This window comes from Lonchura striata, chromosome 1, assembly GCF_050655825.1.
Source record: "Lonchura striata isolate lonStrDom1 chromosome 1, ASM5065582v1, whole genome shotgun sequence".
In the NCBI taxonomy this organism is placed as follows: Eukaryota; Metazoa; Chordata; class Aves; order Passeriformes; family Estrildidae; genus Lonchura; species Lonchura striata.
The window spans coordinates 66,066,667-66,355,024 of NC_140703.1; the positions used below are offsets into that span (position 1 = coordinate 66,066,667).

The following is a 288,358-nucleotide window of genomic DNA, read 5'->3' on the forward strand; positions in this document are numbered from 1 at the left end:
TGAGAATATGTGGTGGCTTAACCCTGGCTGGATACCAGGTGCCCACCAAAACTGCTCAGTCATTCTCCTGCTGAGCTGGGCAGGGGAAAGAAAATATAAAAAAAAAGGTTGAGATAAAGACAATTATGTTACCAATACCAAGAACTATTGCAAGCAAAAAAGACTCAGCCTGGGGAAATTAGTTCAGTTTATTGCCAATTAAATCTGCATAGGACAATGAGAAATAGAACCAAATCTTACAACAACTTCCCCTCACCTCTCCTTTCTTCCTGGGTTAATTTCCCTCCTGAACTCTATGCCTTCTTCCCCCCAGCAGTGCAGGAAGACAGGGAATAGGCGTTGCAGACAGTTCATCACACATCTCAGTGGGCTGCAGGGGAATAGCTGCTCTGCTGTGGACATCTGTGGGCTACAGGGCCACAGCTGCCTCACCATGGTCTTCATCATGGGTCTCAGGAGAATCTCTTCTCTGGCACCTGGACCACCTTCCTCCCCTCCTTCTCCATTGACCTTGGTGTCTACAGGGCTGTTTCTCTCACATATTATCACTTGTCTCTCCAGACGAAGTTGCTGTGGATTTTTTTCCTTTCTTAACTTTGTTATTCCGGAGGCACTATCTGATGGCCTTGGCCAGCAGTGGGTCCCTCTTGGAGCCAGCTGGCATCGGCTCTGCTGGACATGGGGAAGCGCCTGGCAGCTTCTCAAGCTGCCACCTGTGCAGCACCCCCCAACAAAACCTTGCCACACAGACCCAATGCAGAGATAAGATACTGGTATCTCAGGAGCTGTGTTCAGTGCTTGAGAGTCTTCTTGGAGTTTGTGGTGTTTTCCTGGGAAAACAAAAAGAATGTGTCTGTGGTCATCCCTTGCAGTTTTCCTTACTCTCTGTGTTTGGATTAAGAGTGTCTTGTCCTCTGACACACTCAGTTTTGTGCACACAGTAAAGTTGTCTGTGGACTGGGTCTGCAACACTAAGAAATGACCTTTCCTCAGAAGTTCCCAGTTACTGGGAAAAGCACAACACTTGCAAAGTGTTACATTTGACAGTTATGGAAATTTTCCCCCTGTTTCTTTTAAAGATAGCAAATTTGCTGACTTTCTCAGGCACACTGCTAAGGGCATTTATGTAAGAGGGTTTTCAGAGGAGGCAGAGACATGCATTCCAGCTGACAGTGGAGGTAGATAGTTGGCTGAGCTGCTGAGGTTTAACTTGACAGTATTTTTTTGCATAATTTATTATAGCAGTTCCACAGGTCCTTGGGAACTGATCTTGATTATTTTAGATTTAAATAAATAAATGATGGGTCGTGGGACAAACTGGCACTCCATTCCAGGAGATGAACCTGAGACACATCAAAGGAAGGCTCCCAGTGCCAGAATCAACTGCAGTTTTACAACTATGCTAAGCTATGCAATTATCTTAAACCACAATGATCCTGTTGGATTTGCAGGCGTAAATTTAGCATCAATCTCCTTATACAAAACAAATAAACAAAATCAGCACTGCATTTTCATGTTAACACAGCACAGCACAGTGCCAGAATGAATTATCTTCTACGTTCAGAAGCACTGCTGCTGTGCTGATTGCCTTACAGATAAATTAAAATGTGTAACTCTTTGTCTGAGAACCTTATGACTACAGAGCACAGCAATGACCTGTAGAGATTGTGACCAGTAAGGTAACTGGGTAGAAGCTATGATTATATAAAGCAGTGCTGGTTAAGTCAGCATTTTACCCTGCTGGCGTGTGCAGTCCTGCTGCTTTCAGTCATTGTTGGCTCCATTGGTCTATCCATCCTCTCACCTCTTGGGAAAAAGAACTGCAAGAGTTAACCCTAAGACAGATAAAATATGATTATGGCACAAAAGTATCCCCAGGGCTAGAAGACAGGACACACCACCACCAAGAGATTTGGGTGGTTAAAGTACTGTGAGTGAGAAAACAACTCAAGGTGCAACACTCCTGTTAAATCAATGGGGAGAGACAGCGGCATCAATGCAACAGAGATGAACTATGGCAAGTCAGTAAGCAAGCAAATAAATAAATAAATACATAAATAACCATTACACATCAGTTCTTGTCATGATCATTATCAGAAAGAACAGAACTTCTCTGGAGCTTTTTTCTCAGTCAGCTGGGCTGGAATCCAGCAGGAGAACAAACTCAGATGCAGGTTTCATTTAAAAGACAATTTATTTATTAGCCAGGCAGAAAATCCCATTAAAAAGAAAGGAATTCCTATGTTTGTGATGCGATATTAATTTTCAAATATTCTGCCAAAAACTTTGGCTATTTTGCATAAGATGGAACCGTAATTCTGGATGGGACCTTGAGTGGGAAGTGAGGCATGAGCTGAATTTCCTGGGAGAAGTCCCAGGAGGCAGTTTGACTTGAGACACTTAAGATCCCTTCTCCTTTTCTGCCAGATTGATATTGATATTGATATTGATAATCTGGATTAAAGATTAAGATATTTGATGGGAATGTTTGCTCCCTGGCAGGGACAGAGTGTGTGCAATGTTGAATTTGACTCATGTCATTCCTTTTCTGCTCATTTGGTAATAATGTTTTGGCAGAATAAAGTGCTGACTCCTGGTATGTTAGTACAGCTAAACAAATGTGGAGCCAGGGGAAGGGCTGAACACTGGTCTCCAACTCTTCTCTGCTGAATCTGTAGTTTGCTCAAGGATTGACCAGACCACTCCAATGAATGTTTACTAAAAGAAAGCCCAGAAGTGCTTCTGGGGAGAGTCTTATCTCAGCAACTCTTGCCAGAAGGCACCATGAGTGACCTTGACCCTCCATCATTGGTGTATGTCCTCGCGCCACACACTGATGTGAATAAAACATCCACTGACAGGTTCTTGAAGTTCAGAGTTGCAGAGAAAATCCTAGATTATTTCAGAAAAAGAAAACAAGGTGGAGTTCCCCAGCCCTCTAAATCATAATTATGTTGCTGAAGGGGCACCAACAGAGTGCCAGAGAGAGGATGGGGTGGAAGTGCTACAAGAGAAACATTTCCTGGCCTGTGTGGATGTGAGACTGTCCATGTCATTCAAGGGTAGGGACCAAACCCTCTTTTTTGGTATTTTTGATAGAGTGGACATAGTCTTTACTATCCAGCCTTTCAACCCGAGATACTGGAGTTCAGGCCCTCCTCCAGGAAAAGAGCTAATATTTTTTTTTTTTCCCATGGACAGCATTAGGCATGTGTAAATCAGGGCTATGGTCAGAAGCTCCACATCTCAGGTCAGTGTGCAGGTGGGTTTTGCAAGAAAAACTGCTATTATATCTATTGGATCCTTGCCTTCACAATGTGGTGGATGAGAGATCTTACCTGGAAACTCTCCCACAGAGAAGATTTCTATATTGTGACATGTAATATTCACCTGAGCTGAAGAAGGGGTCAGTTTTGCAATGTTAATGGATCAAAACATTTTCAATTTGAGCTCCATGCATGGTGCTGCAGCATGGCAGAACCCCTAAAAATGTGTACCTACACAAGCTGTTAGGATCTCCAGTTAAAATTTGTTCCTTCCTTTGCTCCAGGCATGCTGTCAGTTACTGCATCTCAGCTGCTGGCTGGAAAATTCTAGCCAAAGGGAATCTTCTATAAATTGCTGAATTCAATCATAAAGCACTCATATGACCATTTCACAAGATATTTCAACTGGATCAAACCTAGCAAGAATAGTCACGTAGAGAAGATGAGGCTTTAACTCTGCACTGCCATGACCTTTTACTGATGGGAAAGTGCCCAGAAGGATTTTCTTGGGAATTGATTTTCCTCTTTAATGTTACTAAGAAGAAATGTTGATAAGAGAAATTAACCTAGGTATCTCTAAATAAAAATGGCATGCCTCTGCTGTGGTTGACTTGCAGGAAAATGGGTTCAAATCCCTTTCTAGGTCTAAGGACTAAAAAAGAAGTACAGCATGCAAATTAATTATTATAATCCATCATTTTCACTGAAACAAAGCAGAACAACAAACAATTATAATAGTAAACTGAATCATAAAATGGCAATATGCCAAGGCGTATATCAGCTGAGTCTTCTTACTTGTCTGTTGGCAAAATAAAGAGGATTAGGGGAATGACTCATCTGTTGATTGGAAAATCTACTTTAAACTTGCAAGGAAATTCAAACAACAACATTTAATAAGCAATAACTCGCTGAGCAAAAAGCTTCTGTTCACTTACAGCTGTATTCCCCAGCTAATAGACTGTGAATGCTTTGGAGCAGCAGAACCATCCCAGCTCTGATCTCTGTCCCCCATCACCAGTTTGTATCCTCCTGTGTTTGCTCTGGTCCTAGTGAGTGGGGTCACATTAGCAACAACAAAATATGCAATCTATTTGCACAGGGGAAAATCTTGCTTTTGCTGCAGCTGTCAGTGACAATTTCATTCCTGGTTGCAGTGCAGTCAGTGTTTTAACCTTTCCTACAAGTTTTATCTCCTCCTATATAAAATCTGAGTTCCTCCTACACCAAACTAAGATTCATAACACAACTGGAGTTGTGAGTTTAAAACTATTTGTGGCCACCGAAGTGATGCCTGAGCTGTTGTAAAAGGGAAAAAGCACGCTGTTCAAGCTCGGGCTTCAAAGCCCCCTCATCCCCCGTTATCAGAGCAGCCAGCAGCTCCCTGCCCCGAGGGCACTGCTGGGGGTTCCAAACGGTGCAGCAGTTCTGGGCAAAGTCACCAGTGCTGGGGAGGTCCTGGCAAACTGCCCGTCCCTCATCTTATCTGCAGCCCGGGCTCATTCGGCCCCAGCTGCTGCTTTGTCGTCATCTCACAAAAGCCCAGTGTCAGCAGACACCTCACGCTTCGCTCTGCTCAGCAGCCTGGTGAGGATCTAGGTAACAGGCTTGTGTAAGTGCTATGTGGCTGTGCCTCCACTATGCATAACTGCCTTGTGTTGGTGTTTGGCAAGTGCCATCTGGTTTTCATTTTCTTTCACAGTGTAATTCATCACCTCCACCCCCACAGATTCACAGTGGAACTGCCTTTCTGCTTTCAAGACAATTTAAGCTGAGTTTGTTTTGATTTACTTTAGCTAAAACCCAGCAGACACTACCATCAAATCATTCTCCTTTAAATTAAGTTATTTGATTTGCAAATTTTAGCAAGATAGGGCTACTCATAAAATCTTAAGTGATAAAGTAATAAGATGCTAGGAACACAGAAGGACCAATCATACCACAACTCTGCTCACCATAATCTAGGAAAATATTCTGGAGAAGCATTTTAAGCATATTAAAACCCATCAAGATATATAAGCAGTAAGAATAATAGTAATGAGAAGAGGTGTAGAGATGAAAACACCTATTGCAACTCAATACAGGAAATAGTTTAATAGTCCTTGTGGTAACTCAAATTACTATTTCTTTTAGAAAGATTGAAAGCATCTTCAGTTAAAAACTAATTTTTGAATCTTACACTTTGAGAGGGGAGACTGGCTTGTTCTACTTGTGGATCTGTGCACAGGCAAGGTCAGCTAAATAAAATTTAAAGCTAAGAAGGAGTAAAAGAGCTGATTACAGAAGTAAGAAAAACAAGTAACTGATAAAACAAGAAGAGTGTTTCATTGTGCATTCTTGAGGCTTCTGGTGAACAGTTTTCTCCCCTCCATTTAGACACCTACACTGTAAACACCATCGGACACAGCTATAAGGAAAACTGTAAAGGGAGAATAAGATCCAAAGCAGCAGCCCACCTCTGGTGACACAGATTATTTTTCTTTCTCAGTAACACTGAAAGTCCACTTCACACTGTAATTTTACATTCTCCTCAGCTATGTCTTAGGGATCACTGTGTCAAGGTATTGTCAATTACAAACAGGTTTACCAAGTTAAAGGCACATTGTCAGAAAACAATACTGTATTTGCACATATGCACATTTAATATCTTGTTAAATCTAATAACTCAAGCAAGCAAAAGCCTAGGAAGTGTCAGAGTTAATGCCACTGTACAGAAATCTGCCCTTTCCCCACATGCATCATGGCTACAATCTTTAATGACATGATCTCCAATTTATTTTCTCCCCAGGGGCTCCTGTCTCATTTAGTGTCCTCTCCTGGGTGGTCCTCCTCCAGCTTCCTGCTCCTTGGACATATCCAGGCCCACTACACAGCCATACCTCCACATATTTTCCACAGCAATAACAAGTGGAAATATTTCATGCAAAGGACATGACCTTTGCTTAATTTAAAGCCATATTTAGTAGGAAGGCATTAGAGTTTCTTCCTGCTTTAAAACACTTCTAAGTAAGTGGAAAACAATATGCTTTCTTAGGAGTCACTGGTTTAAGCCGAATCCATTGCATGGGTGACTTCAGCCTGAATAGTTTAACTTCAGCAGTCAAAAGTAAACAAAACCACTGTCTAATAAACGTGAATGTTGGAAGGTTTTAGCTGGGTGACATGACTTGCTTTATCAGTAATTCAGCTTGTATTTTGATAAGCCCACTGCAGTCCTGGGAGTTTCCTCAAGTGCCTTGTTGAAGAAGAGGAACAGGACACCAGCGGTTGGGGTCTGAGACTGGGCTCCAAGTAAAACATCTGCAGAAAAAATGGGAGGAGAAGTGTCCAGGGCTGGTTCTGTTCTCTCTTCCCTTCTATCCCCTCAGGGTGGTCTGTGAGTGAGAGTGTTCCTGCAAAGCACCCCTTGATGGGCACCTGGAGACCTCTCCAGGCTGGAGGAGGAGTGGTCAGCTTCCCTTTTTGTTTCATTCTCTTTCTTTGTGGAGCAAGCAAGAAAGCAAAAAATAAGGTACCAAAACAAGGCCTCAGGTTTGCTTTCACTCACTTAAAAAACTAAGGCCAGGCAATTAAACCAACTGCATCAGCTAAAATAATCTTATCCCAGAAAAAGGAATGAAGCAACCCAATCCCATTTGTCCCACAGTTTCTGGGTTGCCAGTACGCATCAATTTTACCATTCATTCCTCCCCCAGTGCATCTGATTATCTGTATAAAAGGCTAATAAATTCTCTGCTGAATTTATAAAAGCAGCAGTATTTGCATTTTGAACACCCAGCTGCACAGGATTCAGCCCATTTAATTATTTAGCTTAAGAAGATGCACCCGGTTTTGTCACTCATCCTCAGTGAGGAGGCATGGGCTAGTGAGGGATAGGCAGTGGGGTTATCAGTCACTTGGCCTGCTGGTGTTTATTTAAATGTTACCAATTGCCACTCCTGATTTGCAGTCTAATTTATACTTCAGAATTTGAGACTGCTATCCTAGGAATAGCTCTAGCCTGGTGCTAGCTCTTTAAATGTGTGCACCAGGAACCACACTCAGTTTGACTAGGCTTCCATAAATCTTTGCCTAACTAAAAGGATACATTTCCAGCCTGTGTCATTGACTTGTACTTCCATGAAATGCCACTGTGTTCCACTAATTTTTGAATGTTTTGTTTACTTGGATTTACCTCTAGCCATATTGCAGTGAAAAAGAAATTCTTCCATGGGCTAAGAGGTATGTTTATAACAAAACTTTTTAGAAGGTGCTCATAATTTCCTCTCTATTAATTTTCCTACTACTTCATTTTCTGCAGTGTTCTTATGTCAAGCCCTCTTGGCAACATGTAGGTTTTTCTCTCATGTATTGTGTGGTGCCAAGTGCTGTTTTTTTTCTTTTGAAATTACACAGTGTTTGAGATTTTTAAATCAAACTGCAAATGTTTCTTCTCTCATAAAGATTTTGGGTCAAGCAGCTATTATTCCTTTCTTATCCTAGTTAAATTTCTCCCAAACAGAAGAGTGAAAACTAAGGATGTAATAAGATCTATTCAAACTCATACACTGTAATTATTGCAGTGAGTTAGGTTGGTACAACAGCATTCCTTGAGACACTTGAGTTGGTCTAATGGATCCTTTCACACCAAACCAGACTTCCTTTTGAAAGGATGGAAGTTTCAGATTGTCTTACTGAATTATATATTGCTTTTCTTTAACACCAGCCCATTTCCTTAGGGAAGGCCTCCAGGGCAAGGGGTGTCTCTGTACAGAGCAAGCACAGCAGGGAGCTACTGCTGATGCTGGGTGGCTTAGGCAGTTTCATTACAGAAGCATTTGCTACCACTCTCCTCTCCCAGCATGCCTTGGACCCAGACTAGATCAATAAAAATTAAATTAAAATAAAATACATATGTATGGATGTTAGATTATGTATACTGCATCTGCTGCACACCTCTCATGATGTATTATCTGTATACCTGAGTGTGTGAGTGTTTGTGTTAAGGATACATACAGTATGCAATCCATACAATCTGAAATTTGTTACAGCATCTTTAGCAGGTTGAAATTTGCTGGGAAAAGTTATATCCTTTATTATTCCAAGTGAGAAAGTTGATAAAAAAAAAGAAAGTTACATAAGGCCTCGCATACCCAAAGGCTTTTAAACTGTCACAAATGTGCTAACAAGAGATAATATTTCTCCTTGCAAAAGTTGTGTCTGCAGATCATTATAGGTTTTACATTGGGAGTGGTGATTTCTTCCTGTGTTGGAGAATGAAGGTGCTGCTCAGAGAGCAGCCATGGTGACTGAAGAGTCTTCTGGTTCATGTGGAACAGGAAGGGCACAGGGAGAAGCAGATGGGACACACCAGATCTTGCATAACTGCTCTACAGAGCTGCATGGGTTTTACAGCACCTGGCAACTTTCTGGTGGACTACTGGTGGACAGTTCTGCTTTAGAGGTGGCCTCTCCTAGAGTGCCAGCAAATATTCCTTTTTAGGTAAGCTGTGCCTTTCTTTGCAATGCTTGGTTTAAAAAAAGACTTTTCTAACATAAGCCCCTCCAGTGCCGTTAGAGCTTCCTGGTGTGCAATCGCTTCTCCTCTCTTGTGCATTGCTGGGGAGTTGTGTCCAGGGAAGAAGACTTGTGCACTGCCAAAATCTGTGTGAGGATGGAGAAATTGAGAGAAGCTAAGTAGATGGTGGGAGCTGTTCGTGGCAGCTCTTTGCAGCTGGGTGAGCTTTGGAAGTAGATCTTCATGGGTTAAACCATCAGACTTAACTGTAAAGAAAATAGCAAATTGGCTCCACTAATATTAACAGTTTAATTCATAAAAGACATTTGGTAAATATTTTTTGTGGCCTATATTTCCTCCTGACTCAACTGTCTATGAGAAAGAAGGACATCTATGACAAGGAGATTGGGCAAAATGAAAATGAGGAACTGTCTGCTGTACCATGCATCCCTGTTAGAACACTGGCAAGCATTTTCAAATCAATCAAAAGGTACCACCTCTAAAGTTATCCCAAATATTTTTACCTCCTCCATCTCATTCAAACATTTTACCTCCTTAATCTGATTCAAACTTTCTGTTTTCATCTGGTAGCATCATCCATCACAAAGCCCTGTTAAGGCAACAGCTTGGAGGCAAATCATGGCAATCCTTAGTTATAATTAAATCTCCTCCTAAATAGCAATTTTCTAGTTTTCATTACTAAAAGCTCTGAAATTAGACTGGGCATTAAGGAAGATGGGGCAAGTTTTATTACAGAGCCAGTGTGGAATCTGCTAGGGAGAATCCCTCTCCTCTCTTTCCCCCTGACATCCAGGTCTCCTCCTTAATCAATTAAAGACTTTTTTCCACTGTAATATTTATACACATGTTGAAGCACATGCCTCTAGTAGGATTAGTTTCTCTTTTACAGCATCCCTGTAGAGACAATGATGGGTATTTGCTTGCAAACCAGTCACCCACTGCCATGAACATTGCAGTTGGAAGCCTCACTTGGGAGCCAAGAGTCATCTTCTGCCTGCTTATTCCAGCTATACCAATGCACATGAGAAAAACCAGCACAACCATCAGCATTGTGTCTTGGCTGGAAATCATTAAAACATTTAAAGAGCACCTTCATTTGAATTCAAATAATTTTCAAGGGCTCCAATCTTTGAACAAAAATTAGCTTGTACTACCTTGTGTTTGTGTTAGACCATAGGAGATGATGTGTTACCAAAAATTTAATTTTTGTTTTATATTTTAGTACCTGATGCTGAGAGTATAATGCTTTTTTGTCTATGGGACGATGGACAGGTGGCACAGGCAGCCAGAGCATGTCCCTTGGGAGGAGCATCAAAGGTGATCAGACAGGAATGAGGGAAACTGATCCCTTTGCAGAAACTTTTGATTTTCTGTAAGACCAAGTAACTGACTTTGTGACTCTATGTCCTATTCATTAAGTACCTTCACCACTAAAAGCTTAGATGTTTGAAAATTCTTATCTTCCTTTCAAGCTAACCTCTTCTGCATGATAGACACCACGTCTCTGCCCAATCCTCCACCTCACCGTGGCATGCCAGCCGTCTGTACATCCTCACTGATCAGAGCCAAAGCAGTTCACAGCAGCAGCTATAGGGGAAAGGCATGTTCATGCAGAGGCCTTCTGGGATGAAATGCTGATGGTACCCACACAGCAGCTGCATACAGCCAAGGATTTTTAACAGACTTCACTTCCCCTGCTCTACTATTTCTATTTCTATTTCTGCTTTAGCTTTTCTGGGATTAGAAGGGGGAAGAAGAGGCAGAATTGCCTGTACAGTTTCAAATGAGCATGCACTAGGAATTTACAACACTGCATTGCAAAGCTTTCTGTTTGATCAGCTGGTACTTTCCTAGTACTGTTCATTATTCTCTTTGTTTCCTGACTGCTGCTGAGCTTGAAAGCTGATATTTTCATAGAATCATCTTTTATGAGCTGGAATAATATCCTGAATGGGACTGTATATTAAAGCTATTACAGTGTATAAAATTTGACTTCTTTTTGCTAATTGTACCTGATTTTATATTTATCAGTGTTATATTTCTTTTGCGATTTTATTGCCCATTCAATCTCACGATATTGTGCAACTCTTTGCAGCTTTTGTCTTTACTCTCAAGCCTGAGTTGCTTAGTATTGTTAGTAAATTCTGCCCCTGACTCTCCAAATTAATTCCCAGAACACTTATCAATAGATTGACCATGATAGAACCAGTTTTTAACTTAATTTATAATATTTTAATCTTCCACAATTAGCCCTTTTTGTTTCATTTCACACAACTGGACGCTTAGCATAAGACATGGCTAAAAGCCGTTTTAAGATTTAAGAAAACTTTATTAGCCAGATCATCCTGACATACATGCTTAGATTCTTCCAAAGACTTGTTGTAGATTTCATGGTTGTATATCCAATACATTACTCTTTCATTATGGTTTATGTCAGTTGGCAAGGTACAGTCATCATTTCTTTTGAACCTCTACAGAAATCTCACACAAAGGTGTGGTGAGGGTTTTTTGTCTGTTTGTGTGTGTGTGGGGGGTTTCTTTCTTTGAACCATATTTGTCATTTTTTTCTCTCCTGTGATACTAATGCAGTTTTAAGTACAAGTTAGTAGTTCAGAAATCTCCTGAAAATACTTAATGGCTGTAATGAACTGACCACCTTGTAGTAATTTATCAGATTGTTTCAATTTGACATTTACTGACACTTAAATTCAGCTAGATCTTCTGATTAAGACTCTGTCAAAAATGTTAACAGCATGAAAATTTTGCTAAGCACTTCAACAGCAAAGAGTGATTAAAAACTTTGTATGCATTCTGGTCTATTCTTACACCTTTACACCTTGACCCTATAGTCACCCACTGTAGCACAGTAAACATTCTTCTGCATTTGTTTGTTTTTATTAAAATCTGCTATGAAAACATTTTGAAATTGAAGTCTTATCAGTTTTCCATTGCAAGACAAGTGTTCTGATCTATATAGTTTAGATAAGGAGCAGAGGAAGAGATGACTCAGTCATCATGATTACATGGGTGATAAGAATAAAAAATCGCCATATTAAATCTCTAAGCTACCTAAAAATGGAACACAGGGTGTTGAAGACAAATTAATCCAGACTAAATATAAAGCCTCCACTTCATTATGTTTATTGACTGCTAGGAAGAATTTAAGCATACAAACAAAAGAGATTAAAGAGATTTCTCAACTCTTAATTTGTTTGTAAGAGATCCCTCTACAGCTGAGACTGAATTACCAGGCTTATTCCTGTTGTAACTGGGCAGTATTTTTCACCTCTGTTTTGCAGTTCCATTTACACAATTACATGTGGTTTCCTCACACTTGAAACGTGATACTATGATAAAGAATGTCTATTCAATATCTCATTTGTATCAGTGTTACTTTGGCTTTAATGCAGTAACAAATCATCCTGTGTGCATCAATTCATATACTCCTACTTTAAAATTTCATATAAGCAACATGAATTTAATGTTTTATGACCACTGAAAGACAGAATGGTTCAAATATATTGAATCATTTACCTGAAGAAAAGTCTGTGTTCTAACCTTTTTATGGCAGCTACTGGGAAATACAATTTTTGCAGATGCAATCTCCCAAAGGAGTAGAATAAAATAGTAATACAAAACCAGAGCAAGATTTTTTTAAATAAAGGCTGAGAAAGGAGGGGTAGAATAAAATTGGTGAATGAGATGAAGTAAATTTAGCTCTAATCTCACTCAGGGTCACCTCTGCAGGGAAACATACTGGCATTGCTCTCTTGGTATAATTATTCTGCTACAGTTATAATGTTATAAATTACTATGTTTCCAAAGCAACGTATCAATATTAATTCAATTGAAACCAAGGATGTAAGGACTGCAGGGATCAATTCACAATATCCAGCTGTCTCTGGACACTGAATTACTGATTTTTTTTCCCCTAGGAAAACCATAGAAATAAAAGATGGACATAAATCCAGTAATAATAGGGCAAAATAACTATGATTCTATGATCAGCTTATGCTTAAAGCAGTCTATTTTGAAAAGAGAGAGGAAGTCTGGAGGAATTAATTATCTTTGTTGACTGACTGAAAACATTCAGGAAGCACCAGCTGTTAGGTGGTCCTCACACGGAGTCCCCCAAGCATCAGCAGGGGTTTGGTGCCCTCTTATGTTTGGTACAGGCAATTTGAGTGACTGCAAACAGACTGCTGGCTGATGGATGGCTTGAGAAGTCTTCTCCGGATAGAAATTGCTAAGAAAGCAAGTGCTAACCGAGATAAGTGACTACTGAATGCTTCAAAAAGGTTAATAGCCACTGTAAGGCAGAGAACTTAGCCACAGAGGCACTGAACTCCCAGCAACGAACAGACCTATGAACATACCCTTGTACCCTCCCCTTCAGCTTTCATTGAGGTGCTCAGCCTCGCTGACCTTATCTTACATAGCACAAACCTGACTCAGGCTTTTTCTGTTTTGGCAAAATATTGTTAAATAATTTCTCATTTTGAGAACACACACACACAAAAAAAAGACTGTTAAGCATCACAAAACAATAATGAATAACGGGGCACTCTCCCAGGCTCCCCAATCAGGTTGCGGATGCCCCATCTCTGGAAGTGCTCAAAGTGCGGTTGGATGACCTGAGCAACCTGATCTAGTGCAAAGTTCCCTGCCCATGGCAGAGGGCTTGGAACCAGATGGTCTTGAAGGTCTTTTCCAGCCCAAACCATTCTGTGATTCTGTGAAGAGAGAGCACTATGTGATCTGGTCTTTACCTCCTGGAAACACATCCAGTTAAACAACCTGGGTACTTACTCAAAGAAAAGGATCAAAAAAAAAAAAAAAAAGGCCTGCAAAATTGGAGACATTAAAATAGATGGTATTTTTATCTCCATATGTTGAATAGTCCAGTGATTACTGTTCACACCTAAAAGCTGGTGTTGATTACCTAAATTAGATTTCTGGACAGTTTTAGCAATTACCTTCAGTTTCTCTCTTATCTAGTTAACACTGCAGTATGTTACATTTTTTTCTTGTGCAAGTATTTCTAATCCATAGAGAGTCCTTCTTGGCCTTCTAAAAACTAGACAGACTGCTCAGTAGATCTTCTCTGAAAATAAAACCTGATTTGGTATAAGACTTGTTTAGTTAGTTTCTTTTTAATTTCCTGATTAGCATCATAAGGGTATAGAGTTTAAATGTTTTTGGTTTTTTTTTTTAACTTGACACTTATGTAGCTCATCATTCCATTTTACTAATTACTCAGAGGGAAACATATGAGGGATTTTTATGTCTCTGTGTTGATACATAAATTAGAATACAAAAGAGATTGGCCATAGAAATAGTGATATATAAAGATAAAATGGAATTATAGATTACATTTAAATGTTGGTATCAGAAATTATTAAATACCTTATTTAAGTGATGAAGGCCCTGTATTTAGAAGCATAATCCATTACCATGTATTTATATTAGTACAGAAATAAAGCACCCAAGAGTTTAATAATGCGAAATTCTCAATTTATTTTATCAAATTCTCCTGCTGAAATTTCCTTCAGAAATTGGTTTCAAGGCAACACATAAGAAAACATTCAGAGAATTAGCAAGTTAGTGCACAAAATAATTTTCTCAGTCTAGTCATAGACACAGATAAAGTCTAAGCAGCTCATAATTATTAATAATAAGCATCCCTTGTCCCTTGTTATCACAGATACCCAAATGCCTAGTTGTAAGGCACATTTTGGCACCTTGGCCTATTTCAGTAAAGCCACACAAAACTGGATGGGTGCTCCCCATTTCTTGGAGCCAAAAGTTCATGAGAAAGATCTGATCCATGCAGCAAACAGAAACTTGTACAAGTAAGTTATTTGTCAACATCCAAAAGTGCATTACCTTGCTTTACTGAACACAAAAACATGTTCCCAGAGAGCTTGGAGTTCTATTTTCAAATGGATGTGACAAAGGAAAAATAAATAAGGGGAGGATGTAGTGAAGAAAGATGGGTATGCCTGGATCCGCTACACACAAAGATATGCTCAAATATAATGACTTTATAGTAAAATTTCATAAAATAAACACACTTGTGTAGTAGACAAGAAATAGCAAAATTGCATGCAGAGCAGAGATCCCTGAGCTAGTCAAAAAATAGTTAGAAAAGCCACACAAGACACTGTGTGGACATATTCACATAGGTCTAGAGGAAGTACTGCTACTTTTTCAGCAAATAAATATTGTTTACTAGCTCCCATTCAAGACCACATGAGTGATGGACTGTATTAGCTAGTGTATAACCTTGAAGTTCTGCTTCTAAGGCTTGACTGAGGGCAGCCCCAGGTGGGATCTGGTCTTATTGTTGTAGATGTAGCCAACAAAAAAGCTTTCACATTTAGTGCATTAATCACAAATAGTGCTGAAATCAGGCAGTCAGGCTCCATAGCTGAGTTACTTTTCAGAGAAAGTATGAATCTGACTTTTCTGAACAGCTTTTCCATCTGCATACTCACAAGTTTGTGATCATAAGTTGAAACCTACCAAATTAAGTAGCATTTGCTTTTGACAACATTCACTAAAGTAGGTGAATCCCATTCGGTACAATTTCCCATCAGTACAATTCTGTTTCCACTATTCCCTTTCAAAGAAAGTAGGAAAAAAATGACCTCTCTTAGCTGGTAATTAGCATTAAAATAATCTACACAGTAAAATAAATGTGTGGAAACAGCAAAAATCCTCTCATATGTTTTCAAGAGCTAGAAAATACAGAATGTGGACCCACAGTTTTACCATGGTAATCAGTTATCCATGGTCTTATTTCTGCCATGTCATCTGCCCCATCCCATTTCTTCCATACCTGGCTCCCTCTATACTATAAAGTGAACTTAAAATCTTGTAGTAACATGTAAAGAAAGCAGAATCCCTTTATTCTGGGAATGGAGAGGCAGGATTTTTTAGGACAAAGCTTAGAGACATCTGCTATAATATAGTGTAAGAAACTTAACTCTACACATTAATGAAGTTGATGAAATCTGAGTTCTGGAAATAAATTAGAACAGATGCTTTGCTGTTAAATTACAGGGCTTCAATTAACTCAGAAGAAAATCATATGTCTCCCAGTCCCTACTGCTGATTAAGACTTTTCTAGCAAATTGCAATTTGTTTTTCTTGAGGAACTTACATGACTTGAACCTCAATATGTTCCACTATGAAATCTTATGGAACTGAAAACTCATGCTGATATAAATCAAATAAGGTTAAGAACTAATTTAGTTAAGAATCAGTTATTGGCTGCTGTGCAGATATTTTTAATTTAAAGTGTCTAATATCAATTTAGCTCAAGCTTATTACAGACTTTTTGGCTTTAGCTAGAGCTGAAAACAGATTTCAATACTTATGTCATTAAACACCTAAGGCAGATGCCAGTACTGACACCAATATCCAGCAGCATCTAATTTAACATTGTGACACATCCTTATATTCTCTGTTGGACAGTATCAGCACGACCATTCAGAAATCAAAGTGAGAAAACATTGAAATGAAGTGCTCTTCTCCCAGGAAATAATTTATAAAACTTCTTTCAGACATTTCTGACCATTTGGCAACACACAGGCTAAGCAGAGCCATTGACCCCATGCATTTAAGATGAACAGTTGTGTTTGTAAACTTTTATATAATAAAATTAAAATGCTTATCATTTTACAATCGCAACAAAAGTAATATCATATCATTACCTAAAGGAGTAAGAGTTCAAGACCAAGTATTTCTCCAGAACTCCAGAACAGCTAGGACAGAGTCTTAGCTCTAGAGTTCTGGGAGCACTTGTGCAGTTCTGTCTAAGGAAACACAAGCTATAAAGAATTCAAGGAAATGTGGTCATAGGTCTTAAATGTCACACAGCTTGTGCCATGGCAGTTGTGGGAAATCATCAGCTTAAGGGTACGTATTTTTGTACTTGCTGGGCTCCAATCTCTGCAACATAAACTGCTCCACTCCTCATGTCTACATCCACAAGATGTGGTTTGGTTTCATCAGCCAGCTGGACACTGTGGACTATGGCACAGTCCCCAATGGAGCCAACTGGAGGTGCTGCCAAGATTGCCAACCGGTTGATATTCAGCTGAGCTACAATCAGGTATTTGTAATCAGCAGTAAACCTGTGAAAGATAAAACATATTTTTGAACTACGAACTCCATATGGCATCTCATTTATCACAAACAAAACGTCCTTAACAATCACCGTTTTGAAGGCTATGACCAATAGTATGCAATGTAACATTGGAAATTAAGTTGTAAGCCTTGTTCTTCATATGGCTGCTCATTGAGACATATTATGCTACAGAAAACTCATTCAAGAAAATCTTTCTTCTTGTAAAAGCTGCAACAGTAAGGTTAATAACATAATGACTTTAAAGTGAAGCTCCCAATACTGCACTCAAATCCACAGGGCTTGCTATAAAGCCAGGATTTTCCTGCCAAGATGCAACTGTGTAGATATTTGCAAATGTTAGGACACCTAGCACCTTATTTCACTGGTTAACTACTTGTCATCAGGCATTAAATATCAACATTTTAATGCACCAGTAAGAGTACACCTTATTTACATAATTGTGTGCTGCTATAACTGTTCAACATTACCTGACAGAATAAGGTCCATCTTCTGAAAAACAGCTGCTCCAAGACCCAAGCCACTCTCCCGTGACTTTATCAAAAACTTGGATTCTCTTGTTGTCTCTATCTGCAACCCATACCTATTAAAAAGAAAAGTCATGGCTGTCAATAAATAGAACAAATTAAATGCATTTGTTTCTTATGAGAGCAAAGTTCCGTGTAGTAAAAACGGAAGAATGTACCCTGGAAGAATGTATACCCTCCCATCCAAAACTAAATCAATAGGTACGACTGCCAGATATAAACCAAAACTGACCTACTGTTAACATACACAAATTATTTTATACTACTTTAACAGAGAAATCAGTGCCTTCTCTTCTTTTTTTGTGGCTATATGATATATTTGGTAGGATTTTTATCTCCACAATGAGGACATATTTCCACCTATTAAATTCTGAAGATCTGTCTAAAGTTCTGTCACCTGCATTTTTTTCCAATGGTAGTCTCATTTCATGATCATGCTCCTGATATGCCTAATACTACTACAAATATTTAGCCATTTAAACACTTAGAGTATATTTAGCTGTTTTTGTCTAACCAGCTTTGTCTCTGTCCCATCCTGTGTTAACTGGGTTCACAAACATTGCAAGCTAGTAATACCACTAGACAGTTCCAGTAAAGGCATTTTCGTAGAATAATCTTTGAAGTTTTAGCTGTTGACAAGTCATCAGCCTGGTAAACTTCATGATTTTTCTGGGGTATTACCAAAAAGGGAGCAATAAACATAACCTTAGATCTTTCATCAGTTTTTAAATGAAACACTACTACAGGATTCTCTTAAATTTCTTCTGAATTAACAATTAATTCTCAACCTAAACTGATGATCAACTCTATGTTGGTAGTTAGATCATGGCTCATCCCAGTCACTGTCTTAAAATTAATAAACTCACAGTTACCCTGAAGCATAAAGTGACCGTGTTCCACCTGTTTTTACTCCCACTCTGCCAGTTTTGGCAGAGAATTGATTTTTATATACGCTTCTTATTCTGATTCAGACACCATCAGCAGAATTAGCTTCAAACAGTGGTGTTTTAGTGAAGCAATCTTATTTTCCCTGGAACAGATTAAGAAGCAACAGCATAACTCCCCTCTAGGACCAGAAGACCAAAAGCCAGACTGGCAATTAACACCTGGCAGAAGCAGACTCTTGGAATGCCTTGAGCTGCATGTAAGAGGGAGTAATGTCCACAACCTAGCTAGAGCCTCACTATCATCTAAAGCTTATTTGCAATTTCCAAATATGAAATTAAAGCCCCCCTGAAGTGTAGTGACTGAGGGCAATGGACCACTACTTTGTCATCTAGCAGGATCAATTTTAATAAACACACTTGAGTATTTATATGGTTCTTCTGTGAACAACTTTTAGAATCAACTACACAGCCAGCCAGCAAGAGAGACAAAGTAACCAAAAAAAAACCCCAAAAAGAGCAGAAACGATGTTTCCAGCTCTTATCATTCATCCCACACATTCACAGCCCAGTTTTCTGGGTTTTACATCAAAGCACAGATATTTATGGCTGGACTTGATCCATTGGTATGCACTTTCCCATGGGAGAAAAGCGGTTATCAAGGTCAGGATGGCCCAAGCAGGCCGCTGCTTCTACATGAAGAAACAGAAGTGGTTTTATTTATTATAGAACATGCGTCTCCTGTAGTTTCACAATGGCACCTTGCTGTTGCATGGACATTGACAGTGTAAGTGGTCAGGATCCTGGTGTTAACCTTGGAGTCAGCTGCTTCCATAGAACCTGCACTGTGAAACTTCAGTTCAGGACTATCACACCAAAAAATGTAACCCCATAACGTGACACAGATCACAACAGTTTAAACAAAAAAGAAATACATTTTGTTTTGTTCAAATACGTAGAAACAAGTCTGTTGAAAGATGAAATAAAAAAAAATTCCTCAATTCTTTACCCGTCCAAAAGCATCCAGCGTTACACTGTGAGGAATCCTGAACTGACCAATGCCACTCCCATTTGTTCCAGTCAGCCATAGCTCTTTGTAGTCTGAACAGTGAGCACCATGAAAAATAAAAGTAAAAAAATTACAGTGAGAAAACAACAAACAAACCAGCTTTTAAGTCAATCTCTTGTAAAGTTACTTTGGGTAATTTGTAAAAGGTGAGATTTCTAAACTGTTTAAAAACAGTGCTCCCAATACATAAATCTGAGAGAAAACAAGACTACTACAGTGACTACTGGATTGTTACTAGCAGTTTCATGATTATGATTACAAAAATGTAGCCAGTAATAGACAAGAGCCATAATCTGAGGTACTGTTAAACACTGAATTTAAAAAAATACAAAAACAAAGAAAAAGAAGTTGGTTGATTATGCTATTAATTTATTTCCTAAATTCACTTTTAACACTTGTTATCTGGAAGTTTTCACTTTTAACAATTTACCATTTTGCAAACTAGGTATTAGGGAAGTGTCTGCTTTATGACAGCAAAATGAAGAAACAGTAGCTCCTCCATTTATTCCAATTGTGGACATGTGCAGACTCTTTAGTCACTGCCCTAACTGAGGACTATGAGTGAGCTAATTAGAATCACAGAACAATTTAAGCATAAAAGTCCTCCAGACACTGCTTAGTCCAACCTGCTCCTCAAAGCAGGAATAGCCCTGATAAAAAGTCCAACTCTTAAATAAGATCAAGTTGCCCATAACTCATCAGCTTTTGAGCATTTACAGGAATGGAGAGTGAAAACCATCTTTGGACCACCCTGTCATTCATTGTCTGACCACCTTTACTCTGAATGTTTTCTAACAAAAATCAAACTGAAATTCACCCCTCTTGAATCTTTTGCTCTGTGTTCCTCATTCTTTACTGGATATCTCAAAAAAATATGTGTCTCTGTCTTCCCTATAGCCTTCTTTTACTGGCTTAAGACAGCAATAAGAATCCTTCTTAGCTAGCTTTCTTGGAGACTGAATGTCCTGGGGTAGCCAGGACATTGAACAAAGTCCCTCTCAGCCTCTTCTAATGAATTACTAGATTTCTCCTGAAGTAATGAGCAGTAAAACAGGTTCTGACTCAATAAGGTCTTCCAACTAAAGTTAAATGACAGTTCTACCTAGTACTCATTTAAAAGTATTCCCAGTCCATGTTATTTAAAATCCAGTTTTCAGTGGTCAACTACTGCAAGAGTTCCTTCTTCCATACCATTTGTTAGTTTGAGCAATCTGTTGTTCATTCCTCCGTCTCCATCAACAACATAGATTTCTCCAGTTTCCTCCACAAAGATATCTGCTGGTTGATCAAATTGCAGGGGAATCAAACTTGAACCAGCATTACCAGGTGTGCCCAAGACCTGCATAAGTTTACCCAGAGGGCTATACTGTTTCACTGTGTGTCCATATTTCCCTGAATCAAGGAAAAAAGAAAGTGCAACAACATCTTAACACAACAAAATGTAAGTATTAAAACTGACTGCAAAGATTGAAAATCTGATGCTCAAAAGTAAGTGATATTAATATATCTAACAGACTAAAATTCTATAATGAGATGACGACAGTGGGTTAGTAAATCCACAGGCTGTAACACTATTCATGCCCTGTATTAGGATCACTAAACCTGGGTCTAGCAAGGCTAAACTTATGTGTGTCAGGCTTTTTTCCCTGATGCTTCTGGGGGTGGTAGGGAGGAGTGCTGACCAAGCTCAGCAGCTGTAAGCAGATACATGGCACAACTCATGAAACTTCACACTATTTTGTGCAGCACCTGAGAAGTTTGTTCATAGCACATAAAGCACAAATCTATCTCAGAATTGCTTGAGAGACTTAAATAAGTGAGTTGTTTAAAGCAATATTACATTTTCTTCCCCACTGAATATTTCTTATATCATCACGATGCATACCTGTTCCAACATCTGTGATCCATACTGAACTTCCTATTGCAGTATTCCATACAAAGATACCATGAGGCATTTCAACTGTATCATTCCAGGAATGAAGAAAATAGCCTTCTTCTGAGAATACAAGTACCTTTGGCACATTGTCTCCCCGCTGAAAAGGTAAAAATAAAATAAAATAGGTAAAAAAGGTAAAAAAATTAAAAAAGGTAAAAAAATAAAACCTATTAAGTAAGTAATCTCATAGTTTAAAATTCCCCTTTGTGAAGTTTTTGCAATGTTTCATGAATTGAAAGAATCTCCTGACACGATTGTCTGCTGAAACTCTTTTTCCAGCTAGAAAAGGAAAAAGAGATATGGGTCTGAATTTAGTATGAAAAAAATTCCAGTCAGTCTAGACTTTCACCTTACATCACATAGAGTTCAGCTTTCAGAGCAGCCAAGTGCCTGCAGCTATCCTGGTCTTCAGCTTGAATTGTGATTTTGTGTTCCTGCTGAAAAGTGTGCCCAATGTAATGGGCATGAGAAATTGCAACAGTGCTTATTAGCTGCATGGCACCCATGTACTCATACTGTGCTTTACAAGAAATTTCCACCACATCCCATGGAGAGAATGTCTTATCCATGGCCTAGAGATAAATCACAGATGGACCTGAGTAGAGGAAATAATTTAACTTCAATTACTCTAACTGGTTGAAAGAGTTGTGTGGTTTTGATTTCATGGAACAAGGCCTCAAAGAATGGAAGATTCAGTTTCCCCAGAATCACACTTTATCTTACAGCTGAGGGAACAAGCTGCTGTAACTCAGTTAAGTTGGACCATGCATTCATATCACAGAAATGTAATGCTTTAAAAAAAACCCACAAACAAATGTTGTGCCAGAACTGCTTTCAAAAGTAGATAAAGTAGAGACATCCCTGTTTATATTTTCTCTCATTTCAATACAATCATTATTCTAAATGTGTAAATATATGTAAATAAGCATACACATACATATCCTAATCTTAAGCAGATGCTTTAAAGGCAAAAAACCCACAAAAACAACACAGAGATAAAAACAATATTCCCACTCACTTGTCCTACATAGACCAGACCATGGAGAGAGTCAACAGCAACACAAAATGTTTGGCCAGTGAAGTGTTCTGGAGTTTTAGGCCAGCCTATGTCTAGCTTGTACATCTGTTGCTCTCCCTTCCAAGGAGAGAAGCACTCTGCTTTTAAAACCTGAGAATACAAAATAAATATATAGTAGTTAAATTCCATGAAACAGCAGCTGAACTGTGTGCTGAAGCATCATAAATTCATGTATTCAATTTAAATTAAGACAGATAAATAGAAGCAGGCTTAGCCAGGGGTTTGGACTGCAAGTGGGAAAGCTTTAACAATCTGAAAATAAGCTAATCAAGTCCTTTGGATTTGGGAACTCTGGAATTAGAAGGCAAAACACATACCATGAAATTTCTTACACTAGAGCTGCTGTTAATATCTGTAAATCACTGTCCAGAATGAGGAAAATAATACAGAAGGTTCCAAATAGGCCAGATTCAGTAGCCACTTCAAGATGTGAAAATAAGAAAAAAAAAAAACACAGGTCAGGAGTGAAAACTCCACCTTGGAAATGAAGAAGTGTACAATGCCAGGAACAGTCAGACTCGGGTCAATGTATACATTTTAAAGGATAACAGAAAAAAAAAATATTCCACGTTCTTGTTCTATTTTTTCCAGCAGAAGAGGGGAAGCTAAGCATGGAAACAGAGCACTCAGCACAGAGCTACGCAGTAACGCGGCCCAGGGCCATCTGATACTTCCGTTCCTCGCCCTGCCTGGACCGGGGGACGCACTGATGAAACAGTGCGGACAGACAGGCTGGGCCATCCGAAGGGAAACCACGCGCAATCAAGCAAGGAGAACACCTGTCAGTATCAAGCGGGAAGTCAGTCACCCCTAAACTCCCTTTTCCTCGCTGGGGCGCAGCACGCCGCCTGGAACCCCTGGAAGGGGCTGCCCCGCGCAGGCACTGCCTCGGCGGGGCTGCGAAGCCGCCCGGTGCCGCAGTGCCCGCCCGGAACCGAGAGCGAGCAGGTCCCGCCCCGCCGCCCCCCTCCGCTGTTCACCCGAACCGGAGGCCCTGGCACGAACCCCCGGGCGGCCGCCGCGCACCTGGGAGCCGCCGAGCAGCGCCAGCACGGCTAGCAGCGTCCCGGCCATGGCAGCGCCGGCCCCGCGGCCGCCGCCTCCTCCCGGGGCCGGGCGGGTTGCCACGGCAGCACGTGTCCGCGGCCCCTCCCACACGGCCGCTGCTCCCCGCGCCGTGCCGGGCCCGAGCCCGGGGGCGGCGGCGCGGCGGCGGCGCGGGCCGGGCGCGGCCGCGCCCCGGGGCAGCGCTCAGCGCCCCGGCGCGCCACCGGGAGCCGGGCGAGCGCCGAGTCCGCCCCGCGCTCCCGCCGCTCCCGCGCAGGCATCGCTACCGTCGCCCGGCGTGGAAAAGGGCCTTCGCTCCGCGCTGTGATGCCATAAGGACACGACGGCAGGGAGGCGGGACCGGCGGAGGGAGTGCGCTGTCTGTGGGCTCACGCCGCTCCCGGCCGCCGTCCTCACCTGGCCCGCCCGCCCTGGGGGCCGCCCGCGTCCGCCCCGGCTCTGCCCGCCGCGATCGCCGGGCGGCGGCGCCGCGAACGATGCTCTGCGGGGGCGCCCCGGGCCGCGCTGCCGCGTGCTGAGCGGGGCGGCCGCCCTTCCCTTCTTCCCTTCGCTTCCCCTCCTTTCCCTTCCCTTCCTGCGGCCCCCGCGCCCGCCGGAGCGCCCGCGGGACGCGCGGGGAGCGGGCGCACCGGGCGGCTCCCGCAGCGCGCCTTTGTCTCCGGGTCCGCCACCGCAGAGGCGGCAGCGCTCCATCCTCGGGGCCGAGGACAGCCCCGGCCTCCTTCCGTGCCCGGCATTTTTTATTTATTTATTTTTTAAAGTATTTTTCTTCCTGTATGCCCAAAGACATATAGGATTTATTTTGTTTTTTATCACTAGTATTATTTCATCCACGTTTAAGTGTCGGCAATAATCAGAATGGATAAGAAATCATTTGAAACCGTGCTGGATGAAATTAGGAAGGTAAATTCTCGTTGTGTGTGTTGGTTTAATCGTTTGGTGATGGACTATAGGACAAGGAGTGATGGCTACAAATTGAAAGGAGGGGGATATTTAGCTTACATATTAACAAGAAATTCTTAATTGTGGAGGTGGTGAGGCAGTGGAACAGGTTCCAGGGCTGCCCCAATCCTGGCAGTGTTCAAGGCCAGGTTAGATAAGGCCTTGGGCAGCCTGGTGTAGTGGGAGGTGTCCCTGCTTATAGCAGGGGTGATTGGATCTGGATGGTCTTGAGCCCTCATTGGAAATAAGCACCTGGATAAAGTTACTGCAGCATTTTCACTTCAAGGAGGATGAGGAAGAAAACCAAGCATGTCTTATTTGAGGGGAAGGGCTGCGTTTGCTTGGCCTGTGTGGAGACAGTGAAGTAACCACCTTTTATCCACTGGTTTAGGAGGTACAGTGCACAAATAGGACGTGAGAACACTGATTTCTGAGCTTCACTCTGTTGTCCTTGTTGAAAGTCATGTCTCCCGCAGCTTGGGAGTGACTGCACACCTTTCTCTGGGATGTCAGTCCTGCGTTTTGATGTGTGCTCGGAGCTTCTTTAACTCTTGTTTATAAACTCTCCGAACAAAATACTGCAAGTTGCTGGGAGAAGAGGTACAAACCTGGGCTTCCCCGTGTCTGGCAGGGCTCTGGTTTCTCTCTGCACGGGGTCCTGCTTTTAACAGGAAAGCGCGAGGTTAGTGGTTGGCACACTTCCCTGAATGGTAGAAGGAGAAAAGGAGAGAAAAAATAAATCAGGACCTTGGAGATTAACGTTTCTAGTTTTGCCTGGGAAGCAGAAACCTGTGATGTATTTTGTTGCAGTTAAGATGTAACTTAATGATGTATTTTGTTGCAGAGGTTTTTTAAGTGTCACAGTATAACAGTTTACCTGTCAAAGCTATCTTGGTGTGACACTGAAGGGCTTGTTTCAGATGAGATTTCCTTGTGGCACAACAGCAGTCCATAGCATTTTTGCATTAAACAAGTTGTGTTGGTTTGTCTGGGAGATGTAGATTTCCTTTATTTGGACTCAGAGTTGAGTTTCAGTTCAGTTTCCCTTCGGCATGAGGCAATGATGGCTGCAATTTCAGTATTATTATTTTGCAACGTATTGAGGTATAAAACCCTATTGAGGTTTAAAACTGTTCAATGGAAGCCCCAGGGGTGTTTTTATTATTACAACTGCAATTTTTGCATAAGGTCATGGTCATAAGTTCTCTTTCATAAAACAGCTGACAACATGACAGTCTAAGATATTTCACAGTGTGGACTTCCCTCCCAACTTAAGAATTTGTGTGGAAAATATTGGGGCCACAGGAAAAAATCAAGGAACAACTAGCACATGAATGCTTTCTCTGATGATTGATGGTGGGAGGGAGTAATGTTTCAATTATATTACTGCAGTGCAGTCCTTCAGAAAATGCTCTGTGATTACTAAAGACTTCAGACAAAAGGGTTTAGGCATGTGATTGTAGGCAATTATGTTTCCTCTATGCTATCTGCTTGTATTCCTGTATTCCAACTTGCTGTTGATCTAAGGATCAGTGCTGTGCTCTGTTAATAATAGTTGTGCTGTTGTGATGTAACATTCATCGTCCAAATGCTGGTTTAGTGTCTTTGCTGCTATGTTTTTATTTAAGCTTCATTTCTAGCTCTGTGGTAGAACCACCTTTATTATGTGATTTACAAGTTTGTTGTGTTGGCATGTTCCATTTTCAGTCCTAGAGTTAGCAGGAACAATTATTTAAATGTCTTAATGTGTAGTTTACTTCTGTTTTCCCCTGTATAAATGTACAAGTACTAGCAAGATATACTTTGGGGGTTTTGTTTATTTGTTTCTTCTATAAATATGCAAAGCAGTGCTTTGTGTTTGTACTCTTTTTACAAAGTCATTCAGTTGTTGATTTAAGAAGGTAAAGTAACATTTGTTTCAGTAAAAAAATACATACCCGGCTTTTTTCCAAAACACATGAAGAGTAGGAAGGAATAGAAGAAAAAAATGAGCATGAAGACAAATTCTTTCTCTTCTGTGACTTTAGCGTGTCTGGTAGTCTTTGTCTCTTAATGAGGTACAGGAAGGAAGAGGGTTGCCTCAAATAGTATCCAGGTGGATTTCTGGGCACCTAGGCTGCAGTGATGGAGACCTTCGTGTCTGTCTGGAGGGTCAGGAAGAAAAAAGCAAGGGGTAGGGGTTGTTTCTAGGGCTGTTAGGAGGAAAATGGGAGTGGGTGTGTGAGTAAAGCTAAAGGTGGTTTGAGAATACCCGAGCTCTAGCATTAGACAGGGGACTTGGAAACTATGGAAGAAAGGTGTTTTCACCGGCTTGGGGCAGGAATTCAGCTGTTAGCTTGTACCTGTCATGGAGGGCTGGGTATAGGGGAGGGGCTATTAGACAGCTCATGTGGTTATCAATACAACTGCCTTGCCACAAAGTCAAAAGGCTAGTGTTGCATTAAAGTACTGTGTTTTGTTTGATTGGTATGACTGCATGTTAAAATTTGCAACACATAACGATAATGATAAGACAGTATCCATCTCTGGACCAAGTTTTGTTGTGTATTTAATTCTGTCTGTATAGACTCATTATCCAATTTCTTCATAAATTCACCAAAGTAAAATTCTTTGTCAGTTAGTTTACAGGGGCCATGCAAAGCGATTGCTTGAATAATCAACTGTATTATCTTGTTTAAGTTGATGTAAATCATTGGAGCAAAAAGAAGAGTCATGATGTTCTCTCATCACAGTTATAAGCAACAACAAAAAAGCAAAATCAAGTAAATAAAAAAATGAGTATTTTTTAACAGAAGAATTAAATCACATCTTCCTGCTTTTCACTGTTCTCAGTTACCTAAGAAGTACATTGTTACTTCAAAATGCTGCAGTGTAATTAATGCAAATGTCACTTTGTAGGGGCAGATTTTAGAATAATATATTAGCAGATGGTTGTGCTATAATTATAATTTTTGAGTCACTAATTATGCATCCTTTTTTTTTCTATATCTTTTAGGCTGTATTGACTGAGTACAAATTAAAAGCTATTGAATATGTTCATGGATACTTTTCCAGTGAACAGGTAAAGTCAACACTGTTATGAGTTTAATGGGAGCTATTGTTTTTGTATATTCAGTAATACAAACTGATTGTCTCCAATCATACTGAGGCTGATCATATTAGGTTTTCATATTTATTGAGGAGATTTAATTCCTTGTTATTATATCAGCATGGCACTATTAAGAAGAGTTCCAAGTTGTTTTGTCATCAAAATCACTGCATTTTCATTCCTTTTGTGTCTGGAAAGCTGTATAAATTTGTTGTAATGCAGTTTAGAATAATTTTGTGTATATTGTCTAAATAGGGATCATGTATAGCATAATAATATGTAGATTTTCTTCTTCCTCTTTCTTTACCTGCTAGCTTTTTTTGGTGTATGTTTGGGATCCTGGTAGTTGATAAGCTTTTTCAGAGATACTTGATTTTTTGTTGTTTTACTTACTAATACAGTGGTCTTGTTATTCATATATGCAAATATATGTCAAAAAGTAAGTATTTAAAACATTTCCATGGAAATTCTTTATCTCATGACAGAATTTTTAGCTGCCTACTTAGAAATAAAAAGACGGTTAGATGCTGGTAGGCACTGGCAATCAGACATCACAGACAGATGTTTTTTAGCAGTATACCAGTGTGCTACAGAAGTGGGAAGGTCATATTGATGTTATTAACATGCATTTTTAATATATCTGAAAGATTAATGGAAGGTCTTACTGTTGCAGGTTGTTGAATTACTGAGATACTTCTCTTGGGCAGAACCACAGCTTAAGGCAATAAAGGCTTTACAACATGTAAGTTCTTGTGACGTGATCTCGTAGAATAAATTTGCTCTCTTACTGTCATTTTAATTTTATGACACCTACTTTCCAACTCATGAGTAAATATATCCTTCAAAATCTCCAAAGTTTCTTCTTCATCTCCTTCAGTGGTACCAAGCTATGAAATTTCATACTTCTAATTGGGGTATCTTTTCTGACTAAAGTGACTTTAACTTTCCTGTGTATGGAAAGATGTAACCCTTTCTAACTCTTTTTAATTCTCCTGATTTCTTTGCTTTTGGTGAGTGCTTTTTGGAGGTGCTTGTTCATAATTTAGCATATAGTCTCCTTCCCAATGGGAGGGAGAGGCTATTAAAAGTTTACTGGAATGCACCATATGAAGCTGTTACTGAATTATATTCTGAGTTTAAAATAGTTGTGCTGCTTTATTTTATACACACTTTTTTCTTTCTTTCTTGTCAGAAAATAGTGGCAGTTCCAGCATCAAAAATGGTTAATATTCTCAACTGCTTCACCTTCAGTAAAGATAAACTTATTGCCCTTGAAATCTTAGCTTCGTAAGTATCTCTTCTGCTTTGTTCCTTAACTTGTATTGGTTTAGCTCATGTTTAAGGATATAAAACTTTAGATCTCCTAGAAGGAAGCACTGTGCTTGGTTAAGGTAAAGCAGAAATCCATTACTGATGGGGCTGTTTAAAAGACTAATTAGACACAGATGTTTTAGAAGTAGACATAAGGCTGAGAGAATTGGGTTTGTTTGGCCTGGGATGAGTTGGGGTGCTCTAATCGCAGCCTTCTGGTACCTGAAGGAGCCTGCAAGAGAACTGAAGTGTAGTTACAGGACAAGGGGAATGGCTTCACACTGAAAGAGACTAGGTTTAAAGTGGATATTAGGAAAAAATTGTTTGCTGTGAGGATGGTGAGGCATTGGCACAGGTTGCCCAGAGAAGTTTCTATCCCTGGAAATCTTCAAGGCCAGGCTGGATGGGTCTCTGAGCAACCTAGTCTAATAAAAGGTGCCTCTGCTCACCTGAAGGGGCTTTGGAGCTAGATGATATTTAAGGTCCTTCCAACCAATGATTCTACAATTGTGGAAAATTCCATAGTTCATTTGAGTCTTGTGCTTGCTGCTATGTGAACTTCTGCCTTCTAAGACTGGCATGTTGGTGATGCTTTTACTGTGGTCTTCAAATGTTGTAGAGAACAAAGAGTGTCTTAAGCTTATTTCTCTGCTCACTGAAATCTGGAAGACTTGAGACCAGGAAATTCTGGGAATTTAGCCTTTTTTGCAAAGTCCTCTAAATATATATGTAGAAATGAAGTAAGTAAATGGATCTCTTAAACTAATTACAGAGAAAATTGGGGTTTTCCTAGTGAACAGAGCTGCTTCAAAGGATCCATTACACATATTTAAAATGGAACTCTTCTGCTTGGTTCAGGGGATTTGTTTTATAAAGTATTGTTCTTTTTTGGGTTGTTTAGGGTTTTTTTGCTTTATGCATATCTGTCTTCCATGTGAATGCTGTGTTAGTGTTTGCTTAAACTTTCTGGGACATATAATTTCATGGTACAAATATCCATAAAACAGTTCAGACTGCAGATACAGACATGATTTTGCTTTAGGAGTTGAGCTTAAGGAAGGCCACGTCGGTGCGCCTAGTCTATTTCAGACCAAAACAAAACAGGGTAGCCAAAGGAAAGTTACTGGCACACAAGGCTAACCTGTTGCCTTCTCATAATGAGACTGGAGTTCTTGGAATCTTCATTTGCTACACTTCAGCTGATGTTGGGGAAAAGCACAATAACTAATAACTTCATTGGCTGTCAGATTTCTACAATACTAGAACAAAGTAAGGGAGTCATGATTACAAATCCTATCCCAAATCTATGTGCTGCTTACTTCATTAATCAGGAATAGTGAACAAAGCTGAAAGATCATTCACATTTTAATACTGTTCTTTGAGGTGTTTTTCATATCTTCATTCAATGTTTTGCTGGATTTAATTTCTGTCTAACATTCTCCTTTGAGGAGTCCTCCTTTATGATGCTATATTGTATTTCCAGTAGTTTAGGTGACACAGGTAATATTAGATAAGAAGTGCTAGTAAAAAATTGGTCAGAATTTTGAGTAAGGTGGGTAGAAGCGGGCATTGGTCTCCTTGTAGTCACATATCTTGTTCTCTGTGCTGTGTCTAGTGTTGTTTGGGGAAGAAGAGAGAGGAGGAGTGCCTTTTGGATAAATATGAAGGCTTTCACTAGTTCTGCAGAACTTAATTTACTTTAGAATTAAAAAGATAATTTAATTGAAAACTTGTTTTTCTACCAGACTAGCAAGAAGCAGTGGCAAATTAAGTAGCTGCTGGTTTTCTGCTGTGCTACGAATTGTGTGTTAGTAGTAATTAAAGCTTTCTAGTGAAGTGTTGATGCCTTAAGTGTCAAGACATCACTGTTGTGATGCAAAATTCATTTGTTCTACATATTTACTCTTGCAATAAACTTTAGCTGTCATCATCCATTGTTCCGTACTGATATTTAGTTCTAATAGTTTTACTTACAGGTATGAAGTCCATATTTAAGCCTAGGATTTTTACTTTAATAATAATAGTAATACTATGATCTGAACTAATTACAGTTTTTTAATGTGCTTTTGGGTAGTGGCTAAGTGTGGGTCACTTTTCAGTGGTGCATTATTGAAGCAGTGTGACTCCCCCCCCCCCCCCCCCGCATGGGGAATAACGTGCTCTGATTCTATGTTGTAGAAAGCTGAATAAATCGCTTTTATTAAGCTAAATTATATTAGAACTATATCATACTAAAAAGATACTTAAGAAAAACATGTGACTGTCTCCAGACAGTCACAACACAGCTTTGACTTAATTGGTTAATCAATCTGAACAACTTTCATTGGTGTCCAATTAAAAAAAATCACTCTTCGGCAACCAATCTTTATAGCACATTCTACATGTGCTGAACAACAGGAGCAGCAAATAGAGATAAGAATTGTTTTATTCTTTCTCTGAACTTTCTTGCTGTGTCTTACAGCTTCCCAGGAAAAGTCCTGGGAGAGAGAATCATGTCTCTCTGTTTCAAGAATGTGAATACTAGGGTGCATTGTTTCAGCTTATGCAAATGGGATGGCAGTAATTGTCTGTCAATGTCTTTACAGCAACATTGTTGATGCTCAGAATTATCGCCTGATTGAAGATCTGTTCAGAATTAATATGTCAGAGAAGAAAAGATGCAGAAGAATTCTCGAACAGGTAATCGAGATAAGCTAATTTATGCCCTTGTTTCTGTTAGAATTGTGTTTGTATCCTTGTGGTCATTGTAGGGCCAGGGCTTAGCATGAGAACTTCTGGGAGCTACTAGTGTGAGACAAGCTGAAACAAGCAACTGCAAAAAGATAAGAGTATGTGCAACAAAAGGAGAAGTTTTTGTCTGGCATTAGGAACACATGGAAAAAGTGACACGGAATTTCAACCAATGCTGGAGGAAACAGTTTATGTTTTGTTTTAGAGAACATCAAGTTCTTAAGCCCAAGTTCAGCCTAAGCAGAGGGGGACTTTGACAGAAGTTTACACTATTTGGATTATTTGGATAAGACTTGAGACACAGACTTCAGCTGTTTTGTGTAGGTTGATTCATGCAGTCTAAATGTTATAAAACAGTAACTAGTTTCTTTAGATCATTGAATTTGATAGCAAATAATGTTCTTTCTTGATTATTTTGCAGGCTTCGAAAACAGGTTGTAAAGCTCCTCATGCTATGATATCATCCTGTGGCATGATTCCTGGCAATCCTTATCCCAAGGGCAAACCAAGCCGTATAAATGGAATTTTTCCAGTAAGCATGATCCTATACTTTTGCTTTTCACAAATGAACCTTGATTTTAAGATTCATTGTAGCATAACCAAACCCAGAATTCACATATAGGGAAGGAGGAGTGGAATCAAAACCAAAGTGTATTTGTTGGGTTGGTTGGTTTGTTTGTTTTACCCCATTCAAAATTTATAGGGAACTTGCATTATTTTTATTTGCCCATTCTTTCTCTGCTGCTTCAGGTAAAGATTACCTGAACAATGTCATAAATAAGACATTGTTCAAATCAGGAAAACATTGTAAACTCCAGCAGTATTTGGCAGAATCAGGAGAGGTGTCAAGAGGCTTGCTGGTAAGTTGATAAAGTGACCTAATATGGTTGCTACAGTACTACTGCTAATCTTAGTGTGTCTCTTAAGCATGTCAAGCATTTCCTGTGAACACTTAAGAGACAGAAAAATCAACTGAAATTAATGTTAGCATATCCACAAGTCAAAATGCAGAATTCCATCATCAACACGCGCTATTTAAAATTACTCTCTTTACAAAACCTCAGTGTTACAAACCAAGCTATTGGAATGCTCTTACTCATTTCTTTACAAGCCTAAAACAGTTAGTTGGGTTAGTTTTTTTCCTGACAAACATGGTTACTTTTGGAATTTTCAAGAACTCAAATGTGGTTCAGTAAAAAAAAAAAAAAGGCAGAAATTGTACAGCAAGATTTGCTTCTAAATTAATGCTTAGTTTACTTTTCTTTTGTTTCAGGGAACCCCTATCAAAAAGGACACAGAAGAATGTACTAATGAAGGAAAGGGAATAGCAGCTCGTATACTTGGACCATCCAAACCGGTATGTCTAAAAATTAATAAATAAATGAAACTTTAAAAATCCCCAAAACAATTATCAGCCAATTCAACAAGGCTTTGTGATAAAATACTGTTATGTTGCAAGAAGACTATAGAGCAGCAATTTAATTGAAGCTGTACTTTTGTAATGAATATGACCTATTATTTTTTATTTAATTTGAAAATGAGCTCTGGTTTTTCTGTAGAGAGGGAGAATTCTCTACTGGATACAGCATACGTGCTTTTGAAGACAGAATTTAAATTACAGTAGCAGAAGAGAAAACTAAAAGCATTTTTGGTAATCCATCATGAGCTGCTCTCTGAGGATTTCTCACATGAACACAGAAAATGTCTCTGTCTTTGAAACTTGAATTACAGCAGTGTCTTAGAAAGAGGTTCTTGTTTTTTAACCCAGCTGATCTGTATTTCACAATTTTTGAGCATATGGGACAAACTTTCAGTGAACCTGTTACTACTTTGAAATGTTGTCCAAATGTTTTACTATCACTTCTATTATTAGATATTTCCCACAAAGCTGTATTATTTTAAAAACATAGTTACCTTCAGAAATATTTGCTAAACCTCTAAAATGAGAAGTCAGTCCAAGACTGCAGAGTATGAGAACTGCAAGGCAGAAAGGAGCTCCCTTTCCCACTTGTGTGCAGTTTTTTATTAAAATCTAAAAGTATACTAGTGATGTTTGTTTCACTCTTTTCAGAAAGAGTGAAATACTTACAGTCACTCTGGATATTATGAAAAAAAATTAATATCACCTATATTTATAGTAAAGAATGCCTGTCTGTAGTAGTATCTGAATGTTAGCTTTCTGTCTGAGAAACATTAGGTAATGCTTTCACTATTGCTTTTTCCATTTGTTTTTTTGTTTATGTAGGCTCCATCAACGTACAATCCACACAAACCTGTTCCATACCCCATCCCACCATGTCGGCCACATGCAACTATTGCACCAAGTAAGGTTTCTATGTGTTATAGCTTGATCCTATTGTTCATGCATTGCCTTTTAAGTAATGTGTCAAGTGTTGGTTTCTCTGACCATGGTCATATTTGAAATTGGCTTCTGCTTCCTGAGCATGCTCTAGGTACTGGTTTCTACCTTTTCTTTCATGACAGCAGAATTGATAAAAAGAGGAATATATTGACTTCTTTTTCCAGCAGCCATAAGAAAAATTCACAATCCTGTTCTGATGACAAAATATTTAATTTATTAGAGGCATTGTGCATATTAGACAAGACAACAAGGGCTTTGGCTTTGTTGTAACATTTGGCCAAGGCTTATGCTTTGGCTTGACAAATCTGACTTGTTGCTGTAGAACCCCTCTTGGGATATGGTCAGCCACAGCCCTGAATTGGGTGGAACTATGTAGGAACTTGCTAAAGGGCTGTAATCTTGTTTCTCACTTGCCTTCAGCTTTACCTTCTGGCCATCACAATGGAGAGTAAACAGTTTCCTAAGTAGATTTCAGCCTCAGAAGGGAAATACTCACTGCTTTTTCCTGCCATTGCTCTATTTCTAGCCTAGTGCCTTAAGTAAGATTGAGCCTTTATTCATAAGCTCCTCTCTTTGCTCTGTTGCATCAATTGTTAGACTCAAGACATTTTTGGAAGGGGGCAAGGCAATTGCCCTTTTCTTTGGAAGAAAGCTTAGAATACTTTAAGTAGTCATATTCAGGTCTGGCAGGCAGCTGAAAGCCTCTTCTAATACTGAAATTCTGTACTGCAGAAGAAGGAGTGCTCTGGTTAGGACTCTTGCTTTTCACTGATGTTGGGGATTTCAGGGAGTTGATAAGAAAGTGAAGCAGAACTCCTAGCAAGCAAGCTGAAGGTTGTGAGTCATCTAATCAACTTGATGTCTTAAAGTCTTTTTATAACCATTTTAGAAAAATTGGCATTACTAGTGCCTAAACTAAGACTGATTATTTATGCCCAGGAAATGACTTGTTCCCAAGAAGCTGTACAGAAAATTTGCAGACTAACTCAAATTTATATTGAATAAATCCTATCCAAAGTATCTTAAAGCACAACATTTGGCCTGTGGCAGGATAGAAATATTAGTACAGTTTTAGGATATGAAAGAGCTTTTGAGGCAGGGCCTTACTAGGCTGCAACATGTTTTTAAAGAAAGCTCTTGTGACAACAGAATTCAAAACTGGTGAAATTATATGTGTGTGTATGTATTTGGTGAGATTGCAGATGCTGACCTGGAACTATTGAATGTGATTGTTTTGAGTCAGTGGTAATGAATTGTGTTCTGCCTCTTGAACATTTCCTTCCTGAGTAATGCAGTGATTGTTAGTTGCTTTTTTGATTTTCAGGCAAGAGTTGTTGTGCACAAAATCTTAACATCAGGTGGAATTACTATGAAAGTATGAAATGAGAAAGGACTTTTATATGACAAATTAGTGCACTTTCAGTATTGTTCAAATGCTACCTTTTCCTGTGAAGCCCAAGTTCTTATGCTCTTAAACTATTAATTCAGGGCCACTCTGAAATGTGTTTGTGTTCCTGCAATTTAAATTCACGTGTTTTATCAGAACTGTATACCACAGCAATACAACAGTTTCAGTTGCTCCAAAAAATAACAGAGGAAAAATGTATATTTAGTATATTGATTACAGTAAGAATTTTATATTAAAATACTTTGCTAACCCACTTGAATTTCTTAACATTTAAAGAAATATTGAAGAATACTAAATTAAGTATTTGAGAAGGATTGTTTTTTCTCTGAATTTTCTGGCTAGTGTTAAAGGATCATGGTTACGGATATGTGTTTGGCTCCTTTGTCTGGCTTTTATGCTGAAGAAGGAGTTGCAACAGCCTTTAAATTAAGAATAGGAAAGGAACCAGTGATGCTGCAGACATTGTATCACTCCTCCCCTCTGAGTTTTTTCAGGCAAAATGGAACTGAAAGGAATTGAAACCTGACTTTTTCAGGCTCTCTTAAGATAATTGCCCATAGTACAATTTGGATCACAGCGCATGCCTTTCAGGCAGATGTGCAAAAGCCAACATCCAGCCTGGGTAGTTAACTGTCTAGCTCTTTGATGAAGCAATGTCTTACAGTCTTGAAAATATTTTTTAAAAAGTGAAGATGCTTACTGGTTTATCTAGATGCAGGTTCTTCTGACTACAGGGATGTGTATTGCCTTTGTTATTTTAGGTGCTTACAACAATGCTGGCTTAGTTCCAATGGCCAATGTCATAGCTCCAGGCTTACCAGCTCCTCCACCATACACTGCTAATCAAGTGGTATCAGGTAAAGCATGCATATCTTTAAAAATATTCATGTTGCTTTTCCTGGTTCATTGCTGGGAGTGGGATCATTCACTGCTGGAGTTTCATTTGCCTTTCAATAACAAACTGCTGTTCTCTGTTTAGAAAATGAGGACCTTTCCAGCCAGGCAAAACCTTCCCAAAATCAAGGTAAATTGCAAATCCACAGGGGATTTTTGTGTGTATTGTATCTTTGTTATATGTTCAGAAAATGTTAACTTGTTTAGTGGGATCTTCATAAGCTTTTAAGTATGCAGTCACTAAATATTTGGAATAGAATCTCTTGATAGTGTAGAAAAAAAAGTCATTAGACATTTGTACTTAAAAGCATTGAAACATTAAGATTCATTCTTTTGTGTTAGCTTATCAAAGTTTTTTATATTCATCATTATATAAGTATGTGAGAAATGGTGCTAAAAACTAAATCAAAATACCCTTTGCAATGTCATGCATTTAAATACTTGAGTAAATCTTTGCAATTTTTGAAATCCTTTGCAATGTCATGCATTTAAATACTTGAGTAAATCTTTGCAATTTTTGAAACTCTGGACATCTATTGGAAAACTCATTGACATTTTAGTCTTGTAAATGAGTTACAATAAAAAGGTAGGAATACAGGAGAGATTTAGAGATTTTTGAATGTCTTATCCCAGAGTGTTTGATCCAGCTATGTCTACCTACACTTTTGTCTTACTCTGTAAGATCCTGTTCTTTTTATCAAGACAGCTGTGCACTTTTTATTGTTTTTATTTGTGTGATGCTTTGTGCACTTAGTACAAAGCATAATAATAAAGCCCATTAGGAATTACTTATAAAAAGGCTTTGATAACACATTATGAGATTTTACAAATACAAACTAAGAATTTACTGACCATTGAGTCAGGCATATTAACAAATACTGCAAGTAGATAAAATGACTGTGATAAGTTTAGCTACTGTAAATATTCCTAGGGACCCAAAAAAAATTATGTTTTGTCTTTCCTTCTCTATGTCCAGGGATGGTTCTACAGAAGTGTTTTGAAGAATCACTTCATTCTTGTATACCCCTCTCTAAGTGTGCATGTATTTTTACAAAGTTAGTTCACACAGCTAAATGAATACAGTGTAAGGAATGAAATATTCTCTTAGGAAGAAAATTCAGCTCTGAGTTCTAGTACAGCTGTATTTCATTCATGATTATCTTAGCTGTCAGGATTAAATAACTGTGATCTTTAGGAGTGTCTTCAGCTTGGAAATAGCATGAGAAAAGAACAATCCAGAGCTGGGCAATCTGGGGTTTTTTTTGAAAACAGTATGTCAGAAAAATAGTTTTTTGGCAGATTTACTTGTTTTTGATTTTCAACATACATAAAATAGGAGTTTGTCATATCAACTTAGGTCCAAGATTTTAAATAATAATTTTCTGGATTTGTGTGTAGAATTGTGGGTAGAAATCAGGCAAGAGAGACATGTAGGCTGCTAGAGTTATGGGTGGTGAGTTTGACTGGTTGGATGAGTGTCTTGCTTACATTTGAACAGATTATTCCAAAAGTAAAATAAAGCACAAGGGTTGTTTGAGAGGAATGATTTATTAACATATTCACGTTCCACAGGAAACTAGAGGCAGGCATATCGAAACTCTTGACATGCCAATATTCATAAATGCAGCTCCTTTCCATTAACCTTCACCTCCCCATTGACAATGTGCCTGTTTTCCTGCAGCCTGACTGATGTTACTAACTTACTTTGTAGGATTGACACAAGCTGATGCTTTTAGTGGCAGGTGCTTGCCTTTATTACAGATACCTGACTAAAGATTCCTAAAAATACTTGTTGAGAAAGTCAAGTGCCAATGTTAGTCTAATACTGTAGTGTAATACATGAATTTCAAAGTGTACCTTCTTAGAATCAAAATCTGAAGGAAGCACAGTGAAGAGAATGACCTGATTTTGAAGGAAAGAAAACTACAGCACCTGAAATCAGCTTTCTTCAGTTGTTGACTAAACTTCTCTGAAATCATGATACATTGAATTAACTGGTTCTGAAGGAAATTCTGACCTTCAGTGAGAGTGGATGCAGAGGAGCCCAGGTGATCTGATGCTGATGGAATATTAGATCTGGTTTGGGTACTGCCAAATGTTAGGGACCAGAGGGAGGGTGTTTACCTGTGTCACTTAGATGTTCTTACAGAGTGCATTTGAGTTTCTAACTGTTTTGCATGAGATCATGGAGAGGTAGCAGGTGTCACAGAGTGTTTTTAAAAAGGAGTGTTAGCCCACATAGTGTATAATTTGTGTGATGTGTTTGTGTGTACCTTTTTGTTTGTTTTCATAGGCTCTGCTGTTCATTGTTTATATGTAGACATTGTGTTAGCTATTGCCTGTGTATCATATTTTGAAATGCTGTATAAAATGTTTTTGTGCTGATTTCAAAAATTTCTGACAGTTTCAAGTATTCTTACTGGTCTTGTTTCTTTGCAGCTTTTTCTGCACAAGCGAATCAGCTCTTTACTCCTCATGGTTCTAATCCTTCAACACCTGCTGCTACTCCAGTCCCTACCCCATCACCTGTCAAGGCAATAGGCCATCCATTAGCACCTGCAACTCCACTCATCTCTGGGATGAACATGTCTACCCCTGTCCTTCCTGTTTTCCCAGGACAGGTCTCCTCTTCCATCCATACATCTCAGCCATCTACCCCAACCCCTACTGTCATCAAATCCCTTTCATTGCCTGGTGTTCCCGTCACATCTGTTCACAGTGCAACCTCTACCCCTATCCCCTCAGTTTTTTCCGGGCTGGCTTCTATCCCTGCTATGCCAGCTCCACAAGGTTCTTCCACTCCATGTGCTACACCTGCACCCCCTGAAGCTTTTGCATCTGCTGCTACACCATTTGCTGGCCTCCCGTTCTCTGCAACCTCTTCAATTGCTTCTGCTAATAATCCTGCTCCGTTGTCATCAGTCTTTGCTGGCCTCCCTTTGTCCTTGCCACCCAATGCCCAAGGGATTTCTAGTCCTGTTCCATCTACAATTGCTAATTCTCCTGCCACTACCATTCCTGGCTCACTGAGCTTGCCTAACCCAATTTTGTCTGTCTTAAAGGGATTTCTGACATCAAATGACACTTCATTAATCAATTCATCTGCTTTACCTTCTGCTGTGACAAGTGAGCTTGCTTCTTTATCTGCTCTTTCTAATCAAAACTCTGACCCTCCCACTTCTTCTGTCAACAAATGTTACACTCCATCTGTCACCCCCAACACACAGCGTTCGTCCACACCTGGGCTGGCTATTTTTCCAGGTCTCCCATCCCCATCTGTAGCCAATTCTAGTTCCACTCCTCCCACATTGCCTGCACAGTCACCTTTAACCACTTCACCATCAATTATGCCAGTCAACTGTGGCTCATCAGTCTCCCTCTTGCATGGCACAAGTCCTACTAACCCTGAACAGCAGCTCTCATCAGCCCCAGCTGCCACAAATATCCCAGTTCTGGTCAAAACAGAGCCCATGAGTCCTACCCTGTCGGCCTTCAAAGGTCCTTCTCATTCAGCCAGCCCTTCTCATGGCACTCTAGGACTGTCAGGGCTCGGGCGTGCGTACACTTCGGCAGCTTCCGTGCCCGTCAGCTTACCCAGTTCTCTGAATCCAGCGCTGTCAGGGCTCTCCTCTCTGAGTGCTCCTCTGAACAACTCCAGTTCTCTGGCTTCCATTTCCCTCACCCCACATGGCTCCTCTGCTCCCATTGCCCCTGTGTTCAATGGACTTCCTCCTTTCACGTCTCTAACCAGTAACTTTGCTTTTACTGGTAACCCAGCACTGACCCCTCCCGTCACTCTGCCAGGGTCTCTGTTGGCCACTCCGGCTACGAGCGCTTCAGCCGTGTCCGCCCCCCATGTGAGTTCCACTGCTGCCGTGCTCTCAGGACTCGCCGCCTCCGCAACAGTCTCTGCTCCACCCTTCTCGCTTAACTTGTCCAGTGCTGTCCCTTCCCTTTTTTCTGTCACCCAGGGACCTCTGGGATCATCAAACCCATCCTTCCCTGGTTTTCCTGTCTCTAACACACCCTCTGTCACTCCTGCTCTCCCTTCTTTCCCTGGCCTCCAGGCATCTTCTGCAGTAGCAGCAGTTGCACCATTGCCGGCAGCTGCCACAGCCCCATCTCCAGCTCCGGTCCTGCCAGGGTTTGCCTCGGCCTTTAGCTCAAACTTCAACTCTGCACTTGTGGCACAGGCTGGGTATGTTACTGTTTTTGGAGGAGGTCAGAACTATTTCTTTTTCTCTTGAGAAAAACACTGGTTTTATTTTAGGTGTGTAGACAATATTTTCACTCATACTTACTAATTGCAGATAGTTTTTAAAGTTAGTTCACTACTAGATTTCCACTTGTCTCTAGAAGCTAATAGGGTAGTGACTAAATAGGCTGACCTCAATAGTCTCTGTTACGACAGTCTTATCCAGTGAGCTACTCAATGGTTTTGTTTCCCAGATAACGATACTTGGCACCTCCTAGGCTTTTACAAGAATGGATTCCATGTGGGCATCCATTAACACACACAGGTAATAGCAGACAATATCTTAGATATTTTAAGGAAGTAGTCAGCATAAATTCTCGTCTCTAAAGTTTTTTTTGTCTGCGAACTGTCAACACAGTTGAGGTACAAAACATTTTGAGTCCCCTTAGGTGTATTCCAGACAATCTTGGTTTGTGTATATATGAATAATCTTTAGGTGGATAAAGACTGGACTTCAGTTTAGAAATTCTGGTCTTTATGAGATTTAGAAAAATAACTGCTTTTGTAATTTATGTAGACATAAGCTTATAGAGAGGGAAACAGAATAAAACATGGTGCAGATGTTCCTAATAATAGCCTCATTTTGAAATTCTTTCAGCTTGACTTCTGGACTGCAGACACCAGGAAATGCAGTTTTTCCTGGTCTTTTATCTCTCCCTGGTATCCCTGGCTTTCCCCAAAGTGCCGCACAATCTTCCTTACAGGAATTGCAGCACAGTGCAGCTGCACAGTCAGCACTACTACAGGTAATGTGTCTATTTGTTAATAGTGTTCTGCTTCCAGTGTTCTCTTGAGCACGTACTTGCCTGTTAACTCCTTGGGATTAGTTTAAGTCAGTAAATGATTCAAACCCTAAATGTGTGAGAACTGATTACAAGGATGATGATAAAAAACAACTTGTGCTAACTTCTTACACAAGGCCAGTGTACAGTGCTTCATAAATGAGATTAAAACCTTATCTAAAACTCTGTAAAATGGGGAGAAGTAGAAGAAAAGATAATGAAAATTAATTTTTTGCTGTGTTTGTGTTAAATCTAATGAGCTGACCATACCATTCCAAAATTTGTGCTCAGTTCCAGTCTGACATTTGAATAACTTAGAGATTTCTGTGGACTGTGTGTTGTGAGTTATGTGCCTCTGCACATGTAATCAGATTGTCTTGAATGTGTGTCTGTTGTGGTTATGCCTTTCCCTTGATAGTTTCTACAAATAGAATTGTAATATATGCTTGAAGTAGTTTTGGGTAATGTGTGATTTCATCATCTCTTGTCCGTGAAACAGTTTATTTCACCCATCAACCTACATAAGTTAACTGAAACAATCATCAGACTTGTAGTTATATGTTTAGCTTGTCTTTTAAAAGCTTGTCTTGTTAAAAACAGCCTCTGTGCAGGTTTTTGTAAGAAATTTGATCTTCTGTACATGGTCCTAAAAGAGAGAACTGAGTGTCTTTGACTAAATGCTTTCTCTCTTCTGTGACACATCAGTTGTTGAAATGGAGCATGTGTCTAAGTACTGTTGAGAGTGCAGCGTATTGTCAGACACCTTCTGAATATCAGGGGATCGGAAGAAGCAAGTTACTTCATCTAGGCTGTGCTTTTGCAGCTCAGGTTGTTCTGTAGAAATGTATGCAGATTGCGTTGAGAACATAATTGTTGTTATTTATAAGATCCAGTCACTAAAATTAACACTTATTTACCTGAGCAATGAAGAGAAGGAAAGTTCAGAGTCACTAAAGTAATACAGCTCCTGATTGAGATGTGCCTTCCAAATCAACTGGTGCTTACTCCACTGGAAAGTAAATGCCATTAACACTGCTCTATTTTCCCCCTTAATCCAACTGCTTTTTTCATTCTCTGGTATTTCAGAGCAATAGTTGCACTACAGATTAACATCTTTGTATAGATGCCTTGCTCATCTGTATTCTTTGCACACTTCAGATTATAATCCATTTGTTTTGGCTTGAGCAGAACTGGTATTGTGGCTGAAATTTTGCTTAATTTAGATTTTTGTTTCCTTGTTTTTATCAGTGCTGTTTCCTAACTTCTTATCTTCCTTAAAGGCGCATTCTGCTTCTGCTCTGGAGAACTATACAGCTCAGCCTGAAGGTTTTGCTAACTATCCATCAACACCAGGAACACCATTTTCATTGCAGACAAGTCTGCCCCAGAGTGGATGGCAGTAAATACCAGGCATTTCTAAAGACTGCAGTGTTTGCTTGACAGAGCCTGATCCTATTCATTTTGGAGGCTGTCTCTGCGATAGTGGGAACATGGTCTGAGCTGGGGAAAGAAAGGGAAAACTTGAGGGTAAAATGTTTCCAGGAGGCTGTATCAGATATCAAACTTAATTTATGAATTGCATTCATTATGATTCAGGGTGTGATCCTGTGAATTCCTGAGTATCATTTACTCTTCTTTAATTTTAAGAGTTAAATGTTTGGTGTCTTACAGGATCAGAAACATTCAAACGGATGTTTGTGTAAATAGGGCAATTGACTGTCAAGCTGAGTAGGGAGACCAAGTATATTTAATAGTGTGAGTAAGCACCTATCCTTCTGCTATGTATTGTATGGTATATGTGGTTAATATAGACTGAGATCTGGACTGAAACTAGACAATTAAAGCTGTAGATGACCTTTTGTCTAGAAGCACACTTCTTGTGTGTGTACAAATCAAGGTCAGTTTATGGTTTCTAAGATGTTTTCTTCCTATGTATGAGGATCTCCTGTTAGCATCAGCAGTATGTTAAGGGGAGGGTTGGTCAGAGGTGTGGGGGTTTTTCTTATGCTTCGAAATACTGTCATGGGCTTGCTGCTGAATTGAGTACTCCTTTGTCTGAACAGGAAAGTTAGGAAATTATGCTGTACTGTATTTGGATAGAAGTGGATTATGTTTTACTGGAGTATGGTTTAGCTAGCTGAGAATATGTCTTTCCAAAGTACATAAAAACATTTTAACTTGCCTCTAAAATAATGTTCTATAGTCCTCTCCTTTCCCCCAGCACCTCTCTGAATGAAATAATTGTACTGCGGATAGGCTGCCTATCTGGCACTTTTTGACTGCAGGCTTATGTGAATGTTTACAGACATGGGGCAAGTTCTTCTCTCCCTTATATTCACATACAAACTGGTTCTCTATATGCTTTTCAGCTATAAACTACAATTTGATGGTGCTTATCTTATTTTGTGAATATAAGTGGGAGCAGAATTTGGACCATGGATTTTTTTCGTATTTTTCCTTGGAAAACATACATAATTTTAAAGGTATATAGCTAAATTAACTGTTACAATGCAGTATATAGAAAGGTCTTGCTTTGTTAGTTAAATTGAGTTGTGCACTCTTCTAATAATGTCAGTATCTGTGGCAATGTGTAACACATCATTGAGTATCTTCTATTTAAGGAATGCTCTTGATCACAGCCTAGAGACAATAGAGGTGAATGATATTCAATCATGTGAATAAATTAAAATGTAGAGATACTACACTGTAGAAATGTTCTGCACCTAGAGTTTTACTTTTTTAAAGATTGATTCTGCTGGGAGATGTTGCTAATGTATTTTCTTTCAAGATGTGAACAAACTTTTTTAGAACATTAATGGAAATTGCTGTATTGGTTTTTAACATAATTTTTTAAAATAAAAAGTTTACAGTCATGGCAAAAAGGCTTTGCTGACTATTTGCATATTTACCTAAAATATGAATGAATAAACTTGTTTTTACTAAGATACTTCTACTGCTTGATCTTGCTTATGCTCTTTCTTTTTGATGCAGAAGTCTGTCCAAAATTATAGAATTGTCTTCCTACAGAGTGACATTAGAATTATGCTATTTAATTTTTAGATGAAAAACTTAAATTCTTTGATATTTTAATAATCAAACTTACATATTGTTAAATCTAAAAAAAAAAAAAATTGTGTTCTTACATCTTTTTATTTTGTGAAACCTGTTAAATTCTTATGGTTCTTCACTCTGAACTGCTCTTAAAATTGATATCTCTGATATTGATATCTTGACTTAAGAAATCTATGGAAGACATCTCTACCATCTTGCATTTTAATCTGCTTGTCCTTCTTTCCATAACTTTTTCTTTGTAGATTTGCAGATGAGAATATAAAGATAGAGGTATCTTATCAAGAGCAAATTGGCTTTTCTCCTCTGGATGCAAATGTAAACCAGTTCCAAGTCAGTAAACGTCTTGTAACCTTACTGAGGTGCTGAGTCTGACATCCTGTTTTAATCCTAGTTTCCTCATCAAGCAAATTTTGAACTAATTCATGTCACCCTGTAGTCAAAAGCAAGTAATAATGTGTTGTCAAAAAATAAGCACTTTGTGCCTTTGTTTCTAAAATATCTGTTGAATGGTCATGGGGTATGGGGATGGTGTCTGAGCACTGGACAACTCAGAGATGCTGAAGAGATTCAAGCCTTGTTTTTCCAAATGAAAACAGGTGAGAAGTAGTGAAATCCCGTTTTAAATGCTCTTCTCCTGAAGCAGTGTAGTTACTGGGTGTTGTCCATCCACTTTACCAGAGAAGAGTGTTTGATGCTCCCATCAGTTTTAGGCAAGTTAATAGGTTAAGAAGGGCTTAGTTGTAAAGTTCTTATATCTGGAATGGGCTCTGGTCCTTACTGGATCTTACTGAATCATACTGAGCTGGATTTTGTAAAGGAACTCTCCAGAGGTTAGGGTTAAAATTCAATTTTTAAAATATTTCTCCTGATGTAAAATTGTTTTTTATTAATTTTTTTCCTCCTCAGGAATAAAGTCCGTGTTCTGCATTGCAGCAAACTGCTGTGACCCAGCATTGGAATTTCTGAAGAGAGTGATTTGTCCTAAGCTCTTTCATGCTTACTTGAGCACCATTTTTAGACAGCCAAGGAAATGTCTGCTCCTGAGGCAAACCACCTTAAACTGAGCCTGTGCCGGGAAAGGGCTCTTGCAGTATGACTTTAATTTCTGGACTAATTGATTTTTTTCACTGTTTAAGTTGCCTATTACTGCTCTATTTTGTGTGTACCGAGGGCCTGCATAGATACAGTGTGGTGAAGTGTTCCTTAAAATAAAACCTTTTTTGCAACAATTAAGAACATACCAGGACTGTGTTTGCAAACAAGTTTCAATGTTTCTTGCAAGTGCTTTAATTGTGGCTGCAGTGAATAGGAAAGAAACAGTAATTTTCTGTCCTTTTCCTCTGGTTTGCAAATGAGTGTTGGTAGTTTGCCTGGCTCTGAAGGGAAACCTGCCGTAGTATGAATGTTCTGACTTCCTTGCAATTTGCCTTCCTTTCTGTATTAGAGGAGCAATACCTTTTTCTCTCATATTTACTCTGGTGGCCAAAGGGGGGCCTTCTGTCATCTCCAGACCTTCAGCTGTTGAAAGCTGATATGTTTCCATGAGGAGGAGCAGCAATATGGGAATGTTCCTACAAGCAAAAGGACAGTACTGTAAATCTGCTCTGTCCTGTCCTGTCTCCTTAATTTTGACCTCGGGAAAGGGAATGCCAGGCCTGAAGCAAGTAGGCAGAACCTGGGGCCAGGAAAAGATTAAGCTGAGAAATGTATAGGGACTGGCCAAAGCCCAGTGCATGGAAAAGAAAGTAGTATGGGCCTAAAGAGGTCAGAAAAAGGCAAATTTATACATACAACTGTTTGCAAATCTCATGTGGGGACTGCCAGATAATTCTTTTTTGCATCTTGGGATTTGTGCTGTTTACAAATGGCTGTGGATTAATTCTCTACAACTGGATGATGAGGTAAGTGGGAGAAAGTAGACATTGTAGAGACACTGTAAAGGACTGATGCCACTTGTAAATGTAGCAGTTGGTGCAGAGGAAGGTTGGAGAATGATGTGCTTACAGGTAAGCACCTGATCATGCCTGAGCCCTCATTGGGCTTTTGGAATGGAAGTTGAAGGCTTTAGCTATATCACAGATATAAAACTCTGCAGAAATAGCTGAACTGTGAGCAGCCCGATCCAGTCGTGTGATGTGGCTTCTAAGTCAGTAAGTTCTGCTGAAGCAGCTTTGAGCTCAGTCTTTGTGGCTGTGCTCTCTGTCACAGCAGTGCACCAGGCTGTTCAGCACCAGTGAACTTGCAGCTTGTAAACTGCTTTGTGTCAGAGCTCTCATGTGTTTTAATCTCTGAGTGGTCTGTAGTAATCTGGGACACGAGTTATCCACGTGCCCCAGTATAGCCCCAAGAAGAAAGTGTTAAGATTGCCCTGACTTTGATTTCAAAATTTTGAAAAGAGAAAAAAAGTGTAGCTTATGTTAAAATGAAACAAAACTAATATTGTGATGTTCCTGAACACAAACACAGAACACCATCTGTTTTACTCACCTCTATTTATAGTCACCTCAGGGAGCTGTCAATAAACAGGGCGCAGTTATATCTGTTAACTTTTAATATGGGCTGCTCATTTATCTGATGGTATAAACAGCTGTTTAAATTGTGGCATTCAAATGGTTCAGAATTAAGGTATTTTCAATAACTTTAATTTTGCTCTAAAATAAAAAAAAAGTATTGGCATGGTTTTGCATATTATATTTTTGCTTCTGAAATAATTTCTCTTGTCGCTGTTCACACATGCTACCCTGCTAGTAAGCATCTGTTCTGAAGAGGTGTGATCATACAGCTCAAATGTTTAGAAGTCAAATAATGCTGAAAATGCTACAAATGGCCTAAAATGAATGTCATCACATTTTTTGGAACATATTGCAACAAGCATGTCAATCCCAAGGTAACAAATCCCATTAAATTAACAGGAATTAGCAGACAACCTTCCACAAAATTCAGGTCCAAGCAGGAATGGATCCTGCATCCTACATCCAAGTAGGATATATCTTCAGGCATTTTCTTGGCAAATTTTGACTGAAAAATTTAATCTGAAGGATTGGTTGTTGAGCAATCCTGTTCTGATCAAATTTTGGTTCTGTATGGCCTCAGCCCCATGGCAGAAAAATTATTCTGTTTGTGGAGCTGGCACTTGCAGAATAGCTCAAGAAGACACAACATCTTGCTCTCTATTCCCAGTGTCAGGTACAATAAACATAGTAAGTAGTAGAGGAATTGCATTTTTATTGTATTAGCCACACACACATGCACAAGAGGATACCCCAATCAGTGAAACAGCAATGGAAGCAGCCCTGCAATGTTTCAGGTGCCACTGGGATGCACAGGATTTGCAGGAAGAATTCTGGCAGAAGGTACGCTGCAGTCCCAGAGAGATGTGGGGGTCAGAACCATTGTTCAGACAAGGCACAGGCTGTCAGAGGTGCTCAGGAAGTCCTGCAGGTGAGCACAGCTCTGCCGGCGCAGAGTGCTGCGGCACTCACTGTCCTCTGGAATTTTCTCCACCCAGGCTTGTGCATCAAGTAAGTATTGCATCCTGAGTGAAAATGGGACAGGTAAAGGTCAGTCATTATTCCTGACATGGAGCAATGGGAAAGTGTAATCCCTTAGCATCCCTACACAGAGGCATCTCTGAAATCAAGAGGTATACCAGCCAAGAAACTTGCCTTCACCAGCAGGTTAACTGAGCTTTCAGCAAAGTCTGGGATGTGTCAGTGTCAAGCTGGGACAGACCTGGCTGTACTTGTGTTTTGAATGTGTCAGGTAAGCCTGGGCTAAGTTTCCAGAATGACACAAAAGGCCCAAGTGCACACCAGTGGGACAGTGAAGGGAAGTTTAGTTTAAACAGAGTATACCAATGGTAAGTCATGTAACTTCCAGTATTTCGTGTTAACTGGAGAAGATGTTGGAGATTAAACCTCTACTGGGACACTCCAGTCCCTATCAGGCTTCTTCTGAAGAAGGCCACTGACCTAAGCACTCACTTTGATGTCATATAGAGATGGGAATGAGACTTTTTAAGGTTTTAGGGAGTGGTGCTAACAGCTTGATGAAGATCTCCTCCGTAGAAGCTTTCAGAGGCATTACCTTTGTCCAGTTCTGTGCAGGGAAATGAAACATTCAGGATGTCTTCCTCCCTGAATATTTGATAGTGTCATACTAAACTCCCACTCAGATAAATTCCCTTTTTTTCATTAAAGTGTGACAGTGAGAAATTAGAAGAATATTCTACATGCATATATGGTATAGCAGCAACCTTGGGAGCTGCTCTTAGTCATGGTCCCACACAAGTCTTCTGCAAACACAGGAGGTGTTTAAGACATCTGCAGTAGATGGACTGGGTAGATTTTCCCATTCTCCTTTTCTAGCTGTGAGTTTTTAACTCGGGAACCAGGGCCAGATTTGATTCTGAGAAGTCTGGGAACCATAGATCCATGACCCAATAGCTTTGGGTGGTTCACGTCCTCCCCATAGCTCCACTTTTGCCTAAGGAGTGGAACACTTTGCATTTTATTAAATCCAGCAAAATCATCCCCTGAGAAATTTGGTGCTGCCTTTACCTTCTGAAGGTATTCTAACAGATTGAGTATCCTTTGGGCTTATGGTTCATGATAGCAACTGCTGCTGCCCAGAGACCATTTTGCACTTACTTGTTGTTGCAATCCACTGTTTGTCCATCTCTTCCCATGAGCAGGTAGCGTTTGCCAGGGACAATGTTTAAATTGCACATGGAGCGTGATAGGAACTGTCGGTGCTCGCCCACTTGGATGCTTTCATCTGCAGCTGTGGGACAAGAAGAGAAAACCCCGTAAACATTTCTAAGAGACAGCTGTAGCCCACAGGACACAAGCCCCTGTGCTCATTTGCCCCACTGCTAAGCCAAGGTAATATTTCACTTGGAAATTGGTGCTTGACATGTGAATAAATGGTCCTGCTATGGTAGGATACATTTCCCTTAGTGTGACTTGACAAAAAGTAAGTCATTTTGCCTTAGCTGGTTGTCTTGGTGTTTGCAGTAATTATTGAGGGAGATGTTTTCCTATAGAGCTGAAGACCTTTCAGGCCTTATGGAGTTTCCTTAAATCTCAGAGTCTGAAAGAAAAGCCAAGGAAAATAGAAAACATGCTGTCTTCCATTACAGAATGCTCAGGTTCAGGGTGGTCTTAAAAGCTAACAAACTAAACTCAAACATTTTGAGGCTCAACAATGCAGCAGACAGTATTAAAATCTCACTCTCCTTAGTACATCTGACCTAAACTTTGCTAATGCAGCCTTTATGCTCTTCCCTCTGAATCTGATACACAGGACAATCTCCTGGTGATCTCCATGTTAAAGTAACTTAGAAGATTCTAGTCTGGATTCTAGCCCAGAAGTTTATTAATTCAGAATTGCACTGCCCACTACAGAAGTGGGCATCCAAGGCCCATGAGGTGGCTGTTCAGATACTGGAATGACATGAGAAGATGCTTATTCATCTGACTAATCTCAGGTCATGAAGACACTGTGCTTTTTAACTAGAACAACAGTTTTCAAAGTCCATTTAGAAAAAAAAAAGTAAATAATAGCAATATTCTAATTTCTTACTATCTTTCTAACTACAATTTGAAATTTCCTGTAAAAATTCAGTATTAAACCAGTTTAAATTACATGTAAATTACACCATGGTCTTTTCACCAGTTAACAGATTCTTGTGCATCATCTGCTCTAATACAGAGTATTATATTACAAGCATGGAAAGACTAGTCACCAAAATCCTAAAAGTAGAACAAAGCTGGAATATTCTAACATTTATTAGATTTTGGAGAATTTGGCAGAGACTGCTAATCTGTAAAACCTAACTTTAGGAACCTTATCTACCACCTAGGTAAAATTTGCATCAGTTATATATGTTACTTGTACAGCTACATTTTTAGAGAGAATATAAGTCCTGTAGGTTTTCTTATATAACCCAAGAACTTTTTGCTGTTCTTATGCTACACGGTGTCCTGAATTTTCATTTTGTTCATGGAATGCAGAGATGGGTCAGAATAACTTGAGAAAATGATGATGTTATGCCTCATTTGTCTTAAATTACCAAGGCGTTTCTTGGTTCATATGCTTCACAAATGTCCTAATATAATTCAGACAGTGGGATCATAAGCATTTGAGTCATTGCCTTGAGTGGCTATTATGTAATTTTCAATTTTAAATCTCCAATTAAAAAGAAAGTTGAAATTTAATGTTTCAAAGCATCCAAGTGGAATTTAAGGAAAACAGTTACTTCAAGTTTTAGAATATGTAATGGGAAATAATGTTCAAAAAGGGGGTGGGGAGGGGAAAAAGAGGGAAAAAAAAAAAATCTGTGCTACTTTGCATGGGCTATACTGTTCCCCTAAAGGAAGTCCCTGGAGGGCTCATAGGACAGCATAAATGTTAGCCACCCCAAACATATACACTAATTCTCTCAATAACCAAAGTAATCTGAGAAGCACACACCTGCAATAGTCTCTTTTGCTGACTCCCAAACACAAATAAGTGTTTCCATCTGTGTTCTGAATCAACCCTTTACTTCAAAGATTGTTAAGGAAGTAATGATGGGGTCCAGAGAATGAGATCTTACCCTACTAATTCTCATCTAAACTTGGTGATGGCAACAGAGGCCAACATCACTCAAAGGAGCCACAGAGAATACAAGAGACAATAACACTAGTTCAGTCACATGCAGATTTGGGTGAAACACCTAGGTTCTTCTTCATCCTCATATGTTTTCATGCCTCCTGCCAGCCTTTCCCAAGCCTGCCAAAACCTTCCTGATGCTCAGAAGCTGCTCTGACAGCACAAACCAAAAAGAATTATCAAGTATGTGGGAATAGAAGACATCCTTTCCCTTCACATTCAAAGGATGTTCCTCTCAGCTACCAAAACCCAAAATCTTTCTATTGCTTTCCTGCAAGTTGTGAGTACAAATACATTTGGATCCAGAGCCCTAAAGCCATTAAATCCTGTAGGCATTCTCAAGAGATTAATAAAATTTTCCATTGGGATACCATAATCTCCTACAGTCAGTATTTTGACCACTAAATACATTATCATTTCCCTCCATATGGAAAGCCCTGGGTATGTCAGGTGCTCTCTCTCTCAACTCAGGAAGCATGGACCTTATTTTACTGAACATTGGACACAGGTCACAAGTTGTGTGCCCTTAAGTACTATGTGACATTGCCAGGCCCCTGGGCAATGACTAATGGAGTGAGTTAATTATTCTGTTCCAGAGAAGGAAGATTTCAAAACTTTTGAAGTTCCTTTTTAAAGGCAATCTCTGGCTGCTAAACTCAAAACTGGTGACCACATGATACCACGGCAGCTGAACTCTGGAGTGTCATCTGACATCTTCCCCAGAAATTATTCTGAGGAGTATCAGTGCTCTCTGATGCTGCTGATTAAGTTCACATGGGGGCAGCTGGGATAGCAGGCCTGCAAAAGGACATTGTCTATGAGCTGTGCAAACCTTTACATTGCACCTAACAACAAAGAAGCCTTTCTATTTCTTTAGCACAGTTATTAAATTGAAGTTGCAGAAGTTTTCCTGTCTTCATTGACCTCAGGCAAGTCACTGTGGACAACTCTTGGCCCGTTTCACAAGAGTTGCAATTGCTCAATAATTAGTTGAGTAATAAGCACTTCAAATCATCATTTAGTATCAGAACAGAGGTCAGTGGATATGTCCACATGAGAAAAAATAAAGATCTATCAACAGTCTATAAAATTAAATAGTTGATGCAGAAGACATCACACTATGCATGTGTTTGCATAGGTTTATCTTAGGCTAGCTCCAGTTTGTAACCATGGACTCAATGAGTCTGGGATGTGTCTTCTGCTTTATTTTCATCTGAAATGATTGAAGCTCGTGTGCTCTGGGATTGCACAATGTAACCCAAAACAACTACCCCGGGGCTTAACTGAACGGCGAGGCAGCTGCACCAAACAAGACTTGCAATAAATAAGCCTTCTTAAAAAACCCACTGCAGAAAGGTATCTGACCCTACTTTTCCATGGCAGAAGATGTCTGCATGGCTCATGCTAGCTAACCTAATTTTTCTACAGGTGAGTGAAAGGAGTAAAACATTTTGATACTTACATGCTTTAAGGATTTTGTGGATTTTGGCCTCATAGTAATCAAAAACATTCTTCTTTGTACCGTTGAGGATCTCCACCTCATATACTGCAACAGACAACAACTCTGTGATGTCAGATGGCAACATGAAATTGCATCCAAAGACTGAATAACAGGTGTGCTTCTATCAACAGAGGTGAGGGTACTATCTACTCACAAATCATGGAATTATTAATTAAGAGACTCTAGATTTGTATTCCTTTCTTTGTATTTTTTCAAGGAAGCTCCTCTGTGGTTAGGTTTTCATTCTTTCCTGTCCTTCTGTTAACATCTAACTTACCAATGGTGCACAACCAATTTTCCCTCAGTAGTTTATCCAGCTTTGTATCCAAAGAAGAGGCCAAAAAGGCAAATTAAAAAAAGGAAAAATACTCATCTAGCTCTGCAGAAGGTACTACTGAACTATGGCATGCCATGGAAATCCTATTATTTATTTACATCTGGTAACATGAGGGATGTAGTAGATTATGGTACTGCATCATGCGTTTTTCCCTAAACCCTGTAACATAATGTCCACCTCTCCTTCCCCCAGCATCCTGCTACATCTTTCCAAGGCCTGTAACTTCCCACTTCACTGCCCTGATTACTACAACTGCACATGCCTTTGTTTATTTCTCCTCGGCCTCTTAGCCACATACAGAAACCCTACTCAATTCAGGAGAGGTCTGGGCACATAAAACTACAAGTTTATACTTATTAAAAGGAATGATGATCAAATCAGCAGTTGTTTTTCATGCCTTACCATAATCTGCAGTAGGCTGGTAGCAGACAAAACTAACACGTGTGGTATGTGTTAATGATTTACTGAAAGTTGATTTTTGTCTTGGGCAAGGACCTGGAGGGAAGAAAATAAGTGATACACCCCTATAGGCATAGATACATAGACAGATGTAGTTTGCACATCCATATTCACACAACAATATAACAGAGAATAAAATGGCAGAACAATTTCCTTAGTGGTGTGATAGAGGATTTTTATGTACACACGCACATGTGTATATATATTGCATTTAGCTATCAAAAAAAATCAATTTGATACTGAAAATCTTAGAGGATGAATGTGTTCTGTATTAGACATTAGGATAATTCTAATGGTCTTCTGGGCTTAACAATTCCCATGTAAATTGTTCCTAGAAGTAACTATCTTCTTTCAGACCAGCTTATGCAGTCATTCCTTACCTTCTGCACACTGGCAGACGTTGGCGTGGCACAGCTTTGAAAGCATAGCACTGTGCTTGGGAGCGCTGTAGAACACACTGCACCTCCTGTCTGTGGACAAGGAACAAAGCAGTTTGTATGGGAGAGCTCAGGTGGGAAAGCCTGTACAGTACAGCACAAATTACATTTGCAGCCCAGCAAAACCCTGGTCCAGAGAAAGCAGAGCACTGAGGGATCAGATGCACATCAACAGTTCCCAAATACCAACAGCTTAGGCACCTGGCGTACAGTGTTGCCTTACAACAACAGCTTCAGGTTATTTTACTTTAGTTTGGATAATTTTTGTTTGGGATTTTTGTGTTTGGTTTTTTTTTTTTTTTTTTGGGGGGGGGCGTTATTTGTGTTTTTTTTTTTTAAGTTTTACTCTTCCCTCCCTGCATTCCCCACAACTTTTTTTTTTTTTTTGGCTCCTTCTGAAAATCATCTATTTTATAAGCCTCTTTAGACCATAGAATGACAGTGAACATTGCACTGTTTCAGAAGAAGAAGATAGGATCAACCAATAGTTAGTGGTTTAAACCCAGTGTAAACTGTCTTGGATCCCTCCGTTAAGGCAAAGTAGAGATTTGACCTAGTTTTCAAATATTGTTTGCATAATTTTGGCAAATGGGGATAATTTGCATTTAACCTTTCTTTGAATGAGGAACAAGATTGCTTTCCCTGGCAAGCACACTACAAAAGTCAAACCTCTAAGATTGCCTATCTTAGATGGATAAAGACACAGCCTGTCAAAACAAAACATGAATGAAATATGCTTAAAAGCACCATGAGAAACAGGAACTCAGTAAATATTATTTAAAAATCCATGAGTGTAAAATTTCATATTTTCAGTCCATTTGGAATACTGGATCATTCCTGAGAAGATCTCTGTTTAGATAATCTGAAGTAACTGGAAGACAGTTATGTGAAACTTCTATTTTTACACTCAACAAAATTACATGGTTTCACACACTACATCAAAATCGACTTTCTATAGACCGGAGGGTTTTTTTGAGAATTTCTCTTTCAAGCAGTTATGTATCATTTATCTGTGTCCTTACCAGGGTTGTAAAAATCATAGAGGACAGCATTTGCTGGCTGAACCAAGCCCATGGGATTGATTTGCTTTGCCCCAAATGATATACAATCTGGGTCGGGTCCATTTGGGAGCTGGAGGAAAAAGGAAGAACAGATTTGATGAGAAAACCATCTCTCTCTCCTCAGTCAATTCCTCAATGTTTGTGCCTGTGCTAGTTGTTGAACTCTTGTTTTGATGGCATAGCTGGATTAATACTGATATCTGCTTTGGCTGTAGAGGTGAAGCAATTCAATGGATGTAGGGTGAAGTCATTATCCAAAATACTGGGAAATATACACAGAGACTAGCGGTCCTGATGCTTACATTTGTTAATCACTATCTGGATCTTGGTCTTGACATGCAAGATGTCCATGTGGAATTTACAGGACCACCAGTTAACACTTTTGTTATCATGTATCAAAAACATCCCTTCTGACTAGGGATGGAGGGGATTTCTCCCTTTTTTGGGCCAAAGGCCATATCTTGAATATTAACTACATATCCTTAGACATAGAAAGGTAAAAGATGAAAGTGTGTGTTTCCCTTCTTCCCTTCCTCTGTTCTTTCCACTGAGCTGTTCAATAATAATAAATGACAAAAATTTGAGAAAGGTAACAGAGAGTGAAAAATACAATTATTAGGTTTTTTAAAAATCTATATGCTATCTGAAATGCCAGTGATTAGAAAATCATTGGGTTTGCTTACCTCACCAAAGTAGAGCAAAACCTTCCCTTCCTTGTACTCAAAGTGCTGAATGTACCTGTCTGAAGCTGTCACCAACTGCAGGAAAACAAAGGAACAAAAAAATCAGGGCAAACCACTAGCAGAACAAGAATATCTTTGCTGCCACCCTCCATCTGCTAGTTTGCTTTGTTCAACCCTCTTTCTTCCTCCCTTAAGGAGACAGTCCCTGAAAGATGAAACTGAGCGAACCTGACTCAACCAAGCTGGCTCCAGAACCTCGAACTCTGTAGCCACATTTTCAGAGCACTGTACCCCATCTCCTTGTCACAGTGTCCTGCCACCAAGCACCACTGAAAGACTGCTTGCCTTCTGTTCCGCAAGCACAGGATACACTGTCACGTCATGTCACAGGACAGCAGGATATGGTAAGGAGAGGCATATTACTGACCTACTGAGCCTTTCCCTAATTTCTGTTACAAGGAACTAAGAAATCTGAACTCTTCACCACAAGCTTTGTATTTCTTGTATATATTCAGCAAATATTTTTATTAGAATGAGAATAGTGAAAATCTACCTATCTATCTACTTATCTACCTACCTATCAAAAATCTCTTTTCCCATGTCTCTTCTGTAGATTTTTGGAAATATTTTGAAAGAAAAATTTTCTAAAGCCTCTATAAAAGTTTTCATAGAAAAGTATGTTTCTAACCTGTTCGAGTTCCTTTGTGTCAGGCTCCAACCCACTCAGCAGAGTGAGATCAACCAGGGACATCTTTGGTACTTTGGGACCTGTGGACCTTCATAAGGGAGATGGTCAGCAGTGAACATCTGAACTGAACAGCCAGATTGCTTTGAAGAGTCTGGTTTTCCAGACTTGCTAAAGGTGAAGCAAAACTTTCCACTCCATTTAACTTTCCTAAGTGGATTTTAATTTGAAAATTATCTGACTAATTCATGAAGAGACACGAGGTAAAATTAGTAATCTAAACTAGTCAAATAGTTACCCAAAACCCAGGTGCCTTGCCTGAGATTTTCCTATAGGCTTTCCTTGGAGCTGATAGGCAGAAGAAAAATCACAGTTCCTCACACCTTAAAAGCATTGTTAAAGCTAGGGAGGTAAACAACACTGACAAAATATCTGTTCTCTATTACTTACAAAGTGGAGATAGGAAATTAATTTATCCACATTTTTCATGGACTAAGTCAAATTTACATGATGTTTGCTGTCTGAGGCAAAAATCCTCATTGCTGTAATTATCCATAAATATATATATATTATTTCCAATATTTTGGCTTCCACCATCTCAAAATCAAAATCTTGGTCTTGACATGCAAGATGTCCATGTGGAATTCACAGGACCACCAGTTAACACTTGTTATCATGTATCAAAAGCATCCCTCCTGACTAGGGATGGAGAGGATTTCTCTTTGGCCAAAGGCCATATCTTGAATATTAACTACATCTCCTTAGAAATAGAAAGGTAGAAGATGAAAGTGTGTGTTTCCCTTATTCCCTTCCTCTGTTCTTTCCACTGAGCTGTTCAATAATAATAAATGACAAAAATTAGAGAAAGGTAACAGAGAGTGAAAAATGCAATGATTAGATTTTTAAAAAGACCATATGCTATCTGGTAGCATATAGATGAGGTAATGGTGTCATGGCTGGAAAATGAAATTGTTCTGCACTCACATGGGGTGCCTTGACATGAAGTATTTTACATACACTTAGTATGTAAAATATTCCATCCTTTAAAGGATGCACCACAGTGTAGGAAAGAAGAATGGTGATGTAATTAACGGCTTCAGTTTTTCCTCACATGTTTTAACCACAAAGAATTTAACATTATTGTCTAAGCCTTAGCCTAGCACTCAACAGAACAGTGATTCAGAACAGTGGATCTGGTAGGAAATGTTACATAGCAATTAATGGGGAAGATGATGCTTTGGCCAGTACACAATTCACTGAATATGTGCTTAATGAGGGAGAGTGAACATTGGGAATTAGGGTAACTTCAGTCCTCCCCTGCCATTGTTTATGCCACTGTTTAAAAAAGGAGATAAAACCAGTGTCTTCAAGGCTTTTACAAAAGTCAATGGAAAACCAAAATTCTACTGGGGAGCAAAACCTGCTTCTTCCATCCTACTCATCTCTAGAAGGGGAACCCAGGATAGCCAGAAATTTGTGCTTCTGAGACTAATGCCAGACTGTAAATGGGAGCAAGGACAGGTGTTTCTGTGTTATGCTGCATAGGAGGGTTTCTTGTTTCCTACTTCTGCACTTGCCATCTTCTTGTCACATCAGAATATTCCATCTCCTCTCCTAGATAGTATTAGTCATCCTTTCTTTTTTTATGAGGCCAGAGTGTGACCACAAAGAAAATAACAGCATCCCTCCAGAAAGTGATGGAACTCTGTAAATGTGCTACTATTACATTCTAGCTGTATTTACCTGTTTTGATAAAATATTGGTTTCAAATTTTTAGTCTGCCAAGTGCTTTAGAGTCTCCCCAGAATTTGATGGAGAAGAATCAGCAGTGGACATTTGAAGTCTAGATAAACCATGTAAACAAATCTCGTCCATTGTTTGGAAACCTTTTCTCCTGCTATGGGAGAGAGGACACACAGTGTACGCAGACTCACAGAAGATGGCTAGGTTGGATGTTGTGTTACTGGATATGAAGAGGGTGACAAAGGAGAATTACAAGCAAATGAAGAGCTGATCTTGCAGAACTACCTGACACAGATTTTGTATTGCAAGGATTCTGTTTTGCTGGGAGTCGTCAGGTCCCTTTTTCTTCTGCTGTGAATATCAAACCAATCCATTTTAGACAGTATCTCAAATGTGCTGTTTTCTCCTGTAGTCAAGTCCTCATAATCATCTTCTTCATCAGAGTATTCAGCTTCTAGAGGTGAGAGACATGGTCAGCCATGCACAGATTTGCCTGCAGTTTGGCTCCTTTTGGTATAAATACCCGTGGGCAGTCATGCCATCACTGTGAGTTTTATAACAGTTCACTGTACACTGCCTCAGTGTTTCCAAGTCATTCAGAGTTAGAATTCTAGGGACAACTATAGTAAGAGTAACTAACAAACCTAGCTAAGAATGGGGTTTAGGCTATGCATAAATATTTAAAGGACAATCCCTCCCTCCAAAAGGTAACACTTCAAACAGAAAAAAAACAATGCAGACACAGGCAGAGATGATGATGACTTCAGGAGATGCAAAACACATTCTTGCTCATATGAAAGAACTATGACAGATCTGCCTCAAAGTATTTTAAGCACACGTGGTAGATCCCTTTTTAGCCAGGAACTGAACACGGCTTTCCCCTCTGTGAAGGGAGTTCACCTCCCCTTTCTCAAGAAGAGTTTCTAATGGTATCTGTGTAACTGTCAAGTACTGCTGCACCTACAGTCACTCAGATGGTTGTTATACTATTTAAGAATAAGATTAATAAGCTAAATGAAACAATGACTGGGTAGAGTTCAGGGACTTACTTCTCCTTTTCCTTTTTCCATTCATTTGTTCCCACTCTCCAAGGCTGGAAAACTATGAAGTATCATTAACAGCTGGTCAAACATATTACCTTTGAGACCCAGACCCTGCCCTTTTCACTCACCAGAGTACTTCAGGCTCCCTTCCACTTCCACTGTCAAAATCAAATCATTGCAGATGTTGTTCTTCATCTCTGGTGACCAGTACATTTTTAATATCTAAGATGAACACACAAACAGCAAGCCACTAAAAATATAATTTAAATTACAAGGAATTTACCCATTCAGGACTCCAACATGTGGTGATGAGACATAGGAGTGTGGAGAGAAAGACTAATCCCCCCATGGCACAGACTGGTCACAGAGGACTGTCACAGATATAAGCAGGTCCCACATGCAATTCACAAATGGTGTGGGATTCCTTTGAGACTCTTCATTCCCAAACAAAAGAGGTCTTTCAAACTCCAGCCACCTCTATCACCCTTGACATTTTATAAATTTAATAAAGTTAAAGACAGGAAAAATTTTCAGTCCATAAAGGCAGGATTTAGGCCCCAAATTTTAGAATTTTGGAGGCAAATCAAAGGTTGAGGCCATGTCAAGAAAGCTTTCATTTTGGTTTCAAAAAGAGATTAAAGAAGTCCAGCTGGACTCTAGATTTTGAATCTACAACTTACACTCATCGTCCCATTTCCTTTGCCGTTCACAGACACTTCAAGTTTTCTCCCAAGTTCAAACTGCAAACCAAGGGAAAAGAAAAGGTATTTAGTTTGTGCTCAGCATTTGGTCTATTGTTTTCCTGACATCTTGACAGTCTTCTATGCCTTTACCCCCCAAGCCTGGGTAGGGAAAACTATGGAAGGAATTATGAGACTTCATGTCTCAAGATTTTAAATGTACTGAGCTAATGAATCTTACTCTGCTGTTTTAGGGCCCAGTAGATGTATTTTACCAACTTCAGCCCCTCCTTTGTATCCTGGATCTCATATTTTCACAGTTCCAGGCACAGAGAAGATCAGAATATTCTCCTTCCTCCTTATTCCCTAGAAGAACTTAGGTTCCTGGCTGCTCTTTACTTTTGGGAGAGATTCATGCCACCAAAGTCCTCAGAGGCAGGAAAGCACCTGCTAAGCACCTGCTGGGTTTGGGTTTTTTTGACTTTAAAGATATTCTGTTGTTTTACAGATCAAATTATTTAAAGGTATAATAAATCAGCTACATCATGGTAGCTTAAAATGACAAAACCTATGGCAGAGGATTTGATTTCTCCTTCTTGGGGGGAAAAAATACTTTGAAACAACCAACAGTTGTATACCTCTAGCTGCTTCTGAAATCCTTCATGGGCATCAGTCAGAACAATGCTGTAGTAATTTTGTCTTCCAGGTGTTCCCAGTCTGACAGTCAGGTCGGTGGAAGCAGCCTCCAGTGTCTGTATGCTGTATGCTGACAGAGCTTCTAAGGCCACCACCGTGTCCTAGGTAAGGAAGAAAAGCAAAAAACCTAGCAATTATGCCAGGCAATTTCAACAACATGAGATGACATTATCAGTCACCTTCAATTCAGTTTTATTCTTTTTTCTTCTTTGAAGTTCTCCTGTATTTGTCTGTCTGAATAGTCTCTTGCACAGACTATTCATTTAATTTCTCAGCTTCTTCTTATAGCACTAAAATTGTAAACACATTGGAGTCCTGACCTTAGATTATCCTATTCTTCATAAGGAAAAGGAATTTTCTTTGCTGGCTTTTAACTATTGTATTTTGGCCCATTGCTAATCAACAATCCAAAATCTTTACTGCTTCATACACTTCAACTTTCATACAACTTTCAACTTCATAAAGAATTTGAAAATTAACTGTTAACTTTCAAATCTAAATGAAAAGTTTTTAGGGGGCTTTTACTTCCTTCCCTCCCCTTAAGATCCCCCTGAACTGATGGTCAGGCACCTGTGTGGAGCAGTACCCTCCGCCGTAGTTCCTTCTCTCTGTCAGCCACGTGGCAATAGGCCTTGCATATTCCATGTCTCCCAGGAGCAGGGTTTGAAGCAGGGCATAGGCAGTGCTTTCCACTGAGACTGCGTCGTTGCCATTTCCCCAGTAGCGCTGCTGCTTTGCTGCAAGAATAACTCAGTCCTGAATCCCCCTTGGCAGAGGCTTTTGCCAAAATCACTATTCTACACAGTGAATACTTCATGTCATGGCATTGTGGAACCACAAGACACTGATGCTGTTGTGCGAGCAACAAATCAGTCAGGGAGAAAAGATAATGGAAAAGGAAACCCACGATTTTTGATTTTGATTTCTCCAACCCATGGGTCTGATGATCCCACTGTACAGCAATGTCCATCTGTTGGAGTGGTAGCATTGTGTCTGGTGGCCCCTCAGACATAATAGTCTCAATTATGGCCACAAACCCAGCCTTGATTAAGGAGAAGCATATTCCCTATGCTTAAACTGGGGCTGTTGAACTGTACTGTATTTACCAAATGCATTGGAAGGAATAACCAGGACAGCGGTGCAGCCACACAGCTGACTGACTCAGCAGTCACCCCTGCCACACCCTGACTGTGGGGGTCAGTGGGAACATCCACGGGGAGCTGGGATAAAGCACTCAGAACTGGTGGAGGGCTTTGAAAGCAAGGGAGTGGAAGAGACACCTTCCCTCTTAACCAGAAATCCTGTCTGGACTACTCCTGTATGCTGCTATTTTTTCATATGAGGTTTCTTCTTCCTCATTTGGGTTGGACTCTTTTTTTTCTTCCCAAGGGAAGGAGAAAACATAAATTAATATTTACTGTAGTTTTGATCCAGTTTCAAAATCAGAGAAGGTTATGATCAAGGCTTCACTAGCTGTCACTTTATAGTAATATTAATTATTAAATTTATAATATTAATTATTATTAAAATCACACATTAAAATGTCAAATATTAAAATATTTAATTATACCATTTAAAGAATTAAATAAATTACCTATATACATACACAGTTGTATAAAATTAATTTTTCTTCATTTGCTTCAATTTGCTTTGTTCATGTAAGTGTGCTCAGAGCGTTTCCTTTAGGAAAAGTGCTTTTTAAAGGGATTTTTAAGAATGGTTACCAGTACCTTCATCAAAAGAAGAACAGTCCCTTAATTTTTCCTTAACAAACTGAGCTTCTTCACTATCAGACTGCACAAGTGTCAGAGCATAAGCAGTGATGACTATAGAATAGCAGTCAGTATTTCTTGAAAATTGATTTTTCATGTAAGCCACTGCTCCTGTAATTACTCGTGCCTGTGAAAACAGAATGGATCAATTTGTAAAGATCACTGAGATCTGCTAACTGTTACTTCTGGCACTAGCAAACTAGTACTTGGAAATTAGAATACTTCCCTGTAGTAATTTTTAGGACAATTATAACAATATTTTCATAGAAATTAAAGCCATTGATGATGGAGCGTGACACTCAAAACACCTTGTTGTATAATAGGCCATGGTATCTTTTCCTATCCACCACAGATGTAAGCAGATTTTAAACCCCATTTGCAACTCTCCAAGAGATGGCAGCGTGGATATGCCATTGTGCAATAGACTGCAGACTTAAAGAGCCAGGCTTCCTACCACATCAGGCGATGGGTACACACGTAGGGTCTGTTGCAATGCTATGGTTACAAAGGCTGTCATAGCCAAATCGTCTTCTGCTGACTTAATGCCACCCTGAAAGATTAAATATGAAAGGGAAAAGTTAAATGTGCATGCATACGTTTATGATTAAATCTAGAAAATGACTTTCCATAAAGTCAAGGATTTTCTCTGCAAACCCTCTGATCATGTACCATGTAGCTGGTGCCTTAAATTTTTCTCAATATGTGTCCATCTAAAGTATATCTTCTATGGTGGCAGCATTAAAGGTTGCATTGAACAGTGTAAGAGGTCAGGAACCCACCACGTGAAACCAGCTGATAGTCAAATATTTAGTTATTTATTTTACAGCTAAAAATCTCTATTTCTCATTGAAACATTCATAGTTTCAATTTTCAGTCACTAGGAGGGTGGGGTTGTTTTCATTTCTGCACTACTCTCTACACATTAGAGAGCCCTCTACCTTGCAGACAGAACTCTCCTGTAAAGGTATTTATACACCAATACTGCATCATTTCTTATCTCTCTTCTTGACAAAGTAAGCACTGTGGTCTCATTATCTCTTTTCCCCTGAAAGCTCTTGAAGCAGATGTAAAATAGGAGATTATCTCAGCTTGAACACAGGTCAAAAAACCCAAAACCCTTTGACCAGTCCTTGAGCTACTTGTTTCTTTTTCCCCAATAGTGTTACATCAACTGAAACTAGCTTTGGGAGTGAAAGTCTCACTAGTTATTTGACAGAGATCATTAAAAATATTAATATATGTTTTTTCATATATACATGGTTGCTTCATTACATTTTCAATTAATTTTGGAAGATGCACATTACTTTCCTAGACTAAAATCATGGACAGTATAATAATTTTGTGTTTCTGGACAGTTATAGAGATTATGTAGACCAAGATATGCAATTGGAAATTCTGATTAAGTGTAAACATTTTCTTTTTTCACCATGGGCATGGTGAAATACTGAAACAGATTACCCAGACAGACTGGGATGTATTTGAGACAGCTGGACATGGCCCTGTACAATCTGATCTAACTAGAACTGTTTTGAGCAGGATTTGGACTAGATGAGCTCTGGATGCTCCTTCAAAACGAAGCTACAATTCTACACTCTATTGCCTTCAGCAATAAAAGGCTTACATTTTTACCAAACATATGACCCCCCCCCCCCAAAATAATTTTTAAGTGCTCTAGAGGCATAGCTGAGAAAAGTATCTGAGACTGTATAAAAAGATAAAGTGGTGAAGTGCTAGCTATGCATCTGACATAACATCTTTACAAAATAATTTTACATTACAGATTTTGTGCTTACATTACAGATTTATTCTCTTCAGATACATTTCTTGTTAGCCAACAATTTGCAGCGTTCCTTCCAATCCCTAATAGCCCTAAATGCACAACAAATTATTCTAACTATGGATGACCTACCTGCATTTTCCTGTCCATTACAGGGTGGTGGTCATGGAACGACCCATCTGCCTGCTGTTGATTAACCAAGTAGGAAATCGAGTTGCTTATGTGGCTGTCTTGGATACTGATGTATTCTCTGCTCCTTGTGAGCACTTTAACAATGAATGCAGTTAACCTGCACAAAATAAAATTTTCCAAACTTGTGCTGAGAGATATTTATAGAAGACAATATTGATAGGAAAAAAACATACTAATTTTATGCACAAACTCATATTCTGCACAGTGCACTCCCTGGAACCTAGCGAGTTATTTTTCAACATCAGCTTGAATATTTCTACTCTGTGGCAAATGCAAAATAATCAGTAGTTCAGTATAAATCTCTTTCACCAAGGACTTAACACAGTCAGAGAATTTGGTGGCTGATTATTCATGACAAATGTACATAGGCAACCAGCAGATTTTCAAAATCCATCACCAAATAAGAACTTCTGATACATCAAATGATTAAATAGAGGTAAATGGAAAAAAAATCCCAACCAAATAAACAAAAATAAAAGCCCAAAAACAAAACCCCAGAAAAGAAAATCACTTACCATACACTACTGGGAGTTGTTCTAAATGCTCCATAGGACCCATCCTCCTTCTGAAACTCAAGCACTCTAGTGTAACCTGCATGAACAGGACAGCACATAACTGTTCAAAGAACATCCATATTTATTGGGCATTTTCCTACATCACTTGTATTATAATGGACATGTTTTGTATTGACTGGTGGAAGAGTTCATGGAGGTGTTCAGTGGGGCATTAAGGAGGAAAGGACTGGGTCAGCAGACTTTGACACAGAAAAATCACTAGGCTTAGAAGGTCCTCTGTCTTGTTTGACTTAATTGAGCCAAGAAAATAACCTGAAAGTTGCAGATGCCTACACATACAAAACATTGTATGTGTAGTGAGTATTGGCAAATTATTTCCCATTATTGACAACTTTTCAAGCTGTTGATTTTACAGTGCATTGAATCAAAAAATAAACAAAACATCATCTGTTGGGTCAGACACAGTCTTAGAAAAATCATGACTTGTTGCTTCTGATCTTGACTGCTATTATTTTGACAAAGTCTGTATCGTAGCTACACAATTAATTTTTTACACTGATGAATTTCAATTAAGAATTAATAAAAGCATAATGTAGGCACTAAAGGATGCTGACAATACTAAATATTTATTAGCAGGATCTCATGTCACTTTAGGCTTGATAAGTAGTCAAAGATCAAAGTCAAAGATGCAGCAACTGCTAGCATGCTTTTAATTTATAATTTAATTTTTAAATTTATACACCCATTTTTTTCATTGATGAAATGTGTTTAATATATCTGAAGATCACAATGACAAGTGCATTTTACTGCTTTATGCCATAAGCACACCACTAGAAAGATCAGCTGTGCTTGCTCCAATACTGACAATTCCCTGTGTTAATTCCTGCGAGATGGAACATTTCCACATATTGTGGTCCTGGCTTTGCTGTACATTTAGTACCAGCTTTGGATCACATCTTGGAGTGGAATTTTCCAGAAGCAGACTTGCAGGTGTCCTCTCCCGAATGAAAGTCCCTCCCTGGCTTGGCCCAAGGCTGCTGAAGTCGTTCTAGCTTATGCAATGATGAATACAGGAGAGGGCAAGGGAAGGTGTTAACATCATGATTAGCGCTGGGAATTTACTTTGTCATACTCCTCTTGACAGCCATAGACAGAGATGTCTACATCTCAGCTGGCTATCCTAAGCAGTTTCTGTGAAGCATTAGGGAGAAATAAGCATTTTTAGGATGTGATTTATCTTGGGTGATTTTAAACATTTGGAGGCAAAGAACAACTGACCTGTGCTATCCATTTAGTCTGAAAAGAATTTTCATTGATCAGCTCAGATTTTACTTTCTACTTCTAAATTAGGCAAGAGAGAATGGACTGTCAATGTCAATACCATCCAGTGCCAGATGCTGGTAATTAGTGTCCTAAGCCCTCCTCGTGTGTTCTGTCCCTCACGTTTCATATCTGTCCTGCAGACTGTCAAGGGCATTTCTGTGAAGCTGTGGTAAGACAGTGGGCACTCCTTCAGGAGGCAGCTGCAGCCAGTGCACAGTGCAAATGGACAACAAGGATCCCTTCCTTTGGCTTGTGGATGGTTTGCCTTGTTTTGTTTTTTCTGCTCACCTTTTTCAATCATACTGATGGCTTCCTGCTTGCGCTCGGGGTTGAAGTTCACCCACTGCTCGCTGGCATCCAGGTACTCAATGGCGTAGACTGCAGGGGCCATTTTCACCATCGTTTGCTCTGCACAGCCTACGGGCAGCTGAATCAGCTTCTCAACTCCACTGAGACTCAGACAGTTTTCAACAGACTGATCCATAATGCTCCCTGTTGTAAAAAATACAAGCTGTAGTGTGTCTCTTATTTAAAACTGTAAATATGAAGAAAGTGATCCTAACTATAGGCTGATATTCCAGCATGGCCTGGTACTCCTCACTGCTCAACACTGTTCTTAGCTACCTGAGACTTCATAAAGCTCTTTGAAGAAGGGCAAGGATGAGGTGCCAGGCCGCAAGAAAGGTGGAGAAAGGAGGCTGGAACAGTGAAGGATTATGAAGGAGAAAGAGTCCTCAGGCTACTGGAGGCAGGGAGGAAATGGAAGGGAGAAAGACTGGTCTCTCGGGTTGAGGCTGGAAAAGTCTTGTCAAACCAGCCCTGACTCTCCCACGGAGGAATAAAAAGATTGTGCATTAATCATGTCAAACATTTTATGTGGTTTTATTTCTCTCTGTATATTTTCATAACTTTACAAATTCAATGACCCCTTTATTTTAGAACATGTATTTGAAAGTGAAGCCAATGCCCTTTGTGTCACAAATGCATTATTTTACATTTCTGAGGGGTGGAGGGAGAAGTATTTTTCACTAATAAGAGTAGTTGTTAATGGATGTTTTAAAATATGTATGCATGAAGATATATATATATATATATACATATATATGCACAACTATATTTGATTAAATGAGTATATGAACATATCTCCTCTTCAGAAGTACAGAACTCTTCAGAATCTATACATCAGAGTATGGCATCGTTATTTCTGGAATCCGAAGATTTCTACAGCCCTGCATGAAGTTATCAGAGAAGATGAACACTTCCCTTCACATCTGGCTTTCCCATAATGTTCGTCTGAGCACAGTGAGGAAGGATGGATCTCATAAATCTATTACACTCACTACAAGTAAAGAAGGAGTAATTAGGAAGAGGTACTGCCTAAATCCTAGGGATGTTTTGTTTTATTACCTGGCCATGTAGCACAGACCATTTGAGTCATAACAAAAAAAAAAAAACAAAACAAAAAAACCCCCCCAAAAAACCATAAAAAAAAAAACCAAACCAGGAGAGAATGGAGACTTTCCATGCAGGAATGGGCAGCTCAGAGGGGCCTGTCCCTTGCCACCTATGGAGAAGTTGTTGACAAAAAAATTACATTTACCTTTCAGGCTAACTAACACGTGGCTATCAGAACCCGGTACCATATTAGATGGTCTGTTCAGGTCAACTGTATGGGACTTCACTGTAAATAAATAAATAAATAGATAATAGATATTTACATCCAGACTTTAAAAAAACAAACAACATACTGTAATTTTAGAAAAAATATACTTATCTTTCTTGTAGTGATTTAATTTTCAATCTTTAGCAATATTTTACACTTGTAAAAAAGCCTTGTTTTTAATACCTTTTAAGACACATTAATGAATTAAATAGATACCCAGTTAATCTATAAAGAATGATACCTTGAAAAACAAAAGTAAAATAAATCAATTCTAAAAATTCATAATTCTTTTTTTTTTTTCCTTTCACAAATCTTTTGCTATATATTGGATGGAGAGACTTCTGACAAGTTCTGGTTCACTAAAGGAACATCTGTTCATTAAGGAGTATTTTGCTGCACCCATAATTCACTCTTCATTCTTACTCCAAACCTCATCCATATCTAACCCTTTTGGGTAACTTACAGTCACTGTTAATGCAAATGGTCTCTTCTTCTCTCTGTAAAACACCTTCAGTCTGCACAGTTAAAGAAAGAAAAGTTAAAAGGTTTGCAAGCACTCACAACTGAAATTAAGCTGCAAGAAACCTGTGAGCTCCACCTAAGGCTGGGCCAGCAGGTGGCACAAATAAGTGATTTTGAAGGGTGATTTCTCTCTAAGTAAAATTCAACTTTCAAATCAGAGTTTCAGTTTCTCAACTGAAATCCTGATAAACTTTGCTGAATTTTTTGTGTTACTATTGAAACATTTCCTTGGATGATATTCCTTTGACCAAAACCTACTTCCAAAAATTAAACTTCAAAGTTTATTCTTAGCTTCGTGACCTATCAAGTCAAGTTCACAGAGGGTCTCATTTTTGTAAACCTCTCACATATGAAATCCATGAAATTCTGAGTACATCTTGGGTGTAAGACTTAAACATGTTTTTCTTCTGATTCCTCACACCCCTCTTCCCACAGTTTCCATTTTAATAAAGCTATTTTTATAGCTACTTCTAGTGTTTTGGTATAACACTGAACTTTGAGACTGTGTCTATATCGACAAGAGTTATAGCCTTTAACAACAGCAGGTTCCCAGCATCCTGTGCCTTATTCTTACCTACGTGGTAATACCTGACATCAGGAATGCAAGGATTCATATTTTGCACTTTTTGTGTGGATGGAAAAATGCCCTCCCTGGATGACTTAGGTATTGTAATGAGTCTGTGTTGGCACTTGAGAAGTAATTTTTTCTAAAAGGCTCCTCCTTTTTATAAATTTGAAAGAGAGATAAGGTATTAAATAATCAATACAGCATCTCTGTTAACATGTTTTGCATATGTTTTTACCTATGCAATTGTTAAGAGTGAAGATTGGTCCATTGACCAGAAGGAATAAAATAGGGTTTAACTTTATTATTACCAGCAGAGAGCATTTCCTTCTTAAAAGTTTGCTAGATGGACATCTTCAACCTTGGCTTCACAAGGAAAAAATAATTTTCATACATGTTAATGAAGGAGGGAGAAGTTAAGGATTCTGAGACAGGCACCTGCTGAAGAATTTGTTGCTGTGTCATGGATAAAGGATATTCATTGCCATAGAGAACAAACCTTTCCATATACAATACACACAGAGACTTAATTTTTGTCCATCAGTCCTTGATGAAAAATGGATTTCCTGAATTGCTTCCAGCTTTATGTTTGTACCATTCCGCTCCCTCCACAAGAATTCCACACATAGTGAATGTTGCATTTGAGGACAATTTGTGAAGCGCCTACCCTCAATTAGCTATACATACCACAACATTGAGATTCTTCCTAATGCTATCACTGTGCCCAGAATCCTGGTCGAAAGCAATAATGGTGATTGGGATTTCTCCCACAGTCAGAGGGACGACTGAGAAGAAGGCTGGTGTTGCTGAGTTCCCCTTAGCCAGCAGTGGCAGCTGCACAGCCTTCGCTGTCGTCTCTGCGGTGCACAGTCCCTTCACTGTCTCCATCTTCACTATCACCTGTGGGGACAAGACAATGCCCAAGAGCAGTCCTGGTCCAGCAATGCACTGGAAAATACCTCTGGATGCCCCTTCCAATGTAAATTATTCTGTGGCACCGTGGTCTGTTAATATTCAGCTATATTGATTAGGGCTCTGAAGGTAAATCAGCTAACATTTCTTCTTTACACTGAACTTGAAACCAACTTTTGGCCTTTCCCTGAACCACAGTGAAGTAAGAAGGACAGTGCATTTTTATACATCCCAGCTCTACACAATTCAATGCAGTTCAGAGGATGCTAGTTGAACAGCTGTGTGGGAGATGGGAAGAAGTGAAAAAAGAGTACCAGCCTTAGGATGATGGAGGCCCTAAGCCCAGTGACAACAGTGGCCATATGCAGCACTGCATAGGAATTAGAGAAAAAGTGGCCCTGTGTTGTATGCCCAATGAGTTTTGTAGCTAACATTGGATGGTGGGCTTATACTTATTTACCTCTCTATCTTTTGTACCTTGTGAAGTGTCAGTGTCAGCACTGGATATTGTCCAGATCAGAAGGCAGAAAAAAGGGAACACATTGCTTCAATGAAGGGGAAGAAGTACCCAAAGACAAAGGATATGACTATGAAAAATGGTGAATGAAATCTGCAATCTGCTTTATGTGGTAAGCTTGATTACCAAGTTGAACTGGATCCTTGGGGAAGCTTTCAAGATAAGAGCATTATGTCTGGGCTGTAGGGGGACACTGAAGGATGGCCAGGTCATTCCCATTAAATTATTACAAAACTATAGATCTAGCTAGCTAGGCATGCAAGGTACCAGTTAGCATGCAAGGTAGCAGCTGTTGATAACACTACCTGGAGATCGTTGGGCAGGTAGTTGTAAACCACTGCTTTTATTTCCAGTTGCTCGTGTCGTCTGACTGAGTACGGTAATCTCAGGGACACAAAAAAGTCTTTGAAAACTGCAAAGGTGTGGGGATCAGCCACACAGAACCCTGGGGTGAGAGAAAGAAAAATAGCTAGAATTGAGAATTACACACTTAACATCAGCTGATAGGAAGTTAAATGTCTAATCAAAACTCAGTGCCTGGGCTGCCCTTAGGTCATGAGCAGGTGAAGAAAACAGACATACTCAGAACTCATTTAAACTCATCTGCACTACAGACTTATCTCCAGTTTGCCTCCTGGAGTCACTTCCATGGTTTCTGATAGCTAAAACTTGGCAGAAGTGTTTGTATGTTTTGTGAGTGAAATGTGGCCCAGTTTTCCTCCCCTTTCAGAGGGGAGCAGGCAGTACAATGTAGACCCTTGGTCCATCCTGCATAGTTCTCATCAGCTCCTGAGAGGTCCCAGAGGCAGCACCTGGGAACCTGGGCTCTCTGGTGTCCAGTCCTTGCTGGTCCTTTGCTGGTTTCCTGGTGTTCTTTTCTGCCATAGAGGCCACAGATGTTCATGCTTTGATGGTCAGAACCTGGTCCCAGAATTATTCAAAGAAAAGTGGTGTTACTGCTGCTACCTCTCATGTGGCTTCCTGGCCATGTGGAAGATAAAATGAGGTGGTTTAAAGAGTGGAAAGAATAAATGACAGCTTTTTGATTGTATGACCCATCATCCTTGAGACTCTACTTCATGTTGCTTTTATATATACCTCAACTTCTAGCTGGGCTTTAACATGGCATAAAAGAGAGAAGTAGCTATTATGATCAAAGCACTGTGTTTTTCTCACAGAATCACCGAATGACTAGGTTGGAAGAGACCTTCAAGATGATCAAGTAAAACAGGAGAGACTGTTTTATTCTGTCAACATAATGTTGTATCTCTGTTTTAAAAAATATGCATCTTCTATTCATCTATTCAAAGAAACAAACAAAAAATACTCAATACTTATACCTTTTTCAGGAGATATACTTATTGCCTGAACTTCCCAGGTAGTTATAGAGTCAGGAGCGAAATTTTTTACACTAAAAACACAAAATAAAATGTATTAGAAGGCATGTATGAAATGTAGACATTGTCATTTGATGAAGTTTGACTATTTAAAGAGAAAAACATATTCCCTCAGTTGTGGAGACAAAGTACTTGCAATATTCTGAAGTCCTCTGCATCAGATACTACATAAAGCTGATATTTATAGACATTTGAGAATACAAATTTAAACATATTCAGCTAGTCAGGCAACACAGTACCTGTGCTTTCCAGGGCCTTCCACTTCTTCAAAACTCCACCACCAGCTCTCAGGAAAATAACTGCGCAAGCTGACAGAGGTTTCATCAAACAATTCTTCATGTTCACTGTATTCTGCAATTCAAGAATGAAATTTCTGTTTGGAAGTCTTCAGCTGCTGACTTACAAGTTGACTGTCTACAAGACAGTGTAAGAGCACAAAAAATGCTCTGAATGAAAAGATTTAATCTGGGTTTCATCTTGTACATTAAAGAAAAATGTTGAAAAAAGAGAAGAAATGACCATAGCTTTTCCCTGACAAAGAGATAGTTCCTCTTTCCAACTTCAATAACTATGCACTACCAAATAGAGATCAGTACTCAAATAGTAAGGCTAGCAAAGATGTTCGCAGTGTCTTATACTTGTGATAGACAGGGGAAATCTCTGAGAAATGGTAGCAGAAATTACACTCAAAATGAGATCATTTTAGATGCAAAGTAATTTTTTTTTTGGTAATATAATAGCAAGTACCACTAATTAAAGGGGCTTAAATCTGAGACAACCACCCCCTTTCCCCACTCTGCTGTCTGTGGCCTTCTGGGGTGTGGGCAGGGGCCATCAGTTCCTCTGTAAGACTGGAGGGGCCAGTAATGGCTGAAGTGATTCCTGCCTTTTCTCACCCCAAGAAATTATCCCGTCCCACTCCCACCTCCCCAGTGTACAGGTGTGAAAATGCAATGCTGTGTGGCTGCTGCACTGTACCAGGGCTCTCTGAAATGCTGATATGAAAACTTCCTCCCCAGCCCCACAGCACTAAAATGCCCCATGACCCTCCCCAGCCACCACAAGAAGGGTGAAAGTGGCAGAGCTGTATGCCACTGCTCTTTACGTCGTGCCAAGCCCACTCTGTTCCTCTGCTTCCTGAGGGCTGTGGCTTTCTCACAGCAGTCCTTGAAGGCATTTCTGCATTCCTGGGAGCCAGACACCTTTGCCAGCCTTCTTGCACAAGAAAGCCTCATGGGATTTAATTTCATTCCATCTTGGCAGCATTTCAGTAGAGCAGTGTTTTGGTATCTCCCGGCTGCAATAGAATGAAAGCCCAGAATTAGTGCTGTGTAAGTAGAAATCAGTGTAAAGGTATTCAGTGTGCTCATTCCTGTCATTCTTTGCCATTAACATCAGTTTCTATTGCAAAGCCAGGCTTCAGCCTGGGAGCTTGAAAACAGTCCATCCTAAAAACAGTCCACAAACACAGGAGGAAATCATAGGCTCTATGGCATCCTAGACATTCTGTTCTAAACCTTCTCTTCCCAGTCAGACTGAATTAAAATTTGAATCCTCTTTGCAGGCTGGAATTCTTAATAGAAATAGCAATATCAGTGTTCTCTTTCTTAAATAGAGTCTGATTTCAAAAGAAAGGGAGAATCCAACTCCAAGCCTTCATGCCTTCTGGCATAAAAGGAGAAAAAAATAATTTGCACAAATTGACATTTTATACCAAATGCTATACTAATTCTTCTCTTAATTGACACACAAAGTACCAAAGTTGGCACAGCTTCAAAGCAGAATGTCAAGGAGAAAAAAGGGATTTATAAAACATCTTCTAACCAGACCAATGATTTTGAAAACCTCAAAGTCGTGACTGGTGACATGACACGTTATCTACTAGTAGTACTTTGCATTTGGGATCATAAAGTAGTGAATTATTTTCCATTTATAGGCATTATTTAGTTTTGTTTTTTGACCTGTGCTGATGAATGAAGCATCAAGCAGCATAGTACACACATTTGTGCTAGGTTATGTCACGTAATGCAAGAACTGGAACAAAGAATATCTTGGAATCCTTCACTATGTCATCACTTCTTGCCTCCTAGATCCCAGACACATCCCTTTTCCTCCCCTGCTAAGATTTTCTGGCCACCCAGAGGAGCAGACATACCGATTCCTGACATTTTTTTCTGAAAATTCAAAGATCTCTTCTGCCTTCTGGTGCCCTGGTGGCATTTGTATCCTGGGAAGGCAAAACAGAAGTGCTTGGTCACAATGATATGACAGGAACAGCCTGGTTATTCACATAATTCATGAAGACCTGTCTTTGGACCCATCTCATTGGCAGAAGACCCACAATTTTAGGGAAAGTCCCACACATCTTCCAGGTTAGCCAATTGCTGCCTGCCCCAGCTGAGGTGGTCAGCAAAAGACCTGCACCCACCCTCTGAGATATCTGAGCTGTCAGCATCTGGTGGAAGAGCAGAAGAAGAATAATACAAAGGCAAAGGCGATTTTTCAGCATAAGAGTAAAAATGTTTCTGATTTTTTAAGCAGTCTCCTCAGATCTATAGTGGTCTTACACAAATTTCTAAAGGGCAGACTGCACTTACCTTCCCGAATGCTGGATTGAATTGTGTCTGATATAAAAGCCAGACCAACATCAGTAAAAACTTGAATGCTATTTCTGCCACCACCCGCAGAACAGCCAAGATCATAAGAATTCATAGCATTAAATACCTGCCAAATAAAATAGGACAGGTACATAGTACATGCTTGTAAAATGTTTATATATATATCAGAAAAAAAATCTTGTAGCCTTTGATTTGCAAAAACAAGAAAAACTGGTGGTTTTTCTGCTTCCAAGCTGCATTTGAAAGCAGATTAAAGCTGAGGGATGTTTTAGTTAGGGAGCACTTTCAAGCCATGCTTTTTTAAGTTTAAAAACTTGTCTGCCATAAGATGGAAATCCCCATCTTAAATACACCACTCATCTTAATCATACAATTAATCTAAAATAATCCTAATGCAAAAGAAAAAACATTTTCAAGTTTAGCAAAGCATTGTCTAAACAATTAATAGCCATTAATTCTATTTTGATCCTCTCCTTAGTCATGGAAAAATTTGCTTGACTAGTAGATGTGATATTTTCTTATGAATATCTTACCTTTTTGGCCGTAAGCTTATTTTTCTTATTCAGAATAAAAACTGCCTTATCAACCACAGCTAGAGCAACTTTTCCTGCATGGTCCATTTCAATCTGTAAATTGACCTGGTCTGTTGGTTCATACGTGTCTTGTTCTGTTCTCACTTTAATCTAAATAGAAAAGATTGAAAGAAAAGTATCATATTTGTTAATAAAAAGTGAAGACTCTTTGGGCCAGGAATACTGCCAGCTGTGACTGTCAGCAGTCAGAGGCTGGGAGATGGTTCTGTTTTGTGGAGTTTCTTCCTGTAATCCTGTGTTTTGGAACATTTAGGTGTAGACATTTCATGCTGCAGGAAATCATGGGGAGCTGAAAGATGTGTCTTGCAGGACACTGGATGTTGGCTTTCAGTGACATTTAAGCACTAAGGGAAATTTAAAGTTTGTGTTAGGGATTTGTGGAACTGAGGTCTTCAATATATTTTTGTTATTTTCCAGTGGGGAAAAAAAAATATCATGAAAGACATGGTACAATGTCTTTGTTATTACATGGTAATGTACAAAATTATCCAACTTAAACCAGTCTGTAATAGTATTTCCTGCTTTCTATCACACACTTGAAATTTTTAGCATAACTGAGCAAACACAGATCTGGTTCTGATGTAAACACTTCTATGAGTTAAAGAAGAAGTAGCCATGGCGATAAGGAAATAATATGAATTATTACTAGAAATGCCTGTGAACATTATTGAATTTTGCCCTTGTATAAATGAAGGATTGGTTTGTATGTTGGTGATGGATGATTTTTTTTCTCGAAGACCTTTTTTCCCCTCAATGGAATATCATATTCTTTTTCCAAACCAAACATTTTCAGTGGAAAAATCATTTTAGACAGATGACAATTTTCATCAATTGAGTTTTCCTGCTATTGGGAGAAATTCCTGTGTCTTAATTTTTTTTTCATTTTACTTTATGGTCCCAGAATGAGGAAGAAGAAGAGGAGAAGGAAGATCAAAGAAAGGCTTAGAGGGCCTCCCATTTTGTCCACACTTCATTTTCTAATGTAAACTGTTATTTTTTAAAAGCTTTTAAAGTGTTACTCAAACTCAGAAAATTACTTTTATCAGAAATTAAAAAGCTTGAAAAATTAGTTCAAATTCATAATTTTTCCCAATAAATGCTTTCACTTTCTTTTTTTGTGACACACATCATTATAAAAAGAGAAAGTTACAAAAAGATTCTTCCCCCTCAACAATTCTATCAGTGTTTTCTTGTCAATTTCTAAAATATAGACACTCACAGGGGGTGATTTCTCTCTAAGAAACTGTATTTTTCATCTCTTTGAGGCACAGCCTGGGAGCCTTTCTAAGCTATGCCTTTTGGCACGACTCCTGATGACTGCTTTTCAATAAAAATGACATGTCTCACTTCATAATCCCAGGCCTGCACTTGCTCTGCCAGTACCCCATTTATAAAGGATTTTGGAATGCAACAACAGAGGCCACAAGCTCTGAAAGCACCTTTCCTTCGCAGACATCCGTGACGTCCACCCACACAGAATCAGCGATGATCTCTTGCTGGCCCTTGTGCTCAATGAAGTAGTAGGCTAAAAACCGAAAGGCAGGCACCATCTTCTCAGTGATTTTAAGGTTTATTACTTTGTTTGAGGATGGGACCCTTCCCAGAAGCTCAGCTTGTCCCTTTGCCACAACCTGCAAGGCAGAAACAAAGAGAAATCAAATACTGTGACTATGCTCCAGAAAGGGCATTATGTTGCATAATTTTACTGGTTTTTTTTTTTCCCCTGAGGCAATTTCTGTTTAAAATATATTCTCTTATTCTCTTCCAATGGCACTAACTGTTTTGATTACCAAGCTGTATACCAGTAGCCTGGAGATGTGCACACTGTGATGGTGGATCTGTGGTGGTCTTGTGGCCCAGGTTTGAACACAAATCTTGCACCCTCCACTCAGTCTTACAGCTTGAGAAGGGGTACCCAGATAGTAGACTGAATTTTGTTTCCTGCAATGACTGGTGATCACATCCAGGAAGATACCAGCATTATTTAATCTGTAATCAGTACTGCATCTGTCAGATGGTGTGAAAGAAAGTACCACAGACTGGTCCTTAACTGATTTCAGCCCATCCTTCACTATTAAACTCCTTCCTTCCTACATTATGTTAACTATATTCATGGGTGGTCAGAGGGATGAAAAACAGGCACAGTGGCAGGCGTGAGAGTGCTCTTCCCTGAACAAAATATGTGAAACTTTCCTAAATATACAGGGTTTCAGGAAGAAACAAAGGCATGCTACAGCCTGCCCTGAAATCCTCACTGTCTTTGTTAAGATGACCAAAGCTGGGGAGAGGCCCTCACTGCTGAGTTCCAGCAGTGTCTGCCACCATCCCTCCCACATATCCTGCCTGTCCAGCACTACACCTTCCCAAAGACTGGCAGCACCCATTCCAGCCCTGTGATACATCATCCATTGAAAACAAACCCCCAAACCTAAACTTAACTCCTAGGGATACAATTATTCCAATGTATCAGAGTCCTTTTAAGAATAAATGGGAATTGATATCTTGGCACTTATCATCCTGAGCGATTTAGGCTGCCAAGGGAAATTCAGACAAAGAGAGCAAGAAGAGGATTAAAAACATTTCACATTCAACAGATCCACTCCTGGAATCTACCCATGAACACATTTGTCTCATTCAGAAAAATAAATACTATGCATTTTACATGCCCCAAAAATAAGTGCAAATGTATAAAAATTAGCAGAAACATAGAAATAATTTATGAAAAGAACCTATGCAGATCACTAGTCCAGCTGCTTGCTCTAAGATGAGACATCATGAGGCTAAGATTAGGTGAGACTTGTGAGGGTTTCTTTTATTGAGTGTTGAATTTTTCTAAGGCTGGAATATCTCTCAGCTCTCTGGGGAATATCTTCTAATATTGCACTCATTACTAGTGAACATATTTTTCCAAATTTAATCTTCCAGGCCATAATTTTTTACCTTGGTCCCTTGTTAGATTGTGTGGCACCACCTAGGACATCTTGTCTCCACCATGCCTTAATTCCTCTTCAAGTAATTTTAGGTTGCTATTAACTCACTTTTAGGCACTTCACCAAACTGAACAAGCCCAGTTCCCTCAGCCTGTCTTGGCGAGTCAGAACACCAATCCTCCCATTTGCCCTTTGTTGGACCCCCTCAGTTTTCCCTTGCATCAATAACTAGGTAAACATTCCAGATTGCATAATTTCTGAGAGAAATTACTGATATGATGCTATTCTGTTTACCATATAGTAGAAATAGCCAATGTTTCCACTGCCAGGCTGATGAATATCATTCAAGGTGATGGGTAAGGTATCTCCAGGTGCCACAACAGTGTGAGGGATGCTGATGCTGAGGTAGTTTGGAGAAGCAGACTGGTATCTTTCAGCTCTGATACTGGCTTCAGGTGTTTCTAACCTTTCTTTGCCCTCTTCAGCCTTTACCTATCAGGGAAGAAAAGGACAGAGTGAGTAAAGTGTCTCACAGGAGACAGTGCATAGTGTCACCAATAATCATATTGTGCCAGGTTATTTGGAAAATGCTGTGAAGTGAGAGGAATAATTGATGGGACCTCATTAACAGAATGTGGCATCAAACCCCAGGATTTTAGTTACTTTATTCTCTTACCCCATTTCGCCTCTTGCTTTATTTGCATTTGGTATTCTCACCCTTGGATCTTTCTAAAGAAGAATCAATGGGTCAAAATCACAAAGTGATTTTGTACTCAGGCAAATTTTCTTCCCCCCATTTTATATTGTGCACATAATTGAACCCTGTGAGTAGGCAGATGTAGTTGGCTCTCTTCATTGCTCAGGAACTTTTCCTTCACTTTCTTCTCATAATTTTAAATCACTTTGTCCTTACAGTCCCATTTATGTCCTTCATTCCAGGCAAATGCATATCCAAAACACAAAAATGCAGCGCTATAACCAATGCATGTACTCCCAAGGCTCTGATGTGCAGGAGTGTCCTTCACTTGAGACATCCCTCAGGCCCCTGCTCTGTCTAGCAAATCTTACACAATCTGGACAAGAATCTGCAGGTGGTGTAAGAAATCAAGTTCCACCCTCTGTGCTAATTCGATGAAACATGAGCATCCTCACAGTTGTTTATAATTGTCTTATGAGCAATTCTCAGTGGGATATTTTTAAACATGCATGCTTGCATTTTCTTTACCTTTATTTCAAGTATTTGAGCATCTCTGGGGGTGTCAAAAGTAATGGAGACCAGACCTTCACTATTACAGAAGGCAGTCTTCTTCACTGGGGGTTTTCCAGGCAAGGTAACAGTGGCAGTGACAAATACGGAGGCAGCAGGAGCACCATCAACCAAAGTGGCAGATGCCTATTGAAACAAACAAAAAAACCAACCAAACAAACAAAAAAGTTCTGTTATTTAAAGGAAAATTTATATTTTAAAAATGCCCACAAGCAAGAAGCAATTGGCATCTATTTGGTCTAAGCAGATCCCAGAGATATTTGTCATTAACTATTACACGGTAAATTTCTGACTTAAACTCTTTGTAGAAAACTCTAGAAAATCAAAGGTGTGACGTTTCAAGCTGCATAAACTTAAATGCATTTTTTTAAAAAAGGCTATACACTGTCTTACTTTTCAGAATTTTAATTTGATGTGGGATTAATTTGTTACAATATTCTTGTTTCAGTCTTTTGATATGGAAGTGAGGAAGAGATTGTTAAGTTTTATAAAACCCTGTAGTGTGACAATGCATGTTGACTTCTAGAATAGAAAACCAGCATTTTCTGGCTGTTCAGGCTCTGAGCATACAGGTATGAGACAAACCAGACACACAAACAGTAGCTATGTGTTGGACCTATTCTTGAAGGTCTCTGTCCTACAGAGCTCACAGTGGATCAGATGAAGAAAGAGTGCAGATATAAATGCATTGCTGTGGAGGCAGACAGATGCAGTCAGAGCATTACATACCACAACAGAGAAGGGGGCTCCGGGCACAAAATACTTTTTGGTGTTAGACAGATCAAGAGCATAAGGAGATCTCACAAACTTCACACTGCTGAGTTCTTCTTCCCTCATCTCACCACCTGTTAATATCAAACAGTATGGACTTGCATACCTTGGATATCTAATTTTCTAAAATATTTTGTTTTCATTTTCAACTAATGGCAAGAGTTAAGGTTACCTAATGTCATCTTCTGCAACTTGGGGCTTGAGCAGCTGCTTTCCATCTAGGATTCTTCTAGTTAATTCCCTACAGCATGAGCAAGCTTTACAGCAAAGATGGATCCAGTAAGACCAGATTCCCCACATAAAAGATGACACCAGAGAAAGATCAATTTGAATCTTCCAGACTGCATCAGCTAAGCCATATTGTACTCACTTGCAGTTTCTACAGTGGTTACAGCGACATATAAATGAAACCCTTCCAGAGTGGAAATACTCTTTCTCAGTTTCTCTTCCAAAAGTGGTGTATTTAAAGTAACTCTTCCTTTTCCATTTTGGATCTAAAACAAAAGTGGGAGGAAAAAAAAAAAATGAAAGAAAGCTCTCTTTAGCTTACTGGTTTGTTGCCATTGTAGCCATTAGAAATAGTGTTGTTTATATCACAACTACAGTATTATGGACTTGTAAGTTTCCAGAACTTCTGATAATATTCAACTTAGGTAGGATAAATCAGAGTATTTCCATTGAAAACTTACTGATAGCTGTTGCTCCAGGCCTGGAATAAATATTTTGTTCTCATTTTCGTCGATTATGCCAAATCGCACATATGCAGCACCTTGAATCTCTTTCCCATAAGAATGTCTTTTGAAGGAAGAAAAGTGAGGAGAGTGATCATTATTTTAACAAAAATCAAGCATAAAGCAGACTTAATCATTTTATGCTGAAAAAATATTGGAATATTTGTAGGCATCCCATTTGTAAATAATAGCTTTAAGAAAAAATTTAGTCCTACTCTCTCATAACTCAAACCTGAAAACTTTTACTGGTCTTTGTGCCAGCTGGTGATTTCAAATGCAAAGATATTTAAAGCATAGGTCACATTGACAGAATCACATGGGGAGAGATCATCTGATAAAATTGCACTAAATTTAATTTTTCTCTTTTTTTTTTTACAAATTTATGAGAACTTAAGTTGCACAGAGAAGTCTTACACCACTCATACAATTTCACTTGGATGAACAGCTAATTCCTTTGTATGAGGCACCTCAAGAGCAGAGCATAGAAAATAAAGGATCAGAGAATAATTTCAGGGACTAATATGAAATACTTGGTACCTCTGAAGACATAGAGCAGGAAGACCCTACCTGCTGATATTTTAACTCCTGCATTGGGTAGAGTGGACATCCTCTGCCTTACATCACTCCTACAGATTTAGTCAGTATGGCATAAAAGTCCTCTTGCAAATGAAATATTTGCCAGATCAGCATCTGGCCAGAACACGCCTGAACATTTAATGAAGGTCATGGGGAGAAAGGACAGGGCATGTTGTAGCACCTGGCTTTGGTACTCGAGAAAGCCCTGGCAGATGGCATCTTCCAGCAGCACAGTGTGCAATGTGCTACATGAGACCCGTCATGGCCATGGTGCTGTCTTTTGCTTGTGGAAATCCTGCTTCACTTCTCTCCTGTAATGGCTTATTTTTGTTTAAACAAGCCTCTTTCAAATAGACCCGATCAGCAGCACTGATCTATACCAGCTGCTGGAGAGGCAGCTCTTATGAAGACTGCATTAAATGCCAGAGCTAATAAATGGGAAGCAATAGTCAATTATACAAAGTAATGTCATTACATGCATGGCCTGTTCAGAGAAATAAGTTCAGTCATCAGGAATTCCATATGATGATTTTGATGAAAGTCATGCAGGCCTGTGTAGAACCACTAGGAGCTTTTCCAAAAAGGAAAGGAATGGTATCCAGTTACTGAACATCAATTTTTCTTCTTAAATAATTATGAGACTAATGAGGAGTCAAATATATATGAAGTTCATAAATTCAAAATAGAGTGCTGCAATAGCACAGAGAAAAAATTAGAAAAAAATTAAAATACTAAAGCCAGTGATTTGAAATCACTTCATATCACAACATCAAGTTATCATGATTAAAGCTAGTAATTATTCAATAGAACCAAATAAAAATTTAAGGTAATCAAGAGGAGATAAGAAGAGTTGAGTTTGTTCAGGCTAGCACAAGGAGGTGGATACAGGCTCTGTCTGCTCTCTCAAGGTGTGCTGGGGAATGGAAGGACCAGCACAGACAAGGACAGCAGGCCTAACAGCCCTCACTCCTCTGAAACTGAATAGATTTCTCCCAACTATGAAAAAAGACCAGCTGCTTCCACCTGCCTGTTCTCATTTCATAACACTTATTCCTTTTTAGAAAAAGAAAAAAAGCCAAAGGTATCAAGTTCTAATTTAGTCATTCTCCTAAGGAGCAGTTTCTTAGTATTTCCACTCTTATGAAACCTGAAAATTCAACAGCCAAAAAATTATTTTTACTAAAAAATATTTTGATTGATTCAATTTTCATTGTCTACCTTCCTAAATTTCTCTGTGTTTCATATCATTCTAATTTGGTATGGGACTAGGTGCAATTAATCTTCCCTTGAGCCCTGCCCCATGGTCTGACCTGTCTGAGAGCTCTGTAGCTATGGAACATCCAGACCAGTGCACTGCTGCTCAGCAATAGGCATGTGATGTTGTAGTGATGGTCATGGAAACTCCTCTGATTATTTGTATTTATCTGCCTGGAAGCCTTTCTTCATAAATCATTACTCTCAAACAAGCACTAACTTATTATTTACAGACTTCATTGTGCTTTGAGAAAATTCTATACCCAAACCTGAATCCAGCTCTACTTGAATGTTACATAGCACAGTGGAGGCTTTAGAATATTTCTAAATGTTTAAACTAAAAATATACAAAAACACAGGTGATCAGCCTGGAACCTTGTTTAGCAACACAGAGGAGAATCCTAAATAGCCACCTTTGATAGTAAACTGAAATATTCAGAAAATCTTGTTCCAGCTTGATCACCATGACCTGGACCCAGGCAGCACTTGGCACTGATGTCTCAAGTCAGTGGGGGAAACAGAGAGTATACAAGATTAGTCAGATCCAAGGCAAGCCAGAAGCTAGTTAAGTGTTAATGAGAAGAAAAAGGAAGAAGTCACAAAACTCATAATTGCTTATCTGCTTCTTAACCAGCCTAGCCCTGAGCACACCTACTTTGCCTCGATATCAAACACAAAGCTGTCATTCCAGATGTGGTAATATGGATGAAGTGGGATGAGTTTGACTTCAAAACTTGGAAGCTCTGCATAAAAAAAAGAAGACAAAAGGTCATGACATGTCAGTTTCAAACATACCTTAAACTCCTGTTGTGGCAACACACACTGAGACAATCTAGCTTTACTGAGGGGATGCTTTAGTTTGAATTAGCAGTGCTCTTCTGAAGCAAATCTGGTCATTTTCCCTTCTTCGTCTTTGCTTCACATAGTGGAGCAGTCTTCAAGCACACAAAATGTATTTATTTACAGTGAAAATACAATGAGTGACTGCTCATGGGCACGAAGTGCCCTGGAGTAGGAGAAAGCTGAAATAAACCCACCCTGAAATGGGTAGAGTGTGGATATGAGATCCTCAGTATCAGCAGTGTCACTCTGAATTTGCTCCTACAAAGCCAACCTGTTTGCTCCTGCAGGTATATCAGAGTGATTTGCTCCTGCTTGCAGCTGTTTGGGGAGGAGGCAGTAATTGTCACAATTCTGCTACCTTCACTAGCTAAGGCAAAATCAGTTTTGCTAAACTGAGATTTTAATACAATCTCAAGGTTTCCTTTTGTCTTTGAAGGAGAAAAAACCCAAAACAATTAAACAACAAACACACATTAATTTTACAAGAAAGTATACTTTCAGTATAAATCAATCAGACCACTTCTTATCCCAAATTGTTACATTTTTGCATTTTTACTTTATCCAAAGGGCCCTTATTTTCCATAAAAAAGGTTATTTGAGGATAGGAATAACTTGCATAAACTTCCAGATTGAATTTGATTGAGACAAAATGGGCAGCTTTATTTTCTTTTTTTTCCATCTCAGTCTTCACTGCAAACTTTAGCCAAAATTGCAATGACTTAAAAATGGAGCTCATCTAATTTATTTTTTTCTGCAGTAGGCAAGCCCTTACAATGTTTTGTGACAAAATGTTAAAAAAGTGTTTAAAATGTTACCAAATCTATATAAAACCAGAGGTGCTTATTTTTTAAAATATAAGTGGAAGACACACAATCCCAGAGATAGAGATAGCAATGATGCATTGAAATACCATGAAAGTTGTCCTTAGTGCCTAACTACAGCCAGATTTAACAACTGCAGTATATTTTTAGCACATTGTGATAGCTCTGTATATTTATAATGCAAATGTTATAATATCTCACCGTATCTTTTAACTTCAAATTCAGTGGAAACATTAGACATTTCATGTTGATGAAACCAGGCTTTGATTTTCCAAATTCCAGGCCTAAAGTTCAGATTCAGAAGAAAATAGTTAATTACAATTCCTCAGATATTTTATGATGCCAACATATAAATTATCACTGAATTATAATATTTTCCTTGCTTTGATCTCATCCCTAGCTGATTAATTAATGGATTTCTTTTTACTGGGAGAAGCCAGCAACATATTTCCAAATGTCTTAGGAAACACTCAAAACAAGTATGAGGAAATGCAAGATAACATATTTGCAAACCACTACCTTTGAAAAGTCCACAGAAACAGAGAACTCATAAAATATTTCCTATAGATTATCTTCACTGAGATATCAAAATCAACCTAGCATGCCAGAAGACCCTGAATATTAAGAAAAAGCTTGACTGAAATCAGAGATAATAAATGACACTTTGCAGACTAGCCCTTGTAGAACTGCTCTCTTGAATGCAGCCATATATTTGAGCAGATATTTGAGCAGTTTGTTTAATTGTTCTTTACCAGGATGCATGTTGCTAATTGCAGCATATTGACAGTAAATTCTGGACTCATCTCTCCAAGGTAATAGGATATTTAAAGGTAAAAGGATACTGATCATAGGCTCCATATGTCCCCCATGGTGAAAGAAAGAAAATTTTGAAAGTTAATTCAAGAAATTCAACAGCTGAAAATCTTAATCTACAGATTTTGATGCAGAAGGCAGAGCAGTAACATACTCAGCAATGTCAGGTATATCGAAGTGTTCACCAAACACTGTGTTTATTTTCCGGTCTGACTTTTTAACCACCATTCCCTTGGAATTCTGTTGAGACAGAAGAAGCAAACATGAAATTATGCACCAGGTGTCAAACATTTACATTCAAAATCTCAAGGTCATATCCTAGTCTTGTGGAAGAGAAAATGCTTGACTTACTTTCCTACTTTATTATTCACATGTCACATATCTCCATGTTTCTGATACGGGCCAAAAATAACAACAGATATCTCACTATGTGCAAATACAGATTTCTGGAGAGGAGTCTCAGTTATTGTTGTGTTCTTGGATGTTTTGTACAAGTTTTCCATAACTCCCATGCTGAAGAAGCACTCATCAAAAGTGTTTTTGAATACTTACTAGCACAGCAACTGTAACCGTGTCATCTGTCGGCCTCATTGCGTTGTCCAGAATGAAGATCCTGTATCTGACTGTATAACAGAAGAATAAATATGTTCACAAATTATTTCTGGCCTTTCTATATTCATATAATTGCAATCTGTAAAATGAGCCACCGAATTTAAAAGAAAACACTTTCTTTTAGTGAAAAGAAGTCTGAGAAATTTCAAAAATAATTTTCCATAGCCTTTGCATGTTACATGACAGGATAAAATTTTGAAGCAAATTCTGAAAATTGCTCTGGGAACTTCACTTGCTTTTGTGTTCCTTCTGCAGTTGAGGCCTGAAACCAAACTCAAAACCCCTTTTTACTTCCCACTTTTGTTAATTAAATTGGTTAGTAACAAAGCAGTAGTACTCATAAAGAGCAAAGGTAACTTATTGCTGTTGTTACAAGCAGAAGCAGTAGGAATTCAGTTTTTGGCAGTTTCTCATTATTTTTTTTCAAAAGGAAAGTCAGCATTAATCTTTTTGAACAAAAAGGAGCAGAATTTGTCTGTCTCCCTTAAAAGTGACTGTCTCTGGAAGCATTTCCACAGGGATTGCTGCAATGTGCAGAGCAGACCCTGCAGAAGCCCTGGCTGCCAGAACAACTGGCTCGTTATTACCTTTTCTAATCCTGCCCTTGTAACATCCATATTGAACACCTGAAGAGAAGCATTTGTATTTTAACCTTGGGAACTTGGTGTGTATATGGGCTTATCTGTCTGGATAAAAATGTAGCCTTTCTTGGAGGACAGGAGGATGCGGGTGCTCTTGGCAGTCATATGAAGCTCCTTGCTCTCAGTGACCAGTAGAACATATGGCAGATTACTCTTCTTGAACAGGCTCTGCTGCAGACTCCCTGGCTTGACCTGAAGATAATAAAAGGGAAAACCCCACAGAGTCAGAGATGAGCCTGGTAACTTTGGGACCACATAGCTGAGGTCCCACTACAGGTGAAGTGCTTAAATAATCTTATTAGCATCATTCAACATAAGATTCACAATTATGTCTTTCTTACTGGGTGTTAAATAATTCTTAGTGGGTGAATATTTCTTTTAAAGTAGAAATACTCTCTAATCCTCCATTTTCCACCACAGAAAACCACTTTGTTCTGTCTAGTGTCAAAAACTCCAGGTGGGAGACTTCAGTCTACATGCCTGTATCCTGTAACCCCTAGTTATGCTAAAATCTTGGTTATGAGATTGCTGCTTTGCTTCATGCAGTTTAATGTGTTGCTTCTAAACATCACCCTTGAGAGGAACCTGATTTGAAAGCTCAGGTGTTAGCTTTGGGAGTAACCAACCAGAGCCAAACTGAATATTGCTGCATGCTTTTTTCCCCAGCCAAATAGCCCTAACTAGTGATACTGAAATTACTCCTGCCAGACTTCAAAGAATGGTGCCAGGAGTAAATGATGCAACATGGGATGTAAAGAATTAATCAACTTAAAAATCTGAAGAAAGAACACAGGCTTTGGTCTGAGAGACTACATATTTTTAAAGGTTTCTCCTGCATTGTAAAATGCCAGTAGTAACCAAAAGGCCTGCATGCAGTCATACTTTAAGTGAGGCAGAAAACCCAACAGTGAGAAAACAAATAATAGAGTTTAAATTAAATTTACCATCATGTGACAAAATCTGGAGGTATATGGGCACAAAAGAATATTTACAATCACCACTGAAGTTACCCTAGGCGTTTTTTTATTAGCTGGTTGGGTGAATAGGGTGTTGCTGTCACTGGAATTGGTTTTGTCAGTGTCTCTCAAGATCAGTGTTGTCACAGTTCCAGACTATTCCAAGTAGAGATTATGTGCTTTTTATCACCAAATAATAAAAAAAAAAAAATCAGTGTGATGTCAGACTCACCATTATTTTTTTGGTCTCTTGGTAGCCATTATTTTGATTAAGGTTAAAGTAGATCCTCTCTGATACGAGCCGATTTTTCGTCTCATCTTTGAAGTATGCAGTAACTTGCACAGGGCTCTGTGCTCCATGGACTTGAACTGTTATCGTCTCATGTGTGCCCAAATGCACCACATTTGGGGCAGTAATAAGAAATCTAAAACAATAGATAAACAGATTGTCTAGTAAGTTCAATGCATGTCCAAACACTATGAATTTTAAAGACAAAACAGACTCTCACAAAATAGCTGAACATGGAACTTGTGGAGATCACCTAATCCATCACCCTTGTTAGTCAGAGTAAAGGTTAAAAGAAAATAATTTTCTCTGACTGATCTCCAGATTCTGAACATTTCCATTTAAGTCCTGTAAAACATCAATCACTATACATAGATGAGAAAAAGCCTGCAATATGTCCCAGAGACTACCAGTGCAATTTATAACTTGGTGAAACTCAGAGAAAGCACTGTAAACTCAGATTTCTGAAACAGAACGAGGCCATGCATTGAAAGACAATGAATACATAAATACATAAATACATAAATACAGAATTAATGCTACAGTTATGTATCTTCATGTACTAGCACCCACATGCCAGCTTATGCTTTGATGTGTCAGGAGGTATAGATTTCCTGTATAACCATATGTGTGGGGTTACAAGTAGCTGATCTTCCTTGCAATATCACTATGAAATATTGGAAATGAGAGATCACAGAAGTTAAGACCACATCCCTGGGAAGGGCTGAATTGGAGGCTAAATTGGTTGGAATTTTTTCCTCTATTATTTTCTTTCATTCTTAACCTACTCTGGTGCCTCTTAGTAATTGATTTAATGACCTTTAAAATGTAGATCATCCTTGCTCTCATTTTTTTCAGGTCTATTTTACACAAAACAATTTTACAAAAATCAGAGAACTGTGTGAAGAGCCAAGTCCTGTCTCTTCACCTGAGATGTCTTATAGACAAATAACAATTCTGAGCTCAAGACAGGTGCTTTGGAAAATTATTATTCTTCAGAAGATTTCTAAAATGAAAGGTGCATGATTTTCTATTATCAGAATGGGTTTGCTGAACTACCTTTTTTATTTTTCAAAAAAAAACCCTCTTATTTATTAAATGCATAAAATTAAAAGTGAGGTATAGAAATCAGGGAATAACGCTGTTATTTAATTTCATTCATTTGGCATCTGTTTGCTCTAGCAAGGCCTGGCTTATATGTGAATCTCCACTGAAACAGAGGATCAATATAGAATACTGAAGGTTTCCCAGAAGTTAAACCTTTGCTTTCTGCAATGTATAAATCAATTACAGATTTTTTTCCCCCAAGTCTTTTCAATCCATAAATGTCACAAACAAGAAATGAGCAAACAGCAATAAGAGAATGAACAACATGCTTTAGTAGTACATTTTTAATTATTGGTTCCTGAGAAAAGATTTCTTCCTTAAAAGGGTAGATTTTAGATTTAAACTTTTCACTTCTTACCTATTTAAGGTTACAAAAACTTTCAGTGGTCCAAGAACCTGGCTTTTTTGATTCTCTTTTGGGAGAGAGAGACTATTTCTTACCTTCACTTTCAAGGGATTTATTAGGATTGAAGAATTTGTAATAAAATATACTTACGATGGTGTTTGCTGTGTATTGGATAGCAGCAAACAGAAGCTCGTCAACAATACCAGCCTTTCCATTGAAAAACTCTACAACATCTGCAAAACAGAAGCAACAAAGAGCCACCATAAATCTAGGTGCTGACTGTAGGAAATGGGCTGACAGCACATTGCAGCAAATGATGTTGCCTATCTTGGTTATTTATTAATAACTTGCAAAACTACGCAAGCAATAATGATGGACATGCTGGTGGTGCACACCAGTAATACCCTAGGGAGTAATGTTATGGACTAAATCACAATTTCATATTTTTATGCTCATTCATTCTCTTCCCAGCTTCAATGTTTTCACATGATAGCAACTAAAAGTCAAGTGCAGAGAGAAGTCTTCACAAATAATGCAAAGGCATCCCAAAATCAAACAAGACACAGTGGCTTTGAGTGGCTGTAGAGTATTTCTAAATGAGGACAATGCAGGTGACAGGTTCTTTCTCTATGCCTTTATTTAACCCAGGCATCTCTGTGGCCCAGCAAAGGTGAAAGTTCCTTCTGGTTTAGACAGTACCAAAGGAACTATGCTGGAAATCTTCCTGTACAAATCAGTCTCAGTCTATGGTGCTTGAAGGCATTCATCTGCTTTAACTTCATTGAAAATGAAATTGATGCCTTTATCTGAGCCGCTTAACCCAATTTTCCTTTGTGCCCAGGACACTGGGCTTTTCCAGAGAGTAATTAGCCTCATCTTACCATAAACATATAAGATGAATCATCAGCTGAAGGCATTCCCAACTGCATGAAACACATATTAAAAAGTAGGATACTGATAAACAGGTGGAAAAAAAAGCCCGTCTGAAGAATAACTGCACGAGAAACAGTTTTGATCAAAGGTAAATGAAAGAACTGAAACCATCATCAGGTCTCATTTTTGCCAACTTTTACTGGATTGTTATCTCCCAAACACAGTTTTGTTGACCCATGAAAATGGAAACATGCCCATCTGATTTACAGGCAAGTCAAATCCCAGAAATGATCACATGGCTCTGGTGATGAACTGCCCTTTAATACATCACAGCTAAGTCTGTGTCTTTAATTATTAGCAATGGATGCCTTAAATCAGCACTCCCTTATTTGCAAGGTGAATTCATGCTCACAGCAAAGGTTCATTGCCCACAGCCATGGGACCTTCCCCTCACCCCACAAGTTGCCTAAGTGACATCTCCTGCCCTGCTTGTCAAGACAAGGAGGTAAGGAAAGAGAAGAAGCTGACTACAAACCAGTTCACTATTTTACACTTAGTGTGCTACAAGTGTGGTAACTCCCTCTGAGACAAAATGAGACAGAAAGTACTCTCTGTCCACTGGTGGTCACAGAAAGGCTGGGCAGTGGTAGTTGGCTTCAAACTCACATCAGGAAAAGCAACATTTTGCCTGCTCTCTGCAGTTATGCACTCACATTTTTTTCCAGAATGCCAGAATAATTTTCATCAGGGTTTCTGGCTTCCCAAATCCAAGAGAGATGATAGGAATAGAGATTTCCACCATAAAGCTGGTCTGTGTTCAAGGCAAAGACATGTGGAAGAAAAAGCCCTTTTGGGAACTGGGCTTGTGCTCTCCCTAGGGAGCAGAAGAGTCTTGTTAAACCTGCAGCTGGTAAAATAAGGATTCTCACTTCTGCAGAGATAATAGGGAGAGTTAATTAAGAGCAGCAGTGGCTGTGGAGCATGCTAAGGCTCCTGCCTTCTTCAGAGGCTGTTCTGCTGCTCCATCTTGCACTGCTGCCATCCAGGGTTGGAGTTGATGCAATCACTGAGCGATCCTAGTCACTAAAACAGGACAAGAAACAACTGTGAGTGAGTCCTTTTCTTTTATCCAGACAAAGAACAAGAAAAGAAACATCTGCAAGGTCAGTGCCCATTCCTTCAGAAAGACATAAGGGAGTTCTCCCAGCTGAAAACCAACAATTTCCAGGAGACAGCAACAAAACCAGCAGGGATTTCCTGAAGTCACAGGAGAGGCAGCTCTGCACACCAAAATCTTGCTCTGTGCCCATATTTATCAGAAGGGAGGAGACGGGATTCCCATTTTACAGTCTGGCTTGTTTGTCAGGGACTGAAGTCTGTTTGCACAGCTATACAAACAGCCATGCATGAACTCACAGCTAGGCATTTTCAGATTGCTTTTCCTCAGAAAAGCTATTATTTTGCTTTCACTTGTCTTTAATAGGATTTGTACACTTTTGCTTCCCTAAATTAAGTATGAATAAATATATGTGAATACACAACAGCTGTCCATAGCAATATGCTCTGTAACTATTTCATACCTGAATTTAAGGGGTATTCTGACTCTCAATACAACTATTTTTTGTCACCAAAATGTAAACCAGTGACTTCAATTAAATAGAATTTTTTCTCACTCTATCTCACAAACACAAAAGAGCAAGCTTATGAATAACCACTTGTATAATGAGAATTAAAATTCCTTATGATTAATTGTTCTGTCTCTAGGTTTGTATAAATTAATAATTGGTTTTCTAGTATCAAAAATTCTTCACACTGTGATTTGTAGTATAGTGTAAAACATTCCAGTCCAAAGCCACACCAAAATGTAACAAAATGAAACTAAATAAAACAATCTTGGTTGAGGGTCTCCAGCACATGCATGAGAGAGAGAACACAGAAAAATCCCTCTAAAGAAACTTATCTGCCTATACTTTTTCTAAAGGCAAAGTCCTTTCCTGTTTACTCATCAGCCACATTTCACCTATTGATCCTTCAGCTGGCCCACAGTCCAGTAAGGGCCGTGGAAAGCACAGCCTGGGATTGATGTGTGTGCAAACCCTGAACCTGGGGAGACAGAATTCATTTGGAGTATATGCTTTCTCTCCTTTCAGTACTTTTGTTTGAACTTGGTGGGATTTCACAGTGTTTTGAGCACCAGCAGCACTTTTTGTTCTTTGGCATGAAGAGCTTCCCAAAGCCTTTTTTCCCCTTAATCAGCCTAAATACTAATGAGACCAAACTCTCCTTTCACTTTCGTCCTGCACTCTTTCACCTCTGCCTGGCAGAGGGGTACAAAGGGCAGCTTCACAAAACCCATTTCACGAATGAGCACCGCAGTGACATCCTCTCTACTGAGTTACAGGGACTTGTGACAAACACAAAAGGCAATATTTCACTTCTGACATTTCAGAAAATTAGATTTTGAAATCCTTTTTTCAACAGCAGACCATGAAGTGTGGGTCTAATTGGAAAAGTTCCTCTTAACAGCAGGATATCTTCTCTTTAGTGTCAATACGAATTGGAATTGTAAATTAAAATCATACTTTTCTTCTTACCATAATTGAGGTAATGAAATGAAAAGGCTGTAGCTGCTTTTGCCATTAAAAATTCTTTAAAAGTTCTGTATTTAGTGCTTCTAAGTGTATCTACTGAAAAAAAAAATAATATATTTAGAGGAGGAAAACCAGAATTTCCCTCCCATTTTCTGCTCTCAGTGAGGAGTCTGCATTTCTGGGGGATTAAGCCTTAGTTTTTTCTCATGGGTTTCTTCCTCCCTTCTCTCTCATTCTCTAAATTCTGTGATTTTCTGAATGTTGTGTTGAAAAAATAAAAATAAGGATTTTTGAAAAAAACACACAAAACCAGCACTGCTTATGTAAAATTCTTATCTTGCAAAAGTGATCTATGAGGGATTATTTTAGTTCAATCAATAATTGTGTAATACCACTGACATAATATTTCACCATATTGTAATAATACATCCTGTTTTCCTGGTCAACCATGTTTTTCAGAATCTCAGTGCTTTTGGCACCTTTAAGAAGACATTGAACTGGTCAGGAGGAGAGGAGGTACCTGAGCATGCAAGTGACACTCTCACCCCAGGTGAAAGCACAGAGCTGCTGAAAATGAGGAATAAAATAACTTGGCCTAAATAATACAGAATATTTGGAGTACTGCCCTTATATTCAAATATCCTGATACTTTGCCTAGAGGCTTGTTCTCAAATCCATTCTTTGTGGTTTTCTTTTTTTTTCCCTTTCAATTTCATGATAAACCCCAAAGTAACCCCAAAGTAACCCCAATTCTTCCTTGTTACCCACTGTAACAAATACAAATTACATAGAAAAATTAATGTATTTTAAGTAATTTGATTTTTCCCAGATTCTTAATTCCTCTGGACTGTAACGAGCACAATTATCTCTCTAAGGAATTCTTTTCTTCTCCTTTTCAAGGGAGCAAAAGGTAAGAATAAGTCTAAAGAAGCAAAAGGTATCTTGAGCATATCAGTGGAAAAAGCTAAAATTTTAAGTAGCTGAGAAGAGTAAAAATAAAGGTTATATATCCAGTTTTGCGGACTCAGAGGGATATTGTGAAATTAAGTAAAGCAGTCTTTTGCAGGAAAATTTTAGAGCAGTAATTTATAACTGACCCTTGTTCCTAGGATTTCCTAACTTGATGCATGGAGACACTCTAAGATTTCAGACAATTGCACAATTTTACTGAAAAACAGTTTACAGGCACAGCAAAGGAGAAAATAAATCCCACAGCATGTACAACCACAGCTAGCCTTGTGCTTACCTGCCACTGGCAGCCTACCCAGTTCTGATCTGCAAATTTAATCTAAAACATCCTCTTCACCCAGTAACTCAGAGGAACACGGGACACCAGAAAGGAGAAAGCATCTCCTCCCCCAAGATGGGAGAAGGCTCAGCTCCCACTTCCATCAACTCAAGAAAGTTTAAGTCAGCTCCACTGGCAAATGGGAAGCTGCCCTTGCTTTTTTTTATCCCTTGGTTTTAATGTTCAAGGCTGAAATACAAAGACAAAGGAGGAAAGGGGACAGAATAGAATATAAGGGTCAGGAGAGTTTTGTGTTCATTGTAAAGGAGAAGCTGCTCAGTGACAGTGCTCAGTGCAGCACCTCCCCATGTGGCAGGCCTGGCATCTGATATCCTGGTGGAGAGGGGAAAAGTCTGGATGACTTTGTAGCAGCTCAGTGGGACAGTTGTTCAGGTAAAGTATGTTGATCTCCTCTTTCTGAGAAATTTAGCCATGGAGCTCTGGCTCTTTGTGACACTCAGCTTTTTAGGTAGCTCTTTGGATGAACAATGTGCCTTTTTCTCCTGTGAGGCACAGGTACTGTACCCAGCCTGGATGCAGCAATCATAGGAGGAATCTTCCCTCACAAACCCAGGTTTACAGAAAACTACCTCCAGCAAAATAATGCAAAAGAAGTCAGCTTTGCTGCCCTCTGAGTGGCTTAGATGCAGAGAGCAATATTGATGCCTTCAAAAGAAGACTGACTGGATGTCCCCAAAGCCCTGATGATGGTACTTGGATCAGACACCCTGCCCAGATTATACAGTTGATATTATATTGTACCTACAGAAAGAAAGGTGATGCTATAAAAAATGTGAACAAATATTTTCATGCATTTAGTCAACACATGTTGGAAGGCACGTGGATCTGCTCTTGCTAATATGTGACTACCTTTCTCACTACTTTGTGCTGGTTTTGGCTGGGATAGAGTTCATTTTTTCAGAGTAGTTAGTGTGGGGCTGTGTTTTGGACTTGACCTGAAAGCAGTGGTGATAATGTGGATGTTTTCACTACTGCTGAGCACTGCTGACACAGAGCCAAGGCCTTTTCTGGTTCTCACCCACAGCAGGCTGTGGGTGCACCATGAGCTGCAAGGAGTCAAAGCCAGGACAGCTGACTCCAACTGATCAGAGGGATTTTCCAGACCATACCATATGGTGTCATGCCCAGCATATAAACCTGAAGGAAGAAGGGAGTAAGCCAGGGATAATTTGAATGATGACCTTTGTGTTCCCACTGTCCCATTTTTACTCTTACAGTTCTCTCCCTATCCTGATGCAAGGGCAATAAGTGAGCAGTTATCTGGTGCTTAGTAGTTGCATGGGGTTAAATCACACATATATATTTTTATGACCTGGGATACATTTCCAGGCTGTTCATCCTTGATTTTTTCCTGACCTCTGAATGAGGAAGATGAATTTTCAGTCACACCAGGATGTGGTCTAAAAACGCATCTGCACCATTCTGCTTCAGGTTGTGGTCCCAGCAGGATCCTGCTGCTGCCTCTGGCAGCAGTGCAGCCTGCAGCCCTGCTGTAAAAGCAAGGCTGGGGCTGTACCTCTGCTCTCCCCTCTTCAGGGAGTGGGACAGAGAGGTTTGGCAGCTGGTACCATCCACATCTGGGCATCTCTCTTAGCTTTCCTTCTTCTCCCTGCATTGGGTGTGACTGTGGGGTCTGCCTCTGGATCAGTGAAGAAATAAAGGACAGATTTGAAAGAGCCAGGGCCTGTGGTGCTCTATTACTCAGGCAGAAGCCCAGATCTGTGATGCAGTTCCCTGTCTGTTTATGCTGTTCCTGGGCTTGGACACCATCTAGCCCTGCACTGGAGCCCACTGGCTTCTGCCACCTAAATGGGGAAGCTGGTTCCTCCCCAAGGTTGCACACAGCTTGGGGCTGCCAAGGCTGGCCCTTACCAAGCAGCTCAGCCTCAGGCATTGTTCTGCCTTCCAGGCTTTTCTCATTCCTTGCTGCCAGCAGTGATGCCTTCTTCACTAATTCCCTCTTATTTTCTGGAGCCCTCCTCTTGATACTAGCTGTACTTTGTTGATGAAAATGTGTCTCGAAGAACTGTTTTTCAGCTTTGGATCTTGGGAGAACCAAGATAGGATGGGTGCCCTTGGAATGTGTTTTGTCTTTCTGCCTAGGGAAAGGGCATGGAAAACTACTGGGAAAACTAGCCACTAATATAATAAGCTATAAATATACATGTAAAAAATTACAAAGAATACACAAAAGAAAAAGGCAAAAATCAGCATGGCCTCACCACCAGCAGTTTCTTTATATCTGAGGTGGCCTCCTATTTCACAGGCTTTTACACTTCTGCCTGAGCAGTGATAAATAAATAAAGACAAGTCAGCAGAGATCGTTAAGCATTACAACATAATGTAATGGAACTCTAAATTTCCAAACAGCTCCCTCTTCTTTGATGACTTCTGTAGAGCTTCTTGGATTCAGTAAGTATGCTGCAGATGTACATTTAGGCAGCAAGCCCAGCTCCAGTGGCTGTGGAGAAGAGCATTAACTTGTACATTATTCTATAAATATCTGTCATAAGTTTGCTGCATTCTCTGCTGAGGGATCAAAAAGTGTTGACTCACAATGGTAGCTTTAATGCCTCTGACCTGGCTCACATGTGGAATGTCAATATACTTTAGGACATGGAATCTTATTGCCACCATCTGCACTGCCTGTAGCATTTATGTACTGCTGTTACTGTAGCCTGAAGCAGCAAGAAGGAAGATTTGTAACAAGAGATTAAAAAAATAGAATTTTTTCCCTCTATCCTGTGGTTATAGAAGTGTATTCCACACCTGTGATTATTCTCTATGTGATTATTTTGAAATAGCAGCTTGTATGGATAGGAACATAAAGTACTCTGCAGAATATTCCCATCTCAGTTACACACCATGAAAGATCATTTGTGCCTTTAAAAATATTAGCTGTGACAGCATCATGCACAGCTTTCACATCTGTCATTTCCCCCCATCATCTCGCTTCCAGAGTCTTGCTGTGCCTGTTTGCGAAGCATCCCTGACGCCAGAGATGGATGGGATGGCTCGGGGAGCTGGAGGGGAGCCTGCGCACGTGTGCGGAGTCCTGGTGCCATCCAGTGGCAGCTGTGCCCTGCACCACGGAGCAGCTTTCCTGAAGGACCGTGCAGCTGCCAGCCCTGCTTCCCGAGACCCCAGGTCTCCACCTCCCAGACTGCTACCTGGAGTAACTGGGGGTCAGCTCTGCATTCCCACATCCTCCCGTGGTTCTCCTCAGGGTGCTCGTACACGAGCTGTGGATCCGAGCCCTGTGACAGTCAACACAGCTACGTGGGTTTTAAAAAAGCAATTTGAATTACTGAAAGGAGGGTTTCCACCCTGGTTTGTTCCAAGGAGTGCTTAACCACTTGTATGTAAAAAAAAAAAAAAAAAAAAAAAAAAAAAAGATAAAATAGAATAACAGTCTCCAAACAAGTCCCAGGGAACCTAATGGCAGGTCAGAATCAAGCGTTATCTTTTGAGACACCTCTGGTGGGACTCACTTTGGAGTACTGAGTGTTGCTCATCTCTTGGCATCACAACCTTTACTCACCTGTCTCCAAAACCATCTTGTCTAGATACAAGTGAAGGTTTTTATCTAGCTTTGCAAAATGATCATTTTGCAAAGAAATGAAGCAGCAAAAGCAGTGCTGTTCAAATCAAATTTTCAGGGTAAGTTTTTATAATGTCAGTGCTCTCAGTTGGCAGCACAGTTGAGGGCCAGTCATGAACACCTTGCTCTGCCCAGGTGCATCAGCCTCATGGCATTAGACGGTGCAAGGCAACATGAAAAGGTGTGTGCTGACCACCACAGTTTACTGCCAAGTACAGGGCTTATCTCATTTGAATCCTTTCTGGGGTAATCACTCAGAAGTTTGACCCCACTGCATGCCTTATGGAGTTTCTGATTTACTGCAACACACTCTTCCCACTCCCTGAGAGTCAAGAGCTTATCTGGGAAAACAGATGCCTTGAAAAAGTGTGGCCCCTATTTTCTGTTCCAACTAAATTCCACTTATAACTAGAAGGGAGGATAAAATATTACTTTAAACCATCTTTAAGATGCCCCTATTTCACAGCAGGCAGAGGACTAACTTCACTTCTAATAGGAATAAAAGTGCCTTAAGATATTGTGATAAAAGACCATCTGTTTAGGAATGCTAACACCTTTCTGGCAAAAAGGAATAGGCAGTGCGGGTCTTTGGCTTCTCTGTCATAACATATATCTCTGAGGTTAAGAAAACAGAAAAAAAATCTTTCTGAGGAGATTTATTTTACTTCTTATTCCTCCTTACAGTCTGCAGATAGCCCTTCTGATGTGGGAGCTACAGTAGAAGTAAAGACTCTGTTAATTATATTTACCATGCTCTTAAAGAATAAATAACCCTATCTGTAACTGAGATTTCTAGAATTGCCCTCTCTAAGTAGTCAGGCAGGATCCACTACATGGAGCAGTGCAACACCACATAAAAGCAAGATAATAGGTATAAGGTAGATACAGAAGAATGCAACTATGCACTTAGGAAAACAGTCCTCATACAAATTCAGATAACGCAAAAGACATTCCTCCCTTTCCTGCAGCCTTGGGAGAGGTATTCTGACTACCTCCCCATCTGCCTGCAAAGGTGGCCCACAAACACCATTTATGTATCTGTGTGCATTCCCCTGCCCTCACCCACAGGGGCTACTCTTCACCTCTGCCACCTAAACCAGAATTATCTCCTGCTTTCCCACTACAGAGTCCAGAGTGAAAACAATCTAGGACCTCAGAACACAGCCCTAGCTGCTTAGAAAGAAGCATTCTCCTAAGTGATTAGAGAAAAGAAAATAAAGCATTTCTCATACCTTGGAATCTGGAGAGTCAGCTTGACCTTGCCAAAGTCCAAGTGTATGTTTAGTTATGGAGACTCCTTAAATGGCAATAGAAGAAACATGGGCAGAAAAATCTGTGCAGAGGAATAATCTGCTCATACCCATAATGCTGAGATGTATTTGAAATAAAAGATGACTAAATGAACGGGATAAACTTGTGGAAGAGTTGTGGCACAAGAAGTTCTCTTGTGGTGTTTTTTGTTGGGGTTTTTTAAGGTTTTTTATGGGAAAAGGAATAATCAGCCATACAAAAATTTATGTTGAAAGCCAAGAACAACAAAAGCAGATCTGTGGGGCTGGAGCTGTGTTTCCACCCTCCCACGCCACTGTTTTTTTGTTATGCTGTGCAAATGAGGGTACCCAGGGTGCCCTAGCAGTAGCTCTTCAGCATTCCTGCATCAGTGAAATGAGAGAAGGGAGATTTTCCCAGAGCAGCTCTGAAGGGAAATATGTACATGTGGGTGTATACATGCATGTAAAGGAGGAACAATTAAGAATTTTAAAAAGCAGGTAGAGATCTTCATTCATTGCAGTCATTAAAGAGACCAGATAAAGGCTTACCTTCCTCATCCCCCTTTACTTTTCAGTGACAGCAGTCAGAATTGGCCTAATTTCTGGTTTCCTTGAAAACCCTTTGGTGAGCACATTTATTGTAACAGCTGGGATGCAAACCTTGTAACTAAATAAAAGCCTGTGAGTAAAGTTATTTAATTAGTTCAGAGGAATTTCAGATATATGTGCATATGTAGGTTTACATGAATGTGCATGTGCCTGCCTGTATCTGTGAACAGATGTGCACATGTTTTACACAGGTTTCCAGGGGTCATGAATTTTTTTTGGGCTGTGCAATAGCTGAAAACAACAGAAGGTGGCATGTTTTCAACATTTTTGTCCAGCAAGTAAGTGCAGTAAAGGAAATGAAAGAAGGAGCTACAGTAAAGGGGAAAAGGATACAGGAGAAAGAAGACAGCTAAACCCAGACCAAACCAAATTTGATAATTCTCTGCTGTTAATGATTGTATGGATACTGAAGGCTATTTCTGTTCCTCATTTTAGTAGTGGGATTCACTGGTATCATAAGGGCTGATTTTACTAGACATTGAAAAATGCCTGGTCAGTTCACTGCTGTAATATTTTTATAAAAATTGCAAAATGCAGATGTGCAATTTTTTTCTGGGTTGTTCTTTTATTTTTTGGTTTTTGTTTGGCTTTTTTTTTTCTTTTTTGTGATAAAATACACCACTTAATCAAGAACCATATGAGGAAGATAAAAGTAGCCCTGACAGTTTCCCTTTAAAGTGCAGATACATGGGAGATAGTACCAAGAAAAAACAAGAATTAATTTACATTTGCCAAAAAGTTATGTAGCAAAAACCCAAAAGGAATAAATTAGAAATTACATAGTTTTGTGTTCTCAGGTCATTACATTTTTTTTTCTAAATATTTAATCAGGCTTTGTGCAACTCTTACCACCAGCAGGTGCCTTTTAGTCTGCAGGGGCACCCTCTTGGCCTGCCTGCTTTTTGTTTAAAGCATAGATTTAACTATCTTTTCTGACTCGCCACTCTGTGAGAAGCAACAAGTTCCCCACGCCCTGAGTGTCAGCAGCAGAAAAAGCCCCATTTACAGCCAGTACTGGGGACTCACCAGGTAGGAAGCTCCTCTTCTTGAGCTCTCTTCACTTTCTTCCACGACTAATTGCCACAGCTTGTTTAAGGAGAATCACACTGCTCCAGAGGGGTGGTGAGGGCTGCTCTGACCAAAATGACCTCTCCTGCCCCAGCCGGGGGTGCCAGGAGCCACCACGGAGCCAAGGCTCACATCCCGTGGGAATAAAGCGGCGCTTTTGTTGCCCCTTTGAGAATCTTGGACAGCGTCTGACAGCAGACAGCCCTCCTTTGTTTAGCAGCCAAGCGCCCTCATTCCCTGGGTAGTTCATTTGCTTTTAACTTCATACCTTTACCAGATGAAAAAGACTCCCTTAGAATGTCTGGGGAGCAGGGAGAGAGGTCTCAGGTGGCCCGGAGGCTGGCAGCATCCCCTGCCACGGGCCGCTGGAAACACACGCTCAGTGAGGGAGCCTGCTGAATTCTCCCTCTCTGGGAGCACCTCCCGGCCACTCTGCTAATGAGGGACCAAAAGCAGCTCACAGCAGTGGCAGAAGGGGAGCCCAGAGCCCACAGCTCAGCAGAGGGGCACAAGGAGAAGCTGCTGCCACACCTTATAGGTTGCCTGCCCCATACTGAAGGTTCTTGGCATGTGGAAATTCTGGTGCTGCAGCATCTTGACATGAAATAAATAGAGAAAGCATGGACTTTGGAAAAATTCTGTTGTTTAACTTCTGCTTTTCTCAGTACATTTACTTGTTGATCTCCAAACATGAGGTATTTTGAAGGAATGGTTGTGTTTGTCCTTGGCATCCTGCAGCAGACATGGACTCAGAAGCTCAATAGCTGGGGTATAGACTGCAGCTGTTGGTCCCAGTTACAACTGCTGGTCTCCATCAGGGAGACAGTCCAGAATGCCACCTGTTTGCTTATTTTGGACTCCAGGAGAGTGTATCAAATCAGTCTCTCTGACCCCAAGGCTCTGGGTGGTGCATGCCAGGTTTTGACTGTGTGTTAGGCTGCTGTGATTCCTTACAGGCAAATACACCCTGAATTCTGCTTCCCACCTTGTAACACTTCATCCTTGTGATCTTACCTGAGAAATTACATATAAATAAAAATTTTTGTATTATATAATACAAAAATAGATATACTTACAAAATATCTACATTTTACATCTATCAATATATATTACATACTATAAAAACGCACAGATACTACTCTATGTTGTACAGGTATGCTTAAAACACATGATAAAATCTATATAAAATTTACATATTAATAAAAACATATTGTATGCCTGTGTGTGTTTGTGTGCATATGAACAGACATTGCAGTCATGTTTTGAAAACAAATATATTCCCAGAGAATAGAACTCCCCAGCACTTCTTGAGAAGACTGAAGAAATGCATATTACCACAGCTGACAGTCCCAGATGTGAACTACAGGAAATGCCAAAAGGCTGCAAGAATTTTTTCTAATTGTTTGCCTCACATTTACCATTCAAAGTGATGTTACGGATGACAAATGCAGTTCCTGAGGAAACCAAAGTTTCCTAGGGGTGAACTATTTCCCTGGCACCTTCAGTTTGAGAGCCAAATAGGAAAGGAAAATCCAAGTAGCAGTGTACCAAGTCAAATAGCTTGGACAGAAGCTCTTATGGGGGTCCTGTTCTGAGGGTAGGGTTGCAGGGTAGAAAAATCACCACAGCTGAGGAAAGAATAATAAATGAGTGCCCTAGTTGTTGCAGGAGGTGTGCACACAAACATTTGCAGTCTAATTTCTGATAACAGAATGGAAACTTCTCAGAAAATGTGTCTAAATACCCAACTAGTGCAGGAAAAAGTCCTCTGCTAGAGAAAGCAGGTGTTGAAATGCTCACATGCAGCCTGGCTACAAACAAGCAAGAAGTTGGTTCTGCCTCCAATACTCAACTTTTTTTCAGGTGCCAGCCAGGTTAATAACAATTAAGTTAGTGACAAAACAGCTTCAGGCATGCACCCCTCTGGGTTACTTCCTGCTGCTGGGTTAGGTCTCTGTGCACAGCATCCTGTGTTGAGAATCACTGCTGAAAAATCAAGCTTTTCCCATAACCAAGCACAGCATGTAGACTCTTAATCAGCAGTAAGAATTGCACTTCTCTGTCACACTTGTGTTCAGAAAATCTTAGGTGACTGTGACCAGCATGATACTGTTTGTGAAGGAGCTTTTTTTGGACCTTGCTACTAAAGTTCACCTGAGTTAGGATCTGAGAAGAGTTTAGGTGAACATGCTCTGCTAAGCCTTTTGCTACTGATGTCCTGGAAGATGTGACAAACATGAGCACATCTCCCGTGCAGCATGGTAAAGTTGTGTTTGACATTACAATCTGTGATGGAAGATTCTCCTGGGGTGCAAAGGAGCCCTCAGAGTCCCTGTGCTGTACTGCCCACTCTGATGCATTAGTGTTGCCTGGGATATTAAGGGCACCTTAATCATGTGGTACCTTTGCTAAATCCTGAGCAGATGAAAGATGCTGAGTGTGTGATGCAGGTGCTGATGTCCATAAAGCCATTACAAGTCTCTCCAGCTCTCTGAGAGTGGATCCAAATATTTCCTTTCCTCCTGCTGGGAGAGAGTGTTTCAAAATCCTGACCACAGGAGGCCAGGAATCCCGTCTGCAGAAGACTGCAGAAGGCACACCACTGATGAAGTGGTCTGTGCCACAGCTGTGTCATGAGATGTGGGCATTGGATGACACCTATGAAGCCAACCTCCTGATATAGCAACATAATTTTGTCCCCAAAGACAGAAGCTTTTTTTTTTATTCTGATCAATTAGCCAGATCAACCTCCTACCTTGGTTTCACAGGTTTGACAATACTGGGGACCAGTCCCTGATGAGCATAGTACAGCTTGCTGCACTGAAATCCAGGTATCTTGCAAAGAAATGGAAGCAGAGCCCAGCCACATTCCCATGAGCTATTACTTTTAAAGAATTAGGTATTTATTTTCTTACCACAATCATTCTGGTGCCATTAGAAACATAAGAAAAAAATCCATCAGTGAAAGAGACACTTGAGAGCCCAAGAAATATTATTTTAACCTTTTGGTACAAACAGCAGAGAATAAATGGAGCATGTTTATAAGGTAAATAAAATCATCAACAGTATATTTTACCTTCACCCCCAAGTTCCTCACTCCAGATGCTTTACCTCATTCTGCCCAGATCATATGCATTCACAGGATATGCACCAGGAAAAGGCTATTGGATCCTGCTGCCATTTCAAGCAGTCCTCAGCAGGAGGCTTAGGCAGATGTCAGGTGCAGGTAAATCATCTGTTAGAGGCCCAGGGTGCTGAAAAATAAAAACTTTCATTCCTATCTTATTCCAAGAAAAACACAATCAGTAAGGCACATTATGGTATTTGTATTTCAAATTACCAGTTCCAAGTCTGGGGCTGGTGGCCCTTTGTACAACTGTTAGGGCCTTAGAGTGGCTCTTCTGGGTTGGTTCGTCTGCCTCTGGCAGTGCCCAGGAGTGGAGTTGTAGGGAACAGAAAGGAAAGAGAAGATGAATAGCTTGATCCTTCTCCTGAATCCTACTGGCTTTTCCTAGTCCAGTTCCAAACCAGCTGTTGATATGAAACAGCTGATTGCAATTGACTTGTCTTCCATGAATTGCCCTTCTTCTTTTTTTTTTTTTCCTGGGATGGGAGGAGGAGGGAATGACAGTAGGAGGAAAATAGAAAGCAATACATTATGAAAAAGCAGGTACAACACACACTTACCCAGACTGCCTCATCTTGCCTTCCATGCTGAGTAAGAAGTTTTGCTAGAAAAGTGGTCAAAAACACACTCAAGATGACAATTATTCCACGTGATCTTCTGTTTGCACTGGTTTAACCTGAGCAGTTTTGCTTGGACAGCTACAGATTTATGCTCTACACGTAAACTTACACTCAGGAAAACTTTCATCATGAAACTGCAGGTAACGGGGTAAGAGGAATCCAGCACATGCTGGGGTATTGGCCAGGAAACAAAACAAGATGTATTATTTAAGAATCTTCCAGTGGCCTGCTTCAGTTTCAGTGGAAATCAGTGGTAACTTACCAAAGCAAAGTGATGCAAGGTAAATTCTGAACTAATTACCTCTTGAGATAATAAATTCCGCCCCCCCCCCCCCCCCCAACTCAAACAGGCAACCTTGAGAGTAATTTACTGAGCAGCTTTCAAAGCTAAAGCACTCCATGGGATGAGTTGAATTCCTTCAGGGCAAGAGCTAAGTCATTCTTTCAAAAGACAGCGAGGATACACTAAAAAAACCCCTGACTCGTAAAGATGCTGAAATGGGACTATGCTTGGGCTTTGAAACAAAAGTCATCCAGGACCTGCTGAGAGATGCTTGAACACCTCAGGAGTACCAAAATTCTTCCACTAAGTGCCCATATGAGTGTGATCATGGATGTGTGTGGACATGACTTTGTTGCTGTGGATGATCTTGGGAGTGGGAAATTAATGTCCTTTGATTTATGGATAATGCCATACTTCTGGGACCAGACTCTTTATTCATTTACACATATGTAACTATTTATATTGGAGCAGGACAGAAACTCTTTTAGTCTGATTATCCCTGGCAGAAGCCACAACCCAGAGCTCACAGGTATCACACAGGGCTTATCAGCTCAGACTAAGTAACTGCTGAGCATGATCCACATAAGCAAGTTCAGGCAGCAGAAGGGAATTCATGTAGCAAACCAGGAATCACTGACTGCAGACTTGTCCTTCCTTATTGCAAGGTAAATTGGTAAATATATTGTGTCACTCATGTAACTAGCCATGAAATATGGCCTTTCTGACAGTAAAGGAGGTAACTGATTGCTTAAATTCACACAGAAGTCAGAGGTCAGCGCTTACAAAAAAATTTGATGACCTGGCACAAGAGGCAACACTGGCCTTACAGGAACAAGGGATCTGCTCCCTGCAGAGTTGCTTTCTCTTGTCAGTGAGATGAGTAAAATTAAGCCTGCATGCAGGAACACGGCAATCCAGCCTACAAAGGACTTGCAGGTATCTAGAGATTTCTGATGGTCTGGAATTGAAAGAGAAATCCCTCTCTGAGCCATGAGTGCAACCACAAAGATTAAATAACAATACCCATGCTGAACCCTTCAGGACCAGAAAACAATCAGTTGAGGAACAAAGCAGTAAGATTTACTGCAAACACAGGAAATTTGTGTTCCACTGATCTGACAATTTAAGGTTTTTGTAACACTGCATTACTGATCTCTCTCCAGAGCATGATAATTATATACAAACTTTAGATCAGTAAACAAACAAAAGTAGTTTTATTTTTTCCTGATACAAATTCCAAATATTACAGCCATAGACATCAGCAAAAAGTTGTTCCAAATAAATATGACAGCTTGATAACAAATTTAAACACAGTAATTATTGTATAAATGATTAAACAAATGATATTATTACTAGCAGAATAAGTATCTCCAGGGAAAAGAGGATTGAATACATAATCTGGAAATAGATTAAATATATATATATATAAAATATACTCAGTTTATTGCCTGGATAGATAAATATTAAAATATTTGTGCACATCACTGGGAACGAGGAACTTATTCAGGTTAGTATAAACAAGACCACTTGTTAAGTAAAAGGAAAAATGCTAATAAGCTTCCAAAACATCTTGCTGAAATCTGAAACCTTGAAGCCATAGTAAAAAAAAAAAAAAAAAAAAAAAGGAAAGAAGCATGCTGTTACAAATGTATTTATTGTTCACTGAATTGTAAAAAATCCAATTTCTTAAGAATGGGACAAATCCAGCATGCCTTACAGAAAACACTGGGATTTTTTTTTTCCGAGGAGAGGACTTTGGTATCTGACTCATGAATCTTACTCATGCTTGTCCAACTTTTTAGTGTTTGCTTTGTCCTTTTCTTTGTTATCACAATTTTGCACTATAATTTTATATATTGTTACAAAAACGTAGTCTGATTATCCCCATAAACCTAAATATTTCACAAAGTTTTAATCAGACACTGTTCAAAGCAGTGATCAAGTTGTTTACTGGGCTAAATATTTGGCTTGTAGAATACATGGGTTTTGACATGATTTTATAAAATCAAGTAATAATTAAAAAAAGATTTTGCCTGCAAGCACCTTTAATGATATTTTGGTCTGGTAAAATATAAAAGCAGAAAAATAGCTTTATTGATAAACACCTAATTTCTGTATTTTATATATATATTTTTAAAAAGGTCATCTCTGCTTATACAAAACAGGCATTTCATAAATATTAAACTGTTCTATTATTTACATGTGTCCCATTCTACTGTCGAATCAACTGCTATTATCCAAACATGCAGGTTCTAGGAGAGAAATTCTGCTTTTAGTGATGCCACACATAGGCACAAAGGCAAGTTTGATGTTAGTGTACATTTGCAACTTAGTGGTGAACTTACAAAATATAAAAGGTATCTGTGGGTTAAGCCTTTGATCAATCTTGCACACATAATACATGGATCACAAAACCAGAAACTTCATTACAAGAGCAAATTGATGTGAGGTGACTGGGGGAAAGGTCTAAAGCACTGGACATGGCTTATGGATAATTGTTTCAGGCTAGAACTTGGATTAATTAAAATAAAAGATGACTGCAAGAGTTTAGTAATGGAGTTCGACCCTTTGGGTGCTGCAAACATCCTTCAATTAAGCTGTCTAATCACCATTTTCAGAAAATGTAGAAAAAGTGGGACAGATTCTGACCTGACTCATTTTGTGAAAAGCTTATGAAATCCTATTAAATGAGTGAAGTCATAAGAACACAAATCCAGAGCAAGAGATACCAGCACGAGTCTCTCTGTGGGCATATTCACACAGCACCATGAATCACAGCACAGATATTCCTAGGCCAGTATAGCTCCATGTTCCCGAGTCTTTATGGCTCACAGGAAAACTGTGCAGAATTACTAGGTCAGGTCTATCTGTGCTGACTGACCCCCACAACTAGGCTGGGAAGCCTTCTGGATGAATTTTTTTTAAGTTCAGAGGCAGCATTCTGTGTTTACGAGCTGCTTTCAAATTGCATCCTGCTCTGCTTACTGATCTCTGCAACGTGACCCCTGGAACACCAAATGCCAAGTGTATTGGGGACTGCCTCTACCCACCACAAGATGGTGGTGGTGGAAGGGACAAGACATTTTAGCATAATCTCAACATCCTAATTCAGATTTTATGTCGTTCAACTCTATTAAGAACTCCACTGCCTCTAGTGCTGTTTGACAATCTCATGGATGGTGGGATCAAGTGCAAAGGCAGCAAGATGACACCCGGCTGTGGTGTGCTGTGGCTGACATGCTGGAGGGAAGGGATTCCATCTGGGAACCTCGGCAGGCTTGAAAAGTGGGCCTGAGCAAACCTGAAGAAGTTCAACAAGGCCAAGGGCAAGGTCCTGCACCTGGGTCAGGGTAATCCCAAGCAAAAATAAAGGCTGAGCAGAGAATGGATTAGGAGCAGCCCTGCTGAGAAAGACTTGGGAGTCTGGTGGATGAGAGGCTGGACATAACACAGCAATGTGCACTCCCAGACCCAAAAGCCAAACATATCCTGAGCTGCATCTAAAGCAGCAGAGCCAACAGGGTGAGGGTGAGGGAGGAGATTCTACCCCTCTACTCTGCTCTTGTGAGACCCACCTGGAGTGCTGCATCCAGCTCTGGGGCCTCCAGCATCGGAAGGACATGGACATGATGGAGCGAGTCAAAGGAGTGCCACAAAGATGATCAGAAGTTTGTGGCACCTCCCTTATGAAGACAAGTTGAGAGAGTTGGAGTTGTTTAGTCTGGCCAATAGAAGGCTCTGGGGAAACTGAAAGGGGCTTACAAGAGAGCTGTGAAGGGACTTTTCCCAAGGGATGTAGCAATGGGACAAGAAGTAATGACTTACCCTGAAAAGAGGGTTGGTTTACCAATTAGGAGGAAATTTACTATGAAGGTGTTGAGACACTGGCACAGGTTGCCCAGGGAAGTTCTGGATGCCTCATGCCTGGAAGTATTCAAGGTAAGATTGGGTGGGGCTTTGAGTTATCTGGTGTGGTGGAAGGTGTCCCTGCCCATGACTGTGGGGTTGGACCTAGATGATCTTGAAGGTCCCTTCTGACCCAGGCCAATCTACAATTGTATGACTTAAAGGATTTGTTACATAAAATGCTAGTGTGAGAAAAAGGGCAGTTTCCTGAAGGTTACATAGCTTTCACAGCCAAGGATTTGACAGGGACAGAACAGGTCATGTCTGGATAAAAACTGACACAGGACACTGCTGATCCAAACTTGTCATGTTACCTAAAGCAAGAATGTCGAGAGAAAATTAGAATTACTCTTGCAGAAGTAGTCACTTGTTAAAAATGCCCAACAATGACCCAGCATGTTTGTCAAAATGTGCTATGATTATACAGCAATAAATACTACATGATTCAATCAAAGGTTAATTTTTTATTCTCTTTTTGTTATTTAGTATGACAACTAACTATGCTGGATTCAATATCATGATTCCTAGGCTCAGTTCAGCAGAACCTTGTCCTCTGTATTTTGAATCTAACTATTGTACTAATGCTTGCATTTCTCAGCAGTTGACATGCACTAAGAAATAAAATTTACCTTACAACATTTCCATGATCCATTATAAACTTAAGAGGACATAAGCATCTAGTTTCAGTGAAAACCAAAATTTTTTTCTGGATTTGTTGCATTCTTCGGCTTTATTTATATAAATAAAAAAAAAAATTCTCAGATTAAATAGATTAATAGGAATTTGCAGGAAAGAGTATGTATTGGATCCTGTGACATGCAAATGTTTATAATGATATGCTGTATAATCTAGCTGTCTTTGGAAAAAGTTCAGTTACATATAAGCAAAAAAAAAAAATACTGGTACAGATCAAGAGAAGTCAAAATCTTACAGGATGGAAGATCCATGCCTAAGGCATTCCATCACCTTTCAAACTATTTGAAGACATTGAGTTCTTTGTGAGAAATAGTACAAAATTTTACAGAAGAGTGTGAAGATCCCTCCTCTCAAGTATTATGTGTTTCTGAAGAGATCTCCTCTCTTATTGCAGACAGGATATATAGCACCTTTGTTCAGCTTCTTTTATTCTTTTGAAATGTCAAAAAATACAAACCCACAACAATAATCCCTCCCTTACAATGCAGTCCCTTGAATTGCTGCTTAAAATTAGTGCATGGTATAGGGACATCAGCATTTCCTTTCGTGCAAAGTGGGAGGTTTTGTTCAGCTTCTTCTGTTGTTCATAATGGTAGTAGGAGCTCAGGGTAACAAATTTCAAGTACACCTAGAAACACATGAACTCCTCATGAGTCACCATTATCTGCTGCTAAAAATGTGCAGTTCAAGAGCTTTTATGAGGCACTCTGGACACTGTGGCTTGAATACTGTGGTCTTGGAATCAAACCTCTGAACTGTCATTGCTGTAATTATGTGGTAGCATCATGGGTTCATTGCTGCCTGATTCATTTGTACTTTCCTTCTTGTCAGAATTTCGTTTCCATTTTAGCAGCAAAATGATAATTGCAATTAAGCAGATGGCAAAGAAAACGACAGCAGCTCCACCAATGATTGTGACTATGCTGATTCCTGCATTTTGGTTATTCAGTTCCCTGGGGAGAACACCATTGAGTGCAACCTCCCTTTGAGGCACCTGTTTCCTGCTGGTGCGATCCAGGGCTATGTGCTGTATATTCGTTCCTCGGTTGCTCTCCACTCCAATGTCTCTTGCAAGTTCTGGGGCCTGCTCAGTTCCCCTTTTCTGCCTTCTCCATGGGGATGCTCCTGGGCTCCCAGCACTGAGGAGCGAGTGGTACTGGTGCTCCACGCTTCTTTTACCGATGCCACGGTTAACGTTCTCCTTGGAACGCACGGTGTAGATTGTATGGACATACCACTCCCTACCCAAAGACACCTGGAAAGAAACATTTTTTGCATTTAAACACACAGACACTAAATATGGGCAACGCTAAATGCAGAGAAAAATCAGTCCCTGTTCTGAACTGAATGCCTGGACAAGCAATTTCAAAATCATGCACAGATGCCTCCTGACTTTGTGCCAATGTGCACCAGAAGAGTTGTATTTTCTGCTAAAATTTTCAGAGGGTTTAGTCTCCATACATCAGACTCTGTGGCTACTAAGTGCAGATGAAGAAGGCTATGGCCTTGACATGGTTTTGGTGCTATTAGTACCAGAAGCCATACAAAGTATCTTTAGCTGTGGATGGGCCACAGAAAAGGACCTTCCAAGCCCAACTTACCAAGTGATTAGGCCCTGGCTGTAATTCCATCTAAACATAAGAAAGAAATTTTTTACTGCAAGGATGGTTGAACATTGGAACAGGGAGCCTGTGGAGTGTCCTTCCACAGAGATGTTCAAAAGATAATTGGTCATGGTCTGGTGCAACCCATTCTAGGTGACCCTGCTTTGAGCAGGGTGTTGGAACAGTCAATTTCCACAGGTCCCTGAAAATTTCATCCACCCTGGGTTGTGTGGGTCCCTGTAATCTGTGTGAGATGATACTACCTTCCTTCAATTTATCTCATCTTTCCTGGATACATACCAGGTTTGGCTTCCACAAGGTCCAGTAGGCTTGTCTGAGTATTGTCTTAAAACTACCGCCGATTAATTTGAATGGCTGCAGCCCAGTTTTCTTATTTTGAAAAATAACACATTTTCTATTTTACTCTTACCTTTCCAAGTATTTTTCAGGATATACTTTTTTATTCTCAGTTTTTGGACAGGAAGAGGACCAAAAATCATGGCATTATTATCTATGGAAATGGATTTTTCACATGAAAAATGAGACTCCATTTTGCTGGGAGCTGATTTGAAACTCTTTTTATACTTTAAAATAGGCCTTTTGTTAAATACTCTACTGCTTACAATGGGATCTTTAATACTGAAGTGTCCAGGAGTAGAATCAAAGTCTCCTTCATATTTTTCCTACTAATTTATACACTTGAGTTGTGCATGCAGTTTTGCAAATACTAGAGACAAATAGTGAAGATAGAACTTTTTGGCTGGGTTATACAGATCAAAGGGCTGAATGCACACAGCTGATGGATTATATATAATTAAGAAGTAGTTGTATCCTTTAGCTGTCAATTCTCAGTGAAGATTTTCAGTGCTTCACATTGTGCAAGTATGCAAAGAAAGAATTGTACAGAAAATGCCGAGTATCAACTTGATTTTGATGAAGCATACTATAAATGCTTATGATTTTAAATTTTTTGTCTTTGAGAAGTGAGATGGGAAACAATAAAACAATGCTGTGCAACAAGAATCTTATTAACTTTTTAAAAGAAATGTACAAGAAAAATTTGCATAACTTCTGCTTAGCCTGTGGAATTATAGAAGAGAAAAGCAAGAGTATCCCAACAGAAACATTTTAATAAGTGGTCCAGATTTTATATCTATAAGTTTCTAAGCATCTATAATTGTGTTTTATTGTCACTGGAATCTGAAAGATTAAATCTTTCTGATTCCAGTGACAATGAAAGAATAAATCTTTCTGTTGGTTTCAATTTGAATTATAGTTAACAACAATACTTGTGCAAGTGTTTCTTCCTTGGTTCAGTACTCTTGCTACTAAGCTACAGAAATCATACCTGAAACAAAGGAGTTGAGTCTACTTTGAATCCATCAGAGCCTGGCTGTTTAACTAATGGAATTGCTTCGGGATCGTCTATTGCAAGTTTTGCATTAAAAAGTACATTTCCAAAGCTTGTGGCTTGTGTCTCTGGCTGAGCTTTGTCCTGCACGGAGAGAAAAAAAAAAATTGCAAAACAGATTTATTTATTTGAGGAAAAACAGTTTTAGTATTTACTTGCAATGTAAAAATTGTGTAGTTTAAACATGCTGTTTTATGCAGTCTAGGGAAATACTAAAGAGAAATACATGAAAAGCAGTTGTGGTCCCATCTGACTTGCACTAACTTCTGTTTAATCTCTTGCCTTTCTGGAATAAAAGGGGAAAACACTAGTGAACAACCATAGCTACACTTCTTAAATAAAAGAGATACATAAATGTGGTCTCAAATTAAAGTAAGAAGTCTATTTCCCAGTTTAAATAAGTTACATTTCATTTCATTAAGAGACAGTAACATAAATTTGTTTACCTTATTATATAATCATCTTACTTAAAGTTAACTCTAAAAGTTCGGCATCAGGTCTGTAGTTACCTGGGGTTAGTCTATAGTTAGTTTCAGGAAGGAAATTAGATCATCCACGCCAACTTTAGAGGTATTTCTCTTTCCCTATGGACTACAGAGGCAACCTGGATGACTAACTTTGCAGTATACACTAGATTTTGGGTGGCTAAACATGAAACAAATTGCAATCTTTCTCTTGCATGTCTTCTGAAATTCTCTCTGTGGTCTGTGGATACGGGCAATGCAGAGAAAAAGCCTATCTTGAGATTCTAACTTAGGTCAAACTCTTACTGAAGGTAGTTCCCAGAAAGACAAAGAATAGAAGCAGGAGGGAAAAGGCAAGATAATGCCTCCATCATTTCATGTTAATCTGGAGCTTAAGTAAATATTTGGTGCTGTTGAGAACATTTTAAAGAACAGCTGGGTTTCAGATAGAAGACAAGTTAGAAAAAAAAAATTAAAATACATATCTATGCATCCTCCCAGAATTAGAGCACTTACCACAATCTTAAACCTGTACAGAAGGGATGGAGAATCAGCAAGGCACCCATATTCAGTGTTGGATGGATTATATTTGGGTACATATCCATCAGCTCCTGTGCACAGGAAGACCTTCTCGATGCTACAGTAGAAGGAGTCACCCAAATTCTGCACTGGATCCACCATCACTCGACCGTATATGACATCCCCTGTAAACAGGGCACATAGTTCACATCTGTTTAGACAGAACATTTAGCACAGCTCTGAGGCTGAGCTAACAAAGCCTTGTCAAGAAGCTTAGTGCAACAAGCACAAAACCCTTACTCCTGTCTTGTTTTGACAGAAACAGGATCCTGATAGTGTGAAACACAAATTAAACGTGCATGATCTATGCACAATTATACCTTCTGAGAAAGTAACATCACTTTCTTGCCCAAAGCCCATCGAGCCATCAGAGAGCCACAGAGCCTTTTTGGAGAGCAGGAACATCTGGGTGTTCAAGCTGAACTCAGCAGCCACTGGGTCACTGACCTAAAATCACAAAAGCATAAGGCTCTTCAACAAGACTTTTTAATGAAAAAAGCATAGCATGATTTTAAACTCCTTAACTGTTAAAACAAAGCATGATCTTCTCCCACGGTACATTACTTACCAGCTCTGCCCACCTATATGCAATAGTACAGTTTAATCAAAAGATCTCCTGGTACTAGACATATATTGCTATGTGTTTTATATGCAAACAACCTTTGGATTATCTGCCTCTGTGATATTTGATAGTATTCTAAGTTTGTTTCTTCCAGCCACATTTTTCCCAATCCCAGCTAAGGAGGTGTCAAGGGCAACTTATGTGTGGGGGTAATATGAGTAAAATTTTTCCCTCAAAAACTAGTCTCTGACTTATCACAGCCTGTTTTCTCTATCCCATTTTCATTCTTACACACAAGTCCCACTTCTGCTTCTGATCCTCTGTCAATATTTGAAAGCACACATTGCTGGAGATTTATTTTCAAGTATCAGTTTTTCTAATGTGCTGCAGGATATATCAGATCATGCATGTGAAAATGCACCAAACCATTTGAACATCTTTTATGCTACTATTTATCTTTTTATGGTAATATTTCTCTTTATATATTTGGCACACTTACCTATGGTCCTTCCTTGATTACATGAAAAGTACAAAATTAATCAATACTACCAGAATAAGTTTTTCATGGGACCATAAAACAAGAAAGAAGGCAAACTATAAAGTGACATGGCATAATAAAAGGGAAATTATACCATGAATAGAAGAACTGGGGGGGCCTAAAGTTCAAAAAGATGCAAGTACCTGAGGAAATAAAGTAGAAGATACATATATCCGGAAAAAAAAAAAAAAGAAAATAGGAAAAATAACAAGAGGACACTAAAATAATAAAAAAAGATAAATATATATGTATATTTATGTATATATATGTATAAGTGTGTGGACAGGAAGGAAAAAAAACAACAAAGAAAACATTCTTTCTGGCTCATGGACAAGGGTCCATTTCACAATAGAATCCCAAAACTATCAAAACAACAGGGTCTGGCAAGAAGAATGTACAGCTCAAACCTTTTTATAAATGGAGTGCTACTCTTCAGAAAAAGGAGCCCTACCATCATAGCCTTTGCAAAGAAAAAAAAAACAAAAAGTAAAAAATTCCATTCCCTTTGAAAGCTTCTTTCTAAATGCCAGGAAAACAGGCCATTGGGTTATAGTTCCACAAATACTTGATGAGCACAACTCTTTTCCAGTTGTGTTGTTTATACAGTAGTTTAAGTGTAATTACTGTCACGGGCATTTTATATAAGAATTCTTGAAAACCAGTCTGTGAGGATCTCCTGGGTGAAAAGAATAGCTGTCACTTTATTCAGCCTATTTGACATGTTCATCAACTCTGCATATGGATGATGTGGGGACACTGCAGATCATCTATGGGATTAAAGCCCATGTTATACTTGGTACCTCAAGGAACAGAGCACTCTTGAGATTGGTCCATCTCACGGCAACAAGTATCCTGAATATGGAAGGGCTTCTGTCAGGAAACAGTCATACACATTGAAAGAAAGGAGATGCTGAGAGGATTGGGATAAACCAAATCTTGGAGGTTGAATATTGTTCTTTTTCAGGGAATCCTAGAGTAAGCTGGTGTTAATACAACCCTCACTAGAATTCCAGGCCACCTGCTTCACTCCTCAGGGGTCATGAAGAGAGGAAAAAGGAGATATGCAGGTGATACATGTTAGAAAAGAAAAAAATGTTCAACTAGTGGAGAAACATAAAATATATTTTCTTCTTGATTCTTAATATGATTCCTCATTTGTGACCACTGAAAACAATTGTGAAGGAAATTAGAAGAAAAAGTTTCCAAGGAAATGAAAAGCTTCATATTAAAAAGCCGAAGAAGGTAATTCAGTATGGAGATAGAGCATTAAGAATTGGGGAACACCACTCTTGTCCCGCCTCATCATTTTATTATTAAATTTTGCAGTCAAAAGTAATTTTAGTCCAGTTGTGACACATACACTCAGTGATTTCATGGAGTCACAGAGCACATTTAAAGATCATCACTCAACCTCTCTGCCATGGGCATGGACACTTTCCACTAGACCAGGTTGCTCAGAGCCCCATCCAGCCTGGTCTTGAATACAGTCAGGGATGGGACATCCACAGCTTCTCTGGGTAACCTTTGACAGTGCCTCACTGCCATCTTTGTAAAAAGTGTCTTATTTTCATCCAATCTAAACATACCCTCTTTCAGTTTCCCCTTATCCTGTCACTGCATCCCTTGGTAAAAAGTCTTTCTTATAAGCCCTGTTTATATGTTGGAAGGCCACAATAAGGTTTCCTTAGCTCTTTCTCTTCTTCAGGCTGAACAACCCCAAATCAGCCTTTCTTCACAGGGGAGGTGTAGCAGCCCTTTGACCATTTTTCTGGTCCTCCTCTGACCCCTCTAACAGGTCCATGTCTTTCTAGCACTGGGCACCAGAGGACTGGATGCAGTGGGCCTGTGCAAGGTATCAGGTGTTCCCTAGTATATGGGCTAGCATCCTTCAGTCTGATCCTTCAGTATTTTTTTCTTATTTGTAAAAGAGTGGATACCAATGCTCATTCAGTTTTACAGGATGACTAAAAAATCTTAGAGGTTAAATGATCAATACTGCCTACTGAATTTGTGCTATTGTACTGCTGCTTTTTTGGGACTTACTTTGGGACATGTGTTTCAGTCTGTGATCAGATGGAAAAATTATCACAGGCCACATAAAACCCAAGCCCCTTTTACTATGAGTATCTCAAGAAAAAGAGCTGGTCTTGGTTTGAAAATTGTTGGTGATGGGAGTTTAGCTGGCCACCATCTGTGATGTTGTTGCAACTTTACACCTTATGCATATTTTGAATTGATGTACATAAAACTTCCATATACTGTTTTATCTTATATAATAACCCTGACACTGTCCATTTATTTATGCCAAGGCAGTTCTAATTCTTAGCCATAGCTTTTACTTGTAGGCTACTTCCAGGTAAGAGTTAGGTCTCTTCCTAGGGTACTTTGCCTATTTTGTAATGATTTTTGCACATCTTTTGACCTTTCTTTGAAATATCAATATCTTGTTTATACTATGATCAGGAACAAGTTGTGGTTTAGCACTGCTATGGATTGCTTTAGAGTCCCTAGAAGTAGATTAGAAGTGCCAAACAAAGGCTGAAGTGCTGAACTAGTATAAGTTCCCCTCACCCATTCCATTCAAACTTCTCCAAAATGTTGAAATGTGGTTAACTCTGAGAAGGCAGGTTTCACATCAGATCATGTATCATCTCTCTTCTTTGCCAGGACTTAATGCCCTTTCAGGAATCATCTGTTCTCCCACAGGTGGCACAAAGCCAAATGAAAGCATAAAGACTGCATACATTCCCTTGTGTACTCTGGCTAAGTCAACAGAAAAGTGATTGTGTACCCCTGACTGATATGGATTTATTCTGTAAGATGATTTAATAGCATAATCTATACTATTAATGAGCATGAAACCACAGCCACACTGTTCCAGTATTAGCTGTATTGGCTCCAAATAACAGAAATTATATAATTTCCTCCTTACACATTCCAAGGTCACAGTAGCCCTTTTGATAACCTGGAAAGCTGGCAGTTTATGTTCTCTTAACTATACAACATGACCCCCAGTTGTTTTTTTTTTTTTTTTAACCAATGTTTTCTACAGCAGAATCCATTTCTCCATATTTTTTTTCCCAGCTACAGAGCTTTACAGCTGGGCTTTGTGAAAGGTATGCTGTTTGCCTGTTACCATATGTTTCCATATGATCCATATGGACCATATTGGAACAGATTTGTTTTGGTCACTTTTGTGAGTTTTAAAGATAATCATTTTACCAGTGTTGCCTATCTACACTTCTCTCTACAGTCAGTGAGAGAAGTTATATCTTAGGACTGAATTGATCTTCCTCTGGAGATTCCACTTTCAATACCAGAGACCTAACCCTGATTTTGTATCAGATAAAAACCTTCTGAAAATAGTTTTATATTTTCCTAATTATCTGATAAAACTATTTGCTACCAAAGGTAACAGACAAAAAAAGAATTCCCAAATGTTACTATTGCATCACAGTAACTTTCCCCTAAACCAGTGGTTATTTAGCAGGAGAGGAGTATGTGCTCTCCCACCAATTTAGGAATGCCTTGTTTATTAGCAAGAAATTCAGTTTCTAGTACTATCATTACAAGACCAACAAATGGGAATCAAATTAGAAGGGAAACATGACGAAGATGTGATTGGAACGCTACCTGCTGGAATCGGATGTCCAGATCAAAAGTGATGGGCTCTCTAGGATTGCAGATCACTGGCAGGCTGTACTCCTGATGTGGGGCAGTGGTGCAGGCTATCAGCTTCACTGTGTACATTCCTGAATAGTCTCGAACCTGGGCACAGAGAGAGAGGGAGCTGTACCACCAACACCCCAGCTAACAGGGCAGTGGAGGACTTAGCGAGGGTGAGGTTTTACCGCGAAGTCTGAAAGGAAGCTCCACTGCTGGACTGGCAGGTTGTAGGTTGGCTCACTTCGGATGAGGCTGAGGCTAAAAGTGAGGCCTGGGTGGTCAGCTGACATAACCATGGAAGTTAGAGATGAAGCTAAAAGCATGCCAAAGAGACAGATTTGTCACCTTTAGTGTTTCATTGCAAACTCTCAGAGCCTGAAAAACATTCTCAATGACTCATAAACCATAATGCCATAGCTGATGTTAATACCTTCACAGGGCACTGGGTTTTATTAACTGAAACTAAAATAAATTACAGTCAGCTCAGCTGAGCCTCCTTGATTCTTGTTTAAGTGTCTGTTCAGCAGCTGATTTTGTACACAACGAGAATTGAAGAATAAATTTAAGAGACAGTCAAAACAGTGAGAGTGGAATGGCAGAGATCTATAATCCCTTCTATTTTAAACTTGTCTCTGCCTATAGGCAAAGCTAAACACACCAGAGGACAGCTGAGAAAAAGTAGAAGCACCATGAAGCAGTTTTATGGGTTAAAAACACCTGAGTTAAACAAGAAGAGATTTCCTATTTTTTTTTCTCTTCTCACTGTTGTTCAGCAGATTTAATTTAGTTAGATATTCTTTTCCATGGCTGGCATTCATGCTCAGATTTATGTCTATAGACTGCATCTTACACCTGTAATTACTCTGAATAAAGGCAGTGGGGTTTAAACAGATTAAATTGCAGGAACAGGTCCTCAGCAATGATTAATTGCATGTCAGTAAGAGTGCTCTATTAACAGAATGATACAACACTCACACAAGTCTTTTTCTTGCTCCCTGAAAAAGGACTAAATATCCTTGAAAAGCTTCAAGTTAGAAAAGAAATTTTTAAATTTTAAGTTCCTAGGGAAATGTAAGTAAATAGTAATTGTAACTATCAGGTTAAAAACATATATCTATAGTTTCCTAATGGACACAATGGCCTAGATCTTCATCTTTCATGAATCAAGCTCTTGATCCAGTGGAAATATTTGCCTTCCATCAGATTAATATATATTTCAAAGTATATTTCAACAAGTTTGACAATTGAATACAGTCATCAATGAAAAGTAAGAAATATCAAGCAGAGGAAAAATCTGTATCTGAAGAGCATAGTATCTAAAAAGCAAAAAAAATTGCTATCAGAAGCAGAAATAGAAAAAAAAAAAGATTAGTATCAAATTTGGGAAAGGTGTCTTTATTTCTGAAGTGCTGCTAAAGGGTAGGTTACACTTACCAGGATGGGACATAACAAACAGACCATGAAACCGGGCTTCAGTCTTGAAGTTGACAACCAAGCGTCCCTCTTCACTGATGCGCATGCTGGTCGGGAACAGGGAACCTGCCAGCAAAAACCAATTAACAAGTGGGTTCCACTTGCAGGTGACAAAGAAATCACACTCCTGTGAAACGCCAGACCTACTCTTTTATCTACCCTTGCCATGTGTTTGGGCAGGCCTGTGGGTACTTTTTGGGTTGACTCCAGATTCTTCTCAAACAAGAAGTTATGCAGTGAGACCTTGAGATTTTAGGATGTGATGCAGCTTCCAAAGCATATAGGGAATTTCCCTGCAAAGCCATGATATTACATGTAACTACAGACTCACACAGCTGCTCTAGCAGGCTGAGGAAAATCCACACAGCAGTTTGTGCTTGGGTTCAGGCAGCATGGTCAGCTGCCAGGGGGATCTGCAGTATGAAGACTTTTATTTTTACCAAATATTGAAGCTGACTCCTACCAATGAAAGCTGCTTCAGAGATGCCCTTTATCAGTGCCTCTGTGCCTACTGTGCCCAGGCAGCAGCCATCAGCATCAGTTGGAGCAGCTGGTTGTGACTTCCACATAAATCTGCTCTAGGGTGCTGCAATCTGTGAAACTCCTTCTGAAAGGTTTTGCATTGCTGGCAATTTTTGGCATGAATTTGGCACAAAACACAGGCCTTACGTATTCTAATTTCAGATCACAATGCAGAAGTGGTTTACTTCTGTAGCTTGTAGCCAAGATCCTTTATCTCTGCAGTTTGGCAAAACTTTAGAGTTCAGGCATTTCCTCCAGCGCTCCCTTACAAACAGCCAGTGATGTTTCACCATTCTGCTTGCCAGGGAAAAGAAGGAAACAGGAATGTTCTCTCATGAATGTGCTGGAAATCTAACACACTAGTGTGAATGTATACCACCTGTACACAATCATCTGTACCAATCATATTTCTTGGTACAATAGAAATAACTATATATTCATGTATGAATTTGGGCTTTAGAAGACCTTGACTGCTTTGTAGTGTCACTTAGAATTTTTGTAGCACAATTATATGAATTGAGAGGTATGGAAAGAAACTAGAAACTAGTTAACCTCTCCTTGCTCAGAAAAATAACTGGTGAAAAAATACTGCCCAAGTAACACTGGGATATGTTGAGGGCTGTTTTGTACTGGTTGTTTTCAAAGGAAACTGAAGATGTTCAGCACCTCCAAAGATGTGGCCATTAGCTTCTTAAACAGAGAAATGAAAAAATTAAAGATGGGAAATGGTGGCATAGATGCACAACATAACTGCTGAGACAGAGGATTAGATTTGGTTGTTATTTGGTGACTGGCACATCACATGACCTGTGACATGTGGCTTATTCTTTAGGCATGGCCTTACATGTGCTTCATTCGTCATGCACTGCAGATTCCCCTTGCTGCTCCTCATTTCCTGCGCTTAACATAAGGACAGAAATGGAATAGCAATGATTTCTGTAGTTCATATACAGAGTTAGCAGAAGCAAAAAGTGATTTTAGGTTCCCAGGAGTCCTGAAATTGTGTACGTACATAATTACAGCTGGTACCTGTATTTTACTTAGGTTGAGAGAGATGGGAAACACCTGAAATGTAATGCTGGGAAATATTAAGTAAATTTGCATAAAAAGGACAATGCAGCACACAGGTCTAACTATATATTTTAATCTTGCACATACATCTGTATGTTACTGTTTGTAAAAAGTATACTAACTTTTTTAAAGATAAATTCTGCAGTGATAGATTTTTACTTGTTGACCAGCTATACTCATATTGTAGAATGTTTCAGAATTTACTACTCTCACACAGAGGAAAGGTCCCCATTATATAGTTCTGTTTCTTTTGAATGCTTCATAACATTTTCAAAATATCAAAAGTTTCTGAAACTGGACATTCATAGTGAGAAAAAAATGGTAGCACAGAAAAGCTTCTATTATTTTTATTAAAGTGCAAACATCTAGTGTGCTAACAGAATTTGTTTACATTATGTACTCTGAAGTTCTGAGTAGATATAAACGTTTTATATTTTGTACGTGTTTTTCAATTACAACAATACAATTGTCTTTCTTTTCAGTAAAAGAGCTGATGTCAACTTTACATGATTTTCATAAACACTCCATCAGACACCTGAGAGTGCTAGGAAATGACAGATTGCAATTGATAATAAATGAAAATATTAAATTTGTTTTTAGTATTGAAATTATTGAAAAAAAACATCCTACTGTGTGCAAACTACACTCCTAGTAACAAAGCATGAGTTCTATGGCAAGAAACACAACACCCACCTTGGAGCTCTGCTTCAGGTGGGCTGCCGATCCCATCCTTCCACAGGATGGCAGTGTCATACACAAAAGTCAGCCGCAGCTCTGACTGCAGGTCGAAATGCTGCCAGCCCCCGACACCCACTGGAGAGTGGAAAACATAAGAGACGTACAAAGGGACCCTCAGCGTGACGTAGGACTGCACTAGGTTGAGAACCTACAAGAAGCAGAATTGTACAGTAGGGTTAGTGATCATGAAGGGCAGCATTGCACAGGCAAGCCAAATGCAGGAGAAAGGGAAGACAGAACTTGAAATAAATACTGTGACTAAAATTCTCTCTTTTTGTAAGTTACGTATGGAGTGCAAAGCCATGTTTCAGTGATTTCCAACCGAGTTGAAATCCCTTCAAGTTTCATCTTTGTACTTCAAGCTGATAAATCATAACCCACTGAATTTTGTCTTATCATTTTTATTAGGGTTTTTTTATTACATAAACAACACAACTACAAATTTAGGCTTTTGAAATTTTTCAAATATGCTTTTGCATTTGCTCTATGGTTATGCCTTAACCGACTCTTGCTTACATTCTTTTTACTATCAACTAAGAAACTCTTCTGGAAGATGCTGAAATTGCTCAGATGTCATAGCACAACTGAGTCCTTGGACTTTACTTAGTAATTTCTAGAACTCTTTCTTCATTTGTGCATGGATAATAGCTAACATGCTGCATGCAAACACAGAAATCATACTGTTCTTCACTGTCTGGTAGAGCTAAAAATAATATGCAAGCTGACATGGATTTAAAAATAGAGCCTTTATACATTGTACCAAACAACTACACTGTAATTATGAAATAATTATTTATATATATATTTTGTGAAAAAAGACAAGAAGAACAGTGTCAGTAAACTGTCACCTCTTAAGATAGCTCTTACACAATACACAATCTAAGCCTGTCTGAAGAGACTTTGTGTTTATGTTTGGTTACAAATACTTTGTCGCTTGCATATCTCTGAATGAAATGTGGAATCCAGATCCTTTTAGATCATTCTGGATTTTCTTAGAAATACACCGGAGGAAAAACATTGAGATCGTCTCCCAGTGGGAAACTTTTCAGAGTCATAAAAGCTGTTGAATTCTGATTTATTTCCAACAGAAATTCCATATATAAATTTGCACATCTGAATACTTCCCTGATTACCTCATATCCTTCCAAAGAGAGTTTTGCACTGTCAAAAATCCCCAGCATTCAATGAAGTTTACAAGGAAGCTGGGTTCAACCAGCAGCAAGTCAAGGGGCTGTATGACCATTACCTTACAGCTGCTTTACACTTTGAAATGCCTGACAGAACCTTTACTAATATAATGTACCCACAAATTTACTGCTTGCACTCATTAAATATTATGACCTAATTAAGGACTCCATTAAGGCAAATATTCATAGTTGCCACAACTCACTTCCACATGTGAATTTCCTTGATCTGCATTCAGTGCTAATAAAATGTTTTTGACTAATATTGTTTGAATCATTCCATAATATGTGCTAACATTTACACATCAGTCATTTGGAAACACATAGTATCACAGAATCAAAGAATTTTAGGGGTGGAAGGAATTTCAGGAGATTATGCAGTCCAGCCCATCTGCCACTTAGAGTCACCTAGAGCAGGTTACACAGGAACATGTCCAGGTGGCTTTTGAATGTCTCCAGAAAGGGAGACTCCATGATCTCACTGGGCAGCCTGATCCAGTGCTCTGCCACCCTCTTCTCTTTCCCAGGCTGTGGTGGAACGTTTTTTCATTTAGTTTATGGCCATTGCTCCTTGTCCCGTCACTGGGCACCACTGAAAAGAGTCTGGCACCAATGAAAAATAAAACACTAACACAGGCTGGTAGACAAGATGCTACAGTTGTTGATTATATTAAAGCTTTGTTTGTTTTACATATACAAAATCAAGAACTTCTATTTGGAAAAGCAAAAAAAGTTCTCTCTGTATACTGTATGACCAATTAAAGTTAGACAAAAATATTATTATTTAGTACCATTTAAGTTGCAAATTTATCTTTGGGATACCTGCATGAGTATCTGAGCAATTATTTTGGACACAGATTCACTAAATTGTTCCAACATTATATTCTCACCTCCATTAAAAAAAAATAGCAATGATGCAGCTCTCAAATGTCTTATGGTTTGCTTTTGTTTCAGAGGTAATCACAAATATCTATCATTTCCTGGACTAGTATCAAGAACTGAATTAATACATTTGATTGGATAAAAAATTGTATTACTATTGTAAGGTCAACCCAGACAAACTGTGTTGGCTTTTCTCTCTGTCTTTTTGCTCTCCATCTGCATGATGTACAGTAAGAATTAGACACTGAAGTCAGAGATCTGAAATTTAGTTTGCTTATAGTGAAGATATAAAAGTATGTGGAACAGGATTTAATATATGCCCATCATTTTCTTAAATAGAAGCATACATAATGCTTAATGATAAAGTAGAGGACTGGAATATCAAAGTGAGGAATTAATGACCTCGAGGATTAGAATAATAGCAGTGAAATGAAATCTTATAGCTTAAAGTATAAGGTAATAGAAACCAGTCACAGGGATTTCTGTAGAAATGAAAGACATTCATTAGACACAATAGAGGGGAAAGAAATTTTGTTATGTGAGTTGATCACATCATAACTATGACCTTCCTACCCTCTCCATGTGCTATGATCCCAAGATAAACTGAGGAATGGGGTGGAAATTAGAAGCATGCATGCCATTATACAGAGCACTAGTGAGAGCTTATCTGGAACAGCTTTGATCATCCATGCTTGAAAAAGTCTAATTTGCATTGTAGACTTCAGAAAAAGAAATCAACATAATCAGAGGAATGGCAAAACTATCTGATGAGAAGAGTCTAAAACAGCAGTGCTTTTGAGCCCGGTACAACAAAGGCTGAGAGGGAGAGTAAGAATGCTGTCTATATACTTCAGGACACTAAGTGCAGAGAAGGGCCACTGATGATGAAAGATAGTGCTGACACGGGAACAAATGGGCATAAGATGGCCATGACAAACACAGCCTAGAAACCAGAAGAGTTTCCAGCCCTCAGTGTGGTGGCACTCCATAAGAATAGTGAGGCCATGAAATCCTGTAAGGTTTTGGATTAAGTTTACTAGTGTTGGAACAACATTATATAGACTTAAGGCAGATGCCTGGATAGAGTGATCCACAGAACTCCTTCTAGCTCAGTATCTTATGACACATCAAGCCAAAAAAAAAAACTCTCATTACAAAGCTTTTCTTGGCTCTTCGCGTGTACTTTACATAAAGCAATCTCCTAATGAGGTTTGTAACCCACATTTTAGCGTTTTCTTGCCTTCATTTGATGAGAACATAGTGTTAGAGACATCAGCTTATTTGCACTGGTCAAAATCTAGTAGCAGAATCCCTTCTGGGGCAAGTCTGCCAGGAACACTGCTCCTTTGACATTACCGCTGCTCTGGGGAGAAATCTCTCCACTTCTAGGACTGTAGAATTTAAAAGGTTCTTACCTTTTAATAAAGCCTGCAAGAGGTGTTTGGGCAACAGAGCTGCTTGCATCAGCCTGGGAATTTATTTGTGTACTCATGTGCTTCCATCAGTACTGCTGCCCTTACCTCTGATTCATGGCATGGGTGGGGGAGGAAGAACTTCTTGCCAAAAGCTCATTGAATTTTTATGCACACAAACCCTTCCACAGGCACTCATGGATCTGCAGGTCTGCAGGCAAACCTACAACACTGATAGTCAGAGAATAAATAATTCTCTCTAACAGTAAATGAAAACTTTTAAGAGTTTCTCATTCCTACAAGGGGGAATCTACTTTTCTGTAGGCAGAAGAGAAAAATCTCAGGACATGGTATGTGAAAGGATCTTTTTGATACAGTAAAAATAAAATAAAGAGGAAGTCAGCTGCAGAGGAAAGCAGTGTCAAAATCAGCAGGCACTGCCCCACCCCCCAAATGAATCGATGGAATGTGTTACACAGATGGAGGAGTTTGACTTCTCCAGCCCTCCTAATAATGCAGTTAGACAAACATAAGAAAACATTCTTTCCATTGAGTTATCTTTCTTTCCCAGCACTTTGTGCAAAGACTATTGGGAGTAGCCAGCTGTTCATTTTATATCTCATGGTGACACTGATGAAACCAAAAGGGTGACTTAGAGCTGCGTAAGTGTAGGATCAGCTTAACTGCTGTGGAGAGACAGGACAGGTGCATTATGTATCCATGCATCCTATGCACGGGAGATTTTACCAGTTACAATGACAAAATTATATTCAGTAATATTGATTTTAAACAATAATAAGTGCGTATGAATTTTAGTCTTCTGATACCAGGAGAGAAATACAGACTACAGCTACATCCCAGATGAACTGGGGAAATTGTGTCTCATACTCCATGACAATGCCAGGTCTGGAGAAGCTGAGAAGACAGAAGACAAAAATTGTTCCAAGGAGGGAACAGACTCTTATAGATAATAACTTGAAAAAATTTAGATAAAAAAATCACCAAACAGTGCACCTCAAAATGTATGTGTGAGAGAGAAGAACATGATTTATCCATTGATCTAAGAAATAGAGCTTCATACTATTTTTTTTTTTTGGTGAGGTAAATTATCACAGGTCATAAGGTCTGGTTTAGAATACTGAAAATTCCCATTTAAGACTTAGAAAGTATTAATGGGAGCTTCTATATGTGTTTTTCTTTTCTTCCCTTTTCAGATGCAATATGTCAAACTTCATTAGGAAAAATACACAATTATTTTGAGAATCTGTCACATAACAATTCAGAATATTTACAATGAAAAAAAATTTTCAATAAAGGGTTTGTGCATGGACTCTGTTCTACATTTATAGCATGTTTTATTTTGCTGGCTTACATTTCCAGAGGGCAGAGCTTGTCAGTGTATGTGTATATGTGTACATTGATAGTACTGATTAACTTAGACATTAGAAATAACATAAGTTTGTGTTTTATTCTGTGGATCTCAATGAAACAGGCATTACATGAAAATAGTATTTTTATTCTTCAAATTACTCTAGGTCTCATTTTCTATTGCATTTACTTGTGATGTCTGTGAATTTGAGTCACGCAAATTTAACAATGTTATCAATTACTGTTTACACAATGTCAGTATGGCAAAACTAAGATTTGGCCCTAAGAAGACACTCAGACAGGTAGGTCACAGGTGAAATGCAAAGCAGGCTTGTTTAAATAAGTCTGAATGGAGAAGAGAATGCAATACAGCCTTGAAATGCCAGTCTCTTGAAAAATGTAACCTCTGACTTTGTTACACAGCTGGTGCATTCACTTTATAGTTTTTTTTTTCTTTACAACTTACTAAATACCTGTTTGCATTTGCAGCTAGAGAAAAAATGTCTTTTAGTGAGGTTCCATGTCAAGGGAACATGAGTTGCAGAGTTTTCTTAAATTTGACTGGGATCACTAAAGTGAATATAAAAATCTGAAAACGGACATTTCTGTTTGTTTGAATTTTACAACATCTAGTGAGATTTTCAGAATAGGTGAGTTTTCATCTTAAAGTATGGTTTTGGTAAAACTAGTTCCAATAAAGCTGGAAATATACTGTTTCTGTGTAATAAAATCCCTCTGCAGGCTGCCTCATATAAGGTGCAGTAGTACATTAGTGATTTTAAAACCTGTTTGCAGACAGGATTTGGAAATGCTCAGTGCCATAACATGTGTAGCATAAATGTGACCTGAACATATTGGAAGAAAGATATTTTCAGTTTGGGCCAAAAATAACTGATTTTTGAAGAGAAAAAAGTGAACTGTTCAGCTATATTCAATTACCATAGTTTCAAGATATAAAGCTATACATTCAAGTATTTTACTACATGTTCTTCACCTTCTTGTTCCTAAAAAAGACTTGATTAATGAGCTGTCATTAATAAAATTAGTTTGAATGGTAATTTCCTTGCTTCCCTATTTCAAGTCTGGCAATGGACTGAAACTATGAGAAGAAACATCCATATATAAATACTTGGCCAGAACCACACAGAAGGCTCCAGATGCCAAACTGCCTGGCTACAGCAAACAGTTATAACAGTAGGAAAATGGATCAAATGATACTTCACACTCCATGAAATAAGTGTAGGCCGTACTTCAATGTACACCTCATTAAAGTACAGTCACTTGCTTGATTTTCACTGTCTCATTTTTTCACTTCCTTTCCTGAATATCTGTCATTGTTTTAGAACCTGTGTTGGGAGAATGTGAGATGTCTGTAGTAATTGACTCTCACAATGTCCCCATGAAGTAAAGCCCAACCCTTGTTAGCTACTTGAAAATACTGGAACACAGTTCTCATATAGGTGAGTTCTCCTTTTTTAAGGCCTATATATATCCAAAGGTAGACATTGAGTTTTAGACTGTGACTGCAGGTTGTCCTAAAGAAAACTGCTAATCATCAAAGCTGACCTTAACTTTGACAAGACAGAACTCTAATGCAAATCAATTAGATCAATTTAAAAAGGAGACCATCATTAATTTAAAGTAGAAGTTCTTTAAACTGCATATCTAAGTCCATGTTTAGATACATAAATGCCCAGGTTTTCAGTTTTGGGCAGACCCCAGGAACAAACTGTCATGCTGTACACTGAAAGGAGTGCTGCTGCATCTAGCTCACACAGGGTTTGCTCATGCACAGAATAATTGAGAAAAAGAGCGGGTCACAATCAGAAGGCCTCAAAGGGAAAAAAAAAAAAAAAAGAAAACTAAGACCTTCTCTGTATGTATTATGACAGTTCATGAGTTCATGGGAACTGGCCAAGACAGCTGCAGCCTTCAGCAAATACTAGGAGCTGTGCCAGAAAAACTGCACCAGCTGCAGGTCTCCTACCTCACTTCTTGATTACTAAAGTTCATCTTCTTACCCTAACATACCAGGAGCTCCCATGAAGTGAAGGTCCACATCATTTAAGATATTGCCAGTTCTTAGTGTGAAATCTCTCTGTCTCAATCAACATGGCTGTCTTTGTTTGACCATACAAGTACTGGAGAACTAGAATCAAGAAACAAAATTTTGAGCCTGAAGTTCTAGCCAAAGTATCTGGTAAATTCAAGTTATTAAATTTGCAGCAGTAGCGGGATACGGTAAGAGTGTTATTGTTATTTATCTGTTCTGTCTGTATAATAGAATTTAGGCTTCCTTTGTCTGCTAAAAAATTGGTGAAAACCATAGCTGCCAGCTTTCTGCTCACAGAAGAGGATTATTAATTGTTCACTGAAGGAGAAAAAAACAACAATGGTGACAACCACAGAGATAGGGCACTGACTGCCTCCCCTCTCAGCTGGAGGGGTCATGTGAAGATAAAGACCAAACCTGGAGAAGAATTAAATGGAGGTGGGGAAAACAGGGAGGGCAGTTGAGTGCATACTGGCTGCGGGGAAATGCTTCACTGCTAGAAGTAATTCAGCTTGATATTTCACTTAACATACTGTAGCCTTTTTTCCATAACCTAGAAGGCACTAAAGGATGACTTCATCTGCAGTTTCATGGCTCTTTCTGCTTTTAAATGAGAGAACTTACATAAAGTACATAATAGTTCTGAAGTCTCAGGAAAGTACAACTCACTTCTCTGGCCACACTGCTACTTATGCATGTCCTCCAAAACTGAATACACGGGTTCTTCCAATTTACTAAAATATTGGAATGGTACTTATTTCCTCCTCTGTTTATGTGAACATAGACATAAATAGGTTTTATTTAGATACATATTTGTCTAAAGCAGATATTCAACCTTTTGTCTAAAGGACACAGAAGTATTTAAAATGGATTCATACTATGTCTTCCTTTTCACTGAGGGAGAAGTGGCTTTCATAGTTACAGATGCTTCAAGTTGTGTGTGCTTATGGTTGCTTTGTATGGAAAATAAGAATTTGCAGTTGCATATTGCCTGGGCATAAGGAGATAGTCAAAGGAATGATGAGTCGAAGAAATGAAATAATTCTAAGAACAGTGAAGACTAGTGTAATTTTTATCTTGTGGGAATGTGTAAGGTTTACATCCCACACTTGGATGCCTTTCGCCCTGGCAGCTTCATAGATCCCGTGGAATGCACCTGTAGGAGGATCTGCTTTCAGCAGAGGCCAAGCCTAAGCACAGCATGGACAATGAGCTTCCAGCATGGAAGGAAACCTTGAAATGGTCTCTGTAACAGACAAGGAACTAGAACTGATGACAAAACAGTGAGATGACATATCCATCAAGGCCTTTGTATATGAGACAGGCAGAAGCTCCATTTTATTCTCGTCTTCTGATTTAGAGTATATAATCTCTAGTTAAGAGGGGCACAATGTTAGGAAGTTAATCAACTGCTAAAGAGATCCTGGTGCAATTTCTTGTCCAGCAAACTGACTGTATGATTACTGTGAACACCCATGGAATAAGGTGAACTTTAGACATGTAATTATAACAAAATCAAAACAATAACAAAAAAATCAGTTTATCTGATTAGGTATGTGCTTTAGTAGTAAATTAGCTCTGTTAAGATATGAATAGTAAATTAGCTCTGTTAATATATAAGCTCATGCTTATATATTTCTGTGGGCAATGACACATTTTCCACATCTGCTTTATGCCACTTGGGACTAAAAGAATAAGAATTTGTGCAAATAAGTAAGTCTACTGAGGTCTAATAGAAGATGGATCCCTGGCAAAATGTAAAAAGAGCAGAGAAATTATCTCAATTTTACAAAGCAGGCTCATTCTTTTCATAGTGATTCAACAAGGATGCTAGTGTATCAGGACAGTGAGTTAGCTGTGGATAGACTTCTGTGATATGAGTCCTTCTTCCAGCCTATAGGATTATTCCGCAAATATATTTTTCTGCACTTAAACTTCATAGTTACAGCCACTGTACTCCAGAGACTGAGTGGGATCAGACAGGTTTATATAGTAATCATACAGGGAAGACCCAGGGATTAATTTCACTGTCACTACTCCAGAAGAAATCCTGCACCCTTTTCTTTCCACATTATCATGGATTTCTAGAAATAATTTTCCAAAGTACACCTGAAGTTCTTTCTAATCTCTTGCTTTTAGCCCCCCGACCAGTTTCACAGCTCTATTCTTCAACCACTCCATATTGGCAGCTTTTTTTACTCCTGAACTAGTAATTTTCTGCTGGGTAATGTGAGAGCACCCTGCTGTCTGCATTGATGGGTAGTCTTACCCAATGAACAAGAGATCAGCAAAGCAAAGCTGCTGGTAGGACACTGCAGTCCTTTGCTGTCAGCAAGAAGTCTCTCCACAATGTTTTAAAACTGGTTTTCAAGATATAGCACAATGAATATTAAATATACCAGTGCTATCTATGTGCTAAAAGCAATTCTTCAAAAAGCTTTTATTTTAAGAAAAGACTAAATTGACTCACTATACAGTAAAAGAGGGATTGATTTGCCCAAAAATACCCCAGAACTGTACTGGGTGAAAATCAAAACAAATTTCATTCAGAACAAATGATTCTCTAATTTCTACTAGCACAGATGTATTATAGGGGAAATCTTTTATTACAAGAATACAGTACAAAATCAAGTTCCATACCTGTCCATCTGTGCCAATGGTGCCTCCACAATCTGTGAGGAGCTCGGACATGTCATAGTAGCTAATGAACTCCCACAAGCAGGCTTCCAGGTTCAGGTTGCGGTAGAAGCGCAAGGTGTTGAAGCCTCTAATTGTTGGGCTGTACTGATAGGGAATGGTTTCTCCAATCACATCTGGATTCTTGGTAGCGTCAGTTAAAAAACCATGGTGGGTCTTTACTTCAGTGTAATCCAACAGGTTGGAGCACTTATGGTTTCCAACTCTAGTTCCATCGTGGCTAAGTGTCAGCTCAAAGTTGGAGAGCTCTCTTGTAGAAATAACAGGCAGCATGCCTAAAAACATTAATTTATAGCACTATCACTACATGTCAGTTGTCAGACCTCCTTAATTTAGCCAGATTTTGTCAAACACTAAGCATGTTATGCAGTGCAGTATTTTGTACTTAACACCAATTACTGTACTTTAGAATTCAAAAGAAGTTGATATGGTAAGTATGTATGAGAATTTTACCCACGATACCTGTCTGCATACTATGGAAAGACAAATATTTCTAAACATAATAATATTTAAAAATATTAGTATACAAACATATTATTAAATAAAAAAATACTGTGACTAGTAATTACACTGTATATTTCTATGCACTTCAAGGGAGTTTTACAAAGCTTAGGTCTAGTCCAATCCATGTAAATTTTGCAGTTAATCTGAAAATGCTATTTTTCATATTGGAGACTATATATCAATACAGTATCTTATAGATCTTGTTGCAAACTGCACTTATTAATTCATAATTCATCATTTTTCTTTGTTCCTACTGTTAAAAGATTATGTTATTAACTTGTCTATTTAAAATAACCTGACCAACAAAGTAGCTCAAATAACAGCATATTGTATAAGTTCTCCTAACTTGGCTGATTTTCTCATACCATCAATATGTGGCATTGTGACTGTCAGTTTGATGAGGTTGGCATAGTCAGGATCTTCTGGGCCAGTGTAGCGCAGTTTGGCAGAGAATGGCTCTGCTCCAACTACTCCTGATATACGGGGCTGACAAAGACCTAATGGAAAAAAGAGAAAGCAACCTTACTTTATGTCCATAGGAAACAATCTATACTTTTCTTTCCACTATTTAAGATGTACTTTTCTTCCATGGTACAGGTATCCAAAACAATGAGAATTTTTTTCAATGGCAGGTAAATACTTTGAAAAGTATTTTCCAGAGGTTTCAACAGGAATTTATGTAAAAGGGGATTCAAACATAAATGATTTTTTTGATCAACTGGATCACATTTTCAGAACAAGGTGATGATATTGCATCAGTGTCTTTTCAGTTGCATGTGTTAACCTTACTTGCAAAGCCGGTGCCAAGTGCCATACTTTATTACAGAGGTCTTCAGAGGCATATTTTTTAATTCCTCCCACCATTCTAAGTTTTATGGAAGATACCTGACCAGTGCTCAGCTAATTTTGGCAATGGATTGGAGTATGCAGTGATATGTCCTCACAGATACTCGTGAGTCTCCTGATCCACCAGTAACAAAAATGTAGTTAGAAAGATTGTGCCACAGGATATGCAGAAGTATTCTGCTTAGAATAGAGCCAGCTCCAAAGCTGGATCTAGTTGCTTAAGGCCTTGTTAATTGAATTTCTCCAAGAAAGGAAAATGTGTAACTTATTTTGGTAATCCTTTCCAGTGTAAGTTCCATGTGTTCCAGTATTAGTCCAAGTTTGGAGGACCAGAGAATTAGGTTTGTAATCATATGATTTGAGAGATATGCAACTATGCAACAACTCCTTGTTGCATAGTTCAATGCAGTAGTGTCTGCATTCTGGTCAGTTTGTCATGTGATGGCCAAAGGATCACAACGTTCTCTAAGTAAGAAACAAGCAGATGTAGAAAGTCAAAACAGTTCTCTTGGCTCATTTCAGTGGGATTTCAAGAAAAGAGGAGGCAGGGCCTTCTTCTTGGAGAGCTTATTGGGTCTGGAGGAGCCAATCTTGCTCAACATTTCCAAGTAGGAAACTTCTGTCAGGATGAAACAAAATTTCTTTTCTGTACATTACAGCTTTTTGGTTTGGCGGTTTTGTTGGCGGTTTTATTTTCTTTCCTCAAATGCAAATAACGTTAAAGAGATTAAATATTTTTTTTTTTTTGCACAATCTGATTTCCTTTTGAGAGCTCAGTCTGTGCATTGGAGGTCAGGCATCTTCAAAGTGGAAAATATTCAGGATTTTTGTAGGTTGCTTTGATCATTGCACTTCTTTCCTTCTACATCACAAGTTAGCTCAGGTACTGAAAGTAATTTATGCATGACAACTCAGTCCTGAGCCTCACCTAATCAGCTCTGCTAATTTGTCAAGTGTAATCCAAATAATGCATTATTACAACAATAAAGGCAGTCTGTTTCATATAACAAGAAGGATGAATAACTATGAATGCCTTGACCAGGGAAAAATTCTGTCCAGGCCCTGTTATTGGGCCTAGTTGCTTTAGTCTTTAGTCAAGGAAGAAATCAATTTTCAGGTGTGCATTGAGGCCTGAATGCCAAATGAAGTTTTTCTTCTGGCTAGGCTTTGATATGCCACTCCCATGTGGATTCTCCAGTGTCTAATAGGAGCTGAGACTGTACTGCATCATTACTGTGTTTAATTCAAAAGTCAACAGAAACCAGGTTTCACTAATTCCATTGCCTGTTATATACTGTTCTCATGAACATACAAATTTGCTATGTGGATTATTATTTAAAGACGTGGAGAATTAGGAGAGAAGAAAAACTTTTTCTTTATACAATGGTTTGCTGTGTCAAGACAGTTTTTGCACCACCTCTGCCAACAGCAGAAGAAAAACTGACATGGTAATGTTAAAACACCTGATCATGAAACCAGCTTTTGTTAGGACTGAATTTGGGATCTGAAAGAGACCTGTGAATCTTGCAGTAGGTGATGATGTCTTACCTTCTGATGTGCTTATAGTGACAATAGGGCTCATAAGCTCAAGACCCTCATTCCCATCTGAATTCACAGCCCGAGCTGCACACTGGACACGAGAACCAGCTTGAAAGTAAATGGAGTCGAGTGTAATCATCTTAGAGGAAGTGAAGAAGGTGTCAAAGTCAACCTCCTTCATGGGGCTGGTCACACCGTCGGGGCCAGTGGGGGCACTCACAAGCCACCGGTACTGTGTCAGAGTATTATTGATGTTCTCACTGGCACATATAGAACCAGTCTTGTCAAAGTCTTCGTACTTAGGATTACAAGCCTGCAGAAAAAGGCAGATGTGTTAGGAATTTATTTGCTTCACAGCAAAGGAATTTTAAGTCATCAAGAGTCACGAAACTCAACAACATGGAACTTATAATCCCTCTAAATCTCATAAGAAATCACCTTATTTTGACAGTGATATATTTAGCATTGCTAGGGTAGATTAAAAGGTGTATCTAAGTATGCTTACTGAAATAAAATATATTATTTTAAATTGATTTATAGGTGAAAATGTGGCATAGTTATGAAGACACAAACTACACTCCTATATACTACTTTTAATTTTAATTTCTCCCTTTGATCTAATTCTGCAAATACACTTTGCATTTAAAGATTTATCTTCTTTGATTCTTTTTTTAATTTAGAAGAACCATTCAACTTGTGACATTCCTATGCAAAAGGAATGTGTGAAAAACAAACTGAAGATGGACAAAACATTCTTCAAGGTATATGAATATTTATGTAAACTTTTCAGTTGCAAAACTACTAGTGAAAAAATGAAAGAAGCCTGTACTCCTTCAGCACTCATTTTACAGTCCATGGCACTCATTGAAAACAATGGCTCATCTGTTATCTCCAGTGATATTAACTCTACAAATAAAGGCAGGATAATGGAGGAAATACTAAAGTCATGCAATCACAGATACAGTGTGAGTATCAATATCAAACTCTTCTTAGTCAGGAACAAGGGAAACATTTTTCTTTCTATGCTTTTTCTCCTCCTGAAAATGAATTTATTATCCAGACAAATTAGATTAGCTCTAAGGATAATTCTAGCTTGAACTAATATGTGTGACTAATATGTGTGACTCATCACCATATGGATTGATGCTGGGTGTGTAAAATCCACTAAACAAAATCAATATACTGATTTTGTTCCGTTTTTGCACAGAGATACTCACTGTGATACAGATGACAGGATAGCCAGCAATGGGACTGGCTCTGTCTTTGGCTTTAGAAGTATCATCATATATCAATAGAGATGCAACTTGAGGGACAGAGGGAAAGGTGACATCTGCCATGCTGTTCATTTCTTCGATGTAAACAATAGCCTTGACTGTCTGACAGTGGAAAAGATAGAAACAGTTCTCTGTCAAAATTTAAATAAACAAGGTGGACCTCAACCAGAGTGTATCAAGCCTTCGAAACATTGTTCCAAAAGAAGTTCTAAAACCTCAATTGGATGAGCTATTGAGAAAGGGTTGAGGCACTGAAAGTACACTGCAGAGTGCAAAAGGAAAGAGGTAAAATGATTTTTTTCTTTTCAAAACAGTGAAGATCCCAGACCTTTAAATTTGTCTCCCAGATTTTTTGTTATCACTTCAGTATTCTGGTAGAACCCCCTGTGTGCAGTGTATGCTTTAATGCCTGATGGAAATGGGGTGTTTGTCATCAGCAAAGGCTATGTCTCTTCTGTCTGGCTTCTGGAGTCAGTCTACATATTGTGTGACACTCATAAAACAGATGGGGATTTTATGCCATTTTATGCTAAATCAGAGGATTATACTGTTTGAATTAAAAGCATGCAAGATACAATGCTAAATAACAAGCATGTTATTTAATCTTACACAATAAGAATTATGCTAACATGGTTTTGACAGCAGCAGTCATATTTCACCTGAAATTATTCAACATAGAGGTTTTTACAACATAGAGGTTTTATTTCCAGAGAGTGTTTCCAAGAGGACAGCAGTTTATAAGACTGATTATATGAGAAGAATATGTCTGGAGTGATACCCTGAACACTCAGTCTTTCATTGACTCTGTGGCCCCATCAACATCATTGCCTTGATAATAAATTGTTTTGTTTAGGTGTTACTGTGACAGCTGGGGTGGCCATTTTGTCTTTTACTATACAAGCCAAGGTGTGAATAAATCTTAAAAGAAGAGTAAAATGATAAGCCAGAAAGTAAGACGTCAGTTTAGCAGATTTTGTTGTTCAGGACTTTGCATGAACTTGTTACCTGTATTTCTGCAACCATGTTCTCATCAGGCTTCAGGTGGACAGTGAAGGCTTCTCTCATCTCCCTTACTCCATCAAAGAGAACTTCAATCTCCACAAAGTGCTGTGTTTCACCCTCCTTGAACTCAATTTCTGAAAACATAAGACAATTAATAATAAATCTGTTGATCATAACAACCTGTGACTCTAGGCCCAGTAATTAGAGATGGCAGTTAATACTCACTTTTCAAATTACAGATGTTTGCAAATTTAGTTAAACTTATTTGATGCTACAAATAATAATAATGAATAGCAGTGGACACATGTAGAAATCACTGAAAATAAGACATAAATGAAGAGATGTGTGAAGATCAAAATTTAGTCTAATGGAACCTAATGTTTTGAAAATTATCTGTGACTAATTACACAAATGTTGGTAACATTATGTGAATGACCAAAAGACTGAAAAAGTCTAAATAAATAGTATCCAACAAAATGCAATAAATACAATGATAAATAGCAAAAATAAGGAACAAAGCGGCAGCTACACCAAAGTATTGTATTTTGAAAGTCATTGTCTCTGAAAAAACTTTGTAAATTATGGTGATAAAAAGTTCAATCTTAGCTAATTGTATTTGGTTTGCACGGCAAGGCTTTGGTAGTGGAGAGCCATAGGGGTGGATATCCTCCATATCTGACAATTCCAGCTGGCTCCAAGAGGGACCCACTGCTGTTCAAGGCTGAGCCCAGCAGTGGCAGTGGTAGTGCCTCTGGGATAACAGATTAAAGAAGGGAAAAGACTGTTGAACCACATAGATGGGAAAGAGGAGTGAGAATATGTGAGAAATCACTCTGCAGGCACCAAGCTCAGTGGGGAAGGAGGGTCAGGAGGTGTTCCAGAAGCCAGATTCCCCTGCAGGCTCTGGCGCAGACCCTGGTGATGCAGGATGTGGCCCTGCAGCCCAGGGAGGTCCATGGTGGAGCAAAGATCCATCTGCAGCCCATGGAGAACCCATGATCAAGCAGGTGGATGCCCAAAGGAGGCTGTGACCTCAGGGGAAGCCTGCAGGATCCTCCTGGCAGGATCTGTGGCCCCATGGAAAGAAGAGCCCACAGTGGAGCAGGTCTGCTGACAGGACTTGTGACTTCATGAGGACCCACATTGGAGCAGTTAATGAAGAAATGCAGACCATGGGAAGGACCCATAGTGCAGTTTTAGAACTGTTTCCTGTGGGTGGGGCCTCATGCTGGAGTAGGGAAGAGTGTGAGGAGGAAGAAGCATCAGAAATAATGTGTGATAAAGAGATTGCAACTCCCATTCCCTCGAGCCAGTCAGAGCTAAGGAATGTGGGATTGAAGCTACCCCAAGAAGAAGGGAGGAGTGGGAGGAATGTCTTATTTCTCCTCATTGTGCTCTAGTTTGATTGGTAAAAAAAAATAAAACTATTTTTCCCAAGCTGAGTCTGTTTTCCCTGTGCTGATAATTGGTGAGTGATGCCTCCCTCTTCTTATCTAGATCCACGAGCCTTCTGTCATATTTTCTCCTCTTTAGCTGAGGAGGGGGAGTCATAGAGCAGCTTTGGTGGGCACTTACTGTCCAGCCAAGATCCACCCACCACACTGAAAGAGTTAGGGAGTACTATGATTCTTGACTGTGTTAACTACTAAATAAATAAAAAGTACAGAAAGTATTTAACATTTGTGTCTGGAAAGGGTATGGGTGACAATAACCAAAATAGTAAGCGCATTTCTAATACTTTTTTTTTTTTTAAAGAATGTCAAATTCACTTTGAAGATGTACAGAAATAACCAACAGAAGCTTAGGACCAGAAGAACTTGCAGAGAGAGTGATGGTCTCATTGGTATATGGAAACATCACCATAATCAAAATATACCAGGTGATAAAGACCTCTGCACTTTAAAGGGTCAGGCACAAAAAACAGTAGTGCATTAAAGCTGAATTGTATATGGGAAATAAGGGACAGTTAGGTGATACAGACTGATCAGTGAAGTAAAATGCTATGAAACGCTCTTCCTCTCCAAAGTCTTCAAACCAGGACCAGATGCCCTTTCTAAAGGACATGCTTTCTCCAGCCAAAGTTATTTGGATCAATACAGAATAATTACAGAATAATAAATACAGGAATTATTTGGGAAAACTGGGAGAATATTGGAATCCACAGTGAATCTGACTATGTGACTAATGATCCTTCCAATCCCAAGTGTAATTATGCCAGGAAAATACACTTTGTGGTACTAAACATATGAACTCTCATCTGAGAGTTAAGAATTTTACTGATTTTCAGTTTGCCACACTTCCTTCAAAAAACTCAATTAAGGATGTGGGTTTTGTACCTATGACTGAATATGCAGGTTCCCTAAACCCACAAGTATTCTGAAACCTGTGGAGAAATTCTGCACATTACAGACCTTTCTCAAAGGCTTGGGGGCAGAGGCTGAGAGCCTCTTGTTCTGCAGTAGCACATTTCTCCTGAAAACTTTGCTGCCATGTGCTGTTTGTGCACAGCAGGGAGAATGTAAGCAAGAAAATGCCTACAGGTAATGTGCACAGGATAAGTATCAGCTGACACTAAAAGTTCCTGTGGTTTTCAGGGGGAAAGGGCAAAACTCTAAAATGCAGGAGCAAAGTGACTGGAATTAGCAAGCTCTGGGTTGATGATTTTCTTGTGGCTAACAAATTGCCTCTTCAGATATCACTAGTGGCAAATGCCACTCCTATGGAATTTGAAGATACAGTGTAATGCTGTTGCTGGATGTTCAAAGGTAAGTCATATATTCCAGCTGGACTGGATGCCAAAATAGTTTATCCAAAACTATGAAAACACTCCAGCAATGAATGATTAATCTTAAAACACAGAGTACTATCATGTAGTATCATAAACTTTAAAAGAAAAAAAAATCATAATGCTACAAACTCCATTAGTCATTGTCTAAAGCACGTAGGTGGGCTATTAATGGAAAGAAGTTTATCAGCTAAGAAATTTCTCATTCTGTTGCACAACTTCTCTCGTCATTTATTGGTAGCGTGGAGCAGCAGGCAGTGAATTCAGAAATACAGAAGGAAAGCTTTATTATTACAGAACATAGAAAACTAAAAAGAAATATACATTAATTCCTACATACAGCAAATCCCATTATCTTAATGAATTGCTCAAGAAACAACCACACAATCATATCCTATAAGCAGATGTTTCTTCAGAGTAATATTATTACACTCTGCAAATATAACTAAGGTTTAAGTCACACATCTTCCACAATTTCTTGGGCTACAGACGTTTTCAAAGGAGTCCCAATCCTTTTGTAAATATCTTCACTGATAATTAGTATAATAACAGGAACCGACTGTTGTATACCACAGGGGATTTGTCCACACTGAATTTGAATAGGAAAATGCATTTTGGGATGTGGTTTCAAAGAAAGTTATTTCATTTTTCAAAAATTATGTTACAGTCATGAATGAAAACAAATAGTTGGATGTGATAAGTATGATCCTACCTTCTGATATGGGGTGATAGTCTTCTCCAGAAGTAGCAGATCCATCCCTTGTATGAACTCTAACAACAGAAACTTTGGAAGTGTCTCCCAGACGAAGCACTGGTATTTTCACAATTGCTACTTGCCTTGTGTCCTTTGGTTCACTCACACTAAATTTGGTCTCACCAAACTTAATGATAGCCTCTGTCATTAGAAGAAAAAAAAATGGTTTTAGAGCATGCAAATGGGCTTCCAAAAGCCAGTAACAACAAGCTATTCTCTTACTGTCTGCGTCATCCCGAATCTTTATCAGCGTCTCATTTTGTTCTCCAACAGAGGCACCAAAGGAAGAATCACTTCTTGGAGTGCCAAGAACCAGGCGTAGCTCTTCTTCCTCCTCGTGGAAAGTATCATCCGTAAGCACCAGCGTGCAAGGCTTCTCAGTTTCCCCTGCAATCATTCTGAAGGTAGTTATCAGGCAGAACTTAGGTGTTCTTTGCTCTAATACAGTACTTCTTTCCAAGCCCAGGGCACCTGACTCGCACTGGCCAAGGCATCCACTTGACACCATACAAGTTAATGAGCAATGACAGCAGCGAAAGCAGAATTAGCAATCATTACCTTTCTATGGAAACTCATTAAAGTGGAATCCCCCCTTGTGGGACTTCTGTAAGGTAAGTTTCTATTTGGTATATCCACTTTACATGTATTAGTCCTTTTGTTTTACCTAAGAAGAAAATGCTTCCCAGTGACCTCTTGTAAAGAGTGCGCTTAAAAAAGTAAATACTTGCACAAGGAAACAGAATAATAAAACCTTTCTAATGTTAATACTAATTACTAATTACCATTACTAATACTAATTGCAATTTTGTCCTGAATTTCTGTATTTTAATTATCTTTTGATTGGACAGCCTCCAACTGTGTGGACCTTCACTTAAATTATTCTGTTTGACTTTAGTCTTTAACTCCCACTGATTCCAAGTGACATTGAATATTGCCATAAAAAAGCTTTGAAGTATCAAACCTCTCAATTTTGCACTCACAAATTATTGTGCCCTGACTTACTAGATGTTCAGAAACTTGAACATCTTTTCTTATGTCTTTTACACAAGCAGCAAGACCTATGAAGGGTGTTCAGTGTCTGTCAGCCAGCATGACTATGTGGGCTCTTCCTCATGGGACTGACTCCTATGCCCCAGACAAAAGGAACAGCACAACAGGAGAGAGATTAGGTCAATTTACTGTATTTTTTCATCATTACACATGCAGGTAAGATCAAGGCTCTTCAAGATGAAGAACCAGAGCAGGATGCTGACTGTGTTAGTTTTCTGAGTTTGCCTTTTCCCCTAACTATAGAAAATGAGAAAATTAATTGTCCCTTAGAAGGAGAAAATATGCAAAATACTCATCCTGCATATTGTTACATGGAAAATGTGAAAACTGGAATGAAACTGCTGCATATTAAACATGCCTAAGAAGCTTATGGAGTCAAAATATAATTCTAGTGGACCTCTTTGTTATTTGTCTTTGCAGAGAAATGGTAGGGCAACACTCAAAAACAGAGAAAAGTCACTTCCTAAAGTGGCCCAGATCCATTAATTCTTACTAGCTGGACTCTTTCCTGGTTGCACAGAAGGAATAGCAAAGGTGTAGAGTACAGGACAGCACTAAAAGCTGAGGCTAGTCCTAAATAAAGAAAGACTGATAAACTCACTTTTTCAAGAGAACTTTGATACATGTCTACAGAAATACATGTCTACAGAAATACAAAGGTTGTAATTTCTGCGATAAGGATATATCAAGGATATCATGCTGATGACAGAACTTAAGACTTTTAAAAAGTTTCATATGTGTGTAAACTTCAAAGGCTACAACACCAAACTGCCTTCTGCACATGTAGAAAGAATTAGGCAATATTCTTTCAACATAGTAACATTTGATTTATTTGCATTTCATCTCTGATGTGGGATATTAAGTACCTGATATTCGTGGGCGGTCTTAGGAAAGCCTTGGTGGGAGAAAAAAAATTCAAACAGGAATTAGGAAGCTATATACCTGTTGAAAGATCTGTTACTCATTTCAGTGCATGTCAAATGTATTTACCAGAAATCTGGTTAACAAAGAGCAGAATTTCTGAAGTTTCCTTTCTGACAGCAGATCTGTGCTTCTCCTGTGTTATGCCAAACTTTTTAGCATATACTCTTTTGGTTCTTATTGATTATCCTTCTAAGTTAGAAGTGAAGGAAATAGAGGCAACATCATCCCATTGTGTATGAAAGAAAAACCAAACCTTTGTTTTCCAGAGTGATCCTTTTGGCACTACCCTATGAGAAGACAAAATTGAAGCACAACAAAACAAAACAAACAAAGCAAAGGAAAGCAAAGCAAAAGAAAAGAAAACATAGTAGAAGAGAAAAACAAAGCAAAAGAAAACATAAAGGCTTCTAAAATAACATCAAGAACTTACCAGGAAGGAATGTGATGATGGAACTGTCAGTGTTAGGACGTTCTTCGAAGTCCATCATAACCTGAGCTGAACCTTGCCTTGTATAGCATCTCACAGTGGATGTGTATCGGATATCCCCACTCCTATATATCATGGCAGAAACCTGCCCATCATTTTCATTGGCTACATACACAGATTCTTTAAACTGCATCTTTGACACTGGGCAGAAAAACATAGAAAGCACATGTAAAGTATAACTGCAGAAGTTATCATATCTTCCCTCCACCATTTCACATTTACTTACACCACACTGCACTAGATATAGAACACAAGCAGCCAGACAGGAAATGACTAATCTCCAAATGATGAAAAATAATAATAAAAAAAAAATTACTCACAATCAGACACTGAGTCATTAATGACGATGGTGGTCTTGCTGGGTTCTCCAAGAGCAGCATTCGTGGGCATCCTTAGCACAAGCTCAAACTTCTCTGTTCCTTCTAACACTGGCTGTCCAAGATCATCCAGAATTATCACACGAAAAGTCTGCATATTGACTCCAGGTGAAAAATCCAAATTACGACTAATGCCTACATAATCTATTCCAGCTACCAATAGAAAAGAGATAAAAATATCATTGCATATAATTAGAAATAAAAATATCCATCATAAGGCAGTTAGTTGTAGGTAAATATTTTTCATTTATAACTTCAGTATTTGCCAAATGCTGGCATTCATGTAAAGCAAAAATATCTTTTAGTATTTAAGTTGGACTACACAATAAAATAATTCAATATTCATTAATTTTTTGTTTAATGATGATTTGAGTCACAAAATGAGACTGATTCTCTTCTGTTCTAAACCAACAGTTATTCCAGAAAAACATATGAAATTTGCTTGAAGTGAGAAATGAAAGCAAGCAAAAAGCTTTGAGAGAGACTCTGGAGATGAAACAAAGTGTTTTGGAAAGAAATTTTTTATTTTTTTGTAACAAAGATGGAAGTTTTAAGATTAATATAAAAAGGAAAGGAGACAAGGCCAGTGAGCTGACCAGGGGAAGAACTGCTGTTGAGAGGAGTTGTGTAAAACAGAATGAATAGAAAACAAATAAATCAAATTCTGCTCAGGACATATTGGGTGAGGTCTGCCACCTTACTCTCAAAGGAACATTGATCTAGGTTTGTTTTCTTTTAAGCAAATCAAACAAATCCTGTCAATAAGAAGGCAGCAAACAAAACAATATACTGACTAAAAATTACACTGTCTTGGAACCAAGGCATTAAATGTATCCAGGACTTTAGGGAAGGACTCAATTTTAACATTAGTTTTTGGGACAATAAAAAGCAGAGCTCTTGAAACAAAGCTTTGGGAAAAACACTTAAACTGAAATGGAAATCAAGTTTGGAATTCTGTGAATTTGACAAAATTTGGCCGGATTAAAAGCCATCATCACATGGGCACTTGCCTAAAAGCTCGACTGCTATACTTCCCTAGAGCTAAGCCTCTAAGGCAGGACTCCAGGACTGACAGCTCAGAGAAGCAGATCCACTGCTGCACTGTGTAAGGCAAGGAGCCAGGTTCATGGTTTTACAGGCAGCCAGCCATGTCAGAACTTTCATGCTGTGACCAACAGACTAGAGAGCTCAAGAGCTGAGCCATTCCCAGCTTTTAATCCTAGAGGTCTTGGCACATTGAATGAAGATCCTTAATCTAAGGAAGGATTTTTTTAAACCAGAAATAAAATAACTTAAATATTCAAGATTTGGTAAAGATATCAGATCATAAAAGCAAGTTCAGAACTGAAGCAATCACATATTTTTTCAGACTTAATAATTTTATTTTTCATAAGAAAGATGCATCTGTGTTATGTATATTGTGTTGTGCATATACCATACATATATAGTATGTTTAGATATTCCTGAAATAACAGTAGTTACACTCAGGATAAGCATCTAAGGCAGATAATTTTTATGCTGCCTCTATGTGAATATCCTAGTTTAAACATTATGACACGTTTTATGAAAATAATAGAGTGTGCTAACACTTGATTCTGCAGACAAAGGCTCTGTCAATGTATCCAAGAACCACACAGCTGAAGCAATTGTGTTCCTGAATAGGTTACTAGGTAATAATTTCTCATTGCCTACAGCAAAAATGAGAGAAGCAAACTCAGCACACTGCCAGCGATCATAACCATGCCCAGAGTATGCTCTTGAGGCAGCAATCAGCTGCCTTGTAGCAGTCTTTATCCGAGGATTTAAAGGCATTTCTCTTTGTGCTATACTTCATAGCAGCTCTTACTCCTGTTTCTCTGAAATTCTGTAACCACTTAATTTGTTGTAAGAAGAAGAGATCTGCTAAGAGCAAGACTCGTCCAATTTTCATTTTATGTGGTGGAAACTGTACCAAGACCCAGTGAACCAGCAGGTGTGAAACGGAGCAGCAGGTGCCAGCAGCGTGCAGCAGCAGGAGCAGCAGTGTGAACCAGAGCGAAGCGATAACTCACCCTCTGCACTTGCTGGCTCTGACTTGCGGGACCTCACCGTAACAGAGGCGGCTTTGGACAGATCGGTTCCAGTCCTCCAGACACGGACCTCAATGTAGCCAGCACTCTCATCAACATAGTACTCATCATTTCCAAAGTAGAATGCTGGTTCTGGTGAAAGAGGGATAATGTCCATAAATGCTTCTTTACCTTACACTGAAGTTAACAAGAGACCATAAAATCCACACTGAACAGTGGAGAGCACTTTGCTCATCTCAGTAAGTGAAATAAAGCTTCTTTTTTCAAGGCTTAGAATTCTTCTAGCCATTTTTTGGCTTCTTTTCAAGTATTGGTTTGTACGGTTTTAGATAGCAATTGTTATATCATCACTGTGCTCTTTTTCTTGCCTCCTACATTTTCAACTTTTTGTGTTAGCATACATGAATCTGTGTACAAAACCAAATGTGGTATCTCACTAAACTTGTTTTAGTTGAGTCCTGTGCACAAGCCAGAAAATTCCTTGCATTTTTCACTTTGGTGAAAACATATGAAGCTACTCTTGGTAACATTTTCCAGCTAACTAAAGGCTCAAATACTTAATTTCAGTTCTCCCACACCTAGCATTTAAAACAAAATCAATCTTATTTCATGTAAACTGAAATGTGAACAGTCTTTATCTTAATACTACTAAAGTTCCACAGTTCATAAGAAAGAAGAGCAAAAAGCAAAGGAGATTAAGAGCTATTTCACTTAACAGACATGTTGTTTAGCTTCATTTTTAACTCCCTCTTCCAGTTTTCCTACCCACAGTAATTTCACAAAGTAAAGAGCCTTAAAAACATATCCCAGCTTCATCCTGCATGTATATCATCCCCCATTTTTCTATCCTTTCCATTTGTGTTTCAAACATGCAAGATTAATCATGCACAGCCAGTGCCTCAGCTTTCCCACTGCACAGCAGAAATCCCAGCTACCTCCCCCAAGCACAGAAAGACCTACCCAAGTTCTCCTTGCACTTCATCACAAGTTTCTTATCCTGTCTTGTGAGAATTTATTAGCCTCATGAGGCTACAGTATCACAAATGCATTTGAAATACCATGCACCATACAGCCAATGTAAATCCAGTCAGCAAAGATCACAGCAATTGCTCAGTGCTCTATGAGCAGCAAAAAAAGAACTCCTTTAATATTCCTCATCAATGAAAAACTGCAGCTGCCTCCCTACTTATCTGCAAAAAGTGAAATCATGCAACAAATTAATGGAACTGAATGTATTTACTGAAAAATAGTGCAGATTCATAGACCTGTTTGAGCATTATCAAAGTCATCAGCCTTTGCAGAATGAAAGACAAACCTGGAAGAAGTCTAACTTTAGAAGATGAAAATTTTGGTTCCATTTTTTTTTTTAATTCAAGAGCATGTGTATTTAACGGTGTGTGTATTTGTGTGAACAGACAGACACACACTGATTTTAATTTATTTGCCCATAAAGGCTGGCTTGTCAGTAGGTGTTTTTACACTTGGAACATCTGAAACATTTTTAATGGCTGAACAGGATACATTCTTTGTACCTTTTGTGTAACTACTATTAACTTTGATGAGAGTTCTTATTACAGGATACTGAAGCACTGGATATTAGAGCTGTCATTTCAGACATAGAATGTTCTAAATTCTTTAAGACAATAAAAATACAGAATGCCTACTAAGACCAAATGGTTATTAACGTGCCAATAATTAGATAAAGGCAGTTAAAAAATTATCAATTATAATACAAGTAATTTCTTAAACAGGTAAGCTTAGTGTTCAGCACACTTTCCCAAGCCTAATCTTGTTCTTATGTCCCAGTGGTTCCGGAACTTGATCTGGACTTGGCTACACTTCATTTTTAGCACTTTAGCAAGAGGTACTCACATGGAGCCTGCTTGCTCTCAGTTTGCAAGGACAAAGATAGGCCATTGCAGGTTTCCCAGCACAATGAGCATACAGGAGGACAGGACGCACTGCAATCTGAAAAATCTGAGGAGGTGTGGAAACATTCCCTTCTACTTACTGGCTGCTCAGGGAACTTAGATGATCTGCCTTAAACTAGATGGAAGGCATAAAATAAAATATTGTTTATTTCTTACAGAATTATCCTAACACTTGCTTTACTGCTGCTGAAGAAAAATCCTTGCATACTATTCATTCCTGTAGTCACAGTCAAACAAAAAAATAACGAAACTTTCAGCTAGTTTGCCTTATATTTCAGAGCGAGTTTTTCACACTTTTTGAGGTTTGTATGTTCAATGAAAGACACATTCTGCATGGTTACCCATCCTAGGAAACAAATCCTTACAAATGTTTTCTAAATTCATTTCCTGTAAGCTGTGTTAGTAGCTCCCCAGGGGAAGGAGCAAAGCCAAGCTCCTAACAGGGAAAGCATTGTCTATCTCAGGTCATGTCTGGAAAACACTCTGCTCAATGACTTCAGGCTCACTTACAGCAGACCTTTAATCTAGTAATCACTCTGAAGAGAGACTACTGCAAATTTAATGGCTCCTCTTAGAGAAGTAAGAGGTAGTTTTCCAAAGGTTTTTTTTTGTTCAGACCCACAGATTTTGCTGGCATGAAGTTACAATAATCAGAGGAGAAAGGTTAGGAGCTTTAGTCCCAGGTTTCTTGGCACAGAAACACAAACTTTGTCCTTGTACTTAGAGAGCCAGAGGCATATCTCAACTACAGCTCTAGTCATTCATCAAGCAGGAAAACAAACACACTTCTCATGTTAGGAACACGTCTAACTTTGAAGGTACATCATCAAATCAGTGCACAAAAATAGCACTGATAGCACAAAAATGTTTATTTCCAAAGAGGCTTTACCTTTTAAAATTATATCCTTATAAACTGCTTTAGGGAGATATTGCAAAAGAGTAGGTTGTTTATAAAAAACACTGTTGGCAGTATATTTAGGACAAACACAAAAGAACAGACTCTTTTCTGCTGACACCTTGATAAGGCTTAAAACTAAAGTGGATTTCATTGATACATGCTGCCAGTGATGCACACACACATGCACATATATATATATATATATATATATATTCTTAGGAGGAAAGGAACAATAGAAGAAAACAGACATGGCATTCCAACCTATTCAGATATTGGAACCAGGAGAAGCAGTCTTTACAAATGAACTTATGGCTCATCTTCTCTAGGGTTAAGACTATTTATTCTTAAAAGCTTTTGCCTTCCTTCTTTCCATGAACAGTACAAACAAGGCTATGATGTGAACATTATGAGTTGCTGAGCTAGCAGAAGTCTGTTGTGGTAATGCAGAAGGTGCAAACTTTCTTTTGAAGCCTACAAGCCTGTTCTGGTACAGTCTGGACATGCTAGGGCCGTGCTGAATCTGAAGTAAGGAACCCTGATGGCTGGCACAGCTAATTAACTTGGACACAAAACCAGACAAACATGGCTAGATTTGGCTGGACCTGACCTGGCTCATACTCAGGCAACACATAACATCCCTACACAATGGCTACTTGCATTTCAGGATCAAAGCTGGCATTAAAGGACTGATGTGATGAGTCTGTAACATAACAGATTCCAGTGTTCCAAACATGAAGTGTGTGAGCTGTAGGTAGACCACTTAAGAGTGAGAGTTCATTAAATGTAAGAAGGCATGAGCATTTACTGTTTAATAGCAGTAAAGGTCACCTTCTGAAATCTCTCTCATATATCCATCTTAATAACAACAAAAGAAAAGCCCAGAGAAACCATCACATTACAAAAACTTTATATTAAGACAATATCAAAGAGGACTTTAAAATCTGCACCATTCTGCAGCTATTTACACACACTTGAAACTAGGCAAGCAAATGAGCTTGTATTCAGCACAATGAATTAAATTTGCCAAGTCATTTATTTTCACTGAATGCTGTAGAAGCAGGGGTCAAGATTACAGTCAAAGCTCAGTTCTGTAGCAGGTACCTGTTGTGCAAATGCCAATAACTTTTTATTTGATGTGGTCAAAACAGATTACTTTTCAAATTCATATGCTGCAATCTTAACAGCTTTCCTCTTCTTAGTAGTGTTGTCATAACTTTTGCAACCAAAAAGTAAATTCCCCTCAGAATCAAAATTGCTAGTTTCAGCCAAATTGCCACAGACATCATCTTAAGCAAATGTCTGCTTTTCCATTTGTCTCAACAGACCATTTCTGCCTATTGACTTAAAAAAGGTTTTTAAAACAATCCTGCAAACCCTGCAACAGGTAATAGGACAGATTTAAATTAATGCAATCTTTACTAAATACACTTTGTTTTTCTAAGAGAATTGCTGTTTCTTTTTTAATCCACAATGGCAATGCCATACATTGATTACACTGGCTCATCCCTTAATTACTCTAATTTTTTTATGCAGCTTAACCTAGTAATTTCAGTAGAATAACATGGTGCGAGGTAATAACTGCTATGAACAACATTATATATGATTCACATTTAATTAATTTATGATAGACACTAATTTAACATAACACTTTACATTTTAACTCACCCTTTATGTTAAAGTGCATCCATGCTTCAATTTCTCTAGACACACTACCATCACAAGCAGCACTTGCCTGGCAGGCTTGGAGTCTATATCTAAACTGTCTGCTACATCAATAAACAAAACTCAAATATGAGTGAAGTAGCATGTTAAAGGAAGCAGATTATAGCTCCAGCTGCAAGAATGAAGATGGCAGTGAGATGGCTACAGTGACTCCCCATCTCTGGTCACCTGCACCTTCCTTCTTGACAGCCTGCAGGATTCTTTGTAGCCTGGAGAAAAGAGCTAATTCTGATTTTGCTTAATGTCAGGCTACTGATCATAAACGGTATAGTAACAACTTGGTGAGCTACAGAGTATACCTGAACAATGGAGAATAAAGACATTAGAGTGCATGAGGACAAGCTGTAGCTCAAGTCATTGAGGATGTGTGTCTCTAAAGTAAAAATGAATTTTTCAATTAGCTAATTATTATGTACAAGATAGTAATGAACAGTCTTAAGTTATTTCTCAGCTACAAACAGCATGTTAGTAGAAAGGCTAATGTGTGCTGCTCACACTAAGTGATCTTCCCTTGAAGCGATTAATTTATTTTTGTTAGCTTGCTAAGAAACATTGCTACCTTTCTGAAACACCAAATTCATATCAGTGAACTAACATATACATGAAAATATTTATTAGTAGAGTAGTATTTCTATGATTCTTCCACACCCTTCAGGATATAACACAGACCTTCATATCACTGGAACTACTACACATGTTGAAGGAGTTTTTCCTATGTTCAGTCTGAGGACAGGGCCCAAAGATTTTTCTTGCTGTAAGTACATCAAGCTCCAATCACTTACCTTAACCATTCCATAATGCAAATAATTGCTTCATTTACCAATGGAAATAAAAATATAAAGACTAAGAGATGAAGAAACAGATACTGGAATCTGGGGGAACACCCAACCATGATTACATTGCCTGCAGCAACCATCTGAATTTCACATACCTTTTTTCTACTGGCTATACCTCCCACAGAGCATGAAACCAACTTAGAATCTTCTACATGCTCTATTTTTAAATCAAATTAGATTACTTTTATATAAAAAGCCTGGAAAATTGGATTGGTAACAAATCCTCAAATCCTCTGATGAAACAGAGGCAGACAGATAAATGGGAAGGCTTGGCAGTAGCATTTAAATATACCACACAAAAGGTTTTTCACACACAAGGTTTTTCACAAAGAGGTCAAGCTTGAAGGTACTTACAGTCAGTGATACATTGGGTAAAAAATGAGGGCTACAAACCAAAATGGCATGAGAAGTTCAGCAGTTTAGAAATCAGGCTAGATAAAAGTATAGTATGCAGCCATTTCTGGCTGATTCAACCTTAAATTTTGCACTTTTACTATTCAGTCACAACGATGGTTGCGTTGAGTTTGCTTAGCCAGTGGAAACAATTTCTTATAGGCTTTTCTGCTCACATACAATCAGGACATATTTAGCTCACCAAGGCTGTAGAAGGAAAGTATGTAAGGTATCCCTTTGCCAGAGCTACTGGTGAGGATGGGACTTGGCAGAGAAGACAGAGCAGAAGTGAAAATAGAGCAACAGCCAGACTTATCAGGCCACAAAAGCAGAACTCTAACAAAAGAAAATATGCTCTGCTGTATGTTAAAACTTCTTGTGTTCTGTCTCTTGGACTTTTGATCCCATCTGTGTGAGAGAGATGAGTGTCCTGATAGTGAAGAGAGATAGTAACTGTTAATCTTTTGAAGACTTGCACGTTCAAAAGGAGACTCGATGGCATTAAAGCCTAATGGGCTACCATAATTACAGTGTTCAGTATCTTTTGGGTCTTCAAAGACTATGAGCAAAGTCTCAATATAAGGAGATTCAGAGTAAGGAAGATGATTGAAGAAGGCTTAGGAAAACTGAATGCAACAAGGCATCCTACTCAAATTCATGATCCAAATCTTAAATATGCAGAGCACGCACTCAGTCACTAAATTCACTCCCTACAACCATATCCAACCATGAACAGATGATCAATTTGAATGGCATTTGCTAGGCATTCATTCATTTCTGAACAGTGTATAATAAATGCAAGATCTACAGTACAAAGACCAATGCCATCAAAAATACAATACGCTACAGCAAGACACAAGGAAGAAAGCAGTTCAATGTACTCTTGAGTGAACTGTCAAACCAATAATGCATTAGGCTCTGGGATGCAATACCAGTTCACACAAGAATACCACTTCATTAAACTCATTCTAAGTTTAACAGAAGGCATAATTTTTTCTACAGTTCATGAAAACTTGTGCCTTCTGCTTATTGGCTATTTTATGTTCTTTGAGTATAAAACTAAAAGTTTTCTGCATTTCAACACTCTCCTCAAAATATTACTGCAATTTACTTACAAGTGTAATACTGCATGTGTAAGCAACACATTTAAAAACATACAGCAGTGAAAACTGAAGAGCTTTGTGCTCCACCAGCTGCATTCCGTACGGTAAAATAGCCATCTGAAATAGATGTGACAAAGTACTGCCTGGAGATCATGTGCTGTCCTCCTCACCTATCAAAGAAGCCCAGATCACAAGGTTGGACTGTATTTCTAGTTACTAAGCAGATGAATAAAAATGAGATTAATCCAACAGTAGTTCACACACACACATATATACACACACACTCATAAAATGTGACACACCTATATTATAAACTGTAAGCAACAAATAATGCTAAGAAAGCAAATCATAAATGTGCCTGGTTACTCTATAGAATGTCCTACTGCAAGGTATGACATTAATTTATTTTTGTGATAGGCAGCAAACAGGCAATTTCTGAAATCTTTAAGGCTATCATCATGGATTGAACATTTTTCACTCTGTTGAACTGGTGATAATAAGAAGCTATTAGTAAAGAAAACTGGGAGTATAACTTGTCATAAGCTGGCTGCCATCCACTTTTTCCCTTGATTAGTTGCCAACCTGGCCACCTGCCACAGGCTGGGGAAAGGGGAGGGGTCATATAGAGATTTTACTTAATGGGAGGACAAAAGAAGTTAAAAGCTACACAGAAGTGCCAGAGGCATCAGACTCACAAGCATTGTAAAAACATAAAAGGGAGAAAGTAATCAGAGATGGATGTGCACAGGAAAAAAGAACTAGTTCACTATTTTAGGCATCTCCAGAGAGTGGTGATGGATAGTTGGCCAAATCATGATTCTAGTCTGTAACATAACAGTGGGCCTGCTCTTCCTGTAGCGTTCAGACTGTAATTAAAATTGGACAAATGCACTAGCTGATGTTAACTAACAAGATTAATCAACCACATGTTCAGTTTAAGATCTGACAGATCTACTGGCAAAGAGAAAAAAACACATTTGACTTGCCTGCCTTGGAGACCAATGGAAATAAGGAGATTCCAACTTGCCTTGTGAAATAAGGATGTTCTTCTGATAAACAATGTTAACTGATAACAATTTTAATAAGACAGATTATCATGAGCTTTAAATTTGGCTCAGTTTACACATGGAGAGTTAGTTCATAGTGCCTGCTTGCTAGAAGCCAATGCAAAGTATATATTTATAGTGTAACATTGCAGAGCTGACTTTCTAGGCTATTGATAGTAAATATTAATATGTACTTTACTACTCCAAGGAAGCTGGAAAAGTGTTAGTGGGTACCAATTGCCAGAATGTGGGCTAAAGATATTCAAAATTTAATTAAGTGTAAGGAAAGTGACAGCAAGTGTTTGAAAGAAATCTCCAGAAGACTAAATAATTAATGTGTTTTGTTTGACCTCTAACATTCCCTTTCTACATTAGGATCCCATAATCCAGTTTACTCATCTGTAAAATATTCCCAGCCAGTGCTATCCTCTATCATGTGGATGGCATGAGTGATTGGCTCTGTTGATCAGGTGTAAAGATAATGGTCACCAAATCTCCAACATAAACCTGAGTCCTTTGCTTTCCCAGCCTTGGTGTAGAAATGTCAAGAAGTTTGAGCATCTTCTTGCCCATCTAATGTGAATGAAGCGGAAGAAATGTATTTAATGTACTTCCTGCTGTGAACAGCATGAGTCTTCAACAATTCCACTAGGGCAGGAAGACTGTTTGTCAGCTTGGCTGTAAGGCTGCGTGCTCTCACGGCAACACTAAATACAGTAGCATGGAATTAAAATCACATGGGGAGACAGCCACTAACAAAAAATGTGCAGCACACAAAATAACTGTAAGTATTTTCCCCTTAGGTGCAAACTTCCAGCTCTGCATTCACCACACCTCTTCTCTTCAGGTTTCCAAACATGACTACAAAATGAGTTTTAAATTTGTCCACAGTAAAAAACCAAGTAAGTAAAAGAGTTTAAATTAGCAGAGCAGTCAAAATATCGGGACTATGAAGAAGCAGAGCTTTTATTCAAACCTTGTTAAAGCATTTTGTATCAGACTTGTGGCATACAAGACAGTAACAGCTACTGCAAGAACCAAATTACAAGCTCTTCATTCCCAGATGAATACTAACAAAATACTTAGATCTCATTTTTTCTCTCTCTCTATGAAATTATTTCAGAGTCACCGCTTCAGCTGGAAAAACACAGAGCACTTCCAGGCTGATCTAGCTTAGTTGCTAAGTGCCTGAAGATTAAGGCATTTCCATAGAAGAGTAGGGTCTGAGTGTTTTCATGAGCCTTAGACTAAATTCCAGGATTCCCCTATCCAAGGGAAATGAAAAGTGCACATTAGCCTCATCTTCCTTTCCCTAGATGCATAATATTTATCTATTATGTAAAGTGCGGCTTTCAAATGACTTTTATGCTGAACTCTGTGGTCTCTGTGCAGTATAGGTATGTCCTTCACGCCCAGTAGTGCTTACAACATTGTATTTACAAATTAAATTTCTATGGTAGGGTTTATATCTACTGTAATAAATCAAGATGCACCAGGTATCCTTGATGATTGAACTCAACAATTTAGATACTTGACCTAGGATGGGATATTTCCTGGGAGTAGATCTCTCTTTTCAATAACTATATAAGAATCCTGTAATAGCCTATTTGAATCAGAAGTCTAAAATTATAGAGGCTGATACCAAGTGAGATTAGTGCCACCCTAGAAGTGGATGATTTACATAAGTCTTTTCCCTATGCATGCTTTTCTTCCATGGTTTACAGTTAACAACTATCACATCACATCTGACTCCAACAAACTATGTTTTTACTTTTTAGTGCCTTTACTGTAGTGGCATGTGTAACTTCTAATCCACGGTTTCTATATGAAGTTTTTTCTGCTACTAACTTCACTAACTTAATTTTTTTTTCTTTTATTCTAATTTTAGTACCTATGTGGAAAAGTCCCTTCCAAATTAGGAGATGTCCCAATAGCAGCACCAATCTGAAAATCACCATTCACAATATATAAATATACCACTGCATGTTCTACATACTACAATTTTTATTTTCCAGATTTTGCTTTGGCAGCACAGCACAACAGCATAATCCCCAATTAAACGTTTCAGTTGCCCAGAATTTAGTGAATACACTGCAGTTCACTAGAGCATGCCTCTTACTTTTTTTATAGTCAGGATTATATACCAACTATGGTATTTTACTTAGACCCTAAGGGCATTCTCTAAAAATAAAAGACTTGCATGTTAGGTGCTGATGGTTAGCCTTTCTAGAAATAAAGAAGACTTGGATGAAATAAAGGACTTGGATGGTAGGTGCTGAATGTGTTTCCTAATTAACCCACACTGAATAGCAGAGGAGATAAGGCAGTGTTGCTAGTGCTGACTTGAGTTGCATAGGAAAGATCTCATATAGTATTATTAAACTTTGACCTTTGCTATTTCTGTTGTTTGGCCTGAAGAACTCAATGCATAATGTTAATCCAGTCACAGTTCTTGTAGATGTCACCTAATGACACACTGTGACATTTGTCCAAAGAAATTCTGTTAAGTAGAAGATGAATTTAAACAAACAATGAGAAATATGTATCAGCAGATGTGAATTTGAGACTAAAGTGGACAACAGAATTACAGCATTACTACAGCTGACAGGCTATTACAAAGTAAGCTTCTACCAACCTCTATCTTAGACATCTTCTGAATTAAATCTTACTGATAAAAGCTAAAGAAAAAAAAAAATTAACATACTATGCTGGTATAACTTAGTAAAATTAATTTTAAAATCCTCTGCTTATTTATGTAGAATTCAATCATGACTGCCAGGGTGCTAAATTGCACACACCTTACATTAATATGTGCTTGTATATATATAGATATATCTGTATGTGTGTGTGAATAAATAAAAAAATACACAAGGTGTAAGCTATAATTGTCTACTCTGTAGTCTGCACTCTGCTTTTTATAGGTAAGGCAATGCAACAGATGTCAGATGAAACAATTACAGACTATTAATGCTTTATATCTTTATGCAAACTAAAAAGAATGTGGTTGGAAATTTTACTGGTAAGTGAATTGTTTTTGCATGTGCTGGAATTCTTTGTTAGAATTCTTTCACTGTGAGAAGGAGTTCTGCCACATAATTTCAAATACCACATATGCAACATTTTGGGTGCAAAAAGAAAAGTGAATGTTTGCAAAAAAGTGTTCCAAATCTGTCCTTCAAAGACCCCTTATCTTTCAATATCCCAAATATTCTTTACTCTTACCTACAAACATAGATATTTCAGTTGCTAGATAATGAAAATATTCTATTCTAATTTCCCAAATACTTCCCCAGCTTTTTCAATAAATCCCATAAGATTATTCTTTGCTAAATTAATTTGTATAGAAAAGTCTGTAGCTCTGAGGCAGCTTGTGCTCATAAATGCAGAAACTTAAACCGAACAGTGTACACAAACTAAATTACTTCTCCTGCTTTCTAATGGCAGTGTTAAAGGAGATTTCTCATTAACTTCCTTAATATTTTGTGTGCACTTCATAAAATATTAAGTTTTGTACTCTTGTGATTGGGAGTCACTGAGATTCCCACTGAAGTTAGATGGTCTAATTTCAGCTTGTCTCTGATATTAACTAATGTCTTGGAGAATCATTCTCTCCATCCCAAACTCTCCCTATGTATATTTAAGCAGTCAGAACACTTTCAATTTTTTGAGTAATCAGCTTCTCCATGAATACATATTTTTAATAGCTACTCGCTACTCTGTGATGTACAAACTTTAAAGTTCACGAAATCATCAAAAATATTCATACAAATCAAACTGTTGTAGAAGCTCCTAAATTAATAAATTTGTGTTTCCTATAATAGCAGAGTCAGATGAAGAATTCTATTTTGGCTTGCATTCAATATATGCTCTCCTACTTTACAAGACTTGTTTTTTCAACCTGTTGTAGTCATTAATGCTATATCCAAATGCTCCACAGAGAAAACAAAGTCACCTGTGTCACAGGATTACAGGTGAGAAATTTCAGGCAGGTTGAGTATTTATGAGGCAATTAGATGAGTGCAGACTTCCTGCCTTGAAGAGCTGCCTTTTGTATCCTTACCTAGAGAGAAATCACTGTGCTGATAATAATGGTCTGTTTTGGTATCAGACATTCAAAGAGTACTGTACTATGTAATTGCTCCCTTTAGTCTTTAGGAAATATGATGGTGTCACAATAGATGGTTTATGGCCTTACAGAGAGGACTCAAAAGCTTATCAATAGTCTTATCTCAGAATTTACAGTTGAGATGTCAGTCTCCAAACTCCACACATAAATGGGGCAATTGTACCAGGAAGCTTTCATGCTATTTCTCCTAGAAAAAGAGCTGTCACTCCAATGCTGAAGCATTAAAGGAGAGGCTTGAGGCAGCAATAATACATGTATTTTTGAAAGCAGTTGGTGATACAGTCGATGATTCTACTCTTAGTCACACCCTTTGTTCTAATCACCACCAGAAGTGTATCTTTCAAAGCAATATCTTAAAGCTATTAACCAGTTGAACAAATGACATAATCTTGGCAGTGTTTCCCTACAGAGGCAATTTCTAAAGCAACCTTACTCTTATCTGAATATTTGCTTTATTAAAAAGACAAAGAGAGCAAAAATGGACACTTACACAGAAATTCAAATGCAGCATCAAATCAGAAATATAGCTTTCCTCTTGGGAGCTGCTAGATGGCTTCTGCCCCATCAGGGCCTCCAATAGGGCCCTTGCAGCATAATTGAATGAGCCCAAAGCCTTTGCAGACACAGCCTCAGAATCACAGAAACTAGGCTGCCCATGCAAGGTGACATCTTGGATTACATCTGTTAATGTGACAGAATAGAAAGGTGCAGCTCCTTGCTCTGAGTCCCTGCTCATGTGATTTTGTCAAACAATAAAATAGCAATACTAAATACTTTCAAAAATCTGCATAGCTTTCCAATAATATTTTCTAATCTCAAGATGGAAGCAGCATGTGTTTTTACCAGCAGGAAGAAAAACAAAACCCACATGCTGATTGGATGTGATGTTCTTTGTAGTGTCTGTTCTGCATTGGGGGTATCACTTCAATTATATGATATCTTACCATCATCCTTGTCAGGTACAATGGTAATGCGAGTGCTTGGGAATTCTGCACCAATTCTTCCACCCATGGGCATGCTCAGCAAAACATCAAAGGTCTCAGCCTCTTCATACAAGGAATCATCTATGATGACGATCCGACACGTTTTTTCTCGCTCGTCTTTGTCAAAACGTAGAATGCTGTTGTGATCCTCTGGCCTGGATATGTAGTCAGAGTAGGAAAGTACAGAGGTTGGGGCAGTGCCAGATGCTGTTCCTGTGGCATAAAAGGAAAACAGTCACTATACATACTATGGTTACAATGATCTCCTCACAGAGGTGGAATTTTATTTTCATTATCTTTGAATTTCTGTTTACTTTTTGGTGATAAGCTGTAAACAAGGTCAGAGGTCCACGGACTCATTTCTGAGGTCTCTACTATTTCTGTATATGAAACAATGGATGAGTGTGGTTCTTCAAATCATTTGCACCTTTCCAGTCAGAAAGAATATTGCCTATCACAAGAGGCAGACTGACAAAATAGCCCCTGTGAGGATTACCAGTTAATTACCTTATTATATTTTACCCATATTGAAGATACCAGTGGACTTGAACAGACAGAATGTCATGAAAACAATTTATTTGGATTCCAGATCACTTTACACAAAATATTGCTTCAGCTCTCCAGATAAAAAATAAAAATGAAACCACGGGTGTAGAAACCCCATGCCCTGCACATGTACTATTAGTAAGAGAATGAAAATCAGAGGAAGGACAAGTGTGACAATTAAACAATATTATTTTGCATAATCTTTTTCAAGATACAATCACTGCAGTGCTTTCAGTTCTCATCACTTTCAGATATAAGGGGTTGCATATAAAAATCTCGCAGAAATATAAAGGACACAGATCCTCTTCAATTCTCCATGATGATTTTTAAACTGTGTTCAATAATCCTCTTAGACAGATTGCAGAGATGAATACATTTCCAGTTGAGACTTAAGATATTTAGATGAAAAAGTAATTAGCAGAGTTATAAACAATTTTATTATAAAATAGACGGAATAAATATTTTTAAATTTCTTTCTCTTTTCCACTCTTGCCATTTTTTTTTTTTTATTCTATAGTTGGTTCTACTACCTTGTTGTGTGTAGCAGATGACCATCAGTTCCTGACTCACATCTCCACTTCTTCTGACTGGAATAAATAATTCACCAACATCTTCTTCAATAGTATAGGTGGACTGAGGAATAAAGACTGTTGATTCTGCAAAGAAAAGAACCTCATAAAGTCATCTGTACATTAGCTGAGAGCATTTTTGAATATTCTAAAGTGCAACAAATAACTTGCATTTATTGGCAATGTCGCTAAACTGTCGGTAAAATTTGAAGGGTAAGAGAAGTAGAGTTCCTTAGTACTTCAGAAATGGAAAAGAAAATAAGATCATTAGGTCTGAATTTGCAAGCCCTTATTAAGTGGTCTCTAATGTGACAAATTTGTTTATCTAGGGTTAATGGTGCAAAACACTGTTTGGAGAATTTGTCCACAAAGTCTATGTTTTTATTAATTCCATGGTATTTAGTTATTAACTGTTAACTACAGAAGTATCAATAGCATAGCTCACACACAGGATGTGGTTTGCCAAGATCATTCTTTAACCTGCTGCATCAAGATAACCAGAAAAATAATTTGGCATTGAGGAGCAAGGTTGAGCTTTGACATCTTACTCTGACTTGGACATTTGATTTGAGTTGGTTACATGCCTACACTACTTTTTTACTAGAAGAAGACCCAGCCAATACAGTCAGTGAAGTCTGAGGAGCAATCTCACTCTAAAATGTATCATACAAAGGGATATCAGATCTTTTTTCAGGGGAAAAACCCACTAAGTTGAATTCTGAACTCCTTCATTATTTTATGCTCATATAATCAGATTGCTGGGTTTTATGCTGTTACTGAGATTCAGGATCAATTTCGTTCTTGTTCTCTCAAAAACTCAAGAACAAAAGGTGGCTACACACACAATTACAAGGCACCTTTACAGTTTCATTAGTGTGACTACAACCCAAACAGAATATAATTCTGCATAATATCAAATTAAGTGATATCAGCTGACTGCACAAAGTAAATTTTTCATCATTTCAGAGTACTTTGGCAAACAATGTTCTGAAAATTGTCAGGTAACTTCTTTGAAAACATGTTCCAGGTTTTAGTTCTCCAATACTTTTAGCATGACTTGAGGTTAAAAGCCTGCCTTAAAAATGCTGTAATTCAGGTTTGATAAGACCAAGACTACTCACTATTCTAGAAAGACAAAAATTCAACATGAAAAATATCAAATCCCTACTTTTTTGTTTTACAGTAAAGCAAAAGGCACCACTAAAAAAAACCCAAGTGATTTCATTCCTTCTATTTCTCCCTTTAGAATTTAATTGGCAAAATAAAAAACTCTAAGCTTCCAAAACATGCAGGAATCTGATTTATTTGGTTGCCTCTCTCTATCATAATTATTCAACTAGGAGTAAAATGACACTATAAAAGTTTAACAGACCTTATAAACAACATAAACGCTTGGAGGAGAATGAGCTACAGCATCACAGCTAGTTTAAGAAAAATATATCCCTATGCAATCTATATTTCCAAAGAAACATTAACTAAGGTCCCATACCCCAAGAGGCTGATACAGCTTCCTGAACAAACTCACAGTCTTGATCATAAAGCTACACAATTCAAATCAATGATTTTTTCACTGGAAGAAGAATAAAACTCTTGTTGGTTCTTATTCAGTGAGCTTGGTAAACCCTGAGCTTCAAAATGCTGTTAGGAAATACAGCTCTTTCCTCAAAGTTCTCTCTCTAGTTTTCTTCTAGGTAGTCCTTGATTTGTAGTTATGCATTTGATTTGCCCTCTGCAACTTCTCTTTATATATAATGATACAATTTCTCTGGGACTGAAAAAATTTTATTTTTATGTAAGAAATACAAAATACTGTTGTTGGCATAAAGAAGACTCAGTCAATTACTTTAACTGTGCTAACTGATCATAGAAAAGATAAAGAGATTTAATACATTTTCAAGTTATTTCTGTGTCTCATATATGCTGCTTTTCAAGTTAAACACTATTTTTCTCAGTGATTAAAAATGGATGTGAGATAAGCTCTGGTTTAACTTGCATTTGTAACTAGGAACTAAGATACTTCTGATAATTTCCACACCCAACACTCTTCAAATGTTAATTAGGGAAGACCATATAATTCAAGTTGTTACAGTTGTCCAGTACTTAAAAGATTTCTTAAGGACAGATTGCTTACAGCCCATGGGTTCAAGTTTCTGGATGCAGCTGAAAAGATGCAAAGCAACCAGAGCATGCTCTACTTCTTTTTAAATATCTTTTAAAATCTGCTTATTTCTTAATTTATATTTAACCATAATTTTATTTGTTCTTGACACAGCGTGTGCTACACTTGGTCTAATGAGCTTTACAATTACTGAGCTTTTCAGGTTCATATCAAGGCCTAACTGATACAAGTAGTTTGCTCCAAGACTAAATTTGTTGTTATCAACCAGCCTAGACTTTCTTGTACCATCCTCTCCAACATGAATTACCATGGCACAGTAAATCAAGTCAGCCTCCAGCCAACTCTTCAGACACATTCAGTCTGCAAACACATTTAAGCCCCTAGAAATAACATATAATAAAAAATCGCGGGTATTTCATAAAAAAACATGCTATCTGAGTAAACCCTTCAACAAGAACTTAAAGTGATAGAGGATAAATGGCCACCTGATGCCCAAGCCAGTCTTCAGAAATATTTTGAGGACAGTAAACCTTTAGTAGCCACTGTTACTCACAGCATTTGCCCTCCAGTTTATCTTTTGGTATATGCACATATTAGCAGTACTGTTCTAGAAATGTTCTCACCATCTCCTGGGTCAATAATTTCCACTGTGGATGCAGCAGGAAATTCCAGAATTGCCATGACGGGCTCGGAAAGAACAATTTGAAAGGACTCAGAATGTTCATGTTCACCATCGCTCAAAATCCGAACTCGCCATGTAGCTAAGGTTTGACCAGGATTAAACTGTACTTGCTTCTGGGCTTTTCCTCTGAAGTCTTTATCTTTCTTGGCAGTACCATCTTTGGTGCTAATACCTGTTAAAATCAGAAATTCAGGTCATTATAAACATCACTGGTAATTTTTCTCCCATTGTGTCACATTTAAAAGACATGTAGAAAAATATACTTTCCACTACCTGAGAACTTTCAAACTAAATCCATTACTCTTGACCAATTTTATATTGGGTGTCACGTATAGAGGTTGAAAAACTTTACATTTTCTGAAGTTATATCAAATTTCCATTTCCCCATAATTCAATTATGGATTTCCAAAAAGGACAGCCTTTTCTCTCCATTTTTAGCCCTCTAGGTTCTCTTCTTTTCCAGAAAATCTAAAAAGCATCCTGCCAGAAAGCCTAGAAAATATTTATTTTTCTTAGAAAAAATAAAAACATCCCTGGAAAGTTCAGACTTTTAAGGGAAAGCTAAGGAAAACACAGACACAAAGGAAAATATACTGTATAAAAATGAAAGAAGGTGCAAAACCTGAACCATTGCCCTCATTGTCATTGCAATAAGAATTTTTAAAAATTATGATCCTCTTATTTCCGTGTTTGCATAATGACAATCATTAGGTTAAAGTGAAGTTGAAGTGCAAATCCATGGGAAAAAATCCAAACAAGTCAATCCAGAGAGATGGCACAGGCCTTCCAGCCTCAGATTCAGAATGCTCTGAAACAGGTTTTCACAGGCATTTCACTCCCACTTTAAGGCTGTCTGAAAGACCTTCATGGAAATTAGACAGTATTTTAGAACTGTCTCCAACTCATGCGTTTGGCCTTGTTTAAATCCCACAGTTCAGCTGAAATCTTAAAGGCTTTTCTCAGGTTTTCAGAAAAAAAAAACAACCTTAAAACTTATTCCTTCTCTGTTTTTTCTAGCTGCATTATTTAATGCATTGAAACATATGACCTTTCCCTACAAACCTTGCCTTTCTTTCTGCAGGCTTGTGACTTGTCCTAAGTCATAGCCAAATTTATATAACCTATAAGCCTTCAGCCACTTTGGCACTGCATACTGACCAGAAAGGCCAGTAAGCATCTTGACCAATATGTTTTATACTCTTTCCAATTCTGTAACTCCATTTGCTGGATTAAGGGAGTTGGAGGCACGTTACTCAAACTGGTTTTGCTGATTTTTCTGTCAGCTCAATACTGAAATTGACCTTAAATCCATAGGTAGAAAATTTTGTAAACAATCTATCTGAAGGATCAAAAGTCATATCAGCATTTGTTATTCAGAACCAGTAATTAACTTAAACCAAACATTCTTAACTATGTATTTATCTCTTTAAAATAAATATATTAATAAAGTTGGTTCACTGTTCAAACCTGAGTCTTTTAAGTAAGAGCCTATTGGTTAAGGTCTATATACCCTAAATCTCACGTTAAAATAGGTGTCCCTACTGCATCTCATTACCGGAAACTCAGATTTTTAATAAGAAAAAGCCCTAAACAGAAACTTGCCAGGTAAATGCTTACATATGTCTGCAAAAACAGCTTTAAATTGAGTGTTTTCTCTAAGCAGTATAAGCTTATTATAAGTTTCAGTGTGAAATTGTACAAGGATAATGTTCCCTGGTGCAAATGCATCAGAGGAGGAAACAGATCCAGAAGCTAGAAACAGGTGTGAGGTTGCAGGATGTGATAACACAACCTTTTTTTCACCTTTTCACTCCCCAGACACTGCAAACAGTTTTCAACACCTCCTGTATCAGCCTCAGTTGGCTGCCAACATTGAGTGAAGAAAATGAGCCTAATGCTTGTAGCTGCTGGTCAGACCTGCTTACAGCAGTCTTCCTGGAAAATGATACATGTTTATTGTTGTTATTTCAATTGATACAACTCTATTTTTTTATCATTATCTATTTTTTCATCATATTTCTGGACAGGAACTGCATTCTGTGAAACAAATAAACAGTGGTATCAATCAAATCAAAGAAAGAAAGACTATGTCTTCAGTTGTTTATTCAGAAATTAATTGACAGAAGACAAACACAAGAGGAAAAGTTTCATTTTTTAACTAAAGAAATTATATACATAGCATATAAAAGATACACTTGTTAATAAATAAACGTATTCCTTGGAATATAGTTTTCTCATTGTGAAACAGCAGCCATAGGATATAGTTGCACTGATACAGTACATCAACTGCCTGGGCAGTGATTTATAGAAGCGACTGATAAGGTTAGAATTGAACTTACTTATAAAAGACGTTTCTCCCAGGTAACCTCTCCGTTTAAGAACAACGTCAAGATACTTGGTGTCTTCATTTACTAAGTAATACTCCTTTTCTAAGGAGATCCATGCCCAGTTTAGGCGAAAATGTTGATTCTTCAGTTTATTGCCTCCTGCAAAACAAAATTAAAAATATATAATTATAGCATTTCATTTTTGTTAAAGATTACTTTGTCTTTGGAGGTTCATGCAAGCTTGTATCCTGGGTAAGACATGTATCTATCTGGACATGACAATCCAAAGGTTTTAAGGATTTAAAACTTAGAAATTACAAGTAAGGAACTTAACCATAACACATTTGATACACATAGGAGTAAATTTTTTCTTAAATGCATACAAATATAGTACACTAATTTTCTTATTTCTCAAGAAAAAAGCATCAGGCATTAATTAAAATGTGTTTGGGGGTGCCTGTATATCATCCTAATGGATGTGCTTTTTATTACTCTAGACTTCTGTAAGTTCTATAGAATAAAATTAGCTGCTCAGCTCACTGATGGCAGATGCTCACTCAGCAACTGTCTTCTGGGAATGCTGGCCTGTGTGGGAGACTGTAGTCTGATTTCCTTCCCACAAGGTGCTGCTACAGAACAAGGTTTGCTCAGGTACCAACTGTCTTGAATATGAAAGAAATTTCTTTTAGAAATTAGCACTTCTGTACCCAAGCTGGTGAAAAAAGTGAACAGCAGAGAGACATATCTAAGCATTTAAATTAATTCATGGCTTAATTACTGGAGGAAGAGACAAATGAAGGTTGGTTTACCCCTTCCAGTTTCTTCCATGAGGCAGCCACTCAACATGCTTTCACTATGCTTCAAAGATAAGCCTCTATGTTTCTTTATTGACTTGCCTACTAGAAAAACCAGGAACTAAAGTTGTGCAATCTCACATGGAGGCAAAGGTACTGTGTAAATGAAAGGAGGGAAATGATTACTGGAGTATCTCCCTGCACTCCTCACCCTGTTGCTCCTTTCTGCTCTTTTGATTTCTATTGTTTCTGACAAAGGGGAAGGCTACAAACACACATACCAGAAACTAATGAGCACCAGAGAGAACCAGCAGCTATAGAGTTACAGCAGTAACTACAACACCACTTACACTAGGTTAGCTGTATGTTATGTTTTCCCATTAGTTTATGGGGACAAATGTAACAGAATACTTCTTTTTCTCTAATCCAGTGAGAAAAGTAATTTCTGTGCCACCCTTGAACACACTGCCCAATTTGACCATAATTTAAGAGAAGGCTAAAAGTTTCTGACAAATAAAAAGGATGGAAATTTACTGTCTTTTAGAGGAGAGAGAACCTATTTGTACCACTATTGAGAAGAAATACTGCTGCATGAGCTTACTACAAATGAGAATGTCAGGTATTTGAAACTGCCAAGGTAAAGGAAAATTTTCTAGCAGAGTTTGCATCCTTTAAAACAAAAGATACTCTAACCAGAGGATAGAAAACAAAAGAAAACCTGGCATAAATTGTTCTCTTATCCAAAAAACTCAAGGTTAAATGTGCTGTGGACAAAGGCACACAATCTACATCTTATACAGGTCCCTTATGAATGAAATTTAGGAAGAAAAAAAGCATAAGACAGGCAATAAAAATACTTATTATTATCTTCATTCCACTTATTTCTTGCTTTCAGCTGTTTTTTTCTAATTTTTAATAGAATGAAAAAACCCCAACAACCAAACAAAAAAGTATATTTCTTAAGGGGGTTACAGCAAGCCTCCATTTTTACAGAACTACTTCTGTCCCTGAAATATATAATGTTCACCTTTTAGAATGCGCAATACCAAACCCATCAGCTTTAAAAAATAATATAGGTATATTAACAAAATAATATAGGAAAAACTTTGTGTTTTCACTTTGTGCTTTTTTATGTCCAGAAGACATGTTTTCTGATTTATACAAGCCATTTCACAGACCACTGTCCCACAGAATAAAACTGCTGTCCTTCTTATTATTAGCTAGTACTACTTCTACTACTATTATTATTATTATTATTATTACTACAGACCTCTAACAAAACAGAGCAGGAAGCATATGAAATAATTTACTTAATTTCAGGTATTTATTTTGGGGCTAGGAATCCTAAACTGTCTTTATACCCAAACCCAGGAAAGAGGCATTTTGTAAAGCTATGACTTAATTTAGGCATTTATTTTTTAATAATATTAGCTTTGCCTTGAAATATGCAAAAATATTTGCATTTTTCTTCAGCAGCGTATAAAAACTCTTGTGACCCTTTGCATTGTAGACACTTTCATTACAGCCATTTAATGCTGGGTAAGGTGAATTCCCCCCTGCCTAATCTGGATGAAACAGCTACAACGTAATAGAGCCAAGCACCACACAAACACAACACCTGTGAAGAATATCAAGAGTACAGCTTTCAGAAAACAGCACATGCCACTTTCATTTGGTTCACTATTAAAATAAGTACGTGCCCTACAATAATATTCCTATCAGCAGGTGGATTGTGCACTGCTCACAAGCACTGCCCTTGGGCACAGTCAGACATTTAGGTGCTGGGCAAATCATCAAGCTACTGTGCCCCAGTGACAGTTTTGCTTTTATTCCTCTTCCAGACAAGTGCTGGCAGTACAAATACATCGGATGTCCAGAGAGGGAAGCCATTACTTTTAAGACTACAGAAAAGGAAGGAGCGCAGTGTTAGAACAAGGTAAATCCAAAGGAACTTTGCATCAATGAAACGTGGTTGGTAAGATGCTGCTAAAGTGAGGCATGAAAACTCATCTCCAAAATTTTGCCAGAGAACAGAGGGCAGCAGTGGCAAATCAGAAGATGCTAGATGGGAGGTGGAGCAGTGAGATATTAATGAGAAATGACATGCCAAGAGTTGTGAGACATTTAGAAACTTTGTAAGGAGCTGAAGGTTAGGATCTAAAATGAGTCACAAAGTGACTTTATGACTGAGGCCTTAAGGACAAAACCCTCTGAAAAGGTTTGCCTGTACATGACAAGTCAAAGATAGATATAATTTGGAATTGGTCTTTATAGAAATCCTGTCAATAAATTGTTTGCCTGTCAGAAAACAGTGGCGTATTATTTTTGCACAGATCATCAAACAAGAAATGCCTAAAAAGATCAAGTGATCTGGAAAAACCAGATTCAGTTACACAACATGAATAAAAGAGGAGGGGGAGGAGGACTTGGTCAGTCAACTGTTTCAAAGAAAAATATTTAAATTAATATTCCCATTCAAGCATTCATCTTTCCAGCCATACTGTTCAGGTATCTTAAAAATATAATCCTCCATGAAAAAAAACAGATTAGATTGTCAGAATTTTTTATCATGGTGCAAAGAGCTCAGAGAAGGAAAGAATCTGTCCCAATTTTCTCCATAGATCACAGAGCTATGTAAAGACAGTGTAAAAAATAATTCTAACATTAAATTGTGTACCTTGAGCACTGTTGACCTGGCGGGCCAAAAAAATGGCCATTCTGTAAGGAAAGCCTCATTGTAATTTTTCTGTCCCTAGGAGAGTCTCCAGACCCTAATTCATAAATAAAAGCATATAAATGCAGCTCAGTATTCACTTATTGACATAACAGAAATTGATGCAGCTTGATGCAGATATTGACTTCCCTGCTGAGTGGCATAAATCAGAGATTAATCAGCAAGAGTGCCTACCCTGCATAACCACAGCCACACACACATTGTGTGCACAAGATATGTCTGTACAAACACAGTTATCTGGGACCTGTAGAGCTCCAAGGTACAATGTATCTGCTCTCTTTAGTCATTAGCTAAGGTTGCTTAATGGGGGAAAAAAACCCAACCTATAAATTCCTCCAGGACAAAGAACATATATCAAAAAGAAGAGAGTGGAAAAAAGCAACCAGTAAATAAAGCACTAAGAAAAAATAATTTCTTCAAAGCTTTTTCTACTGGTCTTTTCTCCTTCCTCTTCTTATTTTGCTTTCTAAACAGTCTGCAAAAGGATGTTACTAAGGAGAATCAAAACAGCTGTGACGTATTAACAGTTTTCCTACAGTTCAGGAATCACTGTACAGCAGTGCAATACTTGTTGACTTGTTTACGTGTCCACCTGTCTGTTGCACACAGAGGGAAGAACAGGAAATCATCCATTTTGAGACATCTATTCCATTTTTTAATCTTTGATTGCCTCTTTTGTAGCAAGGCAAGTCAGTTAACATACACTGTTGGGATAAAGTCCCATCAACAGGTTTATTAGAAGCAAAATCTGGTACAAAATGCAGAAATTTTAGTTCTCAGCATCGTGATTCCCCATTTAGCCATGAAGCTTCTGTGAACCTCAGCACTCTCCACTTCCCCACGCTATTTCCCTAGTCATTCATGTGAAGTATAAACCTATTTTTACCAGAATACAGGAGAAACATATAAATCCTAGGTGATTCTGCTAGTCAGAATAAATACATAGACCCAGTTCAATGCACATAGTTTCAACAACTCTGATTTGCCATACTGTGTAATGGTCCCAGTACATTTTAGCTTCAGGTTAAAAAGTCAAAGGCCTTAAGCAGCTATTTTTTTCTGCCTAACTATTCCCTCGCTCTCATCCCCACCACTGCCCCCAGCAATAAAGCGGACAATAAATGTTCTGCTCTCAATGCATTGAGGCAGCACATCATTGAACTAGACCTGAAAATGTTCCTTCCAACCCAAACTAATCTGATTCTATGATCAAATGCTATTTCCTCTGCTATCAGAAAGGGTATATACTGTAAAACTGCCTTAATTTCATATGGAAATTGCAGAAGTTAAATGCCTAAGTTAACCCAGCACACCACATGTGCCACTAGAAAGTTTTGAACCGACTTTAACAATGCATAAGATAACCTAATGATATTACCCGATTAGAAAAGCTTTAAAATGCTTCATGGTTTTAAGTGTCTTTCAAGTATATTGAAATAAATCCCAATTACTAAAACAACGTGCTGGGCTGTGCCCTCTCCTGTACTGCATCTGCCACTGTAACTCAATATATTTGCAGAACAGCCAAAACGAACCCCCTAAACCTCTCCCAAGTGATTAGGGTCTAAAACAATGCTTTCTCTGAAAGTCTCATGAGAAAACACACACTTCCCAGCATTATGGACTTAGCTTGCCTGGAGTATAATTGCTGGTATCCAATGAACTGCAGACAGTTTCCATCTTTCAGTACTTTCTGTAACTCTTTTTCATTTTATGTCTACCCCCAAGAAACAAGTTGGAAGGGCCACATTTGACGGGGTTCAGAACAAGCAAATGCCTAAAGCCATGTAACAGAAGAATTATCTGAAGAATACCATGTAGTTTCTTACAAAAGGAATGAGGAAGTGAGAGACAAGGCATGAATGTCAAGGTCATCTAGTGTGTATTAAATTTGGATCCTCATAAAAGTCAACTAAGTGTCACTAAGAATGTCTCCAAGGGTAGTCTGGAGATTCACACTGGGTTAATTCAAGGAATTCCCAATTCAAGTCTATGTCCTGTCTGCAGGAGATTAACTGGGTTCTGATTAAGAGATTAACTTGATTTTTCATTGACAAAAACTGTGCAAGCAAATATGCACTGTCTCTCAGCCAATTAGTCTCATAGCTTTAAATTAATTTAATTAAAAATCAGCTCTGTAGAAATTCACTGAGAGCCAGGATACTGTCACTCTATTGGCTGCACCAAGAGACAATTTTGAAAGGAAAGAACAGAGTGGATAAAGAGCAACCCAATCTAAATCACCAAAAAATATGCTGGAGCACTGTATGTCTTTGAAAGCCTTTATGCATATTAAGTTCTTAGTCTGTAATTGATTTCTAGGGAACCCAAAAGGTACACTTGCTGGTTTTGGATTCTGTGCTGTAAGCGAGGGACTAGCTCTGCAGGATGACCACTGCTTCTGAGCAGAAACATAATCAATTGGCTCCGGTTCCACAAAAGGTGAAGACAAGAGATCTGCCTTAGAGATCTACAAGAGATCTTTCCTAGACATAGGATTCGTATCATCTAATGTTATCCTATAAAGGATGTATTTTTAATTAAACCTAGCTATCTAGCCACAAGGAAATGAAAGAACTAGGCACATCTTATATGAACAACTGGATCACCTTCTGGAAAGATTTGACCCACTCCACTGAATGTAATGGGAATGTGTTCAACTCACCAGTCTATATAGCTAACTAAACCCAGTTAAGTCGTCTTGACAAAGGAGAATCCTGAGAAAACTCAAAGACACAACTGGTTATGAACTGTTATATGGTAAACTTGTAAATTTAAATACTCTAAAAGTAATCTTTGGAATATTTAAACATGACAACAACAAAAAAGTTATTTGGTTTAGAAGAACAGTTCTGCTACTATAAAGTTATTTCCATGCTGTCATTAAACTAATTAGTATTTTGTGTAGTCACTAACTTTGCATGAGAAATTAATTTAAATTGCTTTGTGAGTATTAAACAGAGAAAACCCAAACATACCACTCAATCTGTCATGTCTATCATTAAACAATGCCCACATTACCTAAAGCACAATACCTTTTTTCTAAAGATGCACACCCTGCACCTCCCTCTGAAGGAAAAAAACCACCACCTGGATTAGTTAAGTCTTCATACATGCACGGCCTGCAGCAACAAGTAAATTTATTAGATCTCTGACAACACATTCTTAAAATAAACTTAATAGTTTTCAGTCTCTGCTTACTAATTTGTTTTGTGGCGCCAGACAACTTCTCCCAAGAGGCTCCAACTGAATTGAAGCAAGGTTCATTTCTTTGGCTCACAGAATAACGGGTTTAGCTCAACCATCTTAGTTACTATCACATAGGGGACCTGTTTTCTGGTTTATACCTTTAAAGTACACATATATTGTACCATAGGAAAACTACTCTCATTTAAAACCTACTCAGACAAAGTGTTAAATTTGAGGGTCATGGCACATCCTAAGCCCCAGTCAGTTTATGAGTAATAACAGAAAATGTACTGCAACCTCACAAATGCAAGACATTACAATAGAACAGGAATCAGGAGAAATATAATTACAATCAAAATATTATCTCACTTGTTATTGTACTATTTTAAGAAATTCTGGAAAAAGAATAGACCAATTTCCCTTTCATTAGACTACATTTTCATTTAGAACCCAATACTGCAAACTCTTACATAGGTGCCTAATATTCCAATGCTTGCAAAATCATTATTATGCTTAAAACCAGGGTGCATGAGTGGTATAATCTGAAACTGAGATCTCTAATTTTTCCCAATGAATTTTAAATTGGTTTTTTTTGTCAAATTGACAGATTACCCTTGAAGAAGTAATTGAACTTTTCAACTTTTTTTTTTTTTTCTAGCTGTTGAACACTGTCTTGGTAGAAAAATTCCCCTCCAGATTGCAATCCAAACTCATAAATCTCAAATTTTACAGACTTAAGAGGAAAATGTATGCAAGAGGAATTAAAGATGTTGTTATTATTTGCAAAACTTACTCTAAACAAGTTGGAATAATGTTTCCATTTTATCAACTGGACTTCCTATAACACTGAGCATTACACAAAAAGCATTCTTTTAACTCTGTGTCAAAGTGATTGAACTGCTTTTTGTTATTAAGAATTTACTTCCAGAGACTTGAATTGTGGTTCCTTTTCTGTTCTGGCAATACAACAAATAAAATGCCTGACTGACTGGAGGAGAAAAAGTGTCAGACAGGTTCATTTAACATTTATTTTTAATTCATTTCAGAGTAATTGTACCAGGTAATCTCAAATATTTAACTTTTAATATTATTTGAGAAGAGAAACTCCTTTGTGGTTCCTTTCATCCTTTTTAAGCTATGTCAAACCTATAACCTTTTGCAAGTGATTTAGTCCTGCTCAGCAAGGGCAGATTAAAAAAACCAGAAAAAATAAAAATTGTTGATATAAACAAGAACAGAAAAGGTTTCCTTTTGAAGTCGCTAACTTTGACTTGAGACAAACCTTGCAGAGTAGCCAAAGATATTAGTTCTGCAGAGGAAATAAATATTTTTGCAATAAGGTGTTATTTTTTTATATCATGACAAATTTTTTTGTGTTATTTGAAGTCTATCCTAAGGGGCAGAACTGTATATTCCTATGGCAGCAATTATAATATATTCCTGTATTATTTTATCTGAAATTCCTATGTTGTAGTCACAACATATATTGGAAGAATGAAAAAAAAAACAAACTGGAAGAAGTGAAAGACTCCTTAAAAGATTCAAGCCAAGATGTCAGAAATCTCTTTAAATATTAAAAATTAGTGCACAAAAGTACTTCAGAAGTGAAAAATAGAGTTCAAAGCACAGAATAATATGAGCAGTGTGGGTTTTCCAAGAGAGAAGCTCAACAGACATAAATCAGAAGTGACTGTGAAATTATGAAAACTCAATCTTGATAGTATGTTGCTTCCAACACAACATTTCTTTCTCCTTCTTCTCTTCAGTTATACTTTGCGATAAGTAGCACCTAAATTAAATCAGCAGTAGAAAAAAACCTGCATATTTACAATCAAATTTGGTTTTATCATACAACAGATTTTAACAACTTATTTACGTATGGTTCACATTTTATTGGGCTTGAAAACAGATTATGGTTTTAGCTATTTATGTTGAGTTGGCATTCCTCAAGCTTCTGAAAAAATTTTGATGCAGATTTCCACCACTGCTCTCCCACATGCATTGGGAAATTAAAATCCTTCAGCCTTTTCCCAAGGGTCAGGGAGCTTTTCTCACGTCAAGTCTGGCTCCCACCAAATCTGTTGGCTATTGCATAGAGGCAGGTGAAGGCCTGGGTATCTCTGGTTTCAAGTTTACATTTTTTGCCTTAGAGTTCATACAGAAACGTGCAGAGGTGCGATTGCAGCAGTTTGAACTTGCCAGCCAGCAGAAATGTTTATCACTTTTAAAGAAAGCTGTCTCCCACCCTTTCTTGAAAGTGAGTGCATAGCACTCACCTGTTGGGACGTGACCTCAGCCTCCCACATATCACCTGCTGTAGCTGCTGAGGTTGCTGAGACACAAACCAGGGCAGTTCCCCGGGCTGCAGCACCATGGGGGGCGCTTGGGAAGTCACTGGGAAAACTCTTGCCTGCAGCAATCTGAACAAAGCTGATGACACAGTGCTGAGCTGTCATCACCTACCTCCTCCTTTTGGCTGGGGGTGTTAAACTTGTTATTTTAAACTGATTTCATGGCTGTTCAAAATATTCATTTTCTTTCCCCCCTTAAATGTGACAGTGCCCTCACTACTCGTTTGTATTTCTGGTTCTTGTAGGATGCAACAACATGCTAGTGACCAAGGAAGCCCATTCCAGGAATGCCAAAGAAATCGCATGGACCATAGGGCCATGAAGAATAGAGGATACAGCAGAGGCTGGAGAACAGGACAGAGGTGAGAAAATGACAAAGCTCACTGGTGAGATTAATAGGACATCTCAGATGGAATCAGCCTGGGCAGTCCTCCAGCTGCATAAGTATAGATGGCTACAGAAACCCTTCTAGTCACTGATTGCCACAGAGATACCTGTGAAAGCCTCTCCCCTGGATATCTTTTGAGAATATTTCTTTCTCTTCTTACCCTAATTTTAGAAGAAAATGGATGTCTTAATTAGCAGTCTTGATTAATGAGAGGAACATGAGAAGCATATAAGAGGTGCATAGATTACAGGATTTTTTCTGTGTTCTATAGGATCAAACAGGTGTGGATATGAATTAAGTTAACAGCAGAAAATGAGATGGCAAAGGTATTAATCGTCATACAGACAACTGTGCAATATATGAAATGTCACTGATTGCTTGTCCTGTGCTTGACACCTCTGGAAAGATGCACATTTCAGCTCATCTGTGAAAACTGAGTGACCACTTGGTCAGCTTGAAAGAAATACACTGCTGATCCTCCTGTGCAAAACAATCTATGCCACACATTCTAAAGAAAAATATGAGGAAGATCTGAAAAGTAACGTGATCCATAATAAAGTTTCAATCATTCTAACATATGCATATGTAACTTTACTCATGCCCACACCCTTGCTAGATCAGATCCTTGACTGGTTTCTCTGTGTCAGAGAAACTTTCCTGCTTTAACTCTATAGGTCAGTCCTGTCTTGTCACTTAGAAGGGTGAGCTTTAGCCTTAAGCTTTCCAAAGAAGTACCTGCTACATTGCCTATTTAAAAAAATCACTTGTTTACCTGGGTCACTTTCTCATTCTTTTTCAAAGAGGGCAAATATTACTAATTTATTTATAAGGTTGCATTGGATGTGGCTGAGATGGAGTTCATTTCCCCACAGCAGCCCTCACAGTGGTGTGCTTTGCACTGGTCTTGATAACCAGTGTTTTTGGTTACTGCTGAGCAGTGCTGGCACAGCAGAGCTGTCTCTCCAACTTTTCACCACCCTTCACTAGGTTGGGGATGGCAAGATCTTGGTAGGGTTCACAAATAGGACAGCTAATCCAAACTGACCAAAGGGATATTCTCACTTGCCTTTATCTCCACCTCCTACAGTAGAACACTCCAAAAATTTTTGAACAGATGAAACTAGACATTTTTTTACTAAATTGAACAGAATGTTTAAAATCAGATGAACTTTAAGGTCCTTTCAAACCCAAAACCATTCCATGAGTCTAAAAGTGGGTGCTTTAGTTCAAAAGACGTCTCACAATAAGTTGTTTTTGTACATTTTAACTCAAATATCTCAAGATAACATATTGAGACCTTGAGCCATCTTTGTCCAAACATATTTCTAATCCTTTGGACATGATTCCTATCTCATGTTAATAAATCAATATATCTTTTAGAGTTCTTAGCTGCTGAGACACAAGCAATACCTCTGTTCTTCACATACTCCCTGAGTAAGTTCTTGAGAGGATAATACCGTCTAATATAACCATGGGAAAGCACTTTCTTTTCACTGTCTAGTTAATGAGCAACTTCCAGGATAAGTTTGATAAAGGTCCTTATGTTAAAGAACATTGGAGTGAAAAGTGAGAAGAAATGTGTGTGTACTGTCTCAAAAACTACTTGTTCAATGCAGACACATTTGCTCTAGTATGTGCTTACATTAAGAGCCCTAGGTTGTAGTTCTTTTATTGAACAGGTATTTCAAACTACAGTCACCAAGATACCTTAAAATGCTTCTGCTCATGAACATGGGGGGCAAGACACAGTATGTGCATCCTGTTAGAGCGACACAAGCAAGCTTTAGTTTAGTAGGTACCTCTTCATGGCACAAAGGAGAGTGCCACATGACTCAGCCCTGCCAGAGGCAAAGCTTTACCAGATGGATGCTCTGCTGAGCCTCCTCAACCCTGCTGATTCATTAGATAGTTCATTAAACTCTGTCTTGAGTAGCTCACTAAAGGACTATGTTGCTCCACAGACAGAAAAGGTTTAGATTTGGCTAGAAGAAAATAAATTAGGGTATTTTCAATCTTGGGTTCTCTCAGTGCTTTTTGACAGTGCATTCTACAGGTTGTTGGGCACATTTGTCTCTCTCTTTCCTACTCACGTGTGGCCACAGAAACCATTTGTTCCCTAGTCTCTCATCACATGCCCTTCTTGGGGTAATTACATTAGCTGCTTACATAGACATATAATACAGGCCAAATCTTCCAACCTTTTTTCTTACACTTTCCTTTAACATTACTCAACTACAGATGTGCCAGCCGTATATGTTAGACAAATTTCACAGCCCGTTTTCACACCAGCGTCCTCAAAGGGCACTGCTTTCTCTGAGTCACATTTTGATAAGCAGAACACTTATTTAAATCTACTGGAGAACAGGCTGGCAAAATTAATTGCATGAAAGTGGGCCTGGAATTTCATTCAGACTATGGTTAAACATTTTCTTCCTAAGAGATCTTGAGAATGAGATTTGGACAGTACATTCTATGGGAAAGCTATAACCTTTTAGGTTAACTCTTTGCTCCCTTAGAAAGCATGCAACAAGATCTGAATAAAAAAAATGTTATGCAGAAGTGCATAGAAGCTTGAAATAAAAGCATACTTATGATTTGTACTACATATAAGTATACTTATTCACATATATATATAATGATGAAAATATTCCAGAATAACAGTTGAAATTTGAGCATATCCCATTATGGCTATACTCTATTTCAACTATAGAGTAAATATGCATTCTCTTCTTATATCATGCAGTATTGAGTGAAGCTGGCTTTGTAATATCTAAATTTCCGCTCACACCAAATCAAATTTTATGATTAAATATGCACTGTCACTTAGTGTTTCTGCACACCCACTGGTTGCAAAATTTAAAAAAAAAATTAAAATAAAAACAAACACCCCACCAAATCCATATTATTACAAATAGAGCAAAAGTTACTGTGAATTGTTCCTGTAATTTCCTGAATGCTCTCTGCAATATAGTACTTAATATTTTGTACAATTTTTTGTCTATGGTTGACACACAAGTGAACTCCTATAAATATATATAAAGTCAGCAGTAAGTATTGTGTGGAATTATGTAAAATGTTTCAAAGAATAATGATGGAAAGAAAACTCAGTCTGATATGATTGCTGCAGATCTGCTTGAGGCAGGAAGGCTCTGCAGGGGGATTTAGCCAGGCTGAATCAATGCGCTGAGGCCAACTGTGTGAGATTCAACAAGGCCAAGTTCCAGGTCTTGCACTTGGGTCACAACAGCCCCATGTAGCACTGCAGGCTGGGGGCAGAGTAGCTAGAAAGTGACACAGCAAAAAAAGGACCTGGGGGTGCTGGTCAACAGCAGGTGAACATGAGCCAGCATGTGCCCAGGTAGCCAAGAAGGCCAATGGCATCCTGGCCTGTAGCAGGAATGGTGTGGCCAGCAGGACCAGGGCAAGGATTGTGCCCCTGCAATTGGCACTGCTGAGGCCACACCTCAAATCCCATGTCAAGTTCTGGGCCACTCACTACAGGAGAGACATTGAGGTGCTGGGGCATGTCCAGAGAAGGGCAATAGAGCTGGGGAAGGAGCTAGAGAATAAATCATATAAGGAGTGGTTGAGGGAGCTGGGGATGTTTAGGCTGAAAAAGAGGAGGCTCAGGGGTGACTTTATCACTCTAAAACTGCTTGAAAGGAGGTTGCAGCAAGGCGGGGGTTGGTCTCTTCTTTCAAGCAGTAGTGAGAGGACAAGAGGAAATGACTGTACCAAGGGAGGTTCAGGTATGACAACAGTAAAATTTTTTTTCAATGGAAGAGTGATCAGGTATAGGTTGCCTGAGGTGCTGATGGAGTCACCATCCCTAGAAGTGTTCAAGAAATGACTGAACATGGAACTTAGTTGACATGATGATGTTTAATCAAAAGTTGGATTCTATAATCTTGGAAGTCTTTTCCAACCTTAATGATTCTGTGATTTTACAGTTCTATATTTGAGTCAATACATAAAATGTTCTGACACTTAGTAGTCAAGAAATCGGCATTATCTGGTCAGTAATGGAACAGCTAAAGCTTTCATTACTTTCCTATGAAAACTAAATAGTGTGTCAAGAAAATAGCTTAGAGTGCTTTATACCTTTCTTTATACATTTCAACAAGGTATAAATCTCTTGAATGTAGTAAGTATTTATATGTCCTAACCTATGCCAGAATATTATTATTAATATGGGAAAAGAAAAATTATAAACATGCATATTTAGAGAATATAACTTTTACAATTCCCTCCATTCCTAACATTTCAGCACTATTCTGCAAATGCCAGCAGTGAACTCAAGGTCAGCATTCATTTCTATGGTTTAAAGCTGCCCAATAGCCAGTGTGAAGTGCAATCATAACCAAACAATGCAATATGAATACTAATTTATAAGTTAACATGAGTTAACAGCATGAGTTAACATCAAAGTATTTGTGTGGTAATTTGTGTGGAATATAGAGAACATAATTAATGCTAAGGAATTTTATACCTGATATGCTCAAATGATTGACATCACATTTTTCGACCATGAAGATTTACATTTTTCATATAAGTTTTGGGATGAATCTGAATTTCTTCCCAGCAGCTATGTATCCTATATTTTAAGAGATCATGTGCATTTCAACTGATGAACTTAAGCCAGATTTAACATAGTTAGATTAATAAAGAAAATTGATATGCACTACTTCTATGAAATATTCTTTAATATGTTCCTACATTGCAAGTCTCTTTCTCTTTCTCTCTGTATATATATTAATCAATATAATTATATATGTATACATAATTTCCTGTAGATACATAATTTCCTGTAGATACACACACACAGACCTATGTAAGAGTGAACTCAGTTAAACTTCCTTGAGTACAGTGCCTTCACTTTGTGTTCAAAATCAGTCTCATTCTGCAGCTCTGTTGAAGCAAATGAAGCAACTCATTAGCAGCTCATTAAACTCTTGACTTGGGACACAGTTTTTGTGCTTCTATGTCATCACAGAATCCCTAATAGTTGCTTACTAGTGATATACACTTCGTATCACCAACATAAATGGGAATAAATGTGATCACAGCACCATATCCACCATTTTTTTAAACTTGAATTTATGCACAGGGATTTCTCTTTCATCTTACAGAGAATTCAAGTCTTCATTAAGGGCTGGAAGAACCCGTGTAACAGGGTGAGGATTCATTCTTTTTGGCTGTTTAAAATAAATCAGTAACATGGATAATAATATTACTATTATGGATACTAATAGTATTTTGCTGGATGAAGTGAAATAAAACATCCTGCAGATCTCCAGAGTAATTTTCTATGCATTAATAGTTCCATTCTACCTGACTTATACTCCAATCCTTGTAAAAAACAATTCCAAGAACAATTCTTTATGAACCTAGTCCATGACTACAGCAGTCTCCCACAGCACATGTAAGAGAAATCAGTTCATACATTTTCCCATGACACATAACTAAAACTTCACATTCTAAGTGTAAACCAAAATTTAGCAGTGTGTTCTGAAGGGAAAAATTCCTTCTGGAAAACAGCACAGTAATGTTAGGCATTCTCTCCTAGCTTTAATACTGCAGTTTAAGTTGGTATAACTCACTGACCTTTTTTCTCGCATTAGTCAAATTTTGGTCCTGTAGTCCATCGAGCCTTTGGCCTGAACATTACAGTGGCTGTGGACACTGCTGGTTCCACTGAGCCTGACTCACTAGAAATATCCCAGTGAGTAAAGACACTGTAAAGAGCAATGTTCTGGGAAAAAAACCAAAACAAAACAAAAAAAAAAACCAAAACAAAACAAAAAAACCCCACAAACAAACCAAAACTATCCTGAGCAGTAGACCTGTTTGTTGGTTCTAGTAACTTCAGTTCCCTCACTGTTCCTTCCAGCAGCAGCTAGAAGACTTCACCCACTTTCTCTCCAGAACTCTCTATGTAGAGAGACATTCCTGCATTGAATTACACACATGCTATGTTAGACAAGTTTTTTTGAAAAGCATTTTTTGAGATTTGTTTCACCTAACTTTAGATGAGGTAGATGTCTGCATCCTAAGATAGCTATCCAAAGCATCTTTTATATCCAGGGAAGACTAGTCAGTGGATTTGCATCCTACTGTTTAAAGATAGGTATTCAGGGTCATTTGAGACCCTTTAAGGTATCTGAGACATCTGCAGACAGCTGGCAAATATAACACATGATTAACAGGAAACCCATGCCCTTCAACAGGGTTGGACAGAGGTCAGTCAGGTTGGCTGGAGCCCTCACAGTACACTTGGTGCTATGCTGAGGGAACTGAAACATGCCCAACAGTGTCTGGAGAAATATTCAACTCATCATAGAGAAGATACTTGCATTGGCTGAGTAGTTTTATAATTTCATACTTTACCACCTAGTTTTTCATGGACCACAGTGGGACCTTTGACAACTAGATACATTCAGAAACCTGCATTTAGTCATTTAACTTCATCTGTCTTCAGTCTAACACAAACTACACTTAAAAACTTTCCTCAGAGAGGGGAGTATGCAGATTGAAAAACAACCATGCTACACAGCATCAGACTCTACTACTAAAAGGGAAATTTGTAGGTCCTACTGGGTAAACCCCTACTTCAGTACAAGCTGATTTGTACTGAACATTAATCCAGTTATAAATAAGAAACACCCTGCCTCTTGGCACCACATCTTTAGATGAATGTGTGGATGCTTGCCTGCATCAAACAGGCAGCCTGAAACAACAGGCAAACAGGGTGGGTCAGGAACACGTCTCAGAGCAGGACAAGTTCTGAGGGAGGCAATATCCATTCAAGTGTTGGTCTCAGACTGGGTTAAACTGACTGAAAATGCATCCCTGAGCCAAAGCTTCCTGTATGCATTCAGCAAATGCAGACTAAGCACTGCCTAAGAAATCCAGGACTCCCTGTTCCCCCACAGGCTCTCTTCCAGTCCCATCTCCTGCTCTGACCCCTTCCTGAAGCTGGCACAAATGTTTGCATGGCCATTTAAGGAACCGCTCTAGGGAAATGACCTCCAGTAGAACTAAATGTGGAAAGACAGAGTTTAATTTTAATCTGGGTGTTTCCCTGACCCAGAGTTCATGGCACAACAGTAACAGTGCTTGTGCCAGCGTAAGGGAGGCATCAGCACAGTGATAAATACCAGGGGTGGAGAGAAAGTGGGACTGCTATGCTTGGAAGCAGTGCTGTCTCTTGATGCTGGAAGCAAGCCCTCGTGCTGACATTCCTTGCTGGTATAAATCAGTGTGTTTGAATGTAAATCTGGCCCTTAACCTGAAAAGCCAGTTTTCCATGTTATTTCCACTACAAAACAACTTCATCCCTATGTCTGTTTCCTAATAGAGAGTGAAACCAAGCAACACATGCTTTGTTGGTGACACAAATCACATCACTTTTAACAACAAGAAAATGATTCCTGATAGAAGGCAGGAGTTGTTGTGGCAACCATATTAAAAGGTCACAAAGGTTCCTGCCTTACAGTGCTTCCCAAGGTTATTCCTACAGATAACCAGGCTCTCTATTAAGGTCCATTTCCATCTGACCCACAGGCCAGGACATGAATGTGACTGAAGAACAGTTTTCTGAAATACTGCAGCTTGCTCCCTTTGATCATTTTTGAGGCACTACCTTGCTTCTAACTGCCCACCAGCCACAACCTTTAAAAGTCAGAAGTCACTCCACAAAATGAAGATTTGATGTCCGAACATGAAAAAACACACATAAAAAAAATATAACCCTCTACAAAAATTAATTCTCCTAAACTTGTGCTTTATATACACACTGACAGATACTTACCTAAAACATGTACCTAAACACGCAAACATGCAGCTTATGAAACACCCACCAGAACAAATTATGAAGTGAATATATGTTTTAAAAAAGAAACTAAATGGATAGAAGCCTGGTTTGTTTGACTCACTTGTACTAACATGTTAAATATGAAAATCTAGATAAGTATTAGGAAATTAAAAATATACTTTGTTTCATGGACTTCATTATCTTGAGAAACACATGCACTTCTGAATGTATCCTTAATTGTATCATATTTACTAAACCATTCAACATCTTGAGCTCACAACAGAACAAAGGATGGGGAATACAGGTCTCATCTGAAAATAAAGATCTGTTTATAACTTCTCCTTCCAGCAACGCTCCAGTGGAGTGCTCCTTCCATACGTACTATATAAACATGAAAACTGGAGAGGGAGTTTTTATCAGGGCATGTAGTGCTAGATAAGGGGGAATGGCTTTAATCTGTAAAACAGTGGGCTTAGAATTTGACATCAGGAGGCAATTCTTTACCATGAAGAGGGGTGAGACTGGCACAGGTTGCTCAGAGAAGCTGTGGATGCCCCATCCCTGGAAGTGATCAAGGCCAATGCAGGAGAGGTTGGAACTGGGTGACCTTTAGGGTCCCTTCTAAGCCAAATCATTCTACAATTCTGTGATTCTATGACACTAGCCCTGCAAAAACACAAGTGACCTTTTCCAGTATAGTACTCACATGCATGTTAAAGTATTCATATAGATAAGTTACGTGAATGATGGACCCAGAAACAGATATAACAGATCTGACTGACTCTGACAGACACCAGGGCAAACACAGAGAAGAAAATGCAGAGAGCAGGATGAATCTGAACAATGTGTTCTTTAGTTTTCTTGTTCCTCTTGATCATGTTACAGTAAATGTAACTAAGACACATGCAAAATAAATTTCATATTAACCTCCTTAACAATTAAACTCTCTCATAATTTCATGTTTGTTCAAATTAGCTTTAAATGCAGAGATGTTTTAACAGTATCTGACAGTGCATGCAAGACAATCACCATATTTTCTAGCACAAAAATCATGGAGAGTATGAAAAGAACCTCATATATCATTAGATGGCACTGTTTTTAGATTAATCTGAGCCTACAACAAAGCAAGGCTTGCTTCCCATTTAGTAACATTAGGAGAAAGTAAAAAACTACTTTTAAAACATGTACAATCTACACACAAAAGGTGGTGGCAATCATTCCAGACCCATAGAAAATAGGTCCATGAATGAAAAAAAAAAAAAAAACAGCAATAAAATCTGAAGGATAATAGGCACCAGGACATTTCTGTACCTCATTGTAAGAAATATAATGATCAACACCAAGACCAACAGGCCTTATTAAGTTATTATCTCACTGGCTGCTTAAATGCAAAAACTTTATCAGGTAATCAGCTTCTCTATTTGCTAATTATAGATAAATGTTGCAAACCTATAGAGTAGCTTCCTGGAGAGTATAATTTTTTTGCTTTTTCTTTCTTTCATACGTATCTATTTTGTATTTTTATATACAAGAAACCCTGTGAAATATTTTCTGGCTTATACTGAAAAATCCAAATATTAAATACAAAATGCAACTAGCTAACAAGGCCAAACACACACAAAAAAAAGGGCTTCTTCTTGTTGCCTTTGCTTGGCAAACACTGGAAGACATAAGACCTTGTCTTACATAACAGCACTGTGGTAGGAGTATAACTGCAATTCCTACTCTGAGTAGGAATCTCGGATGTCCCCTGAACATAGATGGAGAGGAAAAGCAAAAAACCTTACTTCCAGAAGCCAAAGTTCTATAGTCCCATGTAATTAACATCATACCTATTAAGTGGGTAGGATCTCAAAACTGTATACAAAATAAGCATTCAATTTACACATCAGTAACACGAATGTTAAAGGCACAAAGATGTTCTGAGAGCTTTTTCACAGAATGGTTTGGGCTGGGTTGGAAGAGACCATAAAACCTGCTGCCATGGCCAGGGATGCCACTCACCAGAATACAAATCCAGACATGCAAACTTCACAATTTCTCACCAACTTTTTTTTTTTTTTTTTTTCCCCCATGGAAGCAAAATGCCATTTAAAACCAAAACAAAACAGTTTCCTGTTTCTGAAAGGAAAAGGAAAATTTTAACTATAAGGCCAATCAGTTAGAATGTTTTTTATCTATATATTTGTGCTAATAATAAATTCATCAGAGAAATTGATTGCAGGTTAGTCGTATAATGGAAATTGGAAAGACATACAAAGAGTTTTGGTTTTTATTAGGGAAATGCATGTCCTATCTTTATTTTAGTCTTTCCAGCAACTGTTTTAAATACTTAGAGGATGGAAAACATTTTCTAAACCTATGGGGAGCAAAGAATTAACAAAAAATTTTATACTCCCAAATATTGGTAGCATATGATCTTTTGAAAAATGAGGGAGAAAAAGGTTAAGTCTGGCTCTAATCATTCACTCAAGTAAGGAAGTACAAAACAGCTCTAATATTTATTTTTTTAGGCATTAACTGACTAAAGATGTAAAAGCATTGTTGGTGACATACTAATTCTGGGATAAATGGGCAGCTAGTCCACACTTTTGTGTTTTCACACTTTGGAGATACAACTTTTTCTCTCCAGTAACATCTCCATAGCCACCAGATACCAACAGAGAACAAAATATTTTTTTTTTCTGCAGAGATTGCCACCACTAAGGCAGACACTGTCTCTGTAGAACATAATAGATTTCTCTCAAAACTGTAATCAACTATTAGAAGTGAAGTAGCTGAAATGACCTGAAGTATACTTTCAAGTAAAACTGAGATGAGCTCAGTTAGAGCATGGTGATAATAACAGCAGAATTGTCAGTTCAATCCCTGTTAGGACCATTTGCTTAAGAGCTGGACTTGATGATCCTTATGGTGCCTTCCTGTCACTATATGACAGGAATATAATGTTCAGTTTTACAAATTGAACACACAAAAGCACAACGCGAGCCACTGCTATTGCAAAGGTGAAAAAGAGGAAGTTTTATTTTCTGACTTCAACATTTATACTTTTCCAAAGGTGACAGTGAGTTGGAGGGTGAATGTGCCACCTCTCCAACGACACTGGGCAAACCACCAGTACATCAAACCTCTCTGCCTCCACGAAGGAATGCAAAACAATAGGTTGTTTACAGAAAGTTGTGTGAGAAAGTTTTCTACAAAAATGTAAACTCAGAAGGCTTTAGAAAATCTTAAAAATCAAGGTGACACCTTCTATCTCAGAATATTCTGCGAATCCGTGAAATCTGGTTTATGTTCCTATATGTCTGCTTTCTAAGAATGGATTACTTGCACAAAATAGCTATCCTGTCATGTTCAATGGGTAGAAGGAAATCTCATGTCTTCTTTTTCAACATCACTCAAGCCCAAAAGTTTGACCCTTTGCAATAATAAATGAAAGTTGATCTTGTAACTGTGAAACCATAAATAGGAATCGCCTCACCCGATTCAGATGGAAACTACACTAACCCACTTCCCTTTGGAGACACATATATATTTAATATTGATACAACATATCAGTCTTAAACCTTCCTCTTAATTGGGCTATAGTTAATCATGCTGAAGAAATGGAAGAGGGCAAACTTCTGAACAAACAGATGTCAGGAAGCACTGTTCATAGATATCAATGAGGTGGCATCTTTAAAGAAAGTGTAAGGAAGCACATATTGAATTGAACATTTGACAGCAAGTGTTTTTACCATGGAGCTGCATTGTGCCTGTAAGCTTTAAATCAGGTTTTGTGGTAGGCCAGGGCTGAATCTAAATTCCATCATGTCCAAGATACTAACTTTGAAAAATTAATGTGTATTTGGCTTATTTCTGATTTTGATGATGGTAACGTAGGCTTAATTTTGGTTGCAATAATGTTAGAATATGTTTCTTCAGAAAAAACTCAGATTGTTTTATGTTTGATAGCAAAAAGAAGTATTATGTCACGGGGCAAGGCTTTGCTTTCATCATTAATTACAGAAAAAAAATGCTTTTTTATTACTCTTCTCATGGTCACAATGATGCGATATATCTTTAACATGTGTCCTTCAGTCAACAGAGAATGCTAAATGATAACTAAACACTCCCATTCATCTGACCAACAGAGACTTTGAAGGGTGTGTCCAGTCTTTTTGTCAAACAGTTTTTGACGACTTCACAGTGAACTTTGACCTAAGTTTAAACAAAAAAAAAAAAACAAAAAACTTTCAAGGGGTTCATTATTCTGGGCTGAGGATATTTAAAACACCGCTTAAAGCTCCACTTCAACTAGCTAGTCAATACTCCTCAGGCATAATAGATTTTGTTTTTCTCCTGAAGGTAAAGCCTGTCTGTGCAGGAAACACAGCTTGCTTGGGGGCTGGTCTGAGTTTGTGAAATGAACTCTCCAAGGAATATAGCACAAATCTTCTACTTTGAGTCAGAGTATACACGTTTGATTTATTTTTAACAAACATAATTATAATGTAACAAATACACTAAAAAAAAAAAAAGTGCTACACTGCACACACAACTCTGCCCCAAGGAAAGGATGAAAGAAAGAACATTTTGTGACAGATGCTAATCATGTTTGTTCATGTACTACTGAAAGGTGTTTGGATACTATAGGAATGGGCGGGGGGAGCAGCAAGAACCAACACAGAAGAGAACAGCCACACCATCAGTCATGTCCCAACATGTTCTGTAAGGCTGCTTCCCTCTCCCAGTGCAATGCTCTGCACTTTATCAGGAGCACATTCTCTTTGCCATCACCACAGGCTCACATCTCAAGTAAACCTGACAGCTTATCCATCAAGCCAGATTCCTAAACATAAAAACATTACAAAACATTACAATAAATCCTGAAAATGTTAACTATGATTATCATCAAACAAAAAATTGGAATGTAAAGTAATACTGACAGTACAGGGAACTATCAATAAACTCAGGCAATTATATGAAGTTCCACAAATTTCTGCATATGCTATTAAGCAAATATGGTTTTCAAGCTGTATTTCCCAGTTCCCAAAACATTTCTGAAATTTTTTAGTTTATTAATTCTTATTACAAGACAGGTGAATACCACATTGGACATCTGTTCATATGTAAATCCTTTTAATGCCCTTTTAATGGGTTTTCAAAACCATGTAATTTGTAAAACTTTCAGATATACATTTCTATTTAATAGCAGATTATTAATCCTCTGCCAGAATACTGCTGCTAAAATACAGTCTCCATTCTCCACTCCAACTTGCCGTGTGCTGACAGCTGCATGATTTTACCACAAGCAACATCTGTATATTCCTTTTACAACTGCAAGCATAACATAGGGGAAGGGAAGAGAACAGTTTATTTTATTAAGAAGTGAAACTAAAGAGAGCATGAAAATACTGTGTATCTTGCAAAATGGTCATGAAGCAGTTTTACAAATTGAACAAACTAACAATAAAACTTTATGCTGGATGTTTTATTGTGTCACATATGCTTTCATTTAACAATGCTTCTATCATGATTGACCTTGTAAACTTATCGTATTTCTTGAACTGACAGTTTCAATAGCAATAACCTGCATTTTAAAGAGATTTCTTGGTGTTATTTGCGCATTTAGGACAAAAGTCTTTACCAAACAGATAATTCAGGCACTGAAATAAATGTGAAATTTGCAAAGCTTCAAAATATGAAAGTTGTTCTCTAATATCAAAAATGAGGTTCCTGCAAAAAATAACAGAGAAACTATGACATAAGATATTTCATTTTACACAAGAATTATCATGAGTAGGTTATTATCAGGCAACCTAAAAAATTTGGAAGAAAGAGCACCAAGAAAGCAATTTGTGGCAAGTAACAGTAAGTCTGTTTTATTGCAGCATTTGCAGAAGCGGTATTCTCTACTACTATAATAAGTTCCCCTTTGGAGCTGATACTTTTCTCCTACCATACTTAGTTTCCTTTTGCTAAATTGTCCTTAGCGCAACACCAGCCTGAGGCTGTTCTCAGATTGCCTCAGACAACAAACGTAGCACACAAGCAGTCCTCTCACTGTTGTGGACTGGATACCCCTAAAGATCCTGTCCTCTCATGATGGGAAGGACTGGCACTACGGAATAGAGGAATACAAAATGAAGATGGGGAGATGGTGCTTCCCACCTGTCCTCCCCAGTCCTGGCAAAGTTGGCCAGACAAGAATTCATGCCAGAAAACTCTCAGAGGGGCTTCTCTCTGAGTCAGAATCTCCCTGGCAGCTCTCCATGGGCCCTGCTGCTTTCTATGGACTTGTCATGGAAAAATTGCAGTAAACAAAATGCTGCACACTCCAAGGAAAACTTAGATGCTATAGGCAGATTATGCATTACTACAGGCAAGTGGAAATTCCATAGCAGATGCCTACTATGTGCCCAAAGTCTAAAACAATTCTTGAGTTCAAGTAAACTCCCGTGAGAATCAATACAATTCCTGTTTTATAAGGCTATGACGCAAAATGCAGAGCATTTAATGTTGCATATTCATTTCTGGTTTCAGAGCACTGAAGTCCCACTCCAGTACACATGTATTTATTGGACAGGGGCAGCTGGGAATCCTGAGAGATAAGCAAATGGCAAGCCAGAGATTTTGGTGTCCAGTTAGTCTTGGATAGGGGCAATACTGTAAAACACTACAGTGAGTGAGCACATGAAGAAGATTAGCTATACCACTGCAGCTGTTTAAATTGTTATATTTAGTTTTAGGCTGCAGCCAGACATTCATTAAAAGAATGAATGAGATGGTATTAGAAGCTGATGTACCTTGGCTATTTGTTTCTTCTCCTTTGCTGAAGGTTTCCTCTACCTCTTCTGAGCCTCTCTCATCTACTCCAGCACAAATTAACCAGCTTAACTTTAAGCCTTTTCATCAACAAGTTAAGGTAACTGAGGTAAGCATTATTCTGAACCAGACAGAGTTCTGTCATCTCCCCTCATCCCGTATGGGATGCAGACTCTAGCAACAGTTTAGTACTGAACAGCTGAAGGACAAGAACATCTTAAACCAGCCCAGCTGCCTCTGTGATGATTGTCTAAGCGGGCCTCAGTGTTAACTTACTGAGATTCATACACAGGGCAGGTCACACATGTGCTACCACAAAACAGCATGCTTACAGATTTCAGAAGAAAAAGAATACTGTATTGATGTGCTTTAAATGCCAAAGCGCTGACAACTAGCACAATTTAAGGTCATGGAAACTAGACATCAATGCAGGCTGGCTTTGGGGCTTATAGAAAACCTGGATTGTTGTGAAGGGACAGCTAGAGATCAGAAGGCTACCTCTTGGTTCTACTGTACTTGTATTATTGCAAGACATGTATATTTAGGCAATTCATTCTTATAGCAGTTACCTTGATCATGAGGACTGGGAATGCATTTTTAAAATTAAAATTCAGGAGAGTTTCTTTTTAAACCCTTCTTTTACTCTCATACAATCAATGGTAAATCTTCTATTATTACTCAGCAAGGACAGAATAAGATTAACACTGGACACTTTTTCAGATCATACCCTTCCAATCTGGAACACAGTATACAGAGGTGAGATTCTGCAGCTATAGGTTTAAATATATCTATGATCTTATCTATAAGACACTAGTGAGTGTCTTACACTCATGTTAGTAAGTTTACTGTCAGTGCTATTTCCTAATTTCCACACGCATCACTGTTATCTTCCTCTACTGAAAAAAAGTCTTTTAAACTCCTCACACAGTATTAGCAGAGCCCAAGGAGAATCAGTTTGTTGGAAAGGTGTCTCAGCAAGTGGCACTTCCTCTCTAGATGACTTATACTTTGAACCACTTTGTTAGCCCATATCTGCTGCCAGCCAGAAAATACAAATGCTGCAATGAGGTTTCTGCCAGTCATGAGCTGGCAAGTGTGTGCAGGATTTGGGAAGGGTGCTGCACAGCTCCTGGAAAAAGACGCTCAGTCTTGTGATGACATCTACTGGCTAACCTCAAAGGCACTAACCCACCTGTAGGAAAGCTCATTCCAGCATTTTCTGTCCTTGAAAATTTTAGATACATGATCTAACCTCAGAAAGGGCAGGTTAAAACTGAAAGGAAAATAAGGACCCATTGAGAAACTCTGTCTCTGCTGTTGATGCCTATTCTGACTGTGTATCTTACCTTCTCCAATAGAAGAGAAATGCAAAATAGACATGTGATGATATGTATTTGAAATGTTTTGTAGGTACAAATTTTCCCTTACTGTAGCAGTTTTCCAGCTTTGCTTTATTTCAGTCCTACCTTTTTCCCTTCTGTTAACATGAACTTTCTGACATGTCTGTGGCTTGCCCCTTTTTTAGGTGCAAAAGGGACTGCTGCAGTTTAACCCCAACTAGCAGCCAAACCCCACACAGCTGCTCCCTCATCCCCCCACCAGTGGGATCAGGGAGAAAATCAGAAAGGTAAAATCTAGAGAACTCATGGGTTGAGATAAAGACACTTTACTAGGGAAAGCAAAAGCCATGCACACAAGCAAAACAAGGAATTAACTGACTGCTTCCCAAGGGCAGGGAGGTGTTCAGCCACCTCCAGGAGAGCAGGGCCCCATCACATGTAACAGTGACTTGAGAAGACAAACACTATAACTCCAAATGTGCCCCCCTCCCCCTGCCTTCTTCCCTCTCTTCAGATACTGGGTATGATGCCACATGGTCTGGAATATCCCTTTGGTGAGTTTGGGTCACCTGTCCTGGCTGTGTCTCTTTCCAACCCTCAATTTCCTTGCCAGCGTGGAAGTAGAAAGGTAGAAAAAGCCTTGATAGAAAAGGCCTTGGCTCTGTGTAAGCCCTGCTCAGCAGAAATAAAAACAAATCTATATTATCAACCCTGTGTTCAGCACCAATACAAAACATGGTCCCATACCAGCCACTGTGAAGAAAATTAACTCTACCCCAGCCAAAAGCAGCCCACCAACCAAGGTATGTGAAGAGTAAAATGCAAACAAATTACATAAAAGAAAAAAGCCAGATTTTTCAAATGCTCTCATTTCTACTTATTCTGGTGTTTTTTAACTTCAGAAAAGTAGAAGAAAAATGTCAAAGAATCAAACTTCCTTTTGGAAGTACACATACTTTTGGAAGTAAACCTTCCAACAAGCATCATTTCTTACAGTTGTAAGATTATTTTCTCTTTTGACATACCATTTACATTATAATTGCATTCACTCCATTCACTTTAGGCTAAGTGAAAATGGACAAAACTGAAGTCACTCCAGAATGATTCTCCAGGACAAAGGCATTGTGCAAGCAGCTGAGGAGCTGCACTAAAGAGAGTTAGAATAGACTGCCTGGCCATGGCAGCCAGCTCAGAGCAGTGTTATCCTGACACATTTAGCAGATTTTGTACATTGGCATGACACCTAAAATTCTGACTTTCAGGGAAAAAAATTAAGTAATTTAACCAAAGAGCAAAGTTTGCTATTAGTAGTCTGGTATACCTGTAGATAATGAAGTTCAGAAAATTATTTCTCACACACACACACATTTTCACTTATTGAAAGGCCTTTTAACATTTTTTGATCACAACATAAACACTAAGATTGAAAATTCAGCCCACTAACTAATCAATATTCATGCTTTGTAACAATGACCTTTTAAAAGCTTAAGGTAGAAGATACCCCTGGGTAACAAGAAAGGTATTTCAAACTATGTCACATGAATAGGAGCATTGCCAGAAGCCAGCTATTACTCTGGAAGCACCCTTCAGTGGTCATTCAGTCAGTTTGTGTAGTTTCTTTTTTCTTTTCTTCCCCCTAGGTAGGACCAATTATTGGACACAGATCTGAGAGCACACAGGCAGCTCTCTCTGAGGTCAGGAAACAACTACTTAATGTATCCTGCTTTCAAATCTGCTAATGAATGGGTAACTCCTAGGTTAAAAATTATCTTCCAAGGTTTATGTACTTTATGCTAGAAAGGGCAGGCAAAAAAAACACGAGGTGAATTGAACCCCTTGCTTGTATGTTTAACCTATATGTGTGAAATTAAATGGTAGTAATCACAAAATATGTGTCAGTTTGCTAACAAATATTTTTTATGTGCATGCTACTGCCACCACCTAGGAAAAAAAGAGTATTAATGTTAATTTAGCTCCTGAGAGGATTTAAGTATAACTTTTTCTAAAAAGACAAAAGCTTTCATCTATATTCTGTTTCAATACTTTACAAGACTTATTCCACATTTCCCACTCTGAGAGACAAAAATGGTGACAATGGTCATGTTTTTTTTAAAGTCAGATGGTTGCCTTTTCATTTTACAAAGTTGCCTAAAAATCTGCCCCAAATATAGCAAGCACCCCGTACTTGATTCTGAAGAAAGCACAGTGCCATAAGCTGAAGCTCCCTTTTCCAGTGGCCACGGATAAACACACCAAACAAAATAAAATATGGGGAGAGGGAGAGACAATAAAAAAATTGTATTGTTAATATGCCAGATCTGGCAAAAACAGATCTGTGGCAAAAACAACACAATGTCTTATAATGTAGCCTCACCTCAGGATTTACAGAGGGGTTGGTTAATTGTGAGCAGAGAACTCATCAAGTGAGCAGGAAATACAATACAGATACACCTCATTCCACCATGCCCATGGCTGAGCCTGTACCTTGAACACCTGCAGAACCTTACACCAGCTCTTTTTATGATTCACAACACCCATGTCCCAGAATTTTGCTTATTTTGTCAAAGCGAGAGGTTGTTATCTTACATAGCCACAAGGATACAATAATGTAACAATGATGTACATGTGATCCATGATCAATAGAGTCCTGCTAAAATATATATTCCCCATCAACAGCTTAGTGTCACAGCCCAGCTTATATCACAGGACTTGGCATTTCCCACCAAGTGACATGAAACAGCCATTTGTAAACAGTGTATTAGGCGGTAAGCAGGCACCTTGAGCGCTTCACATACCTCAGAGCTTTGCAGATATTAACCCTCTGCCAGTTCCCCAAACCACTCCTGGATTCCAAATAAAATGAAAATTCCTTTGCAAGGCCTGCCAATAATAAACAGCACAAACGTGTTCCCCACAGCCCTTAAGAGTTTCACTGAAGACATCAAACGTGTATTTCCGACACATTTCCTTGGGGCAGTCCTGTGCAGGAGTACAAAGGTGAGGTTTCCCTGGCTCTCTACCATGTGTGCTCCAATAAAACCGCTGTTCTGCACATTTCCTGCACACTGGTCACCCCATCTTGGCCATCCTCTCTGAACCCCTCTCTGAAGCCTATCTCTTTGTAGTGGCCACTGCTGTTTCACCTGCTGGCTAACAAATTGAGGCTTTGCACTCTGCAGCCCATCATAACAGATCTCTTCTGTTTTCATTTATATAGCCCATATCCACATTCACAACTCCATATTTGTTATGTATACAATTTTTTTAATAAAATTCCATGACACTGAGAACACAGTACAGCAGTCCAGTGAGTATAAATATCACACTTCAGCTCCTTCAAGGTGTGAGGGAAAAGGTGGGATTCATCTCATCCCAAAACATATATCTAAACTAAATATAAGTTAGATGAAATAAATCCTTTCCTTTAAAGACAGTTTAAAGATGTTGTAGGCTAAACGAGGACAATTAAAAGGCGATTTTCTACCAATGTGGACTGCAAAAGAGGGACTTAGGGTACTACCCAAGATTACCAGCCAGGCAAACATGACTGAAAAACTGAACAGAGATTTCAATCTCAGCCTGGCCTGATGCCTTTCTCCAACCCCCTATTTTCTCTTTAAGCACTATAAATAAAGATCTTCTGAAGTGAACACAGTGGGAGATGGGAAGATAGGTTAGGGAAAAAAAATATTTGCAAATGTGTCTCTCAGTTATCCACAGTGAAGGGACTCAATATGAGCTATTTTTGTTTCAATTATTTAAAGTAGGATCAGATTTCTATTAAAATGAAAAATGCATTTTTAAAAGCCTCCCTAATCAGGTCACTGAAAAAATCCTACCACACAAAGGACACATGTAACTGTATACACTCTTGTGACAAAAGACCAGTCTGCTGGTATTTCTCTCACCACAAGAAAAATCAGATGGCATAAAATTTTAAGACTTAGAACTGGGTATAACCAACATTCTATTCTTTCTTGCAAATTTTGAAGTCCTGTTCCAGTAATACAGAATTACACTTAAATTTGTAGTATTCAAGGTTAAGGTTAAGGGGCCTGGGAAAACCCAGAAAATTGAAAAAATAATAACAAGGGAATTATGAGACATGCTGGGGAGGATGATGTGCAGATAGACAAGCAACTCTGTAGGGCATCAGGTCAAGTTAGCTCAGAGTGGAAGCAATTAGCTGAGCTCACAAAAAGCTGTGAGTTTGGTTATATAATTAATCCTCAATTTCTCTCTGAATAAAACAAAATTTTCAGAAACATCAGAGTGACTCAGAAGCCACTAACTTTTGGTGAAACTTCATACTCATCTCCAGTACAAAGGGATTAGTATAGCAGCTTAAAGATCACCAGTTACACAGCAGGGTGTCAATTCCACTTCTTGAGGCTCAGAGGTGACAAGCCCAGCAGATTTGACTGCTTCAGTGGCAGAATTTAATCATCATGAACACAATAAAATAATTTCTCTTTCTAGGATAATGAAGAACTCTTCCTGTCTTGCAAGGGGTTGCACTATTCCCAGATTTTTGCTCTAATTTCTAATTTTAACACTTTATTGCTGGCAAAACTTCCTGAGTGATTTCTTCCCTTGAATTGCTCCCCATAAGACCATGGGAAAGAAAACAAGATTTCCTTCTAAATGTTCATGAATGATCATTATTTTTCTCATAAAACCAAAAGCACCTAAGTGGACAAATGTTTAATAGCATCACAAACTTCCATTGAGATGGCTTCCTTTCCTCCTGCCATGCAGGGATGTGGAAGACAAAAAACACTCCTTATGTCGGTTGCTTCCTTGGAAGCAGTCAAGATGATGATAACAGTACTTTCCTAACCCTCTGTAATGGCCATAGAAAGCAGTGTGAAATTGCCTTGCAATGACCTAACAAAAGCTCTGGGCCTCATGCTCAGTGCCTGTAGCATATGCCAAAGAATATGGCAGCTAAAAGAGAAAACACCTCCTAAGCCTCCAACTCCGCACAGAACATCTCTGTTTTACTTAATGATAACAATCTGATCAGCCACAGCTCTTGGCAGCTTAATGCAAACCAGCATTCACGGCAGATTATCAAAAAGCTTCAGTGAGCTCTACATCCCTATGTACAATTTCTAATTATCATGCTTCATTTGTTCCAGGGATACCTAAAACTGTAAACATTTGGTAGCACACAAACCAAAAGTCTGGGGAACTACTCTGGTTAAGTAGTCATCCATCTGATTACTTATAAAGTTAAAATCTCTTCAAGAAGAGGCATGTGAGCATACAAGAATAGTCATGAATAGATGCAGTGCGAGACTGGTCAGAAAACTAATATTGCAATTTGCACTAGAAGCTCAGCTCCTCATGTACAGAACCTGCAGCCACTGCTTCATCCAGTGTCTGTCTCCACCTTGCCACATCTGCACCCAAACTATGTGATCATCTTGCTAAAACTTATCCCACCTTCTGAGGCTCCTGAACCACTGAATTTCTAGATCTTTCTGGCTAAAGCAGCCCCTGGACTGCTCTGGATACTGGAACAGATGGAATGGACAGCCAGAGTAGGACACTTCCATGTAAGCCAAGAACACCACTGCACAACCAGTGTGTCCAGAGACACTCATAACTTAGGGAAACAAACAAACATCCCAGAGCAGCTCAGTTCAGCGAGGCCATAAGAACCCATTCCTGTGCTTCAACAAGCTCCGCACTGGAAGTCTTGGCAAGGATGGCTACTTGCTGTGAATTGACTCCAACCCTGCAACATGAACTCTCATAAGCAGTCCTGGATCACTTGCAGGCTGAAATCTCCTCTAGGACCCAGGTGATAGTGCAGAGAAACACAACTTCAGGTAATTCTAATGGCCAGTCTGCACTCAGGTAAATCTTCCAATCGACTTCAGGAAAACCCCGACAGTTTCATCTAATAAAGGACTTGATGGTTAAGCACACACATAATACCTAATTCCAGATTCCTGTAATATGTCTTACAAAGTGTGACATATTTCTGAAGATTAAGGTAGAAGGCAAAGAATATTTGCAGTCACACATTAAAAAAATCTGCTTCAAAGTTCCCAAAGAAAGATCTTTTCCCTTTTAAAGTAAAACTGTCAAGAACACATTTCTGCCTGGGATGATAGATCTCTCATTAAAATACATAAGGAGAAACAAAAGACATATAAAAAGTAACCAAATTGTAAAGAGTGACATTTAACCTTGGTATTACAAACTAAGCCCCTATTTAAAAAAAAAACATATTCCCAGTTTAGCTTACATTGTAAATTATGGAAGAGTTACGTGTATGTATAGCTTAAAGCTCCAACTGGCAAAGAAAGGGCAGCATAGAAAGAAAAATTATATAGAAATCATATTTTGGTTACTGTAATTCTGTAGGCTCCATAAATCATTACCGTTTTCTCCTGCTGTACCTCAGAAAGCACCTTAATTTCATATTACTCAAGGGAAAATACCTTCTGTTACTTAAATTAATTTTGTAAAAAATTAAACCCCCATTTTTTTTCCGAAGTTGTTGCTGGATGTATAGCACTTGTGTTCAGTCTCTCTTTATTTCTCTGCTAATAACCTCCTCTTTCTTCTTTCCCTATAACTGTTCAAATCTGAAAGTCAATCTTTTTTCTCCTGTAGTTGCATCTACACCAACACATCTGCCCATTTCCTCCAAAACATAATTTTCTAACTTTTACTCTCATTTTTTGTATTTTTATTATTTTATGCTGCATGTTACTCCCCATTGTACTTGATATTCATATTCACAATTCTACTTGGCAATTGCTATACAAAGCATACCACCATTAAGTACGTGTTAGCATACGAGATATAAATACATTCTAATATATCCTTTATTTGATATGACAGATAGAGGCAGTACAAATATTTCTGTAGTAAAAAGAACTGCTGGCACTGTAATACTCATGATATTATCCTATTTCTTTAATTATGAAGCACTATTTTTAAGAACTATTTCTTTAAACTGCAAAAGTCTGACTGCATCTATGTCACACCCAGAGACCAAAGACTGCTGACTTGAAAACAACCCCTTCATAGGTGAACCTGGACTTATTTTACTTTGCTAAAGCTACATATTTTTAAAATAAAATTTTAAGATTGAATATGCTTGTATATGCTCACTAAAAAAACAGGACTGCTTTTCATAACTTGATTTTTATGTCCTGCATCATATCAACATGCAAATGTCCATAACTGCAATGAAAAATACAGAAACGGTATAATTAAGAGGGTGGTGGATTCAATGATAACTACACTGTGGTGTTTTAAATCTGTGTGCAGTCAGGATAGGTTTCTAGGCAACTTATACTATCTTGGACAGGCCAGACAAACCAAGATATACTTCAAATGAGTGGTGAATAAAAGCTCTTAATGATACTGTACATGATACTGTACATTCTGATGCAAATCTTGATCTCATGACCATACCAGACAGGAAAGCCAAATTTTGCCAAAGCATCTCTAAGACATTACAATTATTCACCCCCTCCTGTATCACTGGCAGACCTCTCTAGCAGCATTAGTGAAGCACAGTGTGCATCCCTGCCCTGAAACACACAGAGTTCATAATCTTAATCTTGTGCTGCTACAGAGCTGGACTAACCCTGGGCTTACTAACATATGCATACCCCTCTGCTGACTCTGTAGAGAGGCAGCTACCTCTGGCAAAAGGGGATTTAGTAACATATTAAACCAACACACCTGTTTCCTTGGTAAATGAGAGTCAGAACTTGTTTTTTTCAAATGTGGTCATTACTATATTACTACTTACTATCTTCAAGAGAGCTTAGGGACAAAACTTGCGACAAGCAGAGTCAGAAAGCTTAGCTATGGTTGTTTAAAGGAAAAAAATTCCATGCTTTTTCACCCGAAAAGAGGGTATGTTCAGATCCTTGTCTTCACATGGGCTCCTTTGCTTTTCCAATGTCCCAGTGAGTACACTGGAGCAGAACGCTCCCATGTTTTGGAGGAACAGCAATTTCTACATCATACTGTACCTTCAGCACAGAGAAAGGGAAGTCTAACCATCAGCAGCTCCCAGTTTTTGTTACCACACATTGCCACTGTGCATCCAAAGAATCAATTGCAGCACGTATAGACACAAGGCACCTAGCTTTAAACTTGTTTGTTTAAAAATTTATCTGGCAGTGGCAACACAGAACTTAGTACAAACACCTGCAGAGTGTTTCAACAGATCAATCTGAATCCCAAGCTGTTGCAGCTACAGTCTTATTGGTACCTTGTTGAGATAATAAATACCCCTCTACAATAAGTAATAAGAGATAATAAGTACCCCTCTACAGTCATTATGCTGTCTTAGAATTAGTCTGCTGTGATTGACACAGAGCATCCATCAAGAATATAGGATTTTGGTGTTCTTTGACACAGATCAGAATCATTATGAATATTCAAAATAGTTTCAGAAGTCAGCTAACCAGACTACCTTCTCTAGAAGTACAAAAAGATTACATTTTATTTCCATGAAAAACCAACCAGCATGAATATAATATTTTTGAATATTATATTAATGTGGAACCAAATCATGTCTATTAAGCTCTAAAATAGCTTCTTATTATGTATGTAAAATTTGAAACACTTCATCATGGCTGTGTATAAAAATATAAAGTACAGTGATTTGATGTGCCATATGACATTATGTTAGATTTAAAAAAATGCAACTAGGCACAAACACAAAAAGGAAATACGACATGCATGTGCATGCACTGTCTCTAAACAGAGATGCTTTCAGAGAGAAATCTCCAGAGGCAGCCTTGCCTTTGTTACACAAAGGGGATAGCTGGCATCTCTACAGACACTGCATGTCTGAACAAACATGCTGCAATTTCTTTATAGCAGTATCTCTGGCTATTGTCTGGACCTGCCTCCCCAGCTCCCTCTGAAATCCTTGCAAGGAGAGAAAGGCCTCTTCAGTGCAAACTCAAAGCAAAAGCTGAGTACTCTCAGCTGATTTCTGAAGAAGTCTTTCTCTCCTGGATATAGGCCTGCGAGCATCCTGCCTTCATCCCCAGCACTGCAAAGCCACTGACTCTGTGGGTGATCACCTTGTCTTGACATGCACATCACCAATAACAACTCACACAAAGCAATAGAGAACATGTATGAATCCTGGAAATTGCATGGCCTTTTCATTTAAAATTAAGAGCATGCACTTTGTGAGACTTTGTTTGATTTTGTTTTTTAAAAGAAAGAAAAACAACTTACTTCTGAAAAATCCTGTGGCTCTCCACTAGCTTTTACTCAATTCCAGGTGATAGGGTTTAGTGGCTTAAGGGTTTCAGCGGTACTGCTGGGTTGATAGATGGACTTAATGATATTAAAATTCTGTTCCAACCTTGATGATTCCATGAGTATGAAACACTAAAGCAGCATTTGCCTAATGACTTGGTTCACCACTTCTTGCATGCTTTGCCATCTCAAAAGAAGATTGTTTTGATGGTGCAATCATTGCATGAATGCCACATTTAAGTTGTTAATAAAATATTTGATGTAAGGGATGCCATTTATTATGGTAGAACATGAGATGTAGCCAGCTGCATCTCTCTACTGCACAAGTTTTATAGGATTGTAATCCAAATACATATAGGTGCACAAACCATGATTTCAATGATCTACCTGCACATCTCCTACTACATGCAAACCACCATCTTGTGTAAAGTACTTAAAATGTTTAACCCATTTTTGATCTAGTGATACTTGCAGCACAATGTTTCTTCCACAAGAGCAATTAAGCTATGTATTCATCACTTGTTACATCAATTCCAAGCTAAATCAATCACTAACACTAGTGCAACATTCTAAATTAAATGGGAGAATACCCCTTATTAAACAATTAAAATTATTTAAACATTTAAGAAAAAAATATTAGAATATTGTCAATTAGAAAACATAAAACTTTCTCTTATAATGTGTGTAATGCTATACCTATGGCTCTTTTCTCATGTATAGATTTAGATATTTTTCTCCTAAATAGCACAGATATATATATAATATTTCACCTTATTTTTTTACTATTTTCTTCTTTTTAATGTTTAGATGATTACCACAAAATGTACAGTCTCTTTCAGCATATTCAAACCTCCAAGAAATATTTGCTTAAGTGCTAATGGAGATGTCACACTGGAATGCCATTGTACAAATTAAAAGGACTTGCTTTATAAACTGCCTTTTCTCTGCTAGGCCACTAGTCAGCAAAATATGTGTTGTTATTATTATTTTACTGTTTGTTCATTCACTGACCAAATCTTCTCAGCCTGAGGAGCCCAAGAACACAGTTCTAAGATGATTTAAGAGTGATTAATTAGGTGATGCTGTAGACAGTGGGAATCCATGCTTTTGCGTGTGGCTGCACTCTCACTTGTGCTTGCACAGAGAGAATGGGTACAGCCAGTTGAAATGAGGAGTGGGTGGGGCAGCACAGCTTCCTCTTGCCTCAAGCAGCCAGAAAAGTCCCATCTGAACTGAGTGGGAAGCAGCACAGCTGGACAACTAAGCTGAACCAATACAGCACCTCAAGCCCTCAACTGGGGAGATTCCATTTCTCTCCCACCTCATCCAGTCCCTGCATTCTTAAATGCATGCTCTCCCTGCTGCTCATCCCTGCCTGCCTGGTAAACCAGTTCAGCACCCTACCACTCACTTAGCCTAAAACCCCACTGGCTTTCTGCCAGAACAGTTAGCTGAATCAACCTGGCACGCTATAAACTGGTGTGGGACGAGATAGGAAAGGATGAGGGAGGGGGATCTTGCTTGCTTGGCAGCAGTTAATCATCAAGTCAAATCTGACTGTATCATTGAACCACATTTTAAGGGAGGAACCCAACCACTGTAAACTCTGTAAACAGATGATGGAGAGAACTAACAAATTCCAGATGGCTACTTGGCCTGCATAAGACCTAAAATGTCCTGTAGAATCACCTACATTTCCTCAGTAAAACTCTGGAAGCATCATGTTTATTGTTAAGAACCAGGTGCCACCAGTCTTGGATTCCCTCTCACCCTCCTACTCCTCTCACCCAAACAGCACCTCATTCATTAACCTAAATTAAATATTAGGGATGGAATTAGTTCCAGCTATAATGGGGTACACTTTTATCATATTTCAGGCACTTTAAGAATATCCTTTCATACCTCTTTCTTACATTATTCTTTTAAAGTCCCCTAATTTTAGATACTTAAATACAAATAAAAATTTAAAAATTTTGAGTTTGCCTCACAACTCTGATTCTTCTAATTTTACCAGCCATTATGGATATGAATCTTTCTGTTCCAGCTTATAATATTCATACAGAGTAGGAAGAGAGAAAACGACAGCTTGCAGCTGTTTTGCCATGAGCCAAGGTAATAAATGGTAACAGTTCTTGTGAGCAGCTTACACAGCCTTTTATGCGATTTCCTCAGAATCCTACTATGACACAGACTTTCAGTTCTACTTCCAGTTAGTGGTTCCCAACCATGCTTCATTTCCATGTGGAACATGGAAAATGGTCTCTAGCCCTGTCTCAGCTATCAGTGATTCACACTAATTTGGAAATGGTCCTTGCATATAAAATTTGCAAGCCGCTTACATTTGTGGTAGTTTGTACACTTGAATACTAGAGCTTTACTTCTCCACAAGAATGAAGGGAATAGACTTTTTTCTCATTGCCATAACATGAGCCCTGGACTTACCTAGTTTGATCCATGATACTATGAACATAATCAGCATTCTAGGCTGAATTAGGGTGACATGCCAGCAGGTTGAAAGACGTGATCCTTCCTTTCTACTTATGAAGAGACACACATGCAGTGTTGGGCCCAGTACGGAGTCCAGCACACAAGGGACAAGAACATACTGAAGCAAGAAAGGACACAAAGATGATTAAGGAACAGAAACACCTAAATTTTGAGGAGAAATTGATAGATTTGTTCTTGTTCAGGCTGGGGAAGAGAAGGCTCAGGTAGGAAATTTAACAGTTCTTATAAGTACCTGATGGGTAGGTGTAATAAGAGACAGTCAGGCTCTTCTCAGAGGTGTCCAGAGACAGGACAAGAAACACTTGGGGACAAACTGAATTACAAGATGGATTCAAACATGATAATAACACTTCTTTATTGTAAGGGTGTCCAAGCTTTTCATCAGATTGTTCAGAGAGGGTGTGGAAGTCTCCACCCTGGAGATGCTTCCAACCTGACTGGACACATTCCTGGACAATCTGCTGCAATTGATGCTGCTCTGCACAGGGGTATCAGACTAAAGGATCTCCAGAGATGAGCCCAGCACTTTGTTATTCCATGACTCTGTGGCTTACATGAAGTCATATACCAAGTGTGAAAAATTAGGAATAAAATCTATTTTAGCAACTTCATTTCAAAGCCACCCTTTCTTCCACTTAGAGACACAAACAGAACAGAAAGTAACAGATTCTTTTCTAGTCATAATATTTATTATACTCCTAAAACCTGAGAATATTCAGGATATTCAATATGTCTTTCTTTAAATTCACAGCTAATATTTTCATTGCATTTTGTGTATGGGCATGCATATAAACATACACGATCAGGACGCTCTATACCCACACAGATATTTAGAAAAATGTAGATAGAGGTTCACAAAGAAATGTTTGCAGTATTTTGCTTTCAATTTTGTAGTCCAGTGCTCAACTCCCTTTTTGCTCTAATCACTTAATGTATTAAAGGATTATATATATATAAGATAAAATTTTTCCTTGCACTTCTAAGCATTTTTTTAATCTGAATCACAACTTCTTGGTATTTCATTTCATCAAAAATTATCTCTGTATTCTTTCCCAGCTATTCAGATAAAAGGAATGGCCACTGCAAATGAAAGAGGCTTGCCAAATTTACACTGAAGAAAAAGATAACACAATCTTACTTTTATTAATTTCCTTAACTGATTAAAGCTGTTCTCAGCATCTACTACATATTTTGCAGTAATTAAGCTTATAAAGAAATAAAGTAAAACCATGAACCAGGTTTCAAACTTCCAAGCTCCAGGAAAGGCAAACTACAGAACTTGAATTTACATTTTCTGAGCAATACATAGGTAAACATTAAACAAATGCACTGAAATTAGTGCATAAATATTTTTAATATGATTCATAACTACATTTTTCCACAATATTAATTTCAGCAAATAAAATAATATGTGAGAGTTACAGAACTAAGTATGTAGATGCAACATTTTTTTTTTCAATTTTCACTAATAGCCTAGATGTACCATGACATAAATGGAGAAAAGAGCACCTCAGGAGAGCAAATCAACTAATCTATTAGTTTGTTTCTTAGACTGAGATGAATCACCCTTATTTAACCAGCTTAACAATTCCTTTAACTATAAAAGGATCCTAACATTACCATTAGGTTTGTGACCATATATTTGGACATCTTTGTTAAAACGTATGACTCCCATCCTTTTTATTTTCCTTCTGAACTTGAAAGAGCAAGATTTGTCTGTACATTAAGAATATTTTTGTTATAATGTAATAAATGAGCAGACTACAAGAACATATGGCTCTTCAGATCTTGCATTTAAAACTTCAAAAACTAAAAGTTCCCAGGGAAGTATCCTAAAAGCTCCCTCCAAAGCTAGTTAAATCTTGAGGAAAAACTAAGAAACTAATAACAGTACAGGAGAGTGTACCTGTGCTAGCTTGATCTAGCTAGCACCCAAATATTAGCAATTAAGGGATTGAAATGTGGGTTTTAGCAATGCTTGTTATTTATGTAGCATGTATAACTTCAATGCACAGAACGTTTGTGCCTGGACAAACATATGTTAGAATTCATGCTGTGGCTTCTGCTACTCTAAGCTATGCAGCTAGCTTGAAGTAAAACAAATATGCTAGCACAGGCAATTAATCATGCCTTTGTTCCTCCTGTGTATCCTATTCTATGTCACTTAGCACACGACCTTGTATTTTGGAATGAAGCTGAACAACACTGCCCAAAGGGGAATTCTCAAAGGTAATGTGTTTGTGGAGGGGAAAATAATATTTTTTTTTTTTTAACTCAGCAGGAAATAACCTAGCAAGAAATAAAGGATTACTAAACTGTGCAAGTAAGAGAAGGATTTTAAAATAAGCCCAGAGAAAAGATATCTTATAATGAAAAAGGAAGAAAATCTGCATTTACTCATGGACTCCACTTTGCACTGAAAGCTCACCCCTGTACGCTTTATTTTACCCTTAATCCTTAAGCTTGTGTTTATCAGCTTCTTGACAATCTTTTATCAGTGCTACACTGGAAAGGTGGGTTGAGCCTAAATGCTGTAGTTTCAGGTACTGTGATTAGTGAACTAAAAATTGAGCTAAAAAGCGTTCTGAAGGAGTGTGAAAATTTCTCTTGACCGTCTTTTTCCTCCAAACAACTATTTTTCACCAAAAATGCAAGTCTTTCTGATGCAGAAGAAGAGCATCTTTTTATATATTTTAAAACTGACTGCTGCTTGAAATAGTATGCCCTCAGTCTCCCCTCAGTGTAGCACTGGTCAGGGTAAGGAACTATTTATGCAAAGCTAAGCACTGAAGGAGGAATACCTGCTTTTCCTCAGGTGGAAAGCCAGTTCAGGCATGTCAAGAATCCAAAAGTTAAGACTTAACTGTGAGCCATGCTACCTCAGCATTATATGAGGGAAAAAAACCAGGAGTGAAGCAGGAAAGACAGACATCCCATAATCAGAGCAGAAAGTCACCCTTATCCCCACATTTGGGATCCTGTGACGGCACAACCACAGAGAAGCCAGCAGTGTGATGAACATGACATCTCTTTCTGATCTGCTGAACTCCTCCAAGCAAGACAGGCAGGACACATGTTGGATAACCTCTGTGGGAATAATTTTGTTGAGAAGGGGTAGAAATCTGCCTAGTCTGGTTCCACATTCATTTACATAAGGATGGAGTTATTTCACTTGAGTATGTCAGAATAACCCTGATCTAGCTAATAACAACAGGATAAACAATGGAATTCTATAAAAAGATTGTCACCTACATTTATATAAAATATTATTTTAAGAGTATCTGGCACATGATGGAGTTTTGAACATAAAAAAAATAAATAAAATTTGGCAAATGTAAGGGGTTTTAAACTATTAAATACAAAAGGTTTTAAAAATCAATTTGGTAAAATTTGTTAGATTTCTGTGTTCTTTTTTAGTTGTTTTTTTCTAAGTGCTGCTTACTTATAGAATTCTTTGTAAAAACTTCCCTCAAGAGAAAAATGTTAAGATAACATTAAGATTAGAAAGATATACTTTACAAGAATGTGTGTAGGTGGGAGAGGGATAAGATTGTATGTTGAAATACTAAACAAATAATAACTACTGACTATATGATAAGCTATAACAATCTACACATTTTGAGTTCTGTACCATTCAGATTTTATTTTATCTTCTTTGAATTCTTGGCTTCTAAGCTATTTGATTTAAAGGTCCTTCTATGACTTTCACAATAGCACTTCTTAATTTCCTTAAGGATTTTGGAAGAGGGTCAGGGAGGAGTAAGGACTGTTTCTTAAATAAATATACAATTTGGAACAGAACTGGTAAGAATTTTTGCAAATTATATATTCTCTTTTCAGTTTTTTCTCACTAAGTTTACAGGAGATATTTGGTGCTGTGTCTAGATGCAGGCAAAATCAGTAATAGTTCAGAGTTTCTAAAAATTCCTGCTCTATTGATTTCAAGGCCAAAAGAGGCTTTTATAATGATTTAGCTTGACCTTCTGTATTGATAATACCTAGTAGTCCATTCAGTAACTTCGTGTTTGATGTAGTTTCAAAGGTGGGTTTTTTTTCTGTAATAGATCTGTTCTTGAAGACATCAGAATTCACCACTTGTCTTGGAAATCTGTTACCAGTTAAGACACCCTCTCTTAAAAAACTACATTCCTATCTCTAAGTGGAAACCAACCACTGATCCTTGTGATGCCCCTTACTTACATGGGTGGAACATAGAAATCAAGCATCCAAAAAATACCAGCAGACCAGAAGCAGCTTAGCCTCTGTTTAGTAAAATCACCATTACTGTTACTTTTCGTGAAACAAGGCTTCTCAGGAAATTATACTTCCCAGCTTTCGTGAAAATTGACAAGTTCCACAAGCCTTCAAACAAAACATTATAAACTGTCCAAACTGTCAACTTCATGAAACTCAGTGTTTGCTAAATGTTTAAGATGATTTTGTAACGCATCGCTATGTCAAATGCTGTAGAAAAAAAAAGCCCATCTTAAGTTGTTATAGTTTTCTGCATACCTAATAGTCAATTTTACCACTCAATCTTTTTGGAGTCACCAAACATAACCAAAAAAACAAAACAAACCCAAAAAACCCCAAGCAAACAAAGAAAACCACAAAAAAACTACCTCTAAACAAACAGAAAACCCAAGAAAACCCTTCACAAGTCAAAATTAATACTTGAAAGAAAAAACCTATACAAAAATTAGTATGTTTCAGAAGTACTCAAAAGGTATAAAAACCACAAGATTTAAACAAAGCATATGTAGATGTTTTACAACATATTTTTACTCCAATGTCCTATATTCCATTCAAAGCACAAAACTGAAGAAGTGCAGGAAAAAACAGTATAGAAGCTATTTTTTTCCCCTAAAAAACACATTTCCTGTTGATGAGGGACTAATCAAGCAAAGCCATGCATATCAAATCAGGTTCCATCTGCATTTGCAAAAGTATGTCCCACCTAGGAAAAGCAGATCATCCCAAAGACCTTGCAGATAGTCTTACTAAAAATAGAAGTCAAGTTCACAGAGGATTTAGATTTATTCTCTTTTAGCTGTAGAAGCCAGAGGAAGTCTGTTCAACAACAAACAGATTCATCGCACATAAGAGGAATCTCTGAAGTTAAAGGAAGTTTCCCTAGAAGCAGACAGCATCAGAAAGTAACTCAGTAACCAGATATTGAACCAGGAATGTCTCCTCCTCAGAGGTTTAGATGAATCTGGCACCTCAAAACAATGAATAAGGACTGGTTCACATGTGCATTTAAGGGAAGTTTAAAGAACCATGAAAAATCAGAAGTTGCATACTTAAGTTATTTGCTTTAATAGGTGTTTACACTAGCAGTCAAGGGAAGGACATAATTTTATCATATGATTTCAAGCAGAGTTCCTATGACTGATGATTATCAAACTACTCTAAATAATAGCAGTAACTACAAAGAGACTAAGAGTCTAAAACTATATTTGTTTATTACTCAATATGTTGAAATTTTTACAACTTTAATATTTTATTCAATGGGTTTTAATTTCTCAGGTCTAGATTCTTTTGAAGCTTCTTTCAATTTTCAAGCACACTAAGAGTGGCAAAATGCATTTTCTCAGAAACAGCTCTCTTAAATGGAAGAAAAAGGGAATTAGTTAAAAGCTATTTTGGGGGAGACAGTGAGGAAACTCAATAAAGAGAAAAAAAGACCAACCTCATAAAAAATATTTATCTTCCCTGTCTCATCCTCCTTCCTAAAGACTTAGTAAACATTTGCAGGGCATTAACTGGAATACAGTGCCAATATATTTTCATAAGCTGATCAAAATAAATCATATAATCTTGAATTTAGTTGTGTTATGAACCTAACAATTCAGTAAAGGAGTTTAAATCCCAGCATTATATGGCTTGGTGGAGACATGATACAGGAATCACTGCAGTCTCACTACCTTGATGTAGAGATGTGGGCTGTTGGGCTGTGTGTGTTGAACAGGGAATAGGAACACAAAAACTAAGGTACTGTACATGTTAGAAGTACATTAGTACTACTTCTTTTAAAGAGTTCTTTTCCCTTAAATAAGCAAGTGACTGAATAAAACATTTTTCTATTGTGATGCGTTCCTCCATACTTCATAATCTGAAAGTAAAGAATTATGAATTATATGATTCAAGGCAGACCAACACTGGTAAAAATTATCCTGCTTATTTGGATCTATCCCAGTTGTGATCCTTCAACAAGTCAGAAGTAGTACATTTTAAAATAAGAACCAAGCATATAGTAACCATGCAGCTCAAAAAGACCCACAGGACTCTGCTAAGCTATTGCCACAATACCTGCAGGATGTACTACTACTGCCTTCTGCCTATCTTTAAGTGGGGGGAAGGGGAGGGGAAAGGAGAGCTATATGAAAGTATTTGAGCTCATGGGCTGGCTGATGAATCCAAATTAAATCCTTCATTTTCAGGCCCCTTCAATCACTGCAGTCATAAAAATTTGGTTTCCTCTTCTTGCCTGTGTTTTTTCAGTGGTAGCAAAACAAAACAAAACAGTACCAAAAGCAATACTTTGCTTTGCCTCATTCCCACTTGCCACTGGGGTATGAAGAACAGGATTCTGTCTGAGCACAAACTCACACTTCCTACAGCCTAAAGGTAACAGCAGTTTTGTGGGAAATATCTACTTAAGATTCCTCAGGCAGCACACAAAATTGAGCTCAGGCCTCAGATATCTGCAGCATTCTCATGTCCTTTCCTATGTTTAGTGTAATACCCAAATCAGCCAAGAAGGTTGAAAATGTCCATTGCACCAACAAAAATGTACACCTTGCCAGTGCAGAACACTGCTCTGTTTAATGCTTACATGATTTATGCAATTCTAAATACACATTGAAAGGAAACTATGGGCAAAATTGGATTAGAATTCAGAGCAATTGTTACTTGCCACATCTAAATCTACTCATCCTCAATGTTATGAATAAAACCTAAATTTCTTGATTAGGATTAATCCAGGACAAAATCCCACCCAAAATGCCCACTACAGAAACTCTGTCATTTGGATCTTAAAATGTACTACACTACATCATCTATCCCTAAAGAAGAAGCTGAGTGTGATGCACTGCATTTGACAGGAAAGGAAAAAGGTATAGACTAGTTTCCTTTCCACTAGAATCTTATATCTCTATCCAAAACACTCAGTGCAGTTCTCTCAGGAGGGATGTATCCGAGCACACAGTACTACAAATCCTCTAAGGTCATGATGAGCCAGTTTAATGGCATAGGCATTGACTGAATTCAGCACAAAGCCCAGGAAAGTCTTGAAATAATATACAGAGAACCTCAGTGGGTTTTTTTTAACTGGTTACAGTGTCTCAGGCTCTTGAGTTCACAAGTTCTGCCTAAAAAGCAGACATCAGAATAAGAAATCAAATACTTTGAAGGCAGTAAAATAAAAACTTCTAGGGAAAATAGTTGTAGGGACAGCTGAATATCCTTTTAGCTAAGAACCTTATCTTGCACAACGTGCTATGGAACACCACAGTAGTGAGTGAAAAAAAAATTGACACCGATTTCAGTGATGGGAGGCTCAAACCAAAAACCTTGAGGCACAAAGAGCCTCAATGGAGGCATTGGGATTATGAATTAGGCTTCAAATTTTTATTTAAAGGTATCCTTTACAATTCCTTCTCTAATTATTGCTATTCCCTAACTACAAAGCTTTAGTGAGGCAGCAAAGTGTGTGGTAACAGCATTCCTACAGTCTTGAAGAAAATGTGCATTATACAGCAGTGACAGAAGTGCAATAGTGGTACTTAAGTTAAGAGTTACTGAGATTGGAATCCTGGCAAATATTCAGGGCAGTGGTGTATCAAGCTGACTGAATTAATGTTTTACTCATGACTTGAACTTAAACAAGTCAAAATCCTTCTTCAGGAAGGTGAACATTTTTTTGTCTTTTCAAAGAACTTCAAAATGGCCTACTGCTAAATGAAATATTTTCTAGTAATTAAAACAAAAACTAATTAGTTAAATCTGTTAAAGAAAAATTAACTGAAGGAAACCTTAGAGAAAAAAAGCCACACTATACCAGTCTAAGATATTCTGATCTATACCAAACCCAAAAAATAATCAACACAAGTCAAATTAATTAATTTACTCTAATAGGATTTTCACTCTGCTTGTATCATTCCTGGCTTTTAATTTCATAAAATCATATAACCATCTAGGTTGGAAAAGACCTTTTAAGATCATTGAGTCCACCCCACAACTATCTTTTAAATACCTCCAGGGATGGGGATTCTACCACTTTTCTAGGCAGCTTATTCCAATGCCTGATGAGATTTTTCCATGAAAATTTTTTTCAGTACCCAATCTAAGCCCCCATAGTGCAACTTGAGTCCATTTCCCCTTGTCCTGTCACTTGTCACCTGGGAGAAGAGGCCAACCCCCACCTTACTATACCTTCTTTTCAGGCAGTAGGTGGAGAGCAGTGGGGTCTCCCCTGAGCCTCCTTTTCTCTAGTGTAAAAACCCCCAGCTGCCTCAGATGTTCCTCACAGGACTTGTGCTCCAGATGCTCCACCAGCTCCATTGCCCTTCTGTGGACATTCCAGCACCTCAGTGTCCTTCTTGTAGGGAGGGGCCCAAAACTGAACCCAAGATTCGCGGTGTGGCCTCAGCAGTGCTGACTACAAGGGGACAATCACTGCTCTGATCCTGCTAGCCATGTTGTTACCAATACAGGCCAGGATGCCATTGGTCTTCTTGGCCACCTGGGCACACATTGGCTCATGTCCAGCTGTTGTCAACCAGCACACCCCAAGTCATTTTCCCCCAGCCTGTAGCACTGAATGGGATTATTCTGACACAAGAATGGGAGCCAGTACTTTGCCTTGTTGAACTTCTTCCAGTTGGCCTTGGCCCATCGACCCAGCCTGTCCAGATCCCTCCCGCACTCAAGATCAGTACTCCCACCCAACTTGGTGTCATCAGCAAACTTACTGAGGGTGAACTTGCTCCCTTCATGCTTTGTCATTATATTTCTCCCCACATCCAATTCAGGATAGAGATTTTCCTTACTCTTTTTTTTCTCACTAATGTATTAATAGAAAATGTTTTTATGGCTTTTCACTTCAGTAGCTAGAATAAGCTCTGCTTGGGATTTGACTCTTCTAATTTTCTGCCTGCATAATATCATGTTATCCTGGTACTCCTCCTGAGTTGCCTGCCCCTTCTTCCAAAGGTGATAAGCTCTTATGTTCCCCAAGTTCCAGCCAAAGCTCTCTTTTCAGGCAAGTTGGTCTTCTTTCCTACTTCTGGCACATGAGGACATCCTAATTCTGCACTTTTAAGATTTTGTTCTTGAAGAACATGTGGCTTTCCTGGCCCCCTCTACCTTTCTGAAATATCTCTCAAGAGACTCCATCAACCAGGCTCTTAAACAGGTCAAAGTCTGCCCTTCAGGAGTCCAGAGTGGCAGTTCTGCAAAATTTGGGCTTATGAAACAAAATATTTGTCTCCATTTTTCGAGAAAAAACACAGAGGTTGATGAGGCAAGAATTGCCCTTATAATATCTAGCAAGGAAAACAGAAACTTGCACCAGTGAGAATGTTGCAAATTAAGATGCACAAATTGGAAAACTTTGATGACAAAACATGTCATCATTATATTTTCTCCATTTTTAATTTAATTTGATTCTTAGCATTTTCCCATAGATTAATACTCACTAACTTTTGTTGTTGGAACACTTTTTTTCATGTGTCTGTTGTTTATTTCAGAGATGCTTATCACTCTTTGAATTAATATCAACCTAATTTTTAAAGAAGTCCAGAAACTTCCTGTATACATTTTTTTAGTACTCAAACAGACCTGTATGGGAACTCTAGAGGACTCTACACAATTAACTAGCCAGTGAGGTGATAAAAGCTAAGCTTATCTTGAGGGCTGTTTAGAATCTCTTGATTAAAACAAGTTGGGAAATTAAACAACCTGTTAGCAGGATTTCTTGACAGCAGCCAGTGTCCCTTCTCTAGAGCTCTTCAGAATATCCAAATCAAAAAATATTTCCAACTGACTACCAAGATAATTTCACAAGCTTATTATAGTTCACTTTAGGAATTAGCGTCTTTCTGCAGGTTCTCATGTCACTGGCAATCAGTGTTACCGCTGAGAGTTCTCAATTCTTCTAAAGCCTAGTGTGTCTCCTTAATCCCTTTAATTCTTGCATTTTGACCTAATTTTACTGCTCATTGTCATGCTTCTTTTGCTGCTATTTGGGCCTTACTCTTTATCACAAGAATATAAAAGCTAAATTGTGGATTATTTTTAAGTAAAAAGCCTGTTAAGTACTTATAGGGCTACCTCATACTTTCCTTGTCTCTCATCTGACCAGGTCAAATGAAATCAATGGCACTATTCAGCTCAGGAAAACAAGTGTGATTGAGCTAGAAGTGCTAAACTGGTAAACTTTGTTGCAACTGTATCTATTCTTTCAAAGTGTGATTTTCACTCAGCAAGTGATCTCAGTTGGAAACTAGAAAAATACTATCAACAGGTACTGTGTTTGAGACATTTCCTTCCTATTCAACCAGCCCAACAGTCCAGATTCTCATTCTATATGGAAGAAAAGACCATTGGCCCTGACTCAAGGAGAACTGAATGGAACCACTATCTGCCTGCTCAAAACCCTGATCTATACCACCAGCTTAAGGGCTATTCTGGGAGGTACTGATCCTAACTGGCCTGTTTAAGCCATTTTATTCTGTGGAACATAGCAGGTATCACCAGCGAAGGAGAAATATAGGGGGAAAAGGAGCGCAGGCAATATTCCAAAGAGTAATTAAGAACTCAGATACTTGGGCAACAAACAGAAAATCAATACAAAGCAGGCCAGAATGTAAGCAAAGGCACATTAATGGAAGTAAGGGTTAAAAAGCCTCTCAAATGAGGGAAGGAACTGCACCTGAGACTTCCATGTTTGGACAAAGTTCCCTGAGTTCTGTATAAAAGACAACTAAAACCACAACTGACTCTCCTTTACTAATCCAAGGCAATATCTAAACCCACTCCTTCAATTAAACTGCTTTGCATTTTTTAAGAAAAATATTAAAAATCCAAGATGGGGAGCAGAGGGGAAGCTTTGTTTTTGGATAAAATCACCATTTGAACTCAAATAATCAAAACCAAACAAAAATTCTCTTGCCAAATCACCTAAATTTGTCTCAAAAAAACATATTTTTTTTTGACTAGACAAAGCAGGTCTTTTTTATGCTCATACTTGGAGAATAAAGTGATATTCAAGTTAGAAATGGAAAATTCAGTAATTTCCATTATTCAGTCTAAAATGCCAGGAAAAGGATACCAATATAATAACTAGTACAGAAGACAATGATAATCTTTCCTCTGAGATTAGTAAGAATTGTACCAGACTTCCTATATGCCCCATATAAGCATCTCTTACTCCTGTATATTTTCACTGGTATCTAATTTCACTGAGACCTTGCAATCCCATTCACAATAATGTCCCCATGAAGTAATTTTTTATTTACAGTAAAGTTTATTTTGATTTGGTTTATTTATATAAGCTGTAGTGTCTAACTATTTAAATCCCCTGGTAATACTTACAGTAAGAAGTGTGACATGTGGAAAACAGCAGCAACAAGCCTGGCAATGGACCAGAAACCAATACAGTACTTGGCAAATGATGGCAAACAAACCACCAACATGTGATGACCTCATTTTTAAGCCAAAGATAAATGTAGTTGATGTGCCTTGGCAAGACTGGTGTGCCCCAAATGCCATAAATGAGATCAAGCAAGGATGATGCAAATAATTCCCAATCATATTTTACCAGTTTGCTACTTTAAGAACTATCAGATATTAATTCCAAAAGGTCTGACATGACATTATTATTATAACTCACCTAGGAAAAGACATCAGCATTTTGACTTTGAAAAACAGCACTGACAAATATTATAGTTTAACAATTAAAGGGTGAAATATTATTCCCTCACAAATTAATAAAGCATACCAGAATGGTGAAGTTCCTAAAAAAATATTTGTTTACTAAAAGAAAGGATGACATATGCAATAATTGCATTTCACAAACTTAATAAAGAGTTTTCTCTAGGCAGTGGAACATGATTCTTTATTTCTTGAATAAACATATTTGGGAAAGGTTTATGAAATCTTTTCATAAATTTGGCTTAAAGGCTAATTTCAGGGAATTGTTTTTGAAAGATTCTTGCTTCAGCAGGGATTTAGCCAAATGTTAGTACAACAAAATGCAGTGCTGTGTTAAGGAATTTAGGGATCTGTAACACAAAGTTTAAGTAAGATTTAGCTAATGATGCAAATCACCAGTTTTAGTGAGCCTTGGCTTTGCGATGCTTTGGCTTTAAGTCAGAAAAGCTGCCCAAGGAGCCTGAAATAAAACAATTCTTGTTTCCCTAGCGATCCTTACATTCCTAAACCAGCTATGAGAATCTGTCATTACTTCCCCTTTGAAACCATTCTACCCTTGAGGCAAGGTGTTGCAAGATATCATAGCAGTCCTAAAAAAGCAGTTTCAACGACTCAAGCACTGACAAGAGAATAAAATTAGGTAAGGGACAGGCAGATTATGGTTCAAATTAAAGCTGAATAGGAAATGAGTCTTCCTCTCACATGATCTGGGGATTTTTTAGAATACTCCAGACCCAAAAGGCCCACATCAGGGTTATCTCATTTTGTTATTCAAAGCAGGAAAATGTAACAGGATTAGTGACACACTAGTAATATTTTGCATTTTAACTAGTGTAGCACTAGAATCTTGCAACAAAAAATATTAAGGCTCAACACAGAAATTTCTTCCATGGTGCTGCAATCCTGGTTGACAGTTTCCCAAGCTTCAGAAGACAGACAAGGGAGGAGGGAGAACAAACACTGCAAACTACTGTGATGAGAGCACTAGTCAAGAAACAAGCAGGCCAAGAACAAGGTCTTCTTTTAAAAATATCTGGGATCAGACCACTATTTAAAAAAAATGAACATTCCTTCACTGACTTTACATGACCTGATCTTGAACATTTCAGAGTTATCTGCAAAACCTGAATAGAATAAAGATTTTTTTTTTTTTTTACATGAATCAAAAAAAGAATACAATAGCTGCTCTCTAACAGCAGTCCACATGCTGCCACAGAAGTGCTGCTACCCTGGACACCCACTGCTGAGCAGGGGAATGTGTTTCATCTTGATACTACCTCTGAGGGATGGAGGTTGTGCTGGGGTTTGAGTTTACTGCCAGTTTTGGGGCATGTTTGTTTTACACTACATTATCAGCAGAATCTGGCAAAAAAATTGCCTTAAACCAGTTCAACCAGTTTCGATTATTTGAAACAGCACCTTTCATGAGAAAATATCTTCTACACAATGGATAGCTGGGTATTAAATCCATATTTTTAGTCAACTATTACGACTTACTGCAGTGACAATAATGAATTTCAGATGAGCAAAGACTAAAGAGAAGGTAAACAACAGAGTTCAGTTTTAACTGCATTTTCTGTGCCCAGTTCACATAAGGAGTAAAAATGCCTCCGATAACTCCTAAGGGATGTAGTGTAAAATTGTAGTGTGCAGTTTTGTGAAACAGGCACCAGAGCTCAACACACTGGAGCTGATTTCTGTGTCAACTCTTACTCCATACAGATTAGTGCCATTTTTCTCAGCTGAAGCACCAACTCTGTGCAATGCCATACACACATAATTTTCTCAAGCTTTCAGGAATATGAACTTGCTGTGGAAACTGCAGCTTCTCCTTAAAATCATCAGATATGTTAGTCTATGAGTGTTTTTTCACTTAGTAAAAGGCAGAAACATTTTCAACTGGATTTTCTTTTCAGTCTAGTGAGTCTTTCAATAGTGCTGAAACTTGCATAGCAGAAATACATGCAGAAGTTCAACTATCAGTCTAGATTTGCATTTTACTTCCCCATGAGAAATAAAAATCCTACTTTCCCTGTGTTCTGGTAGCAGTCATTCCTTTATTAATCATTGAATTGAGAATTTTATAACGTACACATCAGGATTCACCACTGCCACATAATTTCTCTTGATAAGAAGGGCTTTTCTCCACCTTAATGGAATGTAGAGGCCACTCTTGAGGAATGTGATTCAATTGAGACTATTTTGCAACCTTTGTGAAAAAGGAAATTCCACACTTCTTTCAAAGTTTTGCAGAAATGGACTCATAACACTTTTTCAGTATCAAAAGGTCTCCACATGATTATTTTAGGATTAGAATTCAAAACAAAATTGAAAGTAGATTCTTAATACAAACCGCAGTAGTTTCTTTCAAAATGTCACATAGATAACTCAGCAGCAACTGATATACTACAGAATCTTCTTATTCTAAGTACAACAGAAATGCATGGGCTTACCCACTTCATAGCAGATCATCCTGAGGCTAAATCTCTACATAGGATGCATAAAACCGCTTTCTACCTCTAAAAAATATTAGTGTGGATAAATAGGTAAAATTGTGTCCAGTTTATTTTACTTTTTAATTATTCTTATTTAAAATGCCATTTACAGCCAGAAAATCTCTACAGCCATATATTTGTAGGTAATTGATGCTGACAATAAGACTCCTTCAGAGCTTTAAACTTGAACCAGTTCCTCCTGGTGAAACCTCTAATTTTGGTTTGAATACAGAAGGCCTATGCTCTTATAATCCTAAGGGCTTTCTTTCCTTTTAAATGGATTTCCTTTCTCTTCATATTGAGCCCATTTCTGTTCACTTTAATTATCATGGCAAAGTTATTATGACCTAGCAATAACCGCCAAGCTACTATTCATTTCTCTGTACTTCAGTTTTCTCACTGGCCACTAAGCAAAAAACCTTGTTCCAGTACCATATTTCATGCTCTCAGGACCCAGGTCATGCTCTGGTATGCAGCATGGCACTCACCTTACTCCCACTATGAGAAGTGGAGGAGGCAAGGGGCCAAGAGCTGGCAGAGGGCTGACTTGGCTCTTTCCCCCTCACCTACCCACCCAGTCTGCTGTTGCCCTAACTTGCTTACCATAAATACTACTGTGTGAGAGAAGATAAACAAAATTCCAAATACACAACAAAGCTCACAGCAGAGCAGTTTGATGACTCCTTGTACTTGGTCTCCAGGCAATTGCACGAAATAACAGCCTCGGGCCCCAGTCAGACTATCGTCATTTAAGAGCTTCTGCATTTGTTTTCATAGGTTATGGTATAATGAGCGTGGCAGGTCAGCCACCAAAAGACAGACCTAGAGGAAGCCATGCTCTTCTACTATTTGCAGTTCAGAGACTATGAACAAATATCACAGGACATGCAAAAAGTATTTTACAGGCAACACTACAGGTCTGGGTAACACTACACTAATTCATATCATATGAAAAGCAGGAAATGCTGTTGTATGTTCCCCCTGCTGAGGCATGAAAGCCTAGAATATATAAAATACTTGGGTTGCAAGATTTGAATTATTTTAGGGTTTATAAGTTATTTGAAATTACATTAGCTGAATTATATGAATGCACATTCATTCATTGAATCATGTTTTGAAATGCTTCTTGATTTGAACCAGATAGCTCAGGGACTCTCACACAATTCAGTTTAAGCAAAGTCCCATTTATTTAATTTATCGCATTAGGCACTTCAGGGTAGCGCAAACCTGTTACTACTGCAAAAATCTTGATACATGAGACGGAAGTCTGAAGTGTGGCTTTCTACAATGGATGTTGATCACCTGTGCTCCACCTTTCATTCAGCTCTTGTGTGGAATCTCTTAATATGATTTGGCTTAAAATAAAAAAAAAAACCTAAACAATAGCCTTGGTACAACTAATTGAAAGTCTGCCAAAATACATCTGAGTTGCAAAACACTGGCTTTGAAGTCTTTCTGAGGAGAGTGGAAATAGAAGTAGATTAAATAGCTAGATTTTTCATCCATTAGAGATTCTAAAGACATTGCTAATTAACTTGAGATATTTCAGACAGACAATTATTAATGTTTTGATCACAACTTCATCAATTTTAAATGTGTCTTTACCATCTTCAAAATCAGAAATACTCTGAAATGCAACAAAGCTCATTTTTCTGTCAACAAATAGCCTCAGCACAGCAAAAAACATCTTACCATCTAGCTAAGTAGTGTCTATGACAGTAATGTCATAACTTCCAAAGGCTCTGAAAAATCAGCAAGCACCTTGTTATCATGATTTTTTATATTCTGAAAAATAGCATGCTGCTACAGTTGACAGGCTGTTACAACTCTGCCAAATAGAAGCAGATGTGACAGGTAAGCTTTTCAATGGAAAAAAACATCATATATTAGGTGCAATTTACTTTGACTACTTATTTGCCACTATGAAGTGTTAAATGGCACAGAGACAAGTCCCACAAATGTTAGTCTCTTGAGGGGCAACTCAGTTTGAAGAATTTATGTTAAACAGCTCACTGAGAGCAAACTTTCATCAGCTTTAATTACTCCCAACACACAGAATCTTGAAACAATATCAAGACTGAATATTTGTTCATCTATTAAAAGAATAACTCAAAAAAATAATGAATAATGTCACCTTGTGCTGACACCTGTTATAAAAAAGACATATGAAAAGACAGCATCTCATATTCCATTTGATGTACCTTTAAGCTTCTCTAATCTATATCTCAGTGAAAAAAAACATTTATGGAAAATAAGTCGAGTGTTGCATACTCTTATGTCACTACCTGGTCTCTAATGTCACAAAGATTTGCAAAAAAATTTCCAAAAGTCTCGAAAGGTAGTGTTTCCTCTGTGCTTGTCCAGCACAATAAAGAGTAAAACATGTTTTAATATCCCACTCCAGCAATGGTAGACAGTGACAAAACTGTCCAGTCTGTGACAGACAAGACAAATCCCTGCTCACTGATCTTAATACCCTTAATTGTCTATGCTTCTTGTGAAGCAGTAATACAAGCTGTGTACATGAGCTGACAATCAGCTAACTTGAAGCATTCTTTCTAAGAAATTTATTATTAAAGCAACTAATAATATTCATTGTCAATTACTCATAGAGTTATGTATCACATATTTAAAAAGGCATTAAAGTAACATAATATAGCCACCTGTTACCACACAGAGGAATATCTACATTTAGGAATATCCACATTATGTCAGACTTTGGATGGGGACAAAAGAGCCTGTTGATGTCTTTTGCTTACACTTTAAACTGTTCTTTGTGCTTTTGAACTAAATAAAAAATCCCAACATAATTCTTCCTCAAATGAGTACACGCCAGTATTCTCAATTTTTTAAAATAATTTTCTTTTGCATCCCCCACAATCCCAGAAAATAGTATTAGCCAGGAGAATTCACACCAATCGCCTGGCAAAGATCTTTGACAAGCCACTGAGAATTCTGTTATGGTAAGTACCTAGAATAAAAATTTGAACTCTACACAACAGGTACAAGTTTTGATATGAGTAATGTTTTGATATGAATCTTAAAATTGGATCTTTTAAAAAGATAAATAACAATAACCATAAATGAAAAGTTTCTCAAGATAGACTTAGGAGAATTTATGTATGAAGAGCCTGGATAAGGAATACAAAGGTAAAACTACAGAAAGTAGTATCTGAGTATAGAAGGTAACTGAGTAGACTTTCACTTTCTTGCTAGAGTAGGTCAAGGTTTTTTCACTAGGTGCAATCACCATTTTATTGACACCTCTCTTCATAATAATCAGAAATAGTTCAAAATATAGGAAAGCCATAAAATCAATCACATTCCAGGAGATTGCACAGAATTCTCTCAATTAAATTCGACATTCTTCAACTCCCAAAGCATACTTAAATTCTTTGTCTTTAAATAACAAGAAAAACTGAGATTTTAGGACTACTCACCACTGTCTTCAACCAAAAAATGAAAAATGTCACTGGTGGCATTGTCACGCCCTCGTAAAACATAGCATATCTTCATATCATCGATATCAGCTGGAAAGAGGAAAAATAGACTTTATTTTATATTATGAAGATAGAAAACCTCTTTTAGAAAAACTTGACATGTATTAAATAGTTTAGCTTCAACAAGAGAGAGGTCAATGTCCCACAGCATAACTCAGGAATTTCAGTATTAATAGTGTTGAAGTTTTACAGATATCCTTCATTCTCTCTCTCTTTACTTCCTCCTTCCCAGGCCTCTTTTTGTTTTAAGCTGTATTTACAAAGTCAAATAGAATTTAAAAATGTGGGCTTGACAGTCAGAACTACTTCAGATTTTTTGTGGTTCATTTTCTTAAACAGAGGTGCAGCTCCATGAGGATATTGATATTGATGCTGTCATTCTTCAACCTGCAAAGTACTGCAGAGGGCAGTTACAGTGATTAACTGCAATTAAAGTAAACAGAAATTACTTCAGTAAGGGACAAAAACTGATGTAGAATTTTGAACCAGCAGTTACCATAAAGTATGTAAAAGATAAACAAGTATTTGTTAATATTGTTTTTTTCTGGTTTCCTTGAGTAGTGATGAGAACCATGTATGCACATAAAACCTAATTTTTGTCACTTTCTTTAAAGGACTTCTGTTAGTAAAAGTGCTAGAAATTAATCATATTAAAGTGAAGCTCAAGTAGCACCCAAGTTCTCCTCTGATATTAGGGTGGATGCACAAGTAAAAAAACTCCAAAGCACTTTTGTTAGAGCTTCACAAAATCTTCAGTTCCAAAAGTAGCCAGACATCTTTTAGTGCAAACAAGTTAAGAGCATTATCAGCAAATATATGCAACTGAAGAATCTCTTCCATAAATGTTTGAAAATTAAAGATCAAAAATTCATGGAGCCATAAAGAGGATGCAAGCAAATACGTCTTCATGCCAAGGAGCACATAAATCTTTCATCTGGCAAACCCACAAGTATTCAGCTATGCTCATGTGGGTAGCTTTATCAAAATCTATGGTTCCAGCACACATAAATATAAACACTTGAACTGGTGTTTGCAGGACCAGGACCATCTCATAAGAAAAAAAGGGCACTTGCCATCCAAAGACCTTAATGTGTCAAAATAATTGCAAAGAATTACCTGTTTTCTGTTCCTTAACAACATGTTTGGAGTCACTTGAGCAAGTCTGTGCTTTCTTTCCATAGATGATTAGGTTGTGCTAGCTATATAAAAACTTGCCTAGTTTTAAGCACAATTCATAATCATGTAACTACAGTGCCTGATAAAATTAATTTTATAATGGAATTCTCCAACATAATTTTGAAATACATCAAGCATAATTTTCTATTTCAAAAAATATAATTATACCCACTAGCAGAAAGCTAATATTGCTCTGCCCTATTTCAGTTACAGGATCTGAGAAACCAGACTGTTCCCATTGCTTGCACACAATGATTCTTGTTACCTTACTAAAAGGTGGTCAGGCTGCCTGTTCATACAACCACCGGAACAAATCCAAGAAATGGGAGTTTGAGTATGGACTTCACAAACTAGCAAGAAGCTTTCAAAATTTTTGCATTATGTCCTGAAGAGCTTCATTTGACTACAAAGTTGCCCCAGTTTTGAGTAAAGATTGGATCAAGTGACCTCGAGAAGTCCCAACATAAACTGGAAGACTCTAATGAAGTTTTACAAGCCCCATAAGACATAATGGACACGTGTTGATGAAACTGGAACTATTCAGCATTTTGAAAGAGGTGGCACATGACAGGATAAGAGGCTTAAAGAGAGGGGAAGATCAAAACATAAAAAGAAAGCATGTAACAACAGGTCCAATAGTCAATGCAGAGGCTTCCCAAAGTCCTTTGCAAGATCTGTGCTTACACTGGGATCTTCATGAATATGAAAAAAGAGGGTCTTTTTATTTTTGCCCTGAACATTAGACAATTATTTGTCTCAGTGTAGCATAAGCATGACCATCTCAAAGACCAATATTATTGAAGAAATGTTTATTTTTTAAAAACACTCTTCAATCCAACACAAAACAAGAGTGCTTGTGCTAGTACTGTGTGTGAAGTTACACCACTTCCTGGGGATCGTCACTAGCTTTAAAACCAACCTTTCCTAAGGGTTGCATGCTTCTTACTCAGCTTGGGCAGACCCAGGATATTAAGACAGCCTTCATGGTATGTGGTTGGACAACCAATTCAAGTAGCAACTTCATTTTGGTCATCAGAAAAACGTACGCCTGGCCACATGGCACAGGAGGGAATGGCACCTCTCCCAAGTGCTCTACATCCTCAAAAAAAATTAAAAAAAAAAAAAAAGGGATATCACCGTTCCTCTGCTTTCGAGAAACATCTGTTCAATAATTATAAATTCTTCAATGTAGGAGAAAACCCACTAAAATATGTGATAATATGTTTATTTGCTTACTCCCTTTTTCTTTTGTTTCTCACTTATTCTGACAACACTCTCAATATTACTTGCAGTTCACTACTGAAGCCTTACATTTAAGGAACTGTGATGGTCCCCAAAGCTTGGACAGTTTGGTCTCTTCTCATCATATTTTTTGTACTAGTACTGCAAAACTTAAGACAATTCAGTCATTGCAAAGTTCATCAGGCCTATTAGAAAGACTTGGTATATCTGACAAGAACATTGCTACAGCCAAGACTTTAACATGGATATGTACTGGTATGGGCTCTGTGAAATGAAACACAGTCAACTGCAAGTGTTCAACTCAAGCCTTTCCACCTACACAGTCCAGCCTAGCCATTTAACTCTGAGTGTCCATGCTTTTGGTGCTGTTTGCTCATTCCACAGCTGTACAAGCCTGCAAAAAAACCTAACTTCATTGCTAGTTAATTAGCCATTAAGTCATTGTAAAGTAACATGGAAAATTCTCCAGAGAATAGCTAATGCTCCCATACTAATTACAGTTACTTCAAAGACTTGGGTTGAAGGTTTATTTCAGAATATATGACACGTGTGGGTTTTGCCCTATTTATAACACCAAATGTTTTAGTTCCATTAAAAAGTGTAAGTACCTCTAACATAATTTTAAAATGTTTACATTACCTTTTAATTTACCACAAACACTTTGTGGTAAAGATTTGTGTAATTAAAACAACAAATGCAGTTGTAATATATTATTTCCCACTAGTGGGGAAAGGATTTTGCTTTTACAGTTAGGTGTGCTCAGACTGTACAGCAACCGATACCCTAGTCATTAGTTAATAATAGCTTGGCCACTCCCATAGTATTTTCTAAATAAAACTGGTTAAAGAAAGCACTGTCTCAAGATGTACAGCCCAATTCTGTTATCCAAACCTTTATCACTATGACTTACAAAAAGTGCAAATTACAGTTATTTGGACTAAGCTCTCCAAAGAAATGAAGCTCCTTCAATCAGTGTTTACCCAGCAGACTACATTTCTTGTTTAAAGCTGTCATGGATGTAATAAAAAATAAACAGATGTAAAAAACTGTGAAGACATAATAAATAAGCTCATTGTTGGAAAGTTTCTCCCATCAATTACTATAGAGTTTAGCAGGAAAATGTTTCCAGTGATCTAAAGAAAGCACATGAAGTATTGTAGTACCTTGGGTGAACTGGCTGATGCTATGGTTGCCTTTCCCCAGGTGAATCAGGAAGCCATGGCGTGGACCCTCCGTGATTCTGATCTTAAGAGTAACATGTAAACTGTCCCTGTCTTCCACTTTCAGCACTTTGTTGGTAATCAGAAACCCAATGTGACCGGTGGCCAGAAGACGGAGAGTCTGAGCACCCTTATTTATTACAACTTGAGGTATACTGTTGTCCACAGCCATTATTCGAATCTTCATAGTCTGAGGCTTCCTTGTTTCAAACACAGTGTTGGGGAAAACATAGAAATCAGTATGAGTGCCATCTGTAACAGTGAAAGAGAAACTGTCCTCAACTGATTCTGAGCCATCATGTTTGTAGCTGATTAGATTTTCATTCAGATCTTGTTTAGTGAAGGTGGTGACTGGTTTGGAGTTATTGAACATGATCTGGCCATGAATTGGTATTTGAGTGATGATAAATTTTAGCAGTGCATCAGGTGTATCTCTGTCTTCTGCAGTCAGTTCAAATGGGGTTATCAGTTTGTATTCATTTTCACTCACAACCAGGTTATGGATTGTAACAACAGGTTTCTTATTGTCCACATCACTGATAGAAATTCTGAAAGTACGAAACACAGGGTTATAGCCATCAGTCACCTCAAATTCAAAGCTGTCCATTTTCACCTCATCTTCTGAAGTATGAATGTAATAGATTTTATTGCCTGCTAACATGAGTTGAGTGAAAGTGGAGATGGGTACCCCAGGCTGATCTGTGCATTCAAGATGACCACGAACAGGTGGTCTGGTAATGGTGAAAACTAAGTTCTCATCTGGACTATTCAGGTCACTGGTACTAAGCAAATCAGTAGTAAGGGTTACCTTCCCTCCTTCTTTCAGAGAAACTCCTTTGCTGATAACATCTGGGAAGACAATATCAATGCTGCCTATTGTCACATAAAAGTAGCGGTCAATGAGAGGATTTATTCCATCTGTCACATCAAACTTGATGAGATCACGAACTCCTTGCTGGCCAAAATGCACATATCTAATCAAATTTCTATCCACTTCATCCTGGGTGAAGTTCATTCCCCGGGTGATATTTTCAACTCCACCTGAAGGCTTTATTCTCTGTAAGAGACCTTGTCCTGGCCCATAAGTTATAATGTATGTCAAGGTTTTGTCTTCAGAATCAAGATCAGTAGCCTTCAATATTCTGTTATTAATAGTTCTAGTTTCCCCTATTTCAATCTCCAGACCGTCATTGATGGCCATTCTGGGCGTCTCATCATCTACAGGAATAACCATGATGGGCACCATTTTCCTAACGGTGTGTTTACCATCTGAGAGTTGCACCTCAAAACCATCCACCCTGGTCTCAGAGTCATCATGTTCGTAGAGAATGCTGGAGCTCTCTGTTATCTGATCCAAGGTGAAGCTCTCCACTAGGACAGTTCCATTGACCAGCTGGTTCACAATGTGGCCGTGCCTGGGAAGCCTGGTGATTGTGAAAGTTAACTCATCAGCAGGGACATCCGCATCAACTGCATTGAGGATAGGGGTATCAATCACCAGGCTCATGCCTTCCATCACAACAAACTCTCGGAGGAAGATTTCAGGCTCTTCGTCATTGATCGGCACAATAACAATGGGGAAGAAGTGCCTCTGGGAAAAGTTAATGCCATCAGAACAGCGCAAAGCAAATCTGTCTTCAACAGGCTCTACACCCTTATGTATACTCTGGACATAAAAAATGTGCCCTTGACGGAGGTCCTTCAAAGTAAAAGCACTTATAGCTACACCTGCCCTGGATTTTTCAGATCCTGGGGCAGGAGAGATGTTCTCTACATACCCAGATGTGGGCTGAGCAACAATTGTGCATAGTATATCATCACTAGGAGTATCCACATCTTCAGCTCTGAGGTGAGCAAGAGTAATGACCCGTTTGTCACCTTCCGTCACCATGAACTGCTCCCCCACAAAGATTTCTGGAGCTTGACTGTCAACAGGAAGAATGGTCACCAAGACTGAAACTCCTTGAACAATATTGCCCCTGACACGCCACTTCTCAGACAGGTCAGACAAGGTAAGGTTGAAAGTATCCTCTTTGGGCAGAAGGCCTATTTCGCCACCGGTGTGAGCATATACCACAGCACCATCCAGCAGATCTCTCTGGGAAAATCTCTCTGCAGGCACCCCTTGAACCAGGATGCTCCCATGCTGAGGAGGATCCTCTACAATGAAGGTCAACATAAAGTCATCTGTATCCTCATCTGTGCCCTGAATGACATTAGCAGTGATTTCAGAAGCACCATTCTCCAGCACATCTAGGTAGGAACCAAGAGTTCCTGGGGGCAATCGTAGTGTAGGAACCTCATCATCAACTGGGTGCACACTCATTTTCAGCGTGATGGGCACAAAATGAACCCCATCACTCACATCAAGCCTGCAGGTATCACTGTTGGCCTCAGCTCCACTGTGCACATACACCACCCTCCCTTGTCTGATATCCTCCAGGCCAAAGATACCACCTGGAACCAGACTGTACCCAGAGAGTTGCAGCTGCCCATACCGAGGAGCCTGGGTCAGGATAAATCTGAGACGGGCAAGTTCAGTGTCCGTGTCACTGGCATCCAGCTCAGTTGGACTAAGGACATGGCTGCCTCCTTCGGGCAAAGTGAAGCCAGTATTAGTGATTTCAGGAGGCTGGTTATCCACAGGCTGTAGGTAGATGGTGAAAGTCCCTTTGGCCACATTGCCAGCCGCATCTTGCACTTGATACTGGAACTGAATCAAATGAGGAGCCACCCCCAGCTCTTCCTGTGGAGGACGGTACGAGATCTTGTGATGGTTGATCTGGGCTTGGGTGAAATGCGTAACTTCCACAGAGTGATCCTCAGTCAGCACCAGGGATCCAAGGCGTGCTCCATATGCATCAGGAGGGTGATTGGAGTCAGTGTCAGTGGGAGGCTGGATTACCGTGTAGCGAAGTTCACGGTCCCCGGAGTCCTGGTCTGTGTAACACAAGTGCTTCCTCCGCAGGGGGGTCACCTGCTGCTCTGCAACTATTAAATGCAGGCTGCTGCTACTGTGGAGCTCTGGGGCTAATCTGTCTACAGGATGAACCCTGATCACAAAAGTCTGTGGTCCAGAGCGGTTGGGTGGGTCATTGTCATCCTGGACTCTAAAGATGAACTGGTCCAACACAACCCCAGGGCCAGGGCTGTGAGCTCCAAAGTGGTGGTAAAAGAGACGCCCTTCTACAATGTCCTGTTGCAGCCACTCTCTCACTGGCTTTTCATAGATGAGGGAGCTCCCTGCTACACCTGGCACCTTCCTCCAAGAAAAGCCCTCCTCTTCTTCCTCTTCTTCCCAGCCAGGAGGTGGCTGTGCCTGACGGAGCAGGAGCTGCCCAGCTGTGGGGCCAGACTCTACTGTGAAGAGCAGGATGGCATCCTGTGAGTCAATGTCAGTGGCACTAAGAGCACGAGCGGTGATGGGCACTGTTTCACCCTCAGCCATGGCAAGCCCTGTGTTAGCATTAAGTAGGGGTGGCTGGTCATCTGTGGGCACCAGGGTAATGGGGAAAAGGAACTCAACACGGTGGCGAGAGCCACCATCTTCCAGCCGCAGGACAAGGTTGTCACTGAGCGGAGACTCGCTGCCATCGTGCTGGTAAATGACTCGGCCTGCTGCCAGCTCAGCCACTGTAAAGTGTTTACGTGGGGCAGCAGGTCCTGGGGTGTCCTCCAGGAGAGTGAGGTGGCCATGCCTCAGCCCTGCTACCACACTCACCCGCACCTGCTCAAGGTCATCCTCATCACTGACCACCAGGCTGGGGCTGGGACCTGGGCCCGAAAGGGGCCTTGACTGCCCCTCATAGAGCACGAGACCGGTGTTGCGGGTCACCACGGGTGCCAGGGTGTTCATGGGCTTCACCACAATCACAAAGGTAAAGGGTTCTGAGGCAGCACCCTCTGGGTCCAACACTTCCAGTTCAAGCTCAAAGAGCCTCTCCCGATCAGAGTCCTCCATGGGTGGCTGATAGGCAATGCGCAGCTCCCGCACATCCCGCTGGCTGAAAGAGGTGACAGGCAAGCTCCGGTCGTCTGTGCTGACCATGTGGCCTTGGCCAGGACCAAAGGGAGAGGTGATGTTGAAAAGCAGTAAATCGGGAGGTGACTCTGCATCCTCAGCTGACAGCATGTCAGGCGTGAGGGCGGTGAGCACAAACTGATCCACCTCCATCATTAGCATGGCCAAGAAGCTGGGTTTGGGGGCCACGTTCTCACTCCCGGCGCGGATCCGCACCAGCACCTGGAAGTACTCGCGCTTCAGCAGCGCCCCGCCGCCCGCCGCCTCCCGCAGCTCGGCCACCAGCGGCACCAGGTCGCGGTTCGGGGAGCCGCCGGCGGCCGTGTGCCGGTAGCGCAGCCCCAGGCGCAGGAACTCCTCGCAGTCCCACATCAAGGACGGCATCGGGCCGCCCTCCGCCGCTTCCCCGCCCGTCGCCGCCGGCGGGTAGTTGAGGATCTCTCCGTAGCGGGGCAGCCCGGCCAGCAGCGGCAGCAGCCCCACTCGGCAGCGCTGCCGGCCCGGCTCGAAGGCGAACTCCAGGCTGCGGGCGTCCAGCGGGTTGCTGGTGCCCCGCAGGCGCTCCACAGTGAGGGGCAGGTTGCGGGTGACGATCTCCAGCTGGGTGAAGAGCACCTCCACCTCCAGCACCAGGGGCAGCACCAGGGCGCGGCTCGGCGAGTCGTAGCGCAGCTGCAGGCGGACGCGGTCCCGGGCCGGGCTGCGGCCGCCCAGGTGCGAGTACTGCACCTCGCGGGCTCCGAAGTCGCAGGGGAAGCGCCGCGGGCTCAGGCGGCCCGGGCGCTGCCACAGCGGGTCCTCGTCCAGCACGGTGAGGTGGCAGCGGTCACCCGGCTGCACCTGCAGCACCAGGTCCCGCGCGGGGTCCAGCCAGGCGGAGCGGCCCAGGGGCACCCGCAGCCCGCGGTTGGCCACCACCACGGGGTCCGCCTCCGGCGACCACGGCGAGGAGACCGCAGCGCTGCTGCCTGGAGGGGGCTCCGCCGCCCCAGCCCAGGCGCAGCCGGCCAGCAGCAGCAGCAAGCCGGCCAGCAGCCGCCGCGGCCCGGCGAGGAGAGGCTGCATCGTCCTTGCCGGCGGAGGGAAGCGTCGGGAACCTCCAGCAGCGGCCGAATCGCGGCCCCAGTTCTGCCGCCGGCGCGGCGCCGCTCACCCCGCGCACACGCTGCGCTCTGAGCGCGCCGCGCTCCGCTCCGGAGGGGAGCCCCGCGCCCGGCAAGCCCCGCCCCGCGCCTCCGAGCAGCCAATGGGCACCCGCAGTGGGAGAAGCCGCCTTGCGCGATTGGACAGAGCTGCGTGCCAATCATGTAAGTTACGAGAGGGGCAGGGCTCTCCTTCCCTCCTGCCTGCCGCCGCCCAACAGGTTGCGGAGCGAAGGCGGCGGGATGAGCCCCGGCGGTGCGGGAGCGGGGAGGTGGCGGGCACGGATTGCTCTGCTGGCGCCAGCGGCCCCGAGAAGGGAGCGCTCCGCTCGGGGCGAGGGCGGCGCTGCTTTCCCGCAGCGTAGGACCGCACTTCTGCCAGCCCCGGGCGCGGCGGGAGCGCGCCGCCGCCTCCTGCGCTGCGCTTCTCCGCTCCCGCCTGGCTCCCGGGGGCAGAACTAAAGCTGGGCTGTTCCCGGCTCGCCGCCGGGCAGTGCTCGGGCTTTCCCTGCCCCTCGGGGCGGCGGCGCCGCCCGGGATCCAGCGGCGGCGCCGCCCGGGATCCAGCGGCGGCGCCGCCCGGGATCCAGCGGCGGCCGGAGCGGGCTGCCCGAGAGCCGGGTCCGGTGGCGGGGAGCGGGGGGCGGCAGGAGTGCCCCAGGGAGAACGGGACGGGTCACAGGAGGACAAGCGGCCCGGGCGGCGGCGGAGCTGCCTGCCGGCACCGCGGCTCCGCGCCACGAGGAACATCGGATAAATACCTCGGGCGCAGCAGCTGGCACCAGGTAGTGCCCAGTGTCGCTCCTCGGAGGCGGCGAGGCACAGCAGCGGGTAATGAAAGGCTCACGGTATCTCTGCCACCTTGTGCCTGCAGTTAAAAAAGCACATTAACTCCGAACTTGGGAGTTCTTTCCCATTAAAATTCCCGATAGCAGGCTCTGAATTTCGATGCAGCCTGTCTCAGGGTTGCTAACATTCTTTGTTGTTTATGAAATATGATCCGCATGCCGTTTTAAGAAAGGTTTCTAACAAATACAACAAAGAGACAGATTCAAAGACAGCACAAGGCTGTCTCAACATTTGTGTAATTTTTATATTCCTTCTTTTAAAGTTATGTCTTACAGTATCCTTAAGTGGTGGAGCAACATTATGGCACGTGATCTTGCTTTCTGTATGGCAAAACACCAGTTTGGAATTTGAATTTTGCAGTGTGGGTACAGCTACATTCACATTTAAGTATTCTTTTTAATAATTCAGTTTGGTTTGGAGTGGGGAGGAAATCAGTAGAGATTCCTATTCAGTTCTACAGCACTGCATTATTGTAATTTGTGATATATTTTTATATTCTATTACTGACATACCTATGGAATACTGCTGAAAGCTGTTTTATGAACTAAACCTATGCAGTAGACTTATGGATTCAGATGCTGCTGCAGGGAGTAGTAGTTCTAGTAGTTAGATATCTACCAAGTTAAGCAATGCTAATACCATTTTTGTACTCCTATGAGACAATCACCCTGGATTTCAGCAATGAATGTCTTATTTGTAAGATTAAAAGGAAAATATTTCAGTTGAGTCCCAGGCACCAATGACCAAGACATACCAAATAATTTTTTTAAGATATTTTGCTGTCTCTGGAAAAAAAGAAATAAAAAAATAGTAAAGGGATGAAGTTGCCCCATGTCTCACACAGAAATTTCTTATTTTCCATGGATATAGGCTCTGGTTCTTTGACCTTTGATATCCTCATCACCAAATAGTAAATCTCCATGTACAAACAGCAGAAGTCCTCTTTATTTTTAAGAGTTGCTGTCTTGTCAAACAAATCAGTGAGCTCTTGTGCCACAGTCCAAGTACAAAGTGCAAGACTTGGTTTATTTCTTCTTCTTGTCACAGCACAACATAAACAAAAATTCCAGATTATAGAGATGATGAGAATTTTGAAAGTATTTTCCTTGGATTATGCCAACTCTTGTGTTCAAATTGTACCTGAAGAAAATTCATCTTGGCCAAGTTTTGATCTAATAACATAGATGTAAATCCAAACTGTTTTCCTACCAATTGTCCCTGAAGTTAGCGTGGCAGATCAGAATTAGGCCCAATAACAAGTCCGTTGATCTTTTAAAATAAATTTTTAGTGAATAAAGGAACTGGTATTTGACCAGGGGAAAAAATATACATATCTTTGCATTAAAACTTGCAGGTTTGCTACATTACTAAACTTTATTTTCAAGTCTAAATAGAAACAGAAATATTTAGGGCACAGAAGACTTCCTAATTTAACACAGCATTAATAAATAAATATTTTAAGACATTTGTTTATTTTAAAAATAATGCAAATATTTCTTATTTTAAATGCAACCCTTCCTGGGGGCATCTGGCTTCTGCTTTTGATGATGGATCACAGATGTATATTCCTTACTGGAAACCTACACAACTCACAATCCTGTGTTAAACAAACAGAAGTTTGCTGCTCTCCAAGTCTTCATTCAAATGTATAGTTATCAAAGACTGCCCTCTGTTGATAAGGCATAATCTTAATTTCTAAATAGTAATGATGCCTGATTTTTGTTATTATATAACTTTTTGTAGCTGTTGTGTACTAAACAATGTAAACAATTCCAGATATGCTTTTCCAATAAGTTAGTAAAAATGAAATAATTTTGGTTCCTAAATACTGGTAAAGGAGGAAAAATATGGCAGACAAATGTCAGCATTTTTTAATATTTTCCAACAACATGAGCATTTCATAACTTTCAAGGGCAAAAAGATTTGCCAAAGTGTCTTTACTAGCTTGCTAAGGAAATTAGGAGAGCAGGGGAAGGGAATGGAAACAGCAAATGGGATTCATGGGAATATTTGGATACTTAATTGATTGTGTAATTTTCTATTACAATTCAACTCTGAAGGCCATGTGGAAGCAAGGTGTGCAGTATCTACTGTGTCTCAGAACAAATACTCATAATTCACAGTATGTCAAATAATATGGTGTTCAAAGACCAAAGATCAAATTAGTCTGCTGAAACACGGTAAGAATTTGAAAATTTTAAACAGCCATCTGTGAGAGTGTTTCAGTTGCCTGTGTTGCTGTACTTAACTAATAACCTTTCTGTTGCTTCCATACTCTTTTTGTTCTTTTATTTCATTAATGAATTATTACGCAAGTGGCTATTTATGAATTTTAATGCATGGGGCTTTGCCTGGGTTATGCAAGAGTGTTGCTGAGCTGTAACTTTCAGTACTTCTTTTCCTGCAAGGTATGTCTAGAGGCAGAGAGCTGCCTCAAGAGTCCTCCCTGAAATGTCTTCTTTACCTTTACATTCTGTAAATGAGGCATTGCCTTAAACCTGTTATCCATTTCTTTAACAGTCATGAAAATGTCTAAAAGTCTGTTTATAAAAGTCCAAATATTTATTGTCATGCAGGCAGAGATATTAAGTCCAGTATCACTAAATGTGGCATCCACACTTTATTTCCCATTGCCTTGTGGTATGAAGAACTGCAACTGGTTTCTGTCAGAATACGGTTGCATTCCTTGACTAGTGAAACTTCCACAGTCTGTTTTCAAAACTGTTTGGGTCTGATTCTGGTTTGTAAATTTCATGTACTTACAGTTAATGTGACCACATGGCCTAACCAACACTGATTCCAAAACCCAATCCAAAATCACCCTCCATCTTTCTAAAGTTCTTCTCAGATTTTTGTCATGTTGGCTTATGATGTTTCTTCTGCTGTTGTCTCAATAATTGTTTTCACCTCTCTGGCACTAGTGCTCTGCCCACCTGTGCTGGGCACTCTCCATGTTTCTTTTTTTACTTCCACTTTGGCTCTTTAAAACCTACTTTTCAAGTCAAACTTTTTCAAGCTCCTTCCCACTTTAGATCTCATCAGAAGCAATGTGTTTCATTTATGCTTTTTTCCTGTCTTTTGATCACTCTTACTCTTTTTGTTTCAAAGCCAAAATACAACTTCTTGATCTGTGAACAAAGGGGAAAGACTTAGTAATTTACTAGACTAAATTGTTCCATTACCTATAGTTTAAATCTTCTGTTTGTACTCTGAAGTCTTTTTACTGTGATTGGAATGGAATGTATAACATTATTTTTAAATGTACACTGACACACACATGCATGTTCTTTGATGTGTAATAAAGGCAAGAAAAAAGACACTATAAGCAACATAGCTGTTTCCAAAAAAATATTTAAAGACCTCAGTCTCTCTCAGATTGCTCTTGGATAAGATTGGTGAGGGGTTGGAAATGTTGTTGACAGGAAGTGATCAAGTACTGTCACTAGTGACAATTAAAATTTAATCTCAGTGTACAGTCCAGAATAGGTAGGTTTTTGTGGTTATGTATAGTGTTAGTTATATTTGTATAAATTATAATTATAACTGAAATCATGTTTTCAACAAGGAATTATTGACAAAACAGTTCATTCTAGCACAGATGTTAAATGAAGTTGAGATGAAACTTTTTGGAGTACAAACTGACTACAGTTTAATATCTTTGTTAATGGAAATATTCAGTTTAGTGTTAAGTTACGATTTTAAGTTCACCACCTTATAATAAACAAGGGAATACTTTTACATAAAAGTAATACTCTTAATCTATTTAAGAGAAGTTGCTATGCAAAAAAATAGAAAAGGCTTTGACTACATAAGCCTGTCTTTTTTTCTGGCCTGCCCTAGAAACAGAGAATTAGAAATATTTTCCCCAAATTAATTTTCTTATGGTAAATTTGTGAAGTAGTTTGAGAAAGAAATACAGCAGTTCCTGTAGAATGAAGCTGTGCATGCTGAAATTTAGTTCAGAAAATGATCTTCCTCCATCATGGGCTCCTATGGTTAATCATTTTGTGTGTTTCATGTTTAGCTGAAAGATCAGTGGTGAGGGGAAATTGTATTGTACCAAGTGCTCACATCATGTTAAGGTTTTCTTTAGAGTAGTGGTCTCAGTGGTTGTGAGGCTTCTATAACATAAGCATGATATGTTATCAAAACAACTGCAGTAATATCTATATGAATGTTAACATCACATATATTTTGGATGTCTGCTGTTTTTATGGAAGGAGTTGTATTTGTGGGTGAGTTAATTGATGGAAGTAGTGCAGTGATTCTGCAGCTGACAGAGGATTATATTTAGTAAAAATATTTAGAATTATTTTAATTTGTCTGAGCAAAGATGTTGATTTCTGCCTATTAATAGAAATCTTTTCTATCAACTAAATATTTTTTATACACACCTATACTATAAACGTGACATACTGCACATTTTATATAATATGCAGTCATGTTCCATGACAAAGACTGTTGAACTAGGTCCAGAACTTCAGTCAAACAAGCTGTCAGGTATCCCCAAATTCAATGCTTTTAATAATTTAGGATGCTATGGTATTCATTATAAAACGTAACTAAACTCTTTTGAAGAATGATCCTGCCATCTCTGAGTTGACTTTGGATATCTATTAAAATTGCATATCAAAAGCTGAAGAAATTGCTGCTTAATCACCTAAGATTCCCTTCAGTGTAATTTTTTCTGTCCCACTTTATAAAATAAATTTTACTTAATCTTTGTAGCTTTGGTTGTCATAACAAAACCACCCCACACAGGCAGTTTCACCATATTATAATTCAAACAGTATCACTGCCATATATACATTTTCTTGTGACTATAAACTACTGCTCTTTATGTTAGACAGCCAAAGGCTGGAAAGTAAATGAGAACTAAGCCTTAAGATTGTGATGAGGGCAAGAAGCAGCATCCGCCCTCCCGCTTCATATCCAGGTAGTGATATCAAACACTTACTATGTTTCCTTTCTCCATAGAGATCTCCCTATGTTAGCCAATGTTAATTTTACTCCCAATTTACATACAACTGCAAGAAATACATCTTAAACTTTTGGGTCTGATACTGTGGCTTCCACTCAAATAAACCTCATAGTGTCTTCACTGAGTTTTGCCAAGGTAAGAATCACAGTCAGTTTACAATATGATAGATGAGGATTATATTAATATACAAGTCATGTAGATGTACATGTATGTTCAGCTGGATACCTATTAAAAGTTAGCATTTTTGTAATGTTGCAAGTTGATTTCCAGACTTTTCTATAAAATTGTATCAAACCCATTCTCCGTGACTTTCAAATGAACCGTCAATATGTGTCAACATTTGCCATGAAATATTTTGGAGCAACAGCTATTGAACTGGTAGATTAAACGGATTTTGCCTTGCTAGGACTGCAGGTGTTCATCACAAAAGAAATAGTGGTTAGCCACTAAGAATCCCAATTGCAGGTTACATTGCATTTTCGAGGGAAGATTTTTGAAGGTGTGGATAAGTAATTAGTGTCTAACTTCAGGCTATATAGACATTAACTGGAAGCCAAAGGACAGCTGGGATTTTGTTTGGAGAAGGATATTTGCAGTACCACTGAGGTACAGGTCTCACAGAGAAAGTGCTCACCACAGAGCTGGGAACATGCAACTGGCTGCCCTTAACAGAACCCTAACAACCCAAAAACTTGGGCACAGCAGTTTCAGATTTATCTCAATTATGTATGTGCTGGTGGTGAGAGGCAGAATATGGCTGCCTAAGCTGAAAGATCCTTTTGTATATGCCTCTTTTCAAACTAAAATTTTGTAGTTAAATGAGTTTATAGCATTTTAGTAAGGGGACAGTCTTGCAAATGTACATTGAATAAGCATATATGAGATGTGTCATTCCTCACCCCTTTGGACATAGGAAGACTGCATTCAGGCCATTTTGGATGTCTGACTTAGACCTTGCACCTCACTTCCTCTATTGATAGTATGTTGAACGAGGGTCTATCAACCCCCTGATAGGAAGAGATAAAAATCACTTATTGCTGCCTTTATATTAGAAATTAAGACATTTTGACAGCTGTCAAATACCATTCCTCCTATAATAAGTTGAGGTGGGGGTTAGAGGTATCTTATCTTGTGAAAAGTGCTTAAAAAGTGCTCATGTCTTTCTATCCCTTCTGTGGAAAGTTTATGTTCCTGGCTTAGATGAGATGCTTAAATCCTAAACTTGTGAAATTAAATGTGAAAAAGAGCACTCCACATTATGAGAGATTTAGAAGCTCTAAGCCTGTTGCCTCCAGGACTCCTATTTTTAAATTATTTTAAAAATATATTTTTGGATGCACTTCTAGAAGTTCTGCCACTTCATCTGTACTCAATTCCTGGAGAAGCCAAATCTGAAGTATCCTCAGGCTAGCTTCTGATGCAGCTCTTTTTAATGCTGTGATATGGAATGGAATCCAGAGCCTAGGTGTTTTAGTGTGATCAAAGGTGCTGTGACCTTTGAGATTTCTTACTGGTTTGTTTACAAGAAAGCAAAAATAGTTAACTGTCAGTTTCAAAACATTGCCCACCATTCTGATGTCTCTGTATAACACAACTTGGTAAACCAAGTTTACCAAGTTTAATCTCTAACAAGTCCAATGGGAACATATTTAGCCAAATGGCTCAAAATAGAGAGAACAAGTAGAATTTTGCAGTAAGAGTTACTGGACACTCCAAATGACCGAACACTCAACAGCTACCTTTGCCAGTTTTAAAAGCAGTTAGCTATAAAACTTATTTTATTTTTATAAAAGGTCAATTTGCAAACATGCACTCACCAATAATGAGGGTCAGAGGACACCAGCATCTGACCCACCATAAATTTTACTCTTGCTGCAACATGTAAACCTGCAGCTAAGCTGGTAAACCAAGAACTGCAGCAGGGGCTATGCTGTTGCATAGCACTGCCAATTGCCTCAGATAGCTAAATAAGTATTTGCAGTCAGATAACCTTAGTATTTGCAGTGTTTAGGCTATTTCCAAGCATATTTAGGGAAGTAAAATTAACAGTTTTATTTGGAAAAACTCTCAGCCAGAAGTGAGGTGTATGTGGTTGGTGCATATGTTAGATCCGCTGTCCACAGAATATTTTTGAGCTGCACCACCATCAGGCCTTTTATGCTCACTGTATCTCTATAAACGGTGCCAGGACTTTATGGGAGATTTGTGCTTAACCTACAACCTTGTGATTGCCCTACACCCAAGCAAGCACCTTTGTATCTGCACCATTGATGCACCATTGCCAGACATGGCAGTTTTCCCCATTACTTTTTAAGCCTTTGGTCTTTAATATTGTGCATTTAGACTTTAAGAAACTACTTTTTCTTTTTCTTTTTTTTTTTCCCATCTGTTCTGTGCCAATTATGGATTAAATCCAATCTTCAAGGTCCAAATCAGCACTAAACACATAAAATATATCCATAGGATAATTCTCCCTCCCCAGGGTTTCTCATCTATGAAAGCATTTGAATTAACCAAAATTCTCACAAAGCAAGTTGCCATTTCTCTGTGCAGTATTCCAGGGCATTCATTTATGTAAAAAACTTAATCACTGTAATGTTATACCTTTCATAATATGTCTAGGTTTAGATTTAGTTTTCTGTCCCTTAGTGTAGACTGGTAAGAGGTCAGTAGTGATTACAACACAATGTTGCCCTGAGCAGTCATTCCATATTCAGAATGGAACTTTCCCAGAAAGTTTACATTGTTTTGTCTAATAAAATATTTTTAACTTGTGGAAATTACATTTCTTCTGTCACTATTATTTAAATTTCTCAAGTCTGTAACTGAGAATTTTCTTATATCTCTGTTTTTCCATAACTACACTAGGACTTCTCAGTGATGAAGTTTTCAGCTGAGAACCAAAGGTTTCTTTCTCAGATCTTTCTCAAACCAAGTAGTCAGAATATTGTAAAGCAACAGAAGCAATAAATGAAACAAATTATCTGAAAGAAAATAAATAAAAGGATATGAGTATGATATCTGCTGGAAAAAAAAAAAACCAAAATATATACACAAACAACTGAATCCCTGCAGATCTCTCTCCAAAATAAAGTGTCAGTGATTATAGACCATCCACTGTGATTTCATTGTTGTTACTGGGTTTATATAAAATGTCTGAATAAGACAGTGAATTGTTTGCCATGACGATTTTGAGTCTTCATGGTCTGTTGGTTTTAAGTAAGAAGTAAATCAGCTGGTATGTACAAATAAAGTGGTGATTAGAGCACTTTCTCCAGAAATACTGGAGGTTGATCTTAGGCTTTTTGACTGTCAAAGAGGACTTAAAATGTTCCTCTCAATTACTTGAACTTCCAGCTATGAAACAGTTTTGAGATCTGTCCTTCCCAGTGAAGTTAGACTAGCAGGGAAAAGAAAGGAAGGGCAGGTTACTCTCCCATCTAATGACTCCACTCCCTTACCTCAGCCCTGCAAATTAGACAAGACACAGGAAAGAAAGAAGAAATATTCTTTGGAGCTTTTCTTGCTGTGTACTTCACAAAAACCATCAATCCCCTTCAAGTGAGTGCACCCCCCCAGGATATCTGGGAATTCAGATTAATGGAAATGTCTCATTATACCTGACTGCAGATGCCTCCAGTGAAGGTTCTTCTGTGCTCATCACTCCAGGCTCCTTTTGTTATCAGTAGAAAGAAAAGCTGCTTTAATTTGCAATTCATCTGACCTACCTTGGGTATCTACTTTAGAATAAGATGAATAATGCTCTGAAAGCATCCCTGTCTCCATTTACTACAAGAAAAGCCTGGGTGAGTAGGTCAGGTGCAGTATGGGGATGAAAATAGACAGACACTTCTAAAAGAGCATCCTTTCTATCCTGAAAATGGGAACATTGCAGACATGAGACTGAATTGCCCTTTATCAGTGCTAAGCAATATACAACAGGGAGCCTGAAATCATTGCTTGTATTGGAGGCCTAATGTTTACGTGTCTGTGGCTTTCAATATTCTCTCCTATGTGCTACAAAGTAGCAATAATAGCACTTAATCTTTGAAGGGGACAATATGTTAGAAATTATGAAATGCCCTGAAATTACAGTAGTCAAAGTGCATATTTCTAAAGAGAAGCAAAAAGTTTTTTTGACAGTAACTGATGAAACACATTGAAAGACAGTGCCTTTCATGTTGTTTTTCCTAATTTTGTGGGTTTTGCAGCACTCAGGTGCTACACCATATCTGTATTTTTGCCCATTATTCAGCACAAGAGCACAATCTTCTATAAACTATATTTGATATTGAATGGGATAGTCTAATATGCCAACAAAGATCTTGTAAGAAATACTTTTCCTAAGACGTGTATACATATGAATAATATGTGTATACAGACTTTGAATTAAGTTATATTTTATAACTTGTTATATTTTCCAGGATTATTTCATAGGATAAAATGCTCAAAGGTATACAGCCATGGGCACTTAAAGTGTTCATTTTTTTTTTTTTTTTGTTAATATGCAGTAAAATTGCACTGTACCTTTTCTGAACACTTGAAATACAGTTTCTGACTTAGAGAACTTCAATAGTTTAAATATTAAGTAGAATATTTACATGAATCTCTCTAAAGGATTAGATCTTTGTTAAAAAAAAATTCTTTTTTTTAATGTTAGAGCTTCTTTGGTAAAGATCTTACAAAGCATTGAAGCTTAGAACCTATGTCATAGGTCTCTTCCCATGCCAGGTGTGAGCTGACCTTGGGAGCACCTAGTTCAAGGTCTGGCAGCAGTCCAAAGTATGGTTAAATTCATTGAAAAAATGGTGTTCAATCTGACATTGGTCCATCAGGAAACTTCCCCTATTTCTGAAACAACAGCTAAGGAAAGCCAGTGCATTGTCATTCCTTTGATATATTCTGTAGACATATCGTCATATGGGTAGCTTGCTGCCAGGCATAACTCTGCTGAATAGATTATCATGTACACCTGAAAATGAAGCTGGTCAAAGCGTGGAAATGCTGTTCAGGAAAGACTGTGGTCCAGGCTTACCTAAGATAATTGAATTTTCTGCATCCATTTGCAAGTTATGACATCTCTTTTTTTAATGTTTTTTTTTTTATTCAGGATGCTGTAGTAATTTGGGGCTTGGTCTCTGATCTAGTGCATGCTTTAGGATCTCAGTTTCCATTGAAATAAATGAAGTTTAAGCTTGTATATACATTCATGGATTCAGCCTTTCATCCTCATATTTTTCCAGTGCCTAACCCTGTGAAGAGCCCAGCAGCCTACTTATCAAGAAATAATAAGAAAACTGTAGGAAAAAGTAGGACTAAAAAGGATGTCAGGTGGTCAAGTAGTCCACCTTCCTGCCTTGGGGTGGGATTAACTCAACCTAGACCAAATACCTATTTGTCTAATCCAACAAAGGAGATTGCCTGGGGAGGCTGTGCAATCTCTGCTAGTCAATCAAAAATAGAGACAGTGCAGATCAAAACCTCTCATTCTGCCTTGGAGCAAGCATGCACACAAGGAAGGACAAGCTAAATCCCAGGAGATCTTTAATGGTACAGTCTACAGGCTGAGATATCAGTTAAACTCTTTGATGGGAACAGATCTACCTGACGTGACATAGGAGAGACTGCAGCAATTCAGAATTTTCCTGTGCCAAAGCATGTATTTCTACCACATGGTCTTAAAGAATATTTATTTACATAAAAGAAACTAAACCAAGACAATGTTCTTTTCCACCACTCCCTTTTAAAATAGTCAATACATCTGAAAATAAGGGTGTTAATGGAACATGTGCTGCTTTGGGAGTTGCTTCTTCTGTAATATTCTGGCTTTGTATGTATCCATGAAGGATCAGTGTTGCTCTCTAACACTTTGTGTTAGTAGCTCTGTTAAAATTTGTTTAAAGAGAATGCAGTTTTATTACTCTGTTTTGCAGAAATGACAACACTGTGCTTGAAGGCTGCTCTATTAAATGTTTTGGCATCGGTGCTCAAAGAGGTCTGATTGGAATAAGGAGAATACATCTGTGTTACCATTAGCTGAACTTTTGCTGTCTTTATTTAATTGTTGTTTCTAGTTATTGGTACATTTTCCCAGTTGCTACATTTCATACCTACTTCTATGGTTTTCCAAACAGGACTAACATGTATCTGTGTTTCTGTTCAGAAGTATACTCCTTGGATGGTTCTAGGCAGGCCTCTTGTATTAAAAAAGGGCTTTTGTACAGGAAAAGAATCCAAACAAGTGGCAAAATACAGGATCTAAAATGAAAATGCAATAGAAGGCACAATATATGTTTTATATGTTAAAACATATATTAACATATAAAATATGTTAAAATATATGTTTATATGTTTAATATGTTTAATATGTTAATATGTTTATATGGTGTTTTATATGAAACATAACTTTTATAAGCAGTAGAAGTACAGGACCCACTACACACATGGAGTTATACTCACTGACAAGCAGAGTTTTCTTATTCTTTCCTTCAAATTCTAAATACATTTATCTGTATTGTCTCCCACTGAAAACACAATCTTAAAAAGACAGAAGAGTAAACAAAGGTTTCCTAACCTTGCTAAGATTCAGTCCAAATACGTGGTTCAAGCTGTATTCCAGAAGTGCTAAGGCTCTTAGATGCATATCTCAGCACTCATGCTAAACTCTTGCATTACAGGCCACCTGAACAGTGACATCCTTTTTTCTGGCTGGAGGGGTCATAGGCTTGTCCTGTAGTCCTTCCAGGGCTGTACTGCCAGAATTTCCTTTAAAGCATCTGAAATGTGCCCAATATGTGTCCAAAAGGCCATAGATATTCCTAGAAGATCCTCATAAGTCACAGCCAGCATGACCAGTAGACTAAGGGCTCAGGAGAGAACTGATCAAATTCCCTTCCACCCAAAAGAATACATATAGAAACATCCCCCACTCCACCAATTTGATCTATTTTTATTTAAGGAAATTAATTCTGCCCTAACAAGCAGTCAGACAGAGAGAATTGGTAGTACCCAAGGGTGATCAGACCACACACAGAAATCTCTCAGAGAGTGATCTCTGTTAGATGTCTATTAGATATTTATAGTACTTTTGTGGTATAATATGCTGGTAGTATATGAACTCTCAGTATAGGTTGATATAAAATCTAGTTTACTTTTAAAAAATTAAAGTAATAATAATAAGGTAATAATGCTGAGAAATTAATCTACTTAGGTGTTCATATCTTCACTCTATGTCCTTTCTCCCCCAAGTTTTTTTTGTTAGATACCTTGAGAGGTATTCAAATGCTCAGGTGCCACACAGAACCTGAGACATCAAACTGAGCTAGTAAATATTCTACAGAACCTATGGAAGAGCAGCTACAGTCTTATGAAGCACAGAGGCAAGAAGAAAACCACAAAAGCATCTAAAAAATGCTATTGGGCATGCTTGATAGCAGCCTTCATATGTCTCAGATCCTCATTTCCTGTGTCCAGTATAAATTATTTATTAGCAGCTCCCTCCTAAACATACACAGGCCATAATTCTCAGGTGGAGAACAGTCATTAGCAAAGCTGGGACCAGGGACTCAACTCCACTTCTTCACTACTGTCAGAAGATTCAGGAATCAATGACATCATCTGCTGACCTGGTCCCTCCTGCCTCAGCCTCTTAGGAAACACTCCCCTCTTCGCTGTTAAAGCAAAAATGCAGCTCAGTTGCCACCTCACCCTGCAGCTCCTTCTCTTTTCCCGGGTGTCTCACATCAAGTCCTTGCTGCTCTCACAGTCTTAACCTGCTGTCTGTCCTTCACTCTAACACCATGAAGGGCTGCAGCTACTCTGCTGTGCCTCTAGCACAGCCAAATAAGAGCTGCAGACCTTCCGAAGGGCGCAGCACAATCATTCCCACCCTTGGTCCAGCTCAAGCATGTTCCTTGAGATCAGATGCCAGAGCTCATGCCGGGACACAAAGGAGACCTTCTCATATGGAAAGCAATCCTAGTGGTAGCACATGGGGTGCATTCTGCATTTTCAGGACAAGACTGCTTGGGCCTGATGAAAATCAGAGAAATAGTAGAGAACTACTGTAGGTAATTTCAGTAGAATCCATGATTTAGTAATGCCAGGAATTAATAAATATGCCTGAAACTTCATTAGAAACAGCTGGAGAGTGTCGAAATCATTCAGATTTGACTGGATCGCAATCTCTTGATAAATCAGTTTCATGATCCGTGGGGGTGTATGGGGCTTATGTAGGCTGCCAAGCAAGGACTGTAAAACAGATCTGAGCATTGCCTGAACAAAGTAATCTCTTCAAAGCTGCAACAAGAGTGAGGAGAGGCCACACAGTAGGGATGAGCATGTCCTTCCTCTTGCTGTTGCTTTCAAGGAACAAGGGCCTTAGGCCTGCATGAGCAGAGATGATGGGAGGAAGCAGAGGAATAAACAGCAGGACAGGTGGATGAAGGAAAGCCAGGGTTGGGCACCACATATGTTAACATCTCATGGTCTCTTTTTCTTGTTTGTGCAGTATTGAAAGCTCTCTAAATTGGGTGGGAAAGGAGAGAGAGGTGGGGCAAAAAACCCAGAAGTGGCTAAGAATGGACAGGGAAATTTAGGGAAGATAAGGCAGTGTGAGATAACAATTTGAATCTTTAGTGACTGTTTGCATTCTCTTGTTGTTTCTGCCACAATTTCTTGTGCTAAGTTAAAAATGTTTATTTTGCTAGCATAGGTCTCAAAAGTAACAGTTGCAATGAAGAAATACATTTTGCCTGTTTTGTGTGGGATTTTTTGTTTGTGTTTTGAAATGCAAGGATGACTACAGCTATTATAGTTTGTCGTTAAAGCTGGAAGCTTGTGCTTGCTTTTATCATGTGCAGGCCAAGCAAAGATAACAGAGCTTAACTCTGACAGGTAATTTGACAGAGTGACCATTAGTAGCATGCTTTAGTGCTTTCTACCAATTCAGCAAAAGGGTTTGGCTGTTTCTGCCCACAGCTATTCCTGACTTTTCTCCTCAGAAATTCTTAAATTGTCAGGAATGTACAGTAACTAAAATTTATGGTCTATTTATAGGTACGAGAACAAGTGGAAGGCCTGATAACCTTAGCAGTGCCTTTACAGTGGAGTGGAGCTCTGTTCTTTCTCATATGCACACGCCCAGCAGCCAGCCCTAAATATATTGATGTTTTCATGTGCATGTACATAAGTATCCAGTGACAGTAACAGCAGTGAACCAAGATAGACTTTCAGAGATTTTCCATTTGGAGAGGGGATGACCTTCAGAAAGCCATCTAATCGTGCTCCTGGTAGACATTACAAGCCTTTTTATAAACTCTAAAATACTTCAGCTAGTGATCTCAGGAAATATAGCTTCAGTGCTTGAGAAGCTTGTTATTTTAGATTAATATATTAATCTTTTGTAGCTTTCATGTATTTTGATGCTGATAATGTACTTGTAACTTCTTTGCATTTTAGTTAAATTATAAGACTCAGAAGTATTAGCACTGGAGCAATGTGATTCACATGCATTTCATTTAACACGAGACATCCTTATGATGGGTCCATTCAGCAGCCAGGCACAAGGTACACCCATGAGAGAAGGCATAGGACAGACACACCAACAATGCAGCTGTGGAGTTCCTGCAGCAGCAGGTTGAGGGATGCAGGTGCCACATGGGGCTGGACAGAGCCAGTCAGACCTTGTGGTGTCCTCAAGGCCCTGAGGGAAGCTGAGAGAGGATTTTGCTGAAGTTTTCCTGGAGAAGCATTGAACTTGCACTGTCCAGTATGAGTCATGATGGTAAGAGGTGGAGGGATTTGTCTGGAAGACCACCAGCTGAACCAGGCTTACTCTGAAAATCATCCTCTGGCCTCTAATGGCCCCTGTGGCACCAGACACATGAAGAAATTGTTTTTATTTTGTTCTTAGCTAAAATAGAAGCATTAAAGTGATTTAAGTACAAATCAGCAGGGACTGAGAGGTGAACAAGCATTGCCTGAAGGTGATAAAACAAAATGGCAATGTGGAAAGAGCAGAGATTTCCTCCTGTTTGAACAAGGAAGGAAATGGAGCAAAATTTGGATGTGATCAGAAGGGTCTCTAGTAAATGGAGCCTGGAAGTGATTCAGGATTCCTGAGCCTCCTCTACTGTCAGCTTTAAACACTGCTGGCAAAACGTGTCTCTTCTCCTTGATTTACGCAGAAGTTGACCAATGTGCCACTATTAATTAAAAAGGATCCAGAGAGCAAAATTCTGATGATGAACTTTGTGGGTCACTGTATTGCTACAAAATGGATTTTCTGAGGAGGTCAGTATCTTTTTCTTTAAAATAAATAGGATTTTCCATTAATATTTCCTGTCTCCTCCCTTTACTCCTCCTGCTAGATTAATATATGAATAAATCTGCAAAGTCAAACATTCACAAATTTATAAATGCTAAGATGAATGTTACTTTTGCAGGAGAAGAAACTTCTGCTGGTGTTGCCACCTGCCCATGTACTTAAAGGCAAATAGCTTATTTTTCTCCCTAATCTTTGCAAGAGAGTTGTGGCCAGCCTGTGTGATGCTTATGGAACTGCTGCCCTTGCTCTCAGAGAACATCTTTGTGTACAGGTCAATCAAGAATTCATTCAAGAAAACAAGGGCAAATAAATAAAATATTTACAGCTCAGGTGATCTCTCAGATTCAGGTCTTTTTCTTCTTCAATTTACCTCAGAATTATCCTTGAATGAATCCAGAAACTCCAAAGGCTACTGCTATCCTCCTTGATAGATGTATTTAAATACTTAAAATATACTGGTCAAATTCTCTCAAGTCACTTTCTGAAAGTGGTGGCCAACAAAAGCCCTTCTCTTTTAATTTCTTCATGTCTGATTTCTAGTAGATTATGTTAAGCATGCTTTGGCATCAGTTTATGTATTTCTGAAAAGAGCAGGTTTAAAATGCATCATAAGATGGATGGCATCCATAGCTATGTGTGAGGGGGAACCCTTTTGTACCTTTGTGAATATACCAGCCAGCTTGATAAGTTTATGCTACAAATCTTGTCAAGCAGGACTGCAGGCTCAAATAAACTTTCTAGTCTCTGATCTCAAATGGAATGTTTTAGTGTGGTACTACATGTTGTTAATTCATGACTAAATATTTAACAAAGACATAATTTGTGGGGCCCTATTTCCTGGGCAGAAGGGCATTGGTCCTATCTAAAGTTTCCAAATCATTGAACCAAATTTGTTTTAGCATTTTGGTATAACTGTTCTGTGAGCAGCTTGATGCTTTTAATCTAGACTACAAGCATTTAAGTTAAATGCCTTCTGAGAAAGATTCAGCACATGCAATCCTCACTGAAGAGACTGGGAAGTGATGAGCCCCTCAGAAGTGGGAGTGTACACTTTGAGAGATTGTATCTTTGTTACTCATTAAAGTTGTAAAATATTTTTACTGACTACTTTTGTGTATTGCCTTACTTTAATTGCACAATGAAACCATCTGCTCTCAGACATTTTTTTCCCTGTCCTCATTACCAATTTATTAAATTACCTGGAAATCTGAAAAAAGATAATCAGTACTTAGGAATTAAGTGTTTTTATGACGTAGCAAATGCTGTTCTCAGTTGTGGACATTCTTATGAGTAGCAAGAGGGTATGCATGAACACATGAAGGGTTTGATTTGTCCTGTTCAAATGTGGATTTCTGCAATTCAAAGAGCCATATCCAAACCAGTTATGCAAGTTTCCTCAATGGCCAGACATTAAGCCAGTTTGTGAAGCTGAGTGTGAGATTCATCTCATGTTAAAGCAGAAGCCTACATTTGGTAAATGAACCTCATTTCAATGGTTAGACCTTCACTGATTGTGTTAGCAACTTAAATGTATCAGATACAGATACCAATAATCAGTTAAATTAGTCCCATTCATGCTACCTTTAACCCTTCCCCTGCAAAAGCAGTGGGATCCCAGGGCTTTCTCTTCTTATTTGCATAATAGAATTTAAAAAGTAGTCCTGCAATCCTGCAGAATGTGGAGAACAAAAATTTTCCTTCCATTTTTGTGATGTGGACTTGTAGCTTAACATTACTGCTTTTATTTCCTCTTAAATGCTCAGTTATTAGTCTTGAAAGCCAGAAAAGTATTTTCAATTGACTGTACAATCAAGAAAAATTACACTACTTTTTACAAGTCTTAGGATGAAATGGAAAATTATAATTTTGATAAAGAAATAAAAGAAACATTAGCTCATTTGCAATCTTTGTTTTGTTTAAATTATTTTTGTGTTAAGTATAGACCTCTAGTTTATTTGGGAATAATGTTGACATCCTTAAATAGTGTGACAGTGAAAATGTAGGTAAGCTGGTTTATCCTGTAGAATAATTTATCTGATCGAAACACCACGTTTCAGATTTAAAAATTCACACAGTAATGCAATTCATACTAGCTAGGTGAATTAGAGTCTATCAGTGTTAATACTCTTTCTTCTCAGGGCCAAGGGAAACTCTAAGAAATCCTGTCCAGGAATGCATCTGTTTAGATGACATAAACATGTGCATTCTGAGCAAAACTGCTGTTTCTCTCTTACTGATAAATTCACCCTTTTCAATGCAGAAACCTCCCCTGCCTACTACAGGGATTCCTTTTATTTGAGACAAAATAATAGAAATAATTCTAAAGACTTCTTGCTGTTCATAAGTACACTGACTAGCTCTCTATACTCACCTGTTTATGCTTCTGTTGGTACACTCCCACAATGACTAGATTCTAATTTATGTTCATGCCTGTTCATGCCTTATTTTATATTTACATTTTGTTTTCTTAACTGTGTTTAATTTTCTCCCTTAGGATGGCAGTTTTGTCATATGAGGGCTTTTTAATTTCATTTTTAACACTAGGATTCTGTTTCTTCTCATTTTACCAGATCTTATCTTAAGATATCAAATAAATTGTAAAAAGGAAGCCTTTTTTCCCAAGTAGTATTTTCCCCATGCCTGCACCCCTCATTCATTCGCGTCACAGTCATTCTTAGCTTTGTGAGTACTCTTAATCATTGCAACTTTCTTGTTTTCAGAACTGAAAATAACTCAGCAATGCTCACTCTCACTGTCTGACTGTTAACTCGGTGACCTCTTACCATCTGTGAAGAGCTTTCATTCAATGTTTGCCCTTCTCAGGTATAGGACTTTGGAATCAGGAGACTGTAGTCTACAGTTAGAAAATTCCAAGGCTGATTTAATATTAATAGCATAAGAACCTTCAAACATTTCCTTTCAGTTTGAAAACCCTCACAATGCCATGATAGATAGATGCTAAAAACTCCCAACAAAATAAGCAAACTAAAAACCCCAACACACAAGAAGAAAACCCAAAACCAAATTTGTTGGATTGATCTGTCTGACTGGTGTGGACGTAATGGGACTACAGGCATTTGTACATTTGTTGGAACTGTGCCCGGTAAAGATGTCTATCTTTTCTCTTCGTTACCTTTGCCTCAAGAAAGGTAATTCTATTTTTTTCACAATGTGCTACCTCTCTTCCCACATTTTAGTCATAGGATCTTTTCCTAAACAGATTTAGACACTGAATGTAAGCTTCTATTAAACAGAAATCCTCAACATGTTCTAGTTAGTGAAAAGATTAATTTTTTTCAAAACTTCCCTGCTTCGGCCCTGCTTTTTCATCAGTAATATGTCCCAGCAAGCAGGAAAAAGGAATCTGTTTTTTTTTTTTTTAATTATTACTATTTTTATTTTTATTTGTTTTATCTTAAAAATTCTAGCAATAGCAGAAACTCTCATTATATATTCTGAGAAAAAACTATGGTTGCCTTCTGAATCTTGGCAAGTTCTGTGGTCTTTGCTGTCACAACAGCACAATAACATCAGCTTGTGTCATCCCTTCCCTAGTGAGACCTGTCAGCACACTTAACTACCTTTTTGCTTGTATACCTTTAGTGAACCAAAGGGATTCTCTGTGTAAGTATAGCCCTTTGTAGCATCTGAAATGCCTAGTTTCTAGGCATTTGCTTGCTTGGGGCAAGAATAGCTAGGCCTAAATTTAAATTCTCCCTCTGAATGCCAGCTCTTACTATGGATATGTTTTTGTCTTACACCCCCATTGAACTCTGCAGAAGAGTAAAGATGCTGTCTGGGAAAGGAATAGTGAGCCAGCTGTTCAAATGGTCTCAGCTAAATAGAGAAGCTGATGAGTGTTTTTTGTCAGATGCTATTTTGAGAATTACGATTTAGAGTAAAAGAAAAGATAAATACAAGGAGTGTGGCAGTGCTGCCAGGAATGCCAGTCCTGACGAGATGTGTCCCTAAGGTCTGTCAGTACTGTTATCAATCTCCATGAAGCTCAGGAGCAGTAAAACTCTAACTTATTATTTTCAAAAGAAATTTCTATCAACTGGCAAAAAACCCATTCAGATGTATGCCAGTTGCTAACGTTATTTATGCTTTAGTGATAGAGATGTTAAGATCTTTTAGCCAAAACTTATGAAAAGTTCAATCTGTGAGGATGAACACTTCAAGAGTGGTCAGTTGCAAGCTTTGATTTTTCTGAATAGGAATCATATGGCTGTCTGCAGAGCACACAGGATCTCGGGAAGGGAAGGGAAGGGAAGGGAAGGGAAGGGAAGGGAAGGGAAGGGAAGGGAAGGGAAGGGAAGGGAAGGGAAGGGAAGGGAAGGGAAGGGAAGGGAAGGGAAGGGATATGCTTCATGTTCCTCCTGCCATTCTGATGTGGAGAGTGTGAGCACTTAATGTGCAAACTGTTATCATGCTCTGCCAAAGAAAGGCTCAGGAGGTAAACACATAAACATTTAGACATCATTTAAACAAGTGTGCTGGACAGAAGACCAGCAAAATCATTTTTACAGTAAAAAAATGTCTTTCTCCCTCACTGGAAACTGTTGCTCTAGAGTTTGGTGCGCTTTAATACCTTCATAATGCTCCTAGGAGGAGCAGAATTTAATTGAAGCAAGTTTTATATGTAGATTGTGCTCAATAACAGTAACAATCCAGTTATCATCCCTTTCAATTCTCCATATTGGTTTCCTTAACCATGAAAATATAAGAAATTCACCTCTTCCCCAAGCTGGCTGTAGCATTAATGACATGCTCAATTGAACTGTGCTTTGAAAGTGCAAAATAGTTTTTTTTTAATGAACAAAAACAAAGCAAACAAACAAACAAACAAACACAAAAAAGTAAATAAAGGTAACTAGCTTTTACCAACTCATGAGAAGCAGAGAAAAATGTTATGTGGCCCAATGTTTTCATGGAGTGCCTGTGACTCAGAGACTATGTCTGTAGCTGCTCCATGAATGAGCCATAGTACACGTTAATTAGGAGTTTGATGATAAGAATATGCTACACTCTCTAAAATCTTCTGAAGATTGTCAGTGTCTGAGATTCAAAATTCCCTAGAATCAGAATATTTCTGGAGACAGAAGAATACAGAGGTCATACCTACATTTGCACTGTGTAGCTTTGGAATTTTCTTAGTATTTGACTTTCTGTTGGTAATGAATGGATGATGACATACACTCCATTTCTGAAGTGGGAATTAAAAAAAAACATTAGAAGGAAGAACTATAAGAAATATTTTGTATTTATAAGCACTGGGATCTAGGGATGGAAAGACATGTGTGTGTAGGAATTGCTTGTAGAAGTGAGTCATCCTCAACATTCCATATTTTAGCAAGACTTTTGGGGCGTTTGATTGTCACACCAAGAAATCACACTCATGCTTTTTGTTTTCCAGGAATTCTTTACAGATTTTCGAAAGCTTACAAAAGGAGATGCAGTTTTCTACAGAAAACTACACATTATATGACAAAACACATGGATTCCCTAATATATAAACAAATTGAATAACACTTTTGAAATCATTTGTGCACTGTAGTCAAAAAACCCCAAATCCTAACTGAGACCAACTATTAACTTTCTGTGCTTCCTGTTGGAGATATTGCTGAGGCAGAATTAACCAGTGGAGTACTTTGAAGCTGCTAAAACACTTCATTTTTAACCTTCATCAATGTGGCTATCTCAAGCAATGCCTTTGATATATCCTAAGTTTTGAGAAAAGCTCTTCTCTAGCATAAATTCACACAAAAAACTATAGATTAACTGAATGTTCACACCTAATTTTGCAGGCACCAAAAGCCTGATAATGAAAAAAAACCCTATCTTTAATGAAAGGAAGACCACATGTTCTATGCTATGTAATCTGTGCCTCGTTCTCCAAGGAAAATCTTCAAACTGATTTAAACATATCCAGCATGCAAGCACACAGTAATTAAAACTTTCTAAGAGGACTTCTTGTTTTTCTGTCCTCCCTTTCCATTTTCTTCTGCTTCCATTTTCTCTATCTGTAAAATTTAGATTTAGCCAGATCTCAGATCTTTGTTTCCAGAATGTAAATTGAGAAGAATTTCTCATGATGTATCTTGAAACATGACACAATCCATCCAATTCCTCTTGATGGGAATGACCTGCATGGGTTCATCTTTCATGGAAGGAAGATCCTGATTCTATCTCTGTCTGATCCATCAGCATGGGTTAGTATTAAAATGGCCACTGTCTGTATGTTTTTTTTTCCCATTAATGCATCTTGACATAGATTGTGCAAACTTATATAATTTATAATAATGATAGATACTATAAATAAATATAATAATATATATAACAAGGGATTCTGTATTCCTACACCCCTCGGGATGCCCAGGCCCCTAATGAAAGTGAGGAGAAGAAAAACATTTGGCTCCTCTGAGAACTCATCATCTGTCCAAGCATTCTGTTATGAGAGTCAACACTTAGGAAGAAGAGCATACTTCCCACAGGGCCTTCACATTAAATTAAAGTCTTACCCAAGCTCTGCTACACTAAGATCCTACAAATTTGTCCTACACACTGCCAGGATAGATAGAAACAAAGATGACTTAGAGAAGATTCTTTAGTCTGGGAGGAGAAGAATATAGGAACTGTTTTCAAATATATAACAGGATATCACAAAAAAAAAAAAAAAAAAAAAAGGAGTAAATAATTTTCTCTATCCAATGGGAAGATAACAGCGAATGGGCTTATATTGCAGCTGCTGTGGAGAAATAGATATAAAGGGGCAAAAAAAAAAATCTAATTGCTAGCACAGAGAAGCACAAAAATAGATTACTAAAGGAGAAGGGAGTTCCTATTATGGGTTTAAAAGATAAATAAATGCAAGAATTGACACAAGCATGTTCCTTGGGGCTGGGACTGCAATGCCTTTCAGCATGTCTTCCAGATCAGCTGCCTACAGGTCTACAAATAAATAAAAATCAGCAATAAAAAGATTGAAAATAAGCTCTCTTATCATATTTCACACCTGAATCACACAAAGAAAATGAAACATTTTTAAAGACAGTGAAACATTGTCTTCTTCAGCTAGTTGTACTTAGAGTGTTCCCCATAACACCTAATTTAGTCTTTCTTATGTCCATTGTGTAAATAATGTTACTCTGAATTTAAAATTAGAAAGTAAACTTTTGGACCAAATTCTCTGCTTGTACAAATTGGACTGGCTCCAGTTACACTCAAGGACTCATGCTGAATTTTATTTACCATACCAGGGTCTGGCCATTTGACTTAGAGTCTCTCCTTGACTTTCCTGGCCTTTACATCAAGTCCTTGAGCAGAACTGACTCTTAACTCATAAGGTGCGGGATCCACACAGACAAGTCAAAGTGCTTCAAGATGGCTTGAACTGTGAGAGCATTCATGGCTGTGTCTAATTAAGCAAATACAGGGAGCCAGAAAAAAATGGACAAGAGCAGTTAAATCCAGGAAGAGGTCAACCCAGTTGGTAATTAGCAGGACAATGGATCAAAGAACTCCACTTAGCACAGGAAATATTGAGCACCTCGTCTTTATAGCTGAATCTGATAAAACTTGGGTTATACATTTTCTACTAAATGAACCGGAGGCAGCTACAAACAGGAGGCTATTGTTTAACCTCTGTGGGAATTTCAGTTGGGTTATTGCATGCTTGATGGGCTACAGAAGAGCAGCCCTTATGCCACATACTGATGTAGGTCTAATGATCTCTTATCTTCACATCCATAGTGGTTACTCCAAAAGCAAAGAAAATGAAAGCCTTTCAAATAGCTTTTCCTCTTAAAAAACTCTGCCTCTGAGTTTTTGTGTGTTTAGTGGATTTTTTGATGTTGTCTTTCTCTTCAGCTTACAAATAAATATACCCAGTGCTTTATTTTAACAGGTTTCTTGTTCCAAAGGAGTAATTCAGTGGTTTTATATTACACTTCAAAACCTTAATCAGAACACTCTGTTAGACAGAAAAGGTCAGAAGTAAAACTGAAAAGAGGAAAGGTCTTCAGAACCATTGTTACATTAATCCCTAAAAATTACCTTTTAGCAAATACTGCACTACTTTAGGCCTGTCCCTTCTGACACTGCAATTTCAGTTCTTTCCAACAGCTTAACTAAGAGAATAACACACACGTTGTACCTGCTGGAGTCAGTCTGAACCACGTTACCCTTTGAATTTATGTATTGAATTAATAAAGGGAAAACAAAATGACAATCAGACATCCAGTGCTCAAAAAAGAAAAAAAATCCTTTTCTCTGCAGATAGCTACAACATTATGTATTGCTCCCTGATGATTGCAGTTGAAAAAAATTGCTTTGAGATTTTTCTCTGGAGATGCTGTTAGGTTAATCTTTACTGGTGGCTGGACCATAAACACCCCACATTCATGTCAGAGTCAAAGAACAGGAGTAGCTCTTCCCTGGGTAAGTGTAAATACCTAGCATTATGCTCCTCATCTGACCTGTTTTGAGAAGAGATTAGCTCTGTCCCTAGAATATAAAGGATAATGTTTTTTTTTTCTTTGCAGGCATATACAACCTTTTATTATTGTCTCCAGCATGTGTCTGGGATCAGAAGCCATCAGAAGTGGATCAGTCACATTCAGAACAGAAATTGCCTCCATTAGGATCAAATTCACTGTAGAAGATCTGATTTTCACTTGATGCTCCTGCTTCCTTATAGGACAATGTACCACCACTGAAAGCTGCCTTCCTGGGTTTATGGTGTACTGTGTTCTGGACACTTAAAAAGCACATAGGGATCTAAGCTCATTCTCAGATAACTTCATGGAGTGTTTCCATTGCCTCGAATGAAGTTGGACTTGCCTTAACAGAGTCAGAGCAAAAGTAGCACTGCAGCCATGTTCTGACCATACACGGCATATTCACAAGTCCTTGTACTGCCTAAAGTTCTGATTTTTCACTGTAAAATAACAACTCCCTTTATTTCATGGGCATTAAAGTAGAGTGGTGCACATTTTCTAATCAACAATTACAAAAAAGAGAAGGGAGAAAAGGAAGGATCACAAAAGTCAATTACCAGCAAAAGCTTCCATAGCAACTAAACTTACTACTTCTTTTCTCTCTAAGCCCCTTGTATATGCCATAAGCACAAAGCAGCCAGGCCTCCCTACAGTTCATTGGTGCCAAGTGGATTAGGCTGGCAGAGGCTGTGTTGGTTTAATCCCCTTTAATGCCTTGAACCTTCAGTCTGATGAGCAGCCAGACTCTTTTTCTCCAGCTCCACACTGAGCTCATCAGCAATAATGGCTTATCGTTACCATCAGCAATAGAAAACTGCTTTTCCCTATGCTCCAGGCTTTCATGCCCCTTAAAAGAGCTTAAATAAAATACAGGTTTTGCTGGAGTTTTCTTCCTCCTAACAGCTGCAAGTTGCCTAGTGAAAGGTGGTAGCATTTGTGCACATTGCCCCTGAAAAGTGTAAATTAAAACTTGGCAGTAAAAGGCCAATTCTTGGCAAATCCATGAAGAATAATTTTCATACCACAGAGAGATGGTATTCATTCACATCTGAAGTGTATCCTACCGGAATACAACACCAAGCAGTATTTCACAGGCTTTTCTGTGCTCAGGGTAGAATGGGCTGGATCATACTTGTGTTCTTGGAAGTAGCAGGAGAGAGAGGGTATATTCAGGCTGGGGAGGATGGGGGCCCTTGGGCTCACCCACAGAGCAGGACCTGGCCATATATCAGGTAAAGCACTTTAATGGGACTTTTCTATTACTGAGACAGAAGCAAAAATGGCAAATCATAGGAAGGGCAGAAGAAATACTGGTAAATCTGCACACTTATCCTCTGCCCAGGGAGGCAGAGAGTGCAGAAGTGTAACCCTAAGCCTGTTCTGTTGAAAGGGACAAACTTGGTTTGCTAGACAGCTGGACTCCTGCAAATCACCATTTCAGGAGCAGTTCAGTGTATAATTTGTACTTCTGTGTGCCTTGATATGTACTGGTGTGTTGGAGGGCAACATTCATTGCAGTGTGTGGTCAGCATCCTCAGTTCTTCCAGCCAAAAAGCCTTCCATGTTCAGCTACCTCTGTGTTTTGATATAAGAACTGATGCCACAAAAGAACATTTCATGCTTTATATATTGCAGCAGCTGTAAAATAATTTAGACATAGAAAGAATCAGGAGCCCCTTATGGCAAGCTCTGTCTCAGAGCACTGCTCTGAGGGAGCCCAGCCTATGGTAACTCTCTTGGTATTAATATCAGCTATGGAGGGAAAAGCATAAAGCAAAAGTGCAAAACAGACAGAGGTACCCAAGTGACACCTGGCTGTATAGAGTAGGGATGTGATGATTTTTGATTTTGGGTTTAAGTTGTCCTATTATTAATATTTAGCAAAGCTCTCTCTAATAAGATCCATGCAAATGAGCTATGGATAACTTAACTTATGGACGACTCAGAAGACAAAAAGAAATATTTGTACATTTCAGGAAAAAGACTGACTGAAACAGATGAACCCTTTCTCAAGTAATTTTAAGACGTTTGAATGTCTTAATTCCTTTGCTCTTATTTTTCATTGTCACTTGTGCAATGTCTGCCTTTTCACAGGCAGCTATGAAAGTGAGTTTACTGAGGTCCCATTATGTTACAAAAAATATCTTTTTTTGAGGTATCTTTTCAGACATCATTTGATATTAATTAAAAGGAAATCAATAGCTTTTTTTATTAGCATAAGAGAGTCTGAGAACCTCTCCAATACATGTAAAATTTAGCAAGCCAAAGTCCTGTTTGCTTTTGTAACAGTAGGTAGCTTCACCACTCTAACAGAGTGAGTTTGAGCACCATGTTTTTAAACAGTATTGGCATGCATGAGAGGGATATTGAGCAGATGAATATGAGGGCTGGCCTTTGAACTTGCTTTAAAAGTCACTTTCTCTTTTTAAAAATCCTCAAAATGACCTTGAGAGCAAGCATAACACTCATTCCTAACATTCACCTGCTGGGTATTTCTGTACTGCTGTCAGTGAGTAAAATCCAGGCAATTCAGTGCTATCAGAAATATTACCATGTTGTTTATATATTCAATAAACTCTTTAGTACCTTATTATTGACAAAGACAGATATAACCCAAAAGATTTTTTTTTGCCTTTATTTCTGCTAGACAACATCTCCAAAATTGGTTTAAAGTGGCAGAAATATCACTGCATAACAATGTCATGGATCAGTTGTATTATTTTACAGTTTGCAGAAGAGAAGAAAGCTTCACTGTTATAGTATGTGGATTTTTGTTTTCTGTTTTACATGATAAAGAGTCCAGATAAATACCAAAGATAAATCAGTGACAAAAAAACATGTGTGCCAGTAACTGGGCTTTTGGATGCCCAAGGACTGCCAGCTTTTCCTGGGTGATCCCTGTACTGTACTTGGATGACAGCATTAACCTCAGCTGCTGCTGAAAGCTGTGTGGAAGAAGCCTGGCAAGGTACAAGAGGGAGGCAATGGAGACCAGGCTCTTTACAAAGTGAGAAAATAGAAGTGCCATGCTGGGCTTTGGGTGGGACAGTTCAGCAGCTGTCCTGCACAACAGCTGGACTCATGCCAGAGCATTTGGTATGGCCCTGTGCCTTCACTGACTGCAGGGGACAGAGCCATAGGAAACTTGGCTTCACATGGCTGACAAGTTGACAGCTGACATTACTCTGGTGACAGAACAGCACCATTGAGTTACTGGGATGTTGTCATTAGGACATTGTTGTCTTAGTTCTACATGCTTCCCAGCATCTAGTTTTCAGAAGTTCCACAAATGTTTGGGTTAGGAGTCAGTTTAACCAACTGTAGCTTTTAAGAAATCAGTTGTCTAGGCTAAACCATGGTTATGTTTCCTTTTAAATGACTAGTTATACTGATTATAAAGTACAATGTATAGAGTAAACCCAGTTTGGTTTGGTTTAGTTTGGTTTTAAAATTACCTGCTTTTTAGAAAAAAAAAAAATTAATCTCAAGAGGAACTCTCTATTTACTAGATGAAAAGCCAATGAGAACACCTAAATTCACCCTGGAGTAGTGACTGCTCAGCTGAATCACAGTCCAGGCTGCACTGCTGATAACAATTATTCTGTCTCCTCTGCCTCTGAAGGGAGTGTGGAAACATTAACCTCTGCAGACACTGAACATATTCCATGAGCTCATTATCCCCACAGAGGCTGTCACTTTCAGATGGCCCTTTCATGTTACATGAATCCCACCTCAGACACTCGTATTGCACCAATAAAAACATATGGAGAAAAATACCAAGGTTCTACCTCCTCAAGGGAGTTCATTGACTTGAGTGAGGTTACTCTGATTCATTTGAGTGGAACCCATGAATTATCATGTTGTTCTGTTTGGGAGTGAGAGATGCTTGTCTGGTCACCGGATGGTGTCCTTACTTCTCAGAATGAGAGATGGCAAGGCCAGTCAAGTTCCCCCAGTCTCTAATAAATTTCCCTCATGGAGACTCAGTGTCTTCTATAGCATGGCCTAAGTAAACACCCAGCAGAAAAGAAATCCTGTTAACTTCAAACAACTGTGGATGAGATTCCCAGTTTGTGTGTGTGACCTATGGCAAACCAAAGTGTTTGTTGCCTCAGCAACTCAGATAAGTTTCTAAGAGTGAACCAAAGGAGGATGTCTGTCTGAAGGACAAATTATCTTGCATCAGCTTTACTTTTCCGGATGAAAAATTCCTGCCCCAAAGGACCTTTGGACATAAAACAACAAGAAGGACATTAAATACAAAATGGATTTCTTTCTGTCTTTATTGAAAGTGGTGGCTTCGTTAATAAATCTCTCCTTTGAATGGGAGCTACGACAAGCTGTGTGGGCTGTAATTAACATGATTATCTAGTTTCCAATCTTTCACAAAGCCCAGGGTTTTTCTGTGGGGGCACTTTTACTGATATTTCTGTGAATAGCTAGAAGGAAGAACTCAGCAATGTAGAGCATGGATGTAAATATATTATTTTCAGGTCTGTCTTTGGGGATTTGGCTCTCAGCCTGTGTAGCATATAATTCCCAAAACCTTCCTCAGCTCATAGTGGAAATAGAATTGCATTACATCTTCTTTGCAAATCACAGACTTCTCTGCACTAAGGTTTGTTTCCCAAGAAAAGCTCTACTATCATGGGAGAAGATGTGTTCTTACTGGAAAGAAAAGCTATCATATGAAGTCAATGTAAACACCCTAAAATTGCTAAGAGCTAAAATAAATGTGTATTTTATGTCTCTAAACTGGTTTAGGATGTTTACCAAAATTGCATTGTCTTTAGCATTGTATGGGTTGTACTAATGTGTTTCCATACGTTTATGGGTTCCCAAGATCTGAGCACTCAGATCTTGTGAATGATACACTGAGCTCCTTCTCTCTGAGGAGCAGGCAAGACCAGCTGTGGGTCAGAAAACACAGGGCACTTCAGGCACATTTCTTCGTTTGACTAGGCATGGCAGCAAGTGAAGATAAAATAGGTCAGTTAGAGTTGCTGTGAAACAAGATGTGACCAGAGGAAGGCACAGATCTCTCACAAAGGCCTTGCAGTCAGATCCATTCTGCAGATGTGGTCACCCTTGGGGGCTGTGGCTGGGCGCTGTTTTAAGAGCAGGAGGCCCTTAACCCATGGGATCCTTTGGACACGGGGCTTAGCAATGCCTGAGAGCTGCTGGCTCCAGGACAGCATGGAACAGCCGTTCCCCTTCTGTGTACTCAGCCTGTCAGCCAGGGCTGTGGGTGAGCCAGGTGACTGCCACAGAGCCGCCACTGCAGCCTGGGGTACGAGGCAGGGTGAGGGCTTCCAGCTAATGCACAAACAGAAGGGATGGCCAGGCTGTGGGGGAGGTGGAAATGGGAATTAATTGTGAATCTTGAGCTCAGTCTGCATGCATGAATGCTCAGACCTGAATGACTTCCACAACTGCACTTCAGAACTTGTCAAGTGAGAAAGAGGAGACTTTTCTTCCCTATTTTTCAATATACTTTAATGTTTTTATTATCATCTGACAGCTCAGTTACATTTTGCCGTTGAAAAACTTTGCATTGCATTCATTACGGAGACTTGGCACCTAAATGTAATAATTAGCCTTATTCAGTAAAATACCTACATTCCACAGAATCACAGACAAGTCACAAACAAAACCTATCAGTAGTTTTAATCACATATGGGCTTTACAGATAAATCTCCTGAAAAAAAATTCTTCTGCAAGAAAAGAGCATGTTTAGAGCAGAGAGAATAAATGAGAAGACATGTGTTGAAGCAGGCTCTCTCATTAATATCTTTATTGACACTTTTTTTGCATGGTTTTTTCTCAAAATATTTCAGAAAGTGTTTTGTAAAATGAAGTGTTTCAGGGAAAAAAGGACAGTTAAGAAATATTTCTTTTCCACTACCTACAGAAAAAGCAAGAAAAATATACCTGGTTCCAGAAATCCATTTGCACAATTTTTCTTTTATCCATCCAAGTGCTACATTCAGTAAAATTTTATATTTGTTTATGACTTCACACAGAAACAAAGGTGAGGAAGGTGGCAAGCACTCTTGATTAGGTCTATTTCAGACAACTAATGTAAAGATTAAATTTTAAAGAAATGCGTTTTCTCTCCCCAAACTGCTATTTATTAGATTATGTTTTGAATAGAGCACTCTTGAATGTATAAATACTTACCTTTAGAAAAAAAAAAAAAAAAAAAAGAAAGAAAGGAAGCTTCCAACCACATAGGCTGTTAACTGAATTTTGGGGATGTGAGATGACATATGGGACCATGCTAGTAGGGACAGCAGTAAGGAGCTGTATTTATAAGGTGCTAACTATATGTCTTACATACTGGCTGGTTATTACTAGTGGAACTTGAGCAAAATGAATTTAATGCTCTTACATAAAAAGTAGAAACTCCCAGAAAACCACTGTGTTTTCACACAAGTCCTGCTCACGTCCTCTTCCAGCTCCCTCAAGCAGACATAGTAGAAAGCAGAAACTGAGACAGAGAGAAAAATACAGATTCCTGAGAATTTATGGAAAACCTGTTACCTTAAGGCAATTGTGGGTCTATGGACCTTGGCTTAAAGCCTCATTGATGGTGTGGTGTGAAGAGAGAGAGAACATTTCACTTATATGCCAGATTTTCCTAGGCAGGGTTTGAGGGTAGGACAAAAGTGCTGCTTTCTCTCGAATGTGACAATTAGCTCGGCATGGCTGTATTCTTTAGCTATTCAACCTTTGTTCTCACTTCCCATTCCTTTTTTTTCACCTTTTCATTCTAGGTTTGACCAAGAAGACTGCCCATGTTTTAAGGTTAAAAATATTATCAGCTTCCATGTGCTGATACTTCCCGAGGTCTATTCCTTAATGACTTGGTTTTCAGCACAGCATAAAAATCAGGGCCCAGTCTCCTACATATGTGAAACTTCTGGAAACCAAAGCAAAATGATGCCTTAGACTGCCTAAATTACCCGTGAATCAGACACAAAGAGACAGATTCACAAGGTGATGATAGTGGAACTTGTGCCAATCCAGACACTTTTGTAGCACCAAATTAGATTCTGACCTCAACCATTTTGCGGAGGCTGTGCAATTAATTAGCAGGCTGAGAATAACCATACCCTGTACTGGCAACTCTAAGCAGTAAAAAAGGCTTCAAGGAGGCCCTCAGATGAAAAATACAGTTAACACTCAACAGCTTTTTATTAAAACATTTAAAATTTATATTATCTTTTCATTGTTTATGAGGCCTTTAGGGTATTGTCTCTCACACTGTTAAATTTATCACCTTTTTTTTTTTTTTCAACTTGGCTGTTGAATTGTAAAATGAAAGCTTCTGAAACAACAAAATCATTGGCTTCTGTTATACAGTTGGAGAAATTCAGAGAAGCAGGAATGTATGAATGTATGTATAATATTCCTAATTGATACACAAGCCTTGCCTCTGTTCATCAGCTAATTCAGCGTTCCTTATTCTGGTCTTCTAGTTAATTTAAACTTGTCACAATATTAGAGCACAGAGAGCAAAGGGAAGGCAAACTGGTGGCACACATGTCAGATCAGGCACACATGCCAGAAGAGGACATTTCATGTGACATGAAGGGCTCTGCCACCTTTGGCTTAAAGGCTCATCCAAGCCTCCTGGTGCCACTCAGTGACAACTACCACCTTGTAACAGTGGAAGCTAATACAAAAATGAGTAGAACATGAATGTACAACAGGATTGTTCTTTCAAACTTAAAACCATGTTGTGAGCTAATTACAGTTAATACGCAGTGGGAAAGAGAAAACCAGAATTATATAGAATTTCCTTCCTGACCTACCCCATTTTGGCTACCCTCAATCTGCAGTTTTTAATTCTGGTAGAGAAACAGAGTGAAGTAACATAATAAAATTCACGCAGTCTCTTTCATCAGGTTCAGTTTTCTAAGAAAGTTTAGGCCCAGGTGTGTTCATACTGCACTTCTCTTGTGCCATGCATACAGACAGGAAAGAGCAGAATGTCCTCAATTCCAGTGTCTCAAACATTCAAGCAACAGAGAATTGCATTGCTTTGTGGCAAATCCTGTGGCCACTAAAAAGGTGGGTGACAGATGAGCTTCGTAGCCAGAGATTTTTCTGCTATAGCAGTAGAAGTAATACATGTAAAATACAGAATCAGCTAAATCTTGCTGGGATTTGTGTGCAAAGTAAGGTGCATTTTTTACACCGATGTTCAAAATTTCACATAATTTATTCTATTTTACAGACAAAAATAGTAAATAAACACATTAATAATAATTTCTGGAAGGTAATGGTATCACGATTTTGTAGTTTTTATCCCTTGGCAGATTTTTAGGGGAAACTGGATTTAAATCTTGGTAGTTTAGCATTTTCCCAGATTGTTTACAATTTTTCTACATTTTGTAAACACTGCAGAAAAAATTATTTTTAAATACTAGAGTTGGTTACATATATTTTTAAGGCTTTTTTGTTTATTTATTTATTTGACCATGTAACTCAATTGCATCTGAATAGCATCCAGATATAAGTAAACCTATGCATAAACATAAAACACAGGAGAAATCCTAACAAAACTGGGCAAATGACAACATGTTTTGTGCAAGTCTCTGATCTGGACCAGGACTGTGATAATGTATGGCTGGAATCTCTTCAGGCTCACACACAAATGAAGAAACCACCAAGGTTTACAATTTTTCTTTCAAATCCCAATATACCCATGGCAAAAGGATGCCCTAGCTTCCAAAGAAGCATTTTGTTCAACCTTGTACGTGAAAAAATAGCAATTTATGCAGCATCTGATATGGCTGTAAAATCTTTTAGAAACACTTAAAATGTTTGTTGGTTTTTGGCTTACTTAACTCAAAAACATAATGGTGATTCAATCATAAAATTAATTGCTGGAGCCAATTTAAACGAAATACCTCCCTTCTTTTGGTCAAGAGAAAATATCCCATGGAACCTGCACACATTTCGACCTTACCTGAACTCCAGATAAGCAATCTCAGAGTGTGCAAGTATGTGCAGTTTCCTGTTATGTGAAATTAAAGGAATTACAGAACGTTTGCTAACCAAAGTGTTCAGTCACTAAGGTGATGCATGAATGACATTATTTGACCAAAAGAATGCTTGTTGTGGTAGATTGCCAGAGGGGAAAAATGATACCAACTTAAATCTTTTTAGAAACTGTAAAGTTCTGTTTAAAAGCATCTTTCCTGGTATGTCAGTGTTGGAAAAATTCCTTTGCTATAATTATTTGAATGTGCTCTGTACTTCAGTGGTGAAGTCCTGCAGGTTTGCCAGGTGACTGGCATGTGGATGAGTCTGCTTAACCTGCTTTCATGAAGGGCAGATGAAAGCAGAATTGTAATATTTGTTTCAGGATTAAAGTGTTCAGGATAATGGGCATAATCACACCAAATTCCAGTGAATTTGTCAACCCAGTGCAAAGGTTAATTGGATGTTACTATAGATTTTGGGACTTTATTTAAAGGACTTTCCAAAAATAAGGGATTATTTCGTAGATCTCAGCAGAAAGTAGCTGACATAACAGCTCTAAAACTGCCAGATGGCATCAGCCATTCATCATTGCTCAGTCAGACAGAATTAGACCCCAACATACAACCCAGGAAAATGTCAAGATGCTTTGCAGATGAAAATAAGGTTCATCTCAGCATCCCTGACATCAATGAAAACATAAGAATGTTCTTTTCACTCTGAGTGTTCAGATTTGCGGGAGAGGAATTTCCCAAGGCATGAGGGAAAAAAGTGAGTGGATATGTGTAAACAGCTTTGTTATAATCAAGTATTTGCACATCAGGCTCTATCAGGTTCTTTAGCCCCTAGTAATTAACATACTGTAAAAAAACTTTCTCAGCTGTCCATGGCTCTTGTCTCAGTACTTCTTGTAATAGGATGCTATCACTTTATTTTATAGAGGTACTGATCACATCAACAAGCAACAGACAGAAATGAAACATGTAACAAAACATTGTCATATTGTGTAAAGTGGTTGTTTCAAAGCATAAACACTGAAAACAAAAGATGGGCATGTTTCTGTTTCTGATAGTAGTTTACATGTATACATGTCAGGCTCAGAAGGCAACATTAATTCCTTAGTCATTTTATTGTCTTTTTTTCTTCCTTGTCTTGCTAATTTGCTCCTCCTTTTCCTTATTTCCTATAAATTTTTGTTTGTTCACACTGATCTCAGATTTTTATTGCACAGGTCCCAGCAGTACGAATTTCTAGCACACAATTGTAGCTCCTACATGTTTCAATAATATTAATAAAGTTGATATAACTAAATGGGTTAATCAACCCCATAAAGGCAATTCTGTCTTCCTGAAAAATTATATAAGTGGTGATATTACTCCTTGTCAACAATTTAAGGCCTCTGTCTTTTCTGTTTCTGTTTTTTATGCTAGAAATTTCTACCTGTATTCCATTAAAAACACTCCAAATACTCAAATAGGTACAGATGGTATTCAAACGACTTAAGTTTCTTTGTCTAGAGGTCAAGTTCTTAGTCCAAACCAATTGTCCAAAAGTCAACAGAGAGATAGACCAGCTGCAAAGAGTTGTCCTAGTGATCTAAGGTGTTTACCCTAAGAGAGGATAAATGGCTCTATAGATACATAAGTCTCTGCTAACTGCAGAGGTTAATGTACAAAGTAGTTTAGACTAGATGCCTGTTTCAGGTGATGAAGTTCAGAGAAATAACAGAATATCTCCCTGTGGGTCTCTTTGTCTCCTGCCTCTCACACATTTGACCGTGTTACTAAGGTTCATCATAACATCTTCAGGAAAACAAGTTCTAGAAACTGTACTGGGTGACAGGGCAAAGTTTTGGCAGTGGGAAGGGAGGCTGCTGGCATGGCTGCAGTGAGAAGACACCAGCAGCTCCCCCATGTCAGACAGGGCCAGCTACTACCAGCTCCAGGACAGACTGACCACTGGCCGAGGCCCAGCCCATCAGTGACAGGGGTAGTGCCTCTGTGAGAATATATTTAAGGGCAGAGAACTGCTGCAAAACAGCAGCTGTAGAGAGAAGTGAGAAAATGGGAGAGGAACAGCCCTGCAGACACTGAGGTCAGTGCAGAAAGAGGAGAAGGAGGTGCTCCCAGTGCCCCCATAGTGCAGACCATAGTGAGGCATCTGTGCCCCTGCAGCCCATGGGTGTCCGTGGTGGAGCAGAGATCCACCTGCAGACCATGGACAACTCCACACCAGAGCAGGTGGACGCCCCAAAGGAGGCAGTGAGCCCCTGGGAATGTGGCCTGTGTCCCTTTGAGAGGAGCCTATGCTGGAGCTGGTTTTCTGGCAGGACTTGTAACCCCACAGAGAACCCATGCTGGAGCAGCCTGTTCCTGAAGATTCTTCCACTCTGTGGAAGGGACCCATTCTGAAAGAGCTTGGGAAGAGCCCATGGGATGGACTGACACTGGAGTTCATGAAGGACTATTTCCAGTGTGTGGGACCACCTGCTGGAGCAGGGAAGAGTGTGAAAAGAAAGGAACATCAGAGACAAGGTGTGACTGCAGCCCCCATTCCCTGTCCCTCTGTGCTGCTGGGATGGAAGAGTAGTCAAGTTGGTAGTGAAGCTGAGCCTGGAAGAGGGGAAGGATGGGGGAACTAGTTTTTTGTTTGTTTGTGTTTCTCACTATCAACTTGTCATTAATTGTCACTAAATTGAATTATTTTCCCTTAATTGAGTCTGTTTTGCCTGTGACAGTAATTTCTCTCTAATCTTCCTGTCCTTATCTCCACCCACAAGTTTTTAATCTTATTTTCTACCCCATTCTATTGATGGAAAGGAACTGATAGAGCAGCTTGTTGGGTGCCTGGCAGCCAGCCAAGGTCAGCACTCCACATTAACTACGCTGATGCTTTTTCTCTGATAGTGGCCATCATAAGTGAACGAGCATTTAAGTCAGCATTAATCTTTGGTGCTCACACACTGGTATCTGCTCTCACAGATGTGTGCAGAGAATAAATATCCTTTCAGATATTCTAATTTAGTTCTGCAGATGAGGAAAATATTTTTCATTTGCTGATGCTACTTCTATGCTTTTAGTGAGCCATCGGTTATTTCGTAGTGAAATCTAAGGAGAATTCAAAAAGTATCCAGTATGGTCAGTGGGTTGCCTTTTCGTTGACATATGATTTCAGGAAACTACAACAGAGTTGGAGAAAGCTGTTATTCCAAAGAAGACCTGTTATAAAAGAGCTGAACTGGCTGAACTGAATGGTTTTTTAGATCGTGTCACCAAATGTAGACATTTAGTGGTAAAATTAACAATACCCCTCCTTCATTTTTTTTCTTGGAAAGTTTCCAAATAATTACTTCATAGCCAATATTATGTTTCACTACCTCATCATTTCATGCTTGTTCTGAAATAATTGCAAAAAGCACAGTTTACCATCTATTTTATCTGATGATATGCTTAATAACTGACATGCAAGTGTGGTGCCTAATGCAGAGTAAGCAGGTACTTGCCCGAACGAGATTTCTCCATGTGCTTGCTGAAGAATGGAATGTAGGTGGCTCTTTGCTTCCTCCTTGACACAGTGCAGCTCTCTAATCCTTACATTTCAGCTCTTAACATGGATGTACACAAGACAGAGCAGGCATAGTACACTGCCCTAAGTAACTATGCAGCTAATACCACAAAATCCTAGAACTGAGAGGCTCAGTTTCTGAACACCACATTGCTAGAAAGATATTGAGCAGCTGAAGATTGATCACAAGAGTAATACAAAAATGATGAAAAGAGAGAATCAGTTTATGGTGGAACACCAGGAGAAATTTGAATAATTTGGCTAAGGAATGACTAAGAATAAGATGTGATAAGTGACTCAAGATATCTAAATGCTGCTAATATTATACGTAGAAGGTTAGCATAGTGGTATAGAGAATAACTGAAGTAAAAGGATGAATTTAGATAAAAAAGCATGTGGGAAGCCAGCTTCAGAATTCTTGTCAGTAAATTTTGCTCAGGTTTTCTGCAGTCTTCAAAAGCTACAAGAATAGAGGGAAAAACATAGTGTAGAAATTGTATTTCGTTTATAAATTATCTAGCTGGTAAAATTTCCTAAAAATAAAAATAAAATAAATCTGGAAATTGTAAAAAAATGTATGTATCATACACCTTACACCCCACAGAAATTTAATTTAAGTTTATAAAGTGATGTAGGTAAAATCTGAAAAATTAAGAGATAGCAAATGAAGCAGCAGATGAACATAGCATGGGGATATGAGATAGAACTCAGGGCAGAACCAAAGATTTGATTTTCAGAGAAGGCCATAATGTGATGAATGGTTCTTCAGGATGATTGTAGATGAATTAGGTTAGCAACACATTCAGTTTACTTCTAGTACAGCCTGTCATAATCAAGATTAGTTTGACTAGATACTACTACAGAGAAGTCTTTTTGCCCTTCTGTTCTGTCCAGGAGTCTGAAGAGAAGAAAACCCAGGTGAGGAGAGATAAAACCTAGATTAGGTGATTGAGAAACAAGATGGACAGTGACAGTTAAACCATGTGCAGTGACAGTTAAACCATATATATGTTATGTCTGTCAGGATGACTAACTAAACTCTTATGGATAACAAATACATTTATTGATATTAGGACATCATTATATTTACTAATCCCAGAGAAATTCATTAATTCATAATGATTCTTAAAAAATATTTTATCTGGGTTGTGAGGGTCATGATACTTTAGATGCTATCTCTGGAGATTACCAGACATCTGCCTACCCCAAGTTCCTATGACTAATACAAAGGAAGTGACTTCCCATGTTTACATTATTTTAATATCTGTGAATAAAAATAAAGGTTTTCAACTGTCTGTTTTCAGGCTTTTCTATTGCAAATGTAAAACAGTCTTTGTTGCCACCTTCTGGTTTTAGCAAATATGGGTAGCTCCACAACAGCTGAGCAACATACTATAGCAGTCAAGTGGACCAAGTCTTACCAAATCTCCACGTTCATTGTGCATATAATGCAGCAGTAGGTTTTGCTTAGTCATCCCTTGTCCCCAGGACAGGAAGTGTCCTTTTCACAGGAAACACAAGCAACCAGAGAGAAAAAATCCATTACCTAAAATCTTAGCAGTCAGCTCAGACTATATGAAGAGTTTAAACTTTACTAACTAAGCTCTGAAATCCATCTGTGTGACAAAAATCTGTGGTTGTTCTTACAAACAAGCATTTACATGTATTAGAGGCATTTATAATAGCAATTATGCTATTTTTGCATGTCTGTATATAAACGAGATTTTCTTAACACAGAGTTTATTTTGAAGGTAATGTTTAAGCAGATAAGCTAAAAATGTTGTATTTAATCAAATGTAACTGCCAGAGGCAATCGCTTCTACCTGCTTTATGAAGGCTCTAATCTGAGCAGCAGTGCATACACAAAGCCTGGACTCCTGATCCAGATGCACCTTTGTTGTGCATCTGCAGGACTGGAAGCAGAGTGCCACCTCCTGCCCTGCTCTATGTGGATGTGGGGTTATGTCAAAGCTATCAACTGCTAACCTGTTTTTTGCTGCTGAAGAGAAAACTTAGGACAGTCATGATTCAGCTCCCCAGACAGCCCAAGCTTGATTCACTGAATGGGGCATCGCTGTCGATTATTACTGTTCTGCCAGCTACTCACTAGAGTGCTTACAGAGTCCAGACAAGAGTTACCATAAACTCACTGGACAGGCAGCAAAGCAAGACAATCCTGTTGTCCACCTGGGCCTTCTCCAAACAATGCAGATAATACTTTCCATTCTTAGAATTTATGTGGAGTCTTCTGTACTATAATTCTATGGGATGTTAAAAATGGTCTCATTTCTTTTCTGGTTTTAGAGGATCACCTCTTATGCACAGCAAACAATTCTCCATGTCTCAGTAAGTACGAATGAAAATAATGATTTCTTAGAGATAAGAGTCTGGGATTCAAGGAACATAGTACAAAGTACAGAACTATAAACAAAGGTAGATAAGAGTTTTAAAATTCTTGTACTTTGTTAGAATTTGTGTACACTTGGAGTGGAGTTTATCTAATTTACCCAAACATCTTAAAGTTAGGTATCTGGTCAAAGTTGAATACCTCTTCTTTAGGTCTTAAGGACTGAACTGAAGATCTCCAGAGAGCAGTTTACTTCATCCTAAAATACATGTTCAGAGTACAAGGTATCCCACATGTTTATGTCAACAATACAGTCTAAAAGCCCATACAGCAAACCTTTCATTGACACCTAGATTTCATATGGATAGAGGAAGAGGCTATGAGACTTATACTGAAAATAACTGTATTTTTCATTTAGGGACTGATATTATTTTATAAATAAAGTTTGTTTCACTTTGGGCCCTTAAACTATACAAAGCTGATTTTTTTTTTAAATGAGATGTACATGTCAGATTTTATGTCAGGGTTGTATGTAATATTTTTGCTACAGGTTAGTGTACTTTTTTGCACTTTCCTTATATGTGGTAGGAAAATATATGTGTGTAGATTCAGAATAAAGCCATAGTCCTAAGACCCATCTGATATTCGTCTTCCTCTCCTTTGACCTTGGTACTTTCCCAAATCTGTGCCTTAGTCTCTTTTTATAGAGACTTCCATGCACATGTAGACATCTTCCTTCCTAATACCATGAGAATTAGATCAGGTGTTTTATACTGCTTTGTTCCCATATAGAAATTTGCATTCATAATTGAGAAATGGAAATTAATTACATTGATTTCCCCCCTAATTTTAGAAGCTGAGCTGAGATACATTTTATCAATCACAAGTGTGGAGAGACACAGTCACAGAAAAGGTAAAAAAATATCCACAGCTTCACTGCCAAGTATTACTATAAGGTAGTACAGGGAGATCTGCTTTTTTACTCCAGGCCTATAGGAGGTGTTTCTTTCCCTTCCTTCATTACTGATAATCACATATTTCTATCCAACATCCCCCATCTCCCAAATGTCACTGTGCTCTCCTGTGGCCTGTACAAGCAGCACCTGCAATGTTGATGCTGTTGGGATGTGTTACGTTACATTGACCAGACTATTGATTGAAGGGTTTCCATAACACCCTTGGGCATTATCTCAACTGGTTCCCACTGTGGGCAGAGCATCCCTGAGTAGCTTCCAGAAAGTTTTGCTCCCACTGCACAAGCCCAATGGAGCTAATGTGTGAATGGCAGATGTGTCCAGAGCCTCAAGCTGACTGATTGAGCAGTCTGACCTGAAATGACAGTAAGGATAAGAAAATGTACTGAAATACCATCTAAATGGGGGGAGGGGCGGGGGGGAAATGTGTTATTGGAAAAGCCATCTGCTGACTCCTAAAAATACCACATGGTTTGTAGTATTCATTAGAATGCAGGACTAGATAGAACAATGAAATGTTGTAAAATACTACCTCTGCATATGATGGAAAGGTCCATTTATCCTATGAGTCTCCAAAACTCAAATGTTAGTAGGCTGTAGTTAATTTGATTCACTCTCTACAGCTACGATGATATTTCTGTTTCAGAAAAAAATAGCACTTTGTAACTTTCCAAAACTATCACGGAAATATGTAAAGCAAATGTGCTTAAATTGCCTGTCCTTATGTTGAGTCATGTCACGTTAAAAGTACCTCTTATGTTACAAAGAAGCTTTGAGTAACATAGGCCTCCTTGTGTTTGTTTCTGCATACTTCTTCCAGAACTGTCAAACTGAGTTTCCCTTTTTTTTGTACACCACAGCCTAACCCTTGAGAGGAGAGGGCTTTGAGAGCTGTCTAGGGCTTATGCTGACCTTTCTCTATTACAGCCTACTTTTTTTGCCTAAAAACATGGGTCAAAAAACAGCCCCTCAGAGCCATCTTGCAGCATAATACATTATATATGTGCTATTGTTAGATGACTGAGGTTAGGAACGATGATGCCGATATCCTCATGAGAAACAAGAGATGAAAATCCAGACAGCAGCGTCTCAGGAAATTCTTGTCTGGGAACTTAATGTCTGAACACACTGAGCTGGAAGGAATTCGTTGTGAGTGGCCATGAATGCCCATATAAGCCTCCCTACCTACAGGGAGAGTGCATAAAAAACTTACTAGTTCTGGGGTCAAGACACGAATGAGGAAAGAAAAGCAGGTCAGAAATAGGCTTGGTAGGTAGGGATAGATAGCTCATTATTTCACTAGCCATATCCACCATTCAATCAAGTTATTGGGACAGAAGTGAAACCCACCAAAATCAGGTTCCAGCTGGAGAATTTCCACAGATGGAGCAGTTTCATTAATACAGACAGAGGCTGAAAATCTGGTTTGGTTGCAGAATAGTAGGGCCTGATAAGCCTCCAAGTCAGTCTTCAGGATGCAGGGAAGTAAGTGAACATGCTTTTTGTTGAAGGAAAGGAAGGGTGCACTGAGCTTTTGCAACCTTGCCACACCAGGAGTGGAATGTGGCCTAAATGATTTGAAATTATTTGCCAATATTATTTTTTTTTTGCAAGGCATAATGATATAGCCATTATTTGAGGATTATAAAGTTGAAGTGAAAGCTGTAAAAACATTTCTTTTATTTGAAAAGAAAACTTTTAACCATAATTTTGGTTCCTGCTTTATAATTAAGTAATTGCCCCCATTTAAACTAATTGTTTATCCATCCCTCCATAATATCCCTAAATGTGTCAGTTTCTAACTTGTTTAAAAGGAACAAAGCAGTACCACATACTTTTTGAAAAATATATATCTTAAAGGGTATAATTCTAGTGAGTTTTTCATCTTGTGTAGCCATCCCAGCAAGGTGAGTATAAATGTAAATAGTCTTTTAGAAGACAAATATAAGAACCAGGTGACCAGAGAAGTGGCTTCTGGAAAAATTTTCTTAAAAAGCAGACATGCAGAGGTGTACTGCTGACATCTGCAAAATTAAATGTGCAAAGCAATTAGTGCTATAAATAATACAGAAGTGTGAAGACTAATATGAAATGTTTTTTTCCTATGAGGTGCTTTCTGCTTTTGAATCCTGTGACATTCCGCAAAGCTGCATGCCTAAGAATATATTTTCTGGCATTCCTGAGCACAGGAGAAGGATGAACTTTTAAGCAAAAACAAACTGCTGGTCTGAAATCCTTCTTCAGAGACACCTGCTCAATAACATACAAAAGAAACTGTAGTGTTATGGGAGTCACCACTTACACATCAAATTCCTAAATGTTTCACTTAGTGGCTCTAAGTCCCTTTGATTTCCCCCCGGCATACTGTGGGAGTACTTTGAGGAGGCTGAATTCTTGGCTGAATGTGGCTGAAGAGAGATCAGACTGGGAAAACAGAAATGTAATTTGTTAGTATGAGTTTTTCATTTCTTTTCACCAACAAAGTTTTAGGGCTTTAAAGTCTAGAGATAAAAGATACTACACTTATATTCAGCCAAATGAAATGGAGATCAAAAATCTAACAGTTAACAGAAAGAGTTAATATATTACTTCTAAAAAACATTAACTCATGTAAAAAAAAGTTATTATATTTTATCTCACAGCAATGCCATTAGCTGAAATTTATTGTTTAATTTTTTTTCTGATTTTTAGAATTAGGAATATAATGAAAAGTGCATACCTTCCTCAGTGAAACTTCCGCAAAAGGTGTCTGTCTTAACTTTATTTATTTAATATCTCTACTTTATAAAAGCCTGCACTACATATGCCAACTTCCATTAGGATTTAGTGAGAGTGATGATATTGTGACAAAAATCTATGAGCCAAAATTTGAACTTGACTTCATTGCTTCATTTCTGTGTTGTTGAAGGGTCAGAAAGAACCCTGGAACTAAGAGTTGGCCCAGCTTAATAATTGGGTACCTTTCCTCTAGTCAGGTAGGGCAGCATGTTAGGTTTGTTAAATAAGCAGCAATGCCAAAAGAGGGAATATGATACTGCCAGCACTGATTTAATTGTCTGCTACAGCTGCTGCTGCTCTGCTGCAGAATCAAGTCTCAGCACAGGGCTTGTACCAGACTATGGCAAAAACACATAAACCCAAAAACACATAGCATGTGCTAATTGCTCTCCTGTCACTGTAGCACAGAAACTGCACTTCGCCTTGCATTTTTGAAGTATCTTTGCAAGATGAAACTCCAACACTTTCCTACTTCAGTTCCTATGTTACAACTCTCAGATCTGACTGCTCTCAGGTTTAACTGTGGAGTTTGAGTGCTGTGGTGTGGGCAGACATGAACTCTACCACCTGTCCCCAGTGCCGGCTGGATGAGTTTTGATATTGATATCCACAATGAAAAGCAGAAAGATCAAGGCAAAGCATGGTAAGCAAGATATTTGTGACAATGGATTCGTTTGGATAATGTATTTTCCATTCCTTTACAGACTATTCCGAATTGTCAGAGACCTGGGGAGTGGGGCTGGATTCTGCTTAAAGTGTGGCTATAACATGTCACACAGGTGACTTGGTACATGTGTGAGATATTGTTCAGTGAGGAATGGGGTCTCTCAGCTACTGCTGTTAGCATGTTCTTTACCCTTCCAGGTAGCAGAAAACTCAACTTTCTCCAGTCTATCTTGCATCTTTTTGTAAATACTCTTTCCTTTTTCCCATAATTCTTCCTTTCCATTCATGGCCCCAGCCTTTTATTCTTGAGGAAGTAAAATTTGATTTTCCCTCCCCTACCTGAAGCTTTGAGATGGCCACAGCTGTGCTCAGCTGTGAATTTTGCAGAGTTGCAGAGGTTACTAGTGCAGGCTCAGGGATGAATGAACATGGTGTATAGCTTTCAGGAACTGGATTTTACTCAGTCAGCTGAGAGTGGGGGCAGAACAGGCTTCTGTCTCCTCTCAGATTTGTAGACAGCCCCAAATTCTACCTCACTGATGGAAAGAGATACTCATCTGAAGGGTAAAGTGGACACAGGAGGGAAGAAAGAAAGGTGAAGGAGTGCAATGAGGACAGATGAGAAATTATTTTGGAAGAGATAGAAAAAGTAAGATATAGGAGTCGAGATATTTTTTTCAGAGATTTAAATACAAAATCAAATCTCAACTATAATAGACACTTGAAATTTGAGATGCAGCTGAAGCAGGCACTGCTAAAGAAGGAACAAGGGAATAGAAGAAAGAGGATATACAATAAGTCTGTGAGAAAAATGTCTTGTGGAAAGAGAATTAAGCGAATGTTGCTGCTCATATACCCTAGGAAAAGGATCATATTTCAGTGTACCGTGGTCAATTTAAATATTTTTAACCTAAATATCTAATATATTTAGGCTTTATACACCTAAATTCCAATTAGGTCAATGTAAATTTAGGTACCCAAATCTCTCTGCCTCTGATTTTATGTGCTTTATGTGCTATTTTGCTATAATCCCAAGTTTGCAATCTGATTTAACACACCTCTAGATATTATGGCTTTGCCAAATGGATGAAAACATGCCTTGAAAAGATGAGAACATGCCTATGAAAAAATATTGATTAAATTTAGGGACTAGTGAGTAAATAACATCCTAAGGGTGGATATAGGTAGTGTAGGGCAGGGCAACACCTCAAGAGCAATTGTTAGTTATACAAATCAGGTAAAACAAGTCACTCCTATCACAAAAGCATAAACCCAGCCTCAGATCCCAATCTGAAGTGCTTTCACATTTCCAAAACATAAAACATCAGACGGAAAGGAACAACAAATGAAACAACTCTTGACTACAGAGGAACAAACCTTTCAGATCTGGATTTAACCAGGGATCAAACAGGCTTTACATTGCACTTGAATATGGTATTAGGAGAGTAACAATGAGTCATGTCAAGGCCTGTCTCAGTCTGCAAATCCCATGGTCTTCAAGGAAATAAGCCTTTCCCTATTCCTCTGCATCTAATAAATCTGAGGAATGTGGGATGATGTCTCAGAAACTATAGTCTTCTTTTGAAGAAAGCAGTAACTTTAAAAATTTTGACAGAAAAATGAATTTAAACATATGAAAAATTGATTATAAAAATATTGGGAAAGCTTGTAACTAGAGTCCTTCTCTCCTTGCAGTTTTTGCCCAAAAATAGAATGGATTGCATGGTGGGTTGCCCCAAAATAGAACAGATTACATTAAAGAATATGGCAGTGCTTGACAGATACAGAAGTGATGTAGAATCTTACCTATTTTCTGTCAAATAATAAACATTCTTGTCAATTTAATGTGGTGACTGAATAATTCCACTAGAAATATCAATAATCAAAGAATAACTCATTTTGACTATAGATCTAAAGCAATAAATTGCTTGGACACTACTATGTATGTAATATATGAATAATTACAACAAAGTCACATATCTAGTTCAATGCAGTGTGTATCTTGAATTAAATGTAGGCTGAAACCAAAATAAAAACTTGGCACCTTGGTAAGACATTAATATAAATTATACATAAAGTTCTGTAAAGCATTTATTTTACTGTTTAGATAATTTTACAATGAAATATTTGCCATGCCCATATTTATAAAATTCTACCTTAAAAAAAAAAAAAAAACAAACAAAAAAAGGTGAGTTTAGATGAAAGGAAATGCATTAAATTCTGTAAGTAGATTGTAGTAGCAATTCAATACGTGCTATTATGGTGAACTGATTGAAGGCCAACTGCACCTTGCAGTAGTACAAAGGGTCTCACCTCAACATTTTCAGAGAAGCTGGTAGTGCCATCCTATCCTTAATTAAACAAGGTGCTTTTGAAAAAGGCCATAGTTTGCTACAAGTCCTGAAGGCAAATGAGTACAGGGAACCCACAAGTGATTAAGGAGCATCATTGCACCAAGATATTTAGCAATAACTTGATACTCTTGGTGATAAAACTGTGACCTTACTTCTAACCCCATGTCACATTTGTACTTAGTTACTGGATATTTTAGTGTTTTCTTTCCCCTCTGGGTCTTTTTTAACCAGATCAGTGATCTGGTAGAGTTCACTACATGGCAGCATCATCATTAATTTTAACAGGAAAAAGTCAACAGGGATGTGTGGACAGCTTCTTGCAACAGCAACATTGTTTCCATCTTCCAACTTTAAAAGGAACTAGTGCAGTCTGACATTTCCAAACTTAGCAGGGCTTTATTCTTAAGGTCTAAGATTAAAAAAGAACTGGAGAATTGGATAGCAATGAATATGCATGTACAAAAGAGAGGAGTGTTACATACCAGAGAAATTGTATAAACTCCAGTTTAAGATGAACCTCCTCCACACTGCTGGCTGTCAATGCCTGTCACTGACACAAGTATTCCAAGGTAACCAAGACAGAAAAATCCTGTATCTGCTTCCAATGGCCTAGCCAAACCATATGATCTCATCTCCAGTAAACGGTTTGCAAATGTAGAACAAAATACAGGTCTCCAAAACCCTTTGTCCCCTTCTGAGATAAGGGTAGATGAAAGGAAGTTACATGGAGACACCTTACAACAAAAGCAAAGCATTGTGTTTATGTATGTTTTGTTTTGTAGATGAGCAGTTATTTATAGCACAGATACACATAATTGAAAATTTCTGGATTACTGAATGAAAGTAAAATGCAGAAAAAAATCTCACCTTTCTTATATAATGTGAAGGGGCAGATTTCAAGGCTTATGTACCTGGACTGATTCCCAGGCCCTGGAAGACCTCTGAAATATGGCTTCCTGAACTCTCCTGTTAAATATTTTTCTGCCCAGAATGTGTAAGACACAGAAGACACCAAGTTATCCCACCTACTGTAGTAGGGAATGTGACAGAGTGATTTCCCTTGCTGATACCAGTGTCAGATTCAGCTTCCAGGACCTGATTAGGCTGCTCTCTTCCTTTGCTGTGGAAATCTGTGTCCTGGGCAACACAGTACCTGGGACTGCAGAACCAACTAAGCCTCCTCCTTCTTCCTGCTCACAAAGGAGTTCCAGTTCAAACTGAAAGGCAACTTTGGGACAAAATGCTTCTCCAAGCTAGCTCACTGAAAGACAAGCTATGAATCTCAGGAACAGTAATAGCACTTAAAATAGAGAGGAATAATCTTTTGGGGATATCGCAAATCATAGAGTCTGTAAGCAAGGGAATTTTTAAAAAAGAATTCAAGAGAAAATAATACTGTGTTTGATACTGTGTCTTCAGAATCAATAATCTTTTTCCAAGCAAAAGATTTGCTTCAGGTGAAAGTTATTTCTCTTATGTTCTGATAAGGCCACTTGTGTGAAGTTAAGCTTCCAGTTGATCACACACACCAGCTGCACTCTGTCACAGGGCTTCTCATGAAGAAAATTTCTGGCATTTTACCTCTGTAGCAGCCAGCCACAGACTTATGGTTTCATGTTTGGCATGGACTGAAAAAACCAAACACTGTTATCCACACTCTGTATTTTGCTTTACTGAAAATATTCCAGGAAACAGAGAATATGTTAAGTAGAGTCTTAAATATGAATGGAAGATTTGCATCTGCCATTAGGGCTTTAGGCAAATTAAAAAAAAAAAAATTCAATTGCAAAATATATTTTTGTTACAGACATTGGAGAAATCTTCTATATTGCTGCATAAATGTGGTAGGGAAAAATCATTGAATTACCCAGAAATGATGGCTGTCTCTTCCTAGGAGTGAGATTTCTTAAGAGCAAGAACACCTGCAGGTTGTTCCAAATCTCTGGTAAGATGATTAAAATCATTGTCTGTGACAAAGGTTATGCTGTGCAGGAGCACAGCAGGGGGAGATAATTTTATGTAATGCTCTGGTTTGCACTGGCAGTAAAACTTTGGATCGTGACTGTACAGAAGCAAGTATCAGTGGCCCTTGCTGCAAATTATTCCTAACTATTAAATGGTCTATGTTTTCCTGTAGTATCCTGAATTATGGATGTTTAATGCATTCCTCTTATGCAGATATACAAATTATTCTTGTCAGATCCTGTAGGTCTGGTCTGTTTATGCCACCTTAGGTGTAGCTTTGTGAAAAGGCTTTGTTTAAATCACAAACAGAAGAGCTGAGTTACTCCAAGGTAGATACTCTGATTTCTGTCTGAAACACAAGTAGGAACACTTCAGAAACTCTTCTCTATTCATCTCCTATCTTTGGATCTCATCTCCTCTGATGGTCTTTTTCCCTGAGACATGAGATCTAGTAAAAGTCTCCCTAAATAGAGGTGTAGCAAAACATTTGAAATTTCTGGAATCCAGCTTTTCAGATGGAAAAGCACACATTCAGTCAAAAGAAATGGAACAGTGAGATCTAGCTGTGATAAACCATCAAAACCTGGTTTTCAGATACAGTCTGTGTAAATACCCTTCATCCACAGAACAAAGACGGTGGTAGTGATAGTAATACGTGCCTGAAATCCAACGCTGTCAAGGTTTTCTTCCTCCCAGCACTGATAAGTTGGTGTGCATTCCTGTACAATCTACTTGGAAGATTCAAATTACACAGTGTTTGCTAAACCTGACACTTGGCCAAAGAAGTACTTAACAGAACTAATACGGGGACCAGTGATCAAATGACAGAGTCTTGAAAAAGTGTCATTATCTATTTGGTGAGTGACAATTTAAGCCTTGGTTTGCTGCTGGTCTCTTTTGAAGAACTGAGGCTCCAAAAATATAGTTCATAACTTGACCATATCCTAAGAGATGTTAATTAATTTTTCATACAAGCAAGGGATCTAAAAATACCACCCCCTTCAAGTTAAGTGCAAAAAAGTCTCCATTCCTTTGAAGCAAGGAAGTCTATGATTAGCAGAAAGATAGTATTGCTGTTACATAGTGATAAGAAAAGGTCACCAGTGCAGAATCCATATAACATTTATGAATTTTCATGAGAAATAAACATTTTAATCTTGAAGAAAATATTGACTAAGGATAGCAACTGTGGCTCTATAATACCATCTTTGTTTTGTCACCAAGATCAGAAAAAGGATGAATTTATGATAAGTCAAAATTGCAGGAAGAATCTGTAATTCTCTGCCATTCTCTCACAGTGATTAGGATTTGCTTTTTGCAACTGACTTCCAGTGATAGGATATTTCTGTATATATGAAAGCAAGGAATATTCCTCTGTAAACTCCAGCCATTCAGATTTTTCTAGCCTAAAATCACATGCAGCACTAGAACTAAGCCAGAGAAAGTGTAGCTCAACTTTCACAGCAGGTTTCCTACTAAGCTGCAGCAGGAACAAAACTTTGCTGTCCAATGAACAGTACTTTCCCTTCTGAGTTCCTCTTAAAGTTTTTTTGGTGTGTTGGGGTTGTTGGCATTTTTTAAATTTTGGGTGTGATTTTTGGGAGGGGAGTGGAGAAGCTAGAAGAGGCAGACAAAATCTTTGATTGAAATCAACATACATTTTTCTTAATGCCCCAAAAATGCTGGCATGACAAACTTGGAGTGTGATGTGCTCCTTGTATCTGCATTATTACTGCTGTGCCCTCCTTTATCTCAGGTGCTGAAATTTGTCATTGGTCTGATCCTCCTCGAAATGTGGAGAGCAAGCTGAGGGATTTCCTCCCTCCCCTCCTATCATCAGCACTGATTTGTAGACCCCCATCTGCCTATCAAGGAGCTGCCTCCCTCTCATAGCCAAGACAGAAACCTGTCTTGGACAACAAGACACTTTAATTTTTTCTCTTCCTCTCATGCAGCTTTTTAGGTTAGCTGCTTTAAAAATGATGTAGCTATCAGATTTATTATTTGACTTATATACTTTCTTTTTTCCCCTCTAGAAAGTATTTTCATTGTACTATTTGGTGGCATTTTGAATATAGCACATGTGAACCCCAAATAATGTAACCAGTGTCCTGTCTCCACAGTGCCCCACTGCAGAAAACACTGCAGAAACTCTTTCAGCTTCCTTAAAATAATTCCACTTCAGTGGTGCAATACTTATTTTCATCAGCTCAAGGGCTACCCTTGCTCATCAGCTCAGGAGTGTCAGCTCAGGCTGCCTCTACTCTGCCAGAGGCTGGGAGTTCAAAACACAGAGGGACACTTCCCTCTGCTGGGCATGTTTATACACTGGTCCAACATAAATGTTTGAAAATAGACAAGTAGTCTCCTTTTGTGTTTGACCCTGCAAGGTCCAGGTAAATAATCCCAGCATTTATCTTTGTGCATCTAAATGTAGATGTTCCTACATGCCTCTGGAGGCACCTGCCTTTCTCCATTGGCTGGGTAAGGAATCAAGCTCTCTAACATTATCTGTTGTAGTTGGATGCCTCATGTAGGTAGCAAGCACTATCTTGTTGCTCCCAAATACTTTAGTTGGAGGTCAGCATAATCAGAAATTCCAAGCCCATATAAATATCAACAAAAAACTTTACTGGTTCACATGATTATTTGCAGACATAGGGTGGATATTGAATTTGTCACAGAAGTATAAAGCCCTGTGCTCTAGATTACTGTATTGAGAGGAATACTGGGAAACTGGGCCATGAATTGTATGACATGTCACAGGTTATGAGGAAAAAGCATTACAAGGTTGGATTTTGGACTATTTGGAAATCACTGTTAGAAAATAATAGCAAACTCTTCTCTCTGGACCTCCTGTTTATTTGGTAAGCAATTGATTCATATGTAATTAGGATGGGGTAGTCCAGCATTTAGTCAGTTGTTAGGTATGGATATTTTCTTGAATGGCACTTATTCTTGTGCTGAACAAAAACAGTTAAGAAAGTCAAGAAGTGTTTGCAAGGTTAAAGACTGAAAGGGTTTTCAGACCACTGTATAATTTTGGCATATTTTTTCAGTAGAATAATTTACATTGCTGTTCATGTAAGAAGAGTTTGGATGACGTAGCAGTTTAGCAGCTGGGGTTCACTGTATTTCTCCATACTCAATGAATTTTTTTTCATGTTGTCAGTTTATTTCATAAAGGTCGTATTTTCCAGACTGACAGGGATTTTGATATTATAAGGATTATTTTGATAGTATAAGGACTTAAAATTTTTTATGGGTGCATAAGAACTTTTATTGCTGAACATTTTTTAGAGAAGTTGAGTATGCTTCAGCAATTTATATTATAATCCACAGATGGAAGAAATATGCAGGCAATAGAAAGCAATCACACTCTCCATTTTATGTTGATTATTCAGCTAGTCCTATGTCCCAACAGCATTCTGCAATCCAGATTGACTACTTTATGATCATTGCTTCACAAATTAAAGCACTACCCTAAAATAGCCTAGATTTTTATCATGTCTATTCATTTTGCCTTTATTGCAATATCATCTGTCAAGGAAAATGTTCTGTTTTATTGAGTTACACCTACAGTTGAGGCTCTATTTCATTATGCTATATCCAGAAAAACATTACCCTCACTGTTTTTAGGAAGCTATTTGTCATTGCAATATCACCCACAAGTTCTCACTTCCCTAAAAATATTGAACTGCAGTTCTGTTGGATTGCTGTTGGTTTCCTTCTCCAGAGATTACTTCAGTCCTCAAGCCACAATTATTTAATATAGCCACATTAAAAATCAGATTCCCTGTTTATTTTAGACACTAATACATGGATCTGATCCTTTTTTTGTCTGTTTATTGACAATTGTAGAGTTTTCTCATCTTTGATTTTCTATAATCATAGTCAAATTTAGACAGATTTATAAATTCATCTCAATTTATAGACAATTAGTAATTTTTATTTACTCATGTACTTGTTGTGTGGTAATACCAGATAACAACAAGATGTCTAGAAATGCCACATAAGCAGAGTAATTATGTACACAATCAGGTTGGCCAGCCAAGTAGCTCTTATATGGTCTTGACATATGATCTGTGAATATCAGAAGAGTTAGGATATATGGAACCTTAACTCTTGGAGAAAAAGATATCTTCTGAGCACATGATTATGTAGAGCAGCAGATTGGTTCTCACAAAATATTTTCACAACAAGGGAAAGCAGCTTGTGAGGTAATTTCAGCTTTAGAAGAAAAATTGCTTCAGATAAGGAATTGTTAGTACAAGTTGTTATTAATTCTCTCTCACTTTGTAATCAACCAATCTCTTAGGAATCCCCACTCCTCCAGCTAAGCCTTTTATTCCTGTCGTCTCTGTAACAGGCTACCTGGCTGTAAGACTACAGCCTATGCAACTCTATGCAACTGAACACTGAAATGAAATAAAATCCATCTGCTAATGCTTGACTTGATACTTGCAATACTCTAACACATCCTTTGACTTTCATTATCAATATACATTGGATTTTGCATTAATTTGTGTTTGCTTTGTGTTTTTAAGGTACTTTCACTCAATTGCGGTCTTCCACTTTTCAGTTTTCACTGTTTTCAAGTGAGTCACAGTGAGGACATTTAATTCTGAATAGACTCTTCTCAGCATGCTAGAAATAATCACAGGAAAGCATCCTCTTTTAAACCCTTATCTTCTTCCCAATATCCTTGAACTTAATAGAATCTCATCATACACATTTTAAAGATATCCTCTCTCACTGTGGTGTATTGAGGCTGAGCAGCCTGTAAAAGATAAAAAGACAAAGCATGAAGAATTAATGAAAGGTACCCCAAAGTATTGTATTTTTTATTTCAGCAATAGTTCTGAACTGCAGCAAATACAGATCAGAAATTGCCTACCATCATACACTGCAAAAGAGGCAGATTCTCTCTCTTGACAAATAGCAATAATCTCTCTCTGCTTTGACAAGTTTAGCAAATTAGATGAGTTAAACTCCTTACCTTCAATTTCTAAACTAGTCAGAAAGATATTTATTTAGGTAAAGTACAGCTTAAGTATGCAGGAATAAATACAAAACAGTGAAAAGAATGGCCTGAATTAGTCCTGAGAGTTGAGGTATATTCTATGTTGTTCTGTAGAAGACATATCAAGACATTAATAGATAGAAGATAAGTTGAAGACATTTTACACAAATAATGAATTAAAACAATGCTTTAGAACTCTATAAAAATTCCAAGGCTTGTAGAAGGTTCATATCTGAGAAGCTTTTCAAATTAATTTATTTGTAGCATGATAAAATTCCTGTGTTTTATTTCACCGATTAACTCCTTCTGAGTTCTTTCCTAAGAAGGCAAAGTTTTGGTTGCATTCCTTGAGTAATGTAATTACACAAGATTAGATTAGAATTTAGATGCCTTGTAACTGGAGAGCTGCATTAAGCAGATTTCTATTCATTCACAGGGTTGTTTTGTATGTCTCATGTCAAAATACAACACACATGCTGGTCTTCTCCAAAGGTAAAAATCAGTTTCACAGTGGTAAGCATGTTAAGCAGGAAAACACAGTTTTAAAAAATTACATCACAAATTCCATCTGAATTAAATAGCCAGAATGTCCCTGAAACAGTACGTGAAATAATGTGTTTAAAGTGAGGCATGTATACATTTAAATTGGATGATAGGAAGGCTTGTTCAGATTTGTTGCTTGTTAAGCAACATTAGCTCATCTCAGCCAGACTAATGTTTATTGTCTAATGAATAATGGCACTATTCAAGAAAGGGAAACTTATTTTTAATATAAGTAAAGATACGAATGAGAGATTTCCAGGTAATGAAGTCCTAGATGGGAAAAATAAGAAAGATTTTTGGTTTAAACACCTTAATGCCTAATAAAATTTTGTTTCCTAACACAAAGCCCTAGCTCTGAACTTGAAGGTCGTTGACCCAGTCTACACAGGCTCAGGATAGCACCAAAGAGCTCACCTAACCCACTGTACACTGCCAAACCCTACCTAGCACACCTTGACATGATTAAACCATTTTGCAAACATGACACCTGGAGAACATTCCACACCTTCCTGTTCAGCCTCCTCTTACTGCTGACAGCAGCGCAGGATTTGGGAGAGACTTCAGATCTCCTGCAAATCACAAATGCATCCACACAGGCACATGCTCCTCCTCCTCCTCATGAAAGGGGTACTGAAGATGGATGATCAGGTGTCATCATTAATACTGAGCTGTCTGCTTTGTGGTGCACTTTGGAGGTACTTTTAAGTCTCAAAATACTTTAGAGCTCTTTCTAAAGGTTGAGATTTATGAAGCTGTAAGGTGGAGTCATCTTATTGACTGATGAAAGTCCTGTGGTGTGTCACAACTGAAATTGCTGCAACTCTGTCAGTATTAAGTGCGGAGATTTTGACATTTACCAATGTAGTTGGCAGATTCAGCAAGCTTGTGGCTAAATGATTTCAATTATTTCTATTACTACTGAGTCAATCATTCAGAGATATTTTGTTAAGCTGAAGAAATCTCCAACTCTGATATGAAAAAAGAAAAATATAATTTTGTTTGCCTGAAAACAAATATAATATTCTGTTAGACAGATATCTATTGACTTCTTTTGTTTTACACACTGAATAATAACTTGTTTAATTTTTAAAAATAACACTTGATAACCTGAGAATACTGCTTCTATGTCAGTAAAGTGTTTGCCAGAAGAATGCATACAGAAGTAATTAACTACCTGTTAGTAAAAGTTATGTCAATAAAATTTTAGTGTTGAGGTTGAGGGTCCTGCTTTATATGTTAGTGTAATCTTTTGGATAAAGGTCCAAGTCTTATATTTGTTAGGATGTAGCTTTACTTGTATTTCTTTACAATACACAATACGGACATTTTTAGATTCACATTTAAATAAAAAATATACTAAAATTTCAGTTTCAGGATCTTTCCTGGTTAATGAAAACAAAAAGGCATCACAGAACAAGTCAAGGCAGTATTCAAGGAAAGATTGTACGTGACAAGAACAACTCTGGAAACTGAATTTGCTAGGTAATTAGCACATTCTATGACACTTCACTAAAGCATATCAAGACCACTCTCTGCCTGTGTTCTTTTTATGTCTTGGGAAGAATATAAAAAGAAAGTGGAGATCAAATTTAATTATCACTTCTTCGTGTTAGAACTGACTAGCATTTGCAAATTTCCACATGGATTTTCTTTTTTAACAGAAACATTTGACCTATGATAATATCATAGAAGTCAAAGTACCTTTAAACTAGCCCAAATGAGAACCAAATCTTATTTGTATTTCTTCTGGCTTAAGCTGTTGACAGTAATTGAATTGGTATTGAATATTCAAATTATTAAAACACATCTATATTGATATTAACTTGGAATTTAACACTTCTAAAATACTACCGAATAATGTCTGTGGGTGAAGGATGACAGTTTTAAACAATTTTATTTCTCCTGTGATCAGCTCTTAAAAAAACCATAGAATATAAAGGCAGTAAATTGGACTGTGATGGCTGAATTGCATGTGGCTTGGCATCAGTGCATGCAGAAGGTGCTCAGCATCATAGGCTGGGGGAGAGGCTTCTGCATTCATCTGTAATTGTTCTAACAGAAGTAGGTGTTGCAATGTTGCAGTGTATCAGTTCATTAAAAATTAGTATTAAATGGTAATAGTATTTGGAGGGCAATCTCTATCTTCCACTGATTTAATACCATTTTATTTCAGGAAATAAATGTGGTGTACCAGTGTAAATTTTCAAATATTAATAAGGGCAAACATGAATCCCTAAACCTTTGTTATCTATAAGCAGTATCTTTCAGAATTAAAACGTTTGATTTTCTGAGGCTTCATTCTGTTTGCAGATCCTGCTGGTCTTATCTGGGATAGGTGTTGCCCATGCAGTGGCAATTTTACAGCTTTACGGATTGAGTGCCTGTGCTCCCATGACCTATAAATGTGCAAGAGTGCTTTGGGCCACAATAGCAGATGTGTTTTCATTCCAATATAATCTATTCTCATATTAAAATTTGTTTTTGAGGTTCAACTTTGTGTTATTTGCTGATGCAGAATATTAATCTGTGGATATAGGCTGAGTGATGACATTCTGCCTTAGTAGGGTATGGGAACAGTTTCATTAAGGAAATAATTATAAGGGCCAAGATTTCTGTGCATGAAACATAGTTTTATGGTCTTCTTTTTAGATGCTTTATAGAAGGTTTATACAAAGGGCCTTGATTTTCAAAGGGGAATAAGGAGGACTGACTAAGTCCTTTCCAAAGAAGTCTTTGAAGACAGACTTGTAAACATGAGAAGTAAAAGGCAAGATGTTAAAACTTCATAGAAAAATCTATCTGTGCTAAATAAATACCTTTGTTCCTCCTTACAACTGCTTCTCCTGGCAGAGTGACTTTAAAACAGAATCACATGAAAATTACTCTAAATATTAACATAAGAATATGTTTACTATACTGTATGTATACTGCTGTATGCACATGTTTTAAAAATAGCTTTCTACAAATAATAATAAAAAATTCACTTTTGTTTAAACATTGAGAAATCCTGAAAGGTAACAACATGAAAAGAGACTATCAACAAATCTGTGTACCTTGCGGATTAACAATATACCTTTAAACACTGCTCCATCCCACAGAATTCAAGATTTTCAGCTTGACTGCTGCACATATTTTCTCACATTATCTTTTGTGGATCCCAGGTATGCTTTCTATTCCTATCAGTTTCATTAATACTCAGGCATACTCAGCCTTCTCTGCAACCCAGTTTTACTCTGACTTTTAAATTTCTCTCACAATTATCCTGTTCATTGTTCTACTCAAGACCTATATTATTATTTGTGCTCTGATACAAGACTGATTTGGATCAGGTTGTAGGTTTTTGAGATAGTCTCATCGTCTTCCATGACTAATGAGGTGAGGCAGAGAAACATTGCTTGGTTTTGGCTTTAATGATCAGACACACTTTGAAATGCATGAAAATAAGGTTTGCTTCACCCGTGGTGGATGAAACAGAGCCATGACCTTCAGGTGCTGAAGAAAGGCTAAGGTTATGTCATCAAAAAGAACTCCATAATGAAGAACTGTGCAAACTTCCTGGGGAGATAAGAGAACATCAGTCACCAGAGGTGTGCAGACCAGGCTGTGTTTTCTCCCCAGAACTGTTTATTTTCAGAAAAAAACTATTGGATTTGCAGATTAAGGAACACAGAATTTTCCATAGCAGGACACAGAGAACAGCATATGCCATCTTTTTTGATTTTGCCTCAGCATCAGAGGGAGTCAGACTGTAAACATTTTAAAATGGAGGGAGCCTATAACAAATCCTGACCATCCCCTCTGTGTAACAAGAGTCTCAACATCAGAAAAATCAGGGAAAAATAAGTGCAAGACTAATTTCCCACTTGTAAAGGTCCCTGTTTGAAGAACTAGGATAGTTAGTCTCTGTCAAGGCACAGTTATATTTCACAGAGACAGCTTTAGTCCTTCTGTCTGGGGGAGAGGATTGTAAAGAGTTGGAGCTTCATATGTGACAAAGGATAAGCTAGTTTTAAATTACATTTAGTACTCATGTCAAACATATAAAAAGCCTTATGCTTTTAAATGTGCAGTGGTGACCATAGTAATGATCCCATTAAACATCTTACAGAAAAGTAATAAGAACCTCAAGACTAAACTAAAATAAATGTTATTGAGCACTGGTTCCCCTGGTTTATCTTCAATTTTTTTTCCAGCCTAGAAGTTCAGAACACTAATCAGCCATCACATCTTTCACTGTGATGCCTCGCCTTCTAATGTTTCTTGTTTTGAACTGTTTTGAAGCTACAAGCTGTCTTCTGCAAAGGCAGTTGTGCCTGAACCTCGGGGAGAAAAGGAGAGCTCCCCCGCTATGTGCTATCTCTGCTGAGCAGCATGCTGACCCCGATATCTACTGCATTAAAAGATAAAGACGTCCTTTTGAGTTTGGTTTCTGTACTTCCCCTCAGGAGTCTGAGTCGAGGTTTTTGCCTTCCCTGGAAAACAAAGAGGTTTGGATGCCTGAAGGGGGCCTGGCTGCTCGCTAGCGCCCTGACCTGAGCGCAAGCGAGCACTCGCCGGGATGCCGGGCGGGATGCCGGGCGGGATGCCGGGCGGGATGCCGGGCGGGATGCCGGGCGGGATGCCGGCTCTCACGCCATCCTCATCACGGGTCAGGTCTCACAGCGCCTTTGTCCCTGCGCTCTCCGTTAACTCTTTGTCCTCTGCAGGCTGGGCAAGGTCAGGCTGCTGGAAGCTGGTGAAACCCTTACTTTATGACAGGCAGTATGACCAGCCAAGTGTGTGAAATAAAATATTGTTTAACAGTTCAAATAGAACAGGAGAGAATGAATAAAATTTGAAATGAACATTTATTCTTACCAGGTGTAATAAGATCAGGAAGTAGCCAAGTGATACTCAGGTCCTGGCTGGCCCACACAGACTGGATGTGATTCTCTCACTCCAGGTCCACAAAAATATACAAGCCAAGCACTAATATAGAAAATATTTATGAATTATCACAGCAGAGATCCAAATGAGCACAGATGTATTGCAGCAAGACTTTGCTGGGTTATGCTGGTTACAGTCCTGGCTGTGACAATACTGTATCATATGCAACACAGCATTCAAATTTGAGGAGATAAATTAGATTTGACTTTAAATTCATTAAGTAGTCCTAATTTAAATATTTCATGAGAAGAAATTATGGCTCTACATCATTCTATAATAATTTTTTAAAAATAAATCTACACACAACATTTTTCTAATTTCACTACTGAGGCTAAAGTGCTTAAGGAAAAAGCACGTTAATAATCTTTAACTGGATTACCCTTGATTCAAATAATCATAGTGATCATCAAAGACACTGCACTTAGAGTGCAAAGCCCATTCACACTACATTGCAATAACAATGTCTGAATGAGTACAATTCTGTCATTCCACTGTCACAAGGCCCCATAAGCATGAAAGCTCATGATGGGCATTAACCTTATCATTATTCAGCAAAAATTTGCATGTGCAGTATTCTCTAACTGGGAGGGGCAATTCTCTGATGCCTGAAAGGTTCCCCAGTAGTTTTGAAATTCGTTCAAAGGAACGGACCTGCCAGGTCTAGTGAGTGACATCCCTGCCCGTGGCGTAAGGTTTGGAACTGGATGATCATGAAAGCCCCTTTCAACCCAAGCCTTTTTGTGATTCTATGAATTGTGTAAAACCTGATAGCTGGGCATGATTTCACTGTGACCACTTAAAAATTTAGCAGGACGATTTCATAATCTGCCTTTTTACACCTGAATATTCCCTGTTTCCTCTTCCCTCTACTGGGGGAGATACAGAAGGCACTAGGATGATTTAGATCAGTTTAGAGCATCTATTGTGAAAACCTTTGTCATTATGCAGAAACTAATATGGAATATTAAATGAAACAACTCATCCATGCTCCTTTTTTTATATTTTTTTAAAATTTATGACATTATGGCATCAAGATAAAATTGAAACTGTTCATTTTTTATGTATTTGCTGCAAGTAATCAGCATATAATCTCTGCATTTAATATTTTAGGGGGTTTGGATTCAGAAACTTATATCTTGGAATATATTTAATTTGAGAATTAGACTGGTATGAAGAAGATTGCTTTATTTTTTTTTTTTTTGTGAACAGAGGTTTCAAATATTTCAAACAAAACAATTATTTTCTCTGCACAGTCATTATCAGAACAATCCAACAGAGTGTGCTCATGTACTGTGAGAGCTGAAGCTGCTTATAGTTAAAAGATGTTTTTCCTATCCCTTCTTCTTCCTCTTTAAAAATAATTAGCTGTAAAAGCTGCATTCTCTGTCAAGATTTTCAATGACATATAACATCTCCAGAAGAAACAAGCATCATCTTACATAATTAAATGGAGGAAGAGAGGGAATTCTAGATGAGAACAGTGGGAGTAAAACTTTTTTGCAGAAAGTCAGTACTTAACAGCAATAGCACAGGGATCCACCAAATTTTTTATGTTAGTGAAAGTATTGAGCTGTGCCCTGGTGATTAACCCCAGGACCAGCTTGTACACAGTACTGCACTTTTAGAGAGGTGATCTGCTGTGAGGCTGGAGGGACTGAGAGTGGAGTCTGGGGAATGGCAGAAATGAAATAGATTCTTCTGCTGGGGGATGCTTGCAAAAGGTTCTGCTGGATAATGTTGAAATTTTAAAATATGCAGAAGTTGTTGCAGACCAGATAATTTTTGCCAATAGAAACTGTATTTGTGTGGGATAGATCCCCAAAGACAACAGCCAATATTCAGCTTTGGAGACAGCACAAGAACTAGATGCAAGTACATAACCTTCCTCATAATGAATCTTCTGACAAAATTGGAGTAGCTTCCCATACTGTTTATAGAAACACTTTAAA

The 288,358-nt window shown here is 38.7% G+C and overlaps 4 protein-coding genes across 9 annotated transcripts; 1 reads left to right on the plus strand and 3 right to left on the minus strand.

Annotated features, from left to right (window-relative positions):
* Positions 1 to 14,273: 14,273 nt before the first annotated feature.
* On the minus strand, positions 14,274 to 23,541 carry NHLRC3 (NHL repeat containing 3). Of its 3 annotated transcripts, none has more exons than XM_021526619.3 (7): positions 23,454 to 23,541; positions 22,368 to 22,517; positions 21,299 to 21,446; positions 20,605 to 20,805; positions 19,354 to 19,445; positions 17,404 to 17,516; positions 14,274 to 16,922 (listed from the first exon to the last, which is right to left on the minus strand). In XM_021526619.3, exons 1-7 carry the CDS (start codon positions 23,499 to 23,501, stop codon positions 16,694 to 16,696), a joined length of 981 nt encoding a protein of 326 aa, XP_021382294.3. In that variant the 5' UTR covers positions 23,502 to 23,541; the 3' UTR covers positions 14,274 to 16,693. The 3 variants fall into 3 exon arrangements, with proteins under 3 accessions (XP_021382294.3, XP_085434751.1, XP_085434761.1); XM_085578625.1 differs by having other exon boundaries at positions 23,433 to 23,541; XM_085578635.1 differs by having other exon boundaries at positions 22,745 to 23,522.
* Positions 23,542 to 23,868: 327 nt separating this feature from the next.
* On the plus strand, positions 23,869 to 47,013 carry PROSER1 (proline and serine rich 1). 2 transcript variants are annotated; one of them, XM_021526618.3, is made up of 13 exons: positions 23,869 to 24,398; positions 27,433 to 27,498; positions 28,199 to 28,267; positions 28,718 to 28,812; positions 31,422 to 31,515; positions 31,988 to 32,098; positions 32,840 to 32,923; positions 33,812 to 33,890; positions 36,098 to 36,193; positions 36,316 to 36,360; positions 38,670 to 40,428; positions 41,084 to 41,231; positions 42,548 to 44,210. In XM_021526618.3, the coding sequence occupies exons 1-13, from the start codon at positions 24,354 to 24,356 to the stop codon at positions 42,668 to 42,670; spliced, it is 2,814 nt and encodes a 937-aa protein (XP_021382293.3). In that variant the 5' UTR covers positions 23,869 to 24,353; the 3' UTR covers positions 42,671 to 44,210. The 2 variants fall into 2 exon arrangements, with proteins under 2 accessions (XP_021382293.3, XP_085434741.1); XM_085578615.1 differs by lacking the exon at positions 42,548 to 44,210 and adding an exon at positions 45,246 to 47,013 and having other exon boundaries at positions 23,872 to 24,398.
* Positions 47,014 to 47,544: 531 nt separating this feature from the next.
* On the minus strand, positions 47,545 to 100,044 carry LOC110468582 (complement C4-A). 3 transcript variants are annotated; one of them, XM_085578590.1, is made up of 43 exons: positions 99,919 to 99,997; positions 90,225 to 90,385; positions 88,789 to 88,871; positions 87,132 to 87,324; positions 85,955 to 86,135; positions 85,243 to 85,313; positions 84,845 to 84,930; positions 84,079 to 84,161; positions 82,869 to 82,956; positions 80,342 to 80,447; positions 80,023 to 80,146; positions 79,611 to 79,726; positions 78,840 to 79,007; positions 77,909 to 78,106; positions 76,124 to 76,315; positions 74,625 to 74,774; positions 74,071 to 74,197; positions 73,629 to 73,700; positions 72,579 to 72,770; positions 71,713 to 71,824; positions 71,417 to 71,487; positions 70,382 to 70,521; positions 69,335 to 69,547; positions 68,024 to 68,075; positions 67,498 to 67,578; positions 66,186 to 66,389; positions 64,575 to 64,650; positions 64,000 to 64,156; positions 62,545 to 62,640; positions 62,049 to 62,217; positions 60,889 to 61,055; positions 60,261 to 60,419; positions 59,623 to 59,682; positions 59,071 to 59,164; positions 58,185 to 58,353; positions 56,160 to 56,247; positions 55,472 to 55,546; positions 54,750 to 54,858; positions 53,671 to 53,760; positions 53,234 to 53,326; positions 52,456 to 52,539; positions 48,989 to 49,121; positions 47,545 to 47,874 (listed from the first exon to the last, which is right to left on the minus strand). In XM_085578590.1, the coding sequence occupies exons 3-43, from the start codon at positions 88,851 to 88,853 to the stop codon at positions 47,736 to 47,738; spliced, it is 5,043 nt and encodes a 1,680-aa protein (XP_085434716.1). In that variant the 5' UTR covers positions 88,854 to 88,871; positions 90,225 to 90,385; positions 99,919 to 99,997; the 3' UTR covers positions 47,545 to 47,735. The 3 variants fall into 3 exon arrangements, with proteins under 3 accessions (XP_085434716.1, XP_021382297.3, XP_021382298.3); XM_021526622.3 differs by lacking the exon at positions 90,225 to 90,385 and having other exon boundaries at positions 99,919 to 100,044; XM_021526623.4 differs by lacking the exons at positions 90,225 to 90,385; positions 99,919 to 99,997 and adding an exon at positions 89,520 to 89,647.
* Positions 100,045 to 105,181: 5,137 nt separating this feature from the next.
* Positions 105,182 to 227,622, minus strand: FREM2 (FRAS1 related extracellular matrix 2). The gene is made up of 24 exons (XM_021526624.3): positions 222,404 to 227,622; positions 218,763 to 218,852; positions 163,721 to 163,867; positions 161,323 to 161,553; positions 158,542 to 158,667; positions 157,427 to 157,678; positions 144,410 to 144,559; positions 142,302 to 142,511; positions 141,925 to 142,122; positions 139,743 to 139,907; positions 139,479 to 139,661; positions 135,985 to 136,115; positions 134,923 to 135,081; positions 133,715 to 134,018; positions 131,686 to 131,817; positions 130,760 to 131,091; positions 121,176 to 121,368; positions 118,851 to 118,955; positions 117,602 to 117,729; positions 117,384 to 117,518; positions 112,971 to 113,097; positions 112,588 to 112,775; positions 111,545 to 111,691; positions 105,182 to 109,847 (listed from the first exon to the last, which is right to left on the minus strand). The coding sequence occupies exons 1-24, from the start codon at positions 227,544 to 227,546 to the stop codon at positions 109,335 to 109,337; spliced, it is 9,489 nt and encodes a 3,162-aa protein (XP_021382299.3). The 5' UTR covers positions 227,547 to 227,622; the 3' UTR covers positions 105,182 to 109,334.
* Between the last annotated feature and the right edge of the window lie 60,736 nt (positions 227,623 to 288,358).

Excerpts from the sequence above, each read along its gene's own strand:
- NHLRC3 (XM_085578625.1), bottom strand. The coding sequence starts at position 23,501 with ATGGCCGGGACGCTGCTAGCCGTGCTGGCGCTGCTCGGCGGCTCCCAG. Across the intron at positions 21,447-22,367 it reads GTCTGGTCTATGTAGGACAA|CGGGGAGACAATGTGCCAAA; the intron begins GTGAGTGGGAAT and ends TTACCTTTTCAG. Across the intron at positions 17,517-19,353 it reads CGCTGGATGCTTTTGGACGG|GTATGGGTTGCAGATAGAGA; the intron begins GTAAAGAATTGA and ends TCTTTTTAATAG.
- PROSER1 (XM_021526618.3), top strand. The coding sequence starts at position 24,354 with ATGGATAAGAAATCATTTGAAACCGTGCTGGATGAAATTAGGAAG. Across the intron at positions 28,813-31,421 it reads GCCCTTGAAATCTTAGCTTC|CAACATTGTTGATGCTCAGA; the intron begins GTAAGTATCTCT and ends ATGTCTTTACAG. Across the intron at positions 41,232-42,547 it reads CACAGTCAGCACTACTACAG|GCGCATTCTGCTTCTGCTCT; the intron begins GTAATGTGTCTA and ends TCTTCCTTAAAG.
- FREM2 (XM_021526624.3), bottom strand. The coding sequence starts at position 227,546 with ATGCAGCCTCTCCTCGCCGGGCCGCGGCGGCTGCTGGCCGGCTTGCTG. Across the intron at positions 158,668-161,322 it reads AATTATTGACCCAGGAGATG|AATCAACAGTCTTTATTCCT; the intron begins GTGAGAACATTT and ends TTTTCTTTGCAG. Across the intron at positions 134,019-134,922 it reads ATCCTGTCATCTGTATCACA|GCTTGTAATCCTAAGTACGA; the intron begins GTGAGTATCTCT and ends CTTTTTCTGCAG.
- LOC110468582 (XM_021526622.3), bottom strand. The coding sequence starts at position 88,853 with ATGGAAAGGCTGGTATTGTTGACGAGCTTCTGTTTGCTGCTATCCAAT. Across the intron at positions 80,147-80,341 it reads GCCTGGAGCAACAGCTATCA|ATCCAAAATGGAAAAGGAAG; the intron begins GTAAGTTTTCAA and ends CTTTTGTTTTAG. Across the intron at positions 47,875-48,988 it reads ACAGTGGATTGCAACAACAA|GATGCAATACTTACTTGATG; the intron begins GTAAGTGCAAAA and ends ATTTTCACTCAG.